This window comes from Odontesthes bonariensis, chromosome 10 (assembly GCF_027942865.1).
Source record: "Odontesthes bonariensis isolate fOdoBon6 chromosome 10, fOdoBon6.hap1, whole genome shotgun sequence".
Classification (NCBI taxonomy): Eukaryota; Metazoa; Chordata; class Actinopteri; order Atheriniformes; family Atherinopsidae; genus Odontesthes; species Odontesthes bonariensis.
In genome coordinates, this window is record NC_134515.1 from 14,140,387 (window position 1) to 14,413,860 (window position 273,474).

Below are 273,474 nucleotides of genomic sequence, written 5' to 3' on the forward strand. Positions count from 1 at the left end.
ATTTATCAGAAATATTCTTAAAAGAATTAGGGCAAAGTCCGAAATTAACAATAAAGTCTGGAGGTTTAAACTCTTGAATTATTTTATTTCATGTTTGTAGTTTGTCCAGACGCTGAAAAAAACGTTTTATTGGACAGTTTTTAGGTTTTAAGTATGTTTTAAATGAAGCCTTACATCCTGAATCTGTTAATAAGATGGTTTATGGTTTGCGTGACAGTAAAGAATATAAATGCCACCTTAAACGTCTGGCACTACAAAATGCACACCCAGTTTGCCAGGTAGTGCCAACCTTTGAGAAATGTGTATTTCCTGAACATTTATCATTCTAGGAATGTTTCCCATGCAAGCATTTTTTTTCTTTGAGATTCACTACGAGTCTCAGAGATCCTGATTTGCAGCAATAAACTGAGCAACAGCTCAGCTCAAACACACCCTGTAGATTCTGTCAGAGGGGAACACTTTTAAAGAATTCATCGGAGCAGAAAAATAGATTATCAACAGCAGGAACCCAAAGAACTTCACCCATTGCCTGCAGCTCTAAAGCTCATTCCGTGGCACCCATTTGTTTAATCCCTATGGAAAACCAATGTGTAAGAATCATATTATATTTCCATCATGAGGTTCTGTGCTCAAATATTTTTTTGTTAGCAGCAATAGCTTCCTGGATTCCTTGCTGATTGCCTGGCAACGTCACAACAAAAATCTCCAGGCTAACCAAGCAACTGTAACTGTTTCTCTCCACTTGTAGTAAAAAAGATAACCAACTCTCATCTGCAGTTTGATAATTGTTATACATGAATAAGAATGGTATCATTTTATAATTCCCCAATAACAACTGAATAGCCCTTTGCAGAATATCACACTACCTTGACAACACCAAAACGTCTTACTGCCATGGGTTTGAGACTTTTTATTCTAGGGTATTTATTCTCTTCATGCCCAAGGCTTTTCCTAAACTTGACTGAGTAGATCAAACTACTACTGATAGTTGAGTCTATGGGTCACCGGTGAGCTATGTGTGTATACTTTACCTTTATATATGTTTATACAACATGTAAACCTATTTTTGATTTGTTGCTTATTTCAATGGCATATATTTTGTTTACATTTGTTAACACTTTCCAGCCTACCCCTGTTTAACCTTGTGTTTAATGTCTTAGCGCAATGAACCGTGAATAATTCCCTCAGGCACGATCTGCAGAAATGAGGTGTGCATAAAGGTTTGAAAATGTCTGCAACGGGACCCTCATGCAATTGATGATTTGTCCAAAGGTCAGCGTAGGCTTAGCTTTACTAAAGGACTTTAGTAAAGGACACCTTTCACGTCAGGAGACCTTTTTGTCTCATATTTGTGCTGCAGTTGTCTGCCTTTACTCATTCACACTGACCAAACAAAGGGGGCAAAGATCTCCAAGATAGTACTTTCCAAAATACCCCAAGTGCACTTTTAAGATTCCGTTTCCTCTTGACAACATCATGTGACCACATAAGTGGCTGTTTCCGAGACGCGTATTGTTCTGGTCTGGAAGTATCTGTTTGAACCATCACCCTCCTCTGGAAGCTTGTTAAGAATAGTACGGTACCTGATACACATTTTGTAAAATGGGGGCATTTTCCGTCTTAGAAAAAAGAAGAAGAAGGAGAAAAAGAAAAAACACACAAGCAACAAATACCTTGAAGTCAGTGTGATCCTAGTTTTCGTTAAAGTTCAGTGCAGGAGGTCACAAATACATGATTGCAAGCAGGCTGGAAAGCAAGCTTAATTTACTCAAAAGCAAGTCCAAGATGCAAAGATTCGAGCAGGAAATCAAGGATCATGGCCCAGAGTCAAGGCACCTATTAAGACCTGATCGAAGGTCCAGCAGGGGACAATCAGAAATCATGTAAACCCACTTTGCTGCTAACAAGGGGGCAGCAAAAAGCAGAAATATTACAGGAAGTTAACAACAAAGACAAAGATGTTCTGGTGAGCAGGTAGGAGGTAGGTGGGGAGGGAGGACAGACATTCAGGGGTGAACCAACTTGATAATGGAGTTCAGTGCAGAATGTGGGAAAGGCAGAGGGCTGGAAACAAGAGCAGCTGGATATTGTACTTGTACTGTTTGGCAAGTGATACTTGGTTGCAGATCAACAGCAACACTAGACTCTCAATCCAGCAGGAGGTCTGCCAGGAGGGATGACTCAGGAACTGGCTGAAGGTTGGAAGAAGCAATATGTAGCAGCTCCTTCCTCATTTGTCACCATAATACACAAGGCAGGTGGCTTTCAAAATAAAAGCGAAAACCCAGGCCCAATATGATTTTTAGAGAATCAACACCCAGTTGATAGCAAGGAAAAATGCCAATTTAAAACCTAACATCAAAGCTTTGTGCGATGAGTCATTGCCATTGTGAGTGAAGATGATGCCACACTCCATCCTAATTCAGTAATACTTCCAATTTAAGAGAAAACGAGGAAGGAGAAAGGATTTTCCTTTTTTTAAAAAGAAACAACAGAATGTAAGTAACTGGAAACGTTAAAAAAAATTAAACAGAGAAAATACAGGTGGGAGGTTAGAAAAAGTGAAAGAGAACGTGGAGGGAAGGTTTAGGATGTGGGAGGCAAAAGATAAGAAGAAGAGGAGGTGTAGTGAAAAGAAATTGGACAGAGGCATGGAGACAAACGGCAGTGGGTTTAACAAAGGATGAAAAAAGGAGGTATAAACACAGATGGAGGCCTCTTGGTATCCATGGAGGTAAATATTGAAAATCTCATAAAATGGGGCCTCCAAGCAAAGCGTCCGACTTTATCGTCTGCTTCCCTTTCTCTTTCTCCTTTTCTTTCATTCCACCCCACCTCTTCTTATCCATCCTGGTTGTTTTCATCTGTGCCCCTCTTAGCTGACCCCCTTTTGTCCTCCAAAATCCTTCCTGCTTTTTCTCCCAACAATAATCTGGCAACTCACTTGTATGAATTAATCGGGGGAATTTACATAAGAAAAGTCTTTTTTAAAACATCCTCATGGAGCAGATCTGAGACAATGATTATTGACGTGTCTGCATTTTGACTCTCACTTGCCTGAAATTACTTGAGTTAAAAGATAATATGTGAAACACATTGATGTTGATATCGGTGCCTCATGGAGGAATATACTTGGTTTTATTATTGAACATTGTTGGGTGTTTTAACAACAACTGTAACGTGTGTGGCATATAAAAGATTTCTAGTTTAATGATTCAATTGGACGCTGTTCAGATCGGGGAAGACATTCTTTTGGGGGGAAAAGAGAAAGAAGGGTAGAGAAACAAATAGTTGGAAGAAGACATTAAGAAAAATGGAACAACATAATTAAAAGCAGGATTAAACAACTTCCAGGGAGCAGAAGAGCCCTCTGGTGGTGGTTTATTGTGTTATTATAGCTTTTTAAGAACACCTCAAACAAAGCAGAGCAATATGGATGTTACTGTTTCGCTGTTTAGTGTCAAAGTGACTTTGTGACTAATATTCACAAGCCAATTGCTTTACAGCTCCATTCTGGTGTATTAAGTGTACAGGGAACAATATCTGGCTTTCTTTGGCTTGATAAATGTTGGACTTTGGCAACCTGTTTAATTTGGGATTCCTGCAGCAGCTTTGCATTTGTTTTGTTAGTTAAAGCATTAAAGCAGGTTTAAAACTTCATGAGTTTGATCAATAGGGTGAAAGGAAGCTTGTGTTTAACTGTTTTTTTTATTTTTTTATCTTTAGTCTTTTTTTGTGAAAAAAATTAACATTTAGAAAGATCTTAAAAAATTCTGTCCTTGTTTTTTTCTTTTTTGGATTATTATGCCCCTCTGCTCACAATGCATCATGCTTCATTCTCTTGTCTACACACTCTTTCATCCTCTTGGACCTATTATTTCTAAACGTCCTCACCCCTTTAGCCTCTCTCTGTTGTAAAACTTCTTTGGTTTGAGACGCTGACAGACCACAGTTGGTCTTTTCCTGTTCACTGCACCCCCTCCCTCTCTTTGTGCTCACGTATCTTTTTTTCATGTGTATGCCGGTGAGATCATGTGATGATTTAAGATTGTTTATATCACTGGATTGACTTTGAGGTGAAATCACAGGTTGAATTAAACCTCCTGGAACTATCCCGACATGGGCATGTGTGTGTCCATAATTTAGGTGTTTGCAGCAGCGGAGGTAATCCCCCACCATTATTTCAAGCTCGCTGCCTTCATTTAAATGGTTTTGGGTGACTTAAATGCTGTAGTCTGACACTTATCTTGGGATTCTGGCGTGTGTTGGGCCAATTTTTTATATTACAAGCAGGAAACCAGCATTTAAGTCTATCATTGCCAGTTGCTTTTACCAAGTAGAAATTGTCCAACAACTGATTTGTTTTACGATACACTGGAAAAACTTCAAGAGCCCAGCAAGCAGGGGACACCAGGCCTCCAGTACTCAGCAATCTTTGTCTTCATGTCAAAGTGCTGTAGAGAGGATGCTACCTTGAGAAGCAAAGTGACATCATATGTGGGTACAGGCCAACTCTAGCAACACGTGGACATCTTTCATGTCCGTGTATGATATCATAGCTGTAATGGTGTGTCAGTGGCAGTGTAGTGAACCACCTTTATGGCTGAAACTTTGGTATTTCTGAACACTTTAAAATCTTCTTTAACTTGATTGCTGTAACACAAAAATTTATGCCTGTCAGAGGCTTTGTGTGTGTGTGTGTGTGTGTGTGTGTGCGTGTGTGTGTGTGTGTGTGTGCGTATCAACAAACATTTAATCCCATCACCCAGCTACACAATACTGTCACAACACATTAATAACAACACAGAGAAGCATTCACATACACACGTTAGTAAAGTATTCTCACACGCCCACTTTAAGTTCACAGACACGCAACCTTTCATGTCATGTTACAAACAGGCACTCTTCCTCAGAGAGGGTGCCATCTATAACTGGCAGCACAAACACACTTTTCATTCCCGTCTCTCAGACCCCTCAGAGCTGAACCCATCTTTGTTCAATGTGTGTGTGTGTGTGTGTGTGTGTGTGTGTGTGTGTGTGTGTGTGTGTGTGTGTGTGTGTGTGTGTGTGTGTGTGCGTGTGTTTTAACCACTCTCCCCCTGCTGAGAGACAAATCTCTCTGCCAAAGAAGCAATCCGTCAAGCTCACACACAAGAACACACACTCACAGATCCACCATATGTTATGAAGATTGAATATCACGGTAGCCTCAGAAGAGCAAACTGATTCTCATCCTGAATTCTTATTCTAACCTGCAACTGATATTCAGATCATAGCAAGAATGCATGTTAAAAATGATCCAGACTACAGTCATGTATGTGTTTGTGTGTGGGGGTCGTGTGTATGAATGATACACACATGCTTTTGCACATGCTAATGCACACACATACTATAGTTGGAACAGAGCTCTGTGATTTGGTGCGCTCAGCAGGGAGTCTGTTGTCGCACCAAGGTTTCCCATGGCTGGAGTCTAAAGGGAAAAATCCAGCAAAGAATGATTGTCACATCTTAGACTGACACAGCAGCTGCTGATTTGTTACAACAAATTCTTGACTAGAGGTCAGGTTTCATTTAAATACTTTGTATTGTTGCTACTGATGTCGTATTTTTGTTGCTTTCTTTTGTTCTGTTTTACGCTGATATTGTGCATTCACAAGAAAATAAAGCCTGAGATTCATCCTTTTTACTATTTAGGGTTTCTAATCATGCTAGACATGGAATAGACACAGAGAGCTGCCTAAGCCATCAGTACCACAGCAAATACAAAAGCAGCAATACATTCCCTATCAAATAAAGGATGAGTGTGCGTGAGTTGGACCATAGTGGTAAAAGTCATTCACTGTAGGCAGCATCTACAATCTAACCATCAAACAGAGTACACTGTTTAATATTCTAAGGCCCTGTTACACTTGCACAGAGGTAACCATCTGCGTCACTCTAAGCCCCTACAGATTGGTATTTCTTTCAACACAGACTGCCAGATGTGCAGCCCTCCAAATAACTAACAGTGCTCGGGCTTCAGGGATGATGCTCCACACTGACTGAATTATGATTGGCTAAAAGTTAGCTCAAGCCTGGAGGGGCCAACCACAACGGATTTTATAACACGGAGAACAAAGCAAAAGAAAATCATAAATAACAAAGAAGCACAGGTGAAAATCACAGACAACAGCTGCACTGGGCAGTCATGATCTTCCGTTGTTTTCATTTCGTCACAAAGCAGATCTTCTTTGAATTGTGCATTTTGTGCAGAGCGCAAACAGAACTAACAGAACGAGGAGCAGAACACAGCTCAGAATGTTCCACATATTTCTCAAATTGTCCCCAAGTGGTATTAAAATGCTTTAGCATGTAGACGCACCTGCTCAAACTCCCAGCACAGTGACCACAAAAGAATGTTCAGACCCTCAAAGGAGCTCACGTTCAGACCCTTACAGAAAGAGATGATGGACACGTTGATCTGAAGCCTCTTTCACATTGCACCCCATAGGCCAAAAAAGACGTCCTTGTTAGTCTGCAGCTGTTCCACCTCATAATTCACACATGCCAAACAGAGTTGATTCAGCCCTGAATCGATGTGTCCTTACGCACATCAAGTCAGCGACATGGAATCAGCTGAGGGGCAACTGTAACGTTGGCTTGAGTGGCAAGTTTCGCTATGCCAGCCTGATGTGTGTGAGCACACACGAGACTTGATCATATCATCATATCGACCCTCCTATTCCACCTCGGTGCTTTCACACGTGCAACGAAGACAGAGTCTTGGCTTGAAAAGTCATATGGGAAAGAGGCTACTAACATATTTCCCTTTATTACAGATTCAAATCCAAGCCTCTGATGAAAGAAATTATGAACATGAAAAGAGAAACTACGCAGAAAGTGAGAGCAATGGGGGACACCAGAGTTCTGTTGAAAAATGACCCCAAAAGTCTAATTGAAACACGAGAAGCATGCGACATGCTACCCATTGTGGTGAGGTAATTGTGCGAATAGAATGTAGAACGTTAAAAAAATGATAATTAATATCAATCATCAAGGCAGCATGTGACTTTGCTCTGTGATTTTGCTCTGTCATTATCAGCGAGAGACATGCGTGTCACCTTTCAAGCCTGGAGTGCCGCATACATGGCATCAACATTTTAAACTAACGCTATTCTAAGTTTTAAAAAATATTCAGAAACATGAGGGCAAAGTCTATCACCTACGATAAAAGCTCTTAACCTCTTAAATGGTCCAAGTTTATTCAGTTTCCTCAAAAAACTGAAATTTGACTGTGCCACAGCTGATCCACTCCTAAGTGAACTGAGCCATTGTTCTGCTAGAGGTTGGCCTGAGCAGAAGAAACCCAGCCAGGAGAACCAGTAATACTGCTGGTACCATTAATGATCAACAACAGCTACGTCAGCCCACATGACCATCCATCTCTCTCATCGCCAAGTTGACTTTTTCCTCCTGTGAAACAGATTTCAGCAGCATCAGGAGCTGCGGCTGCCATCAAAGGAAGCAGAGAGAGCAGCAGCTCTCTGAGCTTTCTTAATGTTCTCCTCTTTGTTTTGACAGTAAAAGTGTGTGAAAACACAAGTCTTCTCTTAACAAAACAAGTGTCTGTTAAGCAATTTAACACTGAACATAATTATTCATCAGTTTCTCATAATTACAATCTCTCATATATGGCATATGATGCTTAATGCTCGACTGGGAAGAACTTACCACTTAAAGCAGGTATTTTTCCTCATATATATGAAGTTCGATAGCTCATTTTTGTTTACTTGACTCTACAAATAAAATACGTGTAATTTCACCAGGTAATTAGAACACTTCAAAGACCCCATCTCCACTTTAAACAGCTGTACAAGCATTTCCCACATCAGTCAACCATTAGTACCACTTCTTAACATTACATATTTCTGCCCTCACCTTTGGCTCTTGTGGTTTTGGAAGAGAGTCCTGTCATGTTCAGAGAGGCTGAACGCTTATGTCCCAAAGCCGTGGGTATAACTGATTTCAAAGCTGGCATGTGCCTTTCCGAGTTCAGCTGGTATTTGCCTTTAAGCTCTTACCAGCATTTATATATATACAACACTGTAGTCGGGCAGAAACCTCTCAAAGTGTTTATTTGTGTATGAGAAGAGCAGGAGAGTCTCACAGTTCTTTTTATATCCCAGTTAACCATATTTGGTTCGGAATTTACTCAGAAACAGAGAAGTTATTCACTGTGATCTTTCCATCACTTTCTCAAACACAAAAATCAGACTTTGTTTTCACTCTCTTTAGACATAACTTAAAGTACCTGATCTTGTCCTGTACCTACAGGCATGTTCCATATAATACACTCCAGACACACACTTTCACTTCACATCATGCCATCAACCGCAAGCCCTTCTGCACTGAGCCTGCAGGTATGTCAAGTGAATGGGAGTGATTTACAGAGTATGTTTGAACATTTTCAACATCAATCACACTTTCAGAAACATGATAATCTTTTTCTGGGTATGTTCATCTCTCCCGGAGGGAGATTGTAAACGGTGTGGAAGCTGTTTTGTGGGATTTTAGTCCCACATACCGACTCCATGATCGGTTTATCTGATTTACACCCCATGAGGCTAATAACTTAAATAGGACATGTGAACCTGCTGCTGCTTCATATTTGTTTTGTTTCCAGGCGTTTTGTGGTGTTCAACTTTGATTTAAATCTCGAAATCTGTCCTCCATTGTTTTAGCTTTGCATTCTGTATTCCGATTCATCACATTGTTGTTACTTTTATAGCCAGAATTTATTGGTGGAACGATTTATTGTCTTTTTCATTTTTCAGTAAGTTCAGTTTGAGTACATTTGAACACCTTTAAATTACTGAAGACAGCGTTTCTGTCCCATTTTCTTTGCACTAATAATTCATGATACTCTACCTATTTATTAAACTTTTTTTTTTATTATTATATCTTCTAGTAAATCACAGAGTTTTTCCTCAATACAGCTCAGGGGATTGCTGATGTATTGAATCCACTCTGACAGTCTGAATTTTAAGGAGCTGGTGTGCAAAGTTCATAGAAAGTATGTGATACTACATTATAAACCATTGCAAGTTTTACTTTGGCGGATTTTTTCCTTTTATTTTTATAACTTGTTTTCAGTTTCTTACACATCAGAGTTACCAGATGTATGATCATTTTCTTATTTGTATCATAATTTACCATTCTACTATACCACAACATTGGACTATAAATGACCATAATGCCAAACATCTGTTACAATATTTGTATCATTTTGTCAAGCTCAGTAGCTAAACAAACCGGGCATCTAATCTTGGGATAGTAAAGTATGTACCCTGCATATGTCCACCGATGAGTTGTTTCCTGCGTGAGAACCTTGTTGAAATGATAAAAGAGACAGTTTGCCGTGAACTCCAAGAGATCAGCTTCACTCTGCTGCATCATCCCTGAATTGATGCCCGGCTATTTGTTCTCTTTATTGTGTCACGTACAAAATCTAGTGCAATACATTACCTTAGAATATTATTACATCTTTTCGCATCAGGTAACATGCAGGCTGTCGAAGCCTTAATGCTCCTCTCAGTCATCCTCAAATTTCAGTCAAAGTCAAGTTAAGACGGGTACTAATTGATCCATTATTATTACTTCAATGCACCAGAATTTGGATGTGTTTGCAATTTTGCACAGTTTCATTCAGCCCAAAAGTATGAGTCACAATCTGTAAATCTTTTAAATCTTTGTCAAATGACTTTGCCACACTTCGGTGCCTTGTAGCTAAACTGGTTAAGGTACGGGCAGCAGGCTCCCAATAAAGCTTAACTCCTCATCACAGCTGGCCCAGGTTTGAGTCCTGACTAATGCAGTGCTGTTCTGTTTTTCTTCATGCCACACAGCAATACTTATAAATGAATGAAATTGAATAATCTCAGTAGGGCTTGTGATTGTATGTTCAACACATAATGTGTTTTTGGCTGACGAGTTGGGTTGCATAAGATATTAATCAAGAAAAAAGAGTATTTTGATTTTATAACATTTTTTTTAATGCAAGGCATGATGTTTTCCTGGCCATAATGTAGTTTCTAATGGCTAACATTAATCATTTATACAGCATTGCAAAACACACAAATTGTTTGTAATGTGTAGCAACTGAAAGCACAACAGAAACAGCGACTGAATTCTAATATGATGTGTCAGAGTCGGTAACTCTAAGACATCAGCGGCCGGGATGCTAGACAAGTTTTCATTGTGTAGTTCTACAGTCCAGCCCCTCCAAAATGGAAACTGAAGAGTTTCCAGATAATTTAAAGACATAACAATAACACAGTAACATTTACATTCTATTTTGCTTTTGAAATTTTGGTGAGTTGGTGTTGATTTTGGCCATTTTTTGACAATCTACTTGTTGGCATGAACTGAGCCTGCTGTATCCTACATCTCTTTAATTTAATCAAACTATTTATTTCCCGGAATCTGGCGTAAATTAACCCTGCAGATGTCAGGACTCTGAGCTCTGCACTTGTCAGTTACAATAAGATCCAAAAGAGAGAAATTGTTCAAAGGAAGGAGGAGAGAAAGGCACAAAAACGAGGCACAAGAGGAGAGACAGATCACCGGGGATGACATATTGAACATGCATATCCCAGTGGGATTCGTACAAAGCAAGGTACCCGTGGTACTGACCCTCTTCCATACTGCTTCACTTGTTCTGATTTATCACCCAATCCATCTTACCACAGCAGATGAGGAGCAGAAGGGAGGAACAGGGAAACAGAACTAAGGAGGAGTGAGTGTATGAAAGATTAAAGGTACTATGAAAAGAAAAAATTAAGAGAGAGGAAGGACAATTGTTGGGAATGATCGAATGAAGCATAGCAGCCTGAGGAGATGGAGGGGGAACAAAAAAGAGGGAAAACCGGAGGAGGGGGTAGGATGACAAAGGACATGTGCAGCAAAAGGCTTCCTTTTGTATGAACAATAATCGAGTATTTTCATTGGCTTTTCTCACAGTCATGATTGAATATATGGCGATGCTCCTCTTTTCACTTTTGTGTCCAAACTACTAAGTGCCATTTTCCTTAACCAAATGAAAGGCTTTGTATGGACGACAACAACAACAACAAAAAAACTTTTTTAAGTACAGAAATTAATTAATAAAATATATTCATATAAGCCTAATAAGACAAGATAAACCCAACTGGGGAAATATTTAAAGAGGTTCATGAAGGGGGAATTAGACAAAGAGGGAGAAAAAAATCCACAAGGAAAAAAAGCAGATGAAGACAGAAGGGAGGATGAAAAGATATGAGGACAACGCTCAGGGAATAGCAGCAGTTTCAGAGGTGATAAAAGTTGTTTTGACACGTGTGTATCCACAGGCCTGAAGGTCACAGTTTAACAGAAGGAATGAAGTAAAGTCTGGGTCAAGTCAAATATGATTCCCTAAGTGACACGGTTCAGTGTAGCTCGACAGGTGAAGCATGGCATGAGATTAACGCAGTTAAGGTTTTCAATTTGGCTGATGTGATGGGTCGTAGCTTGTAAACTGAGTGTGATGAAAGTAAAAGTATGTGGATAAAAACAAGCACCACATTTATAGAGGATCAGGTACTGTAGGAGGGAATAAAAAGGTTCTGTGCACAAAAAAAACAAAAACTTGCCTTTTATGTGTTAAAAACAGTAAGTTGCCCATGTATTTCCTCTTCTGTAGGAAACAAATACAAAGACAAAACTAAGAGGAAGAACAGAAATGAAAAGAAAGGTGGGGGGGTAAAGAGAAGAAGCTTTTACAAATCCTACAAACTGGAAAATCAAAGGTATCAGTTGTTGTTAACAGGTCACCATTAGCCTGCATTCTAACTGTGTTAACTAAATGCTGTTGCACTTTTAACCATTTTTTGCCCAAGTGCACACACACATTTTCACAGAATCTGGAACCAATTACTCTTTACCTGCAGGCTGCAGGCGACCCTCATCGCACACTCTGTGTTTAGACGTGGGTAATCAGCACTACTCTGTGTGTGTGTGTGTGTGTGTGTGCATGTGTTAGTGTACTTGGATTACACATGTGATGGAACCAGAACAAACATCTGTTTACATAATCACTTTGTGAGGACTTTCTTTTAAGAGACAGAAAAAAAAAAATGTAGTTTAGACTTGTTTTAAAGTGTTGAACCAAACAAAGTTTAGAAGAGGGTTACTTTATGTTAAAAAAAAAAAAAATTGCAACCCTGTTCAACTGCAGGAGACATGTAGAAATTGTGGACATGTTTTTGTCTCCAACCAAATTTATTTTGGCCCAGTCTGATATTTTCTGTTCTTCTGACATTTCGACCAAAGGCTAAGACAAATAAACTCAAATCAGGATTACACCATGGGCTGTTTCAGTTTGAACCATTCAGTTTGAAACTGACTGTTACATATAATGTTTAAAATCCTATTAAAGAGTCCTCCAACTATTTTTCATTTTGCCCTGTCTCTGCCTTGACTTGTTTAGAGTCAAACCAAATGAGATTCATTCTAAAATCAAAAACGATGAATTAAAGTCATCAGGAGCATGCAGGGGGTAAATCTTAAGCCTAAAGATACAAGCCCTCATGTCAACATCATTGTCAATCAATCACCATACATAATATCAACTTCTTGTTAGAAAAATTACTCGTATCTTTGAACAATCGATGTTCAAAGTTCATTTTATCACTTTCTCTTTGCCCAGTTCTGTCAAGGCACTCAGTGTTCAAACGTGCCTTGTATTACATCTTCTGTATGCACAGTATAGAGGCATTAAACTGTGTGTCTACCTGTTTATGATGGCTGCTGTCTTTAACCTGCATTTTCTTGGAGCTTCCGTTGTGCTCATCCTCAGAAAACAGCACTGCCAGTGCGGAAGCTGGAATAAGGAGGTGACCACTAGAGGCACTGTAGGGGCAAACGTTTGAATAGTCTTCCTTTATTAAGTGGCCTCAAATACCATCCTCAAAGTTGCATCTTTAAACTTTCCCTGCTGTGATCTTAACATAAATTAAAGACTAACTTCCTTTTTGTCTCAAGTCTCTGAAGTTCTGTATGGTCTGAGTTTACTCGTGGAGCCCCTTGTGGAATCCTTCAGTTAATAGTGTAGCACACAAGCAAGTGTGTGAACAATTACAGCAACAGTGGAGACAGCTACCTACAAGAGCGTGCAGTTAAAAAGCAAGTGGTCTTAGCATTGGTTTGAAGGGATGGTGCAGTAGCACATGCAGTATGTGCTGACAGCCTGCCCTGTACTATCAGCACTACTGGTGAGACCTTATCTCAAACGACTTGGTGCTTAAACGAGAGACAAAATATGTCATAAATGGTTGCTTTTTATACACAAAGCCATGAGAACAAAAGTGCAGTTCAATCGGTTTATTCAACGGTTACAGAATAGAATATCTCACAGGACCTCCAGTCTAAATCCACAGTGAGACCATGTTATGTTTACTTTGTTTCACCTTTTCACTTTGGTTCCTGTTTGTTTTTAACTTTTATCTCTCTTGCTGTTTTTCGGGTTATTCCACAAAACTGGTTTGAGCCAGCAACTCAAGAAGTTTGGCAAGAGTTATCAAAAGATTTTGGTTTGGCATAAAACATATCTGCTAAAACCAAAAAAAAAAGAAAATCATTGCTTTTTTCTGCTGACTTGGCATCTTTAGCATGTAATTAAGACTGCTCTGAAATTAAGATATTAAGTGCAACTTCAGGGTTCAATGCAATTTATTACAGAAAAAAATATCAATCTCCAAAGAGAATCAACATTGGTCCTGCTTAAAAGCACTCAAGCAGACCTTCGGAGCTTTAAGAGTATCACACTGTGATAACCTTGACAGTTTTTTAAGGCAGTTGAAGTTTAAAATCCCCACATAAAAATTATGACTCAGTATTCACATCTGGTTTTATCTAAATTCGCTCATGACAACATAATGGGAGCTAAATCTGGTCCAAAGCTCATTAGACTTTTCACTGCATAGTCGTGTTGTTTAGAAAAAACATGCAGCATATGTCTTTCTTCAACGATTTTCTTCTCAGTGACGGAAACATAACTTTACAATGAGCTCTTTCCAAGGTTTCCTGTCTTTGGCACGACTGTACGCTACATCTCCCCCCAAGAGACATCTATATATGGGTCGGTTTGTAAGTGATAAGTCTGAGCCATATGCGATAAATATCAGCATGAAATGAACCCAGTCACAATAGAGAGAATCAGAAGTACAAAATACATAAAGAAATATGAAAATTAGACACTGCTGGGACCATGTAAAGATTCAAAATAATCTTGTTCTCAGAATATAACCTTCCTGAGACTCAAAATTGATTTTCGTTATTTTGAGAGTCTCATAACGATACCGATAAGCACAACGATTTGTCTGATACCATTAATGAACACATCTTCTTTCTCCTGCTATTCATTTCTTTCAGCCAAGGGGCAGCAGTGGTGAGAGTGGGTCGTCCAATAACCTGAAGGTTGGTAGTTCGATTCCCACTCTCACTGCTCAAAAGATTGGTGAACTGACAGCTGGAGGGGTACCCTTGGGTAAGGCACCATACCCCAACATCTGCTCCCTGGGCGATGTGAACAGCTGCATGAGTGTGTGACCCTGTGTGTGCATCTTCCACAGGTGCCAACCTGGATGGGTTAAATGCAGAGGAGTAACTTTGTGTATCTACATGACAATAAAGTCTTAACCTATACTGTATTTTATGTTAATGAATTCAAGTTATTGTGATGGGTCATTTTGCCATTTTACTCTTATGGAAACCAGAAATATAGTCTGTGCTTAGATATTTTATATTCTACATGCCATTTTCTTATAATCAATTGGGCTGGTATTTACGACCTTGCCAAGCCAACTTGCCGAGTTAGATATTTCAACCTAACCCTCAATAGGTATTTTATTTCCTGCTCTTAACAAAGTGTTTTATTTTCTTAGCCTACCCGGGTGAGTTAGGTGCATATATGAAACAGAAGAGGGGGTAAGAACTTGGTAAGAACTTGGGGTAAAAACTTATGACAGAATTAAACAGTGCCATCAAAGGCAAAACAAGAGGAAAACAGTTTCCTGCCGCAGTCGATGATAGGCCTGCCAAGTGAAACCCAACTCTGCTTTATGTCCATGTAATAAGCTCTGACTTGGTGGTTGATAATACTGACATTTATTTCCTGACACCAAAGCTGTTTGTGCATGTCTCCCAATTAAAAAAAAGATAGTGAAATAGTTGCATAGAGTAAATGCACATCGTGTCCGTTTGTTAAAAGAAAAAAATTTTAATATATCAGCAAACAGACATTGTAAATCTATGTGGTTTTCAGAAACATGAAATTGATTTCCTGGTAAAGCCAAGAAAAAGTTTTCTCAACAACCCTTGTCGACAATCCGTTCTCGTAGTTCTTAATCTGTTCTTCTGGTTTGCTAACCTGTGTACATGAGCTTGTAAATTGTGCTTATGAATTTAGAGAATGACTGCTTTATGTTTATCCGTATGGACACTAAATCTGTGTGCACTTCTTACTAACCCAAGAGCATGATTACAAACCGTTTGCACAATCCACAAAATGCAGATGGTTTGCAAAACTGAGCAAACAGGTTTCCACGGAGCTCTATTTTTTTTCCAACAGATTGCACCAGAGTTTCACACCACAATCACAATTCATATAAAAAGACACTTTAAGCTTGCCAATGGCATCAAATTTAACTGATACAGAATGTTTATGTTCTGTACAAATGTACCACAAAAATGTACTGACCTGAAAAATACATCAAGTTTTGGAAAATGTATTTTAGCAAAACTCCAAATCCTTTTTTTGTGCTAATACCCATCAGAATATTTTCCAATATCAAATATAGGCATTGCTATGTACTACACATTTTACATTTTGTTCATATCCATACATGCAGTGGTGTGCACGTGTGTTTGTAACAGTCTGTTTATGTGTGGATTTGCTGTGGCAGGACTGCTCGTGAATCCCTCAACACTCTCCACTCCAGCTGTCTGCACTCTGTCGCAACCAGTGTGAGTTTGCATGTGTATGTGTGCAGAGAAAAAACAGGCCAGTTGTGGATTATAAATAAAAGGTCACTGCTGTGTGTTCTTCGCATGTGTCTCCTAAGAAACGGAGAGCTGATACGTGGAAACACATGTTGGCTGTGTGATAACCTCTGTTGTAAATCTGCAGAGAAGAGAGGACACGGAGGGAAGGAATGAAGACGAGAAAGAGAGTGAGGCAGATGGTGAGAGTGATGAGAGGAGCAGATGCAGTTTTATTGTGAATCAATCATCATATATTGAGCCTATAAAAACTTATCAGAGAAAGAGGAAAGGAGAATCAATCAAGATGGTCGTGTAACAATCTCGCAGCCTCCACCACCCATCTGTCTGTAAGGAGACAAGTAATGAAACGGAGATATATCATAATCCTTCGCTTCTCTGTCAATACATTTGTTGCATTGCTGATATTTTGGTTCACAAGTGCATGCATACATACACACACATATTGTTTCTCTATTTGTATTGGGTCCAATTGCCAAATGCCTTTTCTGGCCCCTCACTGTTACCTTCACCTCCAAAATGGATCGCCCAGTCCTAACCGTAAAAACAAGTTTTGAGTCTCGACCACCCCGTTAGACATGTGGGGTGTGTTGTAAATCAAGACATATTTACAAACTGTCAGTCAGCTGTCAACGGTCCAATCATTTTATTACTCTGCAAGAATTAACTTCAGATGATTCTAGATTACAGATTGCAGCCAATAGGTAAAAAAAAATGCATATCTATTTATTCTAAGATTTAGTCTAATCATTATACAACACAAAATTGTTCAACTACATTACATATGTGGTCATTTATGTCAGGCAAAAAAATAAAAAAATTTGAAAAAACTATCAAGTCATACAGTAATAACTGAAATAATTGTCAAAGTGGAGGGTATAGGATGACCTAACAGCTCTACAGTCGGCTTGTTAGCATCTAATACATCTGTATCTGTATGCTATAAGGTGGTATCACTATTTAGTTTCTATTGAGTAACACCTCTTCTTACTAACATCAGTGATTTCTGATAGATGAATACCAATGACATACTTGACAGTTTTAATCATCCTGTGCAGGGCCATGACCACTCCTTGGGTTATTCACACCTCCTGCTAATGTTTCTATATTTGAAAAAAATAATCAGCATAATATTACATAATATTTCAACAACAAGAGATGAAATGAAAAACTGGTAAAAAAAAAAAAATCAATAAAATACAAGAGCTAAATTTGCAAAAATGTTGTTAGGCAATTAGACTCTGATGCATGATCTCAGTGGACATGAACAAAAGAAAGGGATAGGAGAGGATCCCTTGAAATGTAGACACTGCTGGTGGCTGAGCAGAGTTAGGAGGTGGCAGCCTTCTGATGAGGCTCCTTGGGCATCAGGAAGAGGTGGAGCTGGGGAAGAGACAGGTTGTGTGAAAGTCAGCATGGGGGGGGGAATGACATAACAGAAGAGAGTTTTAAAGATTGGCTCAAAAAGTAGCAGGTATGAAGACTACTGGACCAAGGTAAGGACCACAGAATTACAAATGAGGTGAGTTTGACAACATGAGAAAATAGAAGCAGAAGCAAAGCAGGATAAAAAAGGTCAAACACCAAAGAATAAAGGCAGACAAAAGAGAACAGATCTTCCTTATTGAACACTTACACCTGAGCTTCATTCGGCAATGTGTACAGACAGGTTGGGGACTTTAGAGCAGAGCTCAGTGGAATTAAAAAGATCAGAAGTCTGGGATGACTTTCTCTGGTAGTATTCTGGAAGTCCAAAGGGGCTTCATCACGGCCAAAGGGGTCCCTCAGGTAGAGCTGCAACATTTTGCAACAGATAGTGTGTCTAAGCTACTTTGTTTATCCAACCAATGCAGCATGGATCTGGATCTGCATCAGAAAGATGAAGCTCATGAGATAAAAAGCAAATCCTGTTAATCACAGAACACAACTATAATTCCACTGAGAGGCAGCAGGACAAAAAAAAATCTTAATTTTCTATGCTGCAGTTAAAAAAAAAAATCTTGTGAACTATCCATATCATCGCTGGGGTTGAGGAGGAATAAGGAGTGTGGATGACCTGGAAGTTAAATATTTTCAGTGGATGTCAAAGCCGGAAGACATTTAACCAAAGCAGTGATTTCTTTTACTTCTTTGTTTACACAGCAGCACAAATCGTACTTAAAGTCTCTGGCTGCAGTACATCTTGTAATACTTACCCTGACATTTGTCCCTATATAGTTTGGCAGTGATGTAGATCTTCTTGAGAGGGTCTTAAAGTAGGCAGAGTAGAGAGACGACGATGACCCAAACCATCTCTATCCTAAAGGTCTGTCCTCTGACACGCTCACATTTCTCTTCTATGTGCAGTGAATAGATGACAGCTGGCAGTAAGCCCCATGATGTTAACCATCATTGTTTACATCAGTTTTGACAGCTGAACAATTTGGACTCTCACTTCTATTAAATAGTGGGAGAAGACAGGTTGATTGTCTTGTCACAGCCTTCAGAGTGAATATGAGAAAGAGTAACACCAATCACCTAAATAATCTGCTTTGCTTGGGCTGGATTCATTTCTTACTATTCAGGCCTAATTCGGCAAAACAATTAACCTACTTCAGAAACATCTTCAGCTCGACAACATGTTGAGAATAAAAGTAGTCCCATCGGAGATTCGGCAGATGATGACGTGTATGGGTGTGTGCTCCTGCTTGCATGTCTTTGTGAGGATGTGTGTTAGATCTTGAGAGTGTTTTCGCTTTTAAAATCTCGTTGTATAGATTTTCTCTCCCTGCCTATCTCACCCCATCAGCTCTCATCTAATTACTGATGGACCAAAGGGGGGTGACCCCATCACCCTGCTCCATGGTAACGCCCTGCAGCCATGCACCCTGGGTCCCTAGGACCCTGGGAAGGAGCAGGAATGTGCAACGTGAGTGGACTGTGAGAAACAGAGTGGATGCGCAACCTGAGGATAGATGGATTAAATGACAGCTGGAATACACACACACGCATTCAAACAGTACAACTTGCACATAACCACAGGCAAGCTCACAAAGCGTACATATCAAATGACGTGATACTTTGGACCAAAGAGCTACGCACTCACACAGACAGACACACACGTGAAACCTGCAAAACTGCAGCTATCAGAGTCTAATTTACTTTGTCTTTCCGGGCTGCAGGGCAGAGGTATGAAGTGGTGACAGACCTCGTTTTCATTCATTCGCATGATGTCTGAGTTGAAATATTTTAAATACTTGAGGTTAACTCACCTTTTCACTGTCTAACTCACCAGGTCATTAAAGCTTCCTTTTGAGCAGTTCTGATGGGTCTGCTGATGCAAATCAGTCATGCACACCTCGCAGAGCTGCCCCTGCAGTTAATGGGGTTTTCGCCTGGAATCAAACAGCTTGAGAAAGGGAAACTCACAAGAGCAGTTGCTAATGTCTCAAATACTGATTAGAAGTGCTGCCTGAAGACCAGATGTTATTGTTAAATATACGGTTAGATTTTAGGTTTAAAACTCTTTATTATGCATGTTCTGCTCCGGGGAGCTGGGGTGAGGCAGATATAATTCGTTGTAGAAACTTAAAGAGTACGTACAGTAGAGGCTTAGGCTACTTCCTGGTACACACAGCATCTTTCTTATGCTGTAGAAGCGGGTGTAAATATATAAAAGTTAAATTACCATAGGTTTTTCAATCTGTATTGTTCTCAGATGTGTTCAATTTCATCAACATTTTGTTGATTTGTATATCAATATTTGTATATAATAGTGATAATGTCATTACAAAATGATTGATTACAAAAATAATCCCCAAAAATTAAAAATGATTCATCACAACCAGCTACAACATTAATACTATTAAAACAGAGATGAAATTATAGGAATGTCCTATATAGAAATATACACAGAATGACGTTCACATGGTGCCATTTTTATGTATTACATTTATACACATTTCAAACATACTTTTTGTTTTTAAGTAACAAGAGTACGATATTTAATGTAAATATACAGTCATTCATACACTTTCTGTGAAATGTATTTGTTCATTTGTATTGACACATTTTCAAGGCATTACTATGTGTAATGGTGCAAACTCTGCCAAATCAAACACAATTAGTTTGTCATGTGCTAATAAAGTTGCCTTGAACTTCTGTCTCAAGACTCAGGTTTTGTGTGTTAAAAAACAAGCAAACAAAAAGGAAAAACTATCAGCTGCAGACTCCATGTCTGCCCATTGCTCGCTGTACACAGATTGACACTCGTTTGTAACATACGTTGAATTTGTGGAAATACAACTCGTAGTCACTTTCAGTGAATTTATAGTTGCTTTTTTGTCTGCATGTGCCTGCTGCCTGTAATGCAGAACCTAAACAGGTTTTTTGTTTAGATTATCTACTTGTGTGTGTGTGTGCGTGCGTGCGTGCGTGCGTGCGTGCGTGCGTGCGTGCGTGCGTGCGTGAAAAGCCCAAAAAGCTCAAAATGGATTAGAATTATTTGACTTGACTTGAGTTCTGACCACTGGTGTTGGCCTCTAACATGCTTTGTCTTAGACGATGCAGCTCTCCTCTCCATTTAAAAACAATAACAATGATCAGCCCTTTTTATTGGCCTTCAATCCACCATTGATCACATTATCTAGGATGAATATCTGAACGACTGGTAAATCATTTACAGTAATTGTTTTAGGTAGTTTGTCTACTGCAATCTTGTCACATTGTTACACAAAGGTTTTCTCATTTATATCAGAGTTGATATGGAACATTACTTTATTATCAAGGTTCAAAATTAAAAAGGGAAACATAGTGTTGTCACAGGCAGCTCAATCCCACCCTCCTGTTCTCACATTTATCCACACGTATCAGTTTGTGCAACTGGATGAAAATAATCGAGTGTAGCTTTGAAAGTTGCTGTTGTAAAGAATTGTGGGACAGAATTATCTCCTTTCATAAAGGCTGGTCTGATGTATCCTTTGCTAAGTGAGAGCTTAAAGGAAGCATCGGAGCTCCTTTCCTGAGCATTTGGGGAATTCAAACAGCTTTTATCATGACTGCTGCTCAGATTCTTCCACATCATTTCATTCAGTTTCATTCCTAAGCAAAATAGACTATTTGTCCAGACCCTTGATTTTGTCCCTTATACTGAGGGATGGCATCTAGTTTGCATTGTATTTTGTTGGGTTTCTGCCTTTAATGATAAACAGACTGAAACTGATATGAACTGCAGAAAACAGCTTTCTATACATTTGTGCTTGCAAAGAGCTTTGGGGTAATTAGACTTTCTCTTTTAGGCTATTAAAAAGTGTCAGTAAGGTTTATACATGAATGTGCTTTGGAGAAACAATTAGAAAGCCCATGTGGACTGGTATACACTATGGTCCCATATCACCAACATCTGTTTGGGACCCACACATCTGTTATGTTGTTTTTCACTAAAAGAGAGATTTTCAATGTGTTTGTAATCAAACACTGTTGGGACATAATGACAGATCGTTTGTTTTCTCACATATCCCTGAAATAAGATCCATATAAAAAAAATACAGTGATCTGTTTGGGTGTGTTTCATTATGCAGCAAGTAAGAAAGAGTTTTAGGCTCTACTCCTTCAAGAAGTGTGATCTTTAACCAAAACCTTCAGTTACACACAAACAAGCCTTCTTCCAAAAAGCAAGCCTTTTAACTGAGTGAGTGTGGCGTTTAAAGCTTTTTGATCGCTGCAGGAGGAGCCAACATTTTTCAGCCCGGGACATTCCCACACGCAGTCTTTATACAGTAAGCCCCCTAAAACTTTTATTCATCACTTGCATAGGGCCCTTTCTAGAAAAAAGACAATCTTCAGAAACAGAAGCAAAGCATGATATAAGAGCATCAGGCAGTCCAAATTTGTTGTTAGTTAACAGCAGCAGATCGATGGCAGGGCGGTAAACAAGCAAAAGAAATATTTTTGTTGACTTATTTACTCATTTATAAATGCTGTTTATAACATCAGGGCACATTAGAGGTATGACAACAGAAGTTACAATACAAATTGATGAAATTAAATACAAAATTACAAAGACAGTACATGCTTCTATGACATAAGAATATCTTTATATCAGTGTTTTTGTAGTCTTGCTGTTGCTTCTTATTACAGTGGTACTGTGGGTTAGTTAGTACTGTGGACACACAGTTCTCCGACGACCCGTTTTGTGTAAGTCAAACCTACTTTTAGGCAAATGAAGAAGGTTTAGCTGTATGAGTGACTGCAATACTTTTATGATTATAATAACAAACAACTGGAGATATAGGTAAAACTGAGGAAAAAGACGTTGCACTTGCACATCCCTGTATATGGTTACATCTCTGGAGCAGTTTTGTCCCCTCTGTGAGTGACAAGTTCAAGGAATCTCTTAATACAGCAGTTAAAGCAAATGAACAAGTAATAAACTTTTTATATGTGACAATATATTTTTTCAAAAATCATGTGGCAGCTTTCAGTCAGCCAACAACAAAGCAGAGTCATTGGTTCAAATCAAATAGCTTCCCTTTTGTCATATGAGTGTCAGATGATTTTGATGCTGTGAACACAATTTAAACAGCTTCATCACACAACTTTACAACTTTCTTTTATGTCACCATCTTAACTTGTGTGTAATGTAAATATGTATAAAATGTATAAAATGGACAAATAAATGTAAAAAACATATATAGCAAATATAGCTTTTGTTGAAATAAAAAAAGATATATAAAAAGATAAAAGATAAAATATCAAATGCATGTTTTGCATTTGTTTGCTGTAATGATTACACTACACTACATTAGGCTCATTGTCATGATTGAGAAGTTTATATGTCACACAAAGTTGCAGAGCCATCCTGAAACCAGAAGCCAGCATAAAGCAGATCTGTGAACTCTGCCTGGAAGGTGTGTATGAGGCTCCGCTCTTCTGATGATGATATACTGTAATAACTCAGAGTTCCACTTTCACAATCTAAAAACACCCCTATTTTTGGACAAGGTGAAGTGCTGATTTTGACTGATTTGTTCCCATGCATGGCGGTGTATCCAGTCTTGGAGCAGAGCAGATTCCAGGATATATCATTGCTTCCCAGGCCGCTAGCACTGTTCCAGGTTCTACCCACTCCTTCATATGCCACAGCAATGCCAACCGTGCCTTTCCACTCCACCTCCCAGTAGCAAAAGCCTTCCAGGCCCTCATCACAAAATACTTGAGTCCTCTTAAACCTTTTCTCATTTTTAGGCCATGCAACCTTCTCCTCCACTTTTTGTTCAGTTCTTGCTCGTCTGTTTCCTTCAGAAAGAACAAGTCGTTTGCCTGCAGTGTTTTCATTAAGTGTCAGATATACACCATCTGAAAAACAGCAAGAAATCCTTATGATGTTTACTGATGATTATTGAAAACTTAGCTTCCCCTCAAGTTTGATTATGAAGGCTTGAAAGTAGCACAGTATTGGAAAAATGAAGACTTACACTTCTTCAGCCCCGGTTTTAACCGGTGTGCTCCATCATGGTGCCAACTGCACACAACAAAGACATTGTTTTATTCATTTATTTACTCATTTATGCATGTATTTAGTCACCTGTTGCAAACTTCTTTAAAGCGTGATTTTGTTTTATTCATTTATTTATCTTTAATCCAGAAATGATGACCATTCATGGAGAAGAGGAGAAGGAGAAAAAACTCTCTTCAAGGCCAGTTGTTTTAAAAATGTGGCTGAACCTTGTTTACAGTGACAACTGTGTGTGCTCATCTGCCCTGTAACTCCACAGAGTTCAGAAGGGTTCATTTCTTTGTCTAATCGTTTTTTTTTCCATATTATCTCAAGGCAATAATGTTCGTTCAGCTGCATCTTTTAATTTTCTGGACAATATGCCCACTTCATACAGAGATATGCAGAGAAAAAAAAAAGATTAGCAAGCTTTGAGCTTCAGCTCTCTCAATCTTTTTAAATAGGTCTGCCACTCCTAGCATGTACAGTGCAACAACATGAGTAACTTTTTTGAGTGACTTGTCACAGCTGACGACATGCAGCTGTAATTTTCAGTCAAACCAAACAATATAGGTAATACTGTTACCCTCCATAACTGTCTAACTACTATTAAGAATTGAATCTCTATAAAAACTAAGACAGAACCAAGGCCTTCCCTATTGGTCATTGGAAGTTTGTCTCTGATGTTTTGTTTGACCCTCAGGTCATCAATGTTTAAACGTAATCACTTGACACTTCACATGGAGAAAAATCCAACAATTCTCTTCAAGAAGTGTGATCTTTAAACAAAACCTACAAGCTTCTACAAACCTTCATTCAGCACGAGAACATAATATAAATCAAACCAATGATTTTTGACCAGAAATTTAGAATTATTCATCTGTATTGTAATTTCTTCATACCAAGATTACTGCTAAAATGCTTTCTCCTGTCTCAGCCAAGCAGACCTGTCTTGCCTGCAACTTGTGCAAAAACTTGCAGCCAGGCTGCTAACCAATTTCCCATCTTTTCTACCTTTTTTCAATCCCCAAATAGTTTTGATCACAAGTTACTGCTTCAGCCACTGTTGGCAATAGCTAGCTCAAAAATAATTTGTTGGATTTTTCTCTGTGTTTCAAATATCAAGTGATTACCTTCATGTATTTGCTTATCAAATACAAAGCACTTTATTCTTATGCATATTACATGTATAGCTATGTGCATGTATGTTCTCTGTAAAGGCTATGGAAAAGCGACTGTTTTTTTCCAATTAGGTACATAATAGTTGTTAGTGAGAGGAACCATGGCTGCTGCTTTCTAACTTGAACCACCAACGAATCATCATCCTCACTGACTGTTCATGTTTTCACTTTCTTTTGGAGTGCTGTAGTTTGAATAGAGATGCAACTGTTTATCTTATTATCAGTTTCATTTTGGGTGACTGTGAGTCTTTGCAGTGAGCCCAACTTCATCATTTTAGTCAGGGAAAACTGGGATTACACCTGCATTAGATTTAGTCTCACAGTATTGGTTCAAATAAGAACCGACAACATGATTCCAAAATAAAAAGGTTAACACACATTTTGCCAGTTTGACATACCTCACTGTCTCAAGCTTCTTGTTTTTATCCTCAACTATTGCAGAGAGTATCTTCACTCCATTTTCACCAGGGTGATTGTAACTCAGATCCAGATGTTTAAGGCATGTGGCTGAATTGGACCGAAGAGGTTTGGCCAGAAATTTGCAGCCTTCCTCTGTCACCTGACAGCCAACCAACCTGCAAGCCATACATACAAAGATACACAGATGCACAAAAGATTTTCCCTTTCAGATGACCTCATCTTAAAAAAACATATTGCATCATTGCATTAGCCAGAAATAGTGGCAGTTGAAGTCAAATGTGAATAATAATTAACACAGGCTTCATGCACGATGTGCAAACTGAATTGCCTTGCACATTTATTTACCTGAGCATCTGCCACATTTACTTAACAGGCCTTTTTGGAAGAAAACATTGCTCAAATCTAAAAACACAACACCCCTGTCTTGTTGCTAATATTGCCTGTATCATCTGATATTCATTATAAAACATGCAATTAATTCAAATTACACTTACTTAAGATTTTCCAGTTTACAGTGTAGACTTTTAAGCCCTTCAGCAAGCTTTTTCACACCCGAATCCAGCAGATCATTATGACTAAGGTCCAGCGTTTTGAGATTTGAGGATGGAGAGGTGAGGACTGAGGCCGTCAAACCACTGCAAGATTCTTCAGAGAGCTCACACCAACTAAGCCTGTGAAAAAAATGTGTAATGAGAAAAGCTGATGAGCATATTGATTTTAGAAAGGTCAGTGAGTCAAATCAGGTGTGTAGCCCATCATTTGTAACAATATTACAGCAGAACTGATTGTTTCATACTTTGTCTTTTGGTTCATGATGGGAAGACAGTGTGGTATTATGTTAATGTTACTGCAATCGTGACCCCCTCTCATTGGGTAGATTTACATGCACACCCATATTCCAACATAAACACAATTAAGACCTTAGTTTGAATAAGACATTGGCACATGATAACCATTTTCCTTTTACCTCAAGTCAAATTTTGAGTAAAAATTAATCTAAATGAGCTGTATGGAGTATTCTATCTTAATTAGTCATGTTACATAAATATATTTACACCTTAACACACGATAACATCCTAACCCTATCCTATCCCTAGTTTTCAGTCGTAAAAATAGAGTAAGTTGCTCTGTGAATTGTGGAAAAGTGTCAGGATCTGGATTTTTGGTTATATTTTTGTACTTAGTTATTGGTATTTTTATTCTGTGCTCTTGGTGTTTATTTTATTTATTTTATTATATTTGTCTTTGTTTAATTTTAGTTTTGTTTCGCTTGGTATTCAGTTGTTTAATTTATCCTTGTGTATTCTTTGTGTTAGTTAGTGTGCTCTCCCTCGCTCCCTGTGTTCTGCCATCTCTCTCTCTCCTCAGTCTGTCTCCTGCTCTCATTCACTCACCTGCAACCCGTTACCAATCAACCAACAGTTCCTACTCCAGTAATCACCTCCCCGGTATATATGTCTGTCTAGTTCAATCACTCCTCGCCGGATCCTCGCCAATACCTTCATCTTGACCCGTCTTACACCCGTCTTACACCCGTCTTACACCCGTCTTACACCCGTCTTACACCCGTCTTACACCCGTCTTACACCCGTCTTACACCCGTCTTACACCCGTCTTACACCCGTGTCTTATCCCTTGATCTGAAATTCTAGTCGGCCTTCCTCGCCTTTGTGTTCTCGCCCCGGTCCCTGGTCCCTGGTTTTTCCTCGTCCGTCCTTTTGCAAGTATTTTAGTCTGTTTTGTTATTTTCTTAGTTTTATGTTCAGTTTAGTTTTTTATAAACTCCAGTTTTGCTTTTATGCCAGAAATAAGGTCCAGGTTTAAAAAAACAAACTTCCTCTTTAACTCAAGTCGTACTTAAAGTACCAAAATGCAAGGTACCATCTACAATCTATGGAGTACTAAAGAAAAATGATAAAAAGATTCAAGACAAAACTGTTAATCGTGTTTACAAGAGCAATGCTTTTGTAAAGTACTTACAAGGCAGTTTGTGAGACTTTGACCACTGGAAGCATTCCAAGGAGAACCTTCTCCGATTTCTGGTACTTCTTAAGATCAAACACACCCAGTTTCTCATGTGACGTCAACAAAGCAAAAGTCAGAGCAGACCAATGTGAGGAAGTGAAATTTTCAAAAGCTTTCGTTTCAGAATTGAGATGCTGTTTGACTTCTGTAACAAGAGAGTGGTCATTCAGTTCATTCAGACAGTAGAAAAGATTGAGGTTTTTGTTTGGGTCACTGTTTTCTTCTCTGATCTTCTGTTTGATGTACTCGACTGTTTCCGTGTTAGTCTCCGCACTGTGTTTAGTCTTCTTCAGCAGCTCTTGCAGTAGATCCTGATTAGACTTCAGTGAAAGGCCAAGCAGGAAGCGGAGGAACAGATCCCAGTCCCCATTTTTGCTGTCTAAAGCCTTGTCCACTGCTTTCTTGTAAAAGTCTGATTCAGGTAAGTCTGAGACCACTGAAGGAGGAGTGGTGAGAAGATTTTCACCTTTGTCAATGAATGTGTGATGAACATAGAGAGCAGCCAGAAACTCTTGAATGCTCAGATGAACAAAGCTAAACAACTTCTGTTGATGCAGCCCATGCTCTTCTCGTTTGATCTGAGTGAACAACCCAGAGTAGACTGCAGCTTTTTTTGCATCAATACCACATTCATTCAAGTTTTCTTCTGTGAAGAGGTTTCCTTTCTCTAGCTCCTCGAAAGCCAGTTTCGCCAAAGATAGGATAGTTTCATCATTGCTTGCATCGCTGAATGAGTTTGTTTCAGAACTCTGACCTGTTTCTCCATCATCATATTTCACATTTGCCTGTCTGCGTTGCAGCAGCAGGAAATGTGTGTAGACGTCGGTAAGAGTTCTGAGAACCCCTACGTCTTGTTTTCGTTCGACAAAATCTTCAAGAAGCTTTGAGGTGATCCAACAGAAAACAGGAATGTGACACATGATATAAAGGCTTCTTGATTCCTTGACATGTGACAGGATTTTCTTAGCCAGATCCTCATCATCGAATCTCTTCATGAAATACTCCTCCTTTTGCTCGTCATTGAATCCTCGCACTTCTGTAACCCGGTTCAACTTTTCAGAAGGAATGTCGTTGGATGCTGCAGGTCGGGAGGTGATCCAGATTTGAGCCTTTGGGAGCAAATTTCCCTGGATGAGGTTTTCTAACAGAACATTCACTGAAGTTGGAGTTTTCACATCTCTCCAAATATTACTTTGATTGAACTTGAGATCAAGGCGACATTCATCAAAGCCATCCAGAACAATCAGAATGTTGTACTTGTCATAGTCAGTTATTTCTGAGGTCTCCATAGCTGGAAAGAACTTGTGAAGTAGTTCCTCAAAACTGTGTTCTTCCTCCTTTCTCAGATTAAGCTCTCGGAAAGGAAGTGGAAATGCATAAAAGATGTTTGCAGATGCTTCACCCTTAGCCCAGTCCAGCATGTACTTCATTGAGGCAAACGTTTTTCCTATGCCTGCCACTCCCATCGTCAGCACCATCTTAGGTTCAGGTTTATCAGCTTGTTCAGGTTTGAAGATGTCACTGTATTTTATCTGTGTTTCTTTTTGCGATGGTTTGAACTTTGCATCTTGAACATGTCTGGTTTCACTCTGACTGTTGACCTCTCCTCTTTCACCCTCAATAATGTAGAGATCTGTGAAGATCTCATTTAGAAGAGCAGATGTTTTCTGCTTATCAATCCCTTCAGACACGTGAGTAAATTGTTCTTTGAGTTGAGATTTGAGTTTTCGCTGACTTGCAACATCAGGCTTCTCTGCAAAAAAAGGAAAAAAATAGGTCATTTTTGGATAAAATAATCTATCCACACTTTTAGAATAAATACGAAAATGTATAATCAATCACATGACTATTAGCCTTTTGTAAAACTGCATGTGTTCCTGAAATTATTGCAGTGTATCCCTGGGCTCCTCTGGGAAATACACTGCGATCTTTTGTCACAGGGTATGTCATTTGAAGCTTTATAAGGAAAACCTTTATTGAAGAGTTTTTATTTCATTATTGGTCACTGTTTCAATCTGATTAAACCATTTTGAAAATGTTAGATTAAATCTTACAGTGCATCAACAGCTACAGCCATACCTCGTATTTCTGTCAACCTGTCAATGCAGTCATCAGGCAGCCGTTTAGCGTCTGAGGGTTGGGAAGTTATCCAGATTTGAGCTGAAGGAAGCAGTTTTCCTTTGATGAGGTTTGTCAGTAGCACATCCACTGATGCTGGCTCTCTGACATCAGTTATCTCATTGTTCTCAAAGTCCAGAGGATATTTATAGGAATCCAATCCATCCAAGATAAATACAACTTTGCATTTCTCATAATCTGAGATTACAAATTCTTTAGTTTCCTTGAAGAAATGGTTAAGAAGTCCTACCAAACTGACTTGTTTCTCTTTTAAAAACTTGAGCTTATAGAACTCAATTAGAAATATAACTTCTACGTCGTTCTTGGCTCCTCCCTTCCTTCTACTCCCTAAGGATTTAACCCAAGTGAAGAATGAACGGTTCTCATCATTATTGGCCCAAGATTTTATGAATTTCCGCACAAGGTAGGATTTTCCAATGTCAGCCTCTCCGACAGTCAGCACAGTTCTGATCGGTTTTCCTTCATCTTTGAAGATTTCAGACAGTTCATTCACTTTTTTCAAGGATTTTGATGGAGTCTGCTCACTTTTCTGATTCTCTGTTTCCTCACAAGTGCTGATTTTTCTTATGATGTGTTCTGTGTTTTTCTGGTTAGAATGATTGATTTCATCTCCACCTCCATCTGTAATGCTGTCCTTAAACATTTTTTTCAGACTTGATGCCAACTTCTGTCGTCGCTCCGAGGTGTCTGAATAAAGAAAGTAAGGAAGGATTGATGTAGAATGAATCAGTTATTTTAGGAAACGCAATTTCAAACAAAGACATCTCATTTGTTTATGACACAGTGGGCTAGTCATTTTAATTTGTAAATCAAATCGGTGTTTTAAATACTTTTTTCTTACCTTGACACTCTGTGGCTTTTTTGATGTATTCAGGAGGAATCCTATCAACTTTTGAAGGTTGAGAAATAATCCAAAGATGAGCGGAAGGAAACAGATTCCCCTTGATCAGATTTGTTAGCAACACATCCATTGAGGCCCGTTCTTTCATATCTTTTATATCTTTGTTGTTTCCAAAGTCAAGAGCAAATTCACATTTTTCCAGGCCATCAAGAATAAAAGCTACTTTACACTTATCATATTTGATATGTGAACCATCTAATTTTTTGTTGCTGAGGAAATCATTGAGGAGAGTTTCCATGTTTGTAACTTCATCCTTCTTTGCATTTAGCTCACTGAAATCAAAGGACACTACTAAGTCTCTGTCTTCATTGGATTTTCCGTTTGCCCAGTCAATCATGAACATTTTTGCCTGAAAAGTTTTACCAATACCAGCCACTCCTTTCATTAGCACAGTCCGTGCATTTTTTTTAAATACATTTTTGTATTCAACATCCTCTAGTTTTCCTCCATTTTTCTTGCAGGTCACTATTTTGCAGAGTTTTGTGGCATTCATCACAGGTTGCTCCTCAAGGATTTTCTTCTTCAGGCCCTCTTTGAGTTTACTTATGGCAGCCTTCCCTGTATTGGTGAAATACAATATGGATGCAGTGACTGCAATAATTTCACATTTGTAACAGTTTAACGGCTTTATAAAACCCAACGTCATGCGAGCTTAATTTTAAATTCAACTGTAAACAGGAATAATCACTGTTAAAACTTTAATTCTTTATTTCAAAGTACTAACTTTAAAACTAATACAATAAATTAAAGTCAACACAATTCATGTGCTGTTCTTTGACTATCCAAAGCTTTTGTAAAATAAAATCATCCTCACCCCTGTCACCTTTTGTGTTAGAGCGTCTGGTGGGTCGATGTGGCAACAACGCAGGACAGAGAAACATTTATTAATCACATCTTGTTTGTGAAGTGCAGATTAATTAACTTAGCATGACAAAAAAAAGACTTGACTAGACAAACAGACAGAATACTAGTAATAGCGTTTAACAACCTTGTCCAAAGTCTCTGTAGATGTTAAATTGTGTTGCTATCCCGTGACTTTAAAGGCCATAGCAAATGATTTACATTATATTTGTACTCAATAAAGCTGTTTTAACCAGTTTCAGTGCCCACTTTTGCCACATAAATACAGGTATACAGGTACAAAATGTTTCACACATAACAGAACCACCAGATCCATTTACAGTAAGAGTTGAACTTTTACCTTTAAATCATATAGGCCGCCACCAGGGACATTATATAGAATCAGCTTACATACAAGCATATGAAATCAAACTCTCTCACATATAATGCTAAAAACCTGAAACACACCCCAATGAAATACTCACATATATATATACAATTGAAATACTCATCATGAATAATCTATGGAAACAGGAATAATTGATAAGGAATTTCTAAATATTTAACTTATTTCAGGAAGAAAAAGACTTAATATTACTCAAATATCTTACCCTGGCATGTTAGCGGTGAAGTTTAGAGGGTCATCATTGGATAGAGAAACACTGCTTTGTCTAGAAGAGACAAATGTATTTTCACTTGATGTTATGTCTCATGCTTTGTAAAAATCACAGGGCCTTATCCATAAACTAATGTAAAAAAATATGTCCTTAAAAGGTACAAACGGCTGGCTGAAACCATAGAGCAGCAGACACTGAGTGACTGCGACTGCTCCTCAGCAGTAATGGCAGCACTGTCATTACAACACTGGTGGAACACACAAAAAGGTCACTGGATTTGTACGTACGTTGCTTATATTTGTACTTTTTTTTATTTTTACTTAGTAAACCTAGAAAATCTGACAAATCTAATGACTTAAATGTATCTTCTGCCATTTTGGAGCAGAGTACCGTGCCTCTGTGATGACATTGCACAGAAACACATGCATATATGGGTTAAATAGGTATACTTTAGCGAATGTGTTGATCCTAAAAGTAGAATTCACTATATTTCCCTGTTTATGAAGACATTGTTTTTTCCTTGATTCCCTCAATATTTTTCTATATAAAACATAGATTTTCACTAAGATATCTTACCCCACTGCTTCATTGCTGAAGTTTGAAGGTTCATCCTTGGACATGTCACTTGTCATGCTTGGCGATGGAGACGCTGGTCTTTGGTGCCACATTGAGCTTAAACACAAAAAATTGTAAAAGTTTTTCAATTGTATTATTGTAAAGCTGCAATGAAAAAAATACAATATTTATCTTAACATTTCACATAGTCATTCTCCCTCAGTGATTTTCTCCATTTATCGCTGTATTATACATCCAACATTACTAAACGTCTTACCTCAGAGGTTCATTGCTGAAGTTTAAAGGTTCATCCTTGGACATGTCACTTGTCATGCTTGGCGATGGAGACGCTGGTCTTTGGTGCGACATTGAGCTTAAACACAAAAAAATTTAAAAGTTTTTAAATTGTAATATTGTGGAGCTTCAATGAAGAATTTGCAATATTTATTTTAACATTTCACATAGTCATTCTCCCTCAGTGATTTTCTCCATTTCTCGCGGTATTATATATCCAACATTACTAAACGTCTTACCTCAGAGGTTCATTGCTGAAGTTTAAAGGTTCATCCTTGGACATGTCACTTGTCATGCTTGGCAATGGAGACACTGGTCTTTGGTAACACATTGAGCTTAAACACAAAAAATTGTAAAAGTTTTTCAATTGTATTATTGTAAAGCTGCAATGAAAAAAATACAATATTTATCTTAACATTTCACATAGTCATTCTCCCTCAGTGATTTTCTCCATTTCTCGCTGTATTATACATCCAACATTACTAAACGTCTTACCTCAGAGGTTCATTGCTGAGGTCTGAAGGTTCATCTTTGGACATGTCACTTGTCATGCTTGGCGATGGAGACGCTGGTTTTTGGTGCGACATTGAGCTTAAACACAAAATTTTTTAAAAGTTTTTAAATTGTAATATTGTGGAGCTTCAATGAAGAATTTGCAATATTTATTTTAACATTTCACATAGTCATTCTCCCTCAGTGATTTTCTCCATTTCTCACTGTATAATACATCCAACATTACTAAACGTCTTACCTCAGAGGTTCATTGCTGAGGTTTGAAGGTTCATCCTTGGACATGTCACTTGTCATGCTTGGCAATGGAGACACTGGCCTTTGGTAACACATTGAGCTTAAACACAAAAAATTGTAAAAGTTTTTCAACTGTATTATTGTAAAGCTGCAATCAAAAAAATACAATATTTATCTTAACATTTCACATAGTCATTCTCCCTCAGTGATTTTCTCCATTTATCGCTGTATTATACATCCAACATTACTAAACGTCTTACCCCACTGCTTCATTGCTGAAGTTTGAAGGTTCATCCTTGGACATGTCACTTGTCATGCTTGGCGATGTAGACGCTGGTCTTTGGTAACACATTGAGCTTAAACACAAAAAATTGTAAAAGTTTTTCAACTGTATTATTGTAAAGCTGCAATCAAAAAAATACAATATTTATCTTAACATTTCACATAGTCATTCTCCCTCAGTGATTTTCTCCATTTCTCGCGGTATTATACATCCAACATTACTAAACGTCTTACCTCAGAGGTTCATTGCTGAAGTTTGAAGGTTCATCCTTGGACATGTCACTTGTCATGCTTGGCGATGTAGACGCTGGTCTTTGGTGCGACATTGAGCTTCAACACAAAAAAATTTAAAAGTTTTTAAATTGTAATATTGTGGAGCTTCAATGAAGAATTTGCAATATTTATTTTAACATTTCACATAGTCATTCTCCCTCAGTGATTTTCTCCATTTCTCGCTGTATTATACATCCAACATTACTAAACGTCTTACCTCAGAGGTTCATTGCTGAGGTCTGAAGGTTCATCCTTGGACATGTCACTTGTCATGCTTGGCGATGGAGACGCTGGTTTTTGGTGCGACATTGAGCTTAAACACAAAATTTTTTTAAATTTTTTAAATTGTAATATTGTGGAGCTTCAATGAAGAATTTGCAATATTTATTTCAACATTTCACATAGTCATTCTCCCTCAGTGATTTTCTCCATTTCTCGCTGTATAATACATCCAACATTACTAAACGTCTTACCTCAGAGGTTCATTGCTGAAGTTTGAAGGTTCATCCTTGGACATGTCACTTGTCATGCTTGGCGATGTAGACGCTGGTCTTTGGTAACACATTGAGCTTCAACACAAAAAATTGTAAAAGTTTTTCAATTGTATTATTAAAAAGCTTCAATGAAAAAAATACAATATTTATCTTAACATTTCACATAGTCATTCTCCCTCAGTGATTTTCTCCATTTCTCGCGGTATTATACATCCAACATTACTAAACGTCTTACCTCAGAGGTTCATTGCTGAAGTTTGAAGGTTCATCCTTGGACATGTCACTTGTCATGCTTGGCGATGTAGACGCTGGTCTTTGGTAACACATTGAGCTTAAACACAAAAAATTGTAAAAGTTTTTCAACTGTATTATTAAAAAGCTTCAATGAAAAAAATACAATATTTATCTTAACATTTCACATAGTCATTCTCCCTCAGTGATTTTCTCCATTTCTCGCGGTATTATACATCCAACATTACTAAACGTCTTACCTCAGAGGTTCATTGCTGAAGTTTGAAGGTTCATCCTTGGACATGTCACTTGTCATACTTGGCGATGTAGACGCTGGTCTTTGGTAACACATTGAGCTTAAACACAAAAAATTGTAAAAGTTTTTCAACTGTATTATTGTAAAGCTGCAATCAAAAAAATACAATATTTATCTTAACATTTCACATAGTCATTCTCCCTCAGTGATTTTCTCCATTTCTCGCGGTATTATACATCCAACATTACTAAACGTCTTACCTCAGAGGTTCATTGCTGAGGTTTGAAGGTTCATCCTTGGACATGTCACTTGTCATGCTTGGCAATGGAGACACTGGTCTTTGGTAACACATTGAGCTTAAACACAAAAAATTGTAAAAGTTTTTCAACTGTATTATTGTAAAGCTGCAATCAAAAAAATACAATATTTATCTTAACATTTCACATAGTCATTCTCCCTCAGTGATTTTCTCCATTTCTCGCGGTATTATACATCCAACATTACTAAACGTCTTACCTCAGAGGTTCATTGCTGAAGTTTGAAGGTTCATCTTTGGACATGTCACTTGTCATGCTTGGCGATGTAGACGCTGGTCTTTGGTGCGACATTGAGCTTCAACACAAAAAAATTTAAAAGTTTTTAAATTGTAATATTGTGGAGCTTCAATGAAGAATTTGCAATATTTATTTTAACATTTCACATAGTCATTCTCCCTCAGTGATTTTCTCCATTTCTCGCGGTATTATACATCCAACATTACTAAACGTCTTACCTCAGAGGTTCATTGCTGAAGTTTGAAGGTTCATTCTTGGACATGTCACTTGTCATGCTTGGCGATGTAGACGCTGGTCTTTGGTGCGACATTGAGCTTCAACACAAAAAATTGTAAAAGTTTTTCAATAGTATTATTGTAAAGCTGCAATGAAAAAAATACAATATTTATCTTAACATTTCACATAGTCATTCTCCCTCAGTGATTTTCTCCATTTCTCGCTGTATTACATCCAACATTACTAAACGTGTTACCTCAGAGGTTCATTGCTGAAGTTTGAAGGTTCATCCTTGGACATGTCACTTGTCATGCTTGGCGATGGAGACGCTGGTCTTTGGTGCCTCGTTGAGCTTCAACACAAAAAATTGTAAAAAGGTTTTCTTAAAAAAAACTAAAATTTTTTCAAAGCTTTTAAATTGTAATATTGATGTGCTCCAAGGAATGACAATTGCCTTCTACCCCAATTGTAACCTCCTTTTTATCAGGTAAGTATGACTACAACGAACAAAATAGTATATACTCAAACAGACCAGTACCAGAATATCTAGGATTCCGCTGTTAGAGTCCATGGAGTGAATGCCAATATTGAGACACACACACACAGTTTAGTTTGCAAATAACATCTATTTATATATTTTCTCCCAAAACAGAAACATGGCTATAAGCATTCAATGCAGAACAATGAAAATAAGAAAATAACAAAGGAAAAAACAATGAACAGCGCACATAAAAAACAAAATGTATCCTCTGTTGTTTTGGGTTGAGTCTTCATTTATGAGCTTAGTGTCAGCTCAAGTGTTCGTTGGGGCCCTTTAATTTGAGTGAGTATCCATATATCCAGAGCTGGCCCAAGGCATAAGCAAACTAAGCGTCTGTTTGGGGTCCCGTGGCCACTAGGGGGCCCCCATGAGAAATTAACAAAAAAAAAAAAAACATTTTTGCATGTATGAGTGATGATTTCTATCTGATAAAAAAGATATATTATTGTATAGAAAAACAATTTTATGTCAATGGAGTGTTGTTGCTGATGATATAGGCCTAGTGAAAATCCTTTGAGGACTGTAGGGGACAAAGACAACGGTGCAAAAAGTGCTTTTTATGTGCCTTGTGGAGCCCATAGCTTAAATCTAGTGGTTTCTGATGCTGCTAAAGTGTCCATGGATGCCACTGGCTTCTTTGGAAATGTGGAAAATGCCTATGAGATGCCTGGTGAGCCACAATCTGATGCCATGAAGAGGCTGGACCTTTTTTTAATGCCGTGGTTGACTGTACCATCCAGTCTTTGGAGGACTGCTTTTAGTCCCTAGGGGAGATTCAGAAGCATTTTTAGACTGAAACATCCCATAGTTTTCCCCTCTTTTAATTTCTAAAATGATATTATGTACAGGTGACGTTATTGCGGTCATTAACTTGTGTTTCCCTGTTCCATCAGGTACCCTTTGAATGGTGTTTGTTTTGTTGTCCCCTCTTTTCTGTCTTGTCAAACCCCAGCTGGTCGAGGCGGATGGCCACCCTTCCTGAGTCTGGTTCTGCCAGAGGTTTCTTCCTGTTAAAAAGGAGTCGTTCCTTTCCACAGTCGCCTCAGGCACGCTCAGGACGGGAGATTGGACTGAAGACAAGTTTCGGTGCAATCTGTTGGTTTCCTTAGCTCGGAAATTGTTTTTGAATTGGCTAATTTCCATTCAGACATCTTGTAGAATACTTTCTTTTTTTTTAATTCACTCTAAGTTCAATCATCAAATAGAAATCAAAATAGGCTAAAAATATTTTCCAGTACAACTTTACAATACTTAGCATGTATTAGTTTTCCTAGAAGAAGCAGATTGAAATACCATTTGACTTACTTGCCAGCTGTTGTATCCTCGTCCTCAGACATGCTGGTTTTAGGAGTTGTTTCAGATGTTTTCTGCTCTTCAGTAAGACCATGCTGTGATTTTATCTTGTTGATATTTGTGACATAAAGTCACATCCTTGGAAGTAGGCTTGAAACAGACTTACTGTATCCATGTCAAGATTCAAGTTCAAATATAACTTTTCTGATGAATATTCTCTGAAATGTATTCAGTTCTGCTGACTAACAGAAGGATTACCTCTGTTCTGACAAAGTCTATCACTAGACATCTTAAGGAAGTAAACTGAGTAGTTAATGTTTAACATCAACATGACTGTAATATGAGGACCTTGGCCTTGTTATCCAAATTGCTGTCATTTCCTGCATTAAAATTTTGTGCACACATTCATGGATCTGCCAGACTTTATCATGTGACCCCTTTGTGACCCTATCAACAATTTGGCATTTTTCTTTTGTACAGAAATACCTCCCTATAACCATTGAATAGATTACCATTAAAAGCTTGGTAATCAGGCACTCTGACACACACCTTTTCTATTAACATTAATATCAACATGTTCTAACTAGTGTTATGACGGTGATTATTTGGCTGAAAAAATTGTTGCAACAGAGAGTGTTAATCATAGGGAAATGCAATCAAAGACAAGGATAATGATCAAACTTAGTCATTTATTTACTGTTCATCAAATACTGTGGAACACAAACCAAAATCAAATGTCTGTGCGAGGCAAAAGTTTGTCAGCTCCTAGAATTAGCCGTCAAATTTAAGATGGAATTGAATGAAGGTATTTTTATTAAATTAGACCAGGTTCATGTGAGTGCGGGTGCCCTGTTTTATCTAAAAAGGCACATACCCATTGGCCTAAAAACATTAACCCTTGCCTTATATTCCTTTAACAGCATATGCATCCCCTGTCTGTTAATGATCCTGTAAAATAAAGCAGGTAAACAAAACAAAAAAACAGGGAGAATACAAACAGTTTGAATTTGATCTTTTTTTTCCCCAAGATGAAGTTAGATTCATACTTTGTAATCTTGTGGGTTCAAAATACTATTTCACAAGATATAATTTAATTCCTTTTTTTGATTTCTTTGAACGCTAGTCTCTTGTATATACATAGTCATTACAAGAGACCAGCCACTGTTAACCTAAATATAACCTGGCTTCTTTAAATACAACCAGATCCTCTATATGTCTGATTTGTGAATCATTTAGATGCTCTTTAAAACACCAAAATGTTATGCTTTAAAAGTTAGAACAGGTACCAGTGGTGTTTGCTTGGATAATGAATACTTCCCACTTTGATGGCATGACATTTTTTTTCTTGTGGGACCTTTGACATTTGTGCTTATTAGTAGCTAAAAATGGATGCATCATCACACATGATGCCTTTTCTTTTCTATATACACCACCTCTTTGTTCTCAGTCACACACATAACTTTTCAAATCACTGCTATGCAGATGATACCCAACTGTACTCATAATTCCCACAAGATGACCCCACGATTCCAGCATGAATCTCAGCTTGCCTCTCTGACATCTTCACATGGATGAAGGAACTTATCCTCTTCAAGCTGCACAGTGGTAGCACCGTTGCCTCACAGCAAGAGGGAATCCCGGCTGGGGCCTTCCTGTGTGGAGTTTACATGTTCTCCCTGTGTATGTATGCGTGGGTTCTCTCTGGGTACTACGGCTTCGTCCCACCATCCAAAAAACATGCCTATCAGGTTAACTGGTGACTTTAAATTGACCCTAGGAGTGTGTGGGGGTGTGGATGGTTGTTTGTCTCATTTGTCTCTATGTAACAACATGAGAAAAAAAAATCAGGCTGTGACTGACTCAGAATGTCACCTGGCTCTTGGTAGAGGCCATGGTTATCTCCCACTTCAACTACTGTAATACTGTTCTAGTAGGTCTCCCTACCTGCACAGTTAAACTCCTACAAATGTTTTAGAACACAGCAGCACATCTGGTTTTTGATCAACCAAAAGGGACATATTTGACTCTATTGTCACTCCATTACAAATTTAATTAAACTGGCAACCCATGGCTGCCAGAAAAAAAATCAAGTCAATAATGCTTGACGACTGTTGGGTTTCCACCAAGCAATATCAACTCAGTCATACAAGCTACATGCGACTTCTTTTGCGTAAAAGCATCCGCTAAATATTTGATTCTAAATCTAAAAGCATGTTCCTTCTAAGCTCACTTTGTTGTGTGAGCAGAAGTTGTTGTCTGAATAATGTAGAAAAAGTCAAATATAGAGAATGTTAGAGAGACAAGACAAAGCAAATTCCCTGGAGACATAAACCTTACATTGGCATTTTGCCGTGATGAAAACAGAGATCACAAATGTATCAAAAGTTCTTGCGAAATTCAATGATTGGTCACCAAGAATACAGATGTAAGAAGAGAAGAACCATTGCTGATGAATAGCCTGGATGATGTCTAAAAGAGCATTAGGAAGGTGAAACGGAGAACAATGTAAATGAAGGAGTCATTCAGCATATTTCACCACTTGCTATTACATACACTGTATGCATACTGCTTCTGATTTAGTATGAAGAATTAAACCATTAAACTAACCGTACTGATAATGTGTAACATCCTCTGGTCCCTTAACTGGATTTTCAAGGATAAATATTTACAATGAAGAAGATCAACATCTGTCTAAAAGTTGGAAGGAGCCAGATTAAACAGTTTTAACTGAGTGCAAATGTAGGGAAGGTGTGTATCATTCCTTTGGTATTCATGACCCTTTGAAGCATAACAAAGTTGAATGTTGTTTTGTTTGTTTGTTTTCTCCACCACTGATATAGAGCACTGTATGCTACCTTTTGGCTGCAGTCATAGTACACTAGGTGGTTCTGAATATGGCCATGTCTTTGGATGGAATATGTGACAAATCTCCCGATACAGTAAGTTCTGTTTGATGTCCGAATTAACTGCATTTGGGTGTCTCTTTAACGTCATATAACTTCGGTCACTTTGGTAGCAGTAATATGATTAATCAGAAACAAGGGTTAGATTGCACTTTCTGTAACATTAAGATCATTTTCATTAGGCACTAGAAGAAGACTAGAAGTCAGATGATGAATCACTTTGGTCCAAGAAAATTAAATTAAAGTACATTTTTGGATGTCCTTGATGATCTGATGATTATTTATCTTGTGTCAATACTAAAAAATACCTTGCCTGTATTATGCAAGACTTCCAGTGTCTCAAAAACAGCCTCCACTTGACCTCAGGGAGGACCTATTTAAAAAAGCAGAGTATATTGAAATGACCTTCAGATTGACTGTCAACATTATGACATATGGTTTCTGATTAACCATATTGCTGCAATCAACGTGACGGTTGTCTCATTCCACCCAAGGATAGCTTAATTTTGGCAGGACACATGCACTGTAACCCATATTTTTATTGCTCCCTTTATTGATTCCTGCTGTTATCTTTTAAAAATATTCCTCCTACCTTCCATGTGTGGGAAAGGTGGAATATACTTCACAGATTATATGAGTATTTGTTTGTACAGCATACAATTTAGCTTTTCATGGCAATCATTTTGCATGTTTTTTTCCAAGTAAAGTTAACTCATTGGATGTTACGGTACAAAAAACATGATTTAACAAAGTGACAAATGAGGTGGTATAAAAAAATGTACACAATCCAGGTCAGATCAGTTCTGAGTCCTTCCCACTGTAGAAATAATGTAACCTACAGCATAAACTATTGTCCTTTCAGAATAGAATAGAAAAATACTTTATTCACAAGAAGTCCCAACACAAGAATGAACTCTCCGATTTTATCTGTATGCCCTCTTTTTTGTGTACATAACAGTATGAATCCACCAATTACTTAAAAAATAAATGACTAAATTAAATAAGCAGACTTCTTACTGTTGGTAGCAGGCAGCACCAATACTATAATGCATAGAGTAAAAAGAGAGTAGGGGTATATCTCTTATGGTTGAATAGAATAAAATAAGTAAAAACAGAAAACATTTCTTGTTGAGTGCAAGGAATGTTGAGGTAAAATTCTGAACATTTTCAGGCATTACAGGGTTAGGGTAAGCCATTATGAATCAATTACAGAATTAAATACTTTTGTACTTAACTTTCCTTGAAAGAAAAGTTTATTAGAATTAATTTTCTGAAAATGGGGACACAAATAAAGTAAATGTATCCAATTAACAAAGAGACAAAAAGGTGGACTACAGCCACTGCTGTATTTGGGTCAAAATCATGGAGCCAAAAGCTGAGTAAGATATGCTTGTACAGTGCATGCCCAAGCACTCCACTAAGATACAGTCTGCCAACCTTTTTGAGTAATGAATTTCATCCCATTTGATGCAAGTAATTACTCAAAAAGGGTTGGCAGGCTGTATCTTAGCATTGTGTGTGGATTTATAAGAAAACTCTCCTACTTCGTCATCTTGATTGCATGTCTGAAACGGCATACCTTCATCCTGTGTCTCTTTACAGTTTGTCTGGTAAACCACATGACGATTAGTGGATCACTGGCCCCTGTGCTATAATCTGTGGGACGGAGCAGCTCTGAAAGGGCACTTGTGGATAATTGTTCGGGTCGTGTTTAGCCGCACACTGTGCGATAGCACTCCTGCCTTTCCACTTTTTCTCCGTTTGTTCGTGTTTGCAAGTGTGTGTCGTGTAGCGGGTGTTCCCAGGTGGCTGAAAGGGATTTGGGTGTCTAAATGTTTCCAGTGGAAGAATTTAACCTTTGGCCTCTAAAGGAAAGTGCTCTGCATTCATCAGTAAGAAAGTGGACAAAACCTCATGCACACTTACAGTCATGAGCAAACACGCTAATAAGCACATATGGGAATACATACACTTAGTTAGGAGGTTGCCATGATGATTCATGAGGACATAGTGCATTTCATTCCCCTTGAGGGAAGATCTTTGACCCCTGCAGTTGCAACAAGCAGTTTAGTTCTAGTCGATCACATCCGTACTGTCGTCTGTGAGTTCTCTGCTTTCACCTCACTCTCATCCTCCCCTCTTCACCTCCCTCTCACCTTAGTCTTTGTCTCCTTCGTGGTGTTTTTGCTCCAGTCGCTACGCCGTCTCAGAGAATACACACACAAAACCAAGAGTTACGTGTTACGTTAAATGTTTCTTCTTATGTCATGTAAAAGTTTTCACCTCATTTTTTATCTTTCATCCTCTCACAATCATTGTGAAATAACGTCACCCCTGTGGCGGTGGAAGACAGAAGAGGGCCCGAATGCAGACGGCAAACCAGAGGCTTATTTAAAACTGAAACCGAAGACACAGCAGAAAAACATACACTAAACTGTGAAAACAACAACCAAAAAATAATAACTTACAGAACAAAACAGATAAAACTAGACAGGCGGAGGACAGAACTACAGAGAATAACAAAGTAGAGCAGAACGGGAAGGATCTGACAATAACTGAGGCAAACTGGAGAACTGATGAGTAAGACTGCAGCTGTGACAGATTGACAACAAGTGAGTGTGGAGCAGACCAGAAACTGAACTGAGACTACATCAATTAAAAATACAGATAGCTATGAAACAACAGCAAGAATAACAACAAAGGCAAACCATAAGAGGGGCTATAAACAAAAAGGCAAATGAAGAATAGACGAACACAAACAAAGAATAAATCCTGATTCAAACCATCCATCCATCCACTTTCTATACCCGCTTAATCCGTCGGGGATTAGCTGGAGCCTATCCCAGCGGTCATCGGGCTAATTCAAACCAATAACTCAAAATACTAAGAACACACCCAGAACAAGTTTGTGATTTACCTTATAGCATCAGCTTTAGTTTGACTAAAAGCTAGCAGTTGCTGTTTCAGAGCTCTGATGTGATAGATGTTCTGCTCTTCAAAGAGGACAGACTGCAAGCTAAGCACAGCTGCACTGAATGTTTGAAGTTAAGCTCTTCACAGTGTCAGACACAAGTTGTCACCCTGGAACAATTCACAGTTAAATGTGATATTTTTGTACTTTCCACTAACATTATCAGGATTCCATCTAAGAGTTATAGATGCTGTCATCTCTGCCATCTCATTAGCTGAGCTACAGCTAAAGACAATCCTGAAGACAATCCCAGCTGCCATTGGGCGAGATGCAGAGTACGACTCGGACAGGTCGTCAGACCATCGCAGGGCCAACACAGAGACAAGAGACCAACCACCACTGAATCACCAATTAACCTAACATATATGTGATTGTGTCCATCTTTGTTAGTGAAAACTCCCAAAATTTAACAGTAAGACAGTCCTTATTCAAAAAACTCATTCCTCATCGTTATTTGACACACACATCATCCAGGCATAATCCTTCCTGGTGATATCCTTCATAATCCTCATCAGTTAGGTCCTAATACTCAATTTTTCCAGCCCAAGACTGTCTCATGTCTCAATCTACAATAAACATGAACAGTTGACACATAGCTGAAGTGTTTAGAGTGGAGAGCGAGAGAAAAGCAAAAGATTAAAGAAAGAACACACAACAGAGAAAACACCCTGCATTGACCAAGCTTGTCTTCCAAAAGAATTTCCAATTCTCTTGTTTGTATTTTTACTCTTATGCTTATAACGCATCTCACCTTTATGGCTCCAGCTGGTCTAAATGACGTTTAATAAAATGCAGACAATTGATGAAATAATTCGTCTTTACTTAGGCTTAATACTCCCAAAACAAAGCCCGAAAAATGTAAGAATTCTCACATGCTCATGCTCATTCTCCACCTCTGGACACATTTTTTGTGGTACAAGTAGATGCATCACTCAAACATGTGTTCATGCTCTCATGCATGAAACATACACTCACTCTGTTGTTTTCTCAAACTACTGACTCACTGTCAACACCAACCTTTACTCAGCACTCCAATGTTGAGAGGAAAAGTCATTTATCTGTGCAGGAAGAGAATTCCACTTATTTTCTTACAAAACAGTGCAATCATCACATACTCTTAAAATCTGAATTGCATTTTCATGCAACATTTTCATTGTTTGCAGTTAGACTGCGTTCAGCATATGTAATTATTTCACGTTGCGTCTCGTGAAAACACGTTGTAGCAGCGGATGAGATAGATGAGAGAGGACCAGGCGGAGTGTGAGCCTCCAGCTTCATCATGTGAAGTGACGACTGAGTTGAAAGTTCTTTTTGTTGTGAGGTGACCGGCCCACTTTTTGCCAAGTGGAGGTGTGAAAAATAGCTGACCTCGCTACTTAACACTAATGAACTCATCCATTACAGTCTTGTGAAAACATAGCCTAAGTGGAAGAGCATTAGCATCAGAGGTCTGTTAGCATGTGTGTATGTGGGTCTGACCAGCAACTGATTGTCAGAATGATGGATGAGTGTTTGCATGTGTGCGTGTTTTTGTGTGCGCATGTGGAAGCCTGCACACCTGTGCGTGGAGGTTAAGTGTGTGTGTGGTTTGTGAGTTAAGGTAAGCTGCGTGGCACATAGATGAATGTGACCGTATTTATCCAGTTGTTTCCTCTGCTAATAAATCAGACAATAGAGTAGGGGTGTCCTGCACAAGATCAGCTCACACATACACACACGCACATGTCTACATTTACTCAAGTAGTGCTGTGAGGAAAAGCACTGGATACATTTAAATGTCAAATAAAAGTTGGAAAGAATTACATGAAAATCCCTGCTTAGAAAAATCTTCTGCATCAACTAAAATTGATTTTGTTTTGGAATCTGAAAGAAAAAGTCCATTCCAGGACATGGTGTCAAAGTGAACTACACTTTTATTTCTGAAAAATGTTTGAAAGATTAAAAAAATTGAGCAAAATTGGAAATTAAGTGTGAGTGCAGATAACAGCATTAGAATAAGTACATGACTGACAACAGTGCACTCACAAATAGATGAAAAGAATGGATGGAAACCACTGATTAACAGATCGCGCTGCATTTTTCCCCTCAGTTCATCACATTTCTCACACAACTCCAATTTTCTATAATAATTTCCAGAAAGCTCTCTGTGTATGTGGGAAACGTTCACCATTCATATGCTTCATTCTTCTCATGTTGTCTTTCACCCTTTGTCCCCCATCATCGCCCTGAATCTCCTGTGTGTGTGTGTGTGTGTGTGTGTGTGTGTGTGTGTGTGTGTGTGTGTGTGTGTGTGTGTGTGTGTGTGTGTGTGTGTGTGTATGTGTGTGTGTGTGTGTGTGTGTGTGTGTGTGTGTGCGTGTGTGTGTGTAATACCATACAATCACTGCTGCAGCTGTGGGCGTCATCAATTAAAATAAATCAGTTTAAAGACACATGGAGCAGATTGGCTGCAAATCTAACATCTCTGCAATCCTGCTGCTGTGTTAAATGTAATCACAACTGACTGTAAAAATTAGGGTAAAAACCACAAAACAGAATTCAGCTATTCGAAAGACAAAAACATTTGTTTTGAAACTTTAGATATGACTTTAACAGGAGGAATATTTCTGTGCTCTTTTTGGTATTTTTGGTATGATGTTTATGTTCCTATCCATCATGCAGTACAATCAGGAAGCTGTCCATTGGTCCGAAATCCATTCAGCTACAAGAATAATCTGTAGCAAACATACAGAAAGTCATCCAGGAAGTGTAACAGAAGTGTAAAGATGCTGCAAAGTTGGACATGTGGTGATTTAAATTGTTAAATTGTTAAACTTCTGCGGTTGTGAGACATCTATGTTTGCTGTTGTTTGAGCAGCAAGTCAGAAATATGCACATTCATGAAGACAAGGAGAGTGTGTGGTTCATGTATTTTGATTTTCATCTTTTTGTCAGCAGGATTACTCCAGATCTTGAGTATGGATTTACATGAAGACTTTAGCAGTGCTTCTTTGTGTTCATTGGTTCATGTGTGTGTAGTAAAAGAATGTGAATTCCTGATTACTGGTAGCCTGGCTGACGCGTCCACAATCTCGATGAGATGGTGGTCTGGGAACTAGGTGTGCATTTTCTCGTATTTGAGGCGTGGTTTACGAATGCCTAGAGCCGTTTATTGGGCGCTACGAATATCTATCAAATGGCGTCTGGTTCTTCCCATGCTGCTTTGCGCACGATTCATAGCCAATTGTATCACTTATACCAGATGACGACAGAAATTCGACTAGGAAGAAGAAGAAAAAAAGTAAAATAAAAGTAAACTTGCGCTCTAAGCTACTTAAAACACTTTCTAAGGCTGCATCGAACGGTAACGTTGTGTCCTCTGCCATGTTTGATTTACACTCTACAAGCTTCGGTGTCGCGCATAGACGTCGTCATCGCCTTGCTGACCCCCCCCCCCCCCCCCCCCCCCTCCCGTTCTGTGATTGGTTCCCAAACTCAGGCAAAAATAAGGGCGGTGGTTTCCAGGCTTTGCAGTGAGAATTGCGCGCAAAGCAGCATGGGAATTCCCAGGCTAGATTACTGGGGCAAATTAAGAGATTTATGCGTTCAGAGAGAAAACTTTTAAGAAATTAAGAAAAAAGGAGAAGATGCTGGATGGACAAAGATATGATGAAGGCAAAAGAACCTTTGATTATTTTTTTCACCTGGAAAAAATGATTGAATTCACTGTGCATTTTATAGTCAGCTAAATATAATAAATGCAAACAAATAGTCATTTATGATGATGAAAATACACGTAATCAGTGCTCTCCTTTCTATTTCTCCTCTTATTGAAATCTGATACCTCTGTCTGGATCTGCCATCAGAGGTACAACCGCGTGTTGTCTGAACTGTTGACCTTAGACCTTCAGCCTGGGGTCATGGCTGTCAGGAGCAACAGCAGCAGAACACCAGTGTGGTTACAAGTTGTTTCAAAGATGAGCAGTCAGTAAGACGGAGAGTTGTTTCTTTTTAATTCATTAGTCTACCCCACAGGGATTTCTGAGAGTCTCCAGAGGTCAAACAGGTCCCTAGCAAAGTAAGGAGAGGCATATTCTCACAGTTTGTATGATAATGAGAAAGTAGAGCAGGCAGATGCAACATGTTCAATAAACGATTTTTTTTAACCATTAAATTGTCTCTGCTGCCCTCTAAAGGTTGAAAGGGGGAACAACATTTCAAAATGTAAAGGAATCAATGACAGCTCTTTCAGAGTGGATAAAACAATGAGTGCATCCTTGTTTGAATACAGTTCTGGGTTACGTTTTCCAACAAAAGGCAGGCAGGCATTCTACCTTACATGTTTTTATCCACTATGGTGGAAAACAAGCACTTAGTGACAGTTCATTTCTGAAAGTGATGTCCTTAAGAAATAAGGGGGAATTGAGACAAGGCTGAGTTATGCCAAATGACAAAGGACTCAAATGAATATCCGTGGCTACAGGTCTTATGGACGAATACTTAAAGAAATGGTAAGAAAGCTTGTCTGAGAGGCTTCAGACACTAACACTAAAAAGTCATTCTAAATGTACCTGTACTGTTGTCCCACACCTGTAAAGCATCAGGTACTATTACATTACATGGAGTTCCACTAGCAGCAATAATAAAAATTTAAAAAAAAAAACAAGACACAAGCCACTAAGGGATGCTGATACTGGTGGAGCTGCCAGTAGGAAACTTCTACCTGAGGCTGAAGTACTTAACTCTGATGAAGCCAAAGAAAGACCTGAATCCCAGACCGAAGAAGAGCAGAATCATATATATATATATATATATATATATATATATATATATATATATATATATATATATATATATGTATATATATATATATATATATGTATACTCCAAGGTTTTTGGAAAAGTTGGCAACCCTGAAACATGGAGTGACACAATGTAAATTCAGCCCTGTATATACTCATATAAAGCAGTGTTTGAAACTCAGTGTTGCTCTCTGGTGGCAACCCACTGTTGTCTATAAATCGGAGTATGTTTATTTTTTGTTTTGTGAATAATGGATTAGCATGAAAACAAAATAAACAGAGCTGAGTGGTCTTTGAAATCTGAAAGATCTGCTATCAATTTGCAAAGCTCTGTAATTATTCTGTAATTGATTAAAATAATCATTTTCAATCACTAATAATCATACAACCAGCGGGTCTACTTTCTCTGAGTAAGGAATATTTCAAGACGAATTTCCATTGTTTGCCAAACCAACAGAGAGCCCACGGCTCGTTTAATCTGAAAATCATTGAGCGGAACTAGTAGTTACGAACTTCCGGAGACAAACACCGCTGTTTCTGAACTATGAGGCAGAATGAACAGCTGGAACAGTGGACAGGCTGACCACGTTGTTCAGTTCAAAGTGTAAGTACAACAAATGATAATTGGCACACACGCCAATGTGTTTCATTCACCACGTCATGACATTAAATAACCGCGTTGTGGAAACGATTTTTAAGCTAACTTTGCATCTGGCTGGCTGGGTAACGCGTAGTAGCATCGCCAGTTACCTTTTGTTTTGAAAGCGTCAGGGTTATTCTTTCCAGTATTATTTGTTAATTTCACATCTCACGTTTGGTGGTTTTATTAATCCTGCTGCTCGTTTAACTCAATTCAGACGTTTACTTCAACGACAGGGATGTTGCAGTAATAACTAACTAACCAGTCATTTCTGACATTTCTTTTCCTTTTTCCCCCCTCTCATTGTCATTCTCACTGTGCAGGACACATTGAGCTTCAAGAGATCTTCCTTTTCCCAGAATGTCTCTGATTTTTTTATACAACATTATGGAAACCCCCTACAATATGTCACAGCAGCTTCAGAGCTGGCTGCTTGGCTGTCAGGTGGCGTTGTCCTTCAGCTTCAATGGAGAGCCACCACGTCAACGGGAACAGCATGAGTGACCTGACCGAGTTTGAAAGATGCCAGATAGTTGCTGCACGGCTGTCAGGTGCATCCGTCACAAAGACTGCGCAGCTGTTCAATGTGGCAAGGGGGACAGTATCAAGGGTCATGACTGTTTACATCAAACAAGGACGAACAGCATCTGCAAAGAAGAACAGCGGCCGCAAGTCAAAGCTCACTGAGGAGGATCGACAGACACTTCTCAGGATAGTTGATGAACACCCCGAGTATACAGCCTCAAAAATAACCACAGAGCTGAACAGACTCCTGTCTTGCTGTGTCTCGGTGAAGACTATAAGGCGAGAGCTGCACAAAGCTGGTATTTTCAGAGGAGCACCCAGTAGAAAACCAGAGGCAGGGGCTGATACACAAAAGCCATATGGAGCGAACGCTAATCCTGACAAGGAGTATGATGTTCAAAATCCCAGTGAAGATATTACGCAACCTGAAATGCGAGCAGTTGGTTTACAAAAGTCTGCGGGAGGTGAAGCAGCATTTAAGGCTCAGGCTGCAGGCCAAAGGAACGTTTCAGAAAAGTCTGAACCGAGAATACAGTCAGAAGTATCTGAGTATAGCTCTCAAACGCTTGGTGAAGGCTGGACGAGACGGGAGAGGAGGATCCCGTTTTAAAGAAACATCATGACAAAAAAACAGAAATGGAACTCCAGTGTAGTTATAAGGAATAAAGCTGTTGTTATATTCACACTGTCTAATACATCTAGACTTAAGGATGTTAAGGGAATCCGCATCATGCCTTCACTACATAAAGTCACCACATGTTACTGTACTCATTCGTACCAGGAACTGCTGTGAAGCGACGTTGCTAGAGACGGCATGCAGAGAATTACTGTTGGGAATTTCTGTTTATATTTTCCAGATGCTGAAGTCCTAGCTGATTGAATACATTAGTGTACATTAGTGTTTGTACCGCATGAAAAGAAAAATTGCACTTAAAAATATAAAAGTTGTCACTTTTCTTTTGTTAAAGTCAAAGTTACTCCTATCCATCAACATTGGTTGTGTTTCTGGTAGGTTATTTCGCAGTTGTGCACCTTTCAAGATTGTTTGATAATGACAAAAATACAATAGCACCATTCATCCTCCACAACACTGCAATGTTTAATGTAAGTTACACCTTTCTAAACAATTGTTCTCAAATATCCTCATTAAAATCTGTTAAGTTTAAGATAAATAAACAAATGTAATACACATTAGTGCATATTAGTTTCAATAACACATCACAATCCTGTATCCTGGTGTAATGTAAGCAAATTTTTTTATACATTTTTATTGACAGGTTTTCTTAAAGGGCTAGTTTGCCTCTTTTGACATGAAGCTGTATGACATCCCATATTGCCACCTGCCGATAGCTGCGCCTGTTAAGGTGTTTGCTGCTCGGAAGCAGGGGACTGCTCGGTCTGCACGCAGTGATACAAAGGGGGAGAAAATAGCACCAAGCAATTGTGAGGTCTGACCTTTTTCCTGCACAACGATTGTGTGATGCAAATGTATTACTCTTTTGGACACATATTGTTTTGAGAAGCAAAACGCTTTATTTTTGCAACCCCAGCCAACTACCGGACTACCTTCGCCAACGCCAAAACGAGGCCGGAACTCGGCTCACTGGACGCAGCAGGGGGTAAGTCAAATTTCATTAATGATATTGCTAATATGGGATGTCATAGAGCTTCATGTCAAAAGAGGCGAACTATCCCTTTAAGGGCTGCGCCTGCGCAATACAAAGACGCATCGACAGACCCGGAAGCGTTACGTCAAGCGTAAACACCACAAACACAGCTGTGAAAGCTGTGCTTCACTTTCTGAAAGATGGTGTACGTGTCGAACGGTGAGTGGTTTATCCTATCTTTACAACTATATGTCTCAAACAAATTAATGAATATATAGCCTCCAAGTGGATACAGCACTATATTTAGAAAATTTTAAAAAAATGTAATGGCAGAGGAGGATTGGGCTTATTTTTAGCAAATTAGCTTTTTTGTTAGCTTAGCCTGGCTGAGTCCGTGGAGCAAGAAGGACTCGAATTAATATTATGTAATAAACATTGAGCAAACAAAACATTCAGGCTCAGATTTAGTTTAAACGATCGTCTTTTTGACGATGAGACTAAAATGTAAACCCGAAGCTGCGTTTGGAAACGAGCCATGATGTGTTGTTTCACATATGTAGCCTGATCCTTTTTACATGTGTGCACTGAATGTCACTTTTAGAGGAGCAAAGTTGAATAAACTGCTAACTGGTGGTCTCAAAGAGGAAAGTTCACAAAGTTTTAATGTTGTTCATTTCCACCATTCACTCCCTGCTGTCTGACATTAACTCTCTATGCGTCTGTCAGGTCAGGTCCTGGACAGTAGGGCACAGTCACCATGGCGACTGTCCTTACTGATTGATCTTTTCTGGGGAGCAGTGGAGTTTATCGGCCTCTTGTAAGTTGAGGACCACCTTTTGCTCTAGAATGGATCCGTGTGTGTGTTTTGTAAGGTGAACAATTTTCACTGGGTGAACAATTTTCTCGTTTGTTAATTATTTCGCATTGTACCATGCTCAGTCTTCAGTGACAGCTTTGATCTTCAGCAGTTATGTTTACGGCAATCTCAATTTAAGGCAGATTAGAGTGTCTTTTGATGTATAGATATTGTGTTTGAGAATGAAAGGAAATTGTTTTTGTTTAATCACAACACTGATATTCACACTGATCTTCTTTGTACAGTTTTAAGACAATAATTCACCCTGATATGTCAAAGGATGGAACCAGTGCTTCATCACGCTTCAGTGACGGCAGAGGGTAAGTCCCAGTCATTTTGCTACTGTCAAAAGCACAACAGGTACATGTCCAATAGGGCCTCCTATTTTAAACATTAAAGCCATCCTAATTTGATATACATGTCACCGGTAAGAGGCATTTTAGTGTTTTTAACTTTAACTGCACAGGGGGATAAAAAGTGTATACTGTGTTATCGGTCTTACTGCTAACTAATTAAAACATTATTCACAACCAAAAGAATTGTTGAATTTCAACAGAGAACTGCAGAGTAGCCAACTTGTGCATCTGTGTGTGAATTTGCCCCATATATATACCATTGATCCTTCTCACCATTGTTCTTTCTATCGCTACTTTTGTAGTCCTCCAGGTCCCCCTGGTGGCAGGAGGCGAATGGGAAGAATAACCCATGGTGCAGGTCCTAACGCTCCACCAATGGGTGGAGGAGGATGAGGAAGGTGAGGAATAGTTTTTCCTTAAACCGTAGTCATATCAACCACTTTTGATTTATCTGAACCTTCTACTTTAGAAAACTTGATCATATGAGGTGTAAGCCTGAGACAGAGAAACTTCTGGAAATGAACTGAAAACTTGCATGTTAGCTCCTCTTTCAACAACACTGACTAATGAATCGTAATGTTTTTGCATTCACAAGCATACCTCCTGGAAACATTTGCATTGTAGTCTGTTCTTTTAGCTTTACATTTATGTATTTGGTGGTTTGCTCTCTGTATTTTGTCTGTGTTGTTACATCTGTGACTTCTTAATTTGCTTGCTCTATTTGTATTTGTTTACTCAAACTGTAGTTCCTTGAACACTAAGGGCCACTGCAGAAATGACTTAGTTTAGTCTAATAACTTGCCAAAAATGTTCTGAATAGTATTATTTAAGCTGTCTTTGAAGTACCTATCTGATTATTTTAAGATGATATGAATATAAGATATAACCTCAACACTGTATCGCCTTCACTTCTCTAGGTAAACGCCTACACATGCAGTGTAGGCGTGGGGCCATGCAGTGTTTTCTGAGAACACAAAGGTGTTGACGTCACAACAACTGAAGCCCCTCTTCATCAGCTGCCACTGCCACGAGCAGTTTCATGATGCCTTTCTGGGAATTCCTACATGTAGGGGCCAGAATGGCTGATACAGTAGCTGTCTGCACCACTTCCTCCCTTTTTCTTTTTTTTTTTTTTCCTGCTTTTGACCTTCCAATTCAGCAACATCATTGTCTTAGATATTTGTACCAGTGGAATTCCAGGTCATCCCTCCCTGGAATCCTATTAGTTTGTCTTTGTTTTGTATTCTTCTGTTGGAATAAAGATTTACTCGCGAGTTTGGTTCGTTAAATTTTTTCCACAACTATATAATAACAAACTGGTGTCGTGTATTTGTTACTGTTCTTCAGTGTTAATCATATTATGCAATGCTTAATCTGAAGGATTGGTCATTTGGTGTCTTGAGGGGAAAGTACATTAAGGATATTACTTAGCTGCAACAGTTATGAAACAATTTAACTCACTCTCAAAGCAGTTTTTTTTTTTTTAAACCCACATCCTGATAAAGTATTTTCTTCGAAATACAACAACTTTATCCAAGTGTGGCTGGTTTTACAATTTACAACTCAGACCTTTGTGAACATTGGAGAAGTACAGCACTATTTACAGTTCATCACCTATTTAGCTGCCGCTCCTGTTACACTGAAAAGTTACGAAATAACCAGACCTGTGTTCCAAACGGCCAACACACAGATACTGCTTTACCAACTGTATACATTTCATCGAGTCAGACATCTGAATTGTCCTTTTTTTCCAGTCAGCCCGTATCACCGCGTGATTCTCAGCTTCAAGTAAAATGCACGTGTTCACCAGACGAAGGCAGCTCTTTCTCGGAGCATGCGGACACCAAAGCGCTGCCACTCCCTGTGATGGATCCACATCTCCTGCGTGGTGTCCAGACACGCCAGCACTGCTCCCCCTTTCCACGATATCAGCCGGGGGTCCATGTCCTACACCACATGCACATCGGTACACAACGCATAAGAAGATTAATGTGAAGTATTATGTCGCTCATCCTTTCAGCACATGCATTGGTGCGTAAACATTTGTGAATACTTTAAAATTTCTGAATAAGTTTGGCCTAAAACAATCACAAAAACTGCCTTTGAGAGTTCTTCCACCCACGAAACACAGTGGTTGAAATATCATGGTTTGGGTGTATTTAGCATCATCAAAGAGAGAACGGTGTATTATCATCAACATAACAATCATTTCTAAATTCTACCAATGAATTCCACAGGAAAATGTCAGGTTGTCAGTCTATGAAATGAATCTCAAAAGAAAGTGAATCATGCACAAAGAAAACAAGTTATTCTACCAGAGAATGGTTTTAAATATGAAAAACGTGAAATCATCGTTTTGAAAAGGCCCAGTCAACGTTGCAACGATACAACAGAAATTCTGGGAATGACGTGAAACATTTATGTGAGGAAACCCACCAACATCCAAAAAAAAAAATCAAAAGGGTTCACAAATGTACAAGCACCACCTGATTTCGGTAAGTTGTGTGTAAACTCAACAAAGCTTAATAGAACGAAGGTCCCTGTGTTATTCTGATAGCTACAACGTAACTTTTGGTACCTTTGGCCGTGTTATAACTTCCACGTTGTCGACCAGCCTTCTGAAGGAGGGAGGCATTTTGTTGATGATACGATGAAGCAAAAATTCCTGAGCACCGTGAAACATAAGCCCTCCTCCCACAACCAGGATGGAGCTGTACATCTTTCGTTTGGTTTCATCCGATGCTGCCGATGAAAAACACAAGGCAAGCTAAAAGAAAGAACACCGTAAGCGCTGTGAAACAGCTGACTTCTTCTCCTGCTCTAGTTCTTGCTGAGTTGGTTTTTTTTATATGTTATGAAAGAGGTTTACATAGCTCATACTTTTTTCTTTTTGAAGTACATTTTTAAATTTTTAAATGTTACTTATCGGTCCTTTCCTCACTCAACCGTCTACTTTCTTACCACAGCAGTCGATACTATGCAGGATCGCCTTGTCCAGTCCCAATGCTTTGCTCTCAAACTGGCTCATGATGGCAGTTTTCCGGGAGAGGTGAGCAGACATGGACTCTTCCACTTCTCCAGCCCCTGTCAGACACTCTCCCTGGTTTGGCCCCAGCTCCATATCTCCCTGTGTCCCTGCTCCCCCAGCTCCGCTGCCACAGCCCCTGGGCAGGTCTGACATTTCACCAATGCCACCCTGACTGCTCATCTCACCATCCAAACCTCCACCTGGTCTGGAAACAGCCTTCCGGTCAGCAGCAGATTTGGATGACTGTTGAAGAAAATGGTAGAATAAGTAAAAACGAAATCATTTATCGGAATAAATTTGGTTTTAATCTGATGAGTGAAGCGAGTTCACATCTTTGTTTTACCTGGTCTTGTTTGCTCTGCGTGGTCAACAGGTAGTGTTCATCATGAGGATCCTCTGAGTCGCCTTGGGAACGGTACTGAAGAGATGTCATCTTCTGACCTACGATGCCAAATGTGGTTGGGTAGAAAAGACCCATGGGTGCCTACAGAAGAGACACAAACACAAGTGTTATTGCTGAGGGTAATTGTGGAGTACAGACTAAATAATGTAAAAAGTAATTTGGCACCCATCCTAAACAGCATGTTTTTTTTTTTTTTTAAATCACAGTTTGAAAGAGACACCTGTAATTTTTCATCCCCAAGGCGAATCTGGTACAAAAGAGCAGGGGCTTCTGGGAAACGGGTCTGAAATTCATGATCTTGTAATCCTGATATGTCCTGTTGGAAAAGAAAACACTTGGGAATAATGTGAGTAACTGCAAACTTCTCTATCAGTTTGCGTACACCAGTGCGAATGCCACTTTGAGGGTGATCAGAGTAGAAGAAATATCTCGCCAAAAACTCCCACTTGACCAACACACACTTGATTTAGATGGCAAAATGTCTCTTTCAGATGCTGCAGCAGCTGACAGTCGAGTCTGTTGGGCAGCTGACAGTCTCTGTAGGGAAACCCTGCCCTCTGCAGGAGCCAGAAGAAAGCTCGGGTCACATCTGAGCCACCGTATGCCAAACACAACCTGCGGTCCAAAAGCCAGACAGAAGAGACCACAAACACATAGGGTCGAAAATGCAAGACACCACAGTCAATTTTTCCATTTTGATATCTGTGCCCTTGTTCTGGGTATTTTGTGTGAACTGTCCCACCTGGAGTTCCGATGGGATACTCCATCCTCTACACAGCAGACACTAGTCTTCTGGTCTCCCACATCCACTACACAAGCGCTGCTTAACCCACTGCCAAACGTAGCACACACTGACTCCTGGTGCACAATGATTGCTAAACACAAACACATATACACACAGTATTTAAAGAAAGTTGATAGCAGGTAATAAAGGTTTAAATGTATCTTTGCCTGGTTAGGGCACTGAATTATAACAGTGTAGACTGTACAACAGTTTATACGTGTGCTGGTGTCCTGTGCATACTCATACATATGTGTGTCATACCTGAGAAGCCCAGATTAAGCAGCAGCATGTTGACAACTTCCTTGATGTGCTGTCTGTTGTAGATGTCAGGGACCAACAGGATGCATCTGTAATACTGGCAGCCAATAACAAAAAAAATCAAAGAAATAATACAAGAAAAGAATTTCCACCATCAGTGTTGTTTGATTTAATTTCAGTGTTTACTGAACGGAGCTCCAAAGCGTGCTCTGTGGAGCCCTTACTATATACAACTGCATTCTTGCTGCTTCCAGATTCCATTATTATCAACCTTTCTGTTTCCGTCTTCTTTCAACATGTACTGTTTTCTAGCTTCAATATGAAGAATGAGTAGAGTTCCACCTTTAAATCTTTCAGGGGGATCTCCAGATGCTTCTGAATGATATGACTCCAGATGGTCTCCAGATCGGCCAAGACTGCGGTCAGCGAGCCTCCCGGACCGGAGTGCACGTTGAGCTGCCCTCTGACCATGGGACAGTGAATGTTGTAACAATCTGAAGGATTCACATGAAGCGCCTGCACGATGGAAGGATGGAGAAGGGTGCATAAAAATGGATCGCCCAGACAAAGAGTTCAGGTGATGCAAACTGTTCAAGATTTTTTTTTTTTTTTTTTTTTTTGTTAAATGTGCACTGACCTCCTCTCCCACCATATAAGGAGGTTGATGGCTTGTGTTAGTCCACTTCACTCTGGAGCTGCTGTCCAGTACTGCCGGACGGATCTGACAGTTATACGCTCTGGCCTAAACATACACACATAATCACGGCAGCTGGTGTAAGAAATATATATTGTCACCAATTAAAGCGCCATGCTCCTTCTTCCGGGCATAGATACCACATTATATGTCAGCCAACCTTTTCCTATTTACTAAAGCACGATATTCACAACATATCACACTCAAATAGGTCACTATTTGACCTGGTTTCTTCATCCCACAAGCTACAGTAGAATCACTTCTCTGCTGGCTGTGAATGTTGCAGAATTACATTTACGCTTCAATCTGTTTCTTCCCCCATTTCTCTCTTTCAGAAACAAACCTGCTCGGCAGAAACGGGAGTTCTCCGCACACCGTTCGACATCTTCTTCGACCAGATGGCCTGCTCGACCATTTTGAGGCCATTCTGTCGCTGCTCGTTACTCTCTGGTTTCTGCTGGACAGAGAGTTGAAATAAGTGAAAACTGATACCACTGTGAGGTGACAACAGTATTGTTAGCCTATCTGGTAAAGACTGGCTTACATTTAGACCTTCTCTCAACAGCCACGCGTCTTCATATCTGGACTGTCCGCTTTGCTTGTGTCTGCGCGCGATAACGTGAGGCACCATAACCGGGAGAGTGTCTGTTGCTCGACCAATGCGGAGCGTTCTTGAACCGGGGTGGATGACGATGATGAAATTGCTCTGTATTTGCTAAGAGAGAGGGAAGAACTTTACATTTTCCCGTGAACACAATAAACCCCTTCATTGTTGTGCACAAAGGGTGAGGAAAAAATATGAGGAGATCTATACATGTTGCTGCTACTATAACAGCATCCAACCTTCTGAGAACACTTTCCCCAAGGAACACTGGTGCAAATGACTCATTATTCAGTCACAAGAACGGCGACGGCTGAAATCATTGCTCTGTACAGGACAAGCTAAACTTAGATGACATGTTGTTTATGAAATCCCCCTTTAATAATATCTGCAACATTAGAATTAAAGTTAAAGCATAACAAAAGAGCGTGTTGAGATCAAACGAGCACAGATGTCTGTGAGATGCCCACTCTGACTCAGGCCATGACTTGTTTGTGCAAAAAGTAGAAATTTCTGTCAAACTTTTTGAGAAAAAAAAAAAGATACCAGGTCCAAAAAAGGTGGTCCAAACTTTTAAACAGGTACTCCTGTTGAGATGTGGTGACCGTGAGGGCCACTACAGAGTTTGTACTGCCCTATGATGGGGGCACAGTTAAACTACAGTTAAACTACTTAAAAGGCCACCCGAACCAAGCCAGTAAAATACAATCGTCTGAATAACAGAGCCATGGACCTCCTCAGCTGCATTTCTATTGTTAATCAGAATGTGTGATAATTACATATCAATATAAACTCGATATATTTCAGGTTTTGCGGTAATCTGACTGTGGTCAAATAAAGCATCTTAAGACATCACCATGTAACTATCTAATAAGAACGACCGATAAACACTTTATAAACACCATAAGCATCATATTGAGCTCAATGTGCCAAATTTAAAGACAGGAGTTTAAGTGGCGGATATTTTGTGCACGTCAGTGCCGACGAAAACTGTTCCAGTGCAAACTATGAATGTTATAGTACATACAAGTTTACAAGGACTGTCGTTCATGTTTTAGAATCTAGCGGGTAAAGCACTTGGCTTTCCATCTCACCTCCTGCAGAGAGTCGGGGATGGCCGCAGGAGTGATGGGTCTTTTCACCCCGCGCTGCTGCTCCTTCTCCTTCTCTTTCTCTTTCTCTCGCTCCTTTTCCTTCTCCTTCCCGTTGTCCTGTTCCTTCTCAGCCTGAGTCATCGCCACTATTTTTGGACAAAATGATCAGAATGAACGACTTCTCGACCTCTTGGTCCACGTTCAACAACAGGCAGGCGTCCTGACTTCTGTTGGAGCAGTGGTAGATTCTACTTCCGTGTTTAATCACGTGGTACAAATGCCTTATTTCTATTTGTCGAAAGTGTTTCTTGTTTTCGCCGCTTCTTGCGTTTTATTGAATAGTAAATACGTTACAATTGACTCCAAAAACACATGTCCCGTTTCCAGTCACACATGATTTTTTAAGTTGTCTCCTATCATGAAAACAGCAGAGCATAAGGGAGTTATGTTTGCATCTGATAAAACACAATTTTCCTTATGGACACTGTCAGTTGCACTACAGTATTGATACCTCTATTTTATTATTCATTCCTGGACAAACTGTACTCCAAATATGTGTGTTATTCACATACATTTTTATTTTTTTATCCATCTTGTAATTTCAACTTTATATTTATGTGGTGTCTCTAAAATGTGTTCCATACTGAACTTCTGTTTATGTTTAAATATTGCTTTACTGTACTAATCACTTCTTGTTCTGTCGGTTGGAAAAATCGTTTTAACTAAGGCAGCAGTGAGATTGATTACTGAATCCGAGCAGATTTGTGGCTTTGTGTAACACCATAAACCTCTTAGAAAATAAGAAAAAATATACACTTTGAGCAGCAAATGGGCATTTACTAAACACAGATTTAAAAAAAGCAGAAGCAATTGTATTCATACATAGAGATCATCCTATAATACTGGGTTAAATACAGTCAGCGCCTGTAGAAACTACTGAAATGTCTGAAAATGTAAATGTCTGAGGGAAATATACCCTGTACAGGACAGCTGTAACAACTCATTTTATACCTTAATAAGAATTTACAATAAATAATTTGTCACGAGTCATCAAGTTGTTGCAATAAGACACACTGCTGTTTTTCTTAGGTCTCATCTTGCTGATGGTGGGAGTAAAGTGGAACTCTTGTCTATGTGGTGGAAATTGCTGGTGAAAGTGTCCTCTTTCACTTCTTTCCTCTGCAGCTTGTGATGGAGTTGAATATCCTGGAGAAGAAGTTTTGAATCCTTTTAAAAGGTTTCTTGTGGGTTTTTACTTCAACAGGATCAGAGGCTTTCACTTCTTTGCATGCAGTGGATTCATTCTCTGCCGCAGTGAGCTTCTCATGGGTCCCGTCAGTCGTGACGTTTGCCGATGGTTCACCTTTGCTGACGGCTGTTGCACTCTCAGCTCTGTCTTCAGATTCTTTATCAATAGGATAAAGGGGCCTCACTGTTATAATGGTTCTTCTGTTCCACCTGCCGTCTTTGGAGCATTTTCCAGCTGACTTCATCTCTGTCTTCCCTCGATGACAACTTTTCAAAGTTGTTTGTTCTGAGTTTAGATAAGAGGGTTCATTTTCTTTGAAGGAAGAGGCTGGGAGTTTCATAGTGAGGAAATTGTGTCCAAGAGCTTCTCTGGGAGTGATCCGTTTACCCTGATCCACAGTCAGCATCTGCTTGAGCAGGCTTATAAATGCTTGTGTACATTCAGAGGGATCCAAAGGCTCTGGGTTCATCTTTGGCAGATCATCGAGTGAGTATAGACTGTTATAGATGCCCTGAAGCTCCTCTGTACTGAAGCCTGTCGCGTTTGTGTATTCAGCTGGTGTATTCAGCCTAAATATACGGTCAGGGGAGTCTTGGACCTGAGTAAAAAAGTGCTTTACTTTGAATCCTGATTTCAGGAGATCCTTTGTTGGTTGACATTGCAACTGTACAACTATCCTTACCACCTCGTACTCACAGTGTGTAGGATAGAGATTCTGGCCAAGATACATGTAGGCCAAAGTACATCCAAGAGACCATATATCTATACCTTCATCCATTGGAATCCCCAGGATGATCTCAGGAGCCCTGTAACCAATAGCCTGAAGGGTGCCTCCCCACCACAGCTTGGATGTCTTTGTAGCCAATCCAAAATCAACCAGCTTTACCTTGTAGGACTGAGACTGATGGTTCACAAGCATTATATTGTCTGGCTTTATGTCACCATGAACCATGCTGATGCTTTTCAGTGCGTCCAAAGCCACCAGCATCTGCTGAGCAATCACTCTGATATCAGAAACAAGGAGTGGCATGAAATTTTTGCTTTTGATTAGGTCAAAAATACTTAAATCCAGTTTTTCAAAAACCAGACAGAAGTGACCTTTAAATTTGAAGTGCTCCCTGAACTTCACCAAGTTGTTCTTGTCAGGGTCAAGCTGTCTGAGTTTGTTCAGCATTCTGGCCTCTCTTCTGCCTTCTCTGAAAAGGTCTTTTCGTATAATTTTCACTGCCACAATCTCTTCTGTATCCAGTTTTGTGCACTTGGCCACTTTTCCAAAACCGCCCTCACCGAGGAAATCATCAATGTGGTATCCACTTGAATTTCCAGTCAGAACAACGTTTTTCTGTACAGTATACAGTGGTTTCTCTCTTCTCTTGGTATTTTTTGAAGCTGCCATTTCTGAAGGTTGTCTATGGTCAAAAGAATGCAAGTCTTCTCTCAACTCAACGGATCTTCTCCAACAATGGTCATACAAACATGGGAATTTGGTCTGTGCTTGCTGTGGTTTCAAAGGAATGTTTACATTTGAGTTTTGGTGGCGATGAGGCCACGTTCGGAATACCCCGCCCACCGTTGCTGTGATACTGAAAGTAAACAAAAATAAAGACATTTTATGTTATAAGTAACGGGTACAAAGTGGATGTCCAAAAAACAACTTAAAAAAATTGACAACATAATCAAAAATCCGAAAACCTGTCTCGGGTGAAATGTGCCCACATGGACACGTACAGGTCGCTTAATGACATGACCGGGTGATCGTGTCACGTGGTACAAGCATGAAATACAATAAAATGCCATCAAATCATGCTGAAGTTTGAATATAATTCGTGTATTGTTTAAACATGGTTTCAATGCATGAAGTTTCTTGGCGTCCCGCGTGCGCTGACGACCAGCGCTGAATATCTGATGATCTCGGAATCATTTTTAAAAAGCGGATGATACGTCAGCATCGTATCTATGTTTACAGAAATATGCACGATTGAGGTCATATCATGGACTGTTTTTTCCATTTATTGTATTCATCATATTAAGATAAAATGATAATAATGAATTTTGAATGACAGAGGGGCCAGAAGGTTAACTCTGTGATCTAGTGACCCCTTGTGGTTGTCATATTCTACCAGGGAGAAGTGGGACAACTGGACAACTTCCCAGTCAATCAGAAGGCAAACAAATGTACATGAGCAAAAACGTCTTACTGCATTTTACAACAGTGTGTGAATATGATAGTGAAAAAGAATTTCATGGTCTAAAACACTGCACTAAGATATAATATATAAGCGTGTGTGAATGAGTGAAAAAGACTTGTGCAGGATTAGAAAAGCAGTGTAAAAATACAGTCCATGCATCATTCATATCCGCAACAATCTAAGTCCTTACATTTTTGCAGCGTGGTATTAAGTAGAACCCATACGGACAACTCAAAAGGGAAAATTCCTGTTTGAGGTCAGAATCTGCTCACAGTGAGGCAACAATTATAAACACCCTTTCAGTTTTTACTAGATGAACAAATCAAACTGTCATAGGGCAAAGTCTTGAGTATTGTTGTAAGAGGAACCATTTCCTCTTCTGCGGCCCACTTTTTTCAACTGAAGAGATATTCAAATACTTAAGATGATATACACAAATGCAACAAATGAATAGTTTTTAGGATAGTTTTTATTTCTTAAATATAAATGGGAAAAAAAAGGGCAAACAGAAGTTGTATTTGTTTTTGAGTCACTTTTGTCTCGGTGCTTGCATACCCCCCCCTTGAACCAGTCTGCCATTTCTCTATCACAATGACAACAGTCAAAACACCAACAGATCACGTCTGCTTTTGTTTGCTGTTCTTTGGAAATTCGCTTGTATTTGCCTTTCGCAAGAAGTTATCATAAAACACAGATCAAAACAAACACTGCCCACTGACAGAGAACATGGGATTTTGTTGTGTGTGTGTGAGAGTAAAAATGAAAGTGTGTAAAACAAGAAGAGGGAGGATGAATTAAATTACTTTTACAAAAAGGTTAAGATCATGAAAAAACAAGTTATCCACAAATCAACTCTTCTGACCCTCTCATATTTATCTATCAGTCTCAACCTTCTTAAGCGGGTTCAAACAAGGTTGAAATCAGATTTAAGCGGTTGCATCTCTCTGGGCTCACCCCCCCTTAGCTGTCCTATAGCTTCCTTTAACTTCACTGTACTATTTTCACTGTAGGAAATCCCTGGCCTAAACACCAAGTCTAATATCTTTTTCTCCCCCTGCCTGTGAGCCTGAAGAGATCTGCAAAGTTTTTTCAAATCCTTCATCAGACAAAAGGTCTTGCATGACCTCAGTTCCGGCGGCAAAGCATGTCGATCCTTCTGCTCGCTCAGTTGCACCACCCAGAACTTGGCCAACTCACTGGTGCTCTTTGCATGGCCTGCCACCATGTTAAGAATCAGAGGGTAAAGGTCATGAGCTGCAGCTGGGATGGACAGTTCTGGGAGGCCGTGGTTGGGAAGAGAATTGAGCAGCGAAGAAGCCTGAAGAGGAGAGAGAGAGTGCAAGATATTGATTTTAACAGTTTTAATCAACCCACTCAGTAGTAGCTACCACACACTGTTAACAACACAACTGTTTAGCCTTGAGCACACTGCTTTAAGAAAGTTTTCTGAGTACTTTCTGTGAGGAATCCACCAATTTTAAAATTCTGCACTAATACTAATGTTAAAAATGATCATTTGTCTGATGTTGTATACTCAACAAACAATTTTTTTGTCATTTATTTTTCCATATGTCAGGGAAACAATGAAACCTGCTTTACAAAAAAATAACCATACAGTACTGAAAGTATATTTCAGCTTTTCATCAAACACTAAATGAGCACAAATTCATTCACCAAAATGTATGAAAAAAATCTTTTTTATAACCTTTTACACAAAAAAAAGTATTCAAAATTTAACTGTTTCAAAATATTTTTGCTGGCCTGTTAAACTATCACCAACTCAGTGACTTTTCAGTCCTTACATGGTCCCACACAAGTTGTCAGTGCCCAGAAAAAGTAAATTTAAATAAATTTCATCAGTTCCGGGGCATAGTAACAATGGTACAAGCGGGACACACCTAGGGTTGCAAAGGGGCGGAAAATTTCCGGTAAATTTCCATGGGAAGTTAAGCTTGGGAATTTTGGATATATTCCATATTGGAAACTTTCCATGGGAATGATGGGAATTATGGGAACTAATGGGAATTTAGGAGAACTAACTGGGAATATATTATATCCAAGCATAAATATAAATAGAATTCATAAGAAAACACCCATACAAAATGTTTTCAACAGATATTTCAACAGATTTATTTGTAAGTGGAGTTGAACACGTTCTAATTACTTGTTTCATGGATGAACAAAAACAGGAGTGTTGGGTTCAATATTACCCATCCCCTAACCACACTCATTCAAAAATCTTCCTCCAAAACGTCCCATTAAACATGCAAATCTTCCTTCAAGCAATCCTCTGCATTTTTGCTCAGTCAATAGACTCAAAACTTACTTCACTTTGTTAAGTCAACAGGCTCAAATGTGTGCCTTCAATAGTCTTTGTGCTTCAGGCTCAAAAGTGTGGTCCAGTCTTCTAGAAATCTTCTGTACATGTGATGGAGGCATGCACAGTGCCAGTAGGGGGTGTGGTCTCAATAGCCATGCAGTAAGCAGTGTGCTCTGTGCATGTGAATGGCATGGATATTCAAGTGTATTTGAATAGCATCTGTTTGTTTTTGTCAAGATTATGCTAAAATATACTTTCCTCAACTATATTTAAGTTCCCTAGAAGAGCCAACCTTCAATTTAGAAAAAATTCCCAGTTTATTCCCATAAATTCCTATTAATTCCCTTAAATTCCCATGGAAAGTTTCCGTCTTTGAAAATTCCAGGAATTTTGCAGCCCTAGACACACCAGATAAATATCAACCACTATCATCGGTCAATGCTGTCCTGTTTGCTGACTGCAGTAAACCAGCTGAGTGTGAGGGCATTAATGCGTCCCTGCTTTTTGTGCTTCTTGATTTAAAGGTGAAGGAGTCTGGTCGATTAAGTGAAATCATGTTGTTAAATCCTAAGACAGCAAAAGGTAATGAATACAAAGGAGAGACAACTTACACTCTCTACCTGTGGGGAGACAATGATCACACGGTGTGCACCCTTTTCATGCTCTGCGAGCCATCGCATTGGGCCCAGCTCTGCGATCTTTTCCTGCTGCCACATGTCGATAGCTACAGTGCAGCCGCCATGCAACTGCAGCATCTCTGCCAGAACCATCACTGCCCTCTGGAAAGCTGAATCCTTAGCAGGGTACACCACAAGCACAGACACTGGTACTATGGAAGGTGCAGGCGGGTTGTTGAAGCATAAAGATAAGGTAGGTTTGTGTTTACAAATTTTATCTGGGAAGCAAAAAAAGAGAAGAAAATATAAGCAAAAGGTCAATGACCTTCTGCAGATTTTGTTCAAAAAATTCTTCCTCTCACTGATTGAATGTAAATTCAAGTGTTGTATTTACAGATTACGTAGCAGGAACACAGGGTGGTCAAAGTGGCCAGTAATCCAAAGATGATGACTGTAACAGTCAGGTCTGCAAAGACAAACACAAGCACACGTGACACACAGACACATTTTAACAAACATAACATGAGACTTAGCTGATTCGGTGTATGTACAGACAGAGCTTTGAGTAACTATCTTACATGGAGGAGTGGGCTCAGTAGTGCTCTCAACTAAAGGAGAAAATAAAAAGGACAGTTAAAGATAGAATATCACCACATCATTGTGAAGTATTAAAACAAGTACAGTTTCACGATCAGAAAAGAAATAAGTCCCAGGCACTCAAAAGTAGAACAGGAAGAAGGTATTAAATTAAAAAGCCTTTAATGACTTTGGCTAATCATAATAAAATGCCAACATGTTTCAACCACCTCCGTGGTCTTCATCAGGGCAAAGCAGAAGACAAAGAATGAACAACGGTTAAAACGGTTTAACCCCACACCTGGATCAGGTGTATAATTAGTGTGCCACCAATACAATTGGGAGAGTAAGGCGCACCTATCATAGACGGGGGGGGGGGGCATAGATCACAATACAATAATTGTTGTCAAAGTTACAGCATGACAAAACAATAAACCCCTTAGATATTCAAAATAGCAAATGGGCAGATAATGACATCAAAACAACATACAGACAAAATATCATAAAAAACATTTAAACTCGATATCTTCATTGAGGCCTGGATACCTAAGCGCATCTAACTGGTGGATCCAAAACGTCTCACGTTGGTTGAGTGTCGCGCAGTGTCGGAGCTCTTTTGTAGCTAGCATGGTTGCCGCGTTTTTTAAAAAAATGTTTTTTTAAATGAACTTTATTGAAGCATGGTTGCCGCGTCTGTCACAGCGGTGTCGCACCGTGACGTCAAAATGACGTTTCAGGCATGGCGCTTCCCTTGAAAAAAAACGGCGCTCGGCGCAGCGCGTTGTCGTGCACCAGTCGATTTTTGTAACTTGGCGGCGCCGAGCACAACGAACCGGATGGACCGATGTGAGACCAGGCTCAGTGAGGAGGCGTTTGTACAGGCAGCTGTACGAAACTGCAGTGAAACAGAACAGGGAGCACATAAACTCCCCAAACTGATGCACAGAGATTGGCAGAACTTTGGGGAAAGAGGGAGAGTTCTGTAAGAATGTGTGGAAGAAGCTACGGGACAGATACGTGAAGGCAAAGAAGAGGGCAGAGACTCTGTTGATGCCGGGGGCTTCTGACCTTCACCTCTATTAACTGAATTAAAACATTAAAATGATCCGAAAACTGCAGCAGTATCATTAATTACTGTATTCCTGTTCTTGACAGCGGCATTGTTTTCTTCTCCACTTTCCTGGTTGTAGAGTAGCGGTAACCTTAACGTAGCAGCGCCACCTATGTGACGGAGAAAATTGCAACTACTGGCGCAACGACTTGCGCCACTATACATGGCGGGCACGAAATTGTGACGTCATCAACACCGCTCGCGCTAGCAGACGCGGCAACCATGCTAGAGCCTTAACGGGGGTTCAGGAAAGATCTGTTGCAGATCAGGGTCCGAGTTAATAATGGCCCAATTATTCCTGATGATCCGTGTAACCTGTTTGGCCTCGGAGCTGTATTGTGTAACAAAAAAGGGGCGAGATTGTTTATTTCGATTAAGGCTCTTTTTAATCAGAGTGTCTGAGCGCTTCAGAGCCTGCGCTCTTAACCGGGCTTGCGCCACCGTATCAGGCTTGTAGGCTCTCTTCCTGAAGCGGTCAGTCATGTCATTGGCCTGTCTTGCAAACTCTGCCTCATTGCAATACAGTTTCACCTTGGACATCTTTCAACTCCATATGTGCCTTATGGTGTTTGAAATCTCCAGGAACTGCCATTAATCCTCAACCATTTCAGTCCATTTCATACTGACATGTACTAAGATTTTCTTTCAATAGTCTTAAATACATTTTCTGTGTTTTGTTATTTTTGCAAACTCACACAGAGCAGAGCCAGCTGACTTGCTCTCAATGGAACTGATTGCTCACCTGTGATTCCCTTAAGAGGCATTGTGGATGTAACACTCACTACAGAAAATGAAAGAAAGAAAGACTTTAACGTTCGACGTGTGCTGAGTTTTGATGAAAACTGTAGTTTCAATATTATGTGCAATTAGTAAACCATAGTTTTATAGTAGACATTCCCCACATACTATTGACTCTTAGTATTTTTAAAAGTACTCCACAAATTAATGAAAACTCTCAAATAAAAATATGAATACTGTACACCAGACATATCTGTAATGTCTGTTTTTATGCTTAAACATGACTTATTTTTTCTGGGCTACTATAAAGTTGCAAATTGAAAAAAATAATTAAAAACTGTACTTACGCTGCGTCGCTCTACGCTGGACAACAATTTGGGCAACCTTGGAAGTGGGGCCACTTCCAAGTGGAGGAAGTGGGACATTTTGAACTTCTATTTGGTAGAAGCCAGGGGTCACTTTTACCAAAACATTAAACCATACCTAGATTTGAAAAGAAGAAAGTATTTGCACTGAATACAAACTTCTCCACGGATCAGCCCCATGCTGTGCAAACAAATGCTGCTTAAACATATTAAAAAATAATTCACAATTAGTAGTAGTGAAGACCCTGTTCATACCTGCTCAAACCCAGTGAGGTTTGCTTCGGTAAAAGAAGGACTGTATTGACAATTTTGGGATGGTTCCCCCGAAATTTCCATCCATGTACTTGTCAGGCTATTGATGCTAGCTGCAGAGAAAAAGCACAGGTTTTATAGACGTCAAAACATCTGCCTGGGTTTTAGATATTACACATCTGTATCCACCACAGGGATCCTATGGGAAGAGACTAACTGTAGTGAAGGTTATTTATCCATATTTGATCTATTCATTCAAACATGTAACAAGATCTTTAATTCCACATAATTTTGACCACTTTTATGTCTTTCTACCATAAAGGGCTCCTCCTGTCTCATATCCGCAATGACTTTGATAAACAGGATTGAATATAGGATTTATCTATGAATTTGATCAATTTAGTTATGTTTAAAATTCAGAAAAAAAAAGTTTAACTATCAGATGACACATTGTATTTTGGCATGTATATAACGCGCACTCAACACAGATGTACAGAATATAAAGTGCAGGATGCTGATGTCAAGTCTGCAGCGTTTTAAAATGCACTGGGAAAACTATCTTGAAGCCAGAGTCAATAACACCTAAAACTTCTCTCCTACCATCAACGTTAATAGCCCAGCTTATGTTCAGGAAGTCTTTTTCTCCTTCTTTCACCAGGTTCAGGTTCAGGTCAGCCACCACGGATGGGGGGTTATCACTTGTTGAGGGAAAAGCTAGAACAACAAAAGACTATCAACTTCATTATACTGTTATCATTTTCACGTTCTGTTATTCAAATAGCTTTTCAGCTTTAATTAAGCTGCTGAAATATATTGTTATTTCTGTAAAAAAAAACAACACAACAACATATACAATAGAATATACAATTATGTCAGAGGCTTTTGATAACAATGGCCTCCTAGAAACCGGATAAAAAGTACTTAAAATGGTCTAAAATCTTGAGTGTGGCTTCTCCAAATGGGGTGAACAGTAGCATGTTTAAAGTGAGAGTGCAATTTTAATGGCAACTGTGCATTTCAGAGTTGACAGAAATATTTCAGTGAAGTGGACCTGTATTGACCGTGAGCAGAAGCCAACATCAAGCTCCCCTTGTTCAGTCTTAAAATGCAAGTCAACTATTTGGCAAGGCAAGAAACCTATGACAAAGAGAATGATTTTAAAAAGGTGATTTGGCTTGTGACACTAATCAGCAGTCCAATTAAAGGTATGACTTTTCCTCACTTTTGTTGTTGTTTTTGTTTTTTTACTGTATGTCAATAACAGGACATGACATGTTTTTTAGGCAAGTTTAAACAAGACTTATTAAAAAGACTGACCAGTTATTTTACAGTGAGACGAGGTTTTGGTGACGGAGGCTGCATAAGCCTGGCAAAAGTGAATAGTAAAATGTTCTGATTTTGTTGAAATCCCAGAGAACATTCACCATTACATTCAACGCCCCCTGAAGTCATTGTGATTAAATCTGGAGAAGCTTTTTCCAGTTAAATTTAACTTTAAAATTTCAAGTTCGTTAAATATAATACATAAAGCTCGAAAAACGTATCTAAACATATACATTTTACTTTCATATTAAGTTCTAACTTTATGTTAATTTCGTTAGATTATAGGGGAAATACTGGAGTTTGACACGATTAAGAGCAGATTCCCTCCCAAAGAATGAAGAACAAACATAACGCCTACTTACCATAATACTCTTCACACTCCACTCTCTGCAAAGCAATACCAGAAATAAATTCAGGTCTAAGGTAATATCAATTTTACTTTCAATCAAAACATAAAGTCAAAATCTTACAATTTGATGTGATGTCACCTGAGCCGCGACATAATAGAGAAACCCCAGGGTGAATCCCAACATCTTCAGCTCCTGTCTCACCTAAAAAATGAAAATGAAAACAATTGAATGGAAAAACTGCAACGAACGAAAGCTTATTTTACCATGTAACAGTAGATCTTAATGTAGCACAGAGAAGCTGGAGCTCGCTTTATAGACACAAAGCCCCGCCCACGAGAGTCACGGACTTTCTTCTGCGTCGTTTAACGCTTTTCCATTTACATTACTAGGAAAACAGGTAAGGACCGCTTTATTCTGCTGCTCACTTCAACAGCTCGCTGTATATTTTAGTTTGGGTCTGAAGCAAACAACTCCTACACTAGTTCGGCTTTAGTAGATTTATTCAGCGATTTCCCTGTCCTACTGTCCTCTATTACATTTGACAACTTCAGACAGAGCTAACGGGTAGTTAGCCGTTTAACAGTAAATCTAAATGAACGCATGGGTTCGCTCCCCAAAGAAGTCTCAGCTGCACTGTCACCAACTACTGCTTAACCACTATAGATTTTGTATGTAATTTATACGGCTTTAATAGCTTATGAAACATTGAAACTATATATTAGTCGTGCAAAAATGTGTCAAGAAACGCAGACGTATCGATACTGTAGACTGCCTGAGGTTACGAAATTGGCCTCCCGTCGTAAACATTTAATGCAAAACTTCAAAGTAAAAGTTTGAACGTTGGCACAAGTTGTTAATTCTGCCCATACATTTTTAGACGTACTGGTTGTCGTTTCAGACTTTTGCGAATTCAGTGTGACACTAAAGCCAATAGTGAGTAGTCAGATAACAGAACAGACTACTGTGACCTACTTATTATTCCTTATCGTGGCCTTATTGATTCCATCCCCTCCTGTGAACTGTGAAATGCGATACTGAATAGCCTTCAAACAGTGTTGCTAGATCTAATAAGAGAAACAATTTTTTAGATATATGGACAAGCCCAAAATATTCAACTTGCCTTTAAAAACAGCAACCCCCCCAAACAAGGGACCTTACAGGCAACCATGTAGGAAAGAAAGGCCACCTACTTGATCTATATTTATGTATGGCCGAATGAATAGGAGTTCTTTGAACATGCATCCAGCAGTCAGTGGTGAGGATGTATTTAGATTTGCATTAGTAAAAGTAGCAGTATGCTCTGTAAAAATATAAGTAAAAGTAGAATACTGGGCAAATGTCCTGAGCCAGCCCTCATTACTTTTTACATATTACCAGTAAAATAAAAAGTAGGTGCAACAATTTATGAGTGTTGTGAGTGTTGAGTGGCTTAAATACAAAAACAGAACAAAAAGTAAAACTCCAGCATTCAAAATCCTACTTGTGCAAAAATATAAAAAGAAAAGACTGACTTATTATATAGTAAGCAACTATGATAAAATCATTTTTATCTTGCTTTAGTAATCCAAATCCACACAAAACCAGCTACTAAAACCTGAATATGAATAAAGTTGAGTAGAAATGTTACTAAAAATATAGTAAATTAAGAGCAGAAAGAAGCATAACATACAAGTATTGTAAATCGACTCGCATATGTTTAAGTTAGCCTACATTTTATTACATTCAAAGTAAAACAAAAGAGAAGGCCGAGGAAACGGAGTGGTGATTGATCCTGGACCTGTATACGGGGAACAATCCTAACTGAGCAGCCTCACAGTGGAAACGAGGCCACAAACATCACATGAATACAGATATTTCATAAGCGACTTCATAAAAAAGCAAGCCCAAAGTTTCCCTTGATAAGCAGACCTGGCAGCCCTGTCCTCGGATTAAACATTTACGAGAGCCGATAGTTTATTGCAGGTCTTGTGACGCGGTATGTGAAGCGAACCTGAAGCTGACGCACACAAAATTCTGACTTTTTTTTTAAGCTGTCTTGGCCTGATCTTGCAATCTTATCAGACTGAATCCTGAATGTTGCAATTAAACAAGGTTATACAGAAACTTTAACATGTGGTGTTGACTAACAGGGAGAAACAACTTATCATGAAGACATGACTAATAATTGAGGCTCCAAGCAACATCTCATTCTTTCTTTACCTCGTGATGATATTAGAATGTCGTGTGACTCAGAAGAGAAAGGAGTGGCATAAGTAATATTATATTATATTAAATTATGTTCTATGATAAATATTTGTTACTTTCAGACATGTTCATTTCATTCAGTGCCATCAGATTTAAAAGTTTTCGTCCTTTTCCAACCATATGTTGTTGTGATTCCCAGTAAATTAGGAAAGTCTCTCCAGAATGCTGCCTTTGGCCAAGCTTGGCCAAACTGGAGCCCGAAGAGTTGTGACGGGGACTCGGGGGACATTTATGAAGGACAGAAGGGGCATCTTTACCTGTTTGACGAAATGTCACTTCATCCCCAAGACGAGACAGATAGGCCCTCTGTTTTCCTGCTCGTCCTTAAACCCCGACAGATGCTTTACTGCCTCAGCCTCTCATTGGAATCAGAAAACACCGTCCTACAGCTATGTGATTATCGGGGCAGGCTCAGCAGGCTGCGTCCTTGCCAACCGCCTCACAGAGGATGCCCACGAGTCTGTGCTGCTGCTGGAGGCTGGGCCTAAGGACATGTGGCTCAGCAGCTTAAGACTCTCGTGGAAGATCCACATGCCAGCTGCGCTGACCTACAATCTCTGTGATAACAAGTACAGTAATCAAATCATTTCCTTTTTTCTTTCACTTTATATTAAAGTAAATCATCCGTGTTTGACTTTAACTATTGATCCAATTCCGTCATGTTATTAAAGTATTTTCATTCAGACCTGATAATCAGACGGACCTTTTCCTTTTGTATGCTATATTTCTTTTTAATTCTTCAGGTATAATTGGTACTACCACACTTTGCCTCAGGCACACATGGACAACCGGGTGATGTACTGGCCAAGGGGCCGTGTTTGGGGGGGGTCCTCCTCGCTCAATGCCATGGTGTACATCCGCGGGCATGCTGAAGACTACAACCGCTGGCAGAGGGAGGGAGCAGAGGGCTGGGATTATGACCACTGTCTGCCGTACTTTAGGAAAGCTCAGTGCCACGAGCTGGGAGAAAATAGGTAGGTACACCAAATTGTTATGCTTTTTAATCGTTTCCAAATTTGTCTGATGTGCATGAACACGGTTTGAAGAGAATCTTTTATTCCTGAAATGTCAGTGCCTTAATATGGAAACCTCATCAAGTTTCAAAAGTCATCATGGGTGACTCAGACATGTTAATGCATACTGTCATGCAGAACCTGAATACATGAATTTGCCAAAAGTCAAATGCCAAAGGTCACCGGTCTTATGTTGGAAAAAGAAACTGGGAAATCAGGAAGCTCATGCAAATTATGACCGTGTAAATTTGAGCTCATCTGTGGTTTGCAAACAAATGTTTTCCCAGAATTTCTTCAGGGAATTAGACTTCCTGACATATTAGATCGTGCCTGACATTTCCCATATAAATGGAAAGTACGAATGTGCTGTTATCTTTAATAGCATCAGCCAGTGGAAATCTACGTAGTTAAATCTGTGTGAGCCTGTATCTTTGTGTTTGAATGCCTTTGGGAATTTTTGGGGGTGTTTTTACTCGGGAGGGTTGGGCATGTCAGCATGTGTGTTGGTTGCTTGTAGTTAGGGCTGGATCGAGGGTGTGGTGTCCTCAGCACCTTGCCTTCCTCAGAGGCCGTAGGTTGTTTTCTCTACAGCTGTAGCAGCTGGTTTTCTGGTTTTGCTTTGGTTTTACTTGTACATTTGTTGTTTTCTATCTTTTGTATCTTTGTCTCCTTTCTGTTCACTCTCCCCCGTCTATTGTCCTCCCCCGTCCGGATCAGCATTTACATATAATTTTAACAATGAACAACTTAAAAAGAAAATAGTATCATGGCAAAGCGAATGTGTTTGGGGCAGCACGGCACTCAGGCCATCATTCTGCTTGCCGTGATGCTGGACTGGACACGGTAAAAAAAAAAAATAGAAATCTTAACTTGGTGTTTCCTCTTTGTTTTGCAGGTACAGGGGTGGCAGTGGACCTCTCCATGTGTCCAGAGGAAAGACCAACCATTCCCTTCACAAGGCTTTCATTGAGGCAGGGCAGCAGGCAGGATACCCTTTCACTGATGACATGAACGGATACCAGCAGGAAGGCCTGGGCTGGATGGACATGACCATTCATAAAGGTTAATGGAATCATCTCAAAGTAACCATTGAGAACACTTAAATGCTTTAGTTGCAGTACTTACTGATCAAATTATTTTGTTTATCAGGTTAAGTGCTTCAGCACATTTAGTTGTGAACAAATTAATCTTAAAGATGTGGGAAATTTAACTAAGAATTTAAGGATTATTCGTAAACTACTTAATGTGTCTGGGATGGTTGTGTGTTCATTTAATTGAAGAGCTGATTGAGAGGTAGAGTGTACTAGTGTATTAGTGGATCCGTCAAAGGTGGGTGTAAATGATTTCTTAACATGTTTAGACAGGCTGGAACAGCATTCCTGCAAAGTTCAAACATACAAGAAGACATTAGCAGAGGGATTATACTAAATCAGCTTGTATCAAAATGATTGAAAGGGGGAATTTTAATAACCAAAACATCCATCCATTTTCTATACCCACTTAATCCAACTGCAGGGTTGCGGGGGGCTGGAGCCTATCCCAGCTGTCTTTGCGCGAGAGACACACTGGACAGGTTGCCAGTCCATCACAGGGCCACACAGAGACAAACGACCACACACACGCTCACGCTCACACTCACACCGAGGGACAATTTAGAGTCTCCAATTAACCTGACATGCATGTTTTTGGACAGTGGGAGGAAGCCGGAGTACGCGGAGAGAACCCACGCATACACAGGGAGAACATGCAAACTCCACATAGAAAGGCCCCAGCTAGGATTCAAACCCGGAACCCTCTTGCTGTGAGGTGATGGTGCTAACCACAACACCACCGTGCAGCCCACAAACAAAACAACTGAAGACTAATAGTATATTTATAAAGTTTTAAGTATGTATCACTGCCACTTGAGTTTGGCACACCAGTATTATTTCGAGCGTCTGATGAAACTCATCATCCTGTTGGACAGTGAGCTTAAACATGCCATTAAAGCAACCAAGGTTTATATTCAACCTTTTCACAATCAAAAGTTAGATTTTTGGGTATTTTTTTCTTTTTGGTAAAGCTGAAAACTGGCACTACTGAATAATAAATATACATTCATTGATAAATTGATAAATTCAAAGAGAATGCAGAACCTGAAGAAGAAAAAGTGTTACTGTCCTTATACTTGCATTATAGACGTTTGTTAACCATTGTTTTAATACAGTATTATCAATGCCTCATTACCCAAATCTGTTCAGGGAAGAGGTGGAGCACCGCCAGCGCCTATCTGAGACCTGCCCTGAGTCGACCCAATCTGAAGACAGAGGTGCGCTGCTTGACCACCAAGATCTTGTTCGATGGCAATCGTGCTGTGGGAGTGGAATACACACAAAATGGACAGAAGAAGAGAGTAAGAAGCATAAATGTTACAAGACTTTTTTTTAAGGAAAATTTGGAATGGAAATTGATTTAAAATGTACCTTTTTATCTTTTGGCCAAATGCTTTTAATTTGTCTACTCACTCAGTGTTACTTAATTGATTGAGGTTTTACAATGCTTTTACTCGTGTCTGTTCATCACCTCACAGACTCACTCGGGTTTTTCTATCCTGTGTTCAGGTGTTTGCTGAAAAAGAAGTGATACTGAGCGGAGGAGCCATTAATTCCCCTCAGCTTCTCATGCTGTCGGGAGTGGGAAACGCCGATGACCTGAAAGAACTCAGCATCCCTGTCGTCCAGCATTTACCAGGTGCATTGTGTGGTTATGTTGCAGCTGAAGCAGACTGTTAACGCGGAATTGATATAGATTTCTGAACAGGACATTTCTATTCACCTTTGGCCCAGATTTGGAGCAAACTGTGTTATAATTGTCTCTCTGTGTCGTCCTGTTGTCTGTTATTGCTCAGGTGTTGGCAGTAACCTGCAGGATCACTTGGAGCTTTACGTCCAGCAGCAGTGTACTCAGCCCGTCACCCTGTATAAGGCGCAGAAACCTTTCCAGATGATAAAGATAGGCCTGGAGTGGCTCACCCTGTTCACTGGTAATCTTGAATATCAGTCATAAAAATGAATGTGTACATACAGTTAATGGATCCTGAGAAGACATTTATAACTCACTTTACCCAGCCCAGCTGTTGTCACCTTTCATTTCATGGACGATATACTTGCTAAGAAATTTAATTTTCTGCTTGACTGCATTGATGCTGCAGGTGTGTGGAGCTTGTTTTCGTGTTTTACCACCATAGCCCAAAGCCGCTGTTTTAGCAACTTTGCCAAGACTTATTGCTGAGAAGGACTTGTTCAGATTTCCTATGAAATGTTCCATTAACTGACACTCTGCAGATTAATGCTAATCCTGGCGGGATGTGACGGGATGTGACTAAGCAACATTAATCAATCATGGGCAGACTTACACTATACCAACTTCTAATTTAGACTTTGGTGTGGTCTGGTAACTCTTCATCTCACTTGCCATGATGTTAATCCCCCAGGTTATGGAGCAACAGCTCACTTGGAGAGTGGCGGGTTTATACGCAGCCGGGCAAAGGCCCCCCATCCTGACATTCAGTTTCATTTTTTGCCATCACAAGTAATCGACCATGGACGAGTTGCTTCGAAGATAGAGGCTTATCAGGTATGAAAAACACCAGCACCTTCCAGGGAAAAGAGATTCCTTTTGTTCTGTTCCTTGAAATTACCTGAGAAGTTGTCTTGTTATTAGCGTCTTCCAGAGAAGTGTGCCATACAGTTGCTGATAAGAATTCTTTGTGAAACGATTCCTTTGCATGCTCCTTCCTCATGAGTCTACAAAATAAACACAGAGATGTCATGCTTTCTTACTTGAATAAGACATATAGCTTATGTAGAGATTTATTTTGAGGAAAAACGTAAGCGTAACTATGACTGACTGCAATTGTACACAAACTAGGGCTAAAGCCTTACATATGTTAAAATGGTTATTATAATCATTCCGCCTTGACTTTTTGTACTATACAAGCATTGCAAAGTAATAAGTCAAAAAAACCTTCTAAACTAATATGAAACATCAGAAACCTGCGTTTGACAGCATTAAGTTGTCCTCTAAATTAATCTTGAACAGAGCAAAAAGTAGATTTTTAGGTTGAAATGATAATTTGTTGAAAAATGGTGATTGCAGCCTCGAGTCTTGAATGATTCTACAATGATTCTACAAGCTTTGCACATCTTTTATCACAGTCCTCTTGGCAGGATGGGAAGTGTCACCACACAGACATTTGGAGGTCTCTGGGGATGGTTTACTGGGCTCAGGTCCAGACTCTAGTGGGTCACTCCAAGACTTTTTCTGAGTTTTTCCAAAGCCTGTCATAAAGTGTGTCATTCTGTGTCTTCTTGACAGTATGCCTCTCTTGCTGAAATGTTAACTTTCACCCTAGCCTGAGCGCTCTGGAAAATGTTCTCAGTCAGGAGTCCCCTGAAACTTTTTTCTGCGGCAAAGGGTAAAATGCAGTCAACTGTATAAGCGTGAATCCACAATCTTTGGGACAAAAGCTGGGTTAGGCCCCAAAATAACCTTTGTATTGTCTGGGGAAAACTGAGTGCAGCCTGATGGGTAGACTTTAGCTGAAACTAAAGCTAACAATCATGCAAGAAGAAAAACAGAGGGCAATAAGAATTCTCTATTGATCAGCCCCAGCAGCCTCTGGCATTGTTTAAGAGTAGACGCTGTGAAACCATGCCAGATCTCCACTGCATGATCTCCACTGTCTCCGGGGAGAGAAAAGTCCTGAACTGGAGAGAGTCTGTGTAAGGGCGTATTCACACCTACCTCGTTTGGTCCGGACCAAACGACCAAACGGACCAGATTTTCGTTGGTTCGGACCTTTTGGGATGGTCTGAATACAAACCACCGAACTCTGGTCCGGACCAAACAAGCGGACCGAGACCGAGCTGAAAGGTCGGACTCGGTCCGGATCAAACGAACCCTGGTGCGGATCTTTTGGAGGTGTGAAAGCAGACCGGACCTAATCCCAGACTTTTTGCTTTTTTGTACCTCGGGAGCATCCGTCGTTTGTCTGCTGCTAGGTAACAGAACAGAGCGTCGTTCTTCTAATTACTAGACCGGCTGTGGTAAAGCTAACGAAAGACCGAATCAGCATTCTCCTCCGTAGCCGCCTTGCCCTTTGTCGTCGTTGTTGATAAATTACTTGTACAGCAGCATAGTAATTACACAGTTGTGAAAATAGCAAAACGTTGAAAAAACATATAGTTTTGATTATATTAAAAGCAATAACGGCACGGAAAGCGTCCATGAATACATTCACTTTTGAACTTAGCACTTTGTGTTGCGCGTGTCGATTCTGACCAATAGCCGAACGACTTCAGGGCGCGTGGCTTTGTTGACATATTTTGGTCCGTTTACTGAAATGTACAGTCTGAAAGCAAACCGCACCAAAATGAAAAAAAAAGGTTCGGACCAAAGCAAGTGAACTATCGGACTTTCCTGGTGTGAATACGCCCTTAATGACATGTCAGTTTGAATGCTTGAGAAATTAAATGAGTGTCAGATGGATTTCTGGTGGACAAGTGATTGTTTTGTGTTGCAGGTTCATGTTGGACCCATGAGAAGCACTAGTATCGGCTGGATGAAGCTGAAGAGCAACAACCCTCTGGATCATCCAATTCTTCAACCAAACTATCTCTCCACTGGTAAGATCCAACTGGTATCTCAGCAATGTGGGAAACTCCGAGTTAAAACATGGAGTCTGTTTGGAACCCTACTATTTCAGCGGAATCTTGTCTGGGCAGAGTCTGGTGTTTACTGTATCTCCTTCTTGCAGATACTGACGTGTGGGAGTTCAGGGAATGTGTCAAACTCTCCAGAGAGATTTTTGCTCAGAAGGCCTTCGATCCATTTCGTGGTCCAGAAGTCCGGCCTGGTCCTCAAGTCCAGTCTGATGCCGAGATCGATGCCTTTGTCCGCCAAAAAGCCGACAGCGCCTACCACCCATCCTGCACCTGCAAGATGGGTTCACCCTCAGACCCGATGGCAGTCGTCGACTCGAACACGCGTGTACTGGGTCTGGAGCAGCTGCGTGTGGTGGACGCCTCCATCATGCCCAGCGTTGTCAGCGGAAACCTGAACGCTCCAACCATCATGATTGCAGAGAAGACCGCCGATATTATCAGAGGTCGTCCTCCTCTCGTCGACCCCGGGGTTCCAGTGTACCAGCCTCCAACTCTTGACACTCAGAGGTGAACAGAGTGAGGGAGCCGAAGACGAGCTTTACGGGTATGAGTAGAGGGTACGTGAAGGTCAGACAGAGTACCCAACACAGTTATATGATGAGAGCAGTGGTGAATGACTGGTCTTTGGTTGGGAGATGATTACTGAATCTCTGATCTCATAATGTGAATTTTTTATTTTTATTTCACCTCGTGACAACGTTGATTTGCTTTTAAATTATTCAGTGCTACAAACAATGTTGTATATGGTCCATTTTAGCAGTTTGATAAGGCTCTGTCCCTGGCACTGATCAGGTTTTTGTACTTTATCACACTTGCCTTCACTTAATTCAGCTGTCCCACAAGCCCCGTGAACACGTCCTTCCCATCTCACTCTTTTAAATGTACATTCTGCTTTCGCCAGATGCACAATAATTACAAAATGTATTTACAGAAAACGTAAACCTGGCAGTGCCTTATTGAATAGAAACTATCAATTGCATTGATATTGCATTTGAGTAAATATATCCTGATGTTGATAATCTCACAGACTAAACAAACGCATAAGGCTGCAGAATAATTTGAGCCCAATTTTAACCTGACAGAAATGCTATCTGAGGCTGGTGAGGTTTAATGGTTCGGATACTAATTTTAACTCTGATACCCTGAGGTAATCCACAGCCAATTTGAGTATTTTAACTGTTATTTAACAGACTAAACCCATTATAAGATTTCGAGGGATCAAGTAAATGTTAACAGCTGCATTCAGTCAAGAGCAAAAGTCCTGGGTAGTCATTTCTCTTGTCTGGTGATCACCGATCAAACAACCTCAACAGCAGTTTGTGTTTTTTCTGTTCATATCTGTTGTGGCCATGGAAACGCTTATCTCACTTCCTGAAAACTTGCAGGTTCAACAGTTTTGATGGCCCATTGTTTTCATGGGTTTGATGCACATGTTTCATAGAAGAATTAAGAAAATCTGGAAGGTTACATTTACTTAAATACCTTTGTAGTTTGTATGAGTCGTATCTGCAGCCTGATAACAAATCAGTACACATGGCTTCATGTTAACAGTATTTTTACTTTGTTTTCAAGAGCTGTATGCAAAGACTAAAACTGGGAATACTGTACTTACTTGTTTCCATGCAACAATTATGAGCAAAAAAGCTTTGCATAATTACTGTTTATTAACATATACAAGAGATGAGTTGGATGGAAAAGAAGGCAGCTAGACTTTGGTTCAGAGTCGGTAAAGAAAATGAGCTGCCTTTCTGATTCCTTAACACTACCACAGTGCAGTTTAAGCCATAACGCTACCAAATGTGTGTTTTTCTTCTTTTGAACAGTGGATGTCTTTAAGAGGTACAAACAGTTGAAGTAACAGTCACCATTATATCTGTATTATAGCACATGCAGAAGGTTCTTTTTACACATTTACCTTTGAAGTTGAGTCCTCAGATTTCTCACAGTTGTGAGTTCTCTTGTGTTCTGGGCCAGAGTGAAAGCTGTGGAATCAGTAGTCTATGTATGCTTAGTAATTGTATCTTTTAAAAATCTTACTAACCATCTTAAAATACACTTTTTATATATATATATATATATATATATATATATATATATATATATATATATATATATATATATATATACACTAAAAGCTTATTCAAATCCAAGTGCACCTTAAAATGAAGAAAACTAACAAAACAAAAAAGGTTCTCCGGGATCTTCTCGTCGATGCACGTATTCTTTTTCTTTAATGTATATTGTGGATGTTTACAGAGATGCTTTTGTTGATTGTGCAAATGAAAATGATGAAGTTTTTAAATAGGATCTAATCATTGGTGCCTTTAAAATCCTTACACTGTGATGTATACAACATGTGACTAATGAAGTAGGTTTCAGTTTGGGGCTGTCAGGATTGACACATGTTGAGATTTTAGGGTCAGTTCAAGTGACATTGATTCAAATTAATCAGCTTACGTCATCAGCTATATTGGACAGTGCAAACTGCTACAGTGAATTATTATTGCATGCCATTTTGTTTCTTAGTCTTAGTTATTATATTGTGACTATTGTTTACATTATAATGCAGTATTATACAAAGACGTGTAAATCATTTCCATTCTAATGAAGGAGTACAGATGTGAATCGGTGAGAATGGATGAGAAAGGGAAGTTACTGTGAACATTGTCAAAGCCTTGTTTTGTTTTTTTCTCTGTATTGACAGTCGACAAGCTGTCCTGACCTTGTCCTCGTGACTTTATTCAGAGATTCATTTTAGAAAAAAATCAGCGATCCGCCGTCATTTCAGGCAAAAATTCAAATGTACAAAACAGGGTTTTTGCTTTTATTGGTACAAAATCCAAGATACTAGAACTTATGCTACGAAGAAGATGGAGCTCATTTTTTCATTTTTTTTTTTATACAATGAATAGGTAGAAAGCAGAAATCTTCAAGTTTATCACTTACTTTTTACAGACACTGTACAGATTTTATACATCATCATAATTTCATAGACATCTGTAAAGCAGTGGAACAGTAGAAAAAATAAAGCTGTGTTGCACAACAAAGCTTCGTGTTTTTGGACTCTACAAATGATTGTGTTCTGTCAGTTTCTGAGAAAGTAGACTGTTCAGTATCATGTAGTGGTGGCCTGTGATTTCTTTTTTATAATAGATAAAATTGTAAACCAATCATTGACAAATTTTAAGGAATAAAACAGCTGGTGTTTTTTTTTTCCAATCTCTGTATAAATACTAATGTTTTACTCCAACAACATGCTTCCTGTGTGCTAAATATGGCTTGTAAAGTGTTCAAACTTCCTCCAAAAGATAGTTTTCAAGCTTCAGAGTAATTTACATTAAAATTAAATCGGGTGCATTTACATAAACCCGCTTCTTTTTTTTTAAATGTTGGTTACTAACTGACTTGTCTGTTTAGCAATATAGAAATCTGAAAAAAAAAAAAAAAAGATTTCAGGGGTCAAATTTTGCTTCTCAAATCACTATCAACCAATCGTAACTTGAGATTTTGGAACCCATGAGGTAACCAATTGCAATCACAGCAAAAAGATACATGTAAATATTTCACATCATGTCTGCTTTTTTGCAAACGCAGCCATAGCCACATTTTCCCTGACACACTAACAGACCTGGATAGTAACAGAGGTGATGATACTAAAATTTGAGAGAATTTACATGCTGGTAGAAATTGCATAAATCTTGCCTATTCGCCGTATCAGCAACTAAAACTTGTTTGTATGTGAGTAAAGAGAAGAAGTGTGTGTGTTTAGTGTGCGAGGACAGTAATCCAAATGAATGTGTATGTAATCACAACATCCAACAGCAAACTGTCTATTCAGGATCTCCTATTAGTCACGTTCAAACCTTTTGTCATGACTGTACAAAATAAATGGTGCACATTTAAACAACTTCAGCAGTAACACATACAATCCAGATGTGTCTGGAATTATGTATGTGTGTGTGTGTGTGTGTGTGTAACTGCACTCAATGATCCCTCATTTTGGTTTTATATTTCTTCATGTTTCAATATTCAAAGAAGCCCTTTGATTGCACAGATCAAACAGTATTTGGAAAAAAAAAATGGATAAACTGCCCTGTAACATCCCAGCAGCACGTGTTAGTTTTCAAAAGTTAACCTGAAGACATGATTACAGTTGGCAGTGGTACACAATGTCTGGTTAGTGACTGAGGAAATGCAAAGTGTTGCCTCTCTTAAGTGATTGTACCAGCAGGCTTGTTGTTCTCTCTTTATGAACTGACTATATGAAATCTATAAAATGAATATCAGGAAATGTGGTAACTTGAGTTTTCCCTTTGCGTTGTGGACGTGTTGGCAATAAACCATCTACGTGTTGTCATCTATGTGCTTTTGTTTGACTGATAAAACCAGCAAAGACCTGCTTTGGAGCGATTCGGCTTAATTTCACATGGCAGCACTTTGAAGCTGTTGAGGCAAACATTGCCTCAGAGAAATCCTACTGTAATGATGATGACTATGGTTATTTGATTCTGTAAGCAGGTGGGTAAAACTCTGTAAAACACATTTAGGTCTTGTGCTAAGGTGAGAGGGCCATGCCACAACATCATCACAAACTGTATGCGTCATACAGAAAGAATATATCTACAGTTGTTTTTTTTCTCAGTACAAACTCATTTCCACAATGTCAAGGAGATCTGTGTAAAGTGAAGCATTGCATAATCTGAGTTGCAAGTAAAAATGGAATCAGTTTTCAGTCCTTGCACAATCCGAAATGTTTGAGTTCAGCGTACTGAGCATTATCATAAAACTCTAACGTGGGGATGGAAACAGAAGGATATGCCTGAGGACAACGTCTTTTTTCACTGATATGTTTTTTTTTCTTTTTCAAGTCAAAAATGGAGACAAGCAATGTTTCACCCTGAAGTCCTGAACTCGATTAAAACGTACCAGCTGTGATGGCTTTTCATCAGCTTGATTGAGATGAGCTGAAATAAACTAACAATTTTGTATTATATATATATATATATATATATTTATATACACATATATAAAATGTATGTACATGTATATCAAGTTTTGTCTGTAATTTGCATCAAACAATTGAGGATGTAATGTGAAGACCAGCAGCTGTTACTTTGACTTATAAAAACATATATACATGTAATTCAACTGAGTATGGGAATTCTGGGAATCATTGAATGGCCAAAGACATTTTGCAGTACAGCTCACACATTTAGCTTCCCTTTAGGATCACACCACACACTGGCCTGTCATTGGTGTTCGTTTCTGACATTTAAACTGGACACCAGACTGAAAGCTATGGAGAAAACCTTTCTAAACTTATTCATAGAAAAACTGTTTTTTAGTAAGTCTATCCTATTTTATATGCTCCAGTCTGCTGGTGATTAAAGTAGTGGCACATTTTCCTTTTGTTTTTTTGGCTGCTTATGTTGGGTAAACATTTGAGGGTTTATGGCCTTGTTTGTGTAAAGTTGTAAGGTTTTAGAACAGTGCAGCTAGACAATGACAGGCCTACTTGCACACAATGCTTCATGGATACAAATCCCACAAATTAAAGCTGAGTTAGATCATCCTTAGTGAATGCCGGGAAAATCAACTTTACAAGCTTTTATGCCATATAAAGATGGTAATAAAAAGAAAATAACTTCCAGTTAGTGTCCTTAATTCCTACTCAACAAGAGGCTGGCTGGCAAGTAGATTCAAGCCCTGTGGTTTCAATATTTGCAGAACTTTTCCATACCTGTAAATTCAGCCATGTGTCTGTCGTTGCCATTTTCCACTCAACAGAAAGAGAAAACAAGGCACTTTGCTCTCGTATTCATCCCCGTTTCATTGTTTCTGTTCTTTGCAGGATGCACTTGAACAGAGACATCCTGTCACTGTAGAACAGTAGTAAAAACAGAATTGAAAAAATCCTAAATATAATCCAGTATGAGCCGCTGCTATAGTGAGGTGATGCATATCATCTCATCTGTTAGGTCCTCCTCACGCTTCACAGCCACACATGGCTCCTCGTCACTGTAGTCACGGATACTGTTGTCCCCCTGATGTGTGATGGCATGTGAGTTTGAGCTTGTGTTCCCCGCTCCGCCTGTGTTGCCATTAGCCATATTCCCATTCAGCAGATTACTGGCGGCACTTTCCATTTCATCAATGGTCATCTCGCAAGCGTCCGCAATCTCGTGCTTGGTGACTGACACAAACTTGGGGTCCCTGGCGAATTTCCCCAAACCCTCAGAGATCAATACCTGAGAGGAGTAGGAGAATAATATATAATACATCAATAAATTAAAATCAGTCCACTGTATGTCAGTATGATCAGGAGCCTCTGAAACAATTGTAGCCCGTAGAATTGGAGGAGATGAAGGACAGAGAGATGACAAGACATCGAGCTGCCTTTTTCATAAACACCAACAATTCCACTGGTACTTCAGATAATCTGGTTGCATGTCAAAGCCAAGAAAAGTAAAAAATAATGGCTCATATTTCTGACATTTGATATTGAGAATAATAATGCTGCTCTATTTCACAGTCATATAACGTATGAAATCTAAAGTGTGCAGTCCTAATTTCAAAGGCTTCTTAGGTTAAAAAAACATGAAAACATAAAAAAACAAAACAACAACAATCTAGCCATTATCTTTAACTCACAGCTTCGACCAGACTGTTGGCACTGCCTCTCGTCTGCTGGAGGTGCGAGCAGCTCTCTGCAGGTAGCTGGAGATGTGATGGCAGAAGGCTGGGAGCACCATCCCGGCCTTCTGTGTACCATGAACTCCTCTTTACTGCTCCGGGGAGGCTGCCCACACTGCCAGGTCCCCGCCAGTCCACCTGAACACAAACACAATGAATACCTTGTCCAAAAACTGATGAAGAAAACTGAACAGTTTTTTGCCTTTCCTTCTGTTTTTTTTAAAGAATGTAATCTGACTGCCATGAACAAAAATCAGCGTTCTTCTTTGCAGCAGTTTGTTGAAAATTGATGCAGCTATTGTTAACATTTACGTCTACATCTGACAGAATGAATAGTGTGAACCTGTATGAGCGGTGTGTAGCAGGGTGAGCAGTCACGAGCGATGGGGGACGCAGGGGGCGTGGCCCAGGAACGCAGTGATCTCGTTGGCGACAGCCGACGAATTCTGCTGGCATCCAAACCGGCCACCGCCATCACCTGAGGGACGGGGGGGGCAGAACACTGCAGTATCACTGCAACAACTGCATTTTACATAATAGAAACAGCTTACAATATCAGTGTAAGAGTACCTGTTGCTGCACCAGGTGCAGTGGGAGAGCTGTGCATGATGGAGAGGGAGGAGCATCATCTCCACTACTTCTTCTGCGAAGACACTCAAAACTGAATGTAGGGGTGTTGCAGGCTGAGAGGACACACGAGAACTTAAAATCACCTCTGATGTCCAACTTTGGTCAATAAAAGTCTCAAATTAAGTCACATGAAACGCAACAACATCTAATTAGTGCACAATAACCATCCACGAATCACATAGTTAGAACACAACCAACTCTCATTAACATTATTTACATCTTTTTACTATGCAATTACAATACATTTGATCTGATTGGGTTCAGAACAAATACGTTCAATAATGTGCACTTACTTTTATCATCTCAGTTTATTTATGTGCAATAAATCTTTAGGAATCTCAGTCACATCCAAATAACAAAATCCCAATGATAAAAGTTCACCTTGAGGTGAGGGCAAAAACCATCTCCTCGGTGACTTCCTGTCATCTTGGCAGATGGGTTGTTTGTCATCGTCATGGTAACCATCAGACTGGCAGTCATCTATGGACAGGTCAAAATCTCCCTCTGCATCTTCAGGATTGTCTGTGTAGGACAATCTTTAAAGGAAAAAGTAAGAAATGAACAATTAAAAATGTATGCATAAAGAAAATGACTATTGAGTAAGAATATTGGAATAAGATTTTACATGAGAACTGCTGTATGTGATCATAACTGAACAGTAAATGCAGGCATTCATTCCGAATAAAACAAGCCTGAAACTCAGAGAGTAAATTAATGCAATGAGTAATGTAACATGTGGCCACAGCTGCATTTATGTTATCAGTGTGTAACAATGTTGCGTCATCAGTCTGTTAGGCTGAGAGTTGCTTTTGCTGCCACAGCACCTGTCCTTTGTGAGCATGATGTCATCCTCGTAAAATTCCTCCCCACTGAAGTACTCTCCTGAGCCCCTCTCGTCGTCACTGTCCCCACCGCCAGGCTCCTCTCGACGAATGGTGGGGTAGAGTCCTCCACCACCTTGTGACCTATTATCAAAATAATAAACATCAAGTGAGTCCTTATTTTTATATAGGCTTTAAGTGTATATTCAGTGCAGAGAAATACAACCATTAACACAGTGAAACACAAATTTAACCAAAACATTAGAAAACCACACAGTCAGCTTTCCCCAGATTTCTCATTTGCTTTTTTCAAACTGCCAGTGATTATCATCATTACTAGTATGTACAAGTACAGCCCGAAGCCTTACACACACACACACCTTTCTTCACACACCTGCCATCAAAAAGTGTACTTCTTTAAGTGGTTGCATGACCCACATACCTAATATAGGCTTCATAGTAGCGTGTCCTGCTCCGAGGAGAGGAGGAGGAGATGATCAGAGAGGAATTTTCGAAACAGCGTTGTGGGACAGAAGATGTGTGCAATGACATAACAAGAGGACATGAAGATGGTTAAAATGTTTTGTACAGATTCAGAAGTGTTACATTAAAATGTTTCCCCAGGGAATAAACTGTACTTTATGAGAAAGTAGTTCAATTCAATTATTGAAGCACCATGAACCAAATTCTGTATCCTTAACTAAAGTTATATTGTTTCAGTTGTATTATTGTTGATGCCAAAGAATGTTGACTCACAGTCAACAAAAGTAGAAAACAACTTGCACATTGAATGTACTTTACTGGTTTATATTCCAAAATGGCTTTGGGATATTGTTTAATATGTGTTTGTTTGGCAAAAGCTCCAAATACTGACAACACATTTTGTTAACATTACACTGTAAACTGTGCAGACCTGGCTGCTCTGTCACAAAGGACACATGAGTGAAATAAAAAACTTACTGCTGTACTTTTCTACAGACTAACCTTGTGGAGTGCGACTTCCACGTCTTATTTAGCACTCCTTTGCTGTAAGAGGTTGATGATCTATTTCTGGTGGAGGACGGGCGACTTCGTTGTAATAAACACTTCTGCTGCCTCTCAGAGCTCATGGAGAGAAGTAAGGGCACATTGGCATTGTTGAGGTTGGCATTGGAGGGTATTGGTGATTGACGGCAAGTGGAATTACAGTGAGGGTAATCACATGGATGAGGACTGTGGTGATGATGATTATATTGGATTGGGGAGGAGTTCATCTCTGTCTCTCCTTCCCTATCACTGCTGCTGGCTCGTCTACCAATCAGGGTGGGTGCAATAGAGACACTGCAGGAGAAGGGCAGGATCTGTAGCGGCCGCTGCGTGGCAGTAGTGGGGTAGGAAGAGCCTTGCTGATCCCCGCCAACATGGTTAACATGGTTACCAAAAAGGCCGCCGTTACGCTGCAGAGACGAACCAGAAACAAATGAAAACATAAAAAACTTTGTAAATAACATTTTAACTGGGTAACAGGTAACTTTTTATTATAAAGTAGAGTATCCTAAGTATTAAATATGTGTAAAGGGGGTATTCGAGATACTTTTACCCTGTAAATGTCCTCCTCTTCCTCCCCGGTTGCATCTACTAGTCCCTCTTCCTGTAGATCACATGATATGGCGCGACGGATTTCCGGTCCAATGTCATGCAGGGTGCGCAGGCCAGCCTGCAAAGAGAGCTTTTATAATAACAAACATAGAAGCATTTTGCATGTATGCACATGAGTATGTGGCCTTGCTCTTCTTTACCTGTGGGATTTGAAAACCAGGATCCCACAATACAATACATACCAAAATGGTAGACCTATGAAGTTGGATGGGGTTAAAAAAAAATGGTTTTATGGTAAGGATTAGAATTAGCTTAAGGTTAAAGTTAGGGTTAGGCATTCAGTTGGAATCAGGTATAAGGGGCTAGAGAATGCCTCTTATCCATGTTAGGATATCGGAAAGATAGAAAAACACATTTGTGCGCATGTTTTTCTTGTTGAAAAATACTGTATTTTAATTTACATTTCAGTCATTACATGTCAGTTTTGAAAATGTTTTCGTTTCATCCGCTGCACGTCTATGAAACAGAGCGGGTAAGAAATGCTGCTAACACTTGTATAGAAAATGTCAATATCTCTTCATTACAAGGACCATTAAAACAAAACCAGCATCTTCTTTTAAAGGTTCCCTTGGTCCAAATAATCCAAAATATGTTTTATCATTTATTGTGTTGTTCTCTGTGCAAATAGTTTTGGTTTATTTTTTGTTTAATTCAATTAGGTTTATTCATATTGCGCCAATTCACAACCAAAGTCATTTCAGGACAGTTTACAGAGAAAGTAAACTAGTTCATTACAAATGAATCCAGTTAAATCCATTTGAATTAGTCCAGATTACTCCAATGTTCTAAATTCTAAATCTACATAACAACATGGCAAAATATGATTTATAAAGTAAACTTGTCATGGTTTACTGTGGTTCAATCTACTGGTAAAATTAGCTTTTTTTTTTCTTTTTTTAAGTAAACATTGTTGCTCCTCAATTTCTCAGTGAATTCTATTGCAGGATTTTTGCAGAGCGTTCAGTAACATGCAATCAGTGATTTATTTGGTAATGCATTGTGCTTTACTCACCTGTAGAACCAAGGTGGTGTTCAGCCTCTCCCAGGACCGCCTTCCCACAAGACCTTCCTCTTTGCGCCTCTTGAACTTTCTGAAGTAGTCCTGTATCAGGAAGGTGGCATAGAACTTCCCCACTGTTACCTCGTCATCTGAGTGAACAGACCAGACAAACCAAAGCCTCCCACGTCAACACCAAAACACCTCAACACTATTACACTATCATTGCTGTCTAGGTGAGCACTTAAAGTCCTTTAACACTGAAACATCGCAGTAAAGCATCTGTGCTACAGAGAGTTGAAGAAAAGTTTACAACAGTATCTCAGTGACGATACCAAATAGATTTGCAACAACTAACTGAACGCCAAAACACATTAACAAAAATTCTCACTGTTTGAACATTAAAGTGTTCAGTCCAGAAAACACACAAACCGCATTCGTAACTGATTGTTGAGCAAACAATAACAACATGCTCAACTCAAAAATCTAATACTTTGAGCATTTACAAATGCGTTTCATGACAACTTTAACATATGATGGTAGCAAGAAGAGATATGTTTCAGGTCTTGGCTTTCTTCTCGCTAAGAGAGCCAAACATGTCCTTTGTTGTGGATGTAAGTGATTTTGTGAGTGCTGACAACTTAAATGACCAATCTTATACCATGTTGCCTTTAAGATGTCCATAATGATTTAATCAAATTCCAAAAAATCTATGCCTGCAGCTCTAACCTTGCTTCCTGTCTGAAAATGCTAACAAAGAATATCAAAACTCGCTCCCAAAAAAAAAGCAAAAGTCACATTTATACAAAACAGTTGAGCAAACTAAAGCAAAAACCACCTGCATCCAGTGGATATAACTATTTCATGACCATATTAAGCACGAAGGAATTTAACAAAAACCTTTCCAGAGTTAGAGAAGCGTAAAAGCTTTATATCTACATATCACAGAAAAAAGGTCTGTGGCAAGAAGCACATGCAAGAAAGCAGCAGAGTAAAGGAGATCAAAATCACTTCTACAGAAGAATGCACAGAAATCATGTTGAGCCAAAAACAAAGTTGTGACTACACACTGTCTGCAGTGCACAGAGGCTAATCAAGTGTGGGTCTGATTCGCTCAGATAAGCTGGTGCTGAAGCAGACTGGGGACAGAGGCTGAATGACAAAAGACAGCTGCATCTCGGAGTGTAGGAAATGTGCGGGGGAGTTTTGTCACCACCTATCTTTGATCCATATCAGCCGGAGAGTTATCAAGGAAAGGTGACACGTCATGTGATGGATTTATTATCCATCTTAAAGCATCTGACACATTTCTCTACAACATCTGACACAGCCAGAGACAAACTATAAAAGGCTCTGTTCATAGAGAGAAACTGTGACCAAATGCCTATCTTATTACGAGTTCTATATTTAAATCTTTTTTAAACAAAAATTTGTTATGTCCTACCTTCATAAAACTAGACAGAACTTCTGATAATACTACACAGATTATATTCTAGAACAATTCCATGAGATTATTCATAGATTCTTGATGCAATTTTCCATGACTCGAGTTTTCAAGCAAGTTAATAAGCTAATTCTAATGTAAAATAACTGATATGACTCAAGAGTCAGTTGTTTTGTGCTTAAATGAATTTGTCAATAGACTGGTTGGATCTTGATTTTCCTAATATTCTTTCAACCTGCTACTGTCCCACAGGTGACAAAGAATCTCTCTCTGGACAGAGTCTTCTGAGGTATTCAAGAGAGGTAAAAGCAATTTCATGCCACCAGACTAAAACAGAACTGCTCCTTAGAGCTCAGGACAGCAGAAAGGGAAGAAAAAGAAGGCCAGCAGGCAGCTGAGAGCAGAGAAAGCTGTGGAGCAGAGTAGCTTAGCAGAAACAAAGTTCAAAAAAAGAGAGAAAGAAAGGGAAGTTAGCAAACTAATGCACAGACATGCAGCAGAATTGAGTCTGACAAACTGAAGCATAGTAAACATGGAAGCACACTACAAAAACTATAGACAAAACTGGAAGAAGTCACATGTGTGTCTTCCTCCATATAAACATATAAAAGTAACCATATAAATACAGTATAAAATATTTCTTTTTATCTAAAAAAATGTATGAGTGTGTTGTGATGTAACTTTTCCTGAGCTCACACAACCCATCCTTGTACAGTACTGTCCTACATCAGAAGTCTGCAAGCTGCTCTGCAAAATAACAGGAAGTGAGCATCTGCTCTGTACCCTTTATCTGCATATGGTGACATTAGGCTGACAGAGATGGCGGATTGATAATAGCTTCTTTGTTTTTGAAGCTCAGTGATGAAAGAAAATAAGCCGAAATTTAGAAGAAGGGTACTAAGTTTGACCGACTGAGTTTCTGGCTAATAAAACTCAAATCCTAACCACAGATAATACTAACATCCCAGGAAGAGCATTTGTGCTTGACACCTCATGAGTTCTATGAGGTAATAATTGAATACATACTATTAGCACTATTTCTAATGTGCTGACTTTATGTTTTGAGTAAACTACATATGAGGAAAATACTGGAGGTTCTGCAAATGTTGAATGAGCTATGTAGAACTGAGCATTTCGTAAAAGAGACACAAATTATTACACAATTGTGTGTAACAATAACATAGTTTTGGGGGAATTGCAGTGGCTGAACAGAATGTTCAAATCTGACAACACAGTCTGGGATGTGGACCTTGGAAAAAGTTCAGGGTCATAAACGCAGATCTGAAACAGAATATTTTTTGAAAGGTCACCCATTTTTATGGCCCACAGCTTCATCAGCTATCCCAGAGTAGATCTGGGTTTAGCTCTGCCTCTTTTTTCACAGCTTTTGTAATCATTCTCTTAAAAATATGTTCCGTTTGATTGTGATTTTTTTTTACTCTCATCTGAATAGGAATGTTTGTTAATACATATTTAATCTGATACCCCACATTTCAACTGATGTGCTTTCTGTTGTGTTGCCATAGAGCTAATATGTATCTTTTGCCATGCTTCCTCCTATAACTACACAGAAGTGCACATAAGTCATGCAGAATTGTTTTGCATATTTCTTTGCTTGTTGATGCAAATGTACCAGACAACCAGATGTAAATCAATCTTGCACAATATTTGAACTTAGTGTTTCATGTCCTGTCCTCAATTAAACTCTTGCAAGCTAAGATGTGTCCAAACACATACATGTTACCCTTCAAGTGACAGCGCTACGATTAATTCTTGGGAAATATCGGTACAGCTAGAGGCAGATCACCAGAAAGAGAGAATAAAGTACGAAGATAAGAAAAGGGTTAAGCGTTAAATGCTTGAACTTTGAGTGACATTGAGGCGTGCTGTTTTCCACGTTTACGTGTGTAATGAATACTGACCGCCTGCAGGAGGCACTACTTGATCCAGCAGTTTCATGCTCGTCCTTTTCCAGATCTTCTTGATCACAGCTCTTAACTCCTCATTGGCCTGCTCCAAGTTACCTGAGAGAGGCAAAATGGGTAGAAAAAAATTAACTAAAATGAACATTTTTGTGTATAATGATGTAAATACCTGAAAACACAATCAAAACAGCTACACTTTTTAACTTTTACATAACAACGTACATAATTCTTCAAATAAGAAGTAAATACAATTAAACAAATTCAGTCTTACATCAATCATTGGGAATCATTGAGAATAGTTATGTAATCACTAAGATCAACTCTGTGACCAGGAGAGGCAACATGAGTGTTGAATTGGCCTGAATGCCTTTAACTCCCCCATGTGGTAAATTATTGAAAGACCACAAGAAGTTTGAGAGACCCACACAGTTTGCAACAATGGACTTTTAGATTAAAAGCAACAGTGGTGATCTTAATTGGCATGATATTTTAAATCAAATCACATTCATTCTCACACAGAGGTGAATAGCATAAAGAAAGTTCAGCCATGCAGCATCAATCCATAAGAAAACAACCAATCATCTTAGAGATTTCTGATGTCTTTAGCTGCGCACTCACCCTCAGTCTTGATCTTTAGAGCAGTACGAACCAAAGCAAACAAGGTGGCATTAAACATTACAGTTCCATCGCTGTTGAGAGGCATGTTCATCGCCACCAGTCGCTGCAAAAATAATTAAAACTTTAGATTGACACGGAGGCATAAAATGTGAAAGCAAAGAACTGACTTTCTGCCTACGGTAGGGGTGATTCTGTCAACGAGCTGTGGAAACGCACCTTACAGGCCACTCTGTGAGGGCAGAGCTTGCCAAAACCCAACGGAGGCTGAATCCTCCTCAGCAGAGTTACAACATCGAGATGTTTTATCCTGCCCCTAGCAACACGGTACATTCAAATAGAATTAATTGTATCACAAACACAGTCTTCCTAACAACATCACCATCTAAGAAGTGACAAATAAGCAGTTAGTGCCCTTCAGAGAGCTGCTCTGTTGCTACAGAGCAGATGCCACCCTATGTGTACTGAGTTTCTTTGCAGTAGTATTAAGTCCACAGGATAACATGGAACATTAAAATGTGTTGAAAATGGGTACAATGTACTCACTTGGCTTCAGGATCATACTCTGACCAAATTCTTTTAAACTCATCAAGGTGATGCGGTCCAAGAATGGACCAATCACGAGTCAGGTAGTCAAAATTATCCATGATAACAGCTACAAAGAGGTTAATGATCTGAAACAAGAACAGGGAATTTTTTTTCTTTCACTTGCATGCAGGACTGTAAAAAAATCAAGTCTGTGTTAAAGCATTACTGGAACTAAAGTCAATGAGCTCTCTGAGGAGTACCAGGAAAGCACAGAGCATGTAGAAGCTGATGAAATAGATGATTGCAAAGCCACTGCCACAGGTTCTCTCCTCTCCAGGGTTGTAGTCTGACTCTGGGTCACACAGCTTCCCTGGCAGACAGGCCAGCATGATGTCCTGCCAAGCCTCCCCTGTGGCACACCTGACACAGAACGAGAAACAGCACTTACAAAGCTGCTGAATGCCTTTTTTGTATTAACTGTGTATGAAAACTATGATAATGCCTTGTAGCCAGCAGCTCAAGTTCCAAAAAGATGCAGACCTGAAGAGCATCAGGACAGCTTGAGGGAAGGTTTGAAAGTTGTTGTTGCGGTTAATTTGTGTTCCATCCACCATTGCTATTTTACCAAACACCTAAAAGCAGATAAAAAAATATTACTAAAAGAACCAACCAAGTAGAATTCGCAACCTGCCAATAAAAAGATTACCTCGAAGGGTCACAGGATGGTAACAGTTATGGAATATGCACAAAGCACACACAGTTTCAAACCTTTGTCTAACACTTTGTCACCTGTCTGAAAACATTACCTGCATTCCAATTACAGCATAGATGAAGAACAGCATGGCTATCAGAAGGGCAACATAGGGAAGAGCCTAGGTGAGAGGAAAAGAGAAAGCATACCTTGTTTAAACACGCAGTGTAAATTGAGCGCAGAAAAACTGACAGTGTCGTGAAACTTGTATTCAAATTGAATCTACTGACTCATGACGCTGACTCAGAAACTAATCATTTTTATATATTTCATGCTGTTCGACTCAACAGCAAGAAACCGCAGAGAGGAGTACAGTCTCAACGCCTTTCATTAAATTGTCACATGAGCAGCGTTTATTACATTTAACAGGAAGAAATACCCAAATTTTGAGCTCAGAGGTGTTTGGTGGTGGAGCTACATGCGTGATTGTCAAGCTGAAGAGTCAAATTTGACTCACTTTCCAATCAGTGATGTTTTAAAGTAACTTTACTTTGAGGCATCCTTTTTATTTTCATATGCAGTTTGGTGGGGTTTGCCTGTTAAAACTTACGTGGTACCATGGCTTCCACTCAAATATTCATTGTAAAAATGCACTGCATCTCAATATCTTTTTCCTTGATAACCTGGTGATAACTCCTGCCGCCTTGGCAAAACACACACAATGTGCTGAAGACACAAAGTAGACATCCCACTGAAATATACAACTGAAAGATGTGCTTGAAGACAAGAAAAATATGGAATTCATGTCCATCTGCTCAAATTAGGATGATTTTTGTTTTTGTGGAGATTTCACATTTTGCTTTGGGACTTTGTTGCATTATCATAACTTCATCTAGATATCCACTGGTTACTGGTTTAATTTGTCTTAGAATTCTGCACAGGCTCCATGCAGACTGAAATGCTGCAGCAAAACACAATTTTTTTAAATGGGACTTTGATTTTTATTTAGAAAGTCTGCTTCAAGTTGAACCTTGTCCAATATTACCCAGCACCAATACTACATGATGTAATCAACTGAATGTGTGAAAACATCAAGCTCTCTCTATCACAAATGTCACCATTTTATATCTATTGAGTTTACTCTGAAGCACAGTGCAGAGTTGGGGTATCACGTAAGTGTAACCTCTTATCTTGTCCATTTAAAATATTGCAGATTAGAGAAAGCATTTTAATATCTGCATAGCAGATAACACAACAACCTCACCTGGAAGGACTTAATGAAGGTCCACAGTAGAGTCCTGATTCCCTCCCCCCTGCTCAGCAGTTTCACTAGTCGCATCACCCTGAACAGGCGGAAGAAGGTGATGGAGATGCGAGCGCTGTCTTCTGTATTCTGAGATGGATGGAGAGCAATTATGAGATAAACAAAAAAAAAAGGGGCAACATGCGAGCACAATAATAAAGCTTTGTGTTTCTCATTCGTTCATGTAGTCTGTCATACATGCATTCTTTCAATAGTCATCAATGAGTCAGATTAGCTGGCAAGCAACATAAGATTCGATTCAGAAATGCCACTGAAAAACCTATGTTGTCAACAAACATCTTTATGATAACAACAACCAATATACATGCAGAGAAGTCGTGTCCTGAACTCCATGCTGTTAACAGATCTGGACAACTGACAACAGGAAGAATACGCCAAAGATTAGTCAGTCGACAAACACGTTCTTTTTATGCCTGATACAAAAACAAAGATGGAGATTTATCTGCCTTGTAACATGACGCATGCACCTTTAACAAGAAAAGTAAAGACAGGGCAGTTCAATGTCCAAACAAAGTTGGTAATCTGACAGCAACCAAAAAAAAACAGTGTTATCTAATCCTTTGTGTCATGCCATGCCTCCAAGCAAGACGGGGGAAAAAAAGACGGGAGGTTAGAACTTGTGCCAAAATGCAACAAACCAGAGAGATTCAAAACAAGACTTTGACAAACATTCACAGTTCAAAGACAAACCCTCATAATTTACTGGAAAATTATCAGAAGCTCTGGTAAAAAAGCATCTCAGTGTTTTCAATAGTAACTCAGCAACAGTGTCTCTAGAAAAAACGCAGATGCTTTGATTTTCGGATGATAACAGAGGGGTGATGGTCTTGAATAAAAGAGAGGGGGTTGATTCTTACCCCTGGCTCCACTATCACCTTGACAACAGGAATGGCTGCCGACTTGAAACCAAAAGCCTAAAGTTAATCGGTTGTACAGTACAGGTATACAGCATCAAACCATTCACAGGTTGGTGCTGCTGCTAACATCACATGTCGTGACTACCTTTGTTTCATTCAGCATCTTATATAAAACAAACACAGAGGCATCTTCATTTAAAAATGTTCAAATGTTCAATTTACCTGCAAGAACATCATCAACAGCATAAAACCTCCCATGCAAAAGATTTACCACGTGCTCTCGGAGGTAACATCAAATATATGGTGCATGCACACAAAGAAAACAGGGAATTCACCGATTTTCTTTGTAAAATCTCAGAAAGTCCAACCATCTTCTTGCTCTTTCACTAAATACATTGTAAGAAACGGCAACTTTTTTGTAAAATTTCTTTAGCAGACGCCCAAATATTTTCCCTAAAAAAATGTGAATGTTCAAGTTGTAGAACCAGATGGCATAACTTCTACCATAAAGAGCAGACATGCTCCAAAGAAATTTTACTGGTTCCTCAGATCAGCTCATAATATCTAAGGATTCATTCTGTATTGAATTCTTCTCTAAAGTTTAAAGGCTTACAGTGAGTAGTTCAAACATTCACTCAAAACATTTCAGGACAAATATCTTGACATATACCAGCTGGCAAAAAGCATGAATTGAGAGATTAAAAGTAAGACTCATGATCACATGCAATACAATAAGACAATGCTGCATTCAAAGACAAGTTCTCCAAAACAACCAAATGGCTCACAATTGATCTAATTCTTTTAATGTTTTATCAACTCTTTTTTTTTAAAAAAGAGGGTTTTATAGATAAATAAAATAAAATTGGATGAAGTTAAGTTCTATTGTTAGTGGTTTATCTAAAAAAAAAAACTGTGTGTTTGAAGGTTTTCATTTACACTAATGTGGAATATTAGATATTAAAAAACTGCAACAAATGTGACATGCACCCATCATCTTTTATTTGGTTTAATTGAATAAGTGGTTATTTTAATGTGTGTCATCATGCTATCAAAAGCTAGTGTAACAAAAAGCAATTGACTAACATATTTCCCCATCATTAAAATGGTTTACTGGGGTTTTAAAGAACTATAATAGACACATAAAAGGGAAAGTTGTGATCTTGAATGCAGCCCTGATGCTACAGCAAGGCACTCTTGTAGGGAACAAACAGTAAGACGTATGATAAATGATTACTTACATTGATTTCAGTGATGGCAATGTCAACCACGCTACCCACAACAATTAAGGCATCAAACGTGTTCCATGCATCAGCAAAATAGTTCTGCAAGCACAGGCAACAAAGAGACACAGAAAAGAAGAAGAATAGGGACAACAAAGCAAAGAGGAAGAGGAGGTAGAAAAAAGAAAAAACTGTGAAAGACAGACATCGAAGTACATCAACAAGTTGAGCTTTAATATGAAAGAGTAAGGAAGTCAGTCTTCTTACATTTCAGTAAATTTGTTTTGTAGATTTGTTTAGATGAATTATGAAATGATCAGGGCAGACTTTAAAGAAATGATTGGCAGTGCTTTTTAGTTACACTGTTACTGTTCAGTTGCATGGTGCTTATAAATCAAATTATAGCTGATTGGTTCTAAGATTGCTGTGGTGAAATCTTAGAACCCATCAGCTATAATTTGATAATTCATCCTCTGGATACTACAGAGAATGTTTTGGGACTTCCTGAGTAGCCAGAGGATATCTAGAAAATGGGTTTTCAAACAAAAATAAAAAGAATCTAAATATACAATTGTCAGAAATGATTGGGTTTCAAGATTGTGTTCCAATACTTTTGCTTTCCAGACTGACTTTAAGTTACATGCAGCAAAGTTAAATGTTGTTGGGGAATACAACTTGGACAGTAGTAAACTATAAACGGAAACTAGAATGTTCCCTTCATGAAATTCTTGCCCATTCTTGAAGATAAGATAAGACAGGAAAGAAAGAAAGGAGGAAAGATGTGAGGTATGGAAAAAAAAGAAAATGGCAGCAGCAGTGGGCGAGCAGGAAGCGGGATCGACGGAGTTGTACATAACGACGTCCGTCTACCTGGCTGAGTATGATGTCGACTACACTGCCAATCACCACCAGAGCGTCGAAGACATTCCAGGCGTCGCCGACATAGCCCTGAACATGGTGCCATACACAGCCAGCGGGAGCAAAGGGGGAAGGGGTAGGAGATAGGGAAATGTAGGAAAGCATAGAAGGTAGAGAGGTTATAGTGGGAAGTGATGGTGGGTGACGACAGGAAATCAGTGGAAGAGGAGTCAGCCACCGAGCAAGAGGGGAAGTAGGAGTGACAGCAAGGCTGAGGGCTTGAAAGGAAAAATGTAACTATTTGGGGATACTATGCAAAGGGAAATGGTTTAAGGAGCTTAGGATTTCTATACATAAATCTGCTTATCATTTGCTTGAACACTGCAAATATTGCAGAATTTTCAACTTCTGAGAGACAAAATATTGGAGAAGAGATGAGACTCACTCTGGGTTTGAATGCGATGAGCTTGAGTATCATCTCCACAGTGAAAACACCAGTGAAGACCATGTTGAGGATGTCCATGGCATAGTTAAACAGATGTGACTGGCCATGGTGCTGAAAAGACACAAGTTGAAAGATTAAGCACAGGTACATGCATTAAACATGTATAAATATTTATGTGCAGTAGTGATCTCACAATGTTTAATAGGAAGAGGGTGAATCCTCCTAAGAGAACTTACCTGAATGGCCAGACACAGAGTGTTGAGGATGATTAGGACAAACATGACGTACTCAAAGCCGGTGGAGTTAACCACATACCAGAACTTGTACTGGTAGGGGTTTTTAGGAATGTAGCGTCGCAGAGGACGAGCTTTAAGTGCATACTCCACACACTGACGCTGAGGTGGTGAAACAGAGAAAAAGAGACAAACAGATGCATCAACAAGCACAGTATGTAAAACACTGATCACTCGATTTCTTCATGCTTTCTGAGGAATGTCCTTACTGGATTTCAGCACAAGAGGAGTTGATCTTAAATATTGTAAAAATAAAAGCACACAAAAAAATACAAGACCGCTCTACCTGGTTCTTGTCCAGCTCGCAGTTCTTGTACTCCTTCTCCCCCTGCTCCTGAAAGGTAACAATCACAAAACCGACGAAGATGTTCATCATGAAGAAGGCGATGATGATGATATAGATGATGAAGAAGATGGAGATCTCGATCCGGTAGTTGTAGATAGGGCCCATGTTCTCCCTGTTAGAGTCAATGGCCTTGTATAACAAACTGTAGAGACACAAAACAAAGAGAAAGTCAAGATTCATATCGACTCAAAAAGTTGCCTTTGCTTCACCCATTAAGACATGATGAAACATATGAGCATGTAGTATTCAATGCAATAAATTCCACCTCAGATAAAGACAATACATACGTGGGCCACCCTTCAAAAGTGGAAACGGTGAAAAGAGCCATCATGGCCATGAGGACATTGTCAAAGTTAAAGTCACTGTTGTACCAGATCCTCTCCTTAACCATCGGCAACGCTGTGTCCCCATTGTTGTAGAGAATGTATGTACCCCTAGGGTTTAAAAAGGACTTTTAGCCACATACTGTATAACCTCACGCATGGAAAGACACACATATACGCTGCTGACAAAAGATGTAAACCTGGATGGAATGAAATCAACTCACTTGCACTCCTCTGGGCTCGACTTTGCATCATCGGTGCAGCGATAGAATTTACCCTTTTTAAAAAACAAAAAGCACCACAGATACATTTAGTACAAAACCCTACACTTCTTTACAAACGTTTTTTTTTTAACATAGAAGAAGCAGTTCATTTGTCACTCTGTTACTTTACTGTATATTGCTCTTTGCTCTTGTACCTTGAAAAGCTGAACTCCGATACAAGCAAACATAAACTGCAGCAGCGTGGTGACGATCATGATATTGCCAATGGTCCTGATAGCCACGAATACGCACTGCACCACATGCTGCAAAAAGTACAGTGATACAAACCATTAAAACAAATATAAAGATCTGCATCAGAAGCAAAGCCATAATCTTGCTCAAATATTCCAAATTCTCAGGGAGAAACGGCCACATTCACATGTTCAGACACACAGACACTGTATGTCGCAATATATCATTGTATTGTCCTGACCTTGAGTCCTTTGGCTCTGTTGATGGCCCTGAGTGGACGAAGAACTCGCAAAACACGAAGAATCTTCACCACTGAGATGGCAGAGGACCTGAGGAAGACAGTGAAACACACCAATGGATCCACTTATTCTGCGCGAATGTTGCCATAGAAATCTTTTGTGTTCAACATTTTTTGATTTGCATTTTGAACATTTAATACCAGTGAATACTTATCTCCTGGAATCTCCACTAGTTGCTTGGCAACAGTCTTACACATATCCCATAGTAAAATCTCAACATGTTGCTTTCACACTTACGTTTATGTGAGGTTTAAAACTAATAAAGTTTAAGAGTTTCAGATGAACTATTCGGTAAATCCTATTTCTATCTATTTTCATAGTTAGGGTCAGTCATTAGAGAAGCGACGGCTTCGTCTAACTAGTGAATACACATATTCCTGAAAATGTAATATCTTTGAATTATGACCTTACCCATTCAGAAACATTAGGAAGGTTTCTATTTAAACATGTTTTTTGTTATAAACGGATTTCAATCTATCAATGATACAGTTCACCAAAACATTAAAAAAAACATTCACTGCGGAGAGATGAAATAATACGTACTGAATGCCGAAGGAGACCAGAGACACGCCAACAACCAGCAGGTCTAATAAGTTGAAATAGTTCCTACAGAATGCCCCCTTATGAAGGAACGCTCCAAACGCTGTCATCTGGACAGACAAAAAAACAACCGTTAAGACTCTGCCATCTTAAAGACAAATAGACAGCGGAGCAGCTTTGAATCAGGCTTTAATGAGATTTAAACTTACACAAAAAATAATTAAATTCCAGTATTACGTTTCAGAACACTGATTTACGCCAAAGAGCATTGTTAAAATTTGTATCGTCTTCCTGTACTGTATATCCATCATCATTTACATTTGATATTGTATTTCAGTTTCCATGTTAAATTGCAGCTCTCATGATCCAACTTTGAAATGAAGTGGTCATGTGGACATTCTTTAGGTATCACAGGGACAAACTGGTTAACAGAATAGCCCCTCTGAAGCAACATTTTAACAATCAGTTCTGTATTCTGTACAAACAGACAAGGCTGGATTCACGAAGACATAAATGCAAAACGCATACACTGTTTATATACACACATAATGCAAAATCTTAACACAGGACAAAAAGTCATTACACTCATTGCCAAAGAAGATTTAGCTATAACGAGCACCACGGGGCCTAAAATCCTCTGAAAGGTTTTTAATCTTGTGCTATAAATGAGATTTACCTGATGCAGACATGCAGCAAGCAGCGGGGTAAAGGAGAGGACTGAACAGTATGACATGAAAATTATTTAGGAATTTAGTGGATTTCGTCAAGCACAATCTTTGGAGGGTCACTGGCCAAAACAGGCTTCTCATTTGTGCGTGTTGTGTCCCACTAGGCAGTGAGATCCATGTGAGTAAAGATTCACCTATCCAAAACCCAGAGATTAAATTTAAACATCTTTGAAAGTAGAATTTTAAAAAATTTAGTTGTTGAAAATATCCAAATGTATTTATCAATGCTAAAATAGATTTTTTTTTTTTTAAGTTTTTGCAAGATTTCAAAGTCAATAGTCTTTTTTTTATCTTATAAACCTGAAAAAAGCTGTAATGATCGTGAATAACCAAAGAAGAGGTTGCACTCTGGAGAGCATTGGTCCATTAACTGGCAAGGGTGAAAAGGGAAAGTGGGTCTTGATGGAAAAGTGACTGACAATATATATGTGTATATATATACTATAAAAAAACGCATGATCTCCACGTTGATAGTTTGTCTATGACAAAAAAACAAGCAGGAGGCCATTTTGACCAAAAATAGATACAAGAATGAAGGGAGGACGGATGAGTGCAGCAAGCTCGGAAGTGGAGGGTTGTTGCTGAGGCAATGCATAAGTCATTTTTTGTTTACCTTAATAAGGATCTCAAATGTAAACATACTAGTGAAGACATAGTCTGCATAGCCTAGGATCTGAGGAAGCAATCAGAGTGACATAAGCACGCAGGGTTACTGAAGCTCTACCCAAAACAGCACAACACAGCATGAACAGGACATTTACCTTCAACAGGATCTCAACAGTAAAGATTGCGGTGAAAGCATAGTCAAAATAACCAAGTATCTGCAAAAAGCAATGCACAAGTTCAAGTCATTCCAGAATAACAGCACAGTGAGTGATCTATCAGATACTTCAAGTTGTAGATATTGTAAGGCTTAATCACAGTTGATACAGAAACTAATTCCTAAATAGAAAAGCTGCACTAGGCAATATTTGTCATGTTACATAGTTACATAGTTTCTTATATAGTCTTTAAATAGTGCAGCTTGTTTTGCTAAGTAGAAATGCAACTATTCATATCCAACATCACAGCAATGTTCAGTATGTGGAATACAGGAGTGGATTAATTTAGTTAAGAAGACACAAGATTCTGATGCAGTATTCTGTGGAACAACATAATTAATCACACATATTCTCTACTATGAGAATGCTGTCCATGCATTTTGTTTTTCTACTACAGTTTAAAGACAGTTCCTCTCCTTTGAAGTCATGACAGTGTAACTGTTAAGCATCGTGTACATCACTAACAGACTGAGAATGAAGCAGCTACATGAGGTTCAGCCATCACTCCCACCTGCTCTTTCCCTACTGTGACGTGAAAATGTACTCTATGAAAATAGATTGATTGTCAGCTACAGTCAGTCAATTTAGCCCTCCTAATGTTTGAGTAACTGTGGAATTGCCCTTACGGACAGTTAGTGGTTGTTTACGTACAATATTGCGAGCGGAGAAGTTGCGTATGGGGTCCTCAGCAGCCAGAGACACGGAGCTGAGCATGATGAAGACCAGAATGAGGTTGGTGAAGATCTGGTGGTTGATAAGCTTATGGCAGAAAACACGAAACCTGCAAAAATAAAAGGTAAAAAGACTAAGTAGACAGATGAAGATGAGACTAGTTTTACTACACAGGTTTAAAGATGAGCTTTATGTCACTGCTATTTCTGATTGGACTGATTTTGGTTGTTTGTGGAGTTTCTGTCACACTGAGCTGATGACCGGCTCCTGTTTCTCTTTGCTGATAACACCAAACAGCATGCGTCAGACTCACGGGTTGGTGCTGCTGAAGATAAAGAAAGCGCTGCCCTCTGGGATTGGTTGAGTCTTTTCTTTGATGCTGAATTCAGAGATCCGCTGAGGGCGAGGCCCTAAGGGGACTTCTGGGAGGTTCTCATTATCGCCATCATTACCCTCTGAAAAACATTTGTTCCAATTTCATAACAGTGCTTTAGTATCAGTGGTTTACGGATACTCGCAGTACAAAAACAGAGAGTCTGATCTTACATTTGTGTCAATTTATCATGTGTCTTTTCATTCTCTCCTAATTATTTAAATGTTTGGTTTACTTTAGGTATTTGAATTCAGCACATGCTCTGAAATGCCATAAACGGTTTCAAAGTTTGCCTATATGAAATGGATTAAACAAAGATTACTTTTCCAAGATTTTAGTGCATAGCTGTTTGAATATTGAGATTCATGAATGACATTTATTAGATTTTCTGTAATGTTTTTGTGTTTATGTCACTTAATATAAAATGGAGATTTAAAGGCTGTACTACACAATGATATGGAGATGAAGTATACGGCATATCTATATTTGATGTCAGAAAAACAAATCACTGTTTTACTTTTCCCATAAAAATTCTATTTTTTGTTGACCTCTGTTCTGCATGTTGTCTTTAAATACAGCAACATTTCTTGGAGTTCATTCATGCTTATTCATGCTTAGCAAAGTCTTCCCCATCTTTCAACTCAGCTATATCTGCTGAAATACCATAAAAATCATCCGTGTCCGACTGTTCTCGTTGTTCAGGGTTTCTTGCCAGTTGCAGAAACATAAATCTATCAGAGTAAATGTACATAAAGTGTGTGTATCTCAAGTGACTTTACCTGGAGAGTCAATGACAGGATTCGCCTCTTTGTCACCTTCTAGCAAGGCTTCTGTCGGCACCTACACAAGGTGAACATGTTTAACGTTCTAAACATGTATATTTACTGAGATAAAAATGAAAACAACAGTATGGTTTAACCACTGAAAAGTATCATTTGATAGCACAATTTACATGATTTATGCAGAGAACTAGAGCTAATTTGTCTTTTACCTTGGTCTCACCATCCTTTGCTTCAGTTATTTCAACTCTCTTCTTATGTATGCTTGCTTCCCTGTTGGCGACAGATAAAACATGAACTAACAAACAAAACAAGAGGCCACTCGAATTTTCCTGCAAGGAAAACTGCGGGTGACAAATAGACAAAAAAGAAAAACACAGTAATCCAAATATGATGGTGTCCTGAGCTATACTTGGCACTATTCTTCCTCTTTTTGGCCTCTTCTTCCTCCTTCTGTGCTGTGTTGAGGCTCTCTGCGTCTGCCAGGTTATCAACAGCGATGGCTAAGAAGACATTTAGCAGGATGTCTGATCATGCGAGTTAAAGAGAAAACATTGACCAACATGATGAAATCAAATCATTAAAACCCTCCTGGGCTTTGTACAAAAACAAAAACAAAACAAAAACTGTCTAAACTAAAACAGGACTTTTTCATCCACTTTATGTGTGCTTTTCGTGTATGGTGTGTGTGACAACGTGTGTGCCACTGTGCTTGGTAGGATACAGTTTCCACAGATGAAGAGGATGATGAAGTAAATGCAGACAACCATTCCAGAGGAGGCCGGACCACCGTATGCCATGATACCATCATACATCACGGTGTTCCAGTCTTCTCCTGTCAGGATCTGATAGACATTATGGACAGGGACCGTATTAGTCTTTTTTATTCATTACTATAGACGCTGGAATTAGATTATATCATTCTTACAAACACAACTCCCATTTCGCATTAATTAGAGCACATCATAACATGTCAGGCTCTACCCCCATTCAGCCTTGATCTCAGTTAAAGTGAATTACACAAAACACATACCTGAAACACAGTGAGCAGGGCCTGGGGGAAGTTATCAAAAGTGCTCCGTTTGGTCACGGTCTCATCGAAGTTGAACTTGCCCCCAAAGAGCTGCATGCCAAGCAGGGAGAAAATAATGATGAAGAGGAAGAGCAGCAGCAACAAGGAAGCGATGGACTTCATGGAGTTGAGCAGAGAGGCCACCAGGTTACTAAGTGATGCCCAATGACTGGAAAAGAGAAAATACAATTTAAACAGAAATTGCACACAAACTGTGATGTAATATCTCTTAAACAAGGCATTATTTTTGCAGTTTCCAGGTGTATCTTCCTCTCTTTTGTGTGTTGTAGGTGTGACATTCTTTTTTGTGGAAATCTTTTCCTGTTGATACAAAAGTTTTTCTCTGTTCTGTAGATTGCCTGCCTCTGTCCGCTGCTGCTGCTGCTGCCTCAGTTCAGTCGTCTGTCTGCCCGCCCGTCCGTCTGTTTTTCCTGTCATCAAGTACTGAAGTCTGGCTACACCTGTCCTGTGATCCCTGCGCTTTTCTTCAAGCACTTGTAAATGGAATCTTGTTCCAAGTTAACAGCCGTATCTTGTCTGCATTTAGGTGAAGCTTGACAAAACCTTGTGACAACATTTCCTGTCAGCAGGAAATGAGGAGGAGGTGTAGCAAAGGACCCCAGATGAAGTTGAACCAGAGAGACCAGGTGTCTGTGTTGGATCCCTCAGTTGTTTAAAAAGTGTGACAGCATCCACATAGTGACAGTTTGCTGTTCATAGGATTCCTCTCACGAGTAAATAACATTTTCTTTCTTTATGTGTTGAGAATGAATGACGCCTTTGTTAATTATTTTTGTCTGTGAACTACATCTTCTTCCCACAGTCAAAATAATGTGATTTTAGGTTAGTAGAATGATTTTGAACTGGCCGTGTGAGTATGAATCATATCTGTCTGTTAGTCCAGAAATGTCCAGTCCATGTCAGATGGGATCGGCTCCAACTCCAACAATTTCATTGATTCTGGCATTGGGATTTATTTGATTTTTATTTAATGTCACAACGTTACTTTGGTTTTTGTTCTTGATTCTATTTGTGCAGAACCCTGTGTCCTTGATGGCAAAGGTGCTAGATATAACAAGATTATCAATAATATCCCAATGAGCCATAGATGTGATTTCAACATAATGTGTAGTTGTAGCCCTAAATCTCCAAAACAGTTCAGTCCTTATCATTCAAACCTGGATTTTAGTGCTAACCTTTGGTTTGATTCTTGGTCATATTTCATTAGCATCAACAGAAATGAATTTGTTGTATGAATTATGGGCTTAATATGGAGCTACACAAGTTGTATGTTCACAACAAGATGCCTCCAGACATTGTAAAGGCAGCAGCTGAATACATAAACTTGAAAAATTGTAATGATTTAGCATGATTTAGGAGTAATAACCCCAACTATCTTACAGACAAATTAAGACTGGACCATTTACATGTCTTTTAGATGACTTTTCAACCTTAAAATGCTCAGTGGGACTGCTCACCGTGTAACTTTGAAGATTCTAAGGAGGCGTACGCAGCGGAAAACAGAGATGCCCAGAGGAGACATGATGGCAAGCTCCACCAGGATAGTCTCTACGATGCCTCCACACACCACAAAACAGTCAAAGCGGTTAAACAGGGACACAAAATAGGCCTGTAATCCCAAACTGTACATCTTCACCAGCATCTCCAAGGTGAACAAGGCCAGGAGAACTTTGTTGGCCACGTCTAGAGAGGAGAAGAGAGGAGAAGATTAAGTGTTTATTCTATCAAATATCTAACAGCATGAAAAAGTGTTTCACAATAACACTCAACATAAAGAAGAGAACAGATACCCTGTACTTCAGTCAGCCAGTCAGGCTGGTTGTAGTGCTCAGAGGAGATGGTGAGAGTGTTGAGGAACACCAAGATGATGACCAGCCAATAAAACGTCACAGATTTCACAGCTGCACGGCACTTCCTGCGGCAGAAACGGTTCCAACGTCGCCACTGACGACTGAGAGACAATCAGTTTTTCATATTTCAAGTTTCAAGTTGACTTTGATCAATTTAGATCTTTATTTCCATTTGATGACAAAGTTTTATATTTCACACATGCCTTTTGATTTGGTGAAATGAAAAAATAAAAATCCAACTGGATAAAAACTGGGGTATAGGGGAGGGTTTTCGACAAACACAGTGATGAATCTCTGGCGGTCAACAGGAGAAACACATACAGATGAATACTTATGGGATTCCAATCATTTTGATATGAGGGAATATCTGCCATGCAAGATGAGTTGAATTGATAAAAGGAAGAACATATCCACCATGCAGCATCACAGCACAGTACTAACCTGCACTTTGACTTAGTAATTTTTTGACTGGGGAGAATAGAAGATGAGGGAACTATTAATAAAGAGCAACAACAAGAGCAAATGTTAACCCTGCATTTGAGTGTGGTGGTCTACTGACTGTCAGTTACCAAGTGACAATGTTCTTGAAAAACTGTTAGTCAAGGAACTCTGACTGTTGTGTATATTACATCAGACTCACCAGAGTGGTCCACAGCATGGTGATTTTTCCTCCTCTCCAGTGCGATGGTCTGCGTTCACCGACTCTGTCTCACTCGGAGGCATGCTCGCTACAGAATCACACGCGCACACAAACACACGCACACACACAAATAAGTTAATGAAAACATTGAGAAGTTGTACGTTCCCTGAAAAATTGTTTCACCAAAAGGTCACTAGGGAGTATTACGCCTCATTTTAAGGGGCCTAAAGACCAAGTCAAACCACCAGAAAAAACAAAACGCAAGAAATGAAACTGAGAAAATTACAGCGTTTAGACAGAAAATTCTTTTCACATTCCGTAGCATTAGGATATTTGAGTTTTCGAAAAAAAAAGTGACTATATTCTATCTTGGATTAATCCCTAATTCTTTCAGCTATATTAAACAAGCTGTTTTATGAGTTCATCACTGCAGAAGAATTCATTTTCAAATTGTCTGCATGGATAAAATCCCAGTAAGTGCACGACGCTAGACTTGAATCGCACTGAATTCAATACTTTCTGATTTTAAAGGAAACTTTAATCCGTTGTAAAATTTCACTTGTATTATAATTTTTACTACCACTAACTGCAAAACTCCTTCTGAAATATTTCATATAATGTAGCATAAAATGTAGCAACTATATCCATGTGTGTGCGTTACGAAGTATTAGTAATTTAGTGACACTTAAAACACATTGGACATTGGAAATCATATGTACAATACATGCAAAAAATATTGTCTTCATAAATGAAGAATGAAAGGAGTTCAAAGTGATAATGGTACAATGAGGGATCTGAACATAAACACAGCGGCACTTCTGTTCACTTTTTATCATACTTACAGTAAACACAGTCATGACATAAAGTGAAAACTGAAATATCTGCCAAAAACATCTTTATCCAAAGTGTCAAGGATGTTATATCAAAACTGGTATTAAAAGAAATATGAGCTAAATAAATTCTACTGAGATTTCCCAGTCAAATGTGAAAACATGTGGGGTATATCTCGTGACAACACAAAAAAAACGTGCACGATTTCCTTCAGATTGGGTGGGTTTAAAGTGCTTTACTCGCTCAGGGTTTGTTAAACCACTTATAAATGTACGTTCACAATCCTCAAATTTGTTATTGTCCTGATGTTTTAAGAAACATTAGCCTTACTATTAGTCTTCCTATGCCTTCCCTTAAAACCAAAAATTCCCATAGAGTTGGTTGCTTGTTCTGAAGGCGTATCTTCCCCTTATATGTCAATAGTTTTTTTTTATTTTTGCACCTTTGTTTTACTAGCACTTAGACTTTATTTGATGACGGGGCACAATGTAAAGTTTGTGCAATAAGTCCTAAATCTTAAATGAAATCAGTTTGGACATGATGAGGATGATAAGGAAAAGTAGGAAATACTGACAAATGACAAAAGTGGCATGCGGATACCAAAGCTCACAGAAAGCAAAGCGTGTTAATGATGCAGACACACCCTTCAGGACAAAGATGAAATGTCCTCATGAACATGCGCAGGGGGAAAACAGACACTTCCAGCAACTCGCACACACACACACACACAAACACATTTACCATGTGTCTCTGTGGACTGAGTGAACCAGCCAAATTTTCCTTTCTTCTTCTGAGTTAGGTCAGCCAGCGTGACCCCTTGGTGTTATCAACATGCAGTTCATACAGCCAGACAGCAGAGGAAGCAGTGAGTCAGTACACAGCAGAACAAGAAAGAGGAACGTACAACAAGAGGAAGCTCCAATACAAACTACTGACACAGCTACCGTGTCCAGAAAAAAGACTATTAATACTGCACAGGAAATTCACTAACTTAACATTGATATAACAAATATAACCTGGCATCTAAGTATCAGACTATCTTGTCTAATTACAATAAAATTCACTTGTTGTGTAGGGTTTTAACGATTGGCAAGTATAAGGAAAAAATTCAAAGAAAGAAATACTTAAAATAATTGCTAAATATAAAGCCAGTCAAGACTTTAAAGAAAGGGTTAATACAGATAGGATTGTTCAGATTAAATTATCTAATTTAAAATGTTAAGTAATAAGCGCTTACAAAAAATAATAAAAAAATAAATCACAGCACAGTTTATTGATATTTTACATAAGAAATGTCATAACTAAAAAATTTTACCATATACAGTGCTAAAGTAATTTAGATTGATTATGTTGACATGTAAGAATTTATTACTGAAATACCAGTAATAGTATTAGTCTATATGATTAAATAGTATCCTAAAAACATATTACATGTCAGACTACATCTCTCAATTCTATTCATTCTGGACACAGTAACCATATAATACAAAATAAGATTGGAAAAGATTTGCAGTAAACAAGACCTCAGTAAGAACACAAAAGATAGAAGTCAGAGAAGAAAACAACTGTTAGAAACAAGAAAAGATATGAGGAAACAAAAGGAGAGAAAGTCAGGAAAAGAGGAATCTAATGTTAGCAGCAATCTACAGACAGTTTTTACAAGGCACACAGACACTGCAGGATTGAAGGAAAGAAAGTTAGTGCGTTGTCACCTATAACAACAGCAGCAGTGGTGAAAGCAGGGCAGCTACTGGAGAACAAAAACTGAATGGTGCATGAACTGAGTGCACTGTGAATGATTATAAGGCACTGTGGCAGGATCAACACGGAGCACGTGTTTCACGTGATCACATCCAGACTCATGATATGGAATATCATCTTGTGGTTTTAGTCTCATCATTTTAAATGATTTTTTTGCCATTTACACAGCTATATTGGGCAATTCTGCATTCGTATTCCTATGCAATTATTCATGACAAACTCAAGAAGAAATTGTGAGACTTGGGGTAATAACAAAGAAGCCACAACATCCTAATTTCAAAGTGTTGGACTGGTGATGATGAAAAAAAAAGATACAAAAGAAAGTAAAGGATACAAGATTAAAACAAACTAAGGACCCTGTTGTTTGGTCACACTCAGAGCTGGTTAGCATTTTTGATACACAACCTTCAAAAACTGATTACTTCTCACATCACAGTATCAATAGAGCCAACACATACTGAAAAGAAAAAGACAACCTGGGCAGACAAGACAAAAGCTGTACATTGTTTACCAACTGTTAGAAAGCATAGCTGCTCTTAGGGTCATAGAACAGTCCCATTCAAGGCTACAGTGTGATGCTGGCATTAATCAAAATCTTAAACAAGGGCTGTAAATCTAACATCACTACGTTCTGCTGAAAAATTCCTCTCCTGTTATTTTATAACAGTGGGAAATGAGTGTAAGAAACTTTAAAGACGAAATTTACAACAGCAAGCAAATGTCTTATTTAGAATAATTCAAAGGAAAAGTGGACACTTGCAGTGCACAGAACAAATCAATACTCATCGGAGACCCTCATTTCATGAAAAACAGCAGCAGTCCTTCTAGTTGACATAGACAGTGACACCAAACTGTACAATCCTTTCAGATCAGGTGAGACATTTTTGTGCTTTTCCCTTTCAAGTCTGGTGCGCCTTGAGCAAACTGAAGAGCAAAGGTGTTGATTCACCTTGTACTAAAGTAACTAAATTACCTCTCCACACAAATAACACAAATCTTCCCTAATCCAAGTCACTCCTTATTTTAGTTGTCAACATAAGTAAGAAATCAAACACCAAAACTTCTCTCCGAATGACAACCGGCACTCATGGAAAGAGGCTCACACCTTTCCTAAGCTTCAGAGGGTTTATGTTTGTATTGACCTCATCAGTCTTGTAAGAGATCATCATGACATCTACAGGTGTGATATGACTTCATTTGTATGTGTGTTACATCGTAATACTGTCTAATACTGCTGCACATTCTTTTTTAGACGTTTGCGAAAGTGCAGATTTTTCAGACGGTAAATTTCAATTTTGGTACAGACTTGTTCTTTGGGCTGATTCATCCATGCACAAGATGTCTTGTGTTACCAAACTGTACCCCATTATGTCTGTGGAAAGATAGGATTTCTGAAATGTACAATGGATATTTCTAAAATGAAACCTTTGTAAGATGGCATATGTATTCAGTCTGTGGATGCCACAAAAGAACAAATAAGTGCCAACATTTTGAAAAAATTACAACACCATTGATGCTATACGCGCTGGAGATGCTTTATAAAAGCAAAAACCAAACAACAGGAGCCATATCAATATGGATGTTTTTCATTTATGGTAATGACAACTAAAATTCAGTTTTCAGTATTTATTTTCTAACCTCAAACTTACTTAAGCACCTCAGTACATATTTCTTCTGGTATACATAAATAAATCTGAACAAGTTTAAACAGTTAATTCTTATATTAATTAACTATCAAAATGTTCATATCCTCAAATGTTATTGTCAACTGGGATCTGTCGTACAAAGGCTTCACACACACGATGTGAGCAGGTTGCTGCTCACAATGTCAATAGGCTGCCATCATCATTATCATTCAGCCTGTCAGAAAACAATGCTGTGAGTGCGCATTGGCACATTATTTGTGCTTCAGTTTTCTTTTCTCTTTAAATACTAGTTCATTTGTTTATTTTGACAGGGAGTCATTTGATTGATTCATCATCATTGATATTGAATTTAATAATAGGAATGATGGAATTTAAACTGTCAATTTGTCAGTTCAACAGTTAAATCTTCTCACTGTGGATGCAAACTAAGCACATTTGTCAGCATGAACTGCTCGAGAAAACACTTATTATTGTTATGTTGAAACAGTTTGACATGATGTTGATGGTGCATGGAAGGCAAAGAATAAGTGAGCCTATTAAAGTGTAGTTAATTACATGAGCAATGGTTTGACAACTCTGCTTCCTCATTTCACTATTAATGGAGAAAATACCTTCTTTTAAAGGCAGGGTAATTAAATGTTTGGCACCCCACAGTTCATTGTCCTGCTTTAGACAAGAACACAGAGCAAAATCAATTAAATCCAGGTAACTCACGATTACGCTTGCCCTCCTCGTCTCCCTCCTCCTCATTCTCAGGGTCGATGTCCTCAGCCTGTGTGATCCAATCCAAGTAGCCCTTCAGGTCTTCTTCTAATTGCTGTTTTTCACGCAGCTTCTGGAAATCACCTCGAGCCTTGGCCTTTTCTCGCTCTTTGGAAAACTCTCTGCAGAGACAACAGCACACCTGAGTCAAATAATACATTAGATGCAGGATCATAACATTATTCTTTTTTTCTGGGGTTTTTTTTTGTCTTATTTTTGGTTCACTGCAACTTCTTCAGAACATTTAGAAAAAAAAAACATAAAACTTACCCGCTCAACACACCCAAAACCAGGTTAAGAACAAAGAAGGATCCAAAGATGACCAAACTGACAAAGTAGATCCATGGCAGCTCAAAGCCCATTGCATCATTCATCTGTAAGGACAAAAAAGCAAAGAGGAAAACCAGTTTAATGTTAGATGCCAGAAGCATTCTGATACTTCATGATGATGCTTGCTCAATCAATATAAAAGGGTAACAATGACTAATAATAACAGCTTGATATGGAGTAAATGTGCTGTGACAGAATCATGTGACAACTATATGTTTGGGTGACGGTATAAAGTATGAATGACAGATACTCATCTGTCCGTCATAAACAAATTGCACACTTACTGTCACCTATTAACTAATTTCATGAAAGAAAACAATAGTTTATGAAGAATAACTATATTTAAGACTGGCCACTAGAGGGAAACCTATGAGAAACAACCATGAGAGGAAGTATATAACAGTAGAACTGTCTGTGGAAAATAACTAGACCACAGATTAAGGGTCTTCCAGGAACTGAAAGCTGACATTCGTCAGTTTATGCTAACTTTCACACAATTGCCTTCATAAATTACGCTTTTCTTTATCCCACAAATAAGTTTATAGTTCCTCACCAACCACCATGCATAAATTGTAAGAGAGGTCTCAAGTCAGATTGAATTCATCAATCCATGTATCAATCCACAAATTATCCTTTGTTTTTCGTCTTTTAGGTTTGTCTAACTTATCTAACCTCCTTTCTTGTAACGATAGAATTAGCATGGAATTGCCATGGCAACACACACATGAATAAGAGCAGTAAAGAGGGATGGAGAAAGTCTGAGAGGACAGAAGAGAAGGAGGGAGAGGGGTTAGTTATTTCATAGATGAGGGTCTCCATCAATAACAGGATGTGGGTGGGCTGTGATAAAAACCCATTCTCAATGCTGAGTGTTGGGGCTAATTAAAAGCTGTTGCTGTTTTTTTGCTAATGAGAAACTGAGGGTTTTGAAGTGAGCCTGGCTTTTCAGATTCAAAATACTTGTTAACTCAAAGAAAGGTGATGTTTCAAGCTACGGATGTGAGAACTTTGAATTTGCAGGAGAGACAGACACAGAAAATCAAAAGGAATGCTACAAGTTGAAGGTCTCTAAGAGTATCTAAACATAGTTATGGCAGAAGTGAACCATCAGGGCCCTCTAGACCCTCAGTGGCTGTAAAATGATCACAATATACTTGACAAGTTCTTCCTGCTGTGGGAACACAAATCAAAAACCTAAAATCATAAGGTTTTTAGAGATTGCCTGAGATTTAACTGGGGAACAGATACAAAGAAATCTGAGAGAACTAGACAACTAGACAACTAGACTGAGAATGCTTTTGTGAATCATTTCAACTCCACCAGCTCTGCGTGGTTGTCCTGGGTGACAGGACATCACTCATTTCCATATTTGTCTATTCTTTGACACAATAAAACAAAAACTCGTCACCCAAATAAGGCTTTACTGAGTCATTTGGATGCATATTGGCATATTACCCAGTACAGAACGTCGGTCCAGCCTTCCATGGTGATGCACTGAAACACGGTGAGCATGGCAAACAAGAAATTGTCAAAGTTGGTGATGCCATTGTTGGGGCCTTGCCATCCCTCTCGGCAAACTGTCTCATTGAGCAGGCAGTGTCGGCCATGACCTGATACCGCACATGGCGTTGGCTCTTCTTCTGCAAGGGCGCCTGGAGGTGTAGAGACAAACAGATTAATCTGCTGATCTCCAGCACTCGTGCCAGTTTGCAATAAAAGATAAGAAGAGAGACAGAGATAGAGATAGATAGGTAAATACTTTATTGATGCCGAAGGAAATTGTGTAATCAATGTAAACGTCAATGTTTAAAAACTTTGCAGAAGCCCACCATATCAGTGCAATTTAAGTACAGCATCATGAAAGATGACTTGAGTCTCCTGTAGAGAGTTATGCATTCCACATGGAAACATTCCCCAACTTATTAACTCATACGAACCAAAATGTCAGGAGTGACGCCTGAACCAGACCTCCATCGAGACAAAATGGCTAAACCATGGTCTGATTAAAACAGATGGTTTTATCAAAGTGTACTATGAAAAATGCAGCAGCAGCAGAGACGCAATGCCTTTGGAAAAGCAATTCTTTAATCAATGATTAGAACAGTCTGGTGCTCCTGGTAATAATGTCATAACAATATTGTCATAGCAGGCATGGCAGCCACAATAAGAGATGTTTGAACTCTGAAATTATTATTAAAAGGAGGTTCAGTGCTTCTTTTTCACTCATCTCCTTTGGCATAGGAGACACTAGGGAATCCTTTATGAAAGAAAGGTGATAAAGCCATCCCACAGTTTCTGGCAGCTGCAAATTTCGCACGATAATATGTACCCAGTTGTACTAACTGTGATTCATGCGGGTAAATATAAGGACAGGAGTGTGAGGAGCCTGTGACAACATGTTTCACTTTTGTGCCTTTTACTTTCCTTAGTGCAAAGTTTAATAATAAAGGTATTTAATATCATATATTATATTATTATGAAGTATATTACGGAGTCTCTGTGGGACATTGTGATTAGATTGCACTAATTGTAATGCATAAAGTAACTAAAACCCTTTTTGAAGATATCTGTTGAACAGCTGTAGTTTCAGTGATGCAGACCTACGCCACAGCTTAATGTAACTGTGGTCGGATTCCCATTGCAGCTAGACTGTCTTTTCCTCAGTCCCGAAATTCTCCTACTATCTTTCCTTAAACCCATAATGTTTTCCATGAAGTAAAGGGAAAGAGCTCAGGAAACAACAATAGGTCATTTTTTGACTATTCGACTGTTCCCACCGACTACTCATGAGTACTTCATACAGCCCCACTTAAAAAAAAAAAAAAGAAATATCCCTTTCAGTGAGTTACAGTTGATTTTGGAGAGCAAATTCACAGCGGCAATGCATATCAGCGGCCAAAGTAGCATCTCGGTTTTGCTGGTTATGCAATAAGGGGAGCATTCGTTCACTATAGTGCATACACGACCCTCATCTCAGCACGCATACAAAACAAGAGGGGGTGACATACAATCTGTAAAAAAAAAGTACAAACAACATTTTACATGGTATAGCTGTTAATATGGAATTCTACCGACTTTTGAGACCAGATGAACTTCAAAGGTTGACTAAGCTTTCACTGAACTGATACCTCTGCATTTGCACAAAAGCTACTTGCTTAAAAGGAGGCATTTTTCTGCTCCTAAATCTCATATCAAACCCCATTTCTTAGTCAGTGTCTGTGTTAGTATTATTAACTTTTTATCAAAATGTTGCTCTTCTTTTCCTTTTCTCCCGATATCATATAACTTTTAACTGCATTTCACTTTCATGTTAAGATTATGACAATCATTGTTGTCTAGTAGGTAGATAACCATACAGTTATTTAAGCTTGATCACTGAGCACATTTAGAAATGAGATGTTCTGTAATTCATTTAATTATTACATAAGCACTGAGAAAAACATAGTCCACATTAATATTAACCAACCCCCCCACCTACACACAAACAAACACAAAGCACATGCACATTAGATTAGCCCACATTAGGTTACATTTTTCATAGTTAATATCTACGCTGTAAACACATATCCACAAAAGTTCCTGCCTGTTCCCCCTAACCACCTACACCATAAAGGCCTTTCTCAGGGCCAGTGAACAGCAACTGAAAGGAGCATCCATGTTGCTCTGTCATGACAGAAATCTACAATGGTTTCCCTGACATCAACATGCAAGGACATCAAAACAGATCCAAACTTGAAAAAAAGGGAAGCAGGAAGTAATGAGGTGAAATATGTGAGGCAGAGAGCAAAAGAGAAAGTGAAACACCATTATAGCTGCTGTATTATGGCAGTATAGCCAGACCGTTCCTGAAACTTAAGCCGCTTTGCGCCTGTTGGTCAGTCATTTTAAATTGTGTTTGTGATTTTATATATTGGTGTGTATATATGTCCATCGGCTTCAGTTTATCCTCACTCCTCGATTGATTCCGCCATTTTCAAAGCAATGCTAGGCTAAAGGCCAAGCATGTTTACATAATAGCTAGATATTAGTCATTTAATCACTGGACTTAATCCACCATCTGTTGTTCTGTTCTGTTTTCAGCAGCTTGTCATCATTCACATTCAAAGTACATGTGTCCATTCATTCCCTGGGATTAAATCCTCTATCTACGCTAAACTGAGATGTACAGTATGCCTGGATGCTGTCTGTGGGACTCAATTATAAAGGGGTTTAAACTAAAACTGTGGACACACATCTGACACAAAGGAATGAAACCAACAAAAGGAAAATAAACTCTGCTTTACCTGTTTGCATCATGTAGCACGTGGCGTGCATTTTTCCGATGAAGAGCTCGAGGCCAATGATGGCGTAGATAATGATTACAAAGAGGACCAGCAGGGCGATGTGAAGCAGGGGAACCATGGCTTTAATAATGGAGTTTAAAACCACCTGTAAACCTGTAAACATACATTGAAGCCAAAGTCAGAAGGAACAAACAGGCACCCAGATTTAACCCAATTTTATGCTGAGAGAAACGGCAATAGGATCCTAATTAATGAAACACGGAAATGCGTGATCAGCAGAAAATGAATCAGGGATTATTGTGATCATTTTTGGTCCGCAAAAACATCCTAACTTCTCTAAAATTAATGTTTGATGCATTGTTTTACACATATGAGTGAACAAAGGCAATCCCATCTTGAAAATGTTTCTAATATAACAATTTCTCAAGATAAATACCTTTCTGGGACGTTAGGAGGAAAGAATTCTAGACAAAATTTTAACTATGAAATATGGATCAAACAGTCCTTAAAACAATCACTAGCTGTATATTCCTAGAATAAATCTTTTATATGTGTTAATGTCAATATGGTAAATATTGACATGTATGTCCATAGCTTCATGACACATATGCTGTGCATATACATATATATGTATATATATATAATTTAACGGTGTCCATTTTTGTTATTCCCAAAACAGCCATGTGAGAAATTTCCTCTTATCACTTCAGATATCTGGACACATTCATGATCAAAGTGCCACTTTAAGATTTATCTAGTGAATAATAACAAATATTTTGCATAACATAAATGAAAAAAAAATTGGAACTAGTCAAAAATGGTCATCATATAATCCTAATGTGCTTGTTTTATCTGACAAATGGTCCAAAATTCAAATCTCCATCATGTTTCTGTCACTTTTACAGCTGAGAAACTAGAATTGCTTTATGTGTTATATTTTAAAAGATTACAATATTTTCTAATAAATTACAAATTTTCAAATTCAAACAATTAATGCAGTTTGTTTAACTTCTATTAGATTTCCAGGTCAACTAGAGATGAGCTTATGATTATTCAGCGTGTTGTGTTTAATGTCCTAATAAAACTGAAAAGCATGAAAGCCCACAAACCATCCTCTGTCGCAAAGCTTAATTAACCAGACACATGTTAAACTGCAACAGTTAAATGAGACATTTTCAGCAGAACTTAATTTGTTTTTCCCAACGGTCCTTTCATTCCACATTTGGTAAATTATATGTTACCATGGCAACTCAGATAGTGCAGACACATATGGACAGATGTTGATGTACAGTCATATGTGTAAAGTAAAGGGAACTGGAGAGGGAAGCTATAAACATATATATAACTAAGCTAGGGAAAATTTGATCTCTTCATATTATGTAAAGTTTCTTGATTTTTTTTTCCTATCTTGTATAGAAGACATGCTGCATTTAAAAAAATGCCACATGGTATAACTCAAAAGCCTTATTGTAACTACTCAAGTCATTACCTTTGAGTTGAACATGCCAGTACATCCTGGACAATAACAAGAGCCTGACTCTACTCAATAGACTACATATTTATTATTCATGTTAAGAACCACACCTGTGATTTTCCTATCTCCACCAAGAAAAATGTGTTTACAGTCGAGAAGGTAATGAATCATGAACAAATATAATCATCCCGATTATCACACCTCTCAAGTTACTACTCACTGCAGCTGAAACAGTATCCCATAATAGTTCAGCTTACAGCCAACAGCCAATGTACTTAGCAAACCAGGCTGCACCGGTAGACAGATGACTTCTTAAAAAAAAGATAGTGACCATGTGCAAAAACAGCAAATGTGATTTAGGCTCCATCCTCATAAATGTGCCTCCAAGAGCACTGCGTTATGGGCTGCTAGCTGTAAGAACCTGCAGAAAATAAGTTGTGTTAGTCAGCTAAAGGTTTCTTACCTGAGATGTATGTTGAGCATTTCTGAGGTGGTTCTCCTGTCACTTCAAACCAGTGCAAACATTTAAGGGTGACAACATGCTGCCTCAAGCTTTGTTGCTATGGGTAACTTACTGGCATCAATTTAGCCAGAACTACATTACTGTAAAACTGATAACAGCTAGAATGATGTGAATGTCAGTTCAGCATTAAATATTAAATGAGCTTTTAGTGGGGTTTTTTGGACAAAAAAATAATCTCATCATTTCATCTTTTACTCACATGTTTCAGTCCACAATCGTGTAGTGTTGAATACATTTACTACAACAAATTAATAGCAATGACAGTAGTGTTGAGTGTCACTGCACAGACAATGATCCACTACACCCATCCACAAGTTTGACTGTCACCCCTTAGAATTTTAGCAAAATCAAAATGAATGTTTGGTCTCAAAAATAAATGACAAGAAACACCCCAACACCTGAATGTTTGGGTACTTTATGCTTGTCAAAGAGACAGCTGAGCAGGAAAATCTGAAACACATCATTTTTTCCCACACAAAACGAACCTGGTTCGAATGATACATCAAAACTTTAACACAATGTGGAACTGATGTTCCGTTAAATTAATACGTAACATGGTGTTGTCAAATAGAAATTTTGTCACAGCAAGAGATTACTAAGAAAATGTACCTTTTATCTTAAATAGTTAGCATGTAATTTCATGTATTTTGTGAACTTTACAACTACTACTCCACCTATTGCTACCCCTCTCTGTATGAAGTAGACTTCAATATGGTGGCTGTGCAGTGCCAAGTCACTAAACGTATGTTGTAAAAATGTTTTTGCCCTTTAAAAAAGAGTCCAAGTACAACATTTAGCACGTTGGCAAGTGAGATGTACAGTGACCTGCATGTCTTATACTCAGCATAACTGAAAACTCTTGGGTTGGTGTTTTCAGTTATCCTTGAAATGATGAAATATAAATTATTGGACTTGGACTGATAGATGAAAATTAGCTTTAGAATGAGATTACTGCATCAACTCACTGGGAACTCCAGAAACAAGGCGAAGGGGACGTAGCACGCGAAAGGCTCGGAGGGCCTTAACATCAAACCCCCCAGGTTTGCCTCCGGACTGGCTGCCAGAGTCAGCGTCTTTGGTTATCATCTCCAAAACCACACTGAACAACCTATAGATGGGAGAGCAGGAAATGGGGAAAAGATAGGGAGACAAAAGAAAGGGAGAGAGGCAGAGGTGGGAGAGAAAGGGAGAAAAGAGTAGTAATGGCAATGTCAGGAAAGCACAGAAAAGATTAAAGCAAAAGAGTCGGAAATCAAAGAAGAGAGCTGAAAGTGTGTTCTCTTTGTACTTTTCTCTGTGACCATGCACCTGTGTACGGGCGGGTAAGCATATAAGCATGGTTTACCGAATGCATGCGTCATTTATGTCTTTGCATATTTACCTTTAGTTTTTCACACCTCACCACGGTTTACATTGAAGTCCTACAGCAGCCAGGTGGTCGACTGATACACCGTCACTCTATACAAAGCCTTGTGCGTGTGTGTGTGTGTGTACACGTGTGTGTATCTGTGCGTATTCCCAAACATCACTGTCAGCAACTGGACATGCAAATCATTTATAAGCTTAAGATTCATTTTTGACTTTGAGACTGCGATCAGTGATGAACAGCTAGATGCTGAGTTCAGAGTCTTGTACATTGCATGCATGTGTGTTATAGTATGTTTTATAGTTAACAACAGAATTAATAAGAGATAAAGCGTAAAGTAAGCTTTGTATAAATAATTTGCAATGAACTCACCCCACTATGACAATGACAAAGTCCAACATGTTCCAGCCGTTTCTGACATAGGAGTTTTGGTGCATGACCAAGCCGTAGGCAATAATCTTCAGAAATGTCTCTATTGTGAAAATGATCAGGAAGGCATATTCTACTTTTTCCTGCATTGAGTGAAAGAATACAAGAAAAATAAAACGTAAAGGTAAGGGAGAGAGAAAGGGGGGAGAGAGAGAGAAAAGACAGTTATTAAAACAACACAAATGAGAACAATTTGTCAGAGTACAGTACCACAGGCACATGTATTAATGTGTCACTTGCCTATTTCACCACCAATAACGTGTCCAAAGTGGCAAACTGTCCAAGTAACAACAATACAACTCTCATTACTGAATGAATTATGCCAAAGTTTCAGTGCCATTCACTCTCATTTAATAAATACCTTCAGCTCTATCGTTTTGGTTTTTGCACCAGATTTACCCAGCAATCTCAAATCATGTAAAGATGTCATGTGGCATAAAATATTTTGAAAAAATAACAAAATAAGGGCAAATTAAAGATGAACCCAAACTGGATAAAAATTTGGTGAAGATAAAATATTTTCTGGCTAAAATTGCAAACATTGTTTATAAGTTCATAAAGAACAAACATATTAAGATAAAGGTCTTTGCCTTAATTGATCAGGGACTTTTGTTTTGTTTTGTTTCCCCTCTTTCTTTAATTTCCAAGTATTTTGTCCTCATGAGTCCCAGTTAGTTTTGTATCCTGCCTCATTTAGATTTCCCACCTGGGTCCAGTTGTCAGTTATCAGCTCTTTCCTCACTTGGTAAATACACACCTCTGTCTTCCTTCTCTAATAAGCTTTCATGTCCTTCTCTGGCATAGTTCTTTTTCTTTTTTCCTTGTATGGATCGTAGCAGCTTCTGGATCAAACCTTTGTTTGCTCCTTGCCTATTTTGGTGTGTGTGCAGAAAACTGTGTTTGCCCTCTGATTTTGGATTTACTCTTTGTATTTTTGGACTGTACCTGCTTATTACTTTGCATTTAGGCCCTCCTGAGAAATCTACTGAAATAAAAATGATGCATGTTCTAGTAGTTACGCACACATAAAGTTACTTGGTCATTTTCAAGTAGAAAAATCCTGGAGCGCATTGTTTGTGAGCCAAGGCATCCAGGTAAAATCAGGTAATATCTTTGCACACATTATACTTTTCATGCGTGGTAAAACTTAGTGATGGCTCAAAAATAGCAGCAACCAATTCAGGGCTGAGTTCCTTTATCAAGTTTGTGGCACAAACAGAGGGGGAGTGAGACGAAAATAAGAAATTATCAGATCTGAGAACTAAATTCTTGGAGAAAAATTAATTTGATGAGTGGGCAGACTAAATGGTGAGATTTCCAGTGTCAAATGCATCTTTTTCCTGAATATGGGCCTAAGGATGATGTTAGTCAAGGTTTCTCAGATCTGAGGAGCAACAAAAAGATCTAATGTAACCATTTTATTTGTTGAAAGAAAAACACGAGAGTAATGAGATGATTCATGAGAAGTTTTTCACGTCTGTGTGCTTGTTGTTGTCATTTGTCCTCGTCCTGCCAGTGAATTTGAAATATGTATTGTAAAACTGTGATGATGCTTAATTATTAGTGGTATCTGAGAGAGCAGGTGTTGCTTTTCGAGAAACATCTAAATATTCCTATGCATTGCGACTTTGCCAGTCTCGGGAAGAAAACCAGAAGAAAACTGTCACCCTCAGCTGGGAGTAAATTGCCTTGGATGGTTAAGAACAGCCCAGGAGCCACCGAAGTACAGATCTGCCTTCAAATGGAAGCTACTGCAACACCAGTGTTACTGTCTTCAGTGCTTTCACATTGTCATGGACTGAGAGACTGTCATTCTGAAAGAAGCTCTGAAAACTACAAGCTGAGCACATGGACAAAGTAAGAGCTTGAGCTGTTCAGACACCAGTGATATATTAAGGATAATGTTTTTAACGGTAAAGAGGAAACATTGAAGCCCCAGCTTACTGAGCCAATTGTTAAGCAAGGTGGCAGTAATATTCTGTTCTGATAATTTGCTGACACTGGTCGATTGCATGCCCTAGATGCTTTTAATTTAGACATGTGAATCTTCTCACATGAAGATGACCCTATCCCATATCAAAGCTGGCTTTGGAAGTGATAAGAGCTGCTGTTGGAGGTTTTGGAAGTCCTGATCTCAACTCTATCAAAAACATGTGCTTAAAAGTTGGATAGGAGGCCAACAAACGTAACTCAGCCACTTTTGTGATGAAACCATGCATGAAACCAGCATTCAACTAAATATTTGAGTGAGCTGTACATTTTAGCCTGGATCTTTACATTTTTTTGGATAGATTGATTCCACATATCATGCTAGAGACTGAAATCAGCATACTTTTCAAAGATCTAAGTTGTACAGTCATTCCTCTCGTGGAAATTAACAGTTGAAAGAAAGAAAGAAAAATCCAAAATCCAAAAATCCTGTGAGAGCCTGAGGGTATTCACACTTCTGCCTGGATATAGTCTGATGTGAAAAAAACTACACATGTATTTTCTTCACTTTCTTCACAAAAATTGAAATACCTTTGAGTAAACATGGCTCGTGTTTTCTACAGTCATGTTTTCAAACATAATTAAAAAAAATCTAAACCTCAAAGAACTCAAAACAATCATAGCTGCCATTTATTAGCTAAAGCTAAAGCTATTATGATTTCTTTTGAGAGTTTCCGGTTTTCATCCAGAAGCTGCATTGGGAAGTACTGACTGCAACAATGACCTTTTATGTTGAATGTTGGAAAAAAAAGATCACATTTTTTATCATGAGCCAAGCACAGAAAATGTATCTTTTTATAATAATATTACTGAAATATTAAATGAAAAGAAGATGTAAAAAAATTCTAAGACTGCAACAGCCCAAAATCTAAAAGATGTCTTGAATTTATTCTTATTTACTGAGAATTTCAGGGTAAAACACTGACCACAAAGCAACAAAGATTTAGCCAAAATAAAGTCGTCTCTAAGATCAAACTCTTCAGTCATACTTCCTGTCCTCCTACATCATCATCATCATCATCATCATGTTTCCATGGTAACATGGTTCCTGATTTTGGATATTTTCCCACACATATTTATTACGATTTCACATTATTTGACTTTCTCCCTTCCACAGTCTTTATCTCTGTGTATCCACCTGGTCCCACCTCAAACGTATCCTATTTCTCCTTCCCATTTTTCTTCTCGTCTCTCCCCCTCACAAACTGTCTGTTTCTCTCTGTGTGTTTTCAATTCAACAAGCAGGTCGGAGACTCGAAGGGTTTTAAGGCCCATTAAGCTAAGCACTACTATTGCTGATTTACAGGCCACAATCACACGAAGCCTCCTTTGGAGAATGTGCACGAAGAAACCCAACAACTGAAAGTTACTGAAGACGTCAGTAACATTCACACTAAGACTTTACACCCACACTCTCTATCAGAGACACCTACAGTGGCACACAAAGTCAAAGCACACATCTGTCAACCTGACAAATAGTTTCACAGAAGGATTGTAGATGCTCCTGACCATGCTGACTTTAAAATCTAAAGTTAGTTGCACTACAGAAACTCCACAGCTGCCACAAGTGAGTATTTCAGGTTTTATAGCTGCATAATAATTCATTTCTGCAGCCTACTCAGACCTGAGAGATATTTTCCTTCCATTGGAAGTTTGTCTATCACTGTAGAGAATGATACATGTGAAAAATGTGGGCATTGGAAGGTTGGTTTCACGTTAACAGAAGCAGGGAGAACGTTTTTTTGTGCTGCTTTTAAAATGACACAACGCACATGACAAACCTGGAATTTTCAACTATTTTGCAGATCGGTGTGGCCAAACATGATCTGGAAACACACTCCCTGAGAAGTGTCTTTTTTTTTGGTAAAGTAGCAGTTTAAATTAAAAAATATCTTCTCATTTATAGATTTTAAAATCTGTAATAAGAGACAAAATGAAAGACTATCAAACTAAGAAGCAGATATTTGTGGAAACGATTTTTTAAAAATTATTTGCATACTGTAAGTCATAAAACATAAGTCACTAAAACTATTCTGTAATCCATCACAGTGAACTCGGTACGTTACATGCATTCCTGTGATAACATAAAAATAGTAACCTGATTTTGACAAAAATTAAATTAGACATAGCATTCACACTGACAAATAAAAAAATAAGAAAAGAGTTAATAGCTCTAATAATGTAAATCTCTGCTTCTGTTCCTTAATTGTCCCCCCAACAACTCAGCTGCTGTTTAAATACTGATTTCTCACCAGCTGCCAAGTCTTTGTCTGAGTCTTAATTGTTAACTGGTTTAAACTGAGTGTTGGGACTTTACAGTAGCTGTGTGATGACCTGTTAACATGTGACATCAATCAGAGCTGTCTCTCACAGATAAGAGCCTTCATCTCCTGCCTCCATCCAATTTAACATTCTTGCAACATCTTCCTGTTGTTTACACAGGTCTGAAATTTCTGCTTAGTGAACAGCTGACAGTCTGTTGGTGTGTGTGTGTCCCTGAATTAGTTGCTGTGAAGACAAGTCTGTTGACACAGTCACATTGTGTAGCTCCACCTCCCCCTTCGGGAACACAAGGCAAAACTCCACAATTGAAATAACTGAAATAATGAATTGGATAGGTGTCAGGAAAGGAACGGTTATAGTTGTGGTTCTGTTAAGCCTCCATGTATCTAATGTAAGCCATTGTATTCTCCTTTGAAGTGTTTGAAATATGACTGTGTGTGTGTGTGTGTTTCAGTTGATCGTATTCTGGTTGTGAACTAGCAGTGAGGATTATATTCAACAGGGCAGTAAGTGAAGAATTCAAAGAAAGATATATGTGGGGGAATAAGCAACTTAAGGGGAACCTGATGAATAAATCAGGTGTAAAAAAAACTCAGAGATTTTTAAAGTACATTTTTTTCTGTTGATCACCAGCTGAAATTAGGAGAATAATGTTTCATTACTTTGAGACGATTTCCTTGTTCTTTCTCATGTGTAATTTAACTGATGTACTGCTAATTCACATTTGGTATTTGACTGTCTGTTGAACAGTTACTCTGGGCTATTCTTATATTTTCCTTAAGGAAGTTATGTCAAAGTCAACCGAATCTTGGGGAATTTTCCTTATTATATAAATATTGCAAGAAATGGCACAAGCATTCATGCAGTGCTGTTAATGAAAGCTACTCTCTTCCTGCAGCTGCTTCACTTTAGGTTTTCCAGTGAAAGAACTCGCTGATGGTTTTTCCTTTGTAGCAGCAGCTGGGAAAGATGTAATAATTTAGGGTAGCTGAGCCAGAGTTGTTTCGTTTCAGCTTAATTTAATGTACCCTTTGTTCTATTTTGTCTTGTCAGATGCGAAAGAGAAAAATTCCCATTCTATGTCAATTTAAGGGACAAAAAAGTTATCTTAGCTCTTCTTATCCTATGTACGTTTAATTTATTTGTCCTCACATATAATAATAATACGATTCAGTGAACAAGCTCAGTTCTTTCACCCTAAAGACATAATTTAATCCTGTTATTTGTCTTATTCAGCAACTCAACCTCATAAACCCCTTTGGGGAACTCATGTCATATTCAATCCCACAGTTTAGGAATCTACATAATGAAATAAGGGGACATGTTGTTCTCATGGAAATTCTTCTGTTCTCCTTTCTGCAGGATATATTGAGATGGACGTAATAGGTGTAACCCAAAAAGTAATAGTTTTTGGCCTTTGCCCCGTTACAAACCTTGTGATGATTTTAATACAGATGACGGCTTATTACATAATACATATTAAATCCTTTGTTCTGCCAATCCCTTGTGGGATTCCTGAAAAATAGAGTGTGACAGAAACACGTGGCTCAAGCCTGAAGCTGTTTTATTGAGTGATTGAGTGTCCTGTTAAATGGAGACATGAGCAACAAACTTAATGCTGAAGAGCAACAAAGCTGCTGTCGTCAGTCTAGTTCTGCTTTATGTAAACAACTTCCAAAAAGGAAGCAAACCCACCGTTTCTGTTTCCTGCATCCCAGCTTTGCGAAGATCACTCCCTTTGTGCTTGTAGTTGGAATATTGTTGCCATGGAAACCAGGCTTGACTCGTGTGTGGGCAGAGAATGAGACTTGAAATGGTCAAGTAAGTGAAACTCAAGAAAACTGCCTCTGGTGCAGCAAACTGGTTCACATGAATACGAGATTCCACGGAGGCACTCCACCGAATGTTCAGTTTTAAACATGAACATTTTCATCTCATGTCACCTTAAATGTGATGCTCTGCCATAAATAGTTCATTATCAAAACATGTTGGAAAATTGTGCTTTTGGTATCCTTTGCTTTTTGTTTGATCCTGAAAAATCTGAATCCATATACTGATAATGTTTCATACAAATTTGTTCACTTGCCAACTGTTAATGGCAACCACAGAGTGAACTAAAGTCAGCTGAAAAATCTCCAACTTTTGGTAAAAGAGGAAAATACAGAAACAAAAAAAAAACATGGCACTGTTTATTTGCTAGTCTAAACCTCACTGGCTGCCTGAGACAGAAGGACACCCAGACTCTGAAAGTGAAAGAGTTTAATTAATTTAAGGAGTAGCAGTTTGCTTTGTAAGCTCCCAAATCCTCTGTTTTGGAAGCCGGACAAGAAATTTTGGTTGCTTGAGCTGAAGCCAAAAGAGCTGAGAGTTTCTGTGTAGAGGATGAACCAAATGTTCTGGATAATGTTTACAGATTCAAAGAAACTGTCACATGTTTTCAGCTGCAGGGGTTGATAACTGGCTGCACAGTTTAGGGCATGGAGGCAGAAATGATGCAGTTTAAAAGCTTCTGATCCATTTGAGTTCAACGCAATGCAGAAGATAAATTATCTTGACACTTCATCTTAGCTGTACAAATTGCTGGACTTGCCATTTTAGTTTTACTTTACTTTTTAACCCTGTCCCGTGAAAGCCGAGGTCTTCTTGATTGCTCTATCAAACTATTTCATACATTTTAAGTGAAAACAGGCCACACAGATGCTAAAAGCAACTTAAAAATTCTAATGTTCAAATTGAACACTGATATATAAACATCACTGACTGAGCAAGACTGCACAGAGTATCTTTAAAATCTGACCAACTGATATCTCAAATCTCACACTGAAGTGAGCTTGCAAAATTTGCAAACGCTTTGCAAAGATATCCCCAAACGTTAGTAATCTACTTCCCTAAAGAGCTATAATACATCTTCTTCAATTGCTGTGTGAGCGTGCATGTGTGTGACCATATGATGACTCAATATAACACTGTGATGCATCAGCGATTTCCTTTTACAGAATAATTATCCTCATTTGAATTAAGTTTTGATTTGATCTTAAAAATTGCACAAACCACTGCTCTTCATGAAAAGTCTGCATCAATAAACTCTCAACTTTTATATAACATTCATCATTTCTGAATGAGATTACTGGTATAATCTTATAAAAAAAGGTCTTTCCAATTTCAATGTAATTAATTGTCAGCAAAAAACATTTTAAACAAATGAAACATGCATGCTGTAACTGAGTGACTCCCATTGTCAGCCAGTGGGCTGTAAATGTAAATGCTTAAAAAGATCATCTAAAGAATAAAAGGTGAGATTAATATCACCTATTATTACCTAATTCAGCGGTTCACAAACTATAAATCTAAAGTTCACAGTGGCTGCACAAGGTTTACGCCGCGCAGAAACTGTCAAAATCAGATCCTTAAGTCGTAACGCATTTACTGGATTATCAAAAGCCTGTGAAAGGTTAAATATTATTACACACAGAGGTGCGTTGGTAGTCACGAGGACAAGTGACTGTGTGTTTTATGGAGTCTCAAGAAATGAAAAAATTCTTGAAAGAATACAACTCTCTACAACTCTCTACAAACAGCCAACAGATGGGTTTTCATATCCCGCCCACACGTGCATCTCTACAATAGAACCAACAAGCAGTTTAGGGTCTTGAATCAAACATCATGCAGTGTAATTATGTTTTTCGTGAGCAAAATTGAATAGAGTGAGAAAAATGTGAAAAGAAAATCCATAAAATTTTCCACTGCAGATGAAACAGGCTGGTGACACTACATGCATCTTTATGCACCAATTTGCTCAGGATATGAGCAAGCTGTCTGATTTTGCCAATGCTGGCGTGTACTTTTCCAGCCTTGAGGATGTGGAAAACCTCTAGTGAGAAGATGAGCTCATTCACTTTAAAGTTGAGTCAGTCTGATATGAACATTACCATATGAAAGCAACTAAAAGCTTTGGATTATGAAATGACGCATTGTTGCACCCAAACTGACCAAACATGCAGTTTCAGGTTATGTCAGTGAGAGCCTTCAGCAGCCGTGTTAAGAGGAAAAAAATAGATGATGAAAAATAGGAACAAGAAAAGAAACAAAAGCCATTAGTGTTTCATGAAAGTAAAAAGGGGTGACAGTAAAGTTTTAAGGATTATTCAGATATGCATGTGGTGGAGCTTCCCAAAAAAGAAAAATAGAAAAAAGTGCATAATGTCCACTGTCAAAGTGTATTTCTCACAGGACTACGGATTTTTGACAGACGACTGTCACCATTTTAAATGATATTTTCCGATACTAAAATGGGAATACTGTTGAGTAACCGCATCCCAGAAAGACAAAGATAAGAAGAGTGAAGTTGAAAAGAAAGGGTAAGTCATTTAAAAAGTCATGCGAAAAAAATCAAATATTGGGACAGATAAAGGAGAGACGGACAGAAGGAAAGAGATAGTTTCAGGACACAAAGAATTAATCTGTTCCTAAACTTTACATGAACTCAGAAAGAAATGTTTTTTTAGCCATCTGTGCATTCACAGTTGTAGCCATAAAAAGGAAAGAAACATCCCGCACACGTCCGGTACGCATCTAAATAACTAGTTTCAGCTAACTCAAACTGAACACTCATCAATGTCTTTCAACCCCAAAACAAGCTGCTACTTCACATCAAACATGTTTAACTTTGAGTCACAAGATAAAATTTCCATTTTTCAACAGTTTATGCTCCACACAGTTGATGAATTAGAACGAACCATTTGTTTATGTAATCACTGTATGTACACTCTGTCATCAGGCTATAAAATAGTGAAACCATTATATAAGAAATTGATAGCAGCAGTGGTAAATTGGCTGTTCTCTGCAAGTGCCACATTATGTTGTGCGAATCTTTGCAGTTATATTAACAAGTCAATTTTTTGCACACTCTCCACACATGAGCAACTAAGAGGTTTTATCTGCCAGGCGTATCTCCTCTACACATAACCATAATAATGCTGTGTGCATGTACACTTATGTATTGCTTGGACATCAGTGTCATGTATTTGAAAATTTGTTTCAGTCCACAGAAAAACTACAAATGCCAAAAAGGTGGTAAAATACATAATATTGTTTGAATATTTGTAAAGCTTGTGTATACTTTAGTCTTTCTCTATGCTGGTGCACTATCAGCGAAAAGGAAGAAAGAAACTGCGCCTTGTTAACTTCTGCTTACTGTAATCCTTCTCTCTTATCAGTCTTTGTATAAGTTCAGGAGCTGCTGTGAAGCGTTTGCCATTATTTAATATACTGAGAGAAATCATCCACGATGGGTTTGTGTTTAAACTGGAAGAAGACTAAACTCTGCAGTTGGGACTATCTTTACAGGAGAAAGCTTTTGATCTCATTTGATAACTGACTGTCCTTTATGACACATAAGGGATTATTAAAAAAAATGAATTTACTGTATATGTACTAATTTATAAAAATGCAAGATAAATCAACTGGAGAGAAAAAATGACAAATGTAAGAGTGTAGTAGGCTACAGTGTAAGAAGAGGTAAATGGACTGGATGAATCTTGTGAGAAAACACAACAATAATCAAACAACTGATATTTCTTCATTTTATAAATAATCCAGGGATTATTACAGTATTACACAGAATAGTAAGAGACACAAATCCAGTCACCCAGTTACATAAATCTGCATATAATCTGACTGGACTAAGCTTTGAGCAGAGAAAGAGTGTGGGAATGAGTGATTGGAGGTGACAGGCGTTGAGATGTTAACTATACAAAAGCCGGACAATAGAATAGTGTCAGCATGAAGGTGGCTGCTGCACTGAGGCAATACATTTTCTTTACTAACTTGTTGTGCACGATTTCAGTGCTGATTACAAAAAAACTGCTTTGTGTTTTTGGTTTATCTGCTTTATTCCAAATGTACACATAAAGTTTTTCAGTTTTTAAGTTGTTATCCATTAAAGAGGTACCTTCAAAGGGTTCATTCTGTAGCAGGAAAACAAGCCCAAACACACAGCCAGGGTCATAAAGACCTATCCTTAGTGACACGAGGAAAAAGCAGTCCCCCTACTGATGGCACTGCGCCTACAGTCCTAATCTCAACATTATGAAGATAATCTTGGTGAACATGATGAGAAAAAAGAAGGCCAGTCACCAGGAAACTGTTGTCTTCTCACATTTTACATTTCTGGAAACCAAAATTACTAGAAAATTGTGCATCGATTGTGAAACTTTGGGATAATACTGGTTTTAAGAAGAACAGCTTGATTAATGGCTGATGCCAGTTGCTTTTGTCTTTCACTTTTCCTTTAATTCCAGGAAAACTGTTTTTAAAAAATTAAAAGTTTTAAAGAATTTCATCCCCTTTTTCACACTTTCTTTAAATGAGATTCTATAACCTTTCATGGAAAAAGATTATGTGTGTAAATAAAGTAATAGTTTCAAAATACTTTTTAGTTTGTTAAATCATTGCCAACTCAGTGAATTTCCATTCTGACAAGCTTCAACAAAATTTCCTATGCTCAACTAAATTAAATGTTAGTTTCAGAGCAAAGTCAAACACAATCAGCATACAGCATATATATATCAGCCACAGCCATTGGTTGATCTATCCTATTTGCTGATAGGCCAGTTGAAGTTAAAGACCTAAATGTCAGCCAGTACATCTGTGAATATCCTTTGGTAGAAAGCCAACCTTGACATTCAAGTTAAAAAAAAGAAAAGAAGTTTCCCAGGTCTTAAACATCCCACTCGTTTATACTTGCTAAAAGGTATATGCCTGCAGGACTCTCAGCCCCCACAGACGGTATTTTTTCTATACAAACCAACATAGATGAGTATGTAGTTCTCTGAAAAGCTAACAGTATGCAGTCCTTGGAAATTCCGCTACGAATTAATTGAATTATCAGATGCTGATGAGCTGAAAGTGATCTCAAGCCAGGGATGGCTGACAACTATTTTCATAGCAAATAGGATGAATTGCCAAAAACACAGCTTTTCCTTAGCAGAGCGAAGCTAAAAGACCAACTGAACCACCAACACATCAAAGACCAACAAATGTATTTCTGAAACCCAAGTGGCAACAAAACACTACAACATGAAGACATGCGACTGCAAAGCACCAACACAGAGATGTATGTTTGGACCAAAATAAGGGGCTTCTGAGGGTTTTTTGACAGATAGAGCAAATGTTCATGTGTGAGTGAACACTTGAATTGCATGTATCCCTAAAAAAAACTAAAAAGTAAAGAATATAAAATAGGTAAGTATTGAACACCGAGTTCATTTGAACCTTAGAAAACTGGTGCCTCTTTAAAGGACAAGACCGTTTTTTTTACATTGGGCTTTTGATTTCACATTATAACATGATGTTCTACTCTCCCCTGCTTGTTGTTGGTCATTTGGAGCTGTTCCGAAGATATTCGAGAGGCGTCTGGCTGCTCTCTTGAGATATTCGGCCATGAAACGGTTTCCTATGGGCAACGTTATACAGGCACAAACTATGCTGTTTATAATTTATTAATTACTGTACACTAGCACTGATAACGTGGAGGTGCGTCGCTTACTTAAAAAAATCCGGGTTACTGTAATTTTGATTTTTTTTGTCGTAAAGTGGGTGTTACTGACGTCATCGTCGTGCTACTACCACAGACAGCCCACAGACCTGCTGCCTATTTATTCATTCGGCTAAAATTCAAAATTACAGTAACCCGGATTTTTTGAAGTAAGCGACGCACCTCCACGTTATCAGTGCTAGTGTACAGTAATTAATAAATTATAAACAGCATAGTTTGTGCCTGTATAACGTTGCCCATAGGAAACCGTTTCATGGCCGAATATCTCAAGAGAGCAGCCAGACGCCTCTCGAATATCTTCGGAACAGCTCCAAATTACCAACAACAAGCAGGGGTGAGTAGAACATCATGTTATAATGTGAAATCAAGGGCCCAATGTCAAAAAAACGGTCTTGTCCTTTAAAGGTAAAGGGTTGTGACAGAAAATAATGATTCCATTTTTTTTTTTTTTTCATTTTTCACATGTTCCGTGCATTTGTACAATGTTAATTGATCAAATATTTCATGACACTATTTTTGACAGCATCTTCATTTTACTTTTAGTGTCTGAAACTTCTGCACATTCCAACATACTATATAATAGTTAGAGCGTGCTTGTGTTTGCTTACAATTGATCCAAAAGAAGGGCTGGCCCAGCACATCATCATGCCTGACCTACCTTACAAATCAGCTGGGAGAGTCACACACACATTAACACACACACAGAGCGGTGGCAGGCTCAGTCGATGTCACCTCTCTCAGTGATGATAACATGAGCTGACATAACACTCAATGCTGTGTGGCTCCAGCCAGTCGGTGTATCTGGTTTGTGTGTGCACGGTCTAACCCTCATCATCCCTCACCCCACCCAACAGGTACTGTAGCATCCCATAATGCTCTGTCTGTGATAGAGGGCAGAGATGATGTCAGCCTGGGTCACATGATGTAAACAGGAAGTTATTACAACTTAACAGAATAAAGAAAGGAATGAAAATGTACCTTTACTGACAGTTTAATAACACAAAATGTAACAGAGTCAAACTGAAATAGATGAGTAAAACACAAAATGGTCGTATAGCATCTAAATTAAGCGTGGCGGAAGCAATGTGGAAGAAGAACAGTATGTTCTTCTTTCTGGGAACTGAAGGCCAGGAAGTCCCTCCGGTTCTAACTAGCGCAATGAACAGCAGCACCTCTGCTCAACAACTTTAAGAAGGTGTTCATGCATGGAAATATTTTCTAGACATCTATGTACACTCTTATTAAGGTACAAAAGTGAGAGAGTTTTAGTGTGACTCTGTCAGTGCGTGTGTGTGTGCGTGTGTGAGGCCATCTGCATGAAGGTGAATCAGCCAGGCAGCCAGAAGCAAGCTAATCAGCTCATATTAGGTTCTGTTCCCTTTGGTCTTAATATGATTAATGAGGGCAAGAAAGGCTGAGGATGGACTGCTCATTTGCTACTGAACATGACCAACAAAAGAGTCGGTGAGATCACAATTAATGCTTATCTTATTCCTTCAAAAAGAGAAACATTTTCCTCATCTTATTGGTCATATCAGGGTGTGATGGTGAAAACATTTCCTGATCACTCATCTAAATGTAAAATTTTGTAAAAGTATGTATTAAAGCAGTTTTAGTCATTTTATTTCTACAGGTTAAAACTCTACTGTTCAGGTAAGCTTGTCTGACAGCCCACCTCTCCCCTCATTTGAAAAATTCAAAAACATAATCTACATGTCTTTTTAAAAGGATAGAAAAATATGCCTCCATTTTCCTGTAACCTGGTGTTGAATGGTAGCAGGAAAAGAAGCAATCATAAAGTAAATCCCGCTCTGATCTGAAGAACACAGTTGGACAGGAGTAAAGAAACACAGATGTGATTTATAGCCTCTCCTCTGCCTTGTTTTTATCCCTCACGTCCCTCCCTGTTCCTCTTCCTGTCTTTGTCTCTCTTATTTCTTATTTCCCACAGATCTCTCATCTCCAGAAATAGGTTGGTTCTGTAATATCATGTTCGATCTTGATTACATAAGATACGAAGATGGCGAGTAATCCCTGCTTGCTAATTATCGATCTGATAAGTTGTGACTGAGAGCTCTTTTGTGTCCGTAATTGCTTAAAAGAGACCACATATCATGCAATAAAGTATATGCTGTGTAATCAGAAGGATATATTGTCAAATCTATCTTATCAACATATCTCAATGAGTCAAGCCAAATCTATTATCCTTGATTTGAATTAACGTTCAAAAACTAATCTCACAAAAAGAATGTTTTTGCATGAGAGAATTAGAAATCATGTGTTTAGATTTAGGCATCAAAAACTACTAAGAGATGGGAAATCATGGCTTGCCTTAAGGTGAATTCTGCCATAATGCCTACCATGTTAGAAATCTCATTTTTCTAGCTCACGAGTTGAAAATCCTGTGGTGCGGGCACAAAATATACTTACAGCTGAAAGTTGTCAAGAGTCAAGAAGAACATGCAGTTTGTGTCCATCTGTATTGAGCTGGTTGTGGAGTGTGTTAACCCACCACATTTTCCCTGTGCACCAACATTTAATCCACAAGAGAATCAATCACTTTATCAAGGGAAATCTGGATTTGAAACTAAGCAGCAACAACAATAAATAACAACTAATAGCATAAATTTGGGTCCATGGCTTGCAAACCTTAAAAAAGAATAACAGAATAGAATAGAAAAACAATAGAATAGAATTTGCTCCAAGGCTACATAACCTTTTGTCATATGTTATTAATAAATACTTTGACTATGACTTGACTATGTAATTTCTAATTTATTCATCCTTCAATCCAAAACATCAGGTCTCTCAGGATTTTTCAGACATATCGCCTTCATGATGACGGAGGAATATGAGAGAGAGGTAAAATCATAAAAAAGTAATAATACTAATTATTATTCAATAGCCAAGGTTGGGGTTCTTTGATCTGGATCTGCGACTCATGAGATTGGGAGTACAACAAATGGATAATGACCTACCCAAGCCTCTATGGACCTGGGCAGAAATCAGGCTGCCTCATATTTATCTCATTTCCTCATCTCATTTCTATGCAAGGAAAATTCCCCAAGCAAAGCTTGAAAGCGTTCACAAGTCTGGATGCCTCGTCATACTTCAAAGTGGCAGTTGTCAACAAAATCAAGGTGTTGAAGCCTGGTTGTGGACAGAATACATAGAGACATCTTCTATTTCATTCAAACTTTTGGAATGAAAATTGTAAGCGTGGATGAAATCATAGTATAGAATCGACTGTGCCGTCCATATTATAAGTATATATGTGATAGTCTTTATTCCATTACAACTCTCAATTTATTATATTGGAAACATTTGACTTGTGAGCCAGGGATCAGGATTACAACTGCAGGTTAGGAATGTAATTTAACCATGAATGAAAATGCAAATAATAAACTTCATTTGAACAAAGTTGGAGCTAAGAATTGAGTCACTTTCCGTATCAACCTTTTATAGTTCCTCTAAGGTTGTCTTGACTGGCGGACATCTAACCCTCATTTAAAATGCAGATCAAAAGAAGCGGCGTTACATGGACTATTAGTTGGAGATGCTAAATAGCTCATCCCATTTATGGTCTGTCATAATATTGATTTTTTTTTTTCTTGCAAGTTCACCGTTAATCCACATTTATAAAATTGGATTCCAGTCATCTCTGTGAATTGTCCATTTGTCTCTCTTTCTCTTTACTTTTAAAAAAATGAAAGTTGTAAAAAAAAAAAAAACTCCAACGTCTTTTTGAATCTGTGTGTACAGTCAACTGCACAACAGCTCTTCACCATTTTAGACATGTTTTCGGGTTTCAAGCTGATCAAACAGTCAGCGGCCATTGAGCCAGCTGTCCTTTTGCCACTCAGAGGCTAAAAGTGGGTGTAACCCAACAACAGACACATGTGTGAGAGAACATCACGTGCACACACAGGAGGGACACAGAGGAAGGGTAAAAGGAAAGAGGGGGGAAAAAAAGCACATGTTGTGTTACGATATGAAACCCCCCGAAGACATAAAAAATTATCTAATCAATACAGTGAAATAAACATGTTTTAAACAGTTTGTTGTACTGGATTTAACCACTTCGGCTCAGTCGGGTACACTGTTGCATACTGTAGCCTGTGCATGCCCATCTATCATAATAAGAATAGGAGTGTTTCTGTCCAATTGTTTTCAGGTGGGATTTTGATACCATGCAGGAAGTGTTAGCTGTGTAATCCCATAGTTTATCAAGCTAATAGTTTGTTCGCCTGTTTATTTATTCCGCCACACAGTGCGGTCTCTCTCCCCGATCCCCCACAAAAAGTAAAAGTTCTCAACGTATCTTGGGGGAATTCTGGAGTGGAAAAATCTGTCAAAGTAGTTTTGCATACATACAGCTATGTGAAAAGAAGTTTTTATGTGCATTGTTTAAAGGCATTATATTAACAATTAGAGTCATTATAATAACAGTTGGAGTCATAATAACAATAGGAATCGTCACTGCCTCTAATAAAGGCTTGATACGGTTGAGGTAAATAAAGGCATCAGCCTCTTTATGAGAAACTAGAGTAAAACTTCAATATATAAACTGTATGAATCAATATTCAGTGTACGTTTGATCGAGTCACGTAGTTTCTAGTATTTACCTGTAAAAGTAAGAGATCTGATGTTATGATGCGGTGTTTCCTCAATAAAAACCATAAACTGTCCTCTATCAGTAGTAGGAAAGAGGCAGCATCAGTTCGGACAATGTTTACCAATGGCTGCAGCTGAACTCTGCCTCTGTGCCATTCTGTCCTCTCTATTGCTTTTCCAATTAAGCCTGTGCAATTGTAGCTAGGATCTATTTTTAGGTATGGATATTCATAATCCAGATGTTAAAAAGAGGGAGAGTGGCCCTAAACGCAGACAAAACAGCCAGTGCTGGTACTGACTGACCACCAAAAGCTACGTTCTAATCTAGAGTTGGCATTAGAACAACTGTAGCAGCATCAGAGATCTGTCTCTTTGTAACACATGAACAGTCACATAAATGAATTATATGATTTTACAAATCAACACCTGAAGGCAAATGACAATACAAATGAACAGAAAACACACTTCATCAATAATACTTCCAATCACAGCTGCTTATAACATAATTGACTTCAGAAGCAGTTTAGTGAGTTTATACAAACAGCTAGTATCAGTTACACCTTCTCTCATTATTTACAATCTTTACAGCTCCTCCTTTCTTCCACCCTAACCCTTTTAATATCCTAATTTCCTCTTATCACCTTCTTGTCCTCCTTGCTCTCCTCTACCCTCTTTAGCCAACACTCTGCTATCTCTTGACCACCCTCATGTCCTTTATGCTCTTTTCTTAATTTCCTGCTCCTCTCAGTCTGCTTCTGCATCTCTCTCTCTCTGCTGTTAAGAGCCTTGTCCGCGGATGCTCCACAAGTCTCCATGGCCACAGTTGTCACGGCAGCAGGCTGTGCTGTATGTAAAACTAGGTGAAGGAGGAATATACTGAATATAAACATGCAGCCAGTAAAAATAAATATCCATAACATGCATGGAAATCTAGTACATGCACATCACATAAAGACGTGTGTGTCACATGATCATACGTGAAGCAGTGTGCAAACACACAGTATCTCATCGAAATGTCTATTTTTACAATAGTTGCACAAACTCCGGAGGGAAATATTCAACACTTATGTTGCAAACTGTGTCTGCCTGTTGTTTGATTACCATAATTGCCTTCATTTGATTGTTTAATTTTTGCTCAGTGAAAACAGGCAAATTTTGATTTTGTGAGACTGATAAGAGTTAAACAAAAAAGTAAACCCATGGACTTGACAGTTTCAAGTGAGTGTTTTAAAAACATCCTTTACAGCTGCTGACTGATGAGCCCACGCAGGCTTGAGTAAACATGATGTTCTAAAACCTACAGACTTTTTCAAATGAAAATTAGATCGTAATGTCCAAATCAAAACTATAATTTCCTGACACATTAAGGGTTAAAGTGTGATGTATAGTTAAGACATCTTAAAGGGCTCAGGGAACTAGTATGGAATATTAGTAAGTGAGAATTATTCTCTTTGAATTAATTTCCATTTCCAACTTTATAGTTAAAAAACATGTATTTTTACATAGTTTTGCATAAAAAAGTAAGTCTGCGGCCACAATGAAGACACTCATCACAGGCGGTTTTGGTTTAATAGGGTTTTCATATATGTTACAATCACTGTGTCCAGTTAAACAAACGTGCTACTGGTTTAAGCTTTTTTTCTGTGCTTAAAGCATCGTGATATAAAGGAGGAAACTGGTGTATGCGAGAGATTTAAGTTCTCATTTATCCCATGAGCCATAAACCTGCTTAACTCTAACAGATAATCTCCTCATCACATTTCCTGGTCATTCAATCCACTGCCACTTTCATTATTCATTTTCAACAGTTTTGTTTGCATAATGTACACTTTCCATTGAGTGACCTGCAGAACAACATGTTTACTAGTGAAAAATGAATCATTCTGCTTTTTCCAATGAGGTCAAATGACAGGAATTTAACAAGGCCAGAACAGCAGCTCATTAAAATTATAGTCAGTGGATCATGTGAGTAGAGCATTTTACAAACAAAACAAGCTAACAATAAATTATCTTTTCCTTTCATCAACATGACAAAAAACACATGTCATGAATATGATGTCCCGATCCGATCACGTGGTTTCAGACTCGATCGGAATCGGACGTTTCATCCCGATCAGCGATCAGATATATAGCCTCTCTATATATGTACATTTATTCTCATTATCTTTTTTATCAGAACTAGAATATTTCAAAACAAATGTGAAAAAATAACAGCTTAGTATTTACTGTTATGTGGTGGTACAGAGTCAGACAGAAACAACGCATGCGGCATGACGTCACTTTGCTGCCGTAAAGCGAAGCAGAACACGGCAGCAGCTTGAAGCTGGGGGGCGTCCTGGATCTGTTTCTTCATTTTTTTGATGTACTGTAGAAGTAATGGATCGGGACTCGTATTGGCAGATACTCAAAATCAAATGACTCGGAGGTAAAAAATAAAAACTGATCGGGACATCCCTAATAAAGACTATATAAAAGGAATGAAAATGTTCTTCTTTTATTTACTCTTCCAAAATTACAGCACCTGGACACGCCAATCAGCTTAATTTTGTGCTTAAATACATGTAATAGTAACATTATTTGCTTCTACTTCTGATCTTTTATTGATATTTGACAAAAAGAGCTTGTAGTCAGCAGAAAGCTGACAGAAAACTGGGTCAAATCCAGCAGAACACAGTGTTTTTATCACTTTGTCTGGTTTACAAAGCTTAAGGCTGCATTCAGTAAGTGTGGCCAATGGCTACAGAAAAAAAAGTGTAGCTTTGGAATACAAAGCTACAGTTTGTGCTTGTGCGAGTGACAGAAACAAAGTGAGTGTTTGTTTACGTTTGTGCCCCATGTTCCCTGTAATATGTCTGGTCCCTTGGCCTTTGGGTGCTAAGCATTGAGTCGTCCTTACATCTGGGCTTCTGTCATTCCACAGCCTTTAAACCTCTAAAGTGCCTGGGCTCCATTTGAAATAGACAAACACTTGCATTACGCTCAGATATGCACTTACAAGTCTTACTATGTCTGTGTGAGTAGAAGTGATTTATGTATGTTTTTTTTTTTTTTTTTAAATCAAAAGTACTATATAAATATATTTAAACATGTTGAGTGTTTTATAACCATTAGAGTTTTAACAGAGCTTTTTTGCTCCCAGCTGCTGTTAATAACTGAGTATTTGCATTTGCTGCAGTTATACAATCCATAATTGCCACACGATAATGATGAAGAGGAGTGACAGCTCTGAGAAGGAAGGAAATGACTCACAATGATGAGACTGCATTCTAATAAAGCTGTGTGATCACAAATGTCCTGAGGCTACTTTAACAGTGACTGTAATCATACGCACACAGATGGCTGTAAGACTGTCTCTGAGAGGATATTCATAACAGAATACTTTCCCTCAAACACCTCACCCAACCGTCACATTTTAAGAGAAATGCCTCACCCAGTTCCTAACTCTAATGTAAACATAATAATAACTTTTATCCTACAAGTCTGAACCCCTAAACAGTTATTTTAAGGCATATCAGACTTTCTATGATGTCTAAAAGCTCTTTAACTTGAACTGGTCTCCTGGTGGGAGATAGAGACTGGTCCAATAACAATTTTATCGTTCAAACTTATTTTGGTAGTCAATGTGCATAGTCACAATAGTCTAAGCTTTTTATGCCCACTAAGTTTTCCTGCTAAAGGTCTCAATAAAAACAACAACATGGAGTTTGATGGATTCATGAGAGTTGATGTCTTCCAACATCATCGCTGAAAAAAAATCTGATCAGAATCATGTTCCTGACCAAGGTCATGTGTTTTATTCATTTTACATAGATATGAATATTCTGATAATAGCAATTTAATAACCACATGTAGACTATTAACTAAAGATAATAGGAGTTCAGTGAAAAAATAGAAAAATGCCTCCAGAGTCAAGACTTTAATTAGACTTACAGTAGTAATTTTAGTGACGCAAACTGCAGTGATGGGATATAAATAAACACTTTTTTCTTCAGCTAATCCATGTTTCAGTGGAAATAAAATGTACTTTTTACTGATTTTTTTTTTTTTTTAAACTATACACATATCTGGAATCTCTGTAACAAAGAAACATTTCACTAAAGTGATTCCTGTATTTTCTTTTTTTGGTCAGTAGGTATATGAAAAAAATATTGAGTCAATAACTTTGCTTTCTCCTGGATTTATATGAAATAAACCGAACGGAGCTATCATTGACATGACTTTATACAAACCTGTTTTGTTTTTTATTCCTATCTTACTGAACTCTGCTCCATTCTGCACTGTGAGGTTGTGTCCTCTTACGCATCTGTACCTTATATGTCAGAGTTGGCTGTTGGAGGTTTTTTTGTGTTCAGGAGCAATTTTTTCCCCCAAAGCTGTTGGTTTGATGTATAAGGACCCGCAGAAATTCACCAAAGATTTCAGGTCATAGAGGGTTTGCATTCATATGTCTTAATTGTCCAAAACAGCTGCCTTTTACAGAAATGAAAGAACAGAGAGTAAGTTTTATAACTTAGTTTCTGTAAATCTGGCCTTTAACATTTAACAGTATATTATGTAACAATAGCACTGTAGTTTTAAGTGATTAATGACTTTATTTGTCATTAAGGTTTTATTTGTTAATTAAATCATCATATCAAGACTCGCACATACAAAAACAAAACAAATAAATCACCTTGGACGTGCTGCGGTCTCACAAAGGTTACCCGATAGGTTTCGACATCATTTACGCATGAACTTTCTTTCCTGCTCATGGTGCCGTAACTCCGTAAACAACACTTTCTTTCTGCATGACAATCCAAATACACTCAGACTCCCTCTAACAAACACACAGTATAAAACTGATGTTGACATTTAAGAAGACTCTCACAGACAAACGCACCGACCTGACACGTACACAGTGAGTGAACTTTAACAGAGAAAACCAACAGGTTAAATGAAGTCTTCCATCCCAACATCAACCCTTTAGTGCCATAATTAAAAATTATAATAAATCATTTATAACACAATCAAAATCCTCTTTTCTGCAATTTCTCTCTAAATACAACATTTTGTTCAAGCACCTCTTTATACATACAATTACGTCCTTTGACACCTGTTTGTTTCAACTTCTTCTAATAATTAGAACCAAATTTATGAAATTTAAGAAATGTTTTATTTCTGTCAGCAGTCAGCATGAAGGAAGTGTGATTCTTTCTTTTCTGATCACAGTTTTACTTCTATAAGCCATACCCACTTTAATAATCCATCACCATCCTTTATGGATCCACCAAATCATAATTGCCATTCAGGCAGCCAACTATAAAATCTAAACTTTTCACATAGTGTTATGGCACAAAATATCAATTGCTACGTTTATTGGTATTTTATAATATGATGGTTCAGTGTAAGGGTTTGTTGAGCTGACTGAATAAGACATCTGATAATGCCTTCATGTGATTGCAATTGTTCTATGTGTCCTAATATTTTAGGCGCCATACAATCGAAGAGAAGAAACATGGCCACTCTCTCTCACTCTCACACGCACACACACACACAAATCACGTGATTGATGGAGCAGTGCTGCTTAGTGTGACTCTCATTTCCCCTCTTCTCTAAACCTTTAATCTCTGACTGAGAGAAAAATTATGCAACCCGACATTCTGTCCTCAGACTTATTACTAAAACAGGCAAAAAACATGAACAAGCCCATCGTACATATAGGCAGTGGAACACACGGAAACCTAAACATGCAGAGACACACACAGAACAACTCAGTGTGGGCAGATGTTTCGACCTCTGCAGAGTGCTTTCATGTACCGACGTCACAAACTTACAGTGCTGACTGATAACGCCCTCCAACATAGTCTTAAACACACATATGCTGAATGAAGCCACTCCTGAACTACTGTTTTGGAATAAATTGCTCACCTTACAGAACAATAAACTCTATCATCTCTTTTAATCACAGTAACGAGAAATCTGATCACAAAAGAAAAATGACACAACCTTTTTGAGACACTTTTATGTTTGAAACACATGGTGAATGTTTGAAAAACACGGCTATACACTGATAATTTGTAGTTTAGGCACTGATGATCCAAAGTGTGAACATGCACAGGTTAAAGTTTGGGTGAGGGCAGTCTTTTTCGAACCGCACTAAATAAGACCATTACGGAAGTACATTTTCTAATCTTCTAAAATGACACACAATGGGACCATTTTCTGATAAACTATTGAGAAACGAAAGACTCTCAATGTCACAGAACCAAAGAATCACCGTGAAGATTAAAATTTCAGAGAAGTTTATGTGAATCCTTTCTGTATTTGTATCAGTTGAAGTGAATGAAATGAAATGAAATGAAATGAAGGTGAATTCTGGATGATCTCTTCATGTTTGTTCATGTTATGACTAACAGCGAACACCCATGCTGCAGTGGCTGCACACAGTTTTAATTCAGAAAATGATGTGGCTTGTTACCATGGTTTTAACTTCAATATCCTACCCTGCATCGGCCAAAAGATTATTTACCCTTTGATCTCTGACTCATGCTGTTCATGGGAGGGCTCACCCACATACAATTAAAATTAACTCATAATAGAGACAGACTGTAAATACAACCAGTCAGGTTGACTGGGACGGCATACTGGGAAACATCGTCATAAGACTGACTGAATCTTACACAGATTACGCAGATAATAAATTAATCTGTTGTTAATTAAAATAATGATCAAGTCTTTAATAAAACTTATGTAAAAAAAATTATCGTTGTCACCCTTGTGTGGCACCTGCTCTCTGTAGCCCTTGCCAGCTTTTTGGGTGTTTTAGTTGATTTTGCACCAAAACGAAGAAATATAGAACGAAAGAGATAGTCAGAATATTTGTTTGCATTAAAATGTACATAAAGGCACACAAAATCTTTTACATTAATACAAATACAACTAGAAATCCCTTTAATGCACTATTGTTAATATAAAGGAACTGTCCTGTCTTAAATGTCGCATGGAATATTTGGTGATAGCAAACATATGCTAGGTCAATGTGATCTTAAAGGTGCAGATGGTCACGGATTGCCATGTTGTTTTTTCAGTTAAGCATTGACATATGGCCTTAAACGCGGATCCATATTGTGCACTGTTCAGATTTAATCTCACCAACTTGATCTTATATACTAATCCAACGGTATCTGATATATGTGTTGCACTGCCGGGCTGTCGTCGAGTCAAAGCACATTGTTTAGGGATCACAGTAAGATAATCCCTAAATGCATGTTATTCAGTTTGAAAACATCAGACACATGTTGGATGTGAAGATGCTGTGCAGTCACAGTTGTTTTTAAACTTAACACATTAAAATCCTATTCAACATATGTGCACACCTATATGTAGAGGGGGCTCATGGAAATGTACAGCAGCAATAATATAAACATCAAACCATACGCCTTTAGTTTGAATATTTCACTCAAAGTAAAAAAATCTTGTAGCTTCAACCCAACCAGTAGCTTCAATGGCCTCATGCAATGTGAAGACAGAAAAAACAGATTGATAATCATAAGTGAAATTCACTAGACCTATGAGAGGAATGTTATGTTTTCAGATGCAGCAGAAAAAGGTTTTCTTTTCTTTTTTCTTTTGTTATGTTTTGCTAGTTTGACTGTGGCAAGAAGAGAAAACACAATTGTTTATAATTTAATTTAGTGACTTCTATCTGTAGTGATCCTTACGACTTCATGTCCTCCTGCATTTTTGTGGTTTACATCGGGTTAATCAATAACTAATGACTAGTCTCTTAAGAATATATATATATATATATATATATATATATAGATAGATAATTCTTAAGTGACCCGAGAAATAATGGCATGCAAATTTCTAAATGTCTTTAACATTTTCAGCTTTTTATTTAAATTTTTATCTGACATTCATCCTCGAGTTCAGTAAGCAACACCTCCACGACTGTTTGTCTAAACTAAACAACCACAGCCTCTAAGATCAAGAGACACTCAGGAGAATTAACACAGTAAGCCTTGTCATCTTTCTGACAAGAATAAACTGAGATTTGAAAATCTTCAACATAGATAGAAATATTTAATTATGCAAAATGTTATATTCTTGTAAAGCTTTAAAAAAAATTGCTTATGATGTGCTTTTATTTTAGTGTAAAGATGTAAAGCTAATTCTAATGTTAAAATTGCAAATACATCAGCATGCAGACCCCTGGATTGATTTAAATGAGCCATAAACTGGTCAATGGCCCATTCTACATTTAGAATCCGTTGACTGAGGTTTTGTTGCAAATCCTGCAGAGTCAATGAAAGATTTATGTGTCACAGTGGGTTTGCAATATTATTACATACCATTTAAGAGGCTGATCAGCCAGCACATCGGATGCCCCCTAAGGCTTATGTGCCCACATTTGTTACGTGCAATGTAAACACAAATACACGTCCAATGAACAATGCTGACATGGTTTACAACGGCCTCACATCTAACATCTGGAAATCATTTGGATTTTATGAGGAGGGAACAGAGAGCATCAGTTAAGCACAGTGGTGGCACAACAGATCTGAACACTCACCTGGTGAGATGTCATGGTCAGTCACTCGATGCTACTACAGCTAGCTGAAGCAAGAACAGCAGCACTTAAGATAAATAATTGGATACTGAAGATTTTTTCAAGTCACAACTTATCCACAGCACTGCAAGCTCAAAGGTAATTGCAACAACTATGTATTGTGGTTGAGAGTGACGGCTTTGGTGACACGATACATACATTAGAGCTGTGGTAAAAGACCCAAACTAGAGTTTGTTGACTGACAAATGTGTGCGAGACCTGTACATCAAAGTAAAGAAAAAAGCAAAGCAAAAACTAGCAAATGCATTCATTTCTTAATTTTTAACAAAAATATTTTGATTCTCTGGCCTTTTATTAAATATATGTATTTGAAGGTAACAGACCAAAACCACACTGATAGAAATGGCAAATTGTTCTGTATGAGAAAAAATTATCTATCATCCCTGAAATGTATCATATCTTATATCTTTTATGACAAATATAGCCAAACCAAGAACATAGGGGTCCAGGCAAGAAGAAATGAAATCTTTCACCTCTCACACAGACACTATTTACTACTTAATGAAATCTCTAACATAGCAGATTCATAAAGGATTCTTATGGGATTACAACCTGATCAGCAGTATGTTAGCTAGCGGTCAAAGGGGCCGTCATAAGTCTACTAAATCAGATTAATAGAATATTAATCATTCTCCACTCAGCAGAGTGAATAGAGGTGAAGGGGGGAGCAGGAGATCGGGTTAGTTAAATGAAAAGAATATGATGAATAGACAGAGGAGGCTGAAAAGACTGAGGCAGTTAAGTAGATAGAATGACACATTTAATAATACGTGAGAGATGAAGAGAAGAGGACAGAAAGTCTAAGTCTTTCTAAGAAAAGTCTAAGAAATAAACAAGTCAAAGGGAGCACAGAAACACTGCAGACCTCAATTTCAAAGAGCTGCTGGCGTTGAAAGTCTAAACTAGACAACAACAAAAAGTTTATGTTCATATTTTTCTAAATTGTTGACAAAAACTGAAGAAAAAGTGATTTCAGCTGTCCACCATCAAACAGGAAGATGCAGAAGCAACTTATAGCGCAGTACCACTCAGGACAAGGGTGCTTCAAAACCTTTGTGGCTCCCATTTCATAAACAAATTTTCTCATTAAATGCTTCAATACATTTTCCAAATGAGCTATTATCGGGTCATTAGTTCGAGACCTTCTGAAAATAATTTCTCTATTTTAAAGATATTTGTCCTCAAAGAAACATACTTTTAGTAATCTGAGAGATCAAGATGGTGATGACCAAATGCTGAGGGCAAAGCTTCAAATCAACAGTTCACACTGTCTGACCCGTCTACGATTGTCACACATGGTAGTCCTCGTTTTAATGTGAACTGCACTGCAGGACTATATCTAACCATATACTTGAACTCCTAACCGTTAGCAGATGAAAGCAAAAGAGAAAAGTAACTAGTCGTGGATGTACAGCAGAAGTAGAAAATTGAAAGGACTGTGGAAAGATGGAGCAGGACCAAATTTGAACCACCAAACTCTCGCTTGAAGGTAAGGAGTTATACGCAGCCCATCAACCCTTCCTTTGCCTTGATGGGGCATTTTTGTCCTAGTTCAAAGTGGCAACTGTCAACATCATTACATCACAAGCATCAACGCTGTCACGTGCTGCTAGGAATGGAAACGCCATCAGTAAAGCATCAGCAAAGCAATGGGAGCAATGTATTACAGAGAACTGATGAAGCAACAGATAACTAATGTACAATTTTTTAGCCTTTCTTTTGAAAGTGCCACATATATTTATGTTGACCAACATAAGGGTGTTCTTTAAAATCTCCTCTTTTTGGACCGTCCCACTTGCAAGCTACCACCCTGCATCTCTCCACCAATTCAATCCTTCAATCCACCCATCTCTCTGCAACCTCCACTCATTTAGTGCCGACTAATCCAGTCCCCAGTTTAATCCTTTGCTCACACACACACACACTGACACACTTACTTTCTCTCCCCTCCTGCACACTCAGTTTCTCACACTCACACACAATCTCTTACACAAAATAAAATACACACTCAAACACATGGTCACATGGATTTACTACAAACAGCAACATTTCTTCACCGAAAGCATTTCTGAGATTGACTCTGAGTGCTTACCTCTTCTTGTAAAGCGGCCTGAAAGTTCAAGTTGAACGGCATCACACATATTTACAGAATAACAACTGAAGAATAATGCAGCTGAATTCATCAGTCACTCTGATTTGTGACTGACAATTGTAATCAAGATAAAGGTTATCAAATATATGTAATATTTTAGAATAAACACTTCATAATAGGCTGAACCTTAGGCCCCGTTTACACGATAGGAAGACGCAGATATTTTCCTGCGGTTTGGCCTCTCATTTACACCAAAACCCCGTTTTTATCACAGAAAACGATTATTTCTAAAACCTCCGGCCAAAGTGGAGATTTCTGATAACACCGGTTATGTGTTGCTGTGTCAACTGGGAGAAACGGCGTTTTAGGTTCTTAAACGTCACATTATGCGCCAGAAAATGCTTAACGTCATGCCAGCGCCTTATGTTTACAGTTTGTTTGGCTACTGATCAGGATTATCATGGATGATGTTAAAGTTCTACTAATTTTTACGTTTGTGGCCTTATTGCATTTGCCACCCCAAACCTGATCGCACAGTTCAAAATAGAGGAGCACCACTCTTCCGTGGCCGCTCCTGCGTCCAGTATCCACTGACTGTCTATATTTCCCTCTTATTGCCTTCAGTTTTGTTGTGATATTTGCTCGAGTTATCTCCTCCTTCACATGAGGAAAGTCCTCGATTCTGAGGATTTTGATTGGCTTGCATGGCTTTATTCCTTTCCCTATACTGCCGCCAATAGGTTTGGCATAGTTATTATGGCGCTTGACGGGGTATTTATGCGGGTTGATGTAAATGACAAGTATTTTGAAAACAATGTTGTGTGCACGATGTTATTATTGAAAACGGAGGGGGGAAAATATTTGTTTCTCTAAATACCCGTCTATGTGTAAATGTGGCCTTAATGAGCCAAGCATCCAACGCCAAATCGAGAAATTATGAGACGAATGACTGAAGCATATATATTACTATATACAAGATAATTGAATAGCATATGGATATAAATGAACTGAAAGCAACGGATCATTTTAAAACTAAGGCAAAATCACCTAAAAACTGTCTTTATCTGCAGTAGCTGAATCTCTCAGTTGTATATTTATCTTCCTTTTGCTATGAAGGTGATAATCATGAATAATCTGATAAAGCAACACCCACATCCTCAATAAAAAAGGACAAAGCATATGTGGGAATACTCCAGTTATAAGAAAGAGACCCGTGCTCCCTAAAACTTGAATGAATTTTTTTGTGTGTGTGCGTCTATCACAGCACTTGCAACGCTGCACCCATCATGGCTCCCAGAGGATAAACAGCATTAGTAACAGTATTAGTAACTGATAGTTTGTTGTTGCAAAAACTAGATCGGGTGTAGACTGGGTTAAGTGACAACGGTTTTCCAAGGTACAACTGAGGCCCATGTGGCTGTATTGACCACGAAATGCAATGCTGCCTGAGGGCTTGAAGCTCACGTGCAACTATCACTGGCTTTTGAAGCTTTGAGACATCCCCCAATCTGTAGATGTTTTTGCACCGGAAATATTTTAAATGATTATCTGACCAAGGTTGGCACAAAGTGGTAAGCCACGACCCATCTTTGCTTAGGAAGACAAAGTCTTTGGTGAATGGCCCTTTTCGTACCCAATCCTGCATGCTCACGTGACTCTAAATTATCTGCCGATTGTAGAGTTTTCCAGAACATCGTTATGTTATATTCTATAATCACTTTTGTCTTTCTTTGCTTGTCTCCCACCTTTTTTGTTTGTTTTATCTAAATACAATGGAGTTCATAAGTGATAACACTGAAATCATTTAAGTTTTACTTAAATACCTAGTGAATAAAGATTCAAATAAATTACAGATTTAAGATTTCATTGCCTTTTGCGCATTGTAGTTTCAGTTTTTTCAAAAGTCTAACATTCTGCCAGAAAAGGCCTAAGAAGTCATGTGAGGTAGTATAAAGATTTAACTTACAATTTCTAGACTTAGTTGGTACATTATTTTTCTTTTTTAATATAAACTAATGATGAAAACAACTGAGATTTAGGAAAAGGTTTTTGTTTAGACTAGAACTCTCTCGTTGCCCCAAAATTTCATCAGAAGTTGCCACTTTAGGGCTTAGCTTTCAAATTTCCTTTGAGGGAGCATGACCTTTGACATGCTCACAGTTTAATGATTCATACTCTGCTTACACCACCAGCTCCCAGTAGTATAGTCAACCTAAGCCAGACACAGCATCAGTAATAATAACAATACAGTAGCATATTAAAACCAATAATTCATTTTCAGTGACAAAACCATGACATTTCCCTCATGATTACCATTTCATTGTCATTTCATTTTAATTCATTCCAGTGTTTTAAGACTATTTAAACTGAGTCTTTGACACCTTCTCAAAAGAAAACAACAGACAGGTGAAATTATGGACAAACTGATAAATACAGGGGAGCATGTAGGTGGAGACATAACAACAGTAAAGAGTTAGTAATAAACTTATTTTCATTAGGTGGAGGAGGCCATAAAATATTTTAATCCATTTTGAATTAGCAAATTCGAATAACAAGCTCTACTAGTTTTGATCTTTTGCTGAAGATTCTTGTGAAATTAATTTAATGTTTTACTGAAGTATTGTCAGAAGTTTCCATATTAGAATCATGAAAACCACAAAATTCCCAAAAATATGAGTAATTGCATAAAGTGTTTGCAGTCTCATCTCAGTGCCATAGACAAAACTTTGAATTATCAACAAAAATCTGATGTAAATTATAAACGTGATTTTTCTTAAAATCAAAAAAAGATCAATTAATGTCTATTGCAAGAAGATTAGACACCACATCCGTGACAGGAGAAAAAAAACGGTAACATGTGACCATTAGAAAGACCACAGATGAAAAAGAAAAAAACACACACATACTGTACATCGTACAGTGAGTGATGAGGGAAAGAAATGGGCAGCGTGAATAGTCCCCATCTGTTGATAGAACACGCTACATTTCTCTGTCCGTCTCTCACTAGTTCACACACACACAAACACACACACACAATTCCCAATGGGGCTAAGAACGTCCCTCGATAGCCTCAGAGAAAAAAAACAAATGTTTTCACTGCAAGAGAAAGTCCTCTGAGGACTCTTCTACACTCACAGGATTAAGCTACTATAAAAATTCATTCTGCTCTTTTGGCAACACAATCTGAGGGGAAATCACACACATTTTGCAAGATGGTGTTTACATTGGAATATATTTCTGATCTCTGTGGTCTAGCTAACCAACACTAACTCATGGCAGAACATTGAATCTCTATGCACTACTTTGTAAACGGCTGCATGATGATGTTCAGCAGTCATATGTGACTGCATGATGATGTTTTATAACTGTGATAGCTCGCTACATGACAACCTTGACATGTTGTACATTGTTGATTTGCTCGCATGTAACGAGGAAGTTGTCGTTAGTCCACTGACTCCCATACAAGAAAAGAACAATGGTGGGAGTTTGAAACACATGGTTCAGGTTCAGGTTCATTGTCATTACACCCAAACATTACAAACACTATTCCCAATCTTTTCCAGGCGTAACTAATTATGGTGAACTTCTCTGTCTGAGTTTGATCCTTCTCACTTGCCCTGGACAAGCTATTAGATCCTTCTGCTCTTAATTTTCATGAGGAGATAACAGCTGTAAGCAACTAACTGAACGAATGACTCACACATTTGACACAAACTTGACTTGAGTGCGTTGCTGCATTTGTTTCATACTGTTACGAACAACAGGTAAAAACCACTTGTGTTATACTTGAAGTGGTCAGTCGAACTTGATCCTTTTTTTAAACTTTCAAGCAGCTCTTACATCTGTTTGGTTATGGACCTTTAAATATCTACTGTGAGTTGACTTTTTTATTTGGTATTTCTCAATTAGTGCCTCAGAAGAGCAAACATTTTGCTCAAGACAGTTAAGCTGACCGTGTTCCAAGTCAGAACAATAAAAGATGGAGTGCATTTCTGTACAAACTTAAAAAATGCTGGGTTTCCATCATACCAGGCACCCACATGTTAATATTTCCTGTGGTTGGGTGAGGTTTCATTCTTTATGAGCCAACATTTCATCAGGAGCAGGATTTAGAGTCTGTTGTCTTCAAACTTCCATTTTACCATAGACAGTCTGACAAGTCAAAGGAGGAAGAGCGCAACCAAGAAAAAAAACACATGGCTGAATCCTATTTAGATGCTCCAGTTTCAGGGACCTGTCTCAGTGTCACAGTCATTACTGAGACACTAACCCAGCACAGCATCTGTTAATGTTATTAGGATCACCAGTGCTTTCCCTACTATGTCTGAGAACTAGCATTATTTGGTGAAACTATAAATATGCAATCAGGATTTAGTTATTTTGAACACACAGAGTTGTAACCAGACAACAAAAACATGCAACAAAGTCTGCACACACTGCTTCAGGCATAGTTTAGTGTGTGAGTGCACAGAAATGTACATCAAAAAAACAAAGCACATACACTATACCTGCTTCTGAAGATTTCAGTATCATTCAAGTATATTGCAAAATCTGATTGGAGCTAAATTTATTCATTTTATTGTTTTGTAAAGTAATTATTGTTTTGTTTGAAATTGAATGTCAAATTGATCTGCAATTATGGGTGCAGCATGATAAAACTCCCTTCTGTCTTTTCACCTCAGTGAACTGCCGCTGTGTCACACAGAGGGATAAACCGCTCTGTGTGTGTGTGTGTGTGTGTGTGTGTGTATGTATGTAGGCACACACCAGTATATGTGTGTGTCAACAGAACAATAAAACCAGACACATCTATCCAAATATTGCCAGGAAAGCCCTGTGTGTGACGAAAGTCACGCATCCAGCCAATCACTCTCATACAGAAGTCTAAAGCCTTTGTGTGTAATCCCTCTAATGACACATGGTTGCACTAACAACAAGCAGCACGAGGGTTTTAGAAACAAAAACTCTGACATATTTTATGACACAACCAGCATCTGCAGAGCTCATTTTGAACAAATACATGGGAAAAGCCAGAAGAAAATAAAACCCCTTCAATTACGCACTGTATGTGCTTGGTCCATTCAACATAAAGTATCCAAATGATCAAAAAAGTAGGTCTATCAGGCTTTGTGCTACCAGATAAAAGATAGATCCAATTGCAACCCACAGAGTAATAGCAAACTATCCCTGAGACAGAAGAAAACCAGTTTAGTTCACAAAATACTAAAAAAAAAAAAGAAAGGTTCCAATCAATCCTGTGGTATAAAAAGAGATTAACCCATCACTTATAAACCCATATACCCCTTGATACTTAGATATTAGCCAATATTTCAGGAGTTTAAAAACATTAATCACATTTTCCTTAATTTTGTAGAGAGAAAAAGTTCAGCTTTACACTTCTACATCTCTCTTTTTTTTAAACAAATTCAGGTAGTTGTCGAAACAGGAAGGATGTGCAATATTAAGCCTGTTCTGAATGTTCTCACTGTGGGTTTCATAAAAAGCTCAGCACTTAATTGCATTTCCATAAATATTCCCCTAGCTTTCCTGCAAATCTTTCCATCTAAAACACAAAATACCAGCTCTAAATACATTCTGCGAATAGCCATGATGTGTGCCTATACCCAGTCTCAAACTCTCAATCGTCACAACATGGATCCAAAATACAAAAATACAGATGTTTGATTAGTGTAACATACGAAATGACCTCTAAGCAAATCACTGAAATCCAGATTTGAATTTAAACCACCTTCTGTTGCCATGTACTCAAAAACAAGACATCGCAAAAACATCAAAGATCATGCACAGAGAGCTGTTCGGGCTAAAAAGTACATTTCAGCAAATCTATTACAACCCCATCATCTGTGTTACCACTCACCAGTTCTTGGTTGGTAGAATTGGAGTCGTCTCCAGGAAAGGGGATGTAGATGGCTAAGGCCACGCAGTTGGCAAAAATAGACAGCAGTATAAAGATATCAAAGGGTCTGAAAAGAGACTGTTAAGGAAGACGAGAATCTCAAAGAGCACTATTACAAACTAATAGAAATATCAGGAAGATTGAAGCCATGTGAATAGAACTGCTGGTTCAAAATATAGGTCAATATGTATGATCATGTAAAAGCATTTCATAACAATCTAAACAGCTGTAAAGCTTGTAATGCCAGTATTAAGCAAAGACAACTTCATGGCTTCTTTTTTTTCCACTTTCCCTCAGTGACCTGTTTTTTTTAACACTAGCATATTTAAAGAGGTTGTTTAAACAAGGGTACATTTGCAAAAAGAAAAGCAATTTAATCCCCCTCCCGCTGCCATTAGTAGTGTTCACCCTCGCTGTGCCGAAGCCTACAACATACACCCTACTGAAGTAACATCCCGTAACTATCCTCCAACTGTAAGTTACGACAACATGAAGGAATGACATTACACTGTATCCTGCAGGCTACGGTGGTGTTGAATCACAATTTCTGATAAAAACAACTTTCTAACATAAGTAGGCTAGTTCATTATTTTTTGACTGGATCATAGAGGCCCACACCACAAGACTGAGAGTATCTTACACTGTCTGAACCTCCATGTGAGAAGTTAAGGTCAGTAAACAACTCTTTCTTTGATTCCTGTAGCTTTGGAAGTAGTGGTGCATGGGAACATTGTGCTTCAATCAATGTTGAACGCAGCTGGATCACATTATCAAGCCAGATGTTAGCAGGTGTTTGTGGAGTTCTTTTTTTTCTTGACCAGTGTAAAAAGGGCTTAATGTAGATTCTATGTATGTTACGTTATAAAGAAGAAGTCCTTACAAAGGGAGTTACTTTCTCACGAAAAAAGCAAACTGGACATTTCCGCTGTTTTAAAAAGCTATTTTCTGTTTAAAGTCAAACTCATTTGCAGTCTACATACATTTTCAAAACCAATAACCCAGTTATAGTTCAACATCTCACCAGCTGATTGATTAATACATTCACTCACTGCCCCAACCATCCACTGAATAATCTATGGAGCAATGTGTTCACACAAACAAACAGAATCCAATCTCACACCCAGTCATCTGTTGCTCTATTCATTCAACCAGTGCCTCTGTCTCTGGGCTAAAAGATACTTCCATTCCACCAGGCTGATGCAGGCCCTGCGGATTGGGTTGTTGAGTGTGAGGCAGAACAGAGCTCTGGGTGGCCTGCTGTTGGTAGATCCTCCTTGCTTTTTGCTTTTTGCATACTGCTGCCTCTTCCTCAGTGCCAGTGAGCCGACAGGTGCTTGCCCAGTGGTGCAAACTGAGGGCCTTGAATTCATTTCAGGTTTTTGAGGATCGTCCTGTGCTTGCCGCACAGCAGTAATGGCGGCTTGCCACGAGAGGACCGGGCTGACACCAGAAGCAGCGCCAACCGAGCCCTGAATGCCACTGTTGGTCCCAAGGAGGCCATAAGAGGAGCCGACGGGCTTTCCAGTGCTGGCGGGAGCCTCCAGGGGCTCTGGTGAATGGAGCTGGTGCAGATTTGACTGTCTTTCTGACCAGAGCGCCGGGGTGTCAGAGGAGAGAGTGGTCCTTCTGTTGCTGGCATACTGTGCCCCTGAAAAGACAGGGCAGGAAACAAAGACAAGCAAATTGTTATATTGAGGGTATAAACTAAACAAATCAGTGTCAGCGCAGTTATCTTTGTATAATTTTCTTTTTTTCAGAAATTTCTGATGCAGCCACTGGAGGGCATGAAAATTTGACGATGTCAAATTCAACACGGCTTTAAGATTGGCAACTCAGAATTATATGTATCATATATCACAAATATTGTGTGACAATAAGTTCAAATGTATAACATTCTTATAATACAAGAAGGACAAAATGCTTTCAAGTGCATAAAAAGAAATTAGTGTTGTACTTAATTTCGGTAAAGATTACGCTTCACATAAACGCTTTTGATAAAGAAGAGTATCTTGAGAACAATGTCTTTGGCAATTTTGTGCAATAATTTTTGGTCCGTTATCTGACTGCACGAATAAGATCAATACTAATATTAAAAGCTAACATCAGTACCATTCACTTCTACTCGTCAACATCATCTTTTAACTTATTGATAACATACAAGTACAAACACACAGGCGTAACGACAGAGATTATGCTTTTCACAACAAATCAGAAAGCTTAGGTGACTCTGAATTTCTTCATTGAGAGGGCATTGAGAGATTATTTTTATTTCAGCTCCTGTCTGAAGGGAAGTGCCAGAATTTCATTTGAGCTTAAGAATTTAAAAAATGAAAAACCTAAGGGACATTAACGATGGGACTGATCCTTCTTATTTTGCAGTTCACTCTAAAATCCTGCTACTGCCACAATTACTTGCTGAAAACGGATGCGTGTATACAACAGGAAAGCATCCAGAAACAAGTTGGCAGAAAAATCAGAGGAAGAGAGCTGGTTCAAAAAGACCGTTGAAGAGGTAGAGAGAGCATGGCAGCGTGCATGGCTGACGGAGGCAGTCATTAAAATCAATGCAGACCATGAGTGAAAAAGACAGTGCCCTTGACATAGTCACTTTGGTACACTGCAAGTCCACAGCGCCATCACATCATGCCCCACTGTCCACCACAGACTAACCAACATTTTAATGTCACCAAAAGAACCCCGCCCCCCCAAAACACTGAAATAAGCAGTGGCTCTAAGTGAGCTGTGTAGAGAGAAACTCAAAGTGAAAAGCTGAATAAAGTCCTGCAAGGAAAAGGGTCAAAGAGCAAAGTTATAAAAAAGTGCTCATTTGTTGCCAGTGAAAGTATTTTGGATACATTTACTGCATCTGGCAATGATACCTGTTCATCTAAATGTAATTCAAAGATAAACTTTTGAGGTAATTTATCAAATCATATGATCAATGAAAATCAAAGAAATGATCATCTTTAGTTAAATTCACCTTAGTCAGACAGTTGAGATATACAGTTTCAAGTCCAGACTGTTACTGTTACTGATGCTTACAGACTGCAGCCCTTGAGATGTAGAAAGAATTATCCAGCACTCCTGCTGGACATGGCACATCTGTTTGACCAAACAAGTGTTGACTCCCTGGTGTTCATCTTGACTTTACCCACTAAACATGGCAGCGTTTGTTTGGACCACTGTTGCACCACAGAAACCGATTTTACCTGAAAGTTTTACTTTCTCATGGCAGACAAGCTGTCAGGTGGTTCCGAAACAACCACTTTGCCGTGATATTAAAGTCAACCATTCTTCTGAGAGCGAGTCTAAACTCGCTTCCCAATGGATTTGATGGCTGAACTGGTTTCAACACAAATCAACACAGAACAAACGCCTTCAATGTTTATACACGGCCTCGACACTGAAATAAGTTGGGGAAAACACGTCGGCATCAGACACAACTCAGAGAATATAATCACATAGATGAGGCAGACATCCAGAGAATAAACCAAACGAGCGCTCTCGCCCCCACAGCGCTCCAACTCTCCTCCTGCGCTCCACGCACGGCTTTTACCTTCAGACTGTTCATCTGCTTCTTGCATCCTCGAATCCACATCGAAAAGATCCGTTTTAAATCCAACTCATCGTTGGAAAAAAACACCCAAAGATGTCGACGGCGCGAAGCTGAACAGAGCCGCTAACCTGAATTATAAAAGGTTTTCCCAGCGCAGACCCCGAGAGGAGCGCTGAACATTTTCGCCACATCCGGGTGCCTGCCTGCAGATTCACGGCGGATCCGAGAGGACGCGCTGGCAGCTGCGGTCAATCCACTGCTGTCAATTCATCTCACTGTGGCTGAACAAGGACTGGTCACGAGCTGGAGCAGTCTTAACGACGCTTTATTGACATCACACTCGGTCAGAATGTGGAAATGCACCTGTTGCTTTGGGGGGAAAGGGACGTCTTTACATCGACTGTGATTTAGAGATTTAGAACTATTTTCTATGATTGCCAGATGTTTTTGATTATGCTGTTTGTAACACAATTCAAAGGACGAATAAAGGGAAAGTTTTGTAAATCATTTCAAGAAGTTCTAAAACAAAACTCACAAGATGTCAGTAATTATTCCTACTTGTTGCATTACATTAACAGAGTTTGTGTACGCCTTGATCTGTATCTGATATGGAGTTTAGTTCAGCCTAAACGTTCCGAAGCTGACAGATCTGTGGGGAATTTTATAAATAGCAGGTTATCATGACGATAACTTTACCAAGCTGGTTGCTCTTTAAGATGAATATTTAATCATATCCACATGGATAAACTCACGCTGTGTCCCAGGTCTTTGGACTTACCCCTCAGGGGTCTTCCCCTTATAATGAACGGCATTCTGTCACCTGGCTCTTCGCTGGGGCCTCATAGTGCCGTTTTCTGTGCTCTGTCCACGGCGGTTCGAAAGGAAATGACTTGTTTAGAGCTCTGCTGGAAGGTTACCCGTGATTGGATTACCTGTGCCTGTACGGAGGATAAAAGTGTTTCACGGTGGTGCGTAATCCTGCGGTTCTAATCCCTGCGCCAATCTTCATTACATGAGGCAGGTGAGGTAGACAGCTGCAGCCCAACTGGGTCAGATAATTAACAATACGAATTGAAAGTATTCTGTTAAAATAATTACATTGAATATGCATTCTCGAACACACTCAGGGTTATTCTGACTTTAGACTCTGCTTTTGGTTAGGTTGTATTACCTAAATGTAAGGACGATTATCTTATGATTTCATTACGACTAACGGAAGTACTATACTGGGGCCCTGCGACAAAGATATATTGCATTTACATATTAGGTACCTGGGCATTAATTGGGAGGCAATTTGAGTCAATCTTTGGTTTAAAATGTAACATTGACTGTTCAGAATGGCTTTGATTAATATATTTGTGCAGATTTTCAGAATATCCAGAATATCATATGCTATAGAATAGATTAGTTAGTAAATTAGAATGAATTGAAATAATTACATTTGAAGGAGACTACAGTACAGGCGAAGAGTTTGTTTTCTTTTGAAAAAGCATATCCCTGACACTTCCACATGTGACAAATTACATTTTAACCAGTGCATTTTTTTTTTGCTGTATTCACGATGACATGTTGAAGACATGAGTTTTTAGTGGGTATCGTGGATATCGCTCAGCAATAGAAAAAAAGAAATGTCAGAAAATATTGTCAACAGACTTATGATTGATAAACAACAAGATTTTGATTCTTTTTTTTTAAACAATATTCAATAATTAAAAAAACGTAATAATATAAATACAAAAAAAGGCTTCTTTTTACATTTCTGGTTTTTAAAAAGAAAATTATTTAAAAAGTTGTGGATTTTAAAAGATACACACTTTTAACCACGAGTTTACACTTAAAATATTGATCCCTTCCTATTTAAAACTCCCTGTTGATTATTCAAATACCTACACGTTCTCTTTTTTTTTTTTTTGTATTACAAGTTTTATGAAACGTTATGTTTAGATTGAGCAAATTATGTTTTATTGAATTAAAAATGCAATAATTTGCATATATCTTAAAAAGACAAAGGTCAGTAACAAAAACAAACGTTTTTGTATAGACGTTATATTTTATTATCCTTATAGACAACATACTATTGACACAAAAATAAGTATAAAATCAGTATAAAGGCGCTGTTTTTATAGCCTCATTTTTTATATGTATGAATTGAATTGCTGAAGTGTATAAATCATAATCAATGAGACACTTTGGAACACAACCACTTTCTACAAAGAGGTGAGGGCTACTTTAGGAAATTTCAAATGACAATTCATATTAATACCAGCGGAACAAATTATTCGCAGGGGAATTTGTTCTAACGCTGAGACGCCGGAAGTTATAAGTGTCTGCAGAAATCCGTCCGTGCGGGAGCAACAATCACATCCAAGATGGAGACGATAAACGCTGGACATATGATGAGTTTAGCAGCGCTGCAAAGACACGATCCGTACATACACCGACTGCTCGATGTAACCGGCCAGGTGGCTCTCTACACCTTTAACTCCAAAACGAATGAATGGGTAAGTTTGATTAAGACTTGAAACAGTAAAGTGGAAATCCAGCAAAGCTATCTATAAATTAACCTAGCAGCATAGCTTCTCTAGAAAAAAATAAATAAATAAAATACTAAGAGAAATAGCCAGGATTTGGACAATTTATCCTGCCAAAATTCTCAGATGATTTTTATTTTTACTAGTAGTTCAGTTCTTCTCATGTATAAGTTCGTTTAGTACTAATAGTTCAGCGTCATTTTACGGGAGCTAACTGAACATGGCTCGTTGGGCTAACTGTAGTCGCCCCCATCATTCAGCACGTTTGGATTAGCGGTTGTTGTTTGTTTGTTTGTGTCTCAGAATATAATTTCTTATTTCAGGAGAAAACGGACATTGAAGGTACCCTGTTTGTGTATGCAAGGTACGTACAAACATGTATCTGTTGTAATTTATCTGGAGCTCCGTGAAGGTTGTTTACTTGTTTATCGTTACGTATCTTTACGCTGTCATTTGACGTATTCCGCGCACGTGTGTAGGCCGCGGTCCTTGTAAACAAACTGTAAGTCATCTTTGTGTGATTGTATGAATTATACCCATAGCTCTGAAAACGAAAAAAACTATACACTGTTTGGTGATAAATTCAAATGTTTGTTATTTAGGATATAAGCCTCTTAGTGCACTAATCAATTAAAGGACAAAGAGATTTTCTTTGCTTTTTTAAAAAAAAAAAAAAAAAAAAAAAACTCAAGACGCCTGACTTACGACCAAACAAAATAATTAAACTGTAAAATATTTACTTACAATTAAAATGTCTTTTTATATTTGTTCCATCTTGAAAAAAATCAAACCAAATTGTAACTAAACTTTTCCTACAATACTTGATTATATTTCATTTGAAGTGTTATGTGATGTATGTGTTTAAATTGGATTACTTCTGAGCATATTCATTTTGCTAAACAGGTTTAAAGTCCAAAGCTTTGCTAGATGTTCGTCATTAAAAACAATAAAGTAATAACTTGATATTGTGCACAAGGGTATGTAAAGTGGGATCAAGAAGGTGACGTTTGTCCTCTGTCCATTGAAGGTCTGCCTCCCCTCGTCATGGATTCACCATCATGAATCGACTGAGTACAAAGAACCTGGTGGAGCCCATCAATAAAGATCTGGAGTTCCAGCTGCAAGATCCCTTCCTGCTCTACAAGAATGGCAACTGTGAGTGTTTTATAGAAAGGAAACACTTACACAGAAAGCATTCTGTGTAGGAGAGAAACGTAAAGAATTTACCTGTCAACATAACTCTAGTGCATTTCTTTTAAATTACCTAATGTCTTGTCTGTAATCTCTTCATTGTTTCTTGAAGTTCAGAACAGAAGAGAGTCAGTGGCTACTAGCCAAATAGCCACTTTAGCAAATGAGTTGCAAGTTTTAAGATTCAGATATCAAATACAGTTGGATAGATTATGAAAAATCTGTCCATCTGTGGGAATATCACAAACTTTTCTTAGTACCATATTTCTTTTCAAAATACATCGGCTATAAAACATTGCTTTGTTACAGAAGATTCTGTTAAAGAAAAATGTAAATGTGCATATCTTTGAAGGCACCAAGCATACATTTGTACACTTATAGAATATGAAAAGCTAAATGCTAAGTTATTTAGACCCTCTGCTTGTTTTTCATCCCCTTTTTGCATTCGTTTTCACATCTAAAATAAGCTTAAATAAGTGCACTGGGAGTTCCCAGAATTTTGCTTACAACTGTCAGTGTTAATGATGTTCATTGACACTCACATACACATACACAGTCACAATCACATGACTGATTATAACGGTACCTCTTAGTATCTTCGACAAACACCTCCCCAGTGTTCGGTGGAACATCTCTTCTCCTTTTTGCTTGAGGTCATGTTGGCATCTTGGCGCATTAAGCAGGAACACTTTGTCGCTCATGGCCTACGCTGGCCAACCAAATGGCAGCTTCAGCTCAGCTTGGTCAGATTTATCTTTCTGCATCGGAGCAACAACTAAAGAGAGTTAGGGTTCTGATTGGTTAATCAGACTGCTACTTGATCTATACTAGTTTATAAGTTGGGATTTTGCTGGTGGCTGAATTCAATGATGTCCACTGGCCTTAAGAAAGTAAGATGAAGGGAAGAATGACAAAATTCCTCAGATCTTCAAAAAGTAACTGACACCGCTGCCACCAAGGTGATCTATTAAAAGTCTGAACAGGAGTTTCAACAAGGCAACGAACAAGGAGTTTGATTGCTTTCCCATTTGTTTGCTTATGAGAAAAAACAGCATGGCCAGAGTCAACGTCAAAGTAGACTGCTCCCCTTTTGGACTTTGTTTGCCTATCAGCCTGGCTGGTATGGAGGACATGATGATAAGTCTTGTTGGTATTCCGTTAAGAGCAGCTTCTCCGATAGCGTCACTTGAGCGTGATTGCTTTTGGTGTCATTTTAATTCCTTAGAATGAGTTGAGCCACAGAAAGATAGATTTACATACATGTACAGTCGTTTGGCACACCTCTGATTGACAGTATTCCTCAGGCTGTGAGCTCTGACAGCTGTAAGTTTCCTCTGGAAGATGGGTCGGAGTAAACGGTTCCCGGTGGTATCTTCTCCTGGTTTTTATTCCATCTATTTGTTCCTGAATCAGTCCAAATGTCCACTATGTCTCGGAAAGTAATTCTGTCAGCATGCAGAGTCAGTTGTTTGTTGTTTTGCTGACATGAAGGTGTGCCAGTGAAAGTATAATTTCCCAGTTTGTCATCTCAAAAGAGCAGCATGCACAACATTTTAAGACCCCTCCCTCTGAGGAGTTGACACAAGATAGAAGTTTGATTAAAGAGCAGCGAGTCCGACACGGAGAGAGTTGATTCCTCACAGAAAAGTTGATAGTTGATGATGGTTTGAGTCTCGCTCCAGTCTCCTTATAATCCCGGTCAGCTCACTTCTCAAGGCTGGCAAATCTACTCGGACTTAGAGAGTATTGTTGAGGCGAAGCTCAGACACACACATTCACCTGTTTACACTGCTTCATATTCCCTGAGGTAGCAGCAGGTGCTGCAGGGAGGCAGGCGCTCAGGTTGCTAGGTTACCACAGCCTCTTGGGGAGCTTCAATACACCAGTATGTCATCACACACAAACAACAGATAAGCAGTGGAATATATTCTAGCTAATGTTTCAGCGAAAAACTTATGATTTCCAGTTTGTTTCATTACATTTCATTCTGCATCAGGTCGTTTCTTGCTGGTGATGGTGATCTCATATTAGTCATGATTTTTGTTCTACATCACAGCTTCAGTGGTTCATGTTTTTACTCATTCCAAACACTCTAAAGCTCAGTAGTAGTTGCTTTGGTTGTCTAAGAAGTTTCTTTATGTGTCAAGAGTTTTGTTTGTTTTGTTTTGCTTTGCAGCCAGAATGGACAAAGTCCAAAATACACTGTTTGTGTTTTTTTTAACAGTAGGTATCTACAGTATTTGGTTCTATGACAAGAGGGACTGTCAACGCATTGCTCAGCTAATGGTCAGGTAAGTAAGCTGACATATAAGCAAGTCTGTTATTAATTGGGGGCTATTATTTATTATTTTAGTTTTTTTTTTTTGTCGTCCTTTATGCATTCGCTTTACTTTAATCAAGGATTCTGTAAAAGGTTTGAAAGTTGACAAACATCTGTTAGGTGAGGAGTTTATTTTATGCTTCCGCTCTCCTCCAGGATTGTGAAACAAGAAGCAGACTATGCCCAGAGAAAGACACCAGAGAGGACAGCACCAGGGAGAACCAATGGGGTTGCTGAACCACGGCCCATTGATATCCTGGAGCTGCTCAGCAAAGCCAAGGAAGAATACCAGAAAGTGAGAAGACACGGCTGGATTTTTGATCTTTTTATGAGCAGATATATTTTCTTTGCTTCTTTTAGCCTTGGTGGTACCATCCTTTACCAGCCTTTTTATGTAATAAAAAAATCTGTGTATGTGTGTATGTGGTGAAGGCCCAGTCAGGCGATACAGATGTGTCTACAGAGCCAAATCTGAAAGCAGCCATAAGCACAGTTATGGAACGTGCACATGGTGCTCCACTGCCAGAAAAGGTACATGCATGACACAAACATATGCACTAAAAAATTCATTTATCTGTATTACTCTACGTGAAAACCATTGTGGTCCTCAACAGACGGTGAGAAGGGTCCAGTTTCATCCCAAGGTTGTGTTCACATTTGGCAACAGAAAAAGCTGCTAATGTTTGTTAAGTTGCAAACAAACCACTGTCAGTGCTCTGTGTACTGATTCTGCTCTACAGGTGCTCGAAGAGAGCAGAAGCTGACTCCAACAGTTTTTGACAATAGATCTTAACAAACTTGATAGCAAGAGACATTTGCTGTATTTCGATTCAGGAGCATGTCAGCTGCAATGTCTTTTTTACACGTTTAAATCAGAAAAGAGCTAGGTTAGAGCTTTTTCTTTTTTTAAATCCGACTTTTTATCTGCTTACTCTTTCTTTTGTTTGCAAAGTTCTGTGTGTGTCACAAAGTCTACTGAACGCGTCGGCTTTGTGTTTAAATAAGCACCCAGGTTTTTCTCCATATCATTTTGGGATGGCAATATAACTACGTCAGACATTGTGACATCTATGTATCACTGTGAACATGACAGAGGGGAAACGTGCTTTGTCAGCATGCAGAAAGCAGCTGAAAGACAGCTGAGCTAATATGGGATATATATAACTTTTTAAGTGTCGTATTCAGTCATATTCCTGATGTTTGCACTCAATGAAAGGTCGCTGTGGAAAATGTATATCGTCCTGCTGAAGATAAGTCAAAGTCATTCTGAATTTTAGTTGTAATTCTGAAAATTGAATTATATTTAATGATGAGTTTATCATTCATTCTGATGCAGTCAATTGCTTTTAATTCAAACCATCTGTGGTTTGATGAATTATGCTGTCGTTTATAAATTGAATTTAGAAAAAGATTTAAAAAAGCAAACGGTCACAAGTTTCCCCAGAATAATATGGTGTCCTCGTATTGATTATTTTGTCCACCAAAGAGTCAAAATGCAGTGACTGTTTACAGTAATGCAGAAAAGAAAATCAACAAATCCTCATAGTAGATCTTTCTACAAGAATCATTATCAGCTTAGGAAATTAAATTAGTATTAACGTTGCTGTTTATTAGTTTTGTGTCCGTCTTGTGATTGTTTGAGCTAACAGAGTTATAATTATTGCCCACCAGACCTCGCATACAATGGTGAAGCAGATCACAGTTGAGGAGCTCTTTGGCTCGTCCGTCCCTAAAGAGTCTCTTCTACCGAACAATCCTGCACAGAACCACACTGCTACCAGTGACCTCTCTGCTGCCTACATCCAGAAACAACCATATCCTGCTCCAGCCCACCAAAGTCCTCTCTTCACTCCCCATCTTGCTGCCCAAGATCCAGGGTCCAACCAGCGGCATCAAGCCCCCGCCCTCATCCCAGCGCCATACGTCATAAACCCCAGTCCAGTTTTCCAGTCAGTGGTCCCCAGGCCAGACCCCCAGTCTCACTGCTCTGTCTCCCCGCTGATGTTGCCTCCAGCCGGCTCAGAGCATCATTCTGCCCCCCTCGGCCCTACACCGCCTCCAGTAGCGTCTGCCACCTATTTGGGAAGCGAGATACTCAGCACACTCAAACCAGCCGTGCATTCAGACATCCACAAACCCATCCTAGCACCCAACTTCCTGCCAAGCACTCTGGTTCCTCCCCATAGCTTCCAAGAACCCAAGATGGATGTTTTCTCCCAGCCTCCAAACCTGATTAAGCCAATGTCTGTGAGTTCAGTTCTGTTTGCTAATGTCACCCTCATCAGTGTGCTGTCCCTCATGCTCCCAGTACCATGGCCAATTAGTTTGTAATTCAGTGTGTTGTCTCTTTGTCTTCCTTTTCTGTTCTCAGGGTGTCCCCATGAGTCCAGGACTCACTGTTCCAGGGACGGACGCTTCTTTGCTTCTCTCCCCCAGCGCCTTCCAGCAGTCTGTCAATAAAACCCCGGCAGTAGCAGCACCAGTGGTCCCTCCTGGTCCCGCTGAGCCACCGTCAGCCTCTGGAGGAGCCGTAGAGCCCTTAGCGGTCCCCTGCAGCAAAACACAGTTACAGGAGACTTTGATACACCTCATTAAGGTACACCAATGGCATAAAACAAAGGGCACACTCTTGGGAGAAGTTCAAGCAAAAGCAGTTGACTCTAACCAGAGCTGCACAGTATATTGCGACAGAATTATTCAGAGTTGATTATTGACAAAATAAATGATAGATTAGCTGAAACTCACATCCTTTCCATTTTCTGTTATATACAAAAGTTCAAATTCATTTTTATTTCTTTTTTTCTTCTAAACTGTTCAGTTCTCACAAAAAAAAAAAAATCTATGTAAGCTGACTAATTAGTTTCAAATAGCTATTTAAGTATTCTCCTGGAGCTTCTGTATCTTTTTATTTTAGTTGAGTTATTTGGTTTACTCGGATAAAGACTGAAAACAGTTTATTTAGTCTTGGCTGAATTTGTCTGCGTTTTAAGACTCTGCCTCCACACTGGTATGATTAAACTGGCTGTTCTTTCATTTTGGGTGGTCACAGCACTGGGAAAATACATAGAAATATTTTAACAGTTTCTCTCTAGAAACAACATTACTGATAGTCAGGATAATCTGTTCATCTTTATATTTGCCAAGTCATTTATGGTGTTGCTCTGTCTATTGATGCTTCCAGATCTTGTGGCAGAATACAACCGAGTGTCTTTACTGACTCTGAAATAAAAGAGTGTTTGTTAAGAAAAGCAAATGCAAAGGTGCATTAAGCCTGCGTTCTTTCTAATGACCAGCAGGGGGCAGCTCCAGGTCACAGAAAGATGACAGTTGGTTTGAAGACTTTAAGGAAGTTGCTGCACTTCTAACTTGAAATTATTTCCTGAAGTTTTTGGTCCCATTCACTAGTTTAAATTATCCTGGTATGCATGGTTTAGTTGGCCTATTAGCTCATTTTTTGTGAGGGTGGGATAATGTCCTCAGGTTCACAGTCAGATCTTCCCCTCTTTTCTTCTTCTTCTTCTTCTTCTTCCCTAAGCTAACGATCAAACGGTTACAGGTTCTACTGGGTCTCTTGGGCAGATTTGATTTGGGGCTCTTAACTTATCACCAGCTTCTCGGGTCCTTCCCAAAATGAAATCCAAGTTCTCATGTGATTAATGTTGGCCATCCCAGTTTTCCCCTATATTATTTTTAAAGTCAAAAGCATTCATGTTTATGTTAAACGTCAATTAAACATCATACAAATGTTAGCCCAGCAATTTGAGCAGGAACTCCGTGTATGTAGCTTAAGCTCCTCTTTGCAGTTAGTCTGGGTTTGGACCCTTTGCTGCTTGTAATCCTCCTCTCTTGTTCTGACTTTACTGTCCAGCAACTTTGAAAAACTTTCTATTTCTCCTATTAAAAAGGTAGAAATGAACTAGGATCAGAAATGTCTTTTCTTTTTTTGTAAAATTTCCCAGTTTGCTAATTCTTCTTGTTCACTCCCTCCTTGTCCAGAATGACCCAGACTTCCTCAGTGCCATTCATGATGCTTACCTGCAGAGTCTATCCAAGGACTTCAGCAGCATGAAGCTATAGTTCAACCACAACCACAGATGCTTTCAATGCTCCATTTCCTGTCAGACCATGGAAGAGAATACAGGATCGTGGAAGTTGCACCAAGCGGAGCGAACAGGTTTTTGACACACTGTACTCTAAAACTCCTCAGCATTGGTCTGTGTGCAAAAGCACCTCACCATTTAACCCTGATGCTGTTCCGGCTGCCCTTGTGACCCTGGATTGACATTTTGTCTTATATCAAACGAGAGCTGCTTAAGGAAACAGGATGAAAAAAGATTTCCTAGTACGTCTTTGTGTTAACTTTTTAAACTTGATGAATATGTTCAAACTGCTGGCCACTTATTGGGGAAGTTGGCTGAATTCTCCGGATGGGACCACAGATGAGATTTGATGGCATCAAAACCTCTCGACTTTCAGACGGGCAGTTTTTTTTTGCTGAAACATTGTGGGAGTCATAAATGTTGCTTCTCTTACTCATCGCGCATCTTTGTGGAGTTCTCGCAGTACGAGAGTATGAGAAAAAGCTACACATACCACTTATATTCCAAATGCTTATTAAGACAAACTTGACGTCTATGTGGGTGGACCTCAGAACTCTTTTTGAGGTCTCAAAAGAACCGCTCGTTTTCCTTTTTTTTTTTTTTTTTTTTTTCTTTCCCACTTATCCAATCAGAAGATAAATATGAAGCCTGTATATTTTTGGTAAAGATAATCAGATGCTGAACAGCTATTTCAGTTTTTGCTACATTTTGCGTTAGACAGAATTTTTTTCAGCCTTTTCAGCCAGGAGGATAAATGATTTTCATAACTGTCCTCAGAAGCACTTGCAGCTAAGAACTTAAATTAGGAGTTGGTCTCTCCCAGCTGTTTTTGTTTTTTTTAAATGTTACAGACTGTGACGCCTTTATAATGACTCAAACGCACAAACTCTCTTCTTTGCTACCTTTCCTTTCACCACATTTCGCTGTATCCTGGCTTTATTTTTTTCTCATTGTCTTTGTGACATTGTCTCCTCCAGCAGCTAAGCTCAAGAGTATTTGATGTTCTTGGAGGGACATGTGCAATAGACGACAGTTTTAGAGCCTTTAGGGAGACCAGCATCTGGAGATGTGATGATGGTACTATAGAACTAAGTTCATATGAACCCCAGGGTTCTGCAGTTGATCTATGATTTAAATATTACGAGCAAAAAGATGTAAAGGTTGTTATTGGTTTTGTATTCCTGTTTACACTTAAGCATTTTAATCTCATAAACCTTAAAGAAAAGGTGGAGCTTCTGACAGCTTCAGTCGCATTTTACCATCTGCTACCCGTTACCTTAATTGATTGTGAGAAAATACAAATCACCTCCCTTCCCATTGCTTAGTTTCTGTTTTCAAGTCACAGTTAAGTCTCAACTTGCAGTAAAAAGCTACTGCAGCACATATCCGTAAACCTGTGGACCACAGTGGAATCAGGATGAAGCACACTTGTCATCCTCTTAAAGGCGTCACTGAGTGGCCGCTGATTGCCGTTCACGAACAATGACGACTGATCCGATGCATATAAAGAACTAACTTTCAACAACTTGGAGGGAAAAAAATTATGTTTGAATGCAAAAAAAAAGTTTTCTCTTGTCCTGTTATTGTACGACATTGAGCACATGCGAGCTTGTTAAAGCTGCTGAAAGATATTGGGGAAAACGGGGGAATTTAAGTTAAAAGCTTGTGTGGCACAGTGATGTTCTCAGTTATCCGGTTACCTAAACGTCATTCAATGTGAAAACATGTATTTCTGCTTGTTTTAGTTTTGTGAACAATATAAAAGGCAAAGATTGTTGTTCTTTTTTTCTTTCTTTTTATTCATTTGAAAAAACAAAAAAAATCTTAAAACATCTTAAAACAATTGGAAATTGCTGAATTGTTAACATAAATTGCTGCATTCATTCCTTGTCTTGACTTTGATATCATGATTTGTGTTTGGTCTGCTATTTGAATGCGGTTGATGTTTATTCCCAGTCTCGTTTTTCTTCCGAGTATAACAGCACTTCAGATCCACACGCCTTCAGTGCCCTCTCTTGCCTTTTTCATTCGGCAAAGGTTGAAATGTAGAATGTAAGATTTGTGCAGGCAGGAAGGAGATCAGATGATGAAATGACTTGATTGGCATGTGATAAATCTTCATTTCAGACATGGTTTTACCAACACTTTAATTGTGTGTTGGTTGAATAAAGAATGATTGAAATTGTAGACGTTGTTTTAATCTCAGTCACATATTTAAGATTTTAATGTTCTTTTATTTTTCTTTTTGGCCAAACTTATCATTCTGGGTACGTCTTTGCGATTTACATTCATTTTCTAAATTTGTCACTGTGCATAATTTGGCTTATTATAAATATTTTGTGATATTAAAGATTTGAAAGTAGAGTTGTGGTGTTTGCTGCATTTTTGTCAGCTGTGAAAATTTCTTTCAAAGCTGAAATGGTGATGTCTTCATTTTCCATCTGCCTTTTTATCCTAAAATTCACTCATTTTTGCCAATTTTTACTGAGACTATATGATTTAAGTGCAAACTGCCCTCAATGTTGACCATTGGTGTACTTTGTTACTTTAACCACCAGGTGTCGCTGTCTGCTTCTATGTCACAGCATGTGGTTGGTCATCCATTGCCAGCTTTAAATTTGTATAAATGTCATTTCATCTGCTAAATGACATTTAGTTACTTAGCAGACGTTTTTATCCAAAGAGATGAGGGGGGTAATCGAATTCAAGGATGGAAAATTTGAAGACGTAAATTCAGTTTTGGCTTTGTTGTGCGTTAGGAGAAGAGATGTTCTCATAGGCAATGAGTCTTAAGTAGATTTTTGAAGGTAGAAAGGGAATTCTCTATTCTTATAGCTCTTCATAGCTCATTCCACCAATCATGGAACCACAAATGATTGGAAACCAACAGATTGCACCGAAACTTGTCTTCAGTTCAATCTCCCGTCCTGAGCGTGCCTGAGGCGACTGTGGAAAGGAACGACTCCCTTTGAACAGGAAGAAACCTCTGGCAGAACCAGACTCAGGAAGGGTGGCCATCTGCCTCGACCAGCTGGGGTTTGAGAAGACAGAAAAGAGGGGAAAAACACTAACACCATTCAAAGGATACCTGTTGGAACAGGGAAACGCAAGTTAATGACCTCACTAATGTCACCTGTACATAATATCATTTGAGAAATTAAACGGGGGGAAAATAGAGTAAAGTGAGGAAAGGTGTGACAGATGAGGCCCCCTAGCAGTCTAGGACTGTAGCAGCTTAATTATGGGATGTTTCAGGATCACCTGAGCGATCTCTAACTATAAGCTTTATCAAAAAGGAAAGTTTTAAGCCTGGTCTTAAAAGTGGAAAGGGTGTCTGCTTCCCGGACATTTACTGGCAGCTTATTCCACAAGAGAGGGGCCTGATGACTGAAGGCTCTGCCTCCCATTCTACTTTTAGAAACTCTGGGAACCATAAGTAAACCTGCAGTTTGGGAACGAAGTGCTCTGTTAGGAAAATATCTTACAATGAGATCTTTAAGCTATGATGGAGCTCAGTCATTAAGAGCTTTCTATGTGAGGAGAAGAATCTTAAATTCTATGCTGAAGGGAGCCAATGAAGAGAAGCTAAAACTGGAGAAATATGATCTCTCCTGTTAGTTTTATCAGAACTCTGGCTACAGCATTTTGGATCAGCTGAAGGCTTTTCAGAGAATATGTGGGACAGCCCAATAATAAAGAATTACAGAGGTCCAGTCTTGAAGTAACAAATGCATGGGCCAGTTTTTCTGCATCACTCTGAGACAAGATGTTCCTGATTTTAACAATATTACGAAGATGAAAGAAGGCAGTCCTAGAAACCTGTTTTATATGCGAGTCAAATGATAAGTTCTGGTCAAAAATAACTCCATGGTTCCTCACTGTAGAGCTAGAAGCCAAGGAAATGCAATCCAGAGTAACTATATAGCTAGACAATTTCTCCCTAGAGCGCTCAGGTCCAAAGACAACAACTTCAGTTTGGTCTGAATTTAGAAGCAGACAGTTCTGAGTCATCCAGGTCTTTATGTCTTTAAGACATGCTTGTAGTCTGACCAACCTATTGGTTTCATCTGGTTTTATAGATAAGTACAACTGAGTATCATCAGCATAGTAATGGAAATTTATACCATGCTGTCTAATAATGTTACCTAATGGCAGCATAAAGTGAAAAGAATCGTTCCAAGCACAGAACCCTGAGGAACTCCATGACTTACTCTGGTGTGTGAGGAAGATTCTTCATTTACAAGAACAAACTGAAATCTATCAGATAAATATGACTTAAATCAGCCTAATGCAGTTCCTTTAATCCCAATAACATGTTCAAGTCTCTTTAATAAAATACTGTGATCGACCGTATCAAATGCAGCACTGAGATCCAACAGGACAAGCACAGACACAAGTCCGCTATCAGAGGCTAAGAGGAGATCATTGGTAACTTTCACCAGTGCTGTTTCTGTGCTATGATGCACTCTGAATCCGGACTGAAACTCATCAAACAGATTATTTCTGTGTAAATGATCACAAAGCTGAGCTGCAACAATTTTTTGTCTGAATACAAATCAGGTTCTAAAGCTGCTGTACTTGATGATACATCACTGATAATAGTGGGAAGGACTCCATCAATCTTCTCTCTGGTAGTAACAATTTTATTGATAAAGAATCTCATGAAATCATCACTGCTGAGAGTTAAAGGAATACCCGGCTCAACAGAGCTCGGACTCTTTGTCAGACTGGCTAAGGTGCTGAAAAGAAACCTGGGATTATTCTTATTCTCTTCTATCAACGATGAATAATAAGCAGTCTTGGCTTTATGAAGGGCTTTCTTATACGTTATTAAACTATCCTTTCAGACTAATTGAGACTCTTCTATATTAGAGGAACGCCACTGTCTCTCCAGCTTTCTGTCAGTCTGCTTTAAAACATGCAGCTGTGAATTATACCAAGGAACCAACCTCTTCTGACAGATTACCTTCCTTTTCAGAGGGACAACATTGTCCAGTGTTGTACACATTGAAACTGCTGTCAACAAGAGAGTCAAGTTTTACTGGAGTAAAATTTAGGTAGCCATCGTCTGTCATATTTGCACATGGCATTAAAGAAAAGGATGATGGAATTAACTCTTTAAATCTGGTTCAAGCATCCTCTGATAGACACCTTCTATATGTAAATTTCTTCTCAGAAACTGTATAGTCAAGTAATGTAAACTCAAAGGTTATCATAAAATGGTCAGATAAGACAGAGTTATGAGGGAACACTGTTAACTGTTCACTCTCAATGCCATAAGTCAGCACAAGATCAAGGGTGGGATTAAGGCAGTGAGTAGGTCTGTGAACACTTTGAGAAAAACCAATAGAGTCTAATATAGAATTAAAGTTAATATTTAGGCTGCGCAGGTATGTAATACTAGACATCCTTCCTGAGAGGAGCGCAGCAGTCGAGCAGGAGCCTGTATTCTGTATGACTGAGTTTAAACAGCTTGGTAGAGACCAGAGGTCTCTTTACAGGCAAGTATTAGTCCCTTGAATTTGATTTGGGTAACCATTGGAGTTCAGTGAAAGTCGCATGTGCCCTTTTTGGCAGCTCAAATACTGGACACACCTATGTGTTTCAGACCATTTGTAGTTGGGACAGGGAGACCAGTTGGAAGAGGAATGGAGTAGTCGAAATGAGAGGTAGGTTTGAGGCAAACCGTGTCAAATGTGGCCTGATTTTTACGTTTTTTAACTTAAGGTTCAAAATAACATAATCAAGAGACCGGTGCAATGTGGTCAGAGGGACAACTGGTCATGAACCATTACACACAGGTTTTATGGAGCCTGAAGAAAAGACCAATTTAATGTTGAATGCACTGACTGGCTGAGATGAGCAATAGAGCAGTCTTGGAGTTTAGATAAATGTGGCATTCATTCATCTGTGTAGATTTCTCTGTTGGAGACATTAACTGAGTTTTAAGATGACACTTTGAGTTAATCTGGTGAGAATTACAGTACAGTTGGGTTTCATCTGGGAAATCATGATAGTAGAAGCCACATGAGCCGATGACCAGGCCCAAAGAGGTGGTGTATATTTCAAAGAGAAGGAGTCCAAGTACCAAGCCCTGGGGCAACCCTGTGGAGCGATGATGGGTACATTTGTCATCGCAATGATTTCCTGAAAGACCAAGACCAGAATATAGAGGTTGTATGATGTCATTAGTTGGTTTCAAGCTTGTATGGGTTTCCTCAGAGAACTTGACCTGGGAATTTATCTGAGGTAAAAGTAACTAAATTGATCTGTCTCCCTCTCAGAAGGTAGTGATGAGTCAATAAGGGGCGCCCCATGCTGTGATCTTCTTGTTGGATTACCACCCCTGGGTTCCCAGCAGGCCAACTGTGGAAACTAACATTTGGAGATCACAAGAAGGAAAGCCACTCAGTCAGAATTAACCTCATAGGTTAATTAAACACAAGAGTACAATAACATTCCTACTTATCACTGATTTTGACAGTTGTAAGGTGCCATGTAAGGTGTTTAAGTGCACTACAGGTGTAGCTGGTTTGTAACACTGCTAAGCACGCCAGCCTCTGTGGGAGATGCCATTAAAGTCAGATTACTGTCATCTGTGATCTTTCTTTTTGCCTTTCAGCTCTCCCTTCACTCTGCGTGGAAATGCTGAAGCTTTACATGTTAGGTGTTCTTAACAGTTTAAAACACGTGTTTTTACTGCACTCAATTGTATAGTTACAATTTTTTTTTCTAAAAAAGCAAATTGAACACCCACCAAATCCACTCTTAAAACTTTCACTATACTTTGATAGCAGTAGTTACTACAGTATGTTGGCTGAAAGCCTACATTCCAGTGCCTTTTGCGTCTAGTTAATAAACGCTGTTAAATGCAAAGCGCATTAGAAGTATAGAGCTGCTGTTGTGAAATGACTGAAAATGTATCTCCGAGTTTCAAATCCACCCACATGATTCAGTGTGATTTAAAAAAAAAAATGCTTTAGTATAAAGTAAGACAACATGAAAACCTATTTATAAGTTAAAGAACATGTATTTGTAGCTTGTAAAGCTGCGTAAGGCAAGGGAAAGTGGCTTCAGTGAGATTTTAAGCACACCCAAATTCAATATAAAGATGGAACAAAATACAGAAACGATTGATTGACTCTTGTTTCTGTAATTCTAACTGAGCCTTGCAGCCACACTTTGATTCTAAATTATGTTGGCATGTGTTTGTTTTGCAAGCTATTTGAAGCCACTCAGAGCGCCCCTGACCAAAGTGTGCCAGAATGCGTGAGAGCGTGTGCACTTGGCTTTTGGTCTCAGTCCAAACCCTATTGGCTGTGCTCATGCGGGAGTTTGGGCTAACTAGATACAGTTCAGCCCTAGATTAGCCATATTCATAGGCTTTGCTTGCAAACACGCCCCCTCCCTCCTCTCTGTGTGTTTGTTGAACAGCGCTGCTTCTTTTTAACCCCTGCCATCGTCCTCTGCGCACCCTTCGCCTTTAATCTAAGCAGACCGGGGACTGTTAACTCTTACCTCCATTGAACCAGCTTGTGTGTCTGCGCGTGTGTGCTTTTCTTCTGTGCATCGGACTGATGGAGGACTACCATAAACCGGACCAGCAGACGGTGCAGGCGCTCAGGAACATCGCCGCCCGCCTCCGGATCAACTCCATCAAAGCGACAACTGCAGCGGGCAGCGGGTAAGATGAGGGAGCGGAGAGATTTCACCGAGCTGGAGACGCATATTACGCGTTGAAACATTGTTACTTTGCAGAGAACGATTACCATATGCCTCGTGTACGTTTGTCGTTTTTAAAAGAAGATTTATAAAAGTGCGCTGAAATGCGTAATAAAAGCATTGGACTGATTTACTAATGGCATTTTCGCAACAAACACTATGCAAGAGGACCACCGGTGTAATAATATAGATGTGTTTATTAACTTACTGTCATTTTCAGATTAATGAAATAAGAGTCTTATATAACCAGTGCTGTTGCCAATATTTAAACTGTGCGTAAACGTCACACTGTGCCAGTATTTGTGCGCAGTTTACCCATTTGAGATGGAAGATTAGTTGTAAAGGGCTCGAGGTCCTTACAATCATGTAAAGTTATAGAGCAATTGATGAAACGTAATGAATTATCCGTCGTGTACGCACAACGCTCCTCTCAAACAGGCTCATAAAACATTTATTACACCGTGTTGATTTGGAGGGTCGGTCATGATTTGCTGCAGGTGCACCGGTGCTCCGCTCTCCCATTGCTCACATAGGCCTACTGTGTAACAGAGGAGCACATATCGGATAGTTGCACGAGCTTGTGGGGCGGCGTGGTGTGTTGGGCGGCTGCAGCCAAGTGAAACCAGTAAGTGAACTCGCGTGCGGTCAGCTGCCGCGCCTGCGTGTCCCGGGGCAGATGGTAAAGCCAGCGTAAGGTACGGAAAATTAAAAAGGAGAAGCGCGTCCGGTGGGACATTTCAAAATAAATCCCCAATGTGTTGCTGCGGTGTGTAACGCAAAAAAAGAACCCAACAACAGCGAGAAATTAGAACGAGAGATTAAACTTTAAAGGACATTTTTGGTGAAGCATGGGGAGCCAGAGTTTCCATTTATAAATTATTTACCTTAACAAAAAATAAATCTGTTTCAAGTGTAGCTGTTTCCAGGTCTTATAAACTATCACATTTAATCAAATTCGAGTTTGAGCCTGCAAGCACAAACCAACGGAACCATATACCTGTTTGCTGCAGGGAGAAGGTCATCCTCCATTCAGTCACCCTTTCACAGAGCTTTTATCTTATTTTAGGTCTCTCATCATCTGCTGCTCTTGTTTCTTTTTTGTTTTTGTTTTTGTTTTTTTGTCATTTGATTACATTTTTCCTTTCAGGACAGTAAATGAAGTGCCTTCCCGGAGGCCTGAGTCAGGTATTATTGGCATGTGTTGAAAATAAAGACAGAAATAACAAGCAAGGATTTGAAAACAAAAAGAAACTCATCTAAAATTATTTTGTGCTGAATTATAATGACATACACAGTTTGGGAACAACACATTGTGTGTGTGTCCATGCATGGAGGACTGAAAGAGGCAGACAACCTCAGAATGCCTTTGCACTTCTTGATATGTGTCTTACAGAGTGATATTTGTTATATTTGCACTATCTGACTGTCTTACCCTGATTACTTTGTCAGATGTCCATGTAAATTTAACTGCAGGTGTTCCGATTTTGATTAACCCTCTGGATCAAACTGTATTGATTGCTTCTTATTGTCTGTACTTCTCCTTAACCTGACTTATTTCTACCTTTGCGTCCATTTCTGCACACTTACAGCATTTACTGAACGTGTCAATAGATTTTATCTGCAATTTGATCTCTGAAGACTGTCGCTTTCTGATTTTCTCTCTCATCCTTTTTTCTTACAGTCATCCCACATCATGTTGCAGCGTGGCGGAGATCATGTCTGTGCTCTTCTTTCATTCCATGAAGTACCGACCTGAAGATCCGCGGAACCCCAACAATGACCGATTCATCCTTTCCAAGGTAACACTCGCACATTTCCATATTTGTGTCGGGTGTTATTCTGTTGTAAAGACAGTACATACAAGGAAGCAGCATTTTTTTAAGCACACATCCGTACTCTGTGTTTTGTGCTGTAATAACGCAGGCAACACATTTTAACAAGCATATTTGAATTGTAACCTTTAAACCTTTTCATCCTCAGGGTCATGCGGCTCCTGTGCTGTATGCCGTGTGGGCTGAGAATGGCTACCTGAAGGAGAACGAGCTTCTCAACCTCCGCAAGGTTGACTCCATCCTGGAAGGACACCCTGTGCCGGTGAGGTAACATTCAGACCTGCAGGAAGCTGTGGCTCTGAAAGCTAATGTATTCCATTTAACCAAAGTGCACGAGTTATACATGCTTTTAAACAGTTGTAATGTCTTTCTGTGTTTTATTTCGGCCATTTTTTACTTTGATGGAAAGGGTTTCTCTAGTTTAGCTTTGTATTCATACAGACCAAAAATAAAACAGTGTTCTTGATCTGTCCCCACCTTAAAGATCGTAGAAGTGATATTTTTTGCCTGAATGTATCTTTGACTCTGCTTCTGTCCTGCAGCTTCACAGGGCTTTCTGCAAATATTGTCAATATCTGAAAATGTTTGAATCAATCACGCAACATCACCCAAGATATATTTGTCTCTGGATGAAAATCTTTCTTTTCGCCTTCTTTCTCTGATAGAGTTTGAGGATTTCTTACACTGCACCATAAACATATACAAAGAAGCAACATGAGTTCAAAGAGTGAAAATATTCTTCTCTTCTTAAGATACTGAATAGTTTGATGTCTTTAAGCTAAAACTTTGTAAATTACATCTTTACGACCTCACATATAATCTAAAGTTTATTTGCTTTACATACTTTATGTCCTATGGAGAGAACTCCCACAGATAACAGACAAACTGTTTGCAGGCTGGGACATGGGGACAAGGCTGTAGCTGTATGACAAACAATGTCTGTCCTCTGCTGCAGACATTAACACTGTTCACTGTTCACATGAACCCTTATACCAGCACACTAAGACTCAGACTGCAGCTTCAGTCCAGACTGTATCACTGTTGCTTGTTTCTTGTGTTTTATGAAATTGCAAACAATCCATCCACTGTATTTCCTGCAGAACCTGAGGTCTCGCACAGTCTGGGGATTAACATCCATGTTTTGTGTGTGCGTATTTGTGTGCATGATAAACAGAAGCAGCAGTTTGTGGATGTGGCCACTGGATCTCTGGGTCAGGGGCTGGGAGCCGGCTGTGGAATGGCCTACACTGGAAAATACTTTGATAAGGCCAGGTAACATACTCAAAATCTCACTCAGATACACAAATTAGGGAAAAAAAGAGGGAAAAAATATATAACCACATGCAGAAAACTCATAACATGCAAAGATATTCAGGAGCACAACAGGCCAGCATGCATTTGCACACATTAAAGCAGACCGTATGAAATCATGGATGACATAGTGTCCGCTGCAGTGAACTGTGGAGAGTTGACATTTAAGCCAAGAGCTTTGGATCAAACCCTTCGAGACAAGCCTGGTCTGCGGTGACATTTTGGTGGCCACTTAGAGCTACAGGAACAGCACTTCAATCTGGTTTACCTTTAGATCATAAACGACAGCATCACATCTGTAATCTGAGATCCAAAGGAGGAGATTAAGTGGTGAAATATATCAGTGGTACAGAGTAAATTGTCTACTCACTGCGGTTGGATAGTCAATCGGAAGCAAACTGTATAAATATGCATAAAGAAGTGAAAGCATGCACATATAATGTCTTATTTTTCTCCACCCATTTCTTTTACATTCATTGATATTTGTTCATAGTTTCGTCACAATATCCTAACAAGCCTGCAGGGCAGTTTTGCAGCTGAATAGTAGCTGTTTGGAATCGCTCCACGTGCGTCTCCTTTGTTCTGGGGTGATCTAGAAAGAACCACGTTGATTTCCCTCTGACAATGGACAGATACGGCTTTGTGACTGTAATAGGTCACAACACATTCCATTCACATTTTCATAGTAAGAGAATATGATACAAAAACACTTGTGCTGAATTCTGGTTTTCAAGAACAAAGTTTGCCACATTTTATTGGAGACAGAACGGAAGGAGAGTGTCCAAAGACATTTCAGTTTATTGCGTACAAACAGACTGTTAAACAGAGATTGAGGGAATGCCGTACTTGCAGCTCGAGTCGTCTGTCCTTGAAATCGCTCTGTCTCTGCATTCTGTGTGCACTCAATTGTTTCCGCTCTAATAATCACACATGCAAAAACACAGTTGCTTCATCCTCTCTCTGCCTCACCCATTTTCCTCATCTTCTCGCCAAAGAAATGATAAAATCCTTTGCTCTCTTTCAGTTACATTTATGTAGGCATATTAGATGATATAATAAGCACGTAGTCGTATATACGAGGAGTGACAGTAATCTGCACGTTTTCCCTGCATACGTAGAGCAGCATATTAAGGTATTTGACTGCAACTCTCCATGCAGCAGAGAGCTGCATAACTGGTTTCATAACATAATCTGATGCGAAAACTGCTGAATAGCAGCTATATCAACCACACTTAGGAACACACACCTTCTCACACAACCTACACTACTCCAGGATTATTTCTACACTACAACTAATGAACCAGAGAGACTCCTCAGCTATGACATGGTGCTGTATTAAAATATGATACATGGATGAATCTGTCCAATACTCTTACTAGCAAGTAAGAGTGTTACTGGCTGTTAATGCTTGTGTGGCTTAAACGCCCTGCAGCTGTAAACATGAAAATGTGAGATTATTGGATGAAACAAATGCAAATCCCCTTCCCATCTTGAACACTTTGTAGTGAATAAAAATAAGTAGTAGTACTAGTGTGTGTGTGTGTGTGTGAGCCAGCTCGCTGCATTTGTGCAGTTTGAAAGGAGAAGTATCACCTTATGTTGATCTGATATTCTCACCTCTCAGAGACACAGAAACCCTGTGAGGGATTACTTTACTCATTGAGCCAGACCTGTCGTAGGTGTACAGGAAGCCTCTCTGACTACAGTACAGTGTGTGTATATCCTGCAGCTTTTACCACTCACTCTTGTATTTTTGAAAACGCGCTCATTTAGATAAGATGACATTTTAGTCTTGAGTTACTTCCACAGTACGCTAAGGGTTTTGTAAAGATTTTAAATGAATCTGGGAATGATCAGATTCCTTCTTGATGCTACTGTGTGTCGATAAGACTCATGTTCCACATTTAGTTTTATTCTTCTGTATACAGTACGTTGTAACATTACAAGTGGTGTAACATGGAAAATGACATTTCAGAAACTGACCTTTTAGCTCAGGCAATTGGTTTACCCTCTGGTCTCAAATCTTTACCTCTTTTTCACCTCATCCCTCCATTTCCATATCTGTGGAATTCTTCTCATCTCTTTATTATCTTCCTCCTCTCTTGTCTGCCTGTGCCTCATGTTTTTTCTTCGCACTCATGGTTGGAATGCGTGGTTTAATGTGCCGTGTTTCGGCCTATCCTCCAGTTCTAATGAGAACGTGTCTATCGGACTGGAAAGCTGTCGAGAGTGATTACGCCACAGGAGCAACCACTGAGGATGATCAGAGAGTGGCAGGGGGGTGGAGCTGAGATGGGGGCTGTTTTGCGTGCCTTTTGGTATTTCTAGGTGTGAAGGTCAGGAATCCGAGGGGGGGAAGATATGTTCAGTGAAAATTAAGCTGATTTGGAAACTGCCCCTGTTCATCTCAATATATCTGTCATGTAAGCTCCAAAATGACTAAACAGCACATCTCTCTCTCTCCGTAGCTATCGGGTGTTCTGCCTACTGGGCGATGGAGAGCTATCGGAGGGATCAGTGTGGGAGGCCATGGCCTTCGCCTCCTACTACCAGCTAGACAACCTGGTAGCCATCTTAGACATCAACCGGCTGGGTCAGAGCGACCCGGCTCCACTGCAGCATCATGTGGAGAAGTACCAGCGACGCTGTGAGGCTTTTGGGTGAGCAGTGGGAGTTAGTGGGTGAGGTGTTTGTGCTGACATTTTTGTTTTTAAGTGTGAAGTGAACATATGTCCTTTAATTGTTGGACTATTGCTTGAGCAATTCATTAAAGAAGACTCAATCTGCAACAAACAAAAAAATGCAACTATTTTTGCATTCCTGACACTAAAATAGCAGGATTTGTTGCCTTTTTATCCTTTTAATGCATTTTTTTTCCTGTAATACAGAAATGATTATGACCACATTTAAAGTCAATCTTCTCCATTTTCCTAGTTGGCAGTCCATTATTGTGGATGGCCACAGTGTGGAGGAGCTTTGTAAGGTCCTGAGTCAACCCCGACACCAGCCCCTCGCCATCATCGCCAAGACCATTAAGGGCAAGGGCATCCAAGGTATAAAAAACAGTCACTCAGTGTTTAAGATGAAACATAACTGCGGTCATGAGTAGAATACCAGTTTGGATCAGAGCCTTAACTTTGACAGTGATGTGAGCTGTCAAAGGATGAAAATCACAATATTTCACAATCTAAAAGAGGAATGGGTGAAAAGATGGAAACAGACTGGTAAAGGTTCTGCTAGATGTTTTCTCAGCCACTTCAAGGACCCACTGTCAGTTCTTGGGGCCCCTAACTCACTATAATCCAGGCAGCGCTTTCGTTCTTTAGCTGCTGTCGCTCAGTAATCCGTCAGAATGTGTAGGATACACTCCCAGCAGCAGCCCATTGTGCTTGTGTTGTATTAGGCATACGGCTAAGTGTGTGTGACCACGTGTGTGTGTGTGTGTGAGAGAGAAAGATGCATGAAGACAGTTGTTATAAGAGCTTATGTATCTAAGAGCAGTGTGTCTTTGTTAACACATGACTGTGTTAGAAAATCTGAATGTTGTTGTAAACCCGCCGCCCTTTGATTCTCACCTCTGACCTTTGAAACCGTCTGTTGGGACCTACTGAAGTGGAAGATTGTTGAGTGTGACAGTAAGACGGGCTTGTCTTCATGTGCACTTGCGTACATGTGGTGGAGATAACTTTATGGAGGATATCAGGTGGAATTTTGAAATACAGTACATGTATATCATTTTTTTTTTATCACAGCTGCGTGCAGTCCTCTAATTCTTCAGGACTGTGTTTTATTGTTTAACTTTACAACAACTTCCCCATGTTACAAATGATTAAACTAATGGGAAAATGTAGAAATTCCACACACCCATGACACATGCAGCAGTTTTGACAGCATGAATAGTGAAAAGAATATACAGTCTAGTGCAGTGGTACCAAGATGTGTGTGTCTTTCAGCGGCTGAGGATAAGATGGGCTGGCATGGCAAGCCTCTGCCCAAAGACATGGCAGAGAGCGTGATTAAAGAGCTGCAGAGCCGCATCATCAGCTGCAACAAGCGTCTCTATCCTGCTCCACCCAATGAGGACTCTTCACCTGTCAGCCTCCGTAACATCCGCATGCCAAGCGCACCCAGCTACAAACCTGGAGACAAGGTAAGATCATCGATGGTGGACAGTTGTATCTAACACCCGGTTAAAGCTGCAGTCGGCAGGATTTGTTGTTGTCATACGTAAAGTCCTACTTTTTGGCATTTTAAGAGTTTACATGATCTATCAGAACGCTTGAAGTTGAAAACGGTGACCTCCGTAGTCGCAAAATGCAAGAAATGCTTATTTTTTAACCGAAAAATAAAAAGTTATTCAACTTCCTGTCCCGCCCCATCAAAACACATGAGAACTCGTGCACGTAGACGTGCACGCCAGATGCGCTTACACGACTCCTCATTCATCAACTCACCTGTCATTTGCGATCATGGAAGACACAGTAAGTAGACTAGCCCGTAATGAAGTTCAATAGTCTAGATAAATAAGCGTGGGGACGAGCCTACCTTGTATCGCGCGTGCACAACCGGTGATTGACAGGCAACAGAGCCCAGCTCGTAAACCTGATTGGTTACCTTTTACCGGTCCGGTCTGCAATTTTGTAAACAAACCTGCTGGCTTTGGAGGGACCTAGCGGGACATATAGGGGACCTAGAGAACTCATTTTTTTTTGTATTGGGGTATTTAATGTACTACTTTCAGAATCCCCGGACAGTTCCAGGCATTAGGCTTGAAAAAGAGTTGCAGACTGCAGCTTTAAATGTGTGTTATCTTTATTAACGGATTTGGGACATCTACAATACAACAATAAGTTGTCTTTATATATTGACTGTTAATGTGACTGTTATAATAAGACTGTTAATCGACTGATTTGTCTCTCTGTAACCAGATTGCTACAAGAAAGGCGTACGGTATGGCTCTGGCCAAGCTGGGCCGTTACAACGAGCATGTGGTCGTTCTGGATGGTGACACCAAGAACTCCACCTTCTCTGAACTTTTTAAAAATGAGCATCCCAACCGCTACGTGGAGTGCTACATTGCAGAGCAGAACATGGTAAGAAAGACCCACACTGTAGTTAGAAGACTGGGATAATGTGAATGTGAAGATATACTATGGAGAGAGTCTATGGAGGTTAAGTGTTGCTAACACTACAAATATTACAGGTACAGTACATTGAATATTTATACAGTAGGGTCTAGAGGGCCTACAGTGGGCACCAGCTGAAGCCCATTCTGCTTGGTTTGGCCTGCCCACTTTTAGCCCAAAGTTTGGGCTGTCCCACTGATGCCCTGTCTGGGCTCCACAGGCCCACAGTGTGCTGCCCGTGATGCACGATTGCTGGGTTGTTCCTCTTCACCTCATTCCCCGCACACCTCCTCTCTTCCTTTCCTGCAGTTGAGCGTGGCGATCGGTTGTGCTGTCAGAGACCGTAATGTGGTGTTTGCCAGCACCTTCGCCACATTTTTCAGCCGAGCCTATGACCAGATCCGCATGGCCGCCATCTCTGAGAGCAACATCAATCTCTGTGGCTCCCACTGTGGTGTCTCCATTGGTCAGTTACCATCTTATTGAACTTCTACCTGTCAGTTTTACTGTTCTTCAATTACACGTACTTTCACTGCTTTCTACATCTTGTTATGAACGTTGTTAGTGAAAAAGTGATTATTTGTATTAGCATATTGACAACAACATGAGGGAGCGAAGGAGAAAAATGTATTACTGATTACAAATTAAGGCAAAAAAGGGCAAGTTGGTTTGTGAAACTGCGATGGGCTCATTTATTGTTGACCCATAGGTGGAGATTTCTGCATGTCTTTCCTCTTGCAAAACATTTTCTAAAATTCAGTTTGTCATAAATCTGTGGTTGATTCTGCTGGATAAGTAGGTCCATAGTATTTCTTCCCCTGAATGCTAACCCCCCCCCCCTCTTCTCAACCTCTGTGTTACTGTATTGTCCATATCAGTCCTTCTCCTGTCTTCCCTTCCTCTCTCTGTCTCTGTGTCATGGAGGTAATGACAGAGCGGCCTGATTCTCTCTCACCTCCTCTTCCTCCTTCCCTTTCACCTTCTCCTCCGCCTCATCAGGTACACTGCATGCCCACCCTTGCAGACCGAATGCATGCCAGTCTACCACAATTTATTCTCCAGCCTACAGCGAACCTGTGAGTTTTACTTTGCCTGACTTGTCTGTTTGTTGTTGATGATTGTTTAGGTGAGGATGGACCATCTCAGATGGGCCTAGAGGACTTGGCCATGTTCAGAGCCATTCCTACGGCAACTGTCTTCTACCCAAGTGACGGTGTCTCGACTGAAAAGGCTGTGGAGCTGGCAGCCAATACTAAGGTACTCATTTTAACTTTTAATAAGTAGTGGAAAAAAAGTTGCTAAATCCTCAAGATTATATGGGAATATTTGTCTTGTTAGACTTTGTTCGGTTTTTCACAGTTTGTGTTAAAAAACTGGAGAAACGTAACCTATTTCTGATCTGTTGCAGGGTTTGTGTTTCATACGAACAAGCCGCCCAGAGAACAACATGATCTACAACTGCAATGAAGACTTTCATGTCGGACAGGCTAAGGTTTGTAGCTTTGTTTTCTTACCATAGTCCAACATCCCTGCATGATCCATGATAAAATTTGTATTCACAGTATTATCGTAAATTACTAATCTGACCAAGCTGTTTGCACATGTGCTTTTGACGTCCACATACAGATTCATATATTCCTTTCTTCTCACTCCTCTTAGGTTGTATATAAAACTAATGATGACCATGTGACTGTGGTTGGAGCTGGTGTAACCCTCCATGAGGCTTTGGCTGCTGCTGAACTGCTGAAGAAAGGTTAGAGGATTTAGAGCAAGACCGACAGAGACCAACCAAAGCCAGCATCAAACGCTGTATAACACACTTTTCTTCATGGCTCCCTTTTATAGTTTGATGTTTGACAAAAAAAACGTGGTCTGCCCTCTCCTCTCTTCTTTTAGAGAGAATTAACATCCGTGTAATTGACCCATTTACCATCAAACCCCTGGACTCCAAGACCATCATTGACAACGCCAGGGCCACCAGAGGACGCATCATCACAGTGGAGGACCACTACTATGAAGGTGAGGAGTCAGCACGCACAAAACGAGACAAATAACCCTTCAGAGAGAAATCATTCAATCTTTTTGGGAACCAAACAAGATATGGCAAAACTGTACTTTTGTTCTTCTTTTCTAATATCCTAAATATGATCAATGAATGTGCATTACAAGCTTGAATCCAAAGATTTGTTTTGTGTTGTATCTGGATTCATAAATCAAATAAAGTAAAGAAAGGGTGACTGCTGTTGAGTGGATAAATATACTGATTTTGCTGTCATGTCCAGATCAAAACAGGAGAGTCGGTTTTGTTTTGCATGTTTTGTTGCTCCCTGAACCGCTGAGGACAAAGGTCCATGTGCACACAGAGAAGCTCAGAGATGAGAGAAGAAGAGGAGGAGGACAAACATGTAGATGTAGATGTACATGTAGATGAAAGTGTAGATGGAAGAGAATTGACATTCATGGTTGTGGCTGTAAGGAATGAGATGTATGATAGGGAAGAAGCACATCTTTTGAGATGGGAAGATTGGAATCAAGAGGAGGAGCCTGTCAGTGTTTCTTAATTTCAGCTCTGGCCTTTAGGCTCGTGCTGACCTACATACAGTACCAGCATGACAAAAACATGCTTCTGAAACCCACTTCGTTGCACTCCTTTACTGTTGCATGTGTTTTTGGTGTGACCAGGAGGGAGGGTCACAAAGAGCAAAACCTGTTTGGGTGTTCATGTTCTTTCAAGGGGGTAAAATGTGTGACAAAAGAGGAGTGGGAAAGTCACAGGAGTGCGGCGTCAGTGCTGTCAGTCCACATCGAATCTCTGCAGCACTCCGTCGGCGGTGGAGGTGTAAAGAGACTGAGCATGACAGAAGGGTGCAAATCTAAAATATACATTGAAGATTGATGAACAAAAAACAGGGAAAACAATTTGTGCATGCATAATTTAGGTGAACAAACCCTCTAATCAATAGTTTTGTCTGCGCTATAATCCACAGGTGGTCTCGGTGAGGCAGTGTGCTCAGTGGTGGTGAATGAGGCCGGCTTCACCGTCCACCGCCTGGCAGTTTCCCAGGTGCCCCGCAGTGGTAAGCCCCAAGAGCTGCTCCGAATCTTTGGCATTGATCGTGACGCCATCGCTCAGTTGGTGCGTAAAGTGATCAGCAGCTCCACCAATGCCAAGTAGGAAGGCTGCAGGAGTGCCAGCAGGAGGAAGAAAATGGTAAATGACTCTGTGGTTATCCTGGGATCACCACGGAGACAGCTAACCAACAAATAAACCAACACAGAAAGAGGGGTGGCACTTCTGGCCCACATGCTCGCCTCCTCATAGAACAATCCCAAAGCATTTGTTTGAAAAAAATAAAAAGATTTTCCTCTAACTGTGATCAATGTGGTCTGACACTCCCACCCCAGATTTTTGCCCCTTCAGTTTTTGAGCCCAGTAAACACACCTTCACGCCTTCACCCACACAGTTATCCACACCTGCACCCTCTATTTCCTTCCTACCTCTCAGAGAAAGTTCTGGTGCTGCTGTGGTGTTTCAGTACAAGCAGTGAATGTGGTTTGGAGTCCAGTCTCTCTATATAATTTCTGTGGAACCCTTCTCACTTGTCAGGCTCAGCGTCTGCACCCTGTGTGACCGTGTAAATCCACCCCATTAGAGCCTGCAGGGTGTGGAGAAACTTTGATTTGGTCTGTTTGAGCACTGACTGTTTTTAACTATTTTGACTCTGACTTTGGTTGGGATTACTTCACACAAATAAAGGGATGCTTTCTTCACAGTTCTTGTGTCTAAGAGGTCTTTCTTATGGGTAGTGGTGGCATGAAGCAAAGGGTAAAAGTTCCAGTGAAAGAAGCAATGCAGCGACCTTTTTTCATTTTTCTTTGTTCGTTTGTTTCCTACTGGGAATGATACATGTTGAAATGTCACTAAGCTAACTGTATGCTAACTTGCTGTGGTTACTTGTGAGTGATAATACAGTCAAAATGTCAAATTTTTCCTGTTAGCATTAACACATGCAAAGAGGTACAGGCTGACATGCTTGTGCTCAACCTAATAATCTTGTGTGACAGCATGGCCTCTAATGTGGCTATATAATTCACAAACAAAAGGTTTAACAAATAAAGGAGCTCTAACACACACTTTATGAATTTATTTCCAAGAAGTCATGCACTTTTTTTTTTCAAACACCGCAGGTATTGTGGCATGACAAAACAGGAGAAGCACCACAACATTGCAAAACATTTAATACACCAGCTTTTCTCAAACAAACAAAGACGACTTGAAACCAAAACACTTCAGAATTCATCCAAAAGTGGCTCATGCTGCAACAGCAGTGACATATGCCGTGACCCAGCATTGCAACTGAGAAACTGAATGTTTATTGAGAAGAAAAAAGAAAAAAAACACTGGTGGCTAAAGCATAACAAACTACATATATAAAATGTATGTCTACCTTCCACTTCATGTTGGATTGTGGAAAGGAAAGAGCCGGTCCTTGCCAAATCACTAAGAGGCCCCCATATGCTCCATACAATGACATATCAGAACAGCAGTGTAATGTGAAAAATTAAAAAACAAAGTAGAAGCCTTTTGTAGCCCTAAGTAATTCTGATCCGTTGTGTCTTCTTTATTCACAGTAGTGTACATATAGCTATCCATCCATCTATTTTCTATACCCGCTTAATCCAACTCAGGGTCGCGGGGCCAACTCTCACTGGGCGAAGGGCGGGGTCCACCCTGAACAGGTCGCCAGTCCATCACAGCGCCACACAGAGACAACCATCCACACGCACACTTACTCCAAGGGTCAATTGACAGACACCAATTAACCCAACATACATGTTTTTGGGCAGTGGGAAGAAGAGAACAAAGCAAACTGCACACTAAAACACCACAGTCGGGATCCGGGATCTGAACCACACCACACATTCAAACTGTCCTAACCACCACACCACTGTGCAGCCCTACACATACCACTACACACTGTAAAATTACTATATAACTATATTTTTACTGATGTATTTCAAAGCAAATGTGACCTTATTTTTATCTACGGAAACAAATACAGTAACTTGAAAGCTGACTGATTTAAACAGTCTGTAAAATTAGTTGCAATTGTATAGAAAAGTAAAAATAGTAATAAAAAATAATAATAATTTTATTTTGGTGTCATGATTGAACCCTGCATATGTTTTTTAGACTGTGGGAAGAAGTGTAATTATTCACAGGGAGAACATTCCCACAGAAAGGCTCCATACAACACTTTTTACTATTTCTGCTACTGCACTTCAAAATGTCTACTCAGAAAAGAGCCTTTGATTAAAGGATGTACGAAGGGCATTTTAAAATATTTTGACACTTGGCAATGTTCCTTTTTAACATTGGGTGAATATTAGTTTGTTATGCTGCGTTGTTTATCCGTAATATTTACTGGTGACGAATAAAGCAAAGCAAAGATGCATTCTGTTTTGGTTTGATGTATGATCTTACAAATAAGTAAGATAATAAATTCATCTTTCCTATAAGCGCAGGTTTTTCCATTCAGTAGCACCAATCCTCAACACTTTTACAATCACCTCTGCCCACAACAGAAGGACAAACAGACGACAGTACTGTCCTCAATCATATCGAGGTCAGGTCTGTTTCAGTATGGAGCCGAGCCCCACCTCTTGCACTCTGTGTTAGTTAAGTGCTGGTGACTGGCTGCAGTTAAAGCTCACGGACACTCTGTGTGCTGTATATTTAATGTGTGTTAATAATTGAAAAGCCTATTGAAAGATTTACATTGGCACCATTTGGTACCTGTGCAGGGACGTGCAAGATGCCAGAAAGCATCCCAGATGTGATAAGCTGTCATTTTTAACAGTCAATATGTTTGTCGTTTATTTCAAATTTCAACGTCACGAGCTTTGCATACTACAATGAATAAAGAGATAATGTCATCTCTTATGAGAACCATGTAATGTAAAAGATGAAAACAAGCTTGTAACTTCTGTACAGAATTCTTCACCTCATTCGCTCTGTAGAAAAGATTGTAATTTTCCATTTTAGAACATAGAAATGAGAATAACTTTAACGTTGTCATCTAACAGTTACATACTGCTGCAATATACACTGATTTACGTTTTTTTTATTTTTAAGTAGATGACTGGGTTATTTAATATAAATCATTGGGTTTCCCTTTTTGCAAATATTTCCTTTTGCTCTTCCTGTATGTACTTCTCAGTTCTATAGAGAACCGGACACTAAACTCCAGCTGGTGAGAGGGATCTCAGGAGATTGGATGTGATATCCAGGACAACCTTTGACCCTGACTCCTATAGCGCAGCGGGGGTCTGTCTGGTGTTTGAGGCGGACAGAGTGTGTCAGCTGTGGGTGTGAGAGGGAGAGAAGTAAAACGTACTGACAGATCGCGTGCATTGATGGAAGATTCAGTATGTGTATGTATGTTCATAAGCCTCGTGCGCTGTAGGTTCTGCGAGCGCACACACATATGCTGGGGGTTTCTGTCCGACTGCCAGCTAAGCATCTGTCTCTGTATCTGTCAATCTGTCATATGGATTCTTTTCCACTAATGCACAGCCCAAACATGCACACATTTGCACACATGTGGAGTGGCTGACACGCCCCCTGTCAAACTTAATTTTTGCTACCTGAGCGCCTTCAAAATACACATTAAGTTATGCTCACAGACACACACCTAAAATTACAATCTTTAGTGCACATTGTACATTCATGAACCATTCATGTGCTCACCCAATAAACCCAAAAGATATCCATTTTGTCAGTCACCGGATATTCAAGGTAGTACATGTCCATACAGATTAATTTCATTTATATGTGGAAGCTTAGCATTTCAATAAATATGTGTGTGTGTGTGTGTGTACACACTGTGTGCCACTTTCTCATTGTCTGGCCCTACAGATGATGAGAAAGCTACAGGATTTTCCACTTCCTTCCACTTCACTGAGCTCCACATCTTGCATCACAAAGACACGTTGCCTCCAGGCTTAGTTCTCAGACACACAGAAATATCAGTGTACAGTTACCATACATTACTTCATAACATTTCAATGGCTAAGAACATCTAAATTACAACTAACTTTAAAGATAAATCCACTGTTGAGACATTTGGTTGCTGTCACAGAATCAGGGTTCTAGTTTTTCATGATTAACCCAAACAACTCAATAAAAACAGTTTTCTTTTGGGACTGTGGGGAGTTTAAATAGAAAAGAAATTATAGAGAAATTGTAGTTTTGTTCTTTGAACGAAAAGTTCCTTTAATAAGCAAACGGACCAAAAACAGCAAAACAAATGAACAAAAATAAATTAAAATGTGAAAAAAAAAGTAATCAAATGTCCTTTTTCATGTATCAAACAATATACATTCTCTGCCTTTCACACATACTTTACATTTAAAAGTAAACTCTGATTATGTGTTTGTGCGTTTCATTGCGGCTGTATTCACGCCTGAACGAGAGGCTGCTAACACCGTGTGAGCATTAACGAGTGTTCCCAATAACAACACCTTAAGTATGGAGTCATTTTTACAACATGTTTAAAATAAAAGATTAGAATTCACAAAAATGGCGAAAGCTTAAAAAGCCAAAGTTACATTTTATTCTTTTTTCTGTGGCTGCACTCTTCCTCCTCACTGATCTGCCACATCCAATCTGTCAATCCACCCCTCCCCCCTCAGTTCCTGTACTCATCCCCACAGTCTCCGATGAGCGCCGTGAGGTCCCTGGAGCGCCGTGTCACTGCTTCGATGGCGGCGTGATCTTCCGCCGTCAGCTTCAAGTCGGGGCCGCAGCTACGCAGACTGTCACTGATGTGCTGCCCCGCCCCTGACACGCCGAGGCGGCAACCCACAATAACTCCGCCCACCGCAGGGCGGTCCAGCACATAACGTGTTGCCACACTGGCCACTGAGCAGCCGTGTCCCTTGGCGACAGTCTCCAAGGTTACGAGCAGGTCCTGGAAAAGGCTCCATCCACCCCAGGTGTCGATCATGTTCTTGTACTTGGAGAGGGAGGCGGTGTATAGCTCCGCCCTGGAGTTGGGCTCCGCACTCCCCAGATAACGCTCGGAGAGCAGACCGCCAGCTGAGAGCGGGAAGAGGGATGGAGGAGAGGTGGTGAGATGAAGGAGTTAAAAGTGGCAGGCAGTATAGAAAGGTTATCAAGACAAAGAGTATGGGGTGGGGAGACGGGAGAGTAGGGGGAGGAGAGACAGCAGGAGTAAAAGGAGAAGAGTCCAAGTTTAAGAGAGGATGTGTCGTCATGCCAACTGACTCCATCTTAGAAGCCCTCCATCTTACACATTTACACGACAACAGTAAAAGTGCTGAACATGAAGTGTATTGTGACGGTGATCATTATGTATCTAAAATAATTCAAATGTGGACAAGATGCATCTCACCCAGTGTGCCGTAAGTGAGGAGCTGGATGTTGTTTGCCAGACAGAACTGCTCCATCCTCGCTGCCGGTCGCTGGTCAATCAAAGAGTACTGAACCTGCACAGGCAGCCACATCACAAACGAGGTTAAAGGATGCACTGAAGGAGGAGAGGAGGAACATTGTGACACGTCCTGTAGCGTGTAGACGGATGCGTTACCTGGTTGCTGGAGATGCGGATGCCGATGTTGGTGATCTCCTCCAGTCTCTGCGTGTCAAAGTTAGTGAGGGCGAGCTCCCCTGGAGAACAAAGAGGACAAAGGATTACAGAAAGGGACAATGAGACACATGACCCGTTTTTCTTTCTGATGCTTCAGTGCCATCTGAGTGTGTGTGTTAAAGTCTGAAATGTGTCTTAATATTCAGTCTCCCTTCACACTCACGTTGAATCGCGTTGTGGCGTGCTTTGCCATGTTTAATTGCGGATTTGCTTTACAGGTATTACTCTGCTCCTGATACTGACATGAAGGGATTTAATAAACAGCTAAAATGACATAATTGGTAGAAATTTGTTTTGAAATTCTAACTAACTGATTTGTGATCTAAAGTTGAGATCTATGGCTGATTTGTTACTTTGGAGCAGCAATGTGCACATAGTGAAATTCTCAAATTCCATTTAGCTTTTAACACCATATCATGATATTTCTCAGAAGTTGGAGCAGCTGCAGTTGAAATGTGGTGGAAAGCTTCGGAAACACCATGTAACTGAAGCAAGTGAGAGAACAATATCCAACGAAAGACTGGGAATGAAAGCTGACAGCAAAGCTGGTGAGTGGAACTTGAATTAAGCTTATATTACTTACTGTTTACGAGCTATTTTTTTACTAAACGGAAAGCATTCTGGGTCAACTTCTATTGTTTTTTTCTCATGTATCTATAGGTAAAGGTGACTCAACTTGACTCCCATTTCTAGGTTGAAAAGTTTGTTTTAGCTCCTTAACCAACACTTAAACACAAACTATTATAAACTCTTTTTTTTTTTTTTTATACTTGTTTAACTGTAAACAAATTTCAAATGTTCAGAGTGCACATACGTATGACTCCCTCCTGCTGCAGGTCAGACAGGTGTCCCAGTGCATCCAGATATCTCTTGTCTTCGTAGTCCCACCAGTGAAACTGAACACAGTCCAGAGTGTCCACCTGCATTCGGGTCATGGAGCGCTGCAACGCCTTCTCCACCACCTGCACACAAAGAGGCAGGTCAGCACCCGTCAAAGTCAAACTGACTCTGACCATTAAAAACAACACAGGAAACTGATTTAACTCATAGGGTTGTTTTCAGTCTCTGCAAACATAAACACAAAACTTTATATGGAGCCTGACCAGTACTGGATTTTTGTGCTGTATAACAGAACTGATATATAGAATTTCGTCTCTAAATTACCCCAAAACAACATCTTGAAAACAATAACTGATAGTGCTGGTAAACATAAATAACATATATCGTGCACAGCAGCTACATGTGAATGTCAAGGTTTCCTAATAATGTGCAGGTATTTTAGATCAAATGAGACCATAAGAATCACTGCGATCCTATGTAGACCAGAGAGGAGATGCTTTGGTGGTTTATAAAGTAACACAGCGCACCCCGGTGGATAAAACCAGACTTACAGCTAAAAACACAACAGGAAGTCAGCAGCTCACCTTGCGTTCCATCGTTCCTGGTCTCGGCACATATTTTGTCAAACTCTGCAGAGCTGGGGCAGTTTTCCCAGAGGACTTTAACTAAGGGTCAGACAAAGACAATCAAAGTTACAAAACAAATTAAAGGAGCTCTGTCATTTTTCTGCCATTGTTCTCTATTATCATGTATTTACTATTTTGTGGTCATGACATATGGAACGTGTGAGAACATTTTTTTCAAGTGTGTGCCGTGTATCTGTGGAGATGTGTAGAGAACTGACACGAAAAATTATCAATACCCAGCCAAGAGTGAGCTGAAAGAATTATGGCGAATATATTATGCATTTCCATCACAGTTACTTAGATGAAACTGTGTTAAGTTACACAAAATGCTGTAACTATCAACAGCTTCCAGAAAATACAAGAAGTGCTATCAAAACAAGAAATATTATTTTAGGATGTAACACAACCTAATTTTCACAAAAGTTGATCTGAAAGTCAGAATGCAACACTCTGTCAAGCTTTTAAACACTTACATTTTTGCAATAATGTTTCTCAATGTAAAATCCAAAAGAATTTTGACATTTTATCCTCTGAAATTCAGAGAATGTGGAGAAATCTCTGAACACCAAGAACAAAATGATTTTCCATAGACATAATCTACAGGATCTCACATGTTATTGCATTACAAAGAGACATGATTCTGTGGTGGAAATAACTGCACGGGCTCAAGAACATCTGAAAACAACTGAGTGAGGCCAGTTCATCGCTGCATCATCACTACAATGCAATGAAAACTCCAACTCCTTCTCTGGGCCCACCTTTATTCAAAATGGACTGAAGCAAAGTGATACATCGCTTAAAAAAAAAAAAAAAAAAAAAAGCTAGCATCGTTTGACTTTATTATTTCAGCAAAACCCTACCAAAGCACATATAAAAACAATGCTGTAACAATAACATATTGAGTATCAACCACTGAAAAATCATCTGCATGAATAAAGAAAAAATACCAAAGATGAGATGCTGAACTGTTAAAGCAGGTTAATTGTTATACGAAGCAAGATGATTCTCAAACTCCAACAGAGAGATGCAGAAACAGAGCAGATATAAATATGGCCCAACTTTTTTTTTTTTTTTTTTTTTTTAAAGACAGACATTAATGGCATCCAATTGAAAATGAGCATGATTTTTCCCCAAATCAAAAAATATTTCTCATTTTTAAGAATTGATCTGTTGTCTTTGTACCATTTTTAATACAATAAGGGGTTTAAAAACGATTTGGGAATCAAGTCCAATTTGGATCTCCAGTAACAATATAAGAAACAAGAAGAAACAATATATAATATATAGTATTTTGAAAGCACTAACTTCAGTGTTCAACACTACACCAGAAGTCATGGGTCAAATTGTATTCAGTATTTGGTCACATAGTAAGCAGGCCAGTTACACTTCCATTTGAAAGATCTTTTTGAAGGTTTGCTCAAAATCGTAGGTCTTTAAAATCTATAAAGCAACTGTCTGAATATCAAAATGCATAAGATACTTTAACTTTACAGAAATAGGAGTGTTAAACTTACATCAGAATACGTACAAATGCAATGGACTCTGACCAAAGAGGTCAAATTGTGTGGATATATGGAAAAGCTATGTGCTCATTTTGCTTGTCTGGAATGTGTGCGTGTCTACCTGTCTGTTGAACTGTCCAAATATTTCCTCGGCTGGCCCATAAATGTCTGCCATGTCGAATGTGGTCAGACCAGCGTCTACATAGGCCTGCATGGCCTCAACTGGAGAGATGTGATGGGGAAAACAGCAGTGAGAGAAGCAACATGTTGTGTAGAGATAAGAGGGTAATAACAGTGGATATGAATGTGCTCAAGTTTTTCTGCACAGTCCTAATGTTAGATCACTAAAATGTGTAATTGGCCAACATTTATATTTTTCATTAAGTCCTCAAACACATTATTTAAGTAGGTACTGCACTGATTTGCTGTATTTCGTAGACTGCCTGTAGTCATTCTTCAGAGAGGTGGTTGTTATGTAGTTTATGGGCAAAGTGGCTGGAACACTTCTCATTTTAATTCTGTGCCATTAAAAAAAAAAAAAAATCTACATTATCAAGAATATTGCTCCAACTGTAATACGTCCAAAACAGCCTAATGTTTTCAGCTGGTCCGTTATATGACCATTAGCCCTGAGTTTTTGCTTACCTGCTCTGGTTTTATTCACCGGTCCATGTGCACCGGACACCTGCCACATCCCGTTCAGGACCCGGCAGACCTCCAGACCTCCGGCCAGAGTCACTTTGGGTACCGCGGACATCGTGCTGTCGGAGCAGGGGAAGAAAGTCTTAATGGCGGTTTAACTTACTTCCAACAGGATGGATAAAGGTTAAAGCCCATTTTAAGTATTTTCAACCCCTCCCGTCATTGCATACAGCTGACAACAAACCACATGTTTTAATAGACCTTACAGGACCAGAAGGACTTTTGACATTAATCATTTGTAACTGCTTCATGAAGATCTGCTAAAAAAAAAAAGTTACTTACTTTGTGCTTCCTTTAAGTCGAACCCCAACCAAAGCTGCACACAAATGCACTAGTCACTACTCTTGTAAGGAAGGAGAGCGTTGACATAACATTTAAAAGTTACACAAGATTTTGCGTAAGGATTACAAAACAGACGACTGTTTCAACCAATAGCTGGCGCCGCTTAACCGGAAATACAACCCGCTGTTAAAGAGACTGCTGCCCTCTGCTGGACGGACCTCTCAGGAAAAAAACAAATACTGAAACCCTTCAAACAGGAAAGCACTGAGAGCACAAACAATAACGAGTCACACAGATGTGATACTGTAAAAAATCTTTACTTTACATTTAAATTCCATCCATGTTTGTAAGAAAACAACACAGCAGTCCCTCCACACCACATGCCGCAGCAGTCTTATTTTGAGCATCACTCCGCTGCTCTTGCTGCTGCTGCCTTCTTCTTCTTTCTTTTCCTCTTCTTCTTCTTGCTGGGTGCACCGTCAGTCTGTCCCGCTGCAGGTGTCGGCCTGTCCTCCGTGTCGGAGGCGTCGGACTCTTCTTCAGAAGCAGCAGGTTTCCTCTCAGGGACAGGAGGAGTAGGCGGTGTCGCCTGCACAACACTGACAAGGCATATCACAACAGACAAAGGAAAATAAATAATACAAGAACTTTGAGCATTTATGAAACTGTAATAATTAGCAACTTTTCTATGTGTCAGATATGATTTTATAGACATTTAGTTATTAGACGTAATGACATCCTTGACGTGGAAAGATTCTCCTGTAAGTGGGTGTTTAAATGGGCTTAGATGTTTAAAAGCTATGATGTTTGATGTATGTATCGAACAAATAATAGTGATTTACTGTAAAACAAGATAAAATACTAAGAACTGTACTTGACACACAGGTATTCACCTTATCTGAACTGGCTCCTGCTTTGCACTCGCAGCCTCACTGTGTTTTTCCAGCAAAGCAACAAAGAAGCCGTGTGTGCGGGTCTTGGTGGCGCTTGCGCGCAAACACTCCGAGAGCGGTTCCAGGCCTCGCTCCGTCCACTGAGGAAGCAGAGGAACCAATCTAGAAGGGGAAACGCAGGGTGAGGGGGGGGTCCCTCAGACACTCAGAAATGCTAGAAACCGTTCTTACATTGTTAGATACGGAGCCAAATTCAGAGAGAATACTGGGGTGAGAAAGCCCATGTACGTAGATGGAGATTTATTTTGCTTTAGTGAAAGGGCGGTCGCTACCTGAAGCCGGGGTTCTGCGTAAGACAGGCGGTCACGACTTCCTCGTTCTCCTGGCGGTGGATGGAGCAGGTAGAGTAGATGAGGCGCTTCAGACGGGGAAACCTGAGTCCGTGGTTAAGGCACCGCAGCTGGAAGGAGGCCAAGGAGGCCAGACGAGCCTGGTCCTTCTCCTGGTCAGCAGAGGTGTTGTCCCGCAAGCACACCATACCTAAGCCCCACACACAGGTTAGCGCACAATAACTCAAGAAATTTGAATCTGAGAGCATGATCTTGATCTTATTGTCATGTCTTTGCTTTTTTTTTTAAATCCCATTGTATTTATATTTCATATTCTTCTGTTTTATTGGCAAATATTCATCATCGTTGTTGTATTTGCTTCTTATCTTGACTTGCATTTTAGGTGGTTTTATTGTTTAGCAAAGCACTTTGTGACTTAAGCTTTGAAAAGTGCTATATAAATCAAGATTATTCATCAACCCATCCATTTTTTTTACACCCACTTCATCTAATTCAGGGTCTCAGGTTAATGAAAATTATTATTTGTGTATTTGGAAGCACATTCATTTTCAGGATGCTGGTTATAATTTTTTAAGAATCCCTGAAACACGTATGAAGGAGGGAGAAAATCTGTGACAGTCAACATGTCTCTGATCTGCACATATACAGTATATCTCTGACTATGATTCACAATAAAAAAACATATACACTGAGATAACTGGTTACCTGATCCACTGCAGGAGGGATCCAGCAGGATATACTCCACATCTTTATACAGCGGGCTGTCAGGGTCCACCTTTAGGAAGTCTTGGTTGGCCAGCTGCTGACAGGTGATGCCTGCTCTGAGCAGCAGAGTCGACATGGTGGCCAAACGCTTGGCATCCAAATCAAAGGCAAACAGCTTGCCTTTGTTCTTCATGATGGCTGCCAGGTGGCTGGTTTTGTTGCCAGGGGCGGCACAAGCATCAATGACATGGCTGCCAGGTGGAGGGTTGAGGAGACACGCAGGGAGACAACTGGCTTTGTCCTGCAGAATGATGTGGCCCGCCTTATACAGGAAGTGGTCATGGAAGTCTTTCTTATGGGAAAACACCAACAGCTCTGGTAGGTGCAGGTCCTTCACAAAGTCCCTCTCCTTCAGGGTTAAATCATTCAGCCTGAGGGCCTGTCCCAGGTAGTTGAGACCATCCCTCTTAAAGTAATCGACAACATCCTCCACCGTGGTCTTCAGTGTGTTCACACGCACATACCTGGGCAGCTGGTTCACTGCAGACTGCTGGGCGCTGGCTGGGAGAAGGTCTTGATTCCTGCTGACTTTCCGCTTCACCTTCATGCGAGCCAGCTGTGATTGCAGCCTCGGGCGATGCTTCATCATCATTGCCTTCCAGGAGCCGCCACACTTCAGCCCCTGGCCAATCAGCATGTCGTACACCAGCACCTTCGCCAGGTGTATCTTCAGCTTGGTGTGCTTGAGCAGCTTGGTGGACTCGATGAGCTCCTGCAGGATGGACGAAAACTTCTGTGTCTCACAAACCAGAGCGAACAGCTGTTTGATTTTCGTGAATTTACTGTCGTAAACCAGGGTTTTCAAAGCGCCCTGTTTCCTCTCGGCTTTCTCCAGGATCTCGGCAGCTTTTAGGTACAGAGACATGGCGAAAACTTTAAGAGAGCCAAAACACCAGACCACCTTGTTTGTTGCTCAGCTAGTTCCTCGCTTTTTTTTACTTTTGAGAACTGTCCCGACACATCCCTCGTCCCGTCGAAGCTTTGTCCTCGTCCCTAAGCGCTGAAAAGACGAACTAGTATGATTATTATTTAATTATCCTATCATAGCTGCGTCCAACGTGCACATGTGAGAAGAAGGGGTCATGACTCCGGAAGTACAAACCGATGCACTGTTTTTGTATGACGTAAGAGATCTGTCCAGCCAACCACCGGCGACTATAAAAAACAAACCAAAAGAAAAACCTTCGCCCCTCCTTTATAGTCACTATTCCTGATCATAGCGATGCCACAATAATTACACAGAACATACGAGAGAGCATGCTTTATTTCATACATACAAGTCATTTTTTAAATATATTTCTACGTGGAGACAAAACGTCAAAGGACACAAACTCAAGGTGGTGTATATTTGCACAATGTGAACAATCATCACTTCAATAAAATGTCTTAACCGTCAGACATTGTGAACAACAGTTTCCTCTAAGGCCTGACCAACAATGTTATACCAAAAATAAAGAATGAACAATAGAAACCACAACAGTTAAATCATCCAACATCTTTAGAAAATAATCCATTGCAGTGACCTTAAAGTGTCACTGAAAATAAGAAATGAATATAAACAATCTGTAGAAAAACTAATGTACACATTCCCTTTACAAAAAGTCTGAAAACTGAACACAAAAGTAGAAAGAATTCAAGTTGAAACATTTGACTCGCATTTTCCAAGTTCTTCACAGATTCAGTCTATTTTCAATAGAAATGAACTTTTATCATTTATTCCGAAGGAGCAGTGAACTTACCAAGAGAAGAGCTTATTTAGAAATAAACAGGTGTGGGTGTTTGACTCTGGACACACTAACCAGACCCAACTGTCCCCGAAGCTTTCAGTGTTTAGCAGCCACACTGGCCCGTTTAAGAGTCTTTGCCTTTATAGAGTTTTTGTAAAGGAGCAGTCTCTCTGTAGTGTGAGGCGGCAGGCGGTTTCTTTTGGCTCTTACAATACATGCCGCCATTGGATAAAGACGGTCAAACCCCCCAGAAGTGGCCGGTGCTGCCAGCAGCTTCCTGGCCATGTCTTGGAGTTGGGGGAACCGGACGGCAGATTTCCAGTACTGAAGACTGGAATTGTTTTCCCACAGTGGTTCAGATAGGTACACGTCAAACTCTGACATCTTCATTGTCTTTGCAGGTGGCTGGAGGAAGCTGAAGATGGACTTGCGCTTCAGGTCGTTTCCGATGACTCCATCACAGTTGTCATCTGAGCTGCCACCAGATGCCTCCAGTACAGTGTCAGCTTGGTTTTCTTCTTCCACTTCCTGCTTCTTTGTAGGCTCATCACCTGTCTGCTCCTTATCTTCCTCCACTGGGGGAGACGCTGAATCCTCTGTGCTTACCAGTGTAGATTTAATAATAGCATGAGCCTCTTTCTTTGTAGGGGGTGTTAGGATATCTGTCTGTTTTTCCACTTTGGCATCAGAAAATGGCTAGAAAAAAAATACAGATGCTTATTTTAAAATTGGAATAAATGCCATATTACATCCTTTTTTAAAGCATATAATTTGCGGATCCGATATGGTATAAAGATAAGCCTTTATAGTAAATAAATACCTGCAGTTTGATCCTGGGGTCAAGCACAGTAGCTAGTAATATTTCCTTCTGGTGAATCAAAGACTGGAAGTGTGTGTAGATGCCTGTGCGCAGGGCCTTGCAGAAGTGGGTGTAGTTGGTGACACGGCTTTCCAAGGTCTTATCAAGGCCAATGAGTGAGGGGATGATGAAAGAAATGGCCGCACCGTTTCCTTGCAAGACCTATGTTAAAAGCAAAATGATGATTAAGGAATCCAAAAACAATACCCCAGTGATGTCCACAAAGAAGTGTTTTAGTGTTTATGACTTGGTGTAAAACTGTCATGGGTGCAACAGAAATAAAACAAAAAACTACATAACACTCATGTATCATCAAATGAACCAATTAAAGCATTAAAGATGAAGGTGATCTTGTAAACAATGACACAGACATGTTTTCATTTCTTTTTCAATTGCGTGCTTGTTTATGAGGGACAATAAATAGAAAACGGCAACATAAGAAAGCCAGACAGGCTTGAAAATGATAAAACATGACCTCAAAGATCATCTTATATTCTCAACAATCCAATGCATCCACAAAGTTCAAAATAAATTGCCATTTTACCTGCAAAGCCTCCTCAAAAGGCTCAAGCAGACCCAGAATGTCAACCACTTGCTCCCTTTTGACCATGACCAGAGGGGGGGCGCTGGCAGCGTCGGTAGCCTCTATGCGAGCTTGAGCCAGGAGGGTCATGATGGTGCTCCAGGTAGTCTCTTGCACCATTCTCCGTAACGATACCATCATGGAGTTCCAACGACAGTTACTGGAGGATGGGCACAGAGACACATTGCACTCCTTCAACAAAACCTTGGAGAAAAAAACAGTAGCAATGTTAGAACAGTTGTGGAAAGGAGGACCTCATCTCATTAGATATTTTGCTGTAAAACTGCATGAGCTACTGTGAGTGGTTCTAAATAAAAAAAAAAATCCTTATTATGTTAGCACCTCACTAACAACCTTTAAAGACCAAATAAGGTGGACTCTGATGATACAGATGACAGACCTACCCATTTAAAATGAATGAACAGGTGTGTCCAGCCCTTTTCGAATGATGTAGATAAGTTTATTTCTAATTATATGGGACATTGATAATTATGTAATAATAAAACAGTAGAAAGAAAGCACATTTAAAACATCTCAACGTGCAGATGCTGTCATTTTTGGATCCATGAAATCTGTCACAGATATACAGACTTTGATTGTGCATCTTTGAAGTAAGAATATATCCATTTTAAATACTCCTCAAGTAAAATTTGAATGCATTAGCTGTTTTCTCTTACCTCACTCCAGTAGGCGCTGCTCTTGAAAAAAGCCACCACATTGTGGACCTGCGAGAGCAAGTTCTCAACTACTCTGGAATTTTTTAGGGCATCCTTGATTACCAACTGCAAAGTTTTGGCAACACAGGTGAAATCTGTCCCAATCTGCAGTTCTGAAAATGGAGACTCTGTTTCTGACATCTGGTCTGACAGAAATGCCAGTATTTCATCTCCATCTGGTTCTCCCCTGTTAGATGAGCACACAATCTTGTAGTCGCAGAACAAGTTGTTTCCAGCTAGGGTTTCTTTGGCCTGGTTGGCAAGGATGTAGCCAATGCTGCGAGGAAAGATGCCATAGCTCAGCAGCACACCCTCCAGCTCTTTTGCCACAGTGGTGCTGAGGTTTTTGTGACTGAGGTGACGGAACGCCATCACAGGACGGCGGATCTGCCAGGAATCATTGACAAAGTGGAGTTGCACAACAAGGATTGGACCCTCCGCTTGTTGTGACCGATCCCCTGCCCAGAGGTCACAGGTCACATGAATGGCACTTGCACCATCTTTGGTGTTGGCGAGGGAGGCTTTGAGGTCACGGATGAGTTGAGGCTTAATGGTTCTTTCCACATCCTCATAGAGCTGCACGCCCATGGCACGCTGGGACAGCTTACTATATTCAGGGTTTATGGTACTCATGAATGACCTGAAGCCAGTGCCTTCAACAAAACTGTGAGGAGAAGAGAGTTGTTTTTTTGTTTTTTTCCACAAAGGAATTCTCAAACTTTGACAATTTAACAACTTTAGACAACAACCCGAAAAGGGCACTCTGTCAGCCATGGGCAGTACAAGTCACCTGAGGGGCAGCATGTCCTCAGCAATCATCCTCAGCGCAGCATCTGCAAACTTTCTCTGGTCCACCTGCCCAGTTGATAATGCAACGCCAGAACTCGGACTGGAACTTGAACTGAGAGGCAACGAGGGACTGGGGGAGGAAACCTCTCTCCGTGATGAAGTTTGAACAGCTCTCTGTTTTGCTCTCTGATGTTCCTTCTGTTGCTTTGCCTTCTCAGATCTGACCTGCAGCAAACCACAGATTCCAACAATGAAACAAGCTTCTCAAATGGGGATATCTTAGAACAAAACATTAAGGATTATTTTATTCAACAGCAGTACATCCAACTACTTCAGAAAAAAGTTTAAATGGAAAACTTCTATTGTAAGCTTACCTCGTCAGTATTCACTGGATCAGCATCTATTACAACATCACATTTGAAGTCCACCTGTTACACAACAATAATGTCAGTGCTGCAAACATAACACCAATTATTATAGACAATCTGATTAGGAAGTCACAAAATGAGAGTATAAAATTTATTCATATTCATTATAGAAAGTATAAACCAAGCCTTTCATCAGGTTTGATCAATTATCAAATTCTAACTGAAAGACATTTTTTTCATTATCAGTGGAAACTGAAAATGGTTAGCTAAATACAATGTATGCTACATTGAACGCACTGTACCTCTCCATCCACAAACTGTTGAATGTCAAGGGAAATGCTGTCAGCTTCATCTTTTAACAAGCCCAACACCGCTTTGCGTTTGATGGTTGAGTTCCAGTGATTCTTTACGGAGTTGTCTGATCTGCAGGAGGCATCCAAATACTCAAATTAAAAACAAAATTCTCATCTAAGGACTTATTTTACAAATATCTGCCTGCCCATCATCCAACTCGTTAACATTCAGCAAAGCAGTCACAGCTAACTGACTCACCTTCCAGGAAGCAGCTTGGAAATCTCAGCCCACCGGTTACCAAGAATGGAGTGGGCTTTGTAGATGATGAGATCCTCCTCATCAGTCCAGGAACTCTTCTTGATCATGGGGTCAAGGTGGTTATGCCAGCGCTCACGACACTGTTTCCCCATCCTCCCCTTCAGGTGCTTGGCAATTAAAGTCCAGTTTCTTGAGCCGTACTTGTCCACCAGCTCTACTATCTATAGAGAACACATACATACGTAAAAAACATGATAGGACAATATGAAAAGTTGGATTAATCTATTCTAATCCCATACATTTCAGTGAAATTAAGCACATATCTCGCCACAGTCTGGTAGCTGTCCTATTTGAGTATGCAATAAAAAACAAATGAGTGGTTAACAAACAGCCCTGGTTCTGTAAATGGGAAACCAAAAAGTTTAATTGGGCCAATTGACATCATCCAACCAAACGGGGGTTTGTTCATGCTTGTGTAAAGTGTCATATTTGCCAGGGAATGCTGAGACTAATACTAGTCCCAATAATATAAAGTTCAAACTTGTTTACATGAGTATTGTTGTCTGTCTTTATGTTCATATTTCATTCAGACCTCAGGCACCCTCTCAGCATGGGAACTGCAATACCTGTATGCTGCATCAGGTCTTGGGTGAGGACACAGCCAAGGCACTGCCACAATGACGTAAAGATACCAATGCTCACAGTGGAACTTTTCAGCCTACAGCTAAGTTTAGACTTATGAACTGCAGAGAGCAGTGAAACTGATGTCACAATAATCGGTGCGCCTGGCACTTTAGCTTAATTTCAGCTGGTCCTTCCCCTCACAACCTTTGCAACCATTCCCGTGCCATACAAGCAGCATGTTTAAAAAATAACAGGAAGAGCTGCAGGGTCCATCAAAACCCATGAGAGTACAATTATGGCAAATGTTACAGAAAAATCAAATACAACTTACAAGTTAAGCAGGTAAGTTGAAACTGTAATTATGTTTGTGTTTGAATAGACTAGCAGCTGGTTCAACCATTTTACTCACTTGTTTTCACTTCATTCAAGACAAAATTGACTAAATTATGCCTTCTGAGGTCTATTCAGCCTGACACAAGGGAATGCTTTTCTTTTGTCTTTACAGCGACATAGCTTGATGGGAATATTCCAGACTCTACCATTCAGCTTAACCATTTAACATGCCACTGAGCAGACACAGCCTTCGTAAAGCATGTTAAGGCTTGCTGTTGACATTCAAGGCAATTTTATATTGTTTGTGCATAACAGTCTTTCTACAGAATGGCTTACTCAACCTATAAAATGTTTTTTAACCAAGTCTGCAACAGATTTCCCACATTTATGTTTTTCCTACCTTATCATCCTCCTCTTTGGACCAAAATCCCTTAATTAAATCAGGATCCAGATGTTTTTTCCAACGGAGCATACACTGTATTTCTGTCCGCCCCTGTCCAAGAAACAGAAAAATGATTTAGCATTTCCTCTAAAGAAAACCTCAACTGCCTGCATGATCAAGACATTTTGCAATATGATTGACAATCTGAAGTTACTTAGTCTCTTTAAGGTGGGGTATGAGATGTTTTCTGGAGCATTTTTTATCATATTGTCTGAAAACCTCCTCACGACCCCATTGCACCCACTAAAATAGAATGTTTGGGAAAAAAAAATTATATTTTAGTCCATTGCAGAGGGTGTAGCAAGAGGAAATGTCTGACCAATAGAAGTAATGATGAGAGTTACTTCTATTGGATTCTGACATGCCAATCAACCGTCAGCCCCCCTCCCCCCTGCGCGTTCACAGACTCGTGACTCGTTCATGTGTTTTGAAGGCGTGGTTTCGAGGGGTGGGCTGAAGGGAGAGGCAAGGTTGTGTATTTTCAAAAATATAGCTTGCAGGAACCGTTTTTCCAAGATCTCAGACCCCACCTTTAACTAACTAATAAAGAGGAAAATATTGCTTTCATGAGTACTTACAGGTAAAAAACTAGCAATGGTGCGCCAATCTTTTTTTCCGAAGTTGCTGATGAGGATTTTAAGATTTTCATCCTACACATCAGAGAAAAAAGGTTCAGACACATTTCATAACATTGGGTGAAAATGTACCCATTCAAGATCGGAACTAACTATGCTCTGTGTGAAGGCGCGTGCGTGTTCAGCTGTATTTGGGATTTCAAACTCAGATTCTTGTTTCTTTGCTGTCAAGAGCGATCCCCCACGGACAAAGGAATGGTCTGGACTCTTCAGATAAAGGCACTCTGACAGTGATCGGAAGTTTTTAATCCCAAATACTGCTGAACAAATGTCCATCTTCATTTGGAGCGCAGTTAACTTTCAACCATATGACTGATTGATACTGAGTTTTTCCACTCTGTATAATTTAATGTAGCTCACAGTAAATGAGCTTTTAAATTTAAACAATTAGTATGTTGTCAAAAAAAAAAATAATAATTTTCTACACTCACCTCTTCCTGGGTCCATTTTACTTTACATTCGCCGTCCTTCTTTTCTCCTGTGTCTGAATCGTTCCCAATGAACAGTTTACAATCCTCCTCTTCCATACTAAAAACGCACACAAAAATAATTACAATTAATATTTACAAACATACAGGATGATAAAACAAGTTACATCTCAGCATACACAATGGACATTATGTTCTATGAACAGTTCTTATGGCCAGTATGAAGCTTAAAAAGAATTGTGGTTAATTTCATCAATAAACTTAATTCCATCTATCTTCATTGCACCAGTAAACAGCACTAAATGACACTTCAAGTACTATGGCGTCGTAGTACAGTATAGGGATCTTTTGAAGAGTGTTGCCAGAACAACCTCTTTAGAGAAAGCACTCAAAAGTGTAGTCCTAACGTGCAACGTCTCAAAATGCAATACCAAGGACCACCAATGGGCACTGGCTCCAAAACATCCCTCGCCTCCCACAGTGACTTTGAACGACAAAGCAGTTGCAAAAACTTAAAAACAGTTCATTAAGTTTCAATCCCCAAAGCTCTAGCTCCAGCCCCAGAAAACCCAGACAGATTGGCATTTACAATCGCTATTTGCATCAGAATTTCTAAACAGTGTTGCAGCTAAATTTGTGAACACTGTCAGGTGTTTTAAAATAATTATTTTAATGTACATGCACCACATAAATGAATTATTTTCAAACAGATCTATTGAAGGTGCTGCTCCTATAGTTACGCATTATAATTTCAGTACTTTTTTTTCAGTTCGGGTTGGCAGCTGCTGATGCCTGGGAGAACAGTTTCCACACGTTTGGAAAACATTTAATGTAACACAGTTTCATCTCAAATATTAAATATCCAGACAAAATGTGACCGAACTATCAATTATCCAAGTGGTAACAATTTATTTGTATATACGGCATGCGTTTTACAATTTTATATGCAGCAACCCAGTCAGCTAAAAACAACTTGTCCTACACAACAGCGAGCTAGCATTTAACTGCCAACAGAAAGCTGAGATAGCTAAGTAGCTAACATTAGCTTCTTCAAAACAAACAAAAAGTTCGAAATAAACTCGAAATGTGTAGGTATTCCTGCAAAACAATACACTTCACGGCTCTTAAGACAAAACTGGAGTGGCTAATACCTATGAATGAACAGAACTTACATCAAAAACAGGCTTTGACTTACTGCTAGCTAACGCGGCTAGCAAGTCTCAAGAACATTTCACTTGAGGAAACGTTAGCTCGCTGACAAAGTAGAGCACCTCAAGCGGCGCACGTACGCTAATGCAGCGAGCCTGTCCGCTACTAGTTTTATCAGCGAAAACGAGACGTTTGTAGTCAATTTTGATGTTAGTGACGGACGCAGTGAGCTAACATGACAACAAGGAGAAAACCAAATCGTCTAACTAAATTTAAGAGTGTATAACTACTCCTGGGATACACCGTTTCCAGCTCTTTGCCGTTACACAACAGAGACGAGGCGTTTAAAGGGACGTGATGGGAGAAAACAACCGACACTCAAACTCTTATACACACAACAAAGCAGCGAACGTTGATTTACAACTGAAGGATTGCGATGTTTTAAATTCTTTACCCGCGACGCATTTCATGCAAAGCAAAACACAAATACACGTGTGTTGATAATAGTGCACATTTACAGACATCTATGGCTCCCTCACTTACCCGCGCGACATTCCTCCCCGATGTTGTGCCTGCTCCTCGCGCTGAAAACCAAAGACAGTTATAAAAGTTTAACAACTGACGCAAATCTTTTAATGAAACACATAATGATACGCTGCATGAAATTGGTATCGGTTAATGAAATACAGTACCAGTGATGGGAGTGAAAGTACTGTATAAATTCACCGGACAGAGTATAAGAGTTTTGCCTGTTCAAAAGCACCACTGCTGCGCACACTACTCCCCGGAAACGAACCACGTGACAAACGGTTTCAACCGACACGAACGGTTAACAGTTGCACACTGGTCATGTAACTTTCTGGACTTTCTCCTTTCAGTAAAAACATTTTAAATGTGTTTTAAAAATAACCTTGCCTGATCAAACATTTGTGGATTAAGTTCAAGCATTGTGTAACATTACAACAACAATTTAACAAAATGACCTCTTCACAGAATCACTCCAGGGTCACATTTCTGTTTAGCTACATGCTATGTAGCTAAGCACACTAACCTTACCCTAACCCTACCCTAAAGTTGAATTTAGCTAGACTTTTCGTTTAAAATACGGTGGTACCTTTTTTTTTTTTTTACTATTTACAAATACATTAAAAAGCACTCAGCTGGGTAGATCTGCAATTAAAAAAATTATTCTATACGGATAATAAATGCTGAAAAGGGGGACCACTTTTTGTAATCAATATTATTTTATACTATCATTTCATCAAATCTATATGGGCACATTTAGGCCTGGCTGTATAAATATATTGCCTATAAGCTAGTTTTCCCCAGCCCTTGTTTATGAGTAAACTTATTTGTGGAGTCTGGAAACTATGAACTCACTTTGTGGACCACTTGTGGACAAATATGTATGGTTAATATGGATCAATATTGGATTTATGAGTTGATTTTTAAATTGAATCATGTTTGGTGTGGGGTCAAGGGCTCTTATGTGAAAAACAATTCACAAAAATGTGGGAAAATAAGGTTGTTTGGGTCTGAACTTGCAAACTTTTCTTCTTTGAACTTCCCCCCATTTTTTCTTCAACGGTGTTGCTAAGCAACTGTTCCTTACAGTTTGTGCAGTTATGAGTGTGTTTGCACATTAGTATTAGGTTAAATGTATGTTGAATGTACCTGAATGTCAATTTAAAGCTGTTATTTATCCAAATTAGATCAATCGTGTTTCCAACATATGATACTGCTTTGTTTGTGCTTTCTTAAGCATTTTAGTTCCAGAAAAGACTGAATAACACAGATTATGTTGCGTTTTTCACTCTGACCACTAAGTGTTGCAATTGTACAGAAATGCAGATGTTGAACAGTCATCTTCCTTTCTTTTCCCCAAATGAGTAGGTTTAAAACATTTTCTGGTTGATTTTACCTGGAAAATTTTAATTACCAAGTCACTTGATAAACATGACCATTGCTTATAGTTTTAACATAATTAAATATACCAATGTTATCAGTCTTCCCTCACCACATCAGTTAGATCATAGACGTAACAATATGGCATGTCTCTTTCCACAATTACACACATTTACACTTGAAAGCTACCAAGTACAAGTGAAGGCAGGCAAACACATTGCATGCCCACTTGAAGTGTGAAAGGACAGATATGTTCAGATCACTAGTACAATATCACACAGTCCAATTCAACATCCTATTATCTACAAAATTGGCAAAATATTGTTGGTTCACATCAGTAATGCTACTCGAAGGCTTAGATTGTGATGATGGAGATAGCATTGACATGTAAGCTTTTGTTCAGCTTCCCCACCTTTTTGTACATAAAAACTCAGCTACTGTTTTACAGTGTTTCATGTGAAATAGATGCTAATATTATTTTTATTGTGAATTGATTTGTTCGTCTAAATAAGGTGCATACTTATGGATCAGAGCAGGCAAAATCCTCCACGGATGACAGCAGTCATTTTTAACATTGAGTCTAATTGTGATTAGTAAGTGTAATCAAAGATGAATTAAACAAGGTTTAGTTAATCAAGAACTTCCGACTGCCAACCCTCTCCATAATACTCTTAACACATGTTGCATAACATTTTCTTATGAATCCGATCTGAGTGTCACTTTGGCTCCCATTACATCAAGAATAAATAGTGAATATAATAAGTTTAATGGAAGGAAGAAATGTGTGCATGGGTATATACGGCCCACTTAGAGTAAAGGGAAGCTAAACAAAAGAGTACAACAGAATTATTTTTTGTTTTGGATTTTTATAGAACAGAACCAAGCAATTTAGAATCAACAAGTAAGTTATTTGCATTCAAAATTAGAATCAAAATGACTTATGCATCAATGTATTGGAAGCATTGTTGTTAAATATGCAGCTGTAAATTACATTACTGTAGTGCTGTATTCTGAATATGCACATAAAATAGTGGTTATAAGTCCTAAAAGCCTTACTTTCACAATAGGATTTCCCTTTGGCATAAATAAAATATTTTTCTCTTATCATTTTATTTGATTCAAATCAGCCTTCTCGGAAATGTTTTAGTATTAATTTAACTTTAAACTAAACTTTAAACTGTTAAACTTTAACAATGAGACCATTTAAAAAAAAAAAAAGGTCTTTACAGTCCGTAGATAGAAATAAAATATTCTGACTCTATGGGCATTTTTGTAGCTTATTCTCAAGAATATAAAACATTTGGATCTAAATTTCATTATCGATAATTCAGATTTTATTCGGTTTAATGGTCAAGAAGTTTATGTTTAGAATGGCGATAACCTGCAAAAAGATATCAAATAAACTAAACTAAAATAAGTGAAGTAGAGTGAGATGTTTGATGTAAGATAGAGCGTAGAAGTTTAAAGTAGTACGGAAAAAGCAAGTTGAAAGCTTGACAGCAAAAGGACAAAAAAAATAAATAAAGGCATATCTAAGCCCATCAAACTACTTAAAAAATTTACGTTTTTTGTGATACTTAGAATTTGTAGGACAAGGGAAGAGACAATGACTTCCGAAACCATCAAGTACTTCATATTTCCTTCAGTAAAAATCTATATATTCTTTTTAATCATTATTATGATGAATATTAAGCTAATCTTGCCATGTAGATAGTTGATTTAGCTCGGTCTTGGGTCATCAGAAAGGTGTGGAAGGATCTGATAGCTTGTAGCTATCAAAAGCTGGTCAGTGATGGAAGTTATTAACCAGAACCTTGGTTTTGTCACATTTAACACTTCATATTAAAGAACATGTGATGTTTTGACAGCTGTTTGATTTATCAACAGATTTTCCACGTACACAGAGACATGGATTTTTTTGCTATGGTTGTCATCAGCTCACCTTAACTCTGCTGCTGGCAGCGACCGTAATAAGGTCAGCTTCTCTGTTTACAGAATCAGTCAAGGAAGAACTGGTACACAGCGTTACGGCGTTCAAGGTCGAAGCAGCATCTGTCCTTTTAGATCGTTTGAGCACTTGAGGGAGGAAATCAAATTTGTTGGCCCAGAAAATGTAATCGCTATTTCACCGTGAGTGCATTTGGTTTCATGGAAAAGCATCTGTTACATATGGAGCTAAAACTTTTTCAAGGTGGGAGACTGAAACAAGATACGTTCAGAACGTGGAATACATAGTTTAATATCAGATGTGCAAATACGACTTTACATTTATCTTTGATTGGGATAATAAAAATAAAACTCTTTTGACTGCATCACCCATCACTGTTGAAACATAGCACCATCCATCACAAACTTTGTTTCCAAGGCAGGCACTTCATGGTTGTAGACTGATAGAATCATATTAACACGGGACATAATCCTCTCGCAAAGCACCAACTGTATACTTACAAATGTTGGATACAGTACTGTCATACCGACACAAATTCCTTTTTCCTGTTACACATGCTAATGAATCAATCTGCTATTTACAGACTAAAATAATTGCATACAGAGATTTCTTTAAACCTTTCTCAATTACAATAGAGACAAACAAGCTATAGTCCACATAATAAACATTTATAATGTGCACACTGCAGTGTAGTTGACTGCTATGTGGAATATCTTTTAACATCGGTGCATCCTTGGCAAATGACTTTTGACATTTAGCACATTAACAAGACCACTGTTGTGATGACTAGTAGCCACTGTTTCACACCAGGCGCGTTACTCGCAGATTATGTTTCTTTAAATGTTTTTGGTCTTTAAGGAAAAATATGCTGAAAGTTACTTCATGAACCTCCACAGACTGACAGTGATTTGTAGTGGAAAATCTGCCAAGTCTTGTTTTTTTTGTTTTTTTTAAATTGGTTTTGTATGAATTGTTTGGGTTCTGATTGTATTACAATGAATTGGATTGCAATTGTGCAAATGTGCATTTGTGCGGATGTACTTTATGTACTTAATAACAATTGTTAAATGGGACAATCTTGGAAATTGTGAAATCTATGTGGAAACGTACATAAATAGGGAAGAACCAGCAGAGGCTGTCCGTCATCTCAGCAATGATCTGTGTTTAACATTTACAAGCGTGACAAAAGTGTACACTTGAAACTGATGTTAAAATGAATAACACTGCAGAGTTAAAGTACGAGAATTTTTTCTACCATCTTTTTTGGTTTTTGGATATCAAGCCCTGTCTTATGTCACTGATTATTACATTTGTGTTCAGATTCACTAAGGAATTGCTCTCTGATGAACTGAGTCTGAGACACAGAAAGAATGTTGTGCTCTATGTTTCATCATAAACGGACACAATGTAATAAAGTATGTATGTAAAAGACGAGAAAGAAAAAAATCTTTTGAATCCAGACTCATGTTTTGTTCGGTCTTCTGCAAATGAATGGCATAAAGATCATCTGCATTTCATATTAAAAACAATTCTAACTTTGAATAACTCCATCACCCACAACCCCCTCCTCTGCACGATGCCAAGTGGGATTCTGGCTGTGTCACATGAGGAGCTGTTATATTTGTGAAATCTTAACTCAGATGAGTAATCGTCTCCTATCAACAATCGTTTCAACAGACCAGAGGGTCAGGATCTTTGTGTCTCACAGGAAGCTGTCCTCGTTGGCGACATAAGAGAACCCATTGAAGGCGTTGTTGGAGCTGGTGCTGGCGTTAAACTCTGGGGTCCGACTCAAAGAGCTGGGAACCATTTCCCTGGTGAACTCCGGATCAATATGCTGAGTGTCAGCTGGGCCTCTCTGAGAGAAATATCAACAAAGTGTAAGCAAGCAAGCACCTAATCGAATGACCTAATGAATGAGCAAAGGGGAACAGCAATGACTCAGCAAAGTGTTTTTTCTGGACCGTTAAAGCCTGACACAAAGTGTATATACTTATAATAAGTCTTGCGTTCAGTGTATAAACTTCATCAGTCTAAAGTTCGGCTGTCAGTTTGATCTAAGACATAGTCAGAGCTTGTTTTTGTGACAGTGCCTACAACTATGTGACTTTCGACACATAGCGACTCATTTTAGAACAGATTTCCAAACACAACTCTTAGGAAAGGTCATGCCAAGAAAACTCTTGATAACGACAATAGCTGATATCACTCTGGGTTTCTGTTAAATGAAGATGAAGCAAAGACAGCATTTGCATCAACATAAAGAGTAGGACAAGTAAGGTGAATCAACTGAATTGAACTTTGAGTCGTCAATAATAAAAGAAAGTATAAAAAGTTTTCTGAAAATATTTCAAGTGACTGAGATCTAAGGCTTTTGTTGGATGATCCATCTGAAAAATATGTTGTATTTAGAAGAAAGACATGAAAGGAAATGGCTGATGAGAGATTTAAGAAGAGCCTGACAGAAGAAAGAGTTCAGGAACAAACGTAATCTGTCACAGCATAAAAGACATGAGCAGATTTGCAGTTTACAGACAGGCAGGCTGAAACAACTCACCACATTAGGGTTGTAAGGAGGAGTTATCCTCTTATGATAAAGGTCATCCCAGTTGATCGGAGAAAAAAAGGGATGGTTCTTTATTTCTAGCTGTTATAACCAAAAAAAAAGAAAGGGTTACAGATGTTAACTTATATATTTTCAGACTGATTCATCCTTGTATTCACTTATTTGATCCAGTAATGTTTTGTAAATATTGCTTTATTAAAATAAAATGGGGTGGGAGCTCTAAAGATAAGGCACTTTTGTCATTCTTTAATATTTTGGAGGGACTTGGTATAAATCTGTTCATAAGTAATTTTTAATGCAATTATCTTCTCACTGAGACTGGGCTTAATTCTTGTCTGGACACAAGAAACAACATGACACACTCACAAAGTCAGCGATGGCCCCAAGGCGTCTGTGCTGGTCTTTCTGCAGCAGACCCACCAGCAGGGAGCAGACGCTTTCAGACTTCCCCGGAGGCAGCGGCAGCGGCTTGTGGAGGATCCCATCGTACATTTCACCAACGTCACGATTGTAGAAAGGAGGCTGGAGCACGGTGATAGACATGAATATAAATGTTTAAAACAAGGCAGTACAGTTTAACATATGTTCAATTCATTCAAAACAAAAACCAACATTAGCCTACGTTAGTCCACACTTAAGAGAAGACAAAATGTAAGTTTACTGAGGACCTGAAGTCTGTAGCACTTACAGCCAGTTATCTGTGAGTTGTATTTAAGATATGTTCCTTCATTAATAGTAAGTAATATAGAAATAGAATGTTTTGTGTAAAACAAACAAAAACAAAAAGTTATCTTAAAGCTATCAGATAAAACACTTGTTTGGTTCTATGCTGCAGTGAAAACATTTCTTTCTTTCTTTTTTGACACCAACAATTCCTTTCATTGATCCTAGAAAAATGAGATCTAAATTTATCATTTCTCTGGGAGACTTGGATTTCATTTTCCTGCGAGGATAGATTCTAATTTATTAATCAGATCTGTCTTATCTGCGCTATTTCTTGGCCAGATGCCATCCTTTTGTGGGGTTTTCACTGGTTACCTGGCAACTCCACATTACTAACAATCATTAAGTTGGCAGGTTGGACAGTGGCTATTTCTTCCTGTTTCCAGAATCACGCCACACTCGATTAATTACTTAGCATACAGTTAATAAGATGATAGGAATCATATTATCTTTTGCCACAGTACTTCAGCTAAACCAACAGTATGTTTTTAGTTAAACAGACAAAGAATAAAATCCTAAAACTCGCTATCTTGTGTATGAGGTTGTGAGTGAGTGGTGGTACCTTGTTGTACAGATAATATATTTCTAATTACAAAATGAGTTCAGCAAAGCAGTGGATTTACTTGATTTAAATGTTGAGGCAACAGTAATAAAAGAGGGAATAAAGAGTTTTATTAAATTATGTCTAAGAACTGAGATGTGAAGGTTTTTGTTTTTTGTTGTTGGATGATCCCACAGCAAATATGTAGCAAGTGAAACAAAAAAAGGGAAAGATGTTCTAGGTCTAAATTTTATCAAAAGGCATACCTCATCAGTTAGTCACACACAAACAAACAGACACATACCAGACTGAAGATCATCTCGTACAGAACTGCTCCCAGACACCACCAGTCCACCGTCCTGTCGTACGGTTCCTTCCGAAGAACCTCTGGTGCCAAGTACTTCAACACAGCAAAGAGAACAGAAAACAAAAGATTACTCTATGAAGTAGGCAAGAGAAGGAAGTCCACGTTCCACGACTGACTTTTATATTTTCTGTCTGTATTGTTGTCACTAACTAATCTGTTCTAACATTAGTTTACTTAAAAAAATATGAACTTTAGTGAAGTTTTAAACAAGATTAAATAAGTATGTCAGATTTGCTGCGTCTGATGAATTTTGACGTACTTCTGGAGTGCCGCAGAAAGTCGAGGTGGTCCCCTCTGGCTCTACGCCCTCTTTGCACAGGCCGAAATCTGTCAGCACCACGTGGCCCTGTGCACGGAGAACATGAGCAATATGCAACAGCAGCAAGCGCAAATGAAGGAGTCAGAATACAGACTTCACGGGCTTACCTGCGAGTCTAAAAGAATATTCTCTGGCTTCAGATCTCTACAGTGAATAAAAAATTAATCAGATGGTCACGAACTGATCTGATGTTGGTGAACCGCCTTCATATTTCAATACATATGTGAGCATCTGTCTGACCTGTAGACGATGTTGAGAGAGTGAAGGTAGCCGATAGAACTTGCGACTTCTGATATGTAGAACCTTGCCCTGGGCTCTGAGAAACACCTCTCCTTCTGTAGGTGGAAGAACAACTACAGCAGGATACAAAAAGGTGTGGGGAGAATTTGAAATTAGGTTCAGTTTGTAACTGAAAACGTGACTTACAGATCAGAGGAGAAAAAAAGCAGGAGTACTGTTGCCTTTTGTACTATAAGCAATATTTTACTTTGATATGTTAAAATGTCCTGTTGTGTCATTTTGGGTCGGCTTCAATGACAGATGAGATGTACATTGTTTCTGAAGAATATCCCAAAAAAACATAAATGAACGATTATAAATGATGATAAAGGTGTCACATATTTATTTAGAGGTTAAGAATTCACTTTCCCTAAATAAAAAATAAACAGAAAAGAATAAAAGTGGGTAGTAAAATCAAAGATGTCTGAATGGGTGTTGGGAATAAATTATGGGTTTATGCACAAGTGAACCATTACTGTGTTTATTCATTAATTTATCTATTTCATTGTAAAACGTATACCTCTCCTCCATTTACGTAGTCGAGGACAAAGTAGAGCTTCTCTGACGTCTGAAAGGAGTAGTGGAGCCTAACCAGAAATGGGTGTTTCAGGCTCTTCAGCAACACATTCCTCTCTGCCATAATGTTCTTTTGCTAAAGAGAGAAGAGAACAAGTAGATACACATTACCCATTATATGTACATTTCATATTAGATACAGGATTTGGTCAATCATCTTCACTCCCATTTTAATACCCAATGAAATCAACAAAGGAAGGTAATGTTTGCTGGTATATTATATTTGTTTTGCCTGAGTTAGGGTACAGATGTTTCCCAATACTACCTGAAGTTCACAAAGTTGTTGAAGCTCCTCGTGTTTCTCATATGGTTCATGGCTTTGTGTAAACTGCTTACAGTCACTACGTCTAATTGTAATTCTTTAAGATAAAAACCGGAATAAGATAAGGCACAACAAAACCCGTCTTCTCTCACCTCTCAAAAAGACTGAGACAGACTGCTACGCCCACAGAGACTCGAGGTGTGAAGGACAGATGGAATGATTGGGAAAGGTCACCGTGTTTATCTTTTAAAGGCACTGAAGTTAGGTTTTTAGAACATTTAAAAAATATAATAACAAGAGAGGCATACTGAAACAGACAGGACCTGTCATTCCCCGAAGAGCGTGTAACATTTAAGCAGACAAGAAGGCACTCAAAATGAGAGGAAAACCAATGTTTTTGATCAGATATTCTCTGTGTGTTGTTCAACAAACACAGAAGTGACCCAATTTGTTTTCTGCTGGTTGCAAAAGAAAAACTGTCCTTTGTACAGAACAAGCTTTAGATTAGATAAGATTCAGATCGTGTTGCTGGGTCACAGGACTGTTTACTAATAACTCAGAGATACTCAACCACACACAAATACACACAACAAACTAAACACACACATACACACACACTTCAGCACACTCATTTATATCTATAGCGCCATGGAGACACTCCATTAACACCATGCATTCATCATCCCCTTAGCTTAACCATTACAACCGAATGCATAACCCTTACCCTAAATCTAACCAGAACCCTAAAACCAATCCTAAAAAGTGACTTGGGACCCCTGGGGATGGCAGTTTGGCTCCCAGGTTGATGGGAGGTCCCAATCAGTTTGTATCCTGTCAAACTTTGATCTCTGTCATGCTATAAAAACACTTACAATCTGATATTTTGCCCCGATATCTTCTAATCCTGTGAAGATCAAGTGATCCGCATCTCAAAATGCATTTTCACTGTTTACATTTCATGATGATTGTTGAACAAATGGTTTTATGCAATCAATTGCATTGCAATTCTTCAAAATATCTTCCGGAGAGGACTCAAATAAAAAGTATCAGTCGGACTCTAGAGACAAATGTCTGAAAATCTCACAAATTTTGAGCTTCGGTGGGACTTTGTGTTTGTGTTAATTCAGGCTTAGGCATCATGAACAGCTGTGATTACAAACAGAATAAACAACTTGAATACCTCTTTTTTCTTTAGGATGACTTTTTTCTGCAGCACTTTGACGGCGTAGAATTTCTTGTCGGCCTTGAGCTTGGCGAGCAGAACCTGCATGAAGGTTTCCTGTTAGTGGTTTGTTTAGTAAACATTCTGCACCAGCATCTTGACACACTTGTGTCAGGACAATCCATCAGATAAGTGCACACAACACAGACCTGGGGTGATCTGGGGAACAAGTGATACTAAGATATATGAGAAGTGTCGATGCACAGAAAATGTCTAAAAAGTGCCGTGGTGTCATTTTGATGGGAGATAAAGGAAAGCAGAGGGAACATCTTACAAGTTCATTGTATGCATTTCATTTTCTGATATTTTATATTCTGTTGACTGGATGACGTTCATGAAAACATGAGAGGCCTCAGTGAACTGTACAGTTAATGATTCATGAAGCAGGCAGTACATTTTGATCAACAGCTGGCACGTAGACACTTTCTGACCCTGCCTATGATGTCAGCAGCAGGTCCTTTTCATACAGTCTTTCTTTCTTATTCTCTGTTTTTTGTATAACAACGTCAGCACATAAAATCCCTGCTACTTACTGCAGCGGATCACAGATCACAACTATTCACTTATATGAGACACCATTAATACCTGCAACAGCATTTATCGTTTTATCTCCTTATAAAATTTTTTTTTACTGTGCGGGTGGATGTGTGAACTAAATTACTTACAACCAGGACACTAAAGAGAGAAAAAACAGTTTACCTTTCCAAAGGTCCCTTTACCAATGACGGCCAAGAAGTCAAAGTCGGTAGGTCTTGCACTGAACCAAGATAGAGAGTAATCTATTAAAAGCATTGTGCTGCGGTACAAACTAAATTAAACAATAACCTCTAAAGCTCCATAATTTGGAATAGCTTACAAATAAAGTAAATGCCACTAGTACAAAATAGAAAATCATTTGTTCTGTGTTTGTCCTTGTGATTAAAAAAAGGTGGTTTTCTCCTCATTCAGTGGTGCTGGAAAGTTTGTAAACCCTAAAGAATCCAATATTTGTGCATAAATATGATCTAAAATAAACAGCCAGAGATTCAGATTTAAGTCTTAAAAGTAGATAAAGAAAACTAAATTAATCAAGAAAAATATATTCCAATTTGTCATTTATTTTTTGAGGAATTTAATCTAATATCACACTCTTTTGAGTGGCAAACGTGTATGTGCCTCTAGAATTAGCAGTTCATTTGAAGGTGAGGTTTGAGTCAGGTGATCGATCTTGCAAAGTGGTGGTTTCAGGATTATATGCATTCATACTTAATGGAGTTAAACAGCTTGTGATAATTTTGTGAGAAGCCAGCAACACAGCGCAGAGGTTCGAGGGCTGCACACCTGCTATGACAGCCGAAGTTTCAGGAGTACCTATGGTCAGTAGTCACCCAGTTGATAGATTTTGGGTGATATCAGGGTGATAGCGAGTTGAGGATAGCCACCAACACCTGCCTCATTTTCCCCTTGGTAATATGACAAACTGTGACTGGAGATATCTGGCATTAACATATACACTGCTGCATCTAAGCTAAGTCTTCCCCTGCTGGTGCGCAAACACCACACTGATCTATCTCAGCCGAATCCTCGGCAGAACATATCCGACATGAGAATGACAGTCACACAGTTAAACAATGTTGGTAAGTCAGTCCAAAGCTGGAAGGTGACCAAAATATTTCAAATCAGCAATATGTAATTTCACATCCAGGCAGTTTGCTTTGGTTAAAACGAGCTCCATTTGTGCCATTAGTGTGGCTAATTTGAGCTGATGTGAGATCTGTTAATAACACCACCTGTCTCTTAAAGCTAACAACACTATGCGTTGTCCTATGATTTTGAGACCTAATTTAATTTACTCAGTTGTTGTTTTAACCAATCATGTTTGGCCTGTTAAAAACACATTTGTCTGAGACACGACAAACTCGTAACGTAGATCTATTTTTGCTTTACTCTGACTTTAAAATGTATAATATTGAAATCAAAGATTCACTAACTTTTGTCACATACAGATACATAAGCATGAATATATTGTATATTTTATGTGAGTCCTCTTTATCGACTTTTTGAATTTGAGTAATAATCAGATGCTGTGATGTTGTCATGGAAACATTTATCTAGAAAAGGTTTACAAGCTTCCAAGCACCTCTCTACATGAAGTATTTTATACTATAGTATCTTCTTCAGCAAAAATAGTATGAGCCGATTTTTGCTGGGTTTGCAACTATAAATCATAGATATGAGAAGCACATGCTGGTCAGTGAGAGCAGAGCTACTGACTGTGGGTTTGCTGAAGGTCCCAAGTTGACATCATCGTGAGGAGACGAGGATGCTGATCGCAGCTGTAACAAAAAAAATGTTAAAAAGAAAATCAAAGACAATAGGGAAAATACTACCACATGCTTTGAATAGTGAGAATAACATGAAGATATCATGTATGTATTCCACACCATCAATTCCAGGTAAGTTCTGAAAGGCTGTACTTTCACAATTAAAATACTTGAATAGTAGAAAAGAGGAAAAATGACTTCCCTTCCTGTTTTGTTTCTATGAATAAGAGTAATAGTTCCATTTCGGTTAATTAGAGTCAGCTATTTTCAGATATTGTGTGGAAGATCACATGAATACTTTGTGAGAACTTGACCTCATTTAAAGTGAGACATTTGGCGCTGGATCACACTAGTACCAGTTAACCAGTAACTCAACAAATACATTTGTTATTTTGATTTAGAGAGAAAATGATCAAATGGCAAAAAAAAAACTGTTTGAAAATAAAAACACACTGCATAGACACTGCAATTCCCACAAATAGACATAAAACGGATATATTTAATGAAATGCTATAATGACTTTTTTGTTGTTGTCTTTTTTATCGTACCAAATGGTATCCCAATGTAGCTACAAGCTAGAAATCTTTACAAAAAGTGAAAGGAAATCAAGCTAGTTTGGTCTCAAGACATCTGTTAAACAAAGAGCATATTCTTAAGATTGGAATTTAAACAGGATTGCAAGCATGCATCCTGTGTCACAAGGTTGAACAGGCATAAAAATAAATAACAAGAAAAACATCAGTAAAAAAGAACAAATACTACAATTCACTCACATTACTGTGTGCCATGGCTATTAATATTCCACTCCCCCTGGGGACCCACCTGGCGCATCAGTGTTTCACCGACCTGTTGGAGGACAGGAGGAGAGGTTTGGACAAGTTTAGGATTCAGTCGTTGTTTCTATATGTTCTCATGTCACACTTTTCTCATGACCACTGACAAAGAAGGAGCAAGCCACATTAATTTTTTCCCATCCTCTGAGTGTGTGTGTGTGTGTTTTTTCCAGAGTCAGCTGCTGACCTCTGAATGACAGCCTAAGGATCCGGAGGATCTGGTAGTTCTTGTTTGTAAGGAATGAAATGCTGGAACGACAGAAAGACAATGAGGGACCCTATGAGGATACTGGACATGTGTGTTCTTGGATTTGTCATGTTGTGGGGACATAAATGTTGATAGTAACACTGAGGAGCCCTATTTGGCTTCCCAGGAACAAAAAGTAAGCCCCACTAATGTTAATCATTACATTTTGATACTGAGGTAAGAATAAGATTTTGGTGGTTATGACCAAGTCTCCTGGAAATGAATTAAAGTAAATGTAATGTCCTTTGAAGTGAGGGAAACATGACTTAGTGTGTGCCTGGAAGGAAAGTGACTGATCATGTTTACATGTTAAATATCGTGTCAATTTCATTTTTGTTGAAACATGCAGGATGACGTCTCTCACTTTCTCACTCACACACACACACACACACACAAATGAAACAAAATACCCATTTATGTGAACACATGCTTTTTTTAGGGGGTCCAGGCCTATTTATAGCAATAAATGTAAAGTAGGTAACTTTATTGTAATAGTGCTTGTAGTGCACATGTACAGATATTTTCAGGCAACATCATTTATATACATGTAGATTCCTGATGGGAATTTCAATCAAGTGAAAAACCCTTAAACGACATGTAAAACATTACTTTTTCTCATACTGTGCATTGTTGCTGCACCCTCTTGTCACCTTCTGAAGCGCTCAGTTTTAGTTTTTTTAGAGCACATTTTCTGTGACTATATCAATTTGCTGAAGTACTGTAAACCTGCCGAAGTCATTTCAACAACTTGGTTTAGGAAAGTAATGCGGAAGGTTAATTTATATGGCATTACTTTTTTAAATGTTGACCATTTAACCATGAAGCAATATTATCTCAACTATTTGTTAATAATAATCGATTCGTATTATAATAGCCCCAATAAAATACAAAGTATAAATGCAAAGGAACATCTTCTCATTGTTCTTTTCCGAGTGAGGAAATAAAAAAAGAGTTGAGACACTCCTCCTGAAAGGTCCCGTGTGCTCTGATTGGTCAAAAATATTGCACTGCGAGGAAGACGTTGTTTCTTTGTTTGAGGTAACAAATGGTGCTTTCTATTTAACTCAGAGTTGAAGATTAGATTAGCATTATACACAAATTAACATTTCAGGAAAAAAAACATATAGTCATAGTCATTAGGACTATGTCATGTCATTAGGTCATTAGGACTGGACTATGTGCTACTGGAGACACTTATTTGTATAGGCGCTAATAAACAGCATATTACTACAATTATCACCACTTTGCGCATAGCAGCACGTCTTGAATTTTGAGGTTTCTGCAACTTTCCGAGACAGAAATCTGACTTGTGGGGGAATACAAGTGGAAACTTGAACTAGAAACTCCAACCTCCCAGTTCAAAATAAATGCACCAAAAGTAGCCACTATGAAAGCAGTAGGCCAATGTGGTTGTATATCCGTCAATATTTTCGCACATTGGTAAATTTTGATGGAACCATGGGAAAAAAACAAAAAAAACATCCACAATTCCACGAAAATATAGTTTTTACACTAAAATGAGGCAAGTTTGGCCTCTCGTGGAAAAAATTAATTGACATCTTTTGCAAATCAGTTCTAACGTAGCAAACAAGCTCCATTCAAGACTGATCACATGAACATTGTTTATTTGTATAATAATGCATTTCACACCTAGTATTTGCTCCAAACCAGGTGATGGAAACTAGCCTGGGCGAAAGCCGACTGTTGACTCCGTCAAACAGTCTGGAAAAACCCAAGAGGAATCCGTTTCCATGGAGGGTGGGACCTTACTCAGCAACTTAAATTCATTGGAGTTCCCTTAACCAATCAGTAATGTTTAGAAAGGACGTAGGTTATGCGCCGAGGTTCATGCTTACTCTCGCGAGGCTCTAGCTCGCGAATCACGCTTCCCACATCCGCTTTCATTATACCGGTACCATTTGATAAATCAAACTTTTCCCAAAGCCAGTTGGAAGGAGAGCTACGACATCCTTGCCACTAACAAAATTGACGAGGCATTCCTCTTGCTCTTGTTTTAATTGTGTAATGCTCTCCAGGGTTGAGACAACTTCATGGATAGCTTCTAGCGTTCTTCCGTCGCCATGTTTATTTCCGCTGCGGTTGAACTACAATTATATGGACTACAATGGACTCCGCGCGTGAGTTCTGCGTCACCACTCGCAACTGTTTGCTGATTGGCAAAACACTGAGCGAACCGAGGTAGGGGGATTTGGCCAGACTATGTGCGGAGCCAAAATCTTTGGGCGGAAGTACGTAGGATGGCGTCGCCAGGCTAGATGGAAACAAGCCTGGTTCACACATCGTATGAATGAACATTTTGGAAACATTTTGCTACGGGGTGATGCAGACAAGTGAGGGAGAAACAGCTTGGACCGACACTCTAGGGTTTCAGATTAAGGGTGGTTTAAGGGGGCTGTCCCATTTTATTCAAATGCAAACATTTATTGCAGCGTCGTAAACATTTAAACTGTGATGGCTTTCTAAATTCTTACCTCTTTTATTTCTCCCCCTACCCGAACCAGGGTTTGCATCCCCACCCCGCTGTGACTGGTGTGCAGTTGGTGAGAGTGAGTTGTATGGCTTTGTTTTTGCTGGTATTTTTAGTGATTATAGGACTGTTTAGGTGAGTTTGTCTGCTGAATCTGCTAGTGTGTCTTGTCCTGCCTCCACCTCTGGCACCTTCTATACTTTCATTACCCCCTACCCAAACCAGGGTTTGAATCCCATTCCCGCTTATCTTACCTCTTTTATTTCTCCCCCTACCCGAACCAGGGTTTGCATCCCCACCCCGCTGTGACTGGTGTGCAGTTGGTGAGAGGCTGAGGTAGCTTGTGGCTGTAAAAAGATGGTTGTTGTGGTGTGAGGAGCAGATCTATATAGGGAGTATAGGGAATTACTCACTGAGTCTGGTCCTTTATTTATTTATTTATTTATTTTTTCGTTAGCACAACTTTCTTGTGTTTACCTTGAATAGGGATGGCTCAGGTAATCCTGAAACATCCCATAGTTAAGCTGCTATAGGCCTAGACTGCTGGGGGGCCTCATCTGTCACACCTTTCCTCACTTTACTCTCTTTATGTATATGTGATATTATTGTGGTCATTAACTCGTGTTTCCCTGTTCCAACAGATATCCTTTGAATGGTGTTACAGTGCCGCCGCAGCCGCGGCCCCCTTCCCCCCCTCCCCCTCTTTCTGTCTTCTCAAACCCCAGCTGGTCGAGGCGGATGGCCACCCTTCCTGAGTCTGGTTCTGCCAGAGGTTTCTTCCTGTTAAAAGGGAGTCGTTTCTCTCCACAGTCGCCTCAGGCACGCCGCTCAGGCCGGGAGATTGGACCGAAAAACAAAACGTTTTCAGTGCAATCTGTTGGTTTTCTTAGCTAGGAAATTGTTTTTGAATTGGCTCTATATGAACGAATTTGATTATTTTATGAATTATTATTATTATTAATTAATTGAATTCCAATTGGCTTGAATTGGACTTACTATCTAAGTGCCTTGAGATGACATTTGTTGTATTTGGCGCTATATAAATAAAAATGAATTGAATTGAATTGAATTAAATTCATAGTGTGCAAGCTCAAAAAACAAATAAACTGTCACTATCTCCTTTACAGCAGCGTCGCCTCACAGCTAAAGGGTTCCTGGTACGATTCCCTGCTGGGGCCTTTCTGTGTGGAGTTTGCATGTTCTCCCGGAGTACACGTGGGAGAACATGGATGAAAATGGATGATTGGATGGACTATCTCTTTAACTTACAATATCATATTCTCTTTGGCCTGACAGTAGACTACTGCCATGTTGCTTGCTACAAGATTGGAGGTCATTAGCAAGCAAATCTGTCTTGAACATAAATCTGAAAAGTACTGTGTGAAGTATTTGAGTACTACACCATGAATGGCAAATTAATCATTTGTTGACTCATCTCTTAGCTTGTTGCAGAAGTGAGGGAGTGAAGGTGCAAAGCAGAGTCAAGCTCTCAACCTCTTCTGACCGCCCGTTTAGTGGGACAGTCAGCCTCAGCGGCCATCTCACCGGAACCTCTGAAACTACCATCATAGGAACCTCTGTACAAACTGTTCCTCTCAGCAGATAACATTGTAAATACAGAGAGCTTGCTCCCATTAGGCAGGTGTTGCTGTTAACAACATTATTTGTTTACATGTCATTAGCAACTCGTCCGAAAAGTGACATTTGTTCAGGAGCACCATATTCCAAAGAAGATAATAACTGGGATTGGTGTGGACCAGCACACTGACGTAAATGGGAAACTCCAAATAACTTTTTTAATGCAAGTAGAAAGAATGGAAATATTTTGTTAAAGATCAAAAATAGTCTTCAAAGCCAAGAAAATGAAAACAAGCCACAATATCATTTGGTTTTGAAAATGATATAACTAAACAATTATGATTTCTTATCGTCCACTGATAAGTTACACTCAGGAAAACAACTGCTCTCTAATCAAAGGTTTGTTCCTTATCTATAATAAATCTGCACTGGTGCATCAGGCAGGTTGACACCCAAACACAATAGAGTAATAATCCAAGTGGCTCTGTAGAAGATAGATGTAACATTTAACATATACACTCACCATTTAGTCACTGCAAAGATGGTAGAAAATGTATTTACCTCTAAAAACAATTACTATCTCAAACTTAGTGTAGAAAAAAAGTGAAAAAAAGCTTATTGGTAAAGCTAAAAAAAACCTGCAAAGCTTTTCAACAGCTTTAACTCAAAAGACTTTAGTGATATCATAGGATGACATCGAAACCCTTAAGCATATCAGATTTCAAGTTGAGATAATCTAAATACCAGCACTGCAACATACAATATGAGCGCACCGTGTTGGTTAACAGTCAGCAAATATGATGAAAGTCGGCATCTAGAACAGGCAGGATCCTCCAAAACAAAAATATAACCTTTGTATTAAATATAAAAATGAACAAAACAGGCACCGTGCATCAGAAACCCACAGTTTGCTCACCTGTGTGTTAAAGGTGAGGAGGAGATCAGTGTTGGTGGTCTGCTCCGCTCAGGACGGTGAAGAGACTCTCAGAGACTCTGACAGACCGACAGCAGGCTGAAGCTGGTCTGATGTGTTCTGTTTCTAAGACTTCATGAAGGCCGGTCGGCAGGTCGACAGGTCGACTTCAAGGGAGTGAATCATTGATGAAAAGTAACTGAGCTTATAAATGAGGCGGAGTGACTTTTTGTGACCCTGCGCGTGTGGAAGTATGCGCGTGCTCGCGCGCCGCAAAGTGAGAAGTATTTGTCACCATCCGATGACTTCCGGTCTCTGTTGGCATGTTTCAAAATAAGAAAGCGAGTCCACGGACTGAAAATTGTGTTAAAAATAAACAAATTCAGTCTGGATGAAGAACCCCCCTTTACAGCAGTTATGGATGTGAAACAAAAGGGTTTACAAGACACAAATAACTGGTGACATCACAGAGCAGAGAACCCAGATTAGAAAACTTTGCCAGTTCTGTCACATGTTTTCTTCGACTATATGGAAACCAAGCCGAACATGTACCTGAATGAATGGAAATGACAAAGTGCTAAGTGGAAATAAAAGGGAGGCTCATGCTCCAAGGCACTACACAATCTGTTAGACATGTTCGAGGTGGCACTATTAAAAGGGCACGTACTGAATTGCTGCCAGTGGAACTGGGTCTCTGTTTTTTTATTCATGGTGAGACTGCTGATAGAAATAGCTAGATAAATTCCCAAGTGTATAAGAGCTATACTTTCTGTTTGGACTCAATCAAAACTGCTGTTACTGATAGGACAACATCAAAAGTAACCAAAAACAGGCACCGAAGAACAGTGGGAGAAAAGGTCCGACCAAGCATCTGATGAGAGGAAACACAGCATTCACAGTTGTTGCCTTTAAAGCATTTTGACCCCAATGTTAAAAATAGTGAAGTTGATTTAAAACCTGTGAAAAGGAAGGGGCAATAGAAAAAACTGGGTATATCGCATAAACAATTAGAGCAACATTGGTCCTCTTTTTCAGTACTCTCCTTAAAGTTTGAAAGCATTCTTCCTGAAACCTTCTGTTCCCTCAGTCTACAGGCTGCAGCAGTAAGTTATCGGCACCACCTGACTTTCTGGCCTCTTCACTGGAACAAGAAGATAAGCAGTGAACGTGGGAAGGGTGTGGAAGAAGTTGCCACCACCACAGCCAACTGTTGACGACAATATGGTCAGTAGGGGGATGCGATACAAGCAAAGTTTATAGTCAATAGTAAGTTGCACACAAGGAAATGCAGTGTATTTCATCCCTCAATTGAGACAAGAGGCAGTGGCAGAAACCAGATAAGACAGCTTTGGATGTTTATTAATTCATATGGACTGAATGGCATTTGTGACCCAAGGTTATCTTGACACCCACACACACGCAAATCCCACCAGAGAGACACAAAAAGATATAATATCCCAAAAGCCCTTAAAACATTCAACTTATATCTCACAATATCAACCCCATACAGGTGTTTTAACCCACTCTGACACAAAATGTAAACATAAACACGCTTTGGGCGGAGTGTACACATAAATTGTGGCGCACTCCATTTGTTGGATACCTAACACGTGTTTATGGTGCTACAACGTGGATTTGTTGCACTCTCTAGTGACCATACATGGGAACATCATTCTGTAAAATCCTTTTGGGTTGTGCTAAAACGCCAATGCAAAGAGTGACATCAATTACGAGTTATCAAAAAATAAATCCTGACTTTTAATTGTTTATTTTTTTTTTCAATGTCGAGATAAAAACTCTAACCCCGTGTTTGTTTTCTGACTCACTGGAGAGCAGAGGGTAACATTTTAAACATTACAGCTCCTCTGTCCCTTTAGTTTTCACATTAATGGTGCAGCGAGAAGAAATTTAAAACGCATTGATTCTTCTGAATAATTAGGTCTTCCCCAACAGAAACCTCTAGTCTGAACAAAGCAGCTTTTCTATCATTTTATACTGTTACAGTGCAACAGTTAGGGAGCTGTAATATTAAGTTTAAATTACTAAATACAGTACATTTCTCTCAAGTTCTTTATTGCACACAACATGAAGCTCAAAGGAGCCTCACAAACCAGCCTCACATACTGCATTTAATTAGTCATGTTTACTTTTTGCCCACATCACCAACACAACAGTCCTTCCATCTATTGTCTTTTATTCAGTGTCCTTGATTCAAATAAGTACATCCATTTTTTTCTCTCTCCTTCGTTGGATTCAACTCCGAATCTGTCTCTTTCCCTGCGATTGTCGAAATCAGGGTTCTCATCAAAGCTGTCCATCAGCAAACGTCTTTCCACGACAAGTCAACATCAGCAAATGTATGATGCGCTGTATGTTAGTAGGAACTATTTTCAATCAGGAAGTAATAGCATTTATGGTGCTTTAAAACCTCAAAGTTTTTTTCTGATTTTAACTGATTCCATTTAAGCCACATAACTCAAATTTAGTAGGAGAGCATGTGTCTGGAAGTGTAATTTAGGTTTCAGATACCAAAGACGTCAGCTCTGCAACAGGTGCTAAATACTGACTGTTTTAGGGTTTAGTAATCACCCGTATACTGAACCAAACACGTCAGTGGTGAAAACAGGCCTCCCTACAATTTTTTCTGATTTCAGCTTCTTCTTCCAATCGCAGCTTTATTCCACAACTTCCCCTCCGCCTTCCTCTCTCTGATGGGCACAGGACACCAAACACAGGAAAAGGGTAATCAGGGTCTGTACCCTGCAACAGAATGAATTTGGCACATGATGATTGGTGGCCCGACGCCCCCCCCCTCCCCCTCCCCGCCACACCACCCCAGAGTGTGAGGATGGGATCACTTGAGTCCCTCGTCTGTGGTCTTGAACATGAGGATGGCGTTGGAGATCTTGAGGGCGGGGCCTAGTTTGACGCTCATGATCTTCACAATGTCAGTTTGAGTCAGCAGCAGGAAAGCCTCCCCATCAATCATCTGGAGAGACACAAAGTGTAGGAGTGGTAGGTCAGGAAAAAGGTGTGTCAACCGCTGACATGGTATAATCATGTGATATGAGAGCGTATTACATTCCGTAATTATCTGATGGTCTCACCTCTTCTTTGAAGAGACGAGCCTGGTCTTCACAGCCAATCAAATTCTGGACAAACCTGAAGACCTGCAGCAAAGACACACCATATTCCGAACAGTCAACACACGGACAAAATTAAATGAATGAAGAAATATGAAGGCGAGCTCCAACATTTAATCACCTCCTCAACGCTCCATGCTGCCACCTGGCTGGCGTGGATGCCCTGAACGCCAGGCAGCAGCTTACAGTGCTGCTCCCAGCAAAGAGACAGAGTGCGGTCTGACTGACCACTCAGAGCTGACATGAACAGTGACGGATACACTCCCTCTGAGGACATATCTGAGGAGAAACACACGCAAAACCAACAAAACTGAGCAGCTGAGTTCCAGTCATCGATGTCACCCCCCTGTTTTCTTTCCTGTCTACTGCAAACAAAACACCTAAAAAAAGAATCGACAGGCTTGTCAATAGATCGTTTTCAGAATTTCCCACATATTGGAAACTTAAAAAGATGTTTTTTAATCCTGACTAAATATTTGCCTTTTTACTTTAACACAAAGGCAACAAAAAACTCACACATTAGAAAAAGTCAAAGTCAACATTTTCTGACTATCGTATAGATGGACTGTACCATCCACTAAACATTCAAATTGTTGTTCATTTTACACATAAAATACACTAAAAGTAAGATATAGGTAGCACTTTTAAAATGCTTACTTTGGTAGTCTCTCTGCTGGTTCTTTCTGTATTTGGGAGGACGACCAATCCTGAAAACAAAAGAAAAGATTCACGTGAGGCAAAAGCAAAAGGTGTGCGGGTGTAAGTGCTTGCACGCCTACACCTTTACCTGCCACGGTAATGAGTTTTCTTTGTCCTCGAGCCAAAGAAGAGGTTTCTCTTGCACTCTGAGTCCGACAGGTCGGCCTTCAGCCTGCCCTGGTTGCGCTCTGCCAACGGGCAGCCGGATATGCAGTGATGGGCAGTGAAACGGCCAGTGACGTGGCCTGAACCGTCGCAGCCTGGAGTTGGACACTTCCTGTTTCAGAGATGGAGGCATCCGTCAGCATCAATTTAATGTCTGCATCCAGGACATTTCCTGAATATCTACATGCAACATCACTTGTGTAAATACTGATTCAGCGTTCACACTATTGTTATCCTTCATCTATAAACTTTTTCTTTCATACATTTTTTTTGGGCATCTAACTACTCCCACGTATTATTCGCTATAAAAACATCTAAAAGCAAAATGATTCCTTTTGTATCACTCACACTTTTGACATTATTAGCCTTAATCAGCATTTCTTTGTGGATAACGTTTAAGGCAGTCAATTAACAGAAATGTGAAATATTCAAAACAACTTTTAACTTTTACACTGGTGTAGAATTAAGACATTTCTTTATTACCTTTGAGCTAGCAGTTAATATCCAAAGACACCATGAATTGCCCTCCTGGCCTCTTCGCCACTGCCATGTTACTACAGTATCCCAGAAAGGACATACCAAACACTGGTTCCAGAGCAAACCTTTTGTGCTTTTATCATTGCAGAGGAGGGTGATGTAGGGCTTACTTTCAAACTGTTTTTTTTTTTAAATTAGGACTACTATACAGTTTAGCTACTCAGTAAAACATTTAGTAGTTTCTGCTCTTATCTAGGGCCAGATTCCAGCTCTCTCTTAAAATGATTTGCCACATTAAAGTTTCTAATTTTTGCTTTCAGATTTTTTCCATATTTTCATGTTTTAATTTTTTTCTTTTAACTTAGATTAAGCATTTTCTCTAACTTCCGTTATCACAGTTTTAAGTTTATGTTGACCTTTGTGCCTTTTGAAATATTCATCTTTCATCAAACTTTCATTATTTGTAAGACATTTACCTTTTTTTTCCCAGCAGAGCAAGGCAAAATCTTACAGTTCACAGCATTTTCAGCAAGCAATAATTGTCAGAGCAGAGTTCAGGGCTGACCTGTTGTGGAAGCTGTACTTGTTTGTTCTGGGGTGACTGATGGGTTTACAGGGAACAGAGGAGGGGTAGGTGGACTGGCCTGTAGCTGGAGGCTCCCTCACACCTGCACATGTGCAGATACAAAGGTGAACACATACACAACCACAGCATACTATTGACAAACCCAAACCTCAAAAACAACTGTGTTGTAAATTAGAAATTCTGCCTGCAGTGAGAGACGTAAAAACTAACAATGTTTCTGACAGAAACAGTTTTACAGCTGGACAAAAATAGGTGAAAGTGTTTCCCACGTTAATTATCATTTACATGTAACTCCACTGACTGAACTGAACTAATCCTGTGCTATTATTTTAAGCAAGCTATCCACAATAACTGTGATTGAATAACATCAATCTATAGTTTTCAGTGAAGTACAAACAGTGATGTCTTGGTGGTCGCTACCGTGTGGTTGCTGTGTTTTTGCATCCCGCGGAGGAACTTTAAGCGGGTGACCAGTGGCCTCACACCAGCCTGCTGGATGGATGTCGGGGTGATCTGAGTCCATCCACTCATCATAGACATGACTCCAGCCATCATAGTGGACCTGAAAATGGAGCAAAGGTTGAGCTATAACACAAATGTAATTCATGTATGAGCACACACGCTCAAAGCGCACACGGTAAAGGCTGTTTAAAGGGTTCAAGGTTGATTGTAAAAATGTGATTTAAGTGGGGCCATGAAAAGCATTAAGGCCAGGGGCTCTGTCTGATAAGTTCAAAGAGTTAAAGATGTAATGGGCCTGAGGGAGATCAGGAAATGTATCAAATATCACACACATACAAGATCAGATGTGTTGTACACAAACACACACAAATGCACAGTATTACCTTAATACGATGAGTATCAACTTCCTCCACAGTGGCCACTCTGATCAGACCAGGGCTTCTCTTGTCCACAGCCTCCAGTTTCATCTGAGGCTGGAAGCTGTGGGCCGGCCTCTGATGAAAAGCAAAGGACGATGGGAAACCCATTTGACATTTCGAAAATATATTTAAGAGAACTTTAACTTTAATCTCGGTAAATTAGTGACTGAATGAAATCTAAAATAAAAAAATTATGTTATATTCTCACCACTTTAAAGGCGTCAGCAGCCACTGCCTTTGAACCAGTCTCCTCCAGGTACCGAGACCAGGAGAACTGGCCTTGGTCTGGGTAATCTGAAGCAGCAGACCACAAATAAACATATGGTTAATATAAACAGTAATTCCCTGAATACCATCTTCATCTTTGAGCTCTTTAAAATTGCACAGGTTACCAAAATCCTCTGCCATTCGTGATAATCTTTGTCATTACATGGTGTAAAACCCATTTAGAAATTCTAAATATGAAGGGAATGAAAGGAAAATGTAAAAACCTTGAAAGAAAAATGAGTGGAGGTGTTTTTGAAGTTTATGACCAATGGGGTGTCCACGAACAGGATTACATAACTGATTAACCAGTCACCTTGGGGCGGTGTTAGAGAGAGGTTCCTCTCCTGGCACCAACCAATAGGGTGGATGTATGGACTGCTGGCATCACACCTGCAGAGTTTATACACAAACAGGAACACACCCAGAATTAAGGCATTCTAGAAATTTCTGAGCACTTACATCAAAATGTTTGAAGGCAGAACAGATAAAAGATGGCACAATTACTCAGTGTGTACAGTGACTGTATTTCAACATGAAGCTAAACAGTGCTAAAAAGTAAACTACTAACAAGAGCAATTTCTTTAACTGCCACCCCACAGTGTTGTCAGGATTCTGATGATTGACAACAGTTTTTTTAAAGGGTTTTTTATGTTTTCCAATGTCATAAAGAGTTCACCAATAATTAGTTGCTATTATAGTACAAATCATCCCTATAAATAAGGAGTCACTGGTGTACGCAGGAGTGAAAAAGGCCATTCTTGTTGCTAACATTAGCAGGGTTCCCATTCACTTTCAATCTTTTGAAAAGAAACGTGAATCAGACATTTTTCCATTCACACCAGGCTGCGTATTGTTACCAAAGAGGGGTGATGTTGATAGTGGTTGCAATTCAGGCAAAGTGGTAGTTATCCTAACCAGTAGTAGACCTTTAGAAAGATCAAAACAACAGCTGCAGAGGACATGTACAAGACATCAATCTCTGGGATGTTTTATTATATCTGGAATTTACGCTACAATCCCCTGTACTATCATGTTGTGGTTTGTCTGCTCACTTTCATACCACAAACAAGCCACACGAGATTTTCCCTTTCAACTAGTCTTTGTCTCCCAAAATTGTTTGTTTGACAGTTTTTCTCAAAAGCTCAAACAAAATAAACTAAATGTGCCAAAAAACGGAGGCCAGTTAGTAGATCATTTTAAACAGTAAAAAAGTATGAAAACTATTTAGTGTTCCCTTGAATACTGATGCTGCAAGGACTTGTGAGAGGACACCATAATCTTTGCTCTCATAAAACATGATGTGTCCAAGCCAAGGCTAAAAAAAGATAACCCAAGGAAACACCGAATAGCTCTTATCCTAGTTGACACTTCAGGACAATTCACACAGGTCTGAACGTTCCTTAGTAAAAAAAACACACTGGGTGTCAGAAAACTCAGAGGTCCAGCTGCAACCACACAGATGTTTCTGTTATTCAGCTCAGCAATCATCTGTTCAGGTTCACATCTGGCAGACTTCACAATAAAGTATTTCCCAAATGAAAGAATATCGTCACAAGAAAAAAGACAGCTGAGGAAGAATAGGAGAAAAAAAACATCAAAAAAGCTAAACTAAAGTAAAAATAAAACAGTAAAGGCGATTGGTGTAGAATTTGAGAACGTCAGGATAATCAGAGCAGGGCGTTTGTGATCTGTACATTCATGTGCTCATTCTTTTTTGTTTTCTATCACTTAATTCTACATTAATGTAATAAAAACCTGATCATGACAGAGAGTCCAGATGCTTGAATCATTTTCCAAAGAAAATGGCAGACATTACTGTGGCTCACCAGTAGTCATATGTGTCATCCCAGTTGTCAAAATGAACCAGGAAGCGGTTGTCCACCACGTCGGTGACGGTTGCTACACAGATGAGAGAGGGGTTCATGCGATCGACCGCCTCAAGCTTCATTCCTATATCGAAACCACACTTCACATCGATCTGCATAAAAAAGCAAACATATTGGACAAGACTTGGCGTGAGCAATGAGACGCACCACGGGATTACCTGAGAGAGGACGGGAAAAATGTATCAATTTGACGACGGTGTCCAACTATTTTTCTATTTGTCAGCAATTTGCTAACCATTAACAACAGCTGTGGATTGATGGTTATTATTGGCACTTGAACCAAAATAGGAGTATGCAGAGGGAAGTAAACATTAGTTCCAACAAGCATGTTATTTAATGAAAGAGTAAAAAAACGGCATGCAGGATTTTAATGAAACAACACATTCAGTTTGTCCAGTTTAAACTCCACAAGTCTTCAGTTTTATATAACGGCCAACTTAAAGACCAAAGGTTTTACAAGAGAGGTGAACTTTTTTTTTTTTAAACTTTTAATACATCTGATTCTCAGTAACTTTAGGTTCCCGTTTGTAGTTAATACAGCTACCTGCTATTAGACGATACAATAGCACTTACCCTCCCAGGACTGGCAAAAAGTTCTTTAGGCGCCACTTGAGCTTTGGTCATTCTCAGATAGTTGGTCCAAGTAAACTCCTCCTCCTTACAGCCTGCAGGAAAGACAAACAAGAGAGAAAAGTTACAAGATTTAAACATTTTGGGCAACTGGGAGTGCATAATGAGGAGAGGATTCCTATATTATTTGTTCTAAAATTCGATGAATTTTCCAGGTTTTTCATGGCCTTTGGGGACCGTGAACCTTTGACAAAACAAGCAGCATTTCCAGTTTATCCACTATCTTTATCATGATCAGCCATTAATCAGATATAGTTGTTTATTAATTTGTACTATTTCCACTACTTTGAACTAATTGTTAAGACTTTTCTGCTCACAATATATTTGATACACTCATCACTTATTAAGGCAGAAGTTAGAGAAGGGGATTAATACCACTGTCACATCTGTAGGCAAAAAATAAAACAACCACTAAATGATCTCTTTGTTTAATCTGTGAAGATATAGACAGCCATACACATTTGGTCCTGTAAAACATAAATGTGGAGTTTTCTCAGAGTATTGATCGAATAATCTGTTGACGGTAAAGTACATTTTTTTTACAGTTAATTTATCCAGTCAAAATATAAAGGCAAGCATAAGTGAAGGAGATTAAATTTAATTCCTATTCTGCATTATTGATCTTTAAATATATAGAGTGTTGTACAATATATACAGCGCTGTAACCTCTGACCTTTGGGAGTGTGCAGTTTGTGTCCCGTGCTCTCACACCAGCCTGCAGGGTGGATGTCGGGAGAGTTGGCTTTCACCCAGAAGTCGTGGCAGTCGGAGTAGCCGTCAAAATGCAGCCGCAGCCGGTAACCGCAGACCTGCATGATTACATCGCCTCACATTAGAGGAACCAACGCAGGCAGGAGCAGCCATTGTGACTAAACTACACCTGCATGCTGATTCATTCTAGTTTTTTAATCGAAAGTAATCGAGTCGTAGATAAACATCTGGCTCACCTCAGCCACAGTGAGGACGAAGTACATGGACGGATGCTGGGGGTCGATGCCTTCCAGTTTCATCCCCTGCTTAAAGCCGTTCTTCACAGTGGGCACTCTCTGAGACTGAACACGTGGGATAAAAGAGGAAACATTTTAGGTCAACACAGATGAAAAAGTAAAGAGAATAGATAATTGTGGAAAAGTTAGATGGAGGAACAGAAGAAAGATAAGAGCGCAGCAAATGCTCCAGTTGACTTACGTTTTTAGTCTCATACCACTTGCAGATTGTTTAAGAATCAAACCACTGTGCAAACTCTCCCAACATCCTATTAAATCTATTAAATAACAAGGATACTAATTAATTCACGCCTTTGGCTGCATGCATTACTTTGTCCCAGGTGAATTTTCCTTTTCTAATTCCCTCCCTCATTCTGGCTGACAGATTTGATTCCGTTTTAGTAGCAGAAGTGCAAAAGAAGTCAAAAGTACCTCTTGGAAAAGCTTGTTCGGAGCAGCAACAGCTTTGGCTTCCTCCAGATACTGAGCCCACGTCCACTGCTCCGTTTTACTATCCCCACCTTCTCCAAAAATACCAATCAGCTGATTAATTCATGCAATGGACCATCACAGCTTTGTGTCATTAGAACAATGCAACTCAGATGTAAATTTAATAGTAACTTCACAGTAACACTAAAAAAAAAGCATGTAATGACAACAATTTTTCCGATTAAACAAATTAAATTAAAATTTAAACCAAAAGGTGACCAAAAGTGGAGAAATAATATGCTATCCTTGTTCTTACTTTACTGTAAGAATAGACAGGTTTGTAATTGCTTATACATCCCAGAAACTACATTTTGGGTTTTCTAGCCTTCATCAATTAAATCTTCCTTAGTAGCTGGGACCATTAACAGCTGCTAATGTATGTAATCATTACGTTGATTGGCTGCAATGAAAATCCACCAAAAATACAAAAAGGATAGTTTTTAATTCCACTCATAAAAATGATAGAAATTATCAATCTTATTGTCGTTGTTTTTGGCATTTTTAAGACTTTACAAAAATGTATTTGAAGCTTATTTTATTATTCTCAGGAGAACTATCGGGTGAGGATAGAAGGAACTGAGAAGGAAAAGCTAAAAGGTATTGCATATGCATCAGGACTGGATGACTTTACACCTCCAGTAATGCAATGAAACAGCTCTACATAAACAGTGAGTCAAATTGGATTTCATGATATTGAATTGTTTCTTCAAAGCTAAATGATATATTCAAGGTAAACAAAGCAGAAAATATCTGAGACAAAAAGAAATTTAAAAATGTAAACGATAACCTCCTCTGATGTGTCGGCCGTCAGCTTTAGTATCGTCCATTTTCTCATCCTAAACAGTCAAGCACATGTGAAAACAAACCTTTTTTTCATCTGAAAGGATGACTTTACCTTAGTCAGCTTTATTTTGACCATGCATTAGCTGTGAGAATGGATGTTTAAATGGAAGAAAGAATCGCCGTCCTACTGTGCCCTCGATGTCGGAGTCCTCCTCCGATGGACTCAGGTACTCCTTCCTCTTCCTCTTCCTCATGGGTTTCAGGTGGTCGGGGTTCAGGGAGGAGACCCTCCCCCCTGCCGGCACCTTCTCGACACTGATAATCCTTCTGAGGTCGGAGGAGGACAGATGTGTATGTGGAGATGCATGTGTGTTTATACAGCAGGGGCCAAGCAGCTGTCAGGAACATACTTGTCAGTGATGGGGTCCCTGCGTAGCTCGTCGGTGTAGCTCCTCTGTGTTCTGGGGTCGTGGTTCTGTTTCCCTGGTCCAAACTGGGCTTCAGGTTTGACTGGCACCAACCTCTCTGGCTCCACAGCTGCAGCTCTCACAAAGCCGACAGGAGCCGACACTTCTGGGCCAGACAACGTGAGCACTGATGAAAGAGATTTGAAATCTAATTTAACAAAAACTGCTCTGTGTCTTTGTGTGACTGTTTTTTTTATTTCCTTTATGGAAAAGTTTTCACTTTCATCAGCTGGATTTGAATTCTTCAGATTGTCAGAATGTTGCCTGCTTGGTGATTTTAACACAAATCTGCAGCTGCAACCTCTTCACTTGTCAAGAGGAGCTCTGCTGCAGCTGATGTAATCATTGCTCATCTCCACTTAATGCACACACAGTGGATCAGTGAAAGGGCAAATACTCCATGTAACTGTGCAGGCATGTACAGCAAGTAACAGTCTGTTACTAGAAAGACTCCTGCAACACCAGAAAAAACATTTAATTTTTCCATTAATATGAAAACTATCCATCAAATATCTGCTATAAATAGAAGAAGTGAGTGTGGCAAAGTAGTCTTTCAAGATAATTAAAACAGTTGGCAGTGTTGTGTGTGCAGAGTGACAATGTTCAAATCAAATACAGTATTTTGCCTTCTAACCTTACGTAACCACGACTCTACCTGGCTTGTCCGGCGCACTTTCTCCGTCAGTGGATCTCCCAGAAGTCCCTGCTGCGGGTTCAGTGGTGCTGCCAGTTGTCCCTGGGGTTATTAGCGTGCTCAGACCTCCTACGTCACTCACACAGAACTACAACACATATATGGATTCATCTGTCAACCCTTCCGTTTGTTGTCTATGTAAACCCTATTCTCCTTCAAACTATTAATTGAGCGGTCAAAACGTGTGAAACACTTCCTGTCGTTTCCATGTTCGTCCTCTGAATCTTTCCCACAACGGAAAATCAACTGTTAATCTTTTAAGGCAAATTTTTTTTGTTTAACTAGATAGAATTGGTTACAGTGGCCTTCATTTTACAAGTCAAGACAAGAGAGTCAAGTGTTTTCTCAACCCGAATTTCAAACCCTAATTGCATTCACACAAGAAATCTCTAGTTACAAGTTTAGTTTGCTTTGTCCTAATGTCCATGTTAAAATGCGTGAAACAGCTGATAAGGGAGCAGGTTTGTGAGTAGATTATAACCTCTTTGGAGCATCTTTACCAAGTTGTAAAGGGGAGGACAGTTTTCCAACATAAAAACATATCAGAAACATCAATTTACCTTGAGGTTGCTACTGGGCAGGATGGCCATCCCCTCCTTCCACTCGAGGACATGTACGATGCTACAAGCCCCGCCCACCTGCGCCGTCAGGGCAGTCGTAGCCATCTCATTGGCCCTGCTGACTTTACCTGGGTTTCCCACTGTAACAGTTGGAGTCACCTCCACTTTCTGATGGCCAGGGGCTGAAGAAAGGAGTGCATTCAAGACTATTACCTTTCTGTTTTTGCCTACTGTAAATCTTAAAATAAAAGCACTTTGTTGCCATTTTAATCGAGGAAACAGCAATTGTGTTGACACATTTGAATTAAGGAAGAGTAAAAAGAGGAACGCTTTTCCAAGAGAGCACATAGGAACATATGGTGTTTCTGTTTATTGATGCCTTACACAGAAAAGTAGCATTTACCATAAACCAAAAAGGCCGTCACAAAGTTAAAAGGCACCACAATCCAAACTTACAAACCAGGATGTGAGGACATCAGTCAAACGCTCTAACCATGCTCTTCTTTCTTTGAAGATCATTTTTTCAATTAACTTATAAATCATGCAATCCTCGATATTTGAATATGTTTAGTTTACTCTCACGTGTTACGAAAAGAAACGGCGTAGTAAGTTTATCATATGATCGGACGTTTTGCTTGGGAATGTATTGAAGCAGTTAACACACTGATCAACTTATTTAATGAGTAACGTTTTACCTAATTCCACTTTGTTAAGATACTACATTAGTACTTTGATATAGTTTCATATGAGTAGTTTTACTACATTTACTACTTTTTTTTTTATATACGGTACTTTCTTTTTATATCTTTCTACAGTTTAAACGTTTTGATTATTGTTCCGCATATTCCTTTTGTATTGCACTGGAAGTTTAGCTGCACTGCATGAACAGTTCATGTACAATGGGGCGGCTACAGCTCATGAGACTGAGCCGTCAGAAGATCGGTGGTTTGATTCCTGGCTTCTCTGGACCATGACACTGAACCCCATATTACCTCTGATGCATCCGTTAGTGTATGAAGGTGTGTGATGGGGGAAAAAAAACACTACGTAGTGCTGTGAATGGGTGAAGATTTAAAGTGCTTTGACTGGTCAAATAGACTAGAGGAGTGCCATATAATAATTACAATAAAAGGCATCTAATTCTGATCATATTGATTTGTTTAATCTATAATGATAACAAATCTGAAGCCATATGAAGCATTTTGAGTAATCCTGAAGGTATCAGCCGAATATCAACATTTTATCCAATTACATCAGTTGATTCATATTCGTGCTAGTGATTGCTGTATTTCTGTTAGCCATGTTTGCCAGAAAACAAACAACGTCACTGAGTTCTTTTAACGTTTTCATGTCTGAAACTGCTGGTCAGGTAAAGGCTCTCCCCTGATGGCGTCAGGGTCATTTTAGAGCTCAACAACTCTTAGTTATACAGCGTATAAACAAACATGTGAGGGCAGCAGGTGTTCTCTGAACCCTCAGGCCTGAGCTCACCTGGGAGGAGGAGAGCTGTGGTGGTGTGGGGCTGGGGTCGAGTCTTCTTGGCCACACTGTCGCTGCCACAGATAAGGATGGTCTCATTGGCAGGCGAAGGCGATGGGTCAACAGGAGCGGAGTCGGGTTCTTTGGATGGAGCCTCGATGTTCACTTTGACACTCATGTCTGCGTCCGTGTCTCTTGTGCTGGAGCACTGAGAAGCAAAGGATGAAAACACTGGTTACTAAAATAGCAGACAGAGGTGACAGAGGGGGCCATATTGCTCGAAGCTTTAACTTATTATGTGTAATGTAAACTCCAGAAAGAGCATCCCAATATGAACGAGAGTGGGATCAAAAAATGTTTCCTGAAGTAAATGTTTGTTTTATCCAGATCCAGAGTTTACAAAAGTATTTCATCAAGCATTTCAGCCCAAGCTACACAAAGCTGCTTATAAAAAGAAAACTCAAATGGTTTGTACATTTCAGATATATCAAAAAGCTTTAAAACCAGTTTTATCCTTAATTATAAGCTTAATGTAAACCACAAGAAAATACTTCCAAGTGTTTTTTCCAATTTACCCTGAACTTTTGTTTAACTTCTTTAAATCAGCCTCACATTAAATGCAAAACAGCTATGGAGAGTGTGACTTTTTATTTTAATTTTACTGTTATTCATTACCTCCAATGAAATGAGGCAACAATGGTGACACACCAATATTTACGCGCAAGCTTTCAAGTCCACACACACACACACTCACATACACACACATACTAAAATACAGCATTTCAGTTAAAATGGCGGAGGATCTGAAATCCATGAGGCAAAAAATGTGTAAAGACACAGTATCAACTCCAGTAATATCCCCATTTACTGAAAAATTAACCTTGCCATCAATGCCGTCAGAATCTCTAATGAATGAGCATTATTTTTAGCCTCTTGACAACGTTAAACGTGGTAGATATTAACCCCGGCGGAACCGCGCATATTATAAAAATGTGCATAATACCGCTGTGTCTAGTAACAACCTTCCTTTATCAAATTCATATGTTAAATTTGAAAAGCTTTGTGTTTGATTACACCGGTAGCGCAAACACGGTTTACCTCAATGGAAAAAAAAATATCCATCTAAAAAAAAAAAAAAAACCATCACAAATTGACATCTGCTCCTTCAAAAGCTGAGAAACTTAAAGATAATTATGTTTTGCACTATTTCAGGAGTTATACGTGTGAAATTAATTCGCGTTTGCAGATTTCGGGAACTGATATTTGGCTTACCAGCGCTGATCTCCTGCGGCTCCGGGGCTTTGACTGCGCATGCGCACAGCCACTGTACAGTCACCGATCGTTTGGTTTATTGTAACGCCAAAAACATTTCGAGATCAGTCGCCCCACTTTCAGAAACGACTGTCAAATGAAAATTAAGTGGTCCATCGATGAAACTGCCGACCGTTCAAGCGCCGCTCGTCTTCTTACGAAGAAACAAATCTGTTTACATCAACATCACACCGATGGAAGTGTTCACTTCAACCAGTCTCCATCCCTTAATGACAGAGCATTTATTATATAATTAGCGGGATATAGGTCATGTGGATGCTGCAGTCGAGCTCTTTTTTTTTTTTTTTTTTTTTAAAACTTAACACAAAGGAACATCAAAGATTTAATTAAGATATTTTATTGGACATAAAATAAACAAAAAATAATAATAAAGATGATACATTTTCCATTTGATCTCATTCATGGGGGAAGAAAAACAATGTGAAAACGTCGAACAAGATGCAAAGTGGACGCATTAAGTAAGTTCGAGGATTATAAATGCACAGCTTCTCATCCAGATCTCAACGTGTGTATCCCTTAACTTACAAATCTCCAGTACTAGAAGCACACTTTATATGAGCAAAAGCTTGACAAAAGCCTTCGAAGGGATGAAGGACAAAAAAAAAAAAAAAAAAGATAAACTGAGCCAGCCTTGCAGAAAATGGTTAACTGCATTTGAGGCATTTGGTAAAAAAAAAAACAAAAAAAAACAACTTATCATGGCCACCCACAAATCAGCCCACTTAAGAATTTGGTGGGGAATAAACCCACAAAAGTAGCTACAAAAAAAGAAAAAAGGAAGCAACAATCACTTTTGTCCCGATTACACAATCTATGTACAAGAGGTTAAAAAGGGATCACGGTAATCCAACTACAAAGCAAGTTCTTCAAACATGAAATATAAACCCTTACTTTCTTTTAAATATCCAGTTCTGTGGTACAAGCACTTGCATCCCAGATTACATTGTTGAAACAAGGACTGACCAATTCCTTGAGAAAGAAAACGAGGTTTAAAATGAGAACTGCTCCTGTACTGTTTGCCAAATGCTACTTTTCTCCCACAATCGTGGGCAAAATGAGTACAAAACAAGACGGTTGTAGTTCAATGAGCTTTCAAACATTAGTGGATTGAGAACACAAAGCCAAACAGCATAAATGTACCAGAACATCTGCTGAAAACAGAGTACTCATACAATGAAGACAACTTAATAAAGTCGAGCTAGAAACAGCTTTTAATGAAGACAGAGTTGTGTGGACAACCTAAAGCGAAGCCATCAGGCAGAACGGGAGCGCAGGGGAAAGGACAGCGGAGAATATGTGATGCAGCTCTTAGATGAATTTAGAATTTAGATAAATTTGTGACCATAAAGAGCAGATTTCTAAACAAAGTCTACAAAAAAACAAACAAAAAAAAAAAAAAAACTGCCAATGTGCATCCATCAATGAGATGTAAGACATGTGCACACTTGAAGGAGAAAAGTAGAGAAGTCAGGAAGCATTAAGCCAGTTATTACACCACTGCTCACTATGTACAGCATGATAATCAGGCTCCACAATAAGAAAAAGATCCCCCTCCACCTCCTTTAATCCTGAGAGGCTGATCTGGATCGCGAGCGGGACTTGGAACGGGACTTGGAGCGAGACTTGGAGCGAGACTTGGAACGGGACTTGGAACGGGATTTTGAGCGGGAAGCTGAACGTTTCTCTCTCGACTTGGATCGACGATCACCTTCCTGTGGGGATGGGGAGCGGGACGCAGATTTGGCAGCACACTCCTCTTTTCCGTTCTCGACAGGAGAAGCTGAACGACTGCGTGACTTCTTATCGACAGACATCTCCTTTGATCTACTACGAGAATCCCGCTCAGACTTCACTTTAGAGCGGCTCTTTGAGCGGGACTTTGATTTCCGGTCAGCAGAACGGGAGCGAGATTTGGACTTGTGGGATCGAGAACGAGATCTGCTTTTGCGAGAGCGCGATTTCCCGTCCTCCGACTTGGAGCGAGACTTCCTCCCGGACCTGGAACGAGAACGGTGACGTCTTTTGTCGCTACGGGAACGAGACCTGTTGGAACAGAGAAGCCACTTTAGTTTAAAGTTTTGCACAACTGCTCAGGACACCAAAAATAAACAACCAACAATGACCTCCATCCTGTCTTTTCTTTATACTTTTTCCTCAAATGGTACAAAAATTAGATCCACCCTCACCTGGAACGGGATCTGGAGCCACTCCTTGAGCTTCTGCGGCTCCTGCTGCGGGAGCGACGGCGGCTACGAGATCTGAGGACGAAAGCACAAGATTTAAGACTCAACGTGAAACAGGGCAACTTGCATATTCAGTGAAGTCACACATATGCTTCATGATGAGCGGGTCCCTTACCTTGAGCGGCTACCAGAGTAGGACCTTTGCCTGCGGGGTTTGTCCTCCACTAGACGAATCTTGCGTCCGTTAATGTCTGTACCGTCCAGCTTGTCCAGAGCCCTCTTCATGTCAGAGTAGCTCCTGAACTCAATTACTCCCTCATTGGTGCGTTCCTTGTGGGCGTCTGCATAAGTCACCTCTCCTGCCTGACGCATGAAGTCCTGGTAGACACAGGAAAACATGAAGCGCATTAAAGAAACAGGCAAACAAATGTTATGCAAGAAGTATTGAACAATGACCACCTCAGATAAAGAAAACTACATTTGCTGGCACACCTACCTTGAGGTCCTGCCAGCTACAGCGGCTGGACAAGTTCTCCACGACGAGACGGTACTCTGTACGAACTGGAGGTCCATACTTATCCCTGCCAGTGCGGCTCCTGCTGCTATAACCACCACCACCACCACCTCCTCCTCCACCACTACCTTCAAAAAGAACAACACAAATAAAAAATTAGAAAAGGCTTAGCTGACAAGAGATAAAAGAACTACCGGTCTGGGCTAACTAAAGAACACAAGCTAGATCAAAGTCCATGGGGAATAAATTTAAACTTAATAAAAAAAAAAAAAAAGTCCTTCTGATCCCATTTTCAACCACAAAGATTCAGATATACTGTCTAAAAGCCGTTGCATGGGCTCTTTAAGGTTTGTCTTATTCACATTGTGAAGATGCTCACTGCTGCAAAGAACACCACTGCATCTGTTTCCAGCAGTACAAAGCCCATCTTACTTCAGTACATCACACTGTGATGCTTTAGCTGCATAAACAAATGTACAGTGATGTTCTTTCAAGACCCCTGAAGCCTGTAACACAAACAAAGGAGGCATCCATAAAGGTTTCGGTTAGGAACGCTGGTCAATCAAATTGAGGACAAATGGTATAATTGATACACTTTTGACAATTGGCATTTCCTATTTGACCAAATGTCAGTCTGAAATTCTTGTTCCAAGTTTTGCACTTACAAAATTTCTTTAGATTGCAAGTTCTTATCTAGAGCCGATCCACTCATGTTTTTGCTGTCAACATAGAAACCAATGGCAATCCTCACCATCACCCCTGGTCTATTGGCAAAAGGCTGCTGTCATCATGGCTTCCGGTTAGGTCAGCCAAGGATCAAGGGGGCAAAGGTCACACACACATTGTAAGGTGAAAGCCAAGGCCAAACGGGACAGGCAGTCATCTTAGCCAGTCATCTTTAGCCTCAACGGACTCTCAGCCTCAGCCCGCAACTGGACTCTTTCAAATTGAAACATCAAGGACTTTTGTTAATGTTTAATATATAAAAAATATATATATGTATATATATATGCCAAAGTTAACATACACATTTCACAAGAAAATGTTAGTTTAGTCCTAAAGATTCAGCAAAAGCTATCCTTGAAGTGATCAAGTGTGCTTAGCATCATCTTCTGATGTGTAAAAAAAAAAATTGAAGTTAAAATTTACACCAACGCATGGCTCGCACAATATACCCAAAAACTACTTTGCAATTTACAAGTTCTCATCATCGTCTAATGAACGACTGATCACTCAATTACTCTTAGAACTGCTATGCTCTGACTTGCAGTTAGTTGCTCGTTCCCAAAAAGGGAACCACAGATCCAATCCAGAAAAGCCTGAGATCAAGGGGAGCAAAAACCTGCAGGTCAGCAACCCTCAGCTGAAAATGTTCAGCACTATGAGAGCCACTGAAAAGGGAAAGAAAGAAAGAAAAAACACTGCCTTTGCATGTGACTGCAGATGAAGTACTTCTCTATTCAGAAAAAAATTATTACACATAAAATCGGAGCTAAAGATTGCACCATACTTGAAAGTACACTGGTCATGTGACTAGGTAAAGATTTCAAGGCTTCTGGGTATAAACCGTGAAACTGGGTACCTAGAAACAAAAACCCAACTTAACACCCGTAAACGTATGCAACACATTTGTTAATATGAAGCCCCAGAAACTGCTCTCTCTGCAGTCCACATCGACACCTCACCTCGGGGGGAAGGGGAAGAGAGGGTATCTTGTAATAGTCTGCACTTACTGCGACCACCACCACCACCACCGAAGTGACCCCCCCCACCGTGGCTGTCTCGGTCTCGCCGCGGTCCCCGGGCGTGTTCGACGATCACCCGCTCCCCGCACAACTCCTTCCCATTCAGCTCGTACACGGCATCGTCTGCATCCCGGTTATCTTCAAACTCCACAAATCCATATCTAAAGAGGAAAGAGTTCGAAACAAACTTAGAGAATCGCAGAAATGTGGATATTGTACAACTAAAACACTGCCCACATGAACTTGTTAGCTAGGCCCCGCGACGTAGCAAATACAAAGGCGCCATGTTGGCCATGCGACACTTGCCACACGCGTAAGAGCAACGCTGAGCAATGCAAAAAAATACTTAATGTTATATTTCCTGACCAACATCAAAATTCTCCAATCTAAGGGCTAACGTGACTACTTGACATAGGTTGCATTTACTTAAATGATAACCGTTAGGGTGCATGAGGTGACGTCGATCACAGGAACGGTTATGTTCTGTAGCTATGCAACATTAGCCAAAACTCCTTTGAAAATGTTCAACAAAAACTCACCCATTTTTTAAATCGACCTCCATCAGTTTTCCATATCCGCTGAAAAACCGCTGAATGTCTTTTTCGCGGACATGATAACTCAGCCGACCAATGTAAACTCGAGGCATGATTTTTGTTTTCACCCGTATTTGTTCTCGACTGTTCCAAAGGCTCGTTAACAAGCTAGGTCCCGTTGCTAACTAGCGCCGCGAGCTTCACTGTAGTTCCTCCTAGAAGCGTTCGGCCAGTAGGACGAGCCAACCAATCAGCATGACGCTAACGGCGTCGCGTTTCCGGTGCTGGACTTTCAACTTAAAATCTTAGATTTGCCAATCTTTTCGACTTTGTAAGTTACTGATAAAATATCCAAGAACTCCAGAGACTCAGGCTATCTCACTGTGTGACTTCCCAAGTCTTCTATAAGTCTAAAGTCCCAATTACTCAAACGTCAGCATTATCAAATTGTAAATAAGAACTTCACAATAAACCTCTATACACTTCAGCGATATTCAGTTCATAATGATTGACTGTTACAGTTAAAGACATGATGTAACATTAAAAAAACCTCCTGAGTGAAAGCTGCTTAAAATAAGTTTCAGAACCATGAATACATTGTCAGCAATCAATTTTTTAGAGAAGCCTCAACATAAAGGCTGTCGCCTTGGACAGCGAAACCACAGGCCACACATTTTTCAAAGCGCAAAATGTCTTCTAGCACATTTAGATTTTATATCAAATTATACACGAGGTGTGATGTGAGAACACAGATGCAAGCAGAGAAAGTAGTGGAGAGAGAGAGTAAAATATTTTATTTATGTAAAAACCAGGTTTTAAAATGATTCCAGTCAGACCTTCTTATCCACATTACTCTGAAATAAGAGCAGAACCACTAGAATGCGTCCAGTATCGCATATTCTGGATAGATTGTGGTGTAAATTTCTTTATTCACACTGGAAAATAATAACCAGCAGGAAGGAAACTTGTCTGAGCAGCCTGCTCAGAATCTGTTTTTCTTGCTCGGGACTGCCATCAGCTCAAGAAAACCTGTTAATTTTATTGATTTTCAAACTCCACTAATCCAAATTTGATATAAATGTGTTGATCTAATGTTTAGAAATCATCAACGCTACAAAAACACACGGTATAGTTTCTTTTTCAGTGTCACATATAACCTTCCCATGTAATTCTTGTTAACAGAGCTCTCCTCTTTAACAGCTCAAGTAGTTTGTACTCCTCCATTACAAAACCACACGGTAAAATCATGAGCATCTCAGTGTTTGGAGCCTCTCATCATAAAGCCTCGATGACAAATGCACCCCGGCCCTGTGACTTAGATTTTTCTCGATGATCAGCTGAAATTATGGACTGATAGTTTTGCAGTTCGGAACAGACCAGAAACAAGAACACAGCTTTTAGTTAAGCAATACTGAGGTCAAGAAAAAAGAAGCAACCATGGCTACAATTAACCGAGCAATTTAAGCTGTTACCGTAGGTCAACTTAGCTTAACACAATGCAGCTGGTTGTGTGGCGAAATATGTTTTTTTGTTTTGTTTTTTTAATCTGAGGAAGTCTTCTTGTCTGGTGTTTGTAAATGGAGAGAAGAAAGAAAGGAGGATACAAGCTGTGGTAAATCAGAACTTTCTTGCAGGAATCAAGATTCACAGCAAATGGAAAAAAAACAAAAAAAACCTATGGGGTGGAGGGTTCATCATCCAAAAAGCAAACCAAATGCATTCAATCCAACAGTGTATGCGGTGAACATCATCTGCTTACGGTTCCTGAACCCCATCTGTCGGTTTTAGATACTCTCTCACTCCCTGCCCGCCCGCTCAGGCGATGACAACTAAACAACAGCCAAACCCTCCCGCAGTTCGATTCAGAGAGTCCTTTTAGCAAATCAAGGGGGGCGCCCCGACCCCGACTTCGGCCCTTCTGAGGGGGGAAAAGGAGGCCGAGAGAGGACGGGGAGCCCAGTTTTCATGGCCTTTAGTTGGCTTTGGCGCGGAGCTGCGCCCTCTTGCCGGTCACAGCCTGGAAGCCGGTCTTGATGCTGGCGACGGAGCAGCGGGAGTGGCATGTCTCACACTGCAGGAAATAAAGACGAGTGTCCTTCTGCAGGATGGTCTCTGGGGAGCGGCAGGTGTGACACGTCACATATTCCTCTGCAGGGGTGAGAAGACGGATTATTAGCGGTGCAGCTAATGAAGGTAAAGCTAAACAAAGGACCTTCATTAACTTGGAAGTGCACTACTCAAACAACTGTCCCATGTTGAAAAACAATAAAACAATATTTTTTTCATTGAATGCATTTTTTTTTTCAGAGGCTCAACCTTGAGGTAACGTTACTCAGAGTCAAATACTACAGCAACTTCACCAATTTAGTAAGAGATTTTAGACCTTTACATCTGTAAATGTTATGATAGCTAGAATACAGCAATTAGCACAGCTATAAATCATTGGTTTATTTCCCACTTACTGATATATCTTCTCAAAACATTTTCTATCTGTTTCTGTTGAAATCTGCCTTTGATCACTAGCTGGTTATTTCCATCTATTGAGCCGCTGTAGGTAGAGAAAAAGGCACAGAACAAAAACACACATTTTTCATTAAAATGCACACAACAGTGGGTTCTCTTTCAAAAAGAATATAGAATACGTTTCCATGATGAATTCATGCTTTCACATCTGTGGGAAAGCAGCAACATACCTCGTTCCCAGCTCAGCCAGCAGAAAAGCGAGGAGATGTTTAGGCTGACGATGCAACCTGTGAAGTGCATGAGGATCAGCTCAGATCAGACTTTCACAAACTACGAAAGTGCGTAAATACAGAGCAGATATCCGGTGTGAACTCACAGTTTGCAGATATCTGTGAAGTTGACGAAGGAGGTTTTCTTGGTTCCCACTCGGACCACCTGAGGAGGCTTCATCACAAACTTCCTCTTCTCTCCGGCCACCATGTCCGGGTTCTTCTCCCTCATGATGTTGAAGACTCTGTTTAAGAGCTGAGACCGAGACTCTGATTAGTTCCACCAACTCAAGTTTACGCAACAATGAGATCTCAAGCGTTTTTTCCATCCGTTTGTTGTCGTTATCTACTTAGGCATAGGTGTTTATTCAAAGCATATATCTGCAAGTAGATGTGAAAAGAACTGGTGAGGAATCAACACTTCAAACCAAACGAAAAGACCGTTTTTTACGGGTATGCTTCATTTCGACTGGCTCACCTCATCGTAAGTGTAGTCTCTTTCCGTGCCAGCCCACGCAGGTCCCGTGGAGGAGCTGAACGAGATCCCGTCGCTGTTCTTGCTCTCGTCATCCTCCAGTGCTGCAAACATATGCAAATCCTGTCACACATGCAGCTTCTTTTCTTTTCATTATTCCCCCCCCATTCTTACATCATAAAGACCATTTCCTTGTGCCGAATCATCAAACCATGCTGTTAACCATACATTTCATTTTAGCTTTTACACACCACATTTGAATTTTCATTAACATGTTCTCGATATCTGCTCCATCATACTGCTCCATTCTTTCATTTTGCTGTGTACTGTGCTTAATGGTTGAAATCAATAAACTTGCCTTAACTATTCTATCTTAATCTTAAAGATAGGAATATTTCTTTTCTACCGTCATCTTTCACCAATAGCTCCCCTTCTTCGAAATCAACTTTCTTTTGCTTCTTTTTTTTGCCTTGGAGCATCAAAACACCGTTGTTGTCGTCATCATTCGTTTCCGTCTGCTCCACTTCAATTTTCAGATCCTGTTTAAGACAAGTAAACTGAAGTAAACCAATATTCAATGAAGTGAGGAGATGTTGGGCAACAGTGTCTAGAGAAGGAAAAGGGAAAGGAAAACTGGAAACCATCAGCAGAAGTGTTAGCCTAGCAAGCCAGACCCGTACAGCAAAAAGCTGTACATGGGTCTAGTGACGCTGGATAGCAGTGTGGGCAGGATAAACGGCTGTCTGTCAAGTGCAACGCCACGCAATAGGATGGCGCAACAACCAATCAGAGCGATGAAGAAGTTTTACGTAGTCAACGCGACGGAATTTACATTGTGGTTTGTAGTCTATGGCCTGAAAAGCTGATTTCTCTTAAGCTCTAAACTCTGTAAACTTTAGCAACATTTGAAACATTTTCAGGCGAGAAAGTAGTCGTTTAGATCCCCAAGGTGTTGAAAATCTGACAAAATACCGGGTATTTACAATTTTGTTCCCACGAATTCGGCGCTGCTAAAGCTAGCCGCAGTGAGCAACGCACTTCCGGTTTTGCCGTTTTGACTACTCTCGTCCCATTAACGGAATTTGACCGTTCAAATGCCTTACCGGAGAGTTTTGTCAGCTCTGAGACGAAGATCGGCCCGCTGTCTTCGGTACATCATGCTCGCAATTGACTGGGGATTGCTCTCAGATGTAAGTTTACTTCGTTTCCCTATAAAGCTAAAGAGAGCTAGCTAATGGAACTTTATTATTATTTTTTTTTTTTTACCTCTCTCTGGAACTACACACTGAAACGTCGCACCTCTGTCGTCACTAGGTAGCCCGGCCTCCGACCCCGCTCCTCACGGTTTGATTGGCTCGATCAAGTTTTGATTTGGAACGTTGCAAAACGACCACAAGTGACTAGACTAGCCCCGGAGCAAATTCCATTTGCGGCCGCTAGGGGCGTCTAGATTTCTAGGCAACAGAAGTGTTGCATAACCTGGTGCTGTTAAATTGTCGTGCACATAATACAAGTGACATGGAAGGAAGAAACTGGGAGAAACTTTGAGGTTTAGCAGAGACTGACCTTTAGTCCTTCCTCCATATCTACTTTCTTGGGTTTCTTCTTCTTTTTCTTCTGGTTGAAGAAGTCGATGTCATTCAACTCAACAGGTTCTAGAGAAGATAAAGAACGCTGCTCAACTCCGGCCTAATACCAATTCGCAGGTAATGCACAGTGGCAAATCAATCAATAGTACTATTTACTGAATCTTACAAATGAGTAACTTTGTTTTCATTCTGACCTTTCTTTCTGCATTCATCTTCATCGGCATCCATCTCCTTGTCGTCTCCAAATTCTGGCTCTGCCTCCTTCGCCTCCACCTCTTTGGCCTCTTCTCCTCCCACCCCCTCTCCTCCTTCCTCATCCAGCATGAAGGGCTTCTTCTTCTTCTTCTTCTTCTTGGTCATGTTGGGATCAAAAATCATCTAAAAAGGAGAGGAAAAATCATCTTTACAACTGATGACAAGACCGTGAACTGCTGGTCGACACTAAACCTAGTGTTTCGGTTTACATCAAATTGTTTAAATAGAGACATCCCTGACTAATGTTACAGTTTTAGTATTACAGTGAGAGACAGAGACATTGGCTCGCTTTAAACATCTTAACAACTTATTTTCATATGATCTCCATTAGCACATATCTATATTAATTTATCTAAATTGTTGTTCCAGATGCTCAGATGGGACTTGCTTTACATTACACTGAAACCCGGAAAACTGATGAATATTTACCCTTTTTTCTGACCTATTCTGGTTTAGAGCAATGATCTGACAAAACGAAAAATATTGATAATAAATACACAACTGTTTTTAATGTTGAGCTGACTGACGCAACTCAATGAAATATCGCAAGTTTTCTGTATGACATGGACTTCCCTGTCTGGGGAGAGAAAAAAAAAAAACTACTGCGAACAAACACTCACTCTCCTAACACCGACAAATTGTGTCGCTTTCGGTTAAAAGGCTAGATGTATTTCGTGAAATTTAGTTTGAATAGTACCTTTTAGCCGTGGTTTCAAGTGGTTTTGGGTCACGGCTTTGTTTTAGTAAAAATTGATGTCTCTAACTGGAATTAGGACGAGCTAAATCTCAGTAGCCATTTCTTGCTAGCAGAGATATGAACGGTTATCTCCGCAATTAGTAATCGTTAACCGCTAAATTTGAGTCATCCAGCGGCAGCGGCAACGATAGAGTGGATTAAAGAGCCATTATGAATATTATAACAGTCTACATTATATTATCGACCGCAGTATTGCAGTACAATGGGAGCTCTCTCATCAATAGGGCTAGGCGGGCCGCTGTTAGCCCGGCCGCTGCCATGTGAGAGCTGCTGCGGACAGGGAGGGGAACAGCGGTGCCGAGGCCCAAAGTCATCCTAAACACCCAAAGCGGCTCAATAATTCCACTAATAAACGACCAGTGAGTTCAATCCTCGAGGCGGATTAAACAGCGGGTAATCTGGGATGACTTACCTCGTCTCCTGACATGTTTGCGGGTTTACAAAGACAGAAATCGACTACTTTTTATCCCTCGATTGGTCGCACACCTCTGCACCGAAATTTTCTTGCATCAGCGATGGACCGCAGTGCGCAAGCGCGAAGTCGCCAATTCATGACGTACCTACTGTGCGACGGCGCATTATGGCCAGGGGGTGTTCAAGATCAAAAGTACTGCAAAAGCTGTCGCTAAATATGTCTATGAAATGCTCTTTACAGGTCTATCCACTCGGAGCCCAACTTGTGAGACAAATTCACAGTTAGGTTCAGTTGATATGTGTTCGCTTAATTTTGTAGTCCAATAAACCATCTCACAAGCAATTGTGAGCAAATTGTGCATATGTGGTCTGTATTCTTGTTTGTGAGCACATATTGTATAAACTTGCCATAATGTCATGAAAGCACCAACTGTGAGTTTCGATTATGGTTTTAAACTTGCCAATGTGGGCAACGAGCTGATTTTGGTGAAAAGCAAAGCCACTGATGCCTGACCTAGAAACCTGAAATACAGTTAGTATGTAAGCATGACAAATACAGTGCTACTTCTACATCTCTAACCAGAGCCAAGATACTACAGGTGAACAGAGTTAAACATTTATCAGCTGATGAAAACTCCATCATGCTCTCCCTCCACACTGAGATGAATAATTACTTTGCCATGACAGCAAACAACATAATTGCAAACAAGCTTTCTGCAAGTTTCAGTTGGGATTTTGGACCACTCCTCCACAGTGATGATCCCCAGATCTTTAATGGTTTGAGACTCTCTTGTCTCTCACTGAGTTACTTGGACTCTTGCTGTTGGATGGTCCACTGTGTTTTCCAAATTTCATTCACTAAAATAAAGGGGAAACATTTCTTTTGCCAATAAATCCATCCCCAATTTCAGGCATAGTGACGGGAATGTCACGCTTTGACGTTTTGTTCTAAAGTAAATTAGATTTTTGTAATGGACAAAAAGAGGACGGTATTGTTAATCTGGAGGAAAACATCTGTCAGTGCGAAGAAAAAGTTGTCATCGGAGAGTCTCAAAAAAGACTGATCAGAAAAATAGCCAAAGTGGTCATGAAAGCCAGAGTGCAGACCTGAGTTTCACCCAGCATCAGTGGCTGGAACCAAAGAGCAGCATGATGGCGAGGCAGCCTTCCAGCTTTTAAGAAACAAATGTCATTGTGGCCCAAGTCATCAGTGAACACGTGCAGGAAGCTGCTCAGGAATAACGTGAACCTTTTCATCAGAGGGGTGGAAATTAACTTGTGAATAACTCTAACATTTATAGAGTAAAACACCATTTACTGGTAAAATGTCTATCACCATGAAACTTTGGTGAATTTCTTCTGCTAAGTTTTCAAACATCTTAAGTTTTGACATGCAAATGACATATTATTTCAAGGAAATTCGTGCTCGAAATATTTGATCCCCGACTTGTTTGGAGTCAGTTTAACTTCACGGTAAAAACATCAACGTAAATTAAACTGTGAAAATGGTCTTAAAGTGCAGACTCTCAGCTTTAATTGGAGGAAGAGTTGATGAAATATGGCCCTTCAATTTGAGTCCTATCAATTGTGATGGTTATTTACAGCTATATTCTAGCATTGTATAGAGCAGGGGTTTTCAAAATGTGAGACAGTGAGCCTTCCCTCAGATAAAGTTTACCGTTTCAGTAATTTTCTGAAAATTCACAGCTGCCTACAGGATCATGATTATGTAGTTTACTTCCAAACTTTGCAAATGAGCCAAGATGACTACATCTTGCTGTTTGACATACAAACAGGACACATAATACAGTAAATAGTCTGTCCAAAGTAAATTTGCCCTTACTGCTAATGTATTTAGGCTCTTCAACAAAGTCACAAACATTTAAACGATTCTTTTGATCATGGATGTAATGTTTTCTCAGCACAGTTCACAAAGCCTACCCCCCTGGGGAGGCCAGCTTAATGCCTCTGGCATAGCACATTTAACTGATTCATTTATAACAAAATTAAGTCTTTGAGAGTGGTGGTGAACAGTGGGGAAAGATGAAGCTTCGGATACAGTAAAAGAATTGAAAACCTTTTAATGATTTTGCAAATAATAATCTCATCTGGATAAATAAAACATAGAAATGCAAACATGCTTGTTTTGCTCATCTGTCCTCGTGTTATGTTTTTTCTCTATGTAAAAAACATACATCATGACTTTGATAAACTAAAAGCATTAACTCTTTAAACTCCAAAACGCTGATGTTGTAGATTGACTGTAATCTATCTTTCACAAGCCACCATCTCGGTCTGGGTGCAGTTAATAGGGTGTGACAATAGTTTATTATTACTATTCTTTTTTTTTTTTTAACAATATACAATTTGAAACAAAACTGTTATGAGGAGGAGCAAGACAGACAGAGCAGGATGAAAGGTTGAACATCTCCCTCTCTCTCGAGCCGTGCAGGGTGATCTGTTTTGTGACTTCCCATCATTGCATGCTTCACACAACCTCAAACTGAACCTCTCGACGACAGCAGAAGTACAGTATACGGGAAAGAAAAAAGAAAAAAAAAGAGACATTTTGGATATTTACACCAAATAACAAGAGCCACTGGTGAGGACACCTTTTGAGGGAAAGTCGCTGAAATGGCCACAGGAGGCAAAGAGGAGAGGAAGGGCAAAGCACGCAGCCTGAAACAAAAGGGAGAGGCCGGGATTCTGGAAACGTACAGCTCCAGAGATGCTTCACCCCCTGCATGCTTCGATTTCCAGAGCAAAGGGTTGTTATTTCTCGCAAAAAAAAAAAAAAGGGAGAAAGAAAAAAAAAAATTCAGCGAGTTAAACGGCACAAGTACAAAGGCTGGAAATACATCTTTGAGGATTTAGCTTCCATGACAACTCCCCATAATCTAATGATGTCAACAACTTCATCAAACTATTGCAGAGTTCAAAACATTAACGTGAACTCTGCTGCCACAGAAATGTTCTCGCCTGGTACGAAGACCTCGAAGTGCTAGTATTGTATTAAAAGTGAGGGTACAAATAATTAGGTGACTTTGCAAAGATAACGACAGAGCTTCAATATAAAAGACCCCGACTGGCTCGTTGTGCGCTGAGCAACCGCGGGTCTGTAGATTTGTGTAAGGGATAGGTAATGAAAGACTACAGCATTGATGCTTATTCTTAGTGTTACACAAAGTAGACAGTCAACTCTCCTCAAACACACAAAAACACTCAACATCCCATCAGTCCATTCGTCCCCCTTGTTCCTTCCTCTTCCCTCTCTGATGCAGGTACGATGTGGCAGATGCTACTTTTACATGGCTTCCGCCCAGCGCTGCAGGTCCTCCATGTCGTCCTCGTCCTCCTCTTTCTTGGCTATGAGGAGGGGGTGAAAAGAGATCAATAAGAACTCTGAGACACGTCAAAGCAGCTGCAATCCAAGCCCCGATCAAAGGTAAGATAATTCTTCAAGCAGTGCCATTTAATCTACAACATAACTGCAATTATGGTAATTTCTTTAATTGATAAAAATGATGGTCGGGAAAAGAAACAGTCTGTTGGGTTAAAGGGCTCTTACCCGGTCTGGAAGGTAATGAAGTAGAAGGCACGTTGGGGAGGGGGACGTTCTCCGGTCCCCCGATCTCCAGCAGGTTTTTATCCAGCTCTTCCTGTTCCAGCTCATCCAGCTCCGCCAGCAGCTCGTCCTGAGAGGGAAGGCAGTTAACAACAAAAGATGAACACCAGCACTAACAGCTGCAGGGATATGATATTTTCTCTTTTTCTTGATTTGCAAAGTCTTTGTGACCTGGAACCCGAATACCAACAGAATAAAGCATCTCACTTGGAGCTAAACCAAAATTCTTCAAGTCAGTTGACTGAGAGTTTGAGAAAGAGCGTATTCAGAGCATGCCATAGCATCCCAATGACTAAATACCCTTAGGTGTGGTGAGGCCGTCTATGAATAACACCATTCAAAACTAAGGCTGATCTGACAGGTGGACCAACGGGCGTCCAGCCTGGTGTGACACAAAGCAGGCAGGTAAAAAAGACTGAGGCTGAACTCTGCTCTCCCTCATTAACCCTGTCGCGCTACCTGTTCTCAACAGTCCATGAAAAAAAAACAAAAAACAATAATAATTCTAGTTAACTCTTTCGGTGCCATTGACGTCTATTATAGACGTCAATTTAAAAAAAAAAACGTTCACTGCCAAAGACGTCTATAGACGTCAATTGCGTTTTTTAACGGAGCGGGCTGGGGGACAATCTAGCGGAGTTCGTCACTAAATCTTAGGCTTGTAAACACTAAACAGAGAATATACTGGCAAAATTACCCGCTAGGTGGCAGCAGTGCCACTTTGCACAAAAAAAGAAAGAGCTCGTTTCCTCCATTTTTTGGGTCAAACAGCTGTTTTTGGTGAAACCAACCTATGTTCTACTGTCTATTACTAAAGGACTGAAAATGGTAGAAACAAACTTTTTTTTCCTGATGAAAGAAGAGAGTCTACTCTTTCTTTTGGTAATTTCGGTGTGTACATAGTCATAAGACACACTTTTCTGTGGGTCTTGGAAAATCAGTCAAAATACTGAAAAACACTTGGCAGTATGGGTGTCTCTGCACTGAAAATGGCTGGCAGCCAATGAGTTAAATAGATGCCAAAGGTGTGATTTTTAGTCAATCTAAAAAAGTGAAAAAATTAAAAGGAAGATATCAGAAATCAGATTTAAAGCAGATATCAGTGAAGAGTTGCATGCAGGCGCGTCCCCGGCACTTTGTCTGAGGAGCAGATTTGTCCCCACCACTTTAAAAAAGTAGACAAAGTGCAAACGCCGCTTTTGGTGCAGAAGCTATAAAACTATAATTTTATATCATGGCATTCTCCTAACCAAAGACTATTTGATCCGCTCTGCTTTCACTCTCCTTGTATGAATGCGCTCCGCTCCCACACACTGCGCTTGCGGTCTGCTGTTACAGTGTAACGAGCGATGAAAGACGTCGCTGGTGTTGCAGGTGAAGATTCGTCAGTGTTTATGATGCATATCAGGCGAGATAGACAATGAATGAAAACTTATTTCACAGAGGGGTTGCTGCTCGTTCACTCTTGCCCGTCGTTTCATAGCCTGGCAATGTTTGAAAACTTTGTCAGGGCAAGGGCTGTTTGTAGCCGGGCTACGTCTCCTGATGCGCTCTTGCTTGGTCGAGGTTTGTCTGAGATTTGTTGGTGTGTCAAGGGCTGTGTAATAACCGAAATCGTGTCTTGTACTAAAATGCGGATTTTGAAATACGAATAGGGCCTACACTTAAGTTTGTCCCAACCCAGGATGTTTCCGACGGCCTAAACAAGACCGCGCAGATGGCTTTTAACTTTTAATATGGGGACAATATCGCTTCAATACGCATCATCTAATGCAATGCCTATTATTTATCATGAAACCTCAATTCGGAAGTAATGGGCCTAGCTTGTACCCAGCACTTTTCAAACCATACTCAGGTTTATGGTAATTGTCCCCAGCACTTCTGAAATCAAACTGACGCCCATGGTTGCATGCATTAGGAAAACTATCTGAAAAGCTTCACCCACCTCATCAAACTCCTCTCCAAAGCCGACAGGTTTAGAGATGGCGTCGGAGATTTCCTGGGCCAGCTCCTGCTGCTCTGTGATGTCCTGCATCAGGTCGTCCACCTTGTCGATGTCCCTGATAAAAGAAAAAAACAGGAGGAGCAAAGTTAGGAGAGTGATACATGAGCCATGCCACAAAGTAGTCCAAGTTTAAATACTGATGTTATCCACTGAATACTATTACTGAAGAATTGTAGAAACTGAAAAACATCAGCAAAAGCTTGCTTTTTAAGGCTTTTTAAGTCTAAACCAACATCTTCTGTTCTAATCTTGCTCCATCTCAAACAAGTCCAGTTGGTCAAATTCCTCAATGACCTGGTGCTCGTTCTTACATGTTTTCATGGGCGGACTTCATGGCCTTGGCAGCAAAGCCCATGTTCTTAAGCACTTCAGTGTTGGTGTTGGCGTTCTCCAGAGCCTCCCTCTGGAACTCGATGGTCGACAGCGTGCCATCGATCTGGGCGAGCTGCTTCTCGTACCGCTTCTTTCTTTTCAAAGCCTGCAGTGCCGCTGAGGGGAGAGAACCAGCGAAGGAACAGAGTCAGGACAACCAGGACGTCACAGAAACAGACCGACTTCATTCAACATATGTCACTGACAATTTTTACAGTCACCAGATTGTGATTATTCAACCGACCCCGATCACTGTTAAAGAGTTTAAATCCTTTTCCTTCACCTTTTAAAAACAACTGCACAAAACTAAGAGAAAAAAGGCATTTCCCCATCATTATTTTTTGAATGGCGCTCTTTTATGCAGGTCTTCTTGTGCTATGGTTTAATGGAAACTGCACGGAGAGTTAGCCCCAACACCAGTTTAACTCCAGACTCTTCTGGCACATTACTGACTGCATTTCTACGAGCATCCAATGATTTTAATGCAGTGAATATAATAGCTGCAAAGGAAAACACAACACCACTTTAGCTTGAACCTAACCGAAGGAGAAGAGCAAAGGAACTTCAGATGAATTTGAATTTGTGGCAAAACGGCAGCAGCGATTATTACTTATGTTATTTAGGTCACATTAGCCCTTTTTTTTTTAGCCAGCCTCAAAACCAAAGAGGAAATATGTTTTCACTCAAACATCCTTCCTCTCAAAAAGGTTTGTGTATAATATTTCAACTATTATTTGGGTTGAACTAGAAAAATGACTCAAATCTAAATCATTTATATAAACAGGAACAGGGTTATTCCATCTTTTCCATTAATAATGCTAAATAAATATAATAGACGGCTGTCTGTGGTGTCCAACATTTCAAAATGAGGAAAAAGATTACGATAACTAGCTATAAAACGCTCATATAACAACACTATTTGACAGCTATAGGATCTAGTGGATTTCCTGATCAAGGTGGAAACACTTCTGACAGACCTCAACTCTTGTCCTGTCAATCTTTATTGCCAGTATGTCAGCACACTCTGCGCCACACTTTTAACTATTCTGACCCATCAATTATCTCATCAATCGCCACCCGAGTTACGTTGGGAGGAAAGTCCAATAACGTTACCTCGGCAAAAAAATACGTTAATCATTATTATTAATCATATGAAAAAAATCTGACTAACATCGATAGTATGTCCACCTATCTTGGGTGGCGATCATTGGACGTGATAGAAACGGGAGGTGAGGCTGCCAACAGTTACGAGAGCTAGGGGAAACTTAGCCAATTCAGCTAACGTGCGAGCTAACATTTGGCTTTTGGTGGTTGACCTCATATTTCAAAACCCAGGAAACTCAAAACAGAAGAAAGCAGCAATCATATATCTCACCTCTTTTGTTTTTCGTGCCGTTTTTCTTAGCGATTTGCAGCTCCTGTTCGATCTTTTTCTCTAAAAATTCCTGTTTCTTCGTTAGCATCTCCTCCGTCTCCCGGAGTTTCTGGATCGCCTCCTGTGGACTCGGTCCTTTTCCTCCTTTTCCTCCACCTCCAAATATCTTGCCAAACAACGACATGGCTACAATACTACAAAACCCCTTCCTATATAATGAGGAATCAAAAACGAGCCACTGGAAAATTAAAGCTTGGCCAAGCTACCTCCGTGCTAGGCTAGTCCGACACTTCGTCCTAGCCTAAACCTGGAAATATTGTTGATGTTTTTCTACTTCCTGGATAAGGCCCGACGACGTCAGTTGTCAGAAGGTGGAGAGGGAGTGGTCTTTTGCCTTTGTCTCCATCTGCTGGACACATACCGCAACTTCAGCATCAATAAACGATATCAACACATACAGCGGTAACTTCCATTACTAAAGTAAGCACGCCGAGTACTCAGTGTAGGTTAGAAGTTGTCCGCGAACATTTCAATCAGATATTTCTTTAAGAAAATATTTTGGAAGAAATCCCTAATCACGTTTTATATGGTTTCTTTTTCAAACTTTTAGTAGAATGAGGAGTGCACTCCCTGCAAACTGTTATGAGCTATTTTTTGGGATGACTTGACTGAAAAGACTTCTTTGCTTAAAATCCAGACTTTTTCAATCCAACACAAATGATCTTCTTTCTAAAACATTCAGAAATTGATATGCTTGTGTGACTGTCCCCTACTTCAGTGAAAATGACATTCCAGGTATATTCCCAAGCCTTAAGCTTGATAGTGGACGCTAGTTGATACTATTGAAGGACAAATTCACAGAGTAAATCCTGCTTTTGGATGGGCGGCTAAGAGAAAAAGCATTATTTCAAATCAGAGATCCTAAGCTAGAGTTGAGTGATCTGCAGATCTGCATCTAGATATACTGGAAAAAAGAACGTATGTGTGTTGGATTCTCTGTTTAGGTCATACAATTCCTAAATGTTTAACTAAAAGGCAGCTTTACTTCTTCTCCATCTCTTGAATATGTTTGACTTTTCCTCCAAGAATCTTCCGTAAATAACCATGTCTTTAAAAACCATTTACTTGAAACCTGATCACGGTGGCCACCAACTGTTTTTCTAAGCTTTTGTCTAAAATTTCTCAGACTGAGTAACTCTCTTCGAAGAATATATCCCGAGCTTCATGTATATAATCAATATGATAACCCTTTAAATTGGTAAGAGCAGTTAACCAGCTGACATACTTCCTTCTTTGATGATTTATTCCAAAGAGACCACGTAAATGAAAGCATAGGCATTTATTCACATGGTTTAACAAGCAGCATGATCCATTCATCTGATTATACGGCTTGTTAAACAGCTTCAGCAGCCGCATATACTGACAGGCAAAGAGGGAAAAAGCAGACTCCTCACAGAAACAGACATTTGGGGGTTTATGTATTTTAATTCATTATGATGCTACATGACCCATGGTGGCTGTTCAGTTACGTTTTTCCTTTACTACAGTATGTTAATAAGTTTGCCAGTTGTCATTTTGAGCATTTTTATGTACATATAAAAGAGTATCCAATGACTGTGTGATTACATTGTTGTGACTATCTGTGCAGGCGTGGTCTGAAGCGCTGATGCCTTTTTTTTTTTGTTTTCTTTTCTGTAATGTAGTGCGTTTCCATAGGTCAGCCCTCCTCCCAGCAGCCCACATCCACACGTCTCTTACTCCCCGAGCTCCTCAGGCAACGAAAAATGCAGATCTCTCTCTCTCTTTTTTTTTTCCCCTTAACTTTAAAACAACCAAGTTTGCTGAGATGGTCGTGTGATAGCCAAAATGATACAGCCGTTATCTCACAACCACCAGAGCTGTGCGGGAAACAGAGGGAAAAGATAATCAAAAGGAAATAAAACACAAACTGAAATCCCGATTAAAAACTGATAAAAAGACTCAAGATGGTCCCTTTCTTCGAAAACAGTTTTTTTTTTTTTTTATGTTGTCGTTTGTTTTGCTTATATAATTCCCAACACTCAAAAATAAAATAATAATCATAATAAATCCAGGCCATCTCATGCAGGCCGCGGAGCGCACGGTTGAATATAGTGCATTTGAATAATATAAACAACAGAAGCATTTCGACTATGTGAGAATACAGGAGAACAAACAAACAAACAAAACAAAACAGCGGGAGGACACCAAATCAATCCTCCACGGGTAAAACTTTTACGTCGCGCACCGTTCATCCAAACGTACGAGTGCGTTTGCATGACCTGTCCTCAGATTTTAAGGGTTTTTTTTCGTTTTCTTTTCTTTTAGTGACATTAGAACCTCCAGCTTTTGTCAATTTTTCAATTAGATCAATGTGCAACATGACTTCATCATCATAATCTTGATTTGAGTCTTTCATTTTATTAACGGTCTTTAAAATGGATGTACTGAATTTCAACAGATTCCTTGGTCTGCAGTGAAAGTTTTAGTCTTGCTCTCCAAAAAACACCCCCATTTTTTCTGTTGTATACAGGAAGTCTGCTCAGATGATTTTTTTTTCTTTTCTTTTCTTTTTAAACCAGCCCTCTTCCTTTGTTCTAAAACAGCCTGTGATTTCACCGTTTGTGGTCTCCTCACTTTAAAAACATCCACACACAGTCAGTCACATCAGTGCTCCTGGAGGAGGCAAAAATCAACAAGACACATACATGCGGCTTCTACTGGCTCATATAATATATATATATATGTATATATATATATGCATGTATGTATGTATGTATGCATGTATGTATGTATATGTGTATAATCTTTTAACCACAAACTGTTTAGTAGACAATACATTAAGTTTTAGTTTAGAAAAAAAAAAAAAAAAAAAGCTTTCTCTGATCAGCTGTGTTCACCTCTCCTTGTAGATTATCAGTAACAGGAGACAGAGAAATGATCAGAAGTTAAGAGAGAAAGTGAGCGAGAAACTTAAGAATCAATGACAGACTTTAAACATTCAGCCAGTGTGAAGCCACTTCCACACACCACTAATTGTTACCTGTGCAAGTTAGGGAAGATCATTTAGGAAGGAGAGAGGTGGACGGAAAGAACGGATCAAATGTGGTGACTATTTCACAAAAAGAGGAATAAGAACAAAAATAAAAAGCTGGACCTGTGACAAAAACGCTCACACTCGTGGTTTAACTCGGGATTGCCTTCCTTTGTTTTCTTTTAACACTTTCAATTTTTTTCCATCCAAACATACCATCAGGATACATTGCCTTAACTGCTAAAGAGAACAAGGAAACAGATCAACATAAACCCAGAAGACATCCCCGTTGCCGTCATTGACACTTGTCGTGCTGAGCACGCTGTCCGTCCACCCGTCTGTCACTGTGCTCTGTCCGTCTGTCTCTACAGGACCAACTTGCCAATGATGGCTCCGATCACAAAGAAGAGCAAGCAGAGCGCCAGGACGCGGGTGCTCAGGCCTTCGTCCCTCATGGCTGTGGTCGCCATGGTGCTAGAGGCGTGAGGAGCAGTGGCTGATGTCACCTTTCTCTTCCGCAGACCATCATCCTCCTGTAATGACAAGGAGTAAGAATCTAAATCAAAACAGCTCAACACCCACCGCAATTTAATGTGAATCTGTACTCTTTTCACAGCAGTTATGCTCTAAAACACAACTAAGAACGCCCAAAACGCCACAGGAATGTAAAACATGGTCAGATTTTGAATTAATATTGGAAAAGCAGACTTCCTTGTTTGCAAGCTGCTCTGAACCTCAGTCACCACCACTACAGTTGGTCTGAATCTTTAAAAATATTTGAAATTACATTTGTTGGGATTTGGCATTTGATTAATAAAAGTGAACCGAAATGAATCTAGAGCAAAAAAATTGTTAAGAAGCGACACACTTATGTGGACTTGATCTGCCGAAGCTACCCTGACCCTTAAAGCTCAGAGGAAAACAGACCTAACGCTGAATGAACCTTTTAGCACCCGAGTTCTGAGTGCCGACGGTCGAAAGGAACCTACACATAACAAACCTATTCTGTGTCCTAAGAGGGGGGCAAGCTTCCGATTGATCAGGAACAAGTTTCATCTAACATTAGCAACGCATTATTAGCTGCTAACAAAGTCAAGCTGAAGAGTCAACAGGTTTAAGCAGAACTGAGGGTGAGCAGCTGTGGCCGTGCAGACATAAAGAGGAGCTCATTTTCATATGGATCTGTGCAAATGAGACAGAGGACTAGATTTACATCTGAGACATTTTGAGAAACGAGGGAAAACAACTTGTAAATATGCTTTTGATAAATGAAGAAGATCTTTTATGGGTTTAATAAAAGTCCAGTTGGTCTTTTCACAGGATCTTGTTTTTACTCTTTAGGCAGGTGTAATGCAGCGGCCTTCAGGTGCTGCAGAAATGTCTTATGTCTGCAGCACAAGATTCTCATGACTTGTTTGTTGCACCTGTGTCAGTCACCTCAAAGAAAACATGCCGCAATGCATTTTGGGATATTTTCTTTCCTTCAATTTGCCAAAAGGACACCATCCTTTTCCCTTTTAAAAAAACAAAAACAAACTTGCAACGACACTCACTTCATCTTCAGAAATAAAAATAAAGTGTATTTTTCCAGTTTTAAATTTAGAAATGACAGATGAAATAAAAATCAAAGAGGAGTGGCTGCCACTGAAAGCAGTTCCCAAGTGTGGATTATGTTACAGAGCTTAAAAATTCATTTAAAAAAAGAACAAAACATCAGACTCTTACTGTAGGATTCTTGTAAGTGACAAAATGATAACAGAAACGGCATTATGTTTACAGCGCAATATATCAAATCCCCCCAAAAAGTAACTGTTTACCATCGTTCATGCATTTTTTAAACACATAATCCCTTTTCTCTTTTTCAGGGGGATGTTATTCAAAAGCAGATCTCTGCATATCTTCAGACTGCAGTTATTGCAAACAAACAGTGAAGCTCAGTCCATCAGAAGGAGCTTCTCCAACTCGCTGCATTAGTTCCTCCCACAGAAAACTCTACATGTGCCAAATCTTTCTGGGTCATGTGCTCAAAAAAGACATTTGATATTTTGAAAAATTACATAATGCCATAAAGACAGCATTTCACTTTCACTAATCATACGGGGAAAAAGAACGACCACCCCAGCTACGACAGGGTTGACTTCAGATAAACCTGAGGCGGATGTTTCTGCTTCTTTCTCATACGATGAAGCACACGTGGGCTTTAACCAAAATAAAGGTTTCACTTTCGTTTCAAAATGGTAACTAATTGCAGACCAACTTATCATGGCTTTTCATTTCAAATGATGTCAATATTTCTGGATTAAATGGAAAAACTATAACGAGAAAGCAAAGACACGTCGTCTCTTTTTTTTTTTTTTTTCTTAGTATGTCTCACCCTGATCTGTTTGTTTTCTTCCCGTAGCCTATGCACCTCCACCTGCAGCCGCTTGCACTCCTCCATGATCTTCTTCACCTCTCCGTCATCCAGGGAGGCGCTGGCTGACTTGGGCAGCAGGGAGTGTTCAGTCTTAACAGAGGCAGAGGGAGACACAGTTTTGTTGCTTTCACTCTCATGCTGTGGAGAAAGAATCAGGGTGGGGGCGGTCGGTGGGATGAGCATAAAGGAGGAGGAATGATGACACATGCAGTTATATGGCAGGGAGTGAGATGAAAGTACAAACATACATCATAAACAAACAAATAAACCATGTAATGGGTGAACAAGTGAGGCATTTCTGATGGATAGGATATCAGAATAACACTAAAGGGAAACATATATTTTGCTGAAATACACTATTTCCCTCACAATTAGCTGTTAAGTTATCCGTTTAATACAAAGTGAAACTATTCTGTTCCCACAGAACTAATGATTATGTGAGAAAATGGGACTACTATGCAAGACAGTGTGTACACCATTAACTGAAGAGATTAACTTGTACTTACAGTTTTATCATTTTCTAGAGGCAGCTCAAATGCACATCTCAACTTTGAATCCATCAGCTCTTCAGGCTTCGCCTCCTTCCACTGTAGATAAGAAAATTAGGACAAAAAGAGAAGAAGATTTAGTGAAAGTTCACACACTACCACCAGAGCACTGCAGCTGTTTTGCAGTCGTTCATGCAAGTCCCCACATGCAAGAAAAAAACGTACAGAAATGATCTATGGAGTCTTTAAATGTGGGCTGTTCACATCTTTCTCCTTATGTTTGTGAATAACATCAACACAGTAAGGCAAATGTTAGTGGAAATATTCAAGTATTATTTTTCTGAAAGACACACACCTGCACTGTGATTCACTATTATAAATACTATGGGTCAGTGGTTCAACAGTCACCTGGTTATATTGATCTTTGATTCTGGGGAACACAAGTGTAACCGCAAATACTAATTTACTAGATTAAACACCCAAATCAAACCTTGTGCTCGGATACTCACAACTCCCTCCATGTCAGTCATGTCATAAGGAGCCAGCATGGACTGCACCATGAATTTGTGTTTGCTCTTCTCATTTGGGTCATAGTCAAAAGGCTGTAGCATAACTGTGGGAGACAAAAAACCCCCCAAAACAATCACAGAGAGTCATAACAAATGTTTAGATGTCAGTTAGGTGTAACACAGATGTTGGTTTTTAGCTTTCAGTTTCCTTTCCCATTAAACTAGCTCCTAGTCTGGGTATGAAACACTCACAAACTTACTCTGCTTTTAAGACAAAGCTAAAAAAAACTTTTTGAAAGAGGTTTTGTGATTCAATTATCTTTTGTGTTTTACATATTTCTAAATGCACATTCATGTTTTCTATATTGCTTTTTACCTTTTTGTGCAGAGCATGTTTAACTTTTATCTGCAAAGATTTCAAAGATATTCATCCTTATGATTTCCAAACAGTATCTCATCTCAGCTGGAAATTATTGCGTCTGACTAGTAAAATGGAAACTGGAATATTTATTTTGGTGATAAAACACAATGCATGCTTGCTAACAGAACATAAATCATTGCTGTATAACAGTAACAATATAAATTTGATTGAAACTAGATTTGTATTACTTTACTAGCATTAAGCGAAAATGCTAAAATATTGTATCTTTGAGTATTGTTGCTGGGCAAAAAGTTCAATAAATGCATGGCTCTGCCAAGGACATTATTTGAAAGCAAGACAGGTTGGATTATGAAGGCACCAAATGAAAGATATTTGGAAACATGACTATCATTATTGACTGATTGTCTGCATAAAATGCTTTTCAGTTTAGTTGCAACATGAGGCAAAAATGATTACAAACCAGAAACACTGATGAAGGTCCCGGCGTCGATGATACCACTGTTTGGGCGCACACAGTATCTGCGAGGTGCAGTTGTCTTGACTTTGAAACACACATTTCTATCTGTGGGGTTGGTGAGCTTCAAAGTAGCGGTGACAACATCTGTAAACGGGCCTGAAGAGGACACAGACAGAAACCCAGTGACTGAAGGGTCACGTGTGTCTTACTTTTACACACATCTTGATAGTTTGGGTGTTGGTACTCATGTGGCATCTGTGTGCAAAGCTTAGAATGAAAAATAATGAATGAATCATTAAGTGTATACACGTGTTGTATGGCTGCAAGGATGAGGGTGTGAGTAGTGTTTGTGAACGACTCCAAAGAGCTTGCCATAAACATTGCAACTTAAACATAAAAGGAGTGGAAAGAGCAGCATAATGTGTAAAAGTATCATTGATGCCCCGCCCTCAGTCTCAAACTGGATGTTGCAGAAATCTTGTTAAATGGCTGTCTAAGTGCCTTTTTTTTCCTCTTTTCTTGTGGGACATTAAAGTATCCTATATATTTTCTTTCCCATTAGACCATGTTCAATGACTTGAGCTTGATTTTCAAAATGTGTATTCGACAAACAACCTGACTGGTTTTTGCTCTAATCTGCCAGTGAGCATTACTAGCTGAGTGGGTGTATGCATCTCCTCCTGACCTGGCTCATCTTAGCATTCAAGGAAAGCTCTGCAATGATCGGTCAACAGCTCACTACTGTACTGATCCCATCAAGCAAGGCCATCTCTTGACCCATTTCTACAACAATAAGACACCCAAAGGCAATTATCTAAGAAAATAACGTTAATCCATGGCACACTTTCACAATCTGCATTCTCACAATCAGTCTGCTTGTGTTCAGAAAAGCTGGGTAGGAATTTGTGTTGCATAGTAGGAGAAACGATAAAGCTCTGAACCGGTTTGCTAGCTTATATTATTGGGAAATGGGCATGGTAATATGGCTAAGTAATGACATCCTGATCGTAGAAAATGCTAGAATTGCCAATTCTTAAGAGGCGTGTGATGGAAACATCATCGGGAAGACAACGTATGCAAAGGAATACATCTCATAACAGTGCTTCACATGTTGTCAGTGAATGAAAAACAGAGTAGAGGAAGATGGTGAGAGAAGTGGAGAAATTGCACGGCGGGCCTGCCCTGACGCTGCAATGACAGCTAACAGTTTGCCCTGCTAGTTAGATTAGCTAAATGCTTCCGAGCCAGCTAGCTAGTTAGCGTCGTCGCCACAACTGTCGTACTCACAGTACAGACTTCAGCTGACTTTCTTCGTTTCTTAAAAAACAACGATAACACGAGTCAGCGGTTGGTACACAGATAACTACACTGGCTATCATTAACGACTCCTGCGAGCTACTATCTCCGGCCCCTACCGTCAGGTTCAATGTTACCTCTGAATTTTAGTTCGTGTTGTGGCTCTAGCACCAGGACTTGTTCTGGTCTGGCCATGTCCCAGGGCGTCTTCCTGTCGTGACGGCGAGGACAACGATAGTATACCGCTGGTAGCCCGTTGAAAGCAGCCGGCTCCCGAAGAGAACAACCGGGCCGTCTTCGATTTTCCAACGGGAAGGAGGGAGCTTTACAAATGCACCACCACTCGGACTGACAGGCTGGCTGGCTGACTGCCACCGACAGCTGCTGGAGGCTAGCGTTCTGCTGCTAACTCTGCTAGCAGTAGAGACAAGGGGACGGGGGTGATGACGTTATGATATGGGCGGGGTTAGTACAGGAAGTCAGATGGTCGCATGACCGTTGGGAAAGAAACGTTCATAGTTTGACTTCCGAAAAAAAGTCTATTGAAAGGTTAAGAACTCTTTATTTAAAGCTCCCCATACAACCCAAAGCTAAAGAAACACACTTTAAAATTTTAAATGCAATTTATCCCTCAAAAGAACTACTAAGAAATCGCTTTAATATTGATGACAACAAATGCTCATTCTGTGAGAGTGATGTAGAAACGATAGACCATATCTTTTATGAATGCAACCAAACCAAAACATTTTGGAATTGCTTAGAAAAATGGATCAAATCAAAAATTACACTTCCTAAATCTATTTCTAGAGATATGGTAACTTTTGGAGTGTTATTGAAAACAAAACTATAGAACTCTGTTGTAACCTTATTTTTTGTTTGGCCAAATTTTTTATTCATAAACAAAGAGTGCTAAGATCATCCCCAGTCTTTAACATATTTTTATCTGAATTTCAATTATATTTAAAATCTCTGAAATGTATTGAATCATACGAAGTCCTGATGGAATTTTTGATTGAATTGCCCACCAATGTATGTCAATCCTAATATACGAATCCCCTTGCTGTAAATTTTATTTCTTTATTTATTTTTTTCTTATCAACAATACCTTAAACCTTTTCGAAATACTATGCCTCTACTATGTTATCTACAAGTTATATTGTTGTAATTGCCTTACTTGTTTGTATTTTCTTGTTTGTGTTTACCTTGTTTAAATAAAGTTTAAAAAAAAAAAAGTCATATTCCGGGAGTTACCGGAAGTGACGTCACTAATTACCGTTGGTGAATTACGCATTTGTTAAATTTAACTATAATATTACCAAAATTCAGTTTGAAATCTGTAACATAACGACGATACGAAAACAAAACACTTCCAGAGTCTCCCCCAGACACTTGTTATGTAATAAATAATCAAAGTCAATTCACCAGGTAACGCTGTGATTTTGTACCAAAACAAATTGCATTTGAATTTGATCCAGACCATTTCTCAACATTGTTTGATCCAAGCACCATTTATAATGGCTCAAACTGATCTTTTATCAGGAACATGGAACAGAGTATCCAAACAGGTTGTAAGAGACAATGTGTGAGAAACATCTTCACCATCCTGTATTTCCTTCTGGAATGGTACTCAACAGAAAATATCATCAGCAAAAGGTTGTTTGTTGCCAAGAAAATAACCAGTTCATGCGGAACTGTTCACTTTTTGAGTGTTACCCTGTGAAATTATCTCTGAAACAGAAATATAAATGGGAATTGGACAGTTTGTATGCTCTCGTGGAGCTGGACCTATGCAATAATCTTTTGGATTGATATGATGAATTTCCACTAAAAGAATTTAAAACAACTTCCCTCAAATAATCTGTTTGTAGAGTGACTTTCAATGTATTAGTTAGATAGATAAATAATGCAGTTGGAAAAATGTGCATACACAAAATATAACCCTATAAAGGTATTACCCCATTCTTGACCTTTCAATGTTTCCTTTTCCATTTAATAAGTTGATTTTTTTTCCTTAATTTTTTGTAGTGTGAAATATTTAAGTAAAGTGCCCATCTGAACCTATATTATTCACTCTTAGTAGTCTAAGTGTAATTATACTGTATTACAAGCACTCTGAAAATGTTGGTGAAATGATATAGCCTAGCAAGCCAGACCCTTACAGCAAAAAGCTGTACATGGCCCCGGAGCAAATTCCATTTGCGGCCGCTAGGGGCGTCTAGATTTCTAGGTTAGAAATGATACAGAATTTCATCAAATATGCACAAATTTGCATGAAGGTATACCGTAAATATTACTGTACCTAAATGTTACCATTAAAAGCTTCTTACAAATAAAAAGGGATAAATAAAAATCACTGTAGATCCTCATTCATTTATCAATTTTCTATACCTGCTGCATCCATACTGGGTCAGGAGGTGCTGGAGCCTATCCCAGCTGCTAGTGGGTGAGAGGTGGGGTACACCCTGTACGGGTCGCCTGTCCATCACAGGGCCACAGAAATACAAACGACCATACACACTCACATTCACTCCGTGGGCCAATATAGAGTCTGGAGTTAACCTGACACCCATGTTTTTGGACTGTGGGAGGAAGCCAGAGTACACAGAGACAACCCACGCAGGGATGGGGAGAACTCCACACAGAAAAGCCTGCTCCTGAAATATGAACCAGGACCTTTTTTTTTATTTTTAGCTATGAGGCCTCTGTACATCTTCAATCAGAATTTCAACCGATTGTATATTTGACGTAAAAATTCTCAAAAGCATCTGGCGATGGAGGAAACTATTAGTTAAAACATTATTTATCGAAGCATAATCCTCAGTTGTGAGAGGTTTGGCAATTTCTTCTTCCATAACATGCTTTGTCTGAATTCT

General features: G+C 39.3%; 16 protein-coding genes across 20 annotated transcripts; 4 read left to right on the forward strand and 12 right to left on the reverse strand.

Annotated features, from left to right (window-relative positions):
* The first annotated feature begins 50,928 nt into the window (after window positions 1-50,928).
* On the forward strand, window positions 50,929-52,430 carry selenok (selenoprotein K). The gene is made up of 4 exons (XM_075476354.1): window positions 50,929-51,035; window positions 51,543-51,633; window positions 51,918-51,992; window positions 52,331-52,430. Exons 1-4 carry the CDS (start codon window positions 51,017-51,019, stop codon window positions 52,428-52,430), a joined length of 285 nt encoding a protein of 94 aa, XP_075332469.1. The 5' UTR covers window positions 50,929-51,016.
* A 1,106-nt stretch (window positions 52,431-53,536) lies between these two features.
* On the reverse strand, window positions 53,537-59,152 carry actr8 (actin related protein 8). Of its 2 annotated transcripts, none has more exons than XM_075476353.1 (13): window positions 58,891-59,152; window positions 57,740-57,910; window positions 57,539-57,649; window positions 57,139-57,243; window positions 56,844-57,017; window positions 56,505-56,598; window positions 56,202-56,334; window positions 55,921-56,074; window positions 55,680-55,775; window positions 55,400-55,540; window positions 54,990-55,299; window positions 54,607-54,770; window positions 53,537-53,975 (listed from the first exon to the last, which is right to left on the reverse strand). In XM_075476353.1, the coding sequence occupies exons 1-13, from the start codon at window positions 59,029-59,031 to the stop codon at window positions 53,832-53,834; spliced, it is 1,938 nt and encodes a 645-aa protein (XP_075332468.1). In that variant the 5' UTR covers window positions 59,032-59,152; the 3' UTR covers window positions 53,537-53,831. The 2 variants fall into 2 exon arrangements, with proteins under 2 accessions (XP_075332468.1, XP_075332467.1); XM_075476352.1 differs by having other exon boundaries at window positions 57,539-57,652.
* Window positions 59,153-62,787: 3,635 nt separating this feature from the next.
* il17rb (interleukin 17 receptor B) lies at window positions 62,788-70,260 on the reverse strand. The gene is made up of 9 exons (XM_075475473.1): window positions 70,101-70,260; window positions 69,993-70,017; window positions 68,908-69,021; window positions 68,311-68,420; window positions 68,038-68,173; window positions 67,642-67,733; window positions 65,660-65,834; window positions 65,260-65,543; window positions 62,788-63,646 (listed from the first exon to the last, which is right to left on the reverse strand). The coding sequence occupies exons 1-9, from the start codon at window positions 70,161-70,163 to the stop codon at window positions 63,233-63,235; spliced, it is 1,413 nt and encodes a 470-aa protein (XP_075331588.1). The 5' UTR covers window positions 70,164-70,260; the 3' UTR covers window positions 62,788-63,232.
* Window positions 70,261-70,313: 53 nt separating this feature from the next.
* Window positions 70,314-79,489, forward strand: chdh (choline dehydrogenase). Its single transcript, XM_075476355.1, has 10 exons — window positions 70,314-70,377; window positions 72,364-72,793; window positions 72,968-73,198; window positions 74,133-74,299; window positions 75,478-75,629; window positions 75,838-75,967; window positions 76,125-76,259; window positions 76,710-76,852; window positions 78,801-78,903; window positions 79,035-79,489. Exons 2-10 carry the CDS (start codon window positions 72,387-72,389, stop codon window positions 79,451-79,453), a joined length of 1,887 nt encoding a protein of 628 aa, XP_075332470.1. The 5' UTR covers window positions 70,314-70,377; window positions 72,364-72,386; the 3' UTR covers window positions 79,454-79,489.
* A 2,263-nt stretch (window positions 79,490-81,752) lies between these two features.
* Window positions 81,753-164,359, reverse strand: cacna1db (calcium channel, voltage-dependent, L type, alpha 1D subunit, b). The gene is made up of 51 exons (XM_075476358.1): window positions 163,171-164,359; window positions 156,486-156,954; window positions 155,268-155,373; window positions 122,189-122,328; window positions 121,416-121,558; window positions 118,454-118,606; window positions 115,626-115,822; window positions 114,111-114,214; window positions 113,793-113,962; window positions 108,841-108,928; window positions 108,642-108,668; window positions 108,141-108,301; window positions 107,808-108,033; window positions 106,291-106,498; window positions 105,982-106,102; window positions 105,670-105,784; window positions 105,470-105,530; window positions 105,258-105,318; window positions 104,419-104,560; window positions 104,085-104,214; window positions 103,374-103,433; window positions 103,226-103,285; window positions 101,888-101,994; window positions 101,287-101,374; window positions 101,009-101,116; window positions 100,815-100,867; window positions 100,555-100,701; window positions 100,208-100,409; window positions 99,865-100,023; window positions 99,629-99,739; window positions 99,196-99,273; window positions 98,344-98,427; window positions 97,106-97,147; window positions 96,189-96,317; window positions 95,040-95,105; window positions 94,774-94,865; window positions 94,494-94,653; window positions 94,252-94,379; window positions 93,925-94,021; window positions 93,709-93,811; window positions 93,088-93,189; window positions 89,737-89,873; window positions 88,666-88,782; window positions 88,071-88,522; window positions 87,529-87,555; window positions 87,090-87,230; window positions 86,647-86,801; window positions 86,206-86,318; window positions 85,979-86,113; window positions 85,594-85,773; window positions 81,753-85,190 (listed from the first exon to the last, which is right to left on the reverse strand). Exons 1-51 carry the CDS (start codon window positions 163,283-163,285, stop codon window positions 84,885-84,887), a joined length of 6,876 nt encoding a protein of 2,291 aa, XP_075332473.1. The 5' UTR covers window positions 163,286-164,359; the 3' UTR covers window positions 81,753-84,884.
* On the forward strand, window positions 160,978-171,368 carry dcp1a (decapping mRNA 1A). Of its 2 annotated transcripts, none has more exons than XM_075476357.1 (9): window positions 160,978-161,363; window positions 161,717-161,757; window positions 162,421-162,548; window positions 164,812-164,875; window positions 165,061-165,199; window positions 165,337-165,435; window positions 166,576-167,151; window positions 167,276-167,500; window positions 168,901-171,368. In XM_075476357.1, the coding sequence occupies exons 1-9, from the start codon at window positions 161,232-161,234 to the stop codon at window positions 168,979-168,981; spliced, it is 1,485 nt and encodes a 494-aa protein (XP_075332472.1). In that variant the 5' UTR covers window positions 160,978-161,231; the 3' UTR covers window positions 168,982-171,368. The 2 variants fall into 2 exon arrangements, with proteins under 2 accessions (XP_075332472.1, XP_075332471.1); XM_075476356.1 differs by having other exon boundaries at window positions 160,980-161,363; window positions 164,809-164,875.
* A 5,041-nt stretch (window positions 171,369-176,409) lies between these two features.
* Window positions 176,410-188,769, forward strand: LOC142390717 (transketolase-like). Its single transcript, XM_075476360.1, has 14 exons — window positions 176,410-176,688; window positions 178,408-178,525; window positions 178,707-178,820; window positions 179,733-179,830; window positions 182,338-182,529; window positions 182,804-182,922; window positions 183,823-184,019; window positions 184,798-184,962; window positions 185,305-185,461; window positions 186,122-186,252; window positions 186,404-186,487; window positions 186,655-186,748; window positions 186,892-187,014; window positions 187,983-188,769. Exons 1-14 carry the CDS (start codon window positions 176,582-176,584, stop codon window positions 188,168-188,170), a joined length of 1,887 nt encoding a protein of 628 aa, XP_075332475.1. The 5' UTR covers window positions 176,410-176,581; the 3' UTR covers window positions 188,171-188,769.
* Window positions 188,770-191,839: 3,070 nt separating this feature from the next.
* On the reverse strand, window positions 191,840-197,770 carry LOC142390217 (uncharacterized). Its single transcript, XM_075475611.1, has 8 exons — window positions 197,621-197,770; window positions 197,282-197,397; window positions 196,758-196,858; window positions 195,093-195,173; window positions 194,483-194,630; window positions 193,609-193,688; window positions 193,414-193,507; window positions 191,840-193,097 (listed from the first exon to the last, which is right to left on the reverse strand). The coding sequence occupies exons 2-8, from the start codon at window positions 197,391-197,393 to the stop codon at window positions 192,688-192,690; spliced, it is 1,026 nt and encodes a 341-aa protein (XP_075331726.1). The 5' UTR covers window positions 197,394-197,397; window positions 197,621-197,770; the 3' UTR covers window positions 191,840-192,687.
* Window positions 197,771-197,921: 151 nt separating this feature from the next.
* nsun5 (NOP2/Sun RNA methyltransferase 5) lies at window positions 197,922-200,720 on the reverse strand. The gene is made up of 4 exons (XM_075475612.1): window positions 199,569-200,720; window positions 198,846-199,053; window positions 198,514-198,675; window positions 197,922-198,219 (listed from the first exon to the last, which is right to left on the reverse strand). Exons 1-4 carry the CDS (start codon window positions 200,491-200,493, stop codon window positions 198,027-198,029), a joined length of 1,488 nt encoding a protein of 495 aa, XP_075331727.1. The 5' UTR covers window positions 200,494-200,720; the 3' UTR covers window positions 197,922-198,026.
* Window positions 200,721-200,874: 154 nt separating this feature from the next.
* Window positions 200,875-209,624, reverse strand: mybl2a (v-myb avian myeloblastosis viral oncogene homolog-like 2a). 2 transcript variants are annotated; one of them, XM_075475613.1, is made up of 13 exons: window positions 209,526-209,624; window positions 209,377-209,417; window positions 207,688-207,784; window positions 207,200-207,271; window positions 206,580-206,672; window positions 205,223-205,443; window positions 204,973-205,093; window positions 204,677-204,730; window positions 204,304-204,527; window positions 203,475-204,177; window positions 202,759-203,001; window positions 202,176-202,376; window positions 200,875-202,051 (listed from the first exon to the last, which is right to left on the reverse strand). In XM_075475613.1, the coding sequence occupies exons 2-13, from the start codon at window positions 209,385-209,387 to the stop codon at window positions 201,452-201,454; spliced, it is 2,640 nt and encodes an 879-aa protein (XP_075331728.1). In that variant the 5' UTR covers window positions 209,388-209,417; window positions 209,526-209,624; the 3' UTR covers window positions 200,875-201,451. The 2 variants fall into 2 exon arrangements, with proteins under 2 accessions (XP_075331728.1, XP_075331729.1); XM_075475614.1 differs by lacking the exons at window positions 209,377-209,417; window positions 209,526-209,624 and adding an exon at window positions 208,857-208,993.
* Window positions 209,625-212,956: 3,332 nt separating this feature from the next.
* Window positions 212,957-228,136, reverse strand: sgk2a (serum/glucocorticoid regulated kinase 2a). Its single transcript, XM_075476361.1, has 13 exons — window positions 227,907-228,136; window positions 222,618-222,690; window positions 221,795-221,856; window positions 220,241-220,298; window positions 219,500-219,583; window positions 218,002-218,133; window positions 217,443-217,555; window positions 217,310-217,346; window positions 217,143-217,229; window positions 216,821-216,916; window positions 215,619-215,774; window positions 215,244-215,333; window positions 212,957-214,544 (listed from the first exon to the last, which is right to left on the reverse strand). The coding sequence occupies exons 2-13, from the start codon at window positions 222,630-222,632 to the stop codon at window positions 214,389-214,391; spliced, it is 1,086 nt and encodes a 361-aa protein (XP_075332476.1). The 5' UTR covers window positions 222,633-222,690; window positions 227,907-228,136; the 3' UTR covers window positions 212,957-214,388.
* A 1,100-nt stretch (window positions 228,137-229,236) lies between these two features.
* l3mbtl1 (L3MBTL histone methyl-lysine binding protein 1) lies at window positions 229,237-243,623 on the reverse strand. The gene is made up of 22 exons (XM_075476362.1): window positions 243,368-243,623; window positions 242,108-242,303; window positions 240,617-240,798; window positions 240,018-240,144; window positions 239,306-239,489; window positions 239,084-239,222; window positions 238,900-238,948; window positions 238,056-238,144; window positions 237,585-237,689; window positions 237,311-237,446; window positions 236,581-236,672; window positions 235,948-236,099; window positions 234,435-234,511; window positions 234,063-234,148; window positions 233,819-233,929; window positions 233,394-233,535; window positions 232,953-233,055; window positions 231,834-232,022; window positions 231,704-231,753; window positions 231,168-231,325; window positions 231,011-231,073; window positions 229,237-230,892 (listed from the first exon to the last, which is right to left on the reverse strand). Exons 2-22 carry the CDS (start codon window positions 242,271-242,273, stop codon window positions 230,758-230,760), a joined length of 2,535 nt encoding a protein of 844 aa, XP_075332477.1. The 5' UTR covers window positions 242,274-242,303; window positions 243,368-243,623; the 3' UTR covers window positions 229,237-230,757.
* A 1,183-nt stretch (window positions 243,624-244,806) lies between these two features.
* srsf6a (serine and arginine rich splicing factor 6a) lies at window positions 244,807-248,631 on the reverse strand. Its single transcript, XM_075476363.1, has 6 exons — window positions 248,409-248,631; window positions 247,867-248,030; window positions 246,107-246,252; window positions 245,786-245,988; window positions 245,614-245,685; window positions 244,807-245,470 (listed from the first exon to the last, which is right to left on the reverse strand). Exons 1-6 carry the CDS (start codon window positions 248,513-248,515, stop codon window positions 244,990-244,992), a joined length of 1,173 nt encoding a protein of 390 aa, XP_075332478.1. The 5' UTR covers window positions 248,516-248,631; the 3' UTR covers window positions 244,807-244,989.
* A 546-nt stretch (window positions 248,632-249,177) lies between these two features.
* Window positions 249,178-254,741, reverse strand: eif2s2 (eukaryotic translation initiation factor 2, subunit 2 beta). The gene is made up of 9 exons (XM_075476377.1): window positions 254,623-254,741; window positions 253,393-253,576; window positions 253,176-253,264; window positions 252,016-252,148; window positions 251,613-251,713; window positions 251,242-251,390; window positions 251,096-251,152; window positions 250,865-250,950; window positions 249,178-250,550 (listed from the first exon to the last, which is right to left on the reverse strand). The coding sequence occupies exons 1-9, from the start codon at window positions 254,635-254,637 to the stop codon at window positions 250,375-250,377; spliced, it is 990 nt and encodes a 329-aa protein (XP_075332492.1). The 5' UTR covers window positions 254,638-254,741; the 3' UTR covers window positions 249,178-250,374.
* A 1,947-nt stretch (window positions 254,742-256,688) lies between these two features.
* On the reverse strand, window positions 256,689-262,346 carry LOC142390721 (charged multivesicular body protein 4b-like). The gene is made up of 5 exons (XM_075476364.1): window positions 262,002-262,346; window positions 260,566-260,743; window positions 260,195-260,309; window positions 258,193-258,319; window positions 256,689-257,990 (listed from the first exon to the last, which is right to left on the reverse strand). Exons 1-5 carry the CDS (start codon window positions 262,183-262,185, stop codon window positions 257,929-257,931), a joined length of 666 nt encoding a protein of 221 aa, XP_075332479.1. The 5' UTR covers window positions 262,186-262,346; the 3' UTR covers window positions 256,689-257,928.
* Window positions 262,347-263,466: 1,120 nt separating this feature from the next.
* LOC142390723 (vesicle-associated membrane protein-associated protein B/C-like) lies at window positions 263,467-271,041 on the reverse strand. Of its 2 annotated transcripts, none has more exons than XM_075476370.1 (6): window positions 270,739-271,041; window positions 269,309-269,461; window positions 268,467-268,570; window positions 267,976-268,056; window positions 267,428-267,559; window positions 263,467-265,586 (listed from the first exon to the last, which is right to left on the reverse strand). In XM_075476370.1, the coding sequence occupies exons 1-6, from the start codon at window positions 270,794-270,796 to the stop codon at window positions 265,419-265,421; spliced, it is 696 nt and encodes a 231-aa protein (XP_075332485.1). In that variant the 5' UTR covers window positions 270,797-271,041; the 3' UTR covers window positions 263,467-265,418. The 2 variants fall into 2 exon arrangements, with proteins under 2 accessions (XP_075332485.1, XP_075332484.1); XM_075476369.1 differs by having other exon boundaries at window positions 267,428-267,607.
* Window positions 271,042-273,474: the final 2,433 nt, after the last annotated feature.

Coding starts and splice junctions, on each gene's coding strand:
- actr8 (XM_075476352.1), bottom strand. CDS start 59,031: ATGACTCAGGCTGAGAAGGAACAGGACAACGGGAAGGAGAAGGAAAAG. Junction 57,911..58,890: donor TCCCCGACTCTCTGCAGGAG/GTGAGATGGAAA, acceptor CCTCTCTCTTAG/CAAATACAGAGCAATTTCAT. Junction 57,653..57,739: donor TGTTGAGAGAAGGTCTAAAT/GTAAGCCAGTCT, acceptor CTCTCTGTCCAG/CAGAAACCAGAGAGTAACGA.
- il17rb (XM_075475473.1), bottom strand. CDS start 70,163: ATGTTGGGATTCACCCTGGGGTTTCTCTATTATGTCGCGGCTCAGGTG. Junction 70,018..70,100: donor AGGTGACATCACATCAAATT/GTAAGATTTTGA, acceptor ATTGCTTTGCAG/AGAGTGGAGTGTGAAGAGTA. Junction 68,421..68,907: donor CTGGGCTATTAACGTTGATG/GTAGGAGAGAAG, acceptor TTTTCTCTGCAG/CTAGCATCAATAGCCTGACA.
- chdh (XM_075476355.1), top strand. CDS start 72,387: ATGCTGCCTTTGGCCAAGCTTGGCCAAACTGGAGCCCGAAGAGTTGTG. Junction 74,300..75,477: donor GGACATGACCATTCATAAAG/GTTAATGGAATC, acceptor AAATCTGTTCAG/GGAAGAGGTGGAGCACCGCC. Junction 78,904..79,034: donor ACCAAACTATCTCTCCACTG/GTAAGATCCAAC, acceptor TCCTTCTTGCAG/ATACTGACGTGTGGGAGTTC.
- dcp1a (XM_075476356.1), top strand. CDS start 161,232: ATGGAGACGATAAACGCTGGACATATGATGAGTTTAGCAGCGCTGCAA. Junction 164,876..165,060: donor ATTGCTCAGCTAATGGTCAG/GTAAGTAAGCTG, acceptor GCTCTCCTCCAG/GATTGTGAAACAAGAAGCAG. Junction 165,436..166,575: donor GTGCTCCACTGCCAGAAAAG/GTACATGCATGA, acceptor ATTGCCCACCAG/ACCTCGCATACAATGGTGAA.
- cacna1db (XM_075476358.1), bottom strand. CDS start 163,285: ATGAGCGACAAAGTGTTCCTGCTTAATGCGCCAAGATGCCAACATGAC. Junction 108,929..113,792: donor CGAGGAGGGCAAGCGTAATC/GTGAGTTACCTG, acceptor GTGATTCTGTAG/CGAGCATGCCTCCGAGTGAG. Junction 88,523..88,665: donor AAGAGGAGGACATTTACAGG/GTAAAAGTATCT, acceptor TCGTCTCTGCAG/CGTAACGGCGGCCTTTTTGG.
- LOC142390717 (XM_075476360.1), top strand. CDS start 176,582: ATGGAGGACTACCATAAACCGGACCAGCAGACGGTGCAGGCGCTCAGG. Junction 179,831..182,337: donor AAATACTTTGATAAGGCCAG/GTAACATACTCA, acceptor CTCTCTCCGTAG/CTATCGGGTGTTCTGCCTAC. Junction 186,253..186,403: donor AGCTGGCAGCCAATACTAAG/GTACTCATTTTA, acceptor GATCTGTTGCAG/GGTTTGTGTTTCATACGAAC.
- LOC142390217 (XM_075475611.1), bottom strand. CDS start 197,393: ATGTCCGCGGTACCCAAAGTGACTCTGGCCGGAGGTCTGGAGGTCTGC. Junction 194,631..195,092: donor CAGGAACGATGGAACGCAAG/GTGAGCTGCTGA, acceptor CTTTGTGTGCAG/GTGGTGGAGAAGGCGTTGCA. Junction 193,508..193,608: donor TCCGCATCTCCAGCAACCAG/GTAACGCATCCG, acceptor CTGCCTGTGCAG/GTTCAGTACTCTTTGATTGA.
- nsun5 (XM_075475612.1), bottom strand. CDS start 200,493: ATGTCTCTGTACCTAAAAGCTGCCGAGATCCTGGAGAAAGCCGAGAGG. Junction 199,054..199,568: donor TCCCTCCTGCAGTGGATCAG/GTAACCAGTTAT, acceptor TGTGGGGCTTAG/GTATGGTGTGCTTGCGGGAC. Junction 198,220..198,513: donor CAGGAGCCAGTTCAGATAAG/GTGAATACCTGT, acceptor ATGCCTTGTCAG/TGTTGTGCAGGCGACACCGC.
- mybl2a (XM_075475613.1), bottom strand. Junction 207,272..207,687: donor TAAAATGGACCCAGGAAGAG/GTGAGTGTAGAA, acceptor TCTGATGTGTAG/GATGAAAATCTTAAAATCCT. Junction 206,673..207,199: donor CCATTGCTAGTTTTTTACCT/GTAAGTACTCAT, acceptor TTTCTTGGACAG/GGGCGGACAGAAATACAGTG.
- sgk2a (XM_075476361.1), bottom strand. Junction 220,299..221,794: donor GGACCTTCAGCAAACCCACA/GTCAGTAGCTCT, acceptor ATCTTGGTTCAG/TGCAAGACCTACCGACTTTG. Junction 217,230..217,309: donor ATATTCTTTTAGACTCGCAG/GTAAGCCCGTGA, acceptor CTCCGTGCACAG/GGCCACGTGGTGCTGACAGA.
- l3mbtl1 (XM_075476362.1), bottom strand. CDS start 242,273: ATGAGTGTCAAAGTGAACATCGAGGCTCCATCCAAAGAACCCGACTCC. Junction 239,490..240,017: donor AAGTGCGCCGGACAAGCCAG/GTAGAGTCGTGG, acceptor CTCTTTCATCAG/TGCTCACGTTGTCTGGCCCA. Junction 234,149..234,434: donor CTCTCTAACACCGCCCCAAG/GTGACTGGTTAA, acceptor CTGCTGCTTCAG/ATTACCCAGACCAAGGCCAG.
- srsf6a (XM_075476363.1), bottom strand. CDS start 248,515: ATGCCTCGAGTTTACATTGGTCGGCTGAGTTATCATGTCCGCGAAAAA. Junction 246,253..247,866: donor TCACTTCGGTGGTGGTGGTG/GTGGTCGCAGTA, acceptor TTCTTTTTGAAG/GTAGTGGTGGAGGAGGAGGT. Junction 245,686..245,785: donor TACTCTGGTAGCCGCTCAAG/GTAAGGGACCCG, acceptor TTTCGTCCTCAG/ATCTCGTAGCCGCCGTCGCT.
- eif2s2 (XM_075476377.1), bottom strand. Junction 253,265..253,392: donor AGATGAATGCAGAAAGAAAG/GTCAGAATGAAA, acceptor TATCTTCTCTAG/AACCTGTTGAGTTGAATGAC. Junction 250,951..251,095: donor CTGGCTGAGCTGGGAACGAG/GTATGTTGCTGC, acceptor CTCTACCTACAG/CGGCTCAATAGATGGAAATA.
- LOC142390721 (XM_075476364.1), bottom strand. CDS start 262,185: ATGTCGTTGTTTGGCAAGATATTTGGAGGTGGAGGAAAAGGAGGAAAA. Junction 260,744..262,001: donor CGGCACGAAAAACAAAAGAG/GTGAGATATATG, acceptor CTCTCCCCTCAG/CGGCACTGCAGGCTTTGAAA. Junction 258,320..260,194: donor TTGGAGAGGAGTTTGATGAG/GTGGGTGAAGCT, acceptor CTTCCCTCTCAG/GACGAGCTGCTGGCGGAGCT.
- LOC142390723 (XM_075476369.1), bottom strand. CDS start 270,796: ATGGCCAGACCAGAACAAGTCCTGGTGCTAGAGCCACAACACGAACTA. Junction 268,057..268,466: donor TGACTGACATGGAGGGAGTT/GTGAGTATCCGA, acceptor TCTTATCTACAG/TGGAAGGAGGCGAAGCCTGA. Junction 267,608..267,975: donor CTCTAGAAAATGATAAAACT/GTAAGTACAAGT, acceptor CTTTCTCCACAG/CATGAGAGTGAAAGCAACAA.